This window comes from Zootoca vivipara, chromosome Z (assembly GCF_963506605.1).
Source record: "Zootoca vivipara chromosome Z, rZooViv1.1, whole genome shotgun sequence".
NCBI classification, from domain to species: domain Eukaryota; kingdom Metazoa; phylum Chordata; class Lepidosauria; order Squamata; family Lacertidae; genus Zootoca; species Zootoca vivipara.
The window spans coordinates 12,563,804-12,851,039 of NC_083294.1; the positions used below are offsets into that span (position 1 = coordinate 12,563,804).

At 46.0% G+C, this 287,236-nt stretch overlaps 4 protein-coding genes and 1 non-coding gene across 34 annotated transcripts; 3 read left to right on the forward strand and 2 right to left on the reverse strand.

Moving 5' to 3' along the window:
- The first annotated feature begins 20,600 nt into the window (after nucleotides 1–20,600).
- Nucleotides 20,601–90,089, forward strand: PRRC2B (proline rich coiled-coil 2B). Of its 17 annotated transcripts, none has more exons than XM_035112639.2 (34): nucleotides 20,602–20,799; nucleotides 37,352–37,519; nucleotides 39,931–40,108; nucleotides 42,671–42,773; nucleotides 43,848–43,920; nucleotides 44,217–44,360; nucleotides 46,988–47,229; nucleotides 47,322–47,443; nucleotides 48,400–48,533; nucleotides 49,252–49,342; nucleotides 50,068–50,260; nucleotides 51,459–51,771; nucleotides 52,036–52,226; nucleotides 53,123–53,324; nucleotides 54,433–54,658; nucleotides 56,117–58,300; nucleotides 60,143–60,330; nucleotides 61,558–61,703; nucleotides 62,825–62,966; nucleotides 64,071–64,153; nucleotides 64,411–64,602; nucleotides 64,874–65,068; nucleotides 66,247–66,333; nucleotides 66,798–66,902; nucleotides 68,294–68,486; nucleotides 73,004–73,096; nucleotides 73,202–73,299; nucleotides 74,525–74,652; nucleotides 75,549–75,789; nucleotides 78,318–78,509; nucleotides 79,511–79,602; nucleotides 83,157–83,218; nucleotides 83,497–83,578; nucleotides 84,844–84,979. In XM_035112639.2, exons 2-33 carry the CDS (start codon nucleotides 37,405–37,407, stop codon nucleotides 83,547–83,549), a joined length of 6,801 nt encoding a protein of 2,266 aa, XP_034968530.1. In that variant the 5' UTR covers nucleotides 20,602–20,799; nucleotides 37,352–37,404; the 3' UTR covers nucleotides 83,550–83,578; nucleotides 84,844–84,979. The 17 variants fall into 17 exon arrangements, with proteins under 17 accessions (XP_034968521.1, XP_034968523.1, XP_034968526.1 ...); XM_035112642.2 differs by having other exon boundaries at nucleotides 83,160–83,218; XM_035112644.2 differs by having other exon boundaries at nucleotides 78,318–78,494.
- LOC118084593 (small nucleolar RNA SNORD62) lies at nucleotides 68,899–68,981 on the forward strand. The gene has a single exon (XR_004692515.1). It is a non-coding gene; the product is annotated as a small nucleolar RNA SNORD62 (small nucleolar RNA).
- A 2,203-nt stretch (nucleotides 90,090–92,292) lies between the features above and the next one.
- POMT1 (protein O-mannosyltransferase 1) lies at nucleotides 92,293–119,890 on the forward strand. 3 transcript variants are annotated; one of them, XM_035112624.2, is made up of 20 exons: nucleotides 92,293–93,218; nucleotides 94,349–94,492; nucleotides 95,253–95,359; nucleotides 96,333–96,383; nucleotides 97,792–97,938; nucleotides 99,460–99,571; nucleotides 101,611–101,676; nucleotides 103,121–103,214; nucleotides 104,305–104,460; nucleotides 105,222–105,352; nucleotides 106,793–106,888; nucleotides 108,313–108,405; nucleotides 109,134–109,230; nucleotides 110,112–110,204; nucleotides 110,942–111,062; nucleotides 112,253–112,350; nucleotides 114,215–114,328; nucleotides 115,495–115,621; nucleotides 116,413–116,590; nucleotides 117,663–119,890. In XM_035112624.2, the coding sequence occupies exons 2-20, from the start codon at nucleotides 94,371–94,373 to the stop codon at nucleotides 117,835–117,837; spliced, it is 2,178 nt and encodes a 725-aa protein (XP_034968515.1). In that variant the 5' UTR covers nucleotides 92,293–93,218; nucleotides 94,349–94,370; the 3' UTR covers nucleotides 117,838–119,890. The 3 variants fall into 3 exon arrangements, with proteins under 3 accessions (XP_034968515.1, XP_034968516.1, XP_034968518.1); XM_035112625.2 differs by having other exon boundaries at nucleotides 92,293–93,197; XM_035112627.2 differs by lacking the exons at nucleotides 92,293–93,218; nucleotides 95,253–95,359 and having other exon boundaries at nucleotides 94,365–94,492.
- A 333-nt stretch (nucleotides 119,891–120,223) lies between these two features.
- UCK1 (uridine-cytidine kinase 1) lies at nucleotides 120,224–127,701 on the reverse strand. 2 transcript variants are annotated; one of them, XM_035112628.2, is made up of 7 exons: nucleotides 127,478–127,698; nucleotides 126,002–126,161; nucleotides 125,084–125,180; nucleotides 124,492–124,634; nucleotides 123,056–123,150; nucleotides 121,830–121,878; nucleotides 120,224–121,584 (listed from the first exon to the last, which is right to left on the reverse strand). In XM_035112628.2, the coding sequence occupies exons 1-7, from the start codon at nucleotides 127,619–127,621 to the stop codon at nucleotides 121,397–121,399; spliced, it is 876 nt and encodes a 291-aa protein (XP_034968519.1). In that variant the 5' UTR covers nucleotides 127,622–127,698; the 3' UTR covers nucleotides 120,224–121,396. The 2 variants fall into 2 exon arrangements, with proteins under 2 accessions (XP_034968519.1, XP_034968520.1); XM_035112629.2 differs by lacking the exon at nucleotides 123,056–123,150 and having other exon boundaries at nucleotides 121,410–121,584; nucleotides 127,478–127,701.
- Nucleotides 127,702–132,805: 5,104 nt separating this feature from the next.
- RAPGEF1 (Rap guanine nucleotide exchange factor 1) lies at nucleotides 132,806–237,494 on the reverse strand. Of its 11 annotated transcripts, none has more exons than XM_060270338.1 (27): nucleotides 237,160–237,494; nucleotides 222,560–222,730; nucleotides 183,530–183,669; nucleotides 181,546–181,724; nucleotides 179,792–179,948; nucleotides 176,681–176,769; nucleotides 175,647–175,799; nucleotides 173,634–173,757; nucleotides 172,591–172,774; nucleotides 171,004–171,474; nucleotides 169,309–169,511; nucleotides 167,986–168,147; nucleotides 158,011–158,301; nucleotides 156,609–156,701; nucleotides 153,423–153,511; nucleotides 152,413–152,524; nucleotides 150,051–150,126; nucleotides 149,027–149,115; nucleotides 145,937–146,025; nucleotides 145,013–145,198; nucleotides 144,433–144,517; nucleotides 143,382–143,476; nucleotides 140,239–140,317; nucleotides 139,520–139,621; nucleotides 138,051–138,148; nucleotides 137,440–137,568; nucleotides 132,806–136,471 (listed from the first exon to the last, which is right to left on the reverse strand). In XM_060270338.1, exons 3-27 carry the CDS (start codon nucleotides 183,635–183,637, stop codon nucleotides 136,321–136,323), a joined length of 3,594 nt encoding a protein of 1,197 aa, XP_060126321.1. In that variant the 5' UTR covers nucleotides 183,638–183,669; nucleotides 222,560–222,730; nucleotides 237,160–237,494; the 3' UTR covers nucleotides 132,806–136,320. The 11 variants fall into 11 exon arrangements, with proteins under 11 accessions (XP_060126321.1, XP_060126320.1, XP_060126319.1 ...); XM_060270337.1 differs by lacking the exon at nucleotides 237,160–237,494 and adding an exon at nucleotides 224,019–227,884 and having other exon boundaries at nucleotides 222,560–223,782; XM_060270336.1 differs by lacking the exon at nucleotides 222,560–222,730 and having other exon boundaries at nucleotides 167,986–168,144.
- Between the last annotated feature and the right edge of the window lie 49,742 nt (nucleotides 237,495–287,236).

Sequence of the window (287,236 nt, forward strand, 5' to 3'; positions counted from 1 at the left end):
ATAGCAAGCCAGTATCCTCTTTGTTTCAGCCTTCACAGGTGCAGTTTTGGGAGAGTTAATAGTGGCCTTCAAAGGAGAGTCGGGATCTGTATATGGAGCAGTGGTACATACTCTAGAAATTTAATGCATTAAAAAAATATGTATGAATGAAAATCAGCCTTGTGCAGTTGAGAGGCATGTTTGCTCCTGGATTCATGGGCAACTAGACAGTGTCTCTGTTTGCATTTGCCAGCACTGTGTCTTTCTGTGGCACACGATTGCAGCATCTGCATAGTGTGTGTAGTGTTGCATGCCATCAAACAGCAGGAACACCCCACCACCACCACCTCAAGTCCTGTAATACGGGTGGCAACATAATTCTGTTTCTCCACAGGAAGAATAATCCTGCAAAGAGATCACCGTGTGTGTGTGTGTGAGTGTGATTAATGCTGTTACGCAATAATTCATTTCACAAGAGCTTAAAGGAAAGGCACCTTTTTTTGTGTGTGACTATTTCAGCTGCTGCCTGCAGCTAAGTCCCCTTGTTGGTCAAGAGTCCAGTGAGCAAGGAAGCTCAGCAAAACTGGTGTCACTCCACAGCGACCCATGCGGTTTTTGCTTCATGCACACACAGACTCAGCTACCCATAATATAACTGGTGCATGCCGGCTGAGAAAGTGAAGCTGTTCTTGGAAGAGAGAGAGGGAGAGATGAGTATGCCAAAGCACCCCCTCTCGGTTTCAGTACCATTAGTGATGACCCTATAGTAATGTGACACCTCTTCTGTTGTCTGGGCTGCACCTGTCCTGCCTCAGATGTTGATCTCACTCTGATGGCTGGTGGTGGGAGGCAGTGTCAGCACAAGCCAGGGATCCCAGGCAAAGAGTTTGAGCTCTACCAAGGAAAGCAAAGTGAGGCAAAGTTTAGGGCATATCCACACTTACCTCTTGCCCTTCTCTTTCCGTGCTTAAAAACTCATTTGGTTTTTTGCCCCAGAAGCATTTTTGGTTTTTTGCCCCAGAACATTTTCTGCAAAAACCCACTCTTTGAAGCTCAGTTGGAGCGAACATCAATTTAGATTTTCCATGGATTGCTTTGCTCCAATAGAACGAGAGAGAGAGAGGTGCTTGGACACAGAGCTTTAAAGCGTGGATCTTGCCTGGAAAGAATGGAGGAAAAGCAAGTTCTAGTAAGGCAGAACAGAGCAATGCAAAGTTCCAGCACCACTGACAGCTCAATGCATAAGTCAGACTGGACATTTATAGGAGCAGGACTCAAACGATGACACGATGCATCAGCAACAACAGGGGTGCCAACTTGAATAAAATATTGGGGGGAACAAGTAAGTACCATCCTGCATAATCGACCACAAGGCACGGCACGCACACACACACACACACACACACCATTTAAATGGCAATGCCCATCAACTTGGTGGGGTGGCCCCCTCAAATATTTTACTGGGGGGTCCAAAGGGACCTTAGTCCCTAGGGGTTGGCTCATATGAGCCACAGGTAACCCCAGACTGAGAACAGAGCTTCAGTGCATTCTGGGTGGCTAGAAAGCCACCTCTTCTATTTAAACAGGCCTTGCCTGCTTCAGCAGATGTTGCCTCTGATGGTATGTGGGAGATTCTGGGTCTGGTGGGACTTCTGGGCCAAGGTAGGTGCCAGGACAGCCTCGTGTGTCTGAGGAGGTGGCGGGCAAGATGAGCTCTTTATATAAAAGGGACTCCATAAGTGAAGGTGCTTGCTGAATCTCTTAAGGGGAGACTGTTCCAAGATGCCATAGATGCTACTGCAGAGAACACCCTTTTCCTAGCTGACGCCACAGGGATCCGTGGTTAGTGTTCTGCTCTCTATCGCAAGTGTTTTTCAGCATGGCTTTGATGGCAAATCCTTCCCTGGCGTATCGCCTGTTTTGAATCCTGTGACATCACATATACTGGGCACCTGCTGGGGTTGATGAGGAAGTGTTTCAACATCTGCTTTGAGAAGGTTGTCCAAGTAAATTACTAGGGTCTTTTTGTGGGGGTGGGGGTGGAGTGGGAGGGAATGGGGGAGAATGAGAGATTTAAATCGCCTGGGCAGACTGTCTGAGGAAGCTCAGCTAAGCAAAGGGCCCTTCGCTTCCTCTTTGTGTGGGCAAACCGTCTGCTGAGCTCCAAAGCTCTTAATTGTGGCATTTGGACAAATTGGCGATTACAGCCAAAGGCCATTTTGTTCAAGCAGAGCAAATGGCCCGCAGCATTCTGGAGGTCCATCTGTCTTTATTATTTAACACTGGGGAGGGAATGAAAAGGAAGCACTGAAGGTAATGGTTTATGTAGTGTTGCAAATATCACTGCCCTTCAGGGTATTTCTCCCCCAAATAAAGGTAAAGGTAAAGGGGTCCCCTGACCATCAGGTCCAGTCATGTCCAACTCTGGGGTTGCGGTGCTCATCTCGCTCTATAGGCCGAGGGAGCCGGCGTTTGTCCGCAGACAGCTTCCAGGTCATGTGGCCAGCATGACAAAGCTGCTTCTGGCGAACCAGAGCAGTGCACGGAAACGCTGTTTACCTTACCACCGGAGCGGTCCCTATTTATCTACTTGCACTTTGATGTGCTTTCGAACTGCTAGGTGGGCAGGAGCTGGGACGGAGCAACGGGAGCTCACCCCGTTGCAGGGATTCGAACCGCCAACCTTCTGATCAGCAAGCCCTAGACTCTGTGGTTTAACCCACAGCGCCACCTGGGTCCCTTCTCCCCCAAATAGTATTGGGTAAATAAGCCTTGTAATGGAGACAGCACCCTAGAATTTGGTCAGATTCTTTAAGGTCCTGGCAAAAGAAGGAGGAGACGCAGACCAGCATGTAGATACTACAGCTTTGAGATGTCACCCTCTGCCCACAGCCTGTTTGGGTGCAACACATGCCAGCAAATAATTGTTTGCTTATCTACAGTCAGGGAGAGGTGGAAAATATTCTTTATTTTGCCCTGCATTGGTCCCTATATGATTCTGCTAGGGATAGATTTCTCAAAGGAATTCTCCAGAAGCTTTACTTTGCTGAATAACTTTTTGTTGTTGGGTGGGGATAAATACACTACATACTGTATAAGGTTTGTGTGGATTGCATCTCATGTTAGTCCTGCTCAGAACAGGCCCAATAAATATAATGGACATAGCTAACTTAGATCCATTAATTTCAACGGGTCTGCTCTAAATAGAATTTAGTTGGATATAACCCTAGGTCTGCCTTAGCAGTCCAATGAGGCAGATTAAATTTCATTGTACAATGGGGGTCCCACCTGCTGGGAACTGCCTGTGCTGTTTCTATAGTTTCTAACAAGCACATTTGATCATTGGCTGGCTGGCTGAACTGGCCTGCTGTACAAGGGTAACAATTATGTTTTTCCCCTACTGGCATGCGGCCCTCAAAAGGTTGCTCAGAAGGGAATGTGACCCTCAGCCTGAGAAAGTTCCCCTGACTCTGCTTCTCACAGGGACACAGATCTCCCTAGTTGTTGACTGTGGCGACACTGTCTACTTCCACTTGAGAATCTTAGATAAGGTAGTAGGCTTTCAATTCAGCCTGCTCTGCTTGCAAATTAGCAGGCAGGGTTTGGACAGGAAGAGAGCTTTCTCTACTGGAAGTAGAGCAGCGGCAGGCTGAAATCTTGGAACCGTTTGCCCTCACCCTCCTCTCAAAATATATAATGCAGGGAAAACCTTTGAAAGCAAGAACGACTCTCACTGCCTCCGCCAATCACCACCCTGACTTCCCTCCCAACTGACATCTGTGTCTACCCACTGTAGGGATGTTTAAGACCTTTTTATTTGGCATGGCTTTTGGACCATAAGATGGGGCTTTGTAGATAATTGTCACTGATTTGCTGCTCCGTGTAGCTGGATTAAGATTTTGTGATGTTATTTACTTAGTGTAAATAAATAAAGTGTTTATTTGTAATAAATAAATTTGGTAAATAAATAAAACGGAGCAGCTAGGGGTGGGTGCTCTGGCCTCGTAGCTTACAGAGAACACATCTCATTCACATTACAATTCTTTGCATGGTTTTTGCTAATACAGGAATTGCTCATCTAGGAGACCTGGGTTTGCAAACCTAGAGAAAATTGAACCGGCAAAGTCAAAGCCCAGATACCTAATTCATTGCAGCTGAAATAAAAATTGAGCAAAGCCTGTAGATCTCATTTGCGGACATGATAGGAGTCACGCCTTTTCCATGAGTTCACAAAGCCAAATCCATTTCAAGCAAGACTTTTCCCCCACAGAGATTGTCCCTGACAGTAATCTTGACATCTGCCACATTTGTGAAAATGGGAAGCAAATTGTGTTAATTATGCACTGAGGGATGACAGTGGCTCTGGGGTAGAGCACGTGCTTTGCATGCAGAAGGTCCAACATTTAATCCCCGGGCATCTCCAGGTGGAGCTGGGAATGCTTCCTGTCTGAAACCCTGGAGAACTGCTGCCAGTCAGTGTCAGCAACATTGAGCTTGATGGGCCAATGCCATGACTCATGGTAAGGCAGTTCCCTATGTTCCATGAGGACTAGAATCTTACTTTATTTTTAGGAGGGCAATAGCACAGTAGCAGAGCAGATGGTTTGCATGTGAGAGGTCCAAAATGTAATCCCCAGCAGAATTCCAGGCAGGACTGAGAAACACACCTGTCTGAAGCCTTGGAGAGTCGCTCCCAATCCATGTTGACAGTACTGAGCTTGATGAACCCAACAGCCTGATAGAACTAACTATGACAAAACAATTGCAACAGGCAAGCCTAGGATAGTAAGAGGGGGGAGTTAAATCCTGAGCTTCGGCTGTGCTTGAATCATGCCTGTGACTGGGGGAAAACGAGGGAGCTGTACCCTTTAAAAGTCCTCCAACATGTCTGCTTCCACACTGCAGAATTACTCCATGCCAAGCAATAAGTATCTCTACAGTAACTCATCTGAGCCCACCAATAGGATTTGCAGGTTCACAGCCTGGTTGAAATGAATGGATTCCACAGCTCTGGCCTCCAGATAAAGGGATGGATGAGGATCTATGGCCCCTGTGATTGGAGGAGAAGTTTTCTGCACCTGCTATTGCCATACCGCCACTCTGTTTGACCAGTCTCCCTTCAGACGGCAGGGCAACCGAGGGAGGCAGGGAAGAGGATGAAATTTGGCCCAGCAGCAGCTGGGGTATATCAGTTGTGGGCAATAGGTGGGAGTCACTTTGCAAAATGGGGAGAGACATCCTGCCTCAGCTGAGAAGTGGGTAAATGCTGCAAGATTAGGCATGTGGAGGAGGAAGGTTGGTCAGGGTAGAGTTTCTCTCCCAAGTTAAAGGTAAAGGTAAAGGGACCCCTGACCATCAGGTCCAGTCGTGACCGACTCTGGGGTTGCGCGCTCATCTCGCATTATTGGCCGAGGGAGCCGGCGTATAGCTTCCAGGTCATGTGGCCAGCATGACAAAGCTGCTTCTGGCAAACCAGAGCAGCACACGGAAACACCGTTTACCTTCCCGCTGTAGCGGTTCCTATTTATCTACTTGCATTTTGACGTGCTTTCGAACTGCTAGGTTGGCAGGAGCTGGGACCGAGGAACGGGAGCTCACCCCGTCACAGGGATTCGAACCGCCGACCTTCTGATCAGCAAGCCCTAGGCTCAGTGGTTTAACCACAGCGCCACCTGGGTCCCTGGGTCCCTTGGGGTTTCTCTCCCAAGTTAGGGATGGGCAAATTGGTCCATTTCAGTTTCTTGTTTTTTGCAAACTTAGGTTCAATTCTTCACACTTCCAAACTGGTTTGAGATTTTTTTTAAAAGCATCCCCCACTTTATATACACAGACATTTAAAAAATAATTTTCTCTAATATTATATATTCTGATATGTGTCGTCTCCCCCATACATGGCTGCATTTTCTGCACTCTGGGTTGTATGCAAAGTTAGCCCTACTCGGATTAAACTCATTGAAATGAATGGTTTCATCAGTTCATTAGCTTCAGTGAGTTCAGACTGAGTAGAATTTAACGTGGCCTTCTGTTCCTCTGTTTTCTAATGGGGTGGGAATATAGCTCATTGTATTCCACTGAAAACAGGATTGCTCATGATAAATGCAAAAAGAAAGTGGGTGAGAATACCATCCAACAGTAGAGTGATACTCCTGCTTTTCATAAAAGTGACTCCAGCATTGCTACATCTATTTGTGAAGAGACAAAGAGAACACAGGAAGTGGCCTTGTATTGAATCAGACCACCAGTCTGTTTAGCTCAGCATCATCTACTGACTGGCAGAAGCTCTGCAGGATTTCTGGATGGGACTAAACCAGAGACCTTCTGCATACGAAGCAGATACTCTACAACTGAGCTGTGACCTTTCCCCTAAAAATAAAGTAAGATTCTAGTCCTCATGGTTCTAATTAAACAGATAATTTACACAGGAAGCTGTTTTGCACTGGGTGAGACCCTGGCCCATCTAGCTCAGTATTGTCTACACTGATTGGCAGCAACTCTGCAGAGTCTTTTCTCAGCCCGGCTTCTATTTATTACCTATGTTAATCATGCAAAGAAAACAATTACATAAGCAAGACTAGGTATACAAAAAAGATGGGGTGGGGTATAATTGGCAGCTGTAACAAAAGAATGTTCTCGTGCTATACCTGCCTGGAGAACAATATGTGATAACTTAGGCTAATGTTATACATTTGCATCATCCACGTATTCTGAAATACGTCTGATGGATATTTGCCATTTTCAGATTGTAAGTGGAAGTTCTGAAGCTCCACTAGCCTGCCCAAAAGTAGCCCTTTTCCCCTTTCCATATGCAGATGATGTGTTAGCTTGTTGGGGAGAGCCATTTCCCATACTTCATTATATCATTTTAAGAGTCCTTGTAAGCCCTTGCAAAATCTAGTGGTCAGGGTTTTTGCTGCAATTAGCAAAACAACAAAACAACACCCAACCAGTTTCCCCTCACAAAATATGTCTTCATTATTTCCAGTAAACAAATTCAGTAATGTGAGTTCTGGTGTAAAACAAAATTGTCTTTACTGAATTTTGTTCCAACACAAAAGGAGGGAGAGGCTCCATCTTGCAATAAATGTGTCGTCTCCCCGCTCTCACCCTTACTATATTAATTAGCTTAACCGTCAATGCTGTGTTCCATATTCTAATTAATGACTCATCTCCTGTAAGTGATTTGGATTATTTCCAGTTGTAACCTGTCAGTGTAAGAGCTGCTGTTGGCAAGTGGACCATACTTTATGTACCTCCCATAAAGAGGATTTCCTTAGCAATGGGAGGGGAAACCCTGAAGTAGCCATCTCCAACCTGTCCCCCATTCTGAGCTGTAGCCCAAAATATCTGGAAGGCACCAGGTTTGGGGGGGGTACCCTAAGGAGAAAGACACTCGGGGGAATCAAATGTGCACCCTCAGCCAATCAGCAACAGCGGGGGCCATTTGGCCCTCCAGATGTTGTTGAACCACAACTCCCATCAGCCCTAGCAAGTGTGGGAAATGGGAGCTGTAGTTCAGAAACATCTGGAAGGCACAAAGTTTCCCAGTGCCAGATCTCAGCCAGCCACTTTTCCTGCCTGCCTCTTTAAAGAGAGAGGGCCACACAGGATCCTGCCAGAGCGAGGGCCTGGTGGTCAGAAGCCCAGTGGTGGTTGAGGACAGTCAGTCATCAGGCCAGTTTCCAACAACCAGCATCCAAAGATGCTTGAACTGTTGCTCCAAGACTAGCAGCTTCTGGCTGTGTGGGAAAAGCATGTCTTCCCCCTCTGCAGGGCTGTCAATCCACCATGACATTTCCCAGTGTGGGATGTGCTTAAAAGCCACCATGCAAAGCAATGTGTGACTCCGATCGATCTCGCCTGTCACTCACCCTGGCCAGGCTCCCTGCCTAGAGTGACAGCTTGCGCAGCGTCAGTATTCCCTCGATTCAAAGTCGTTGCCTCTAGAGGCTTTTCCAGCTCTCAAAGGTTTGCACTGGTGGGAAATCCTTAGATTCCCCCCACCCCCACTGACACTTTGGCTAGGGTAGGGATGGGGCTTTGGTAGTGAGGTGGACACATAACCCCAGCAGGTTCCCTGCCTGCCACCTCTGCTGGAGAAGCCGTGCAGGTACCAGCACTGATTTCCATCAAAATCTCGCAAGATCTCGCCATCGCCACTGCCGCTTTGTGCCACTGCCGCACAACCCAGGCAAGAGATGCTTGGCGGCGGGGAATGGCGGCACTTCCTGTTTTGCCTCAAGTGGTGAAACCAGACATGCAGCCCCTGTTGGTAGCCATCACTGCCTTTTGGGGGAGCGAGTTCCGTAGTTCAAATACGTGCTGTGTGAAGTAGTACTTTTTTTCAATCCATCCTGAATCTTCTGACGTTTGTCTTCTTTTGATGTCCGTTGGTTCGAGTGTTATGAGAGAGGGAGAAAAAAACTTCCCCCTAGCTGCTTTCACTATGCCATGCATCATTTTATGAACTAAACGCAAAAGTCCCGAAGGTTGCAAACTTTCTCCCCGGGAAAATCCGTCCACCCCCTTGATCATTTGGGATGGAGAGGTATTATAGAGATGGTTGAAGTTGGTTGGATGGGGTCAGAGAGAGTTGGATAGTTCTCCCCTGGAATCCCTACCCTAATCTCAGCCCCAGCTGCACAAAGCTTACCTGGTGCCGTTTTGAAACGACACTCTGCACATGTTCAGAGGCACTAATCCTGCGCTAACCCTTTGCTTGTTGCAGAGCTGAGCTTTTGGTTTAGTGGCGAAGCCCTGTGCCAGTGTCCCTGCTGGAAAGGTCAGCCAAGTGCTTCGCTGTTACAGCACTCCTCCCTCCCATTTGTCTCTATAAGAAGGGTATGAGGGTTTAAGGAGCGGAGGGCGGGTGGGAAGACACCATCCAGCCTGCCCAGCACCTGCATCTTGTGATCCTGGAACTCAAGAGCCCCTCTGACTCAGCAGGTTATTAATAACGCTCAGGCCCCTAGGCCTCCAAGCTTTTCCACTGCTGCAATTTCCATGCCAGCGTCTCCTCTGTCTCTCCTCTAGAGACTGCAGAATGCACCGTTTGGTGGTGTTTTTTGTTTTTTCTTTAATCACCAGCAAGGTTAAAATCTTCTCTTCCTCTCCCCTCCCCCCACCCTCTGCGCCATCAGGCATTCCCCCATCCTCAGGGACAGGCCCGACAGTCGTGTTTTGTTTTTGTTTTTTGCTGCAAGCTTGAAAAAGCCTATCTGTGCCTGAGACTCTCCTGCTATCCCAAGGGACAGAGGTGTGCTTACGACAGTGCTTTGCCAGAATACATTTCTCTCTCCTGTGGTGCCATGAAAGTTATGTGTTCTATTTGCACTACTGTACTAGGACATGCTGCAAAAAGCAGACCCATCTTAGACCAATCTACATTGGATACTCCCTTCTGATGCTCTGCCACAGTCCCAGGCAGCAAGGTTGGTTTTTAAAAATCCTGTTTTGTTGCTAGAACAAGGCTGTTAAGTCTCATCTGGGGCTGATCTTCTTACATTCTAAGGTCCTGTCCAGGGCCGTCTTAAGTATATTTAGCGCCCTGGCGCCGTGGTGCGACAGATCCCTCCGGCGCCCCTGCCCCGTTTCCCAGCGCGGCGGCCGGCCGGAGCTGCGCGGCCAGAGCTGTGCAGGCGGACACAGCGCGGCTGCCGGGCGGGCGCAGCTGCACAGCACCCCCTGGCGGGCGGGCGCCCTGGCGCCCTGCGACACCCAGCCTGGCCGTAGGGCCGGCCCTGGTCCTGTCTCTGCTTCTCAGAAGCCACATTGATTCACACCATACATTTAAAGCCCCGTGATACCTATTTAAAAAGTGACAGCTTACCACTAATGATTCTGGGAGCTGTAGTTTTGTTATGAGTGCCCCTTAAAGAGGTACCATTCTAGAGTGGTTTAACCATGGGTAGGCAAACTAAGGCCCAGGGGCCGGATTCGGCCCATTCGCCTTCTATATTCGGCCTGCGGACGGTCCGGGAATTAGCGTGTTTTTACATGAGTAAAATGTGCCCTTTTATTTAAAATGCATCTCTGGGTTATTTGTGGGGCATAGGAATTCGTTCATTATTATTTTTCAAAATATAGTCCAGCCCCCCACATGGTCTGAGGGACAGTGGACTGGCTCATGGCTGTAAAAGTTGGCTGACCCCTGGAACCGTTTAACAATCAACCCCTCTTTCCAGCAGGCCCTAATAATTGTAGATCTGGGAGAGGATTAAGGGTTTCTTCACAACTCTCAGTGCTCTTGTACCTGCAAATAATCTATACCTGTAGTTAAACAGGAGGTGCAGAGTGGACTTGACTCTTGGCGATACCTCTGGACTTGACTCTTGGACTCAGATCATCTAAGGCAGCATCCTGTGCCCCTAGCCCATCCCAGGTGTTTGTTTTTTTCTTCACACCTGGCATGTGATGCCAGGTGCCAGTGAAGGACACAAACACATTATCGGCTTAAAACACAGCACAGTTGTTCCTCGCCCCGTGTGTTTAAAGATGTATGTTTACGTTGCAGTACACACCATTAACTGATTTGTATCCCTGTGCCTGCAACCCACCCAGAATTCATATTCAACACAACTATCTTCTGAGCATATTGCAATGGATGTCTGAAACGTACACATCTTGGTTTCACCGTGCAGCGCTCCTCAAGAAGCTGCATGATAAATACGGATTGTGGCTAACATCGTGGGTAAAGGTAAAGGGATCCCTGACCATTAGGTCCAGTCGTGACCGACTCTGGGGTTGCGGCGCTCATCTCGCGTTATTGGCTGAGGGAGCCGGCATACAGCTTCCAGGTCATGTGGCCAGCATGACGAAGCCGCTTCTGGCAAACCAGAGCAGTGCACGGAAACGTTTTTTACCTTCCCGCCGGAGCGGTACCTATTTATCTACTTGCACTTTGACGTGCTTTTGAACTGCTAGGTTGGCAGGAGCTGGGACCGAGCAACAGGAGCTCACCCCGTTGCAGGGATTCGAACCGCCGACCTTCTGATCGGCAAGCCCTAGGCTCTGTGGTTTAACCCACAGTGGCACCTGTGTCCCTCAAACTGGCATCAAACACCAGCTGTGGTGCATTTTCACTGGAGCCAGAATAAATTGTAATATGTACACAGTAGTCAAATTAGAAGGAAAGTTGTCAATAGTGGTCCTCTTTTTTGACTTGTCTGGCTTCTAGCAGGATAATTGGATGACACTCAAGGCTTTCTGTATGCTCTTTATCACATACTGCCATCCAGTGGTCAAAAATATATATGTATGCCATAAAAATAATAATTCTTAAGGCTGTCAAACTCACAGGATGTATAAATTTAAAGGATAAAAGAAATAGGGATTTTTTTAAAGGCTCCCCTTTATCAATTTATGAAATCTAGGTATAATCCTAGATGATGACAAATGTAAGTGTTTCTTATTGTGGTACTGGGTGTAGTGGTTAAAGTTTTCCTCTAGGGCCTAGGATACCTGGGTTCATTGAGTGTGTGACCTTGCGCTGGTCATTCTCTTTTAGCCTACCAGGGGTCAGCAAACTTTTTCAGCAGGGGGCCGGTCCACTGTCCCTCAGACTTTGGGGGGGGGGGGGCTGGACTATATTTTGAAAAAAAAATGAACAAATTCCTATGCACCACAGATAACCCAGAGATGCATTTTAAATAAAATGACATATTCTACTAATGTAAAAACATGCTGATTCCCGGACTGTCCGCGGGCCGGATTCAGAAGGTGATTGGGCCGCATCCGGCTCCCGGGCCTTAGTTTGGGGGACCCCTGGCCTAACCTACCTCACAGGGTTGCTGTGAGGACACAACAGGGAGGGGAGAGAACTGTATCTGTTATCTTGAGCTCCTGGTTGGAAAAGTTGGATATAAATGGATATAAATGTTAATCTAAATGATGATGATGATATTAATAATTAAAAAATGAATTTATTTATTTTGTTGTTGTCGTTAAGTCATTTAGTCATGTCCGACTCTTTGTGACCCCATGGACCAGAACACGCCAGGCACTCCTGTCTTCCACTTGGTCAAACTTATGTTCGTAGCTTCGAGAACACTGTCCAACCATCTAATCCTCTGTCGTTCCCTTCTCCTTGTGCCCTCCATCTTTCCCAACATCAGGGTCTTTTCCAGGGAGTCTTCTCTTGCCATGAGGTGGCCAAAGTATTGGAGCCTCAGCTTCAGGCTCTGTCCTTCCAGTGAGCACTCAGGGCTGATTTCCTTCAGAATGGATAGGTTTGATCTTCTTGCAGTCCATGCGACTCTCAAGAGTCTCCTCCAGCACCATATTTTATTTGTTTTACTTACCTTTATATTTGTATATGCTGTTTTACCTTTGTACGATTTCTTAAACTTTGATATGGACGCAATTGTTTTTGACTTATAAATGGACATTTTGTCCCATCTGAATGAAATAGGATTATTAAGGGTTTGGGGGTCACTTATGTTGGTTGGCCAGTAAACTATTTTAGTTTCATATTAATACAATCTAGGTTGTTTCCATCCTGAAGCACACTACATTTATAGCCTGCCTTTCCTCTCAGGAACTAAAGATGCAGTATATGGCTTTCCCCCCACCTCCGTTTCATCTTTACATCATTACTAACTTGTGTTTTTTTTGTCTGGATTATGTTTTATGTATTTAATTCCTTTTCTTTTTTCGTTTGTATTTGGATGTAATATTTTAAGGAATTGAAATAAAGTTTGTTAAAAAAACCCAAAACATCATTACTAACTTGTTGTTGTTTAGTCATTTAGTCGTGTCCGACTCTTCGTGACCCCATGGACCAGAGCATGTCAGGCACTCCTGTCTTGCACTGCCTCCCACAGTTTGGTCAAACTCATGTTCGTAGCTTCGAGAACAAATGTAGGGTTCCCAGCCCCGGGCTTGCAGGTTGCAGAGAGTGTGTGTGGTTCCATTTGCAGGGAAGAATAAGAGGTTGGTGGAAAGGGTGGTGCTGAACTTTCCCCAGTGACTCTGTCTACAGGACATACAGGTGTGCCACATTCTGAATTTTGAAAAATGGGTCCTGCTGTAATGAAATGTTGCAGTGTAAAGGGCTGCTCTTCGTTGTCCCAGCCAGCCAGCCACACTCTCTTTTTTATATAAGAATGAAGCACATCAAGCACCTCACAAATCTGGGTTGTAACCTCCAGGGCAGAAGATTCAGGATGGATTCATGTGGAGAGAAAGTGTGTTTTATCCTCCTTATTTTGTTCAAAGAAGAGAATATTTATGAATGTGTTGCTTTAGCAGATGGATTGGATATAAGCATTGAAGGGCAATGACTTGGGTAAAACTGTTGAAAACGTTTTGTACATAACTAACCTTGAATGTAATCTGTTATCTGCAGCTAGGTTAACAGAGGATGGGCATGAAGTGAATTTTAGAAAGAATAAATGTGAAATTCTGAAATGTGGGATACTGTGTTCAGAAGGGAGAAATTCTGATTTTTGTATGTACCCGTATGTACTGAATGTGAGGGGTACTAATGTTGCTGCTAATGGTAAGAATGAAGCTGTTCATGCTGTAGCAAATGTTAAACCACATGACAACGGTGTTCATTGTTTCCATAGACATTTTGGGCATGTAAGTTTTAAAACAGTTGCCAACATGCAGGAAGGAGGGAGCTGCGGCCCAAGATAGGAAAAGAGGTGAATTACTTCAAATCTCCAGGGCCTGATGAGCTGCACCCAAGGGTTCTAAAGGAGCTTGCGGATGTAATGTTAGAGACTCTGTCTATAACCTTTGAGGATTATTGGAGAACAGTTGACATCCCTGCGGAATGAAAGTGGGCAAATGTTGTCCCCGTCTTCAAAAAGAGGAAAAAATAAGACACAAATAACCACCAACTTATTCAGCTTAATTTCAATACCTGGAAAGGTCCTAGAACAGATAATTCAATAGTTAGTCTGTGAACACTTAGAACAGTGGTGGCGAACCTATGACACACGTGTCAGACGTGACACGCAGAGCCCTCACTGCTGGCACGCGCCCCATCGGCCCATTCACGCTGTTGTTGTTGCCCCCCCCCCAATTTGTTCTCCTGCTCTTCCTACAGCTTGTCTCCGCTACAGCTTGTCTCCACTGTTGCTGGTAGCCAGAGATTGGTTTTTAACCCTTTCTGTGCTGTTTTTTTCTGATGCTCTGGCAGACTATGTCGGTGCTGCGTGTTAGTTCCAGCGAAGGTATTATTCGCCATTTATTTCTGTTCTCTCCCCCCCAAAAAAAGTGCAGCAGCATTGGGGCATCCCCCCCCAAAAGCAAAGCATCTTTTGCACCCCCCCCCAAAAAAACTCCAAAACTTTGGTCAGCAGCTCCCCCCCCAAAAAAAAAGCTCAACAACTCTGGGCACTTTGTGATAAATAAGGGTTTTTTTGTTTGGTTTGGTTAAATAATTAGTTTTTGGTTTATTAAATACAGTTATATGTTACAATTAAACATTTTTGTTATTTAAACTATAAATATCGTGAAATTATGGTTTTTTTCTTGAAGTGACACACCACCCGAGTTATGCTCAGTTTTTTGGCAAATTTTGACACACCAAGCTCAAAAGGTTGCCCATCGCTGACTTAGAAAATAATGTTATGATTACAAAATCCAGCATGGATTTCTCAAAAACAAGTCATGCCAGACGAATCTCATTACTGGGTGGGTGTGAAAAGGGTGGTTCGATACCTTAAAGGTACCACAAACTGTCATTTAAAGTTGTCAGCTCACAGCAATCCTGAACTGGTGGGTTACACTGATGTTGACTGAACTAGGGATTCCAAGATTACAAATCCACAGGTGGATGCTTGACAATGGTTCCATTTCAGACAGAACTGTATAGCTTTGCCTTCTACAGAGTCTGTAGCCACAGAAGCCTTTGGAGAGATGGTCTGGCTCGACCAACTGGTCAAAGACTTGTGGACTTGTCTAATTGCCATACCAAAGAGATGCCTGCAGATATTCAGACCAAGCCTTTACCAAGAGACAAGTTTCCAGAACTTTAAAGTCAAGATGGGACTCTGCGTGGTTTAATATGAATATGAATTTATGTTGTTTTGCCTGAGAAGGGGTATGTGGGATATTTAAAATGTTGGTTAGACGGCATTTTAATATCCCACAAAAAAATCATGAAAGGAGCTAAAGGCCACAGAGTTTACCTGTAAACTTGCTAGAGAGAACTCTGTGAGAAAAACTCCCACTGTGCCCTGACCGGGGCGGGGGGAGGGGATGATGACATAGCTATACAGTCAAACCTTGGTTCTTGAAAGGCTTAGTTGATGAAAAAATCAGATCTGTTACTCTTCAACAAGTATTCTGGGTTAGTAAATGCTATTTTTACATTTTACAGGACTGTTTGTGTGACTGTTCATTTAATAATAATTATAATATAATAATAATTTATTATTTATACCCCACCCATCTGGCTGGGTTTCCCCAGCCACTCTGGGCAGCTTCCAACAAAATATTAAAATACAGTAGTCTGTCAAATATTAAAAGCTTCCCTAAACAGGGCTGCTTTCAAATGTCTTCTAAAAGTCTGGTAGTTGTTCTATTTGACATCTGGTGGGAGGGCGCTACACTACTGAGAAGGCCCTCTGCCTGGTTCCCTGTAACTTGGCTTCTCGCAGTGAGGCGAACCGCCATAAGGCCCTCATAGCTGGACCTCAGTGTCCGGGCAGAATGATGGGGGTGGAGATGCTCCTTCAGGTATACTGGACCGAGGCCGGCTTTAAAGGTCAGCACCAATACTTTGAATTGTGCTCGGAAACATACTGGCAGCCAATGTTGGTCTTTCAGTGGCAACTCCCAGTCACCAGTCTAGCTGCCACATTCTGGAATAGTTGTAGTTTCCGGGTCACCTTCAAAGGTAGCCCCACATAGAGCACATTGCAGTAGTCCAAGCAGGAGATAACCAGAGCATGCACCACTCTGGTGAGACAGTCCGCCGGCAGGTAGGGTCTCAGCCTGCGTACCAGATGGAGCTGGTAAAGAGCTGCTGAAATATACTCGGTGTCGAGAGTGAAATTCATGCTCTTTATTCAGCTCGTAGTCATCAAGGAGAAGAAGAGAAGAATAATGCCCTTTTCCCAAAACCATCTGCTTATATACATTATTTACACAATGGGCTTTGCGTGATTGGCTACTTCAGGGCTACACCTGTGGGCCAATCAGTTTGTGGATTGACTTCTGCCAGCAGCCTGATTGGCTGCTCCTGCAGGCCAATCAGGTTGCGGATTCACTTCTGCCAGCCGCCTGATTGGCTGCTCCTGCAGGCCAATCAGGTTGCGGATTCACTTCCACCTGGAGTTGGATTGGGTGGCTCCTGCGGACCAATCAGACTGCTGATTCTGGATCCTATTGTTCTATGATTCAGCTCAGTACATAACACCCCTCCCCTCTTAGTTCCAGTCCTGCCCGGGAGGTTGCATTCGTAGTCCCCAAGGTATGCTGGCCGCCTATGTGTGTGTTGTGGCCTAGGGTGTTCCTTGGTCAGGGGTTCTGGTTCTGGCTCGTGTTCCGAGGCTGCTGGCTGTGCCGGGGCTGTCTGGTCTGGTGCCACCTGCCCACTAGGTTGCAGCTCTGGTTCCGGTGTCCTTTCAGCCTTGGGGCGCCCCCCCTGTGCCTACTGCTTCTGCTTCCCCTGCCCACTCCTCTCGCTCTACAGGCCTCACTGCCCTGCTGCCCCCTTGGGACCCCTCTGTCCCGCTCTCCTCCCGGGTTTCCCCTGGGAATCGTTGCCGTAGCTGGTCGCAGTGGCGGCGCCAACATTGCCCCCCTTCCGTTAGTACCTCGTACGACACGGGACTGGTCACCCTGGTGACTGTGGCGGGTACCCATGCTGGGCCTGCCCCAAAATTCTTTGCGTACACTGGGTCCTGGGCCACGAATGTCCTGCCTTTCCCCACCACTACCTCATCCTGAGCTCTGTCGGGGTGAAGTCGGTCCAGTCTAGTAGCAAGGCGCCGGCCCATTAGTAGTTCAGCTGGGCTCCGGCCAGTCGTTGTGCTGGGGGTGCTGTGTTAGAAGGAATGCGGCAAGGCGGTATTCCCAGTCCCCTTGTGTCATGTGCCGGAGGCTGTCCTTGGTGGTCCGCACCATGCGCTCTGCTTGGCCATTGGTGGCAGGGTGGAATGGTGCTGAGCGGATGTGGCGGATGGCGTTCTGCGCTGTGAAGGTCTGGAACTCTTCTAATGTAAATGCGGTTCCGTTGTCCGAGACGAGGGTGTCAGGAAGCCCGTGGGTTGCTGCCGTAGAAGTGGACGGTACCAGTGCGACCTCCAGCCATTTGGTGTAGGAGTCCACCACTGTGAAGAATGTTTTTCCCTGGAAGGGGCCGGCGAAGTCCACGTGCAAGCGTGACCATGTTTCTCGGGCGGACTCCCAGGGCTGGAATGAGGCCCTTGGGGGATCCGGGCAGGATTCTTGGCAGGTCTGGCAGTGTTGGACCCAGGCCTCTATCTCTCTGTCAATCCCCGGCCACCACACATAACTCCTGGCAAGGGCCTTCATCCTCACTACCCCTGGGTGTGTCTCGTGTAGGGCTGTGAGGACCCTTTTGCGGACGGGCTGGGGAACGACAACCCTGCTTCCCCATAATAACAGCTGCCCTGGACACAGAATTGAACTGTGCCTCCATGGACAGCTGCAAATCCAAAATGACTCCCAGGCTGTGCACATGGTCCTTCAGGGGCACAGTTACCCATCCAGGACCAGGGAGTCCTCCACACCTGCCCACCTCCTGTCCCCCACAAACAGTACTTCTGTCTTGTCAGGATTCAATCTCAATCTGTTAGCCGCCATCCATCCTCCAACTGCCTCCAGACACTCACACAGGACCTTCTCACCCTTCACTGGTTCTGATTTGATGTTATGGTCGATGGTATCAAAAGCCACTGAGAGATCCAGCAGAACTAGGAAACAGCTCTCACCTCTGTCTCTAGCCCGCCGGAGATCATCGACCAGTGCGACCAAGGCAGTTTCAGTCCCATGATGAGGCCTGAATCCCAACTGGAAGGGATCCAAATGGTCCATTTCTTCCAGGCGTGCCTGGAGTTGTTCAGCAACCACTTTAAAGGGGCGAAAAGGAGGAAATACAATGAAAATATGGTCTGCCTTAAAACATCCTGGATTACTTAAACTAAAAGACTAAAACTATTTTATCCAAGCTTCCTTTTTAAGTTGCAAAAGGATGACACTCTGCTGAACTCACAAATGTGAGGAAGGAAGGACAATATCTAATTAAAAATATCCTTTCCTAGCATTTATTCACATTCCAACAGGCTCTAGGTGCTGATGGGAGTTGTAGTCCAAAAAATCTGGAGTGTACCAGATTGCAGTAGGCTGATCTAGACCAGGGCTAGGCAGAAAGTAGCTTGTGATCTACCCGATGTGAATGATTTATCAGTTCATTTCAGGTATGGGAGAACACACCATGCTCATTAATTTGAATGTATTACATTCTTGTTTATTTTGAGATCTTTCTGCCCTGTATGTTTGCAGAGAATAATTCTTCTTGGTGCTTCTGTTCCCTGTCTTTGATACGTCTCCTTGGAGATACACAGGAGATCTCTAGAGAATGTCTTATTGATAGGAATGGGTATGTAGGAGGTGGTGTTAGAACAAGCTAGCTCCTGTCCCAAGGGAAGAAATAAGGTACTGTTTGTGTATGCCATCTCTCTGTAATACAATATAAATTAGAGAAACTGGTGTAGTGGATAGTGTTTATGGGTAGACTCGGAGTTACCGGTAGTTCCCTGCTTTGCTGTGAAGATTTCTCAGCATCCTTAAGAAAGTCATTTTACCTAGGCCTGCTCAACCTTGCAAGGCTGTAGAGGGGATAAGAGCTGTAAGTGCAGTAAAAGGGCACTGCATTACAAATGGGCTGCGACTCAATTAAAAGCACATTCTGCATTGAGGAAACTAAAATCTGACATTTGCTCAATGCAAACTGGATAAATATTGCAAATATTTGATCCTGTCATTCAGTCAGTCTTGGAGAGAGGTCCTTGCCCTGTGGCCAAGTGCAGGCTTTAGATGGAAAGTTCAGCCCAGAATTCTGCGTTAGACTGGCCTTCTGACTCAACAGGGCTCTTTAAAAAGCAGAGCAGGGAACCAATGTGGTGTAGTGGGCACAGTGCCAGACTAGGATCTGGGAGACCAGGGTTCAAATCCCCACTTGGCCATGAATCTTACTGGGTCACCTTGGGCCAGTCCCTGTCACTGAAGCTAACCTACCTCACAGGGTTGTTGTGGGGATTAAATGAAAAAGGGGAGAACCATGTATTCCATTTTGAGCTACTTGGAAAAAGGTGGGGTTTAAATGCAATATATAAAATAATGATAATGATAATAACTCTATTGTATCATACCACTGCCTTTGGTATGAGAATGGGCATTAGCTCAGTGAAACTGCATCTGGTTTGTATGCAGAAGGTGCCAGGTTTAATTCTCAGTATCTCCCGGTAGGGCTGGACAGCAGCTGCTTGTCTGTATAGATCAGTGGTTTTCAACCAGTGTGCCATGGCACCCTGGGGTGACTTGACGAACATTCAGGGGGGGGGCCCAGTGGGTCGTCCTTTCATTAACTTGCAGCCCGTTTCTTCCTGCATTATCTCTCTCTCTCCAAGAAACATCCTGGGGAGCCAACAGCTGTAACTTGTGGCCCATTAACTTCCTGCATGTATATTGTAGATATCCCCCCCCATGGGCAGAATTCCCCCAGGGGCAGAATGGGGGAATTCCCACTTACACAAGTCCTGTAACAGATCCCCAGTGTAAGCGCCTCCCATAGGGGTTTTGTAGAAAGAACATGGTTGGTCAAGGGAGAAGTGGACTCAAAAAGGTTGAAAACCACAGCTGTAGACAATACTGAGCTACTTGGACCAATAGTCTGAGCTAGTATATAGCACTTTCTTATGTTCCTGTGGCTGGGATTGTTCTGTTGCCTTACAGCTCTTTACTAATCATGTGTATTTGGAAGAAAGTCCTGTTGAATGCAATGGGTCTTGGTCCCAGGTAGGTAGGCTAAGGATTCAGCAGCCTTAGTTTTTAATGCTAGCTTTGCTGAGGAACAGACCCAATGCAAAAAAAAATGGACATGATGACTTACTTGCATCCATTAATTTCAGTAGGTTTATTCTGAGTAGAGCTTAGCTGGACACAATCTACTTTTTGTGACTACATTTTTGAAAGTCTTTAGAACTGTTTTTAACTGATGAATTTTGCTTATACCTGTACGTTACCTTTCTCCTAGTCAAAGGCCAGAGGAGGCTCACAGCATAAATTAAAACAGATACAACTAAAACACGTTATAAATATAAACATTGAAATCAATTTTAATGTTGTATTTTAAATTGTCGCAACCCAACCTGGGACTTTAGGGCGAAGGGCAAATAACAAAACAACAAACCACTCTAAGTGCTTAATTTTGTTGGGATCAAGTCCGTTCCTTCTGTTTTTCTCTTTCCTCCTCTTTGATCTGCTCTACCATCCATTTTTTTCCTTTTTATTTTTTATTTCTTTCTGTTCTTTTCCCTTCATCCCTCCTCAGCCAAAGCGCCCTGCTTTCCCCGGCGGGCCCGGCAGGCGCCGCTGTCCCGTTTCGCGAGCCTGGCCGCTGCGGGTTGAGCTGCTCACTCCAGCCCGGGGATTGACAGGCCTTTTCGCAGGAGGCGGAGGAGGCGGAGGCAACCATAGCAGACACTGAGAGGCAGTCGTGAGAAGCCTGGGAGGTCGCCGCCGCCTCTGCCTTGCAATCCGCAGCCATCCTGACCCCCGAGCCCCCGAGCTCCCCCGCCAGCCGGCTCCCCAGGCACATTTGGCTCCCTACAACCACAACAGGTGGGTATTGGGGGGCTCAGGATGCAATTCGGGGGCTTTTTTTGTGGGGCGAGGTGGGAGGCCGGGCAGCTATAAAAATGGAGACTGAGAAAGGAAAGCGAGCGAGTGAAGGAGTGAAGTAGGCCAGGTTTCCCCCACCCCAGGGGCGATGGGGAATGTTTTTTTACCAGCCCCCCAACAAGCCCCTTAGCTCTCCCCACCTACCCCCCTTTTGGCCCTTAAAGGGGTCGCAGGCCCCCCTTCCATATTTGACTTATTTCAGGCTATGCTGACCCCATTTTGTTTGTTTTTGTTTTGCAAATGCAAAGCAGACCTCCATCCAGTTTTGATGCCTCCCTGCAAAAGAAAAGGAAAAAAAGCCAGAGCAACACCCAAATACGCATTTGGTTTAAGTCATTTTAGGGGTTATGAAGTTATTGTTAGGTGCTCCTTGCTATTGCTGTTATTATTAATTTGTGGTGGAGAGAGGGAATTGGAAGGTTTTGCAAGGGAGAATTGATGAAAGGGCGTTGGTTCCCCACCCCCCCCTCTGAAGTTTCAATAACAAACCGTGCAATTGTAATTATCGTTGTTATTGCAAAATTGTGCGATGCTGATTTCAGGGATGGAGAATGGAAGTTTGTCCTTGGTTTTGGAGAAGATGTGGGCCAGTTAACACCCACCTTCCTATTCTCTGCCCCCCCCCCTCCGCCGCTCCAAAACTAAAACATAATTGAGAGTGACTGAATATATTTCGAGTGCGCTGGATTGGGAGAGTTTTGACTTTTAATTAGTGTGTTGCCTTTCAGCGTTGCCATTTTGCCCAGGCTTCTGTTTTGCTTTTAAATCCATCTCTGCCTTCCATTGTTTTGGCCGTGCGTTGTGGTTGTGGAAGGCCTGGAAATGTATATCTACGTGTGTGTGTGTGTGTGTGTGTCCCCACTATGATTGAAAGCTGCAAAACTGTTTCTTACCTTAGAGATCTGTCTCTGACACGCCATACATGTAAAATGTGTGTGTGGGCATCTTTTAAAATAGCAACCGACATCACTCTTCCATTACGACACACCTGAATGTATACAGAAATTGGCATTTTTGGCTGGAGAGGGCACACTTTAAATAGGGTAATAACGTGCAATTTTATTTTATTATTTCAAATGCAGAAATATGGGGATTCTTTAATTTTTTTCTAAAAAAGAAAGAATTTTGAATCTCAACGGGATTTCAGAAGTTTGGGTCTGACCTTTTTCATTGGTTGTGTTATGATCCTGTTGCAGCTTCTTATGGGGGGGCGGGCAGGATCGTGGCCCAGAGACTAAAAGTGGAAGAGAGGAAATTAAGGAAAGTCTTGCTTTGAGAAATGAGTGACATTAAGAGTGTGTGCGTGTGTGGTGTGGTGTACCGAATGTTGGAGGTATATTGTTGGGTGATGTTATTCTCTACTATGAAACTGGTGTGTGTGTGTATGGCTGTTAGTTTTTCAGATGTGGTCCATCTCCCTCGTGCCCTTTTGTAGATCAAATTAGAATTTTAAATCTGTTCTTTAAGAACTGTACATTTAATGGGTTTGTAGGCAGAACACGCCCCTCTTTCCTGTGTCTTTTTGGGGCTACAAATCCTCGTTTTCATCCCCAAAGTTGTGCAGCTTCCCAGCTGTGAAATGGTGATGATGAAAGAAGAGAACATTTGGGAAGTTGGATCTGTCTGTGCCTTCAAGATGGTCACTGTGTGTCGCATCCAGAATTCTACTGTCAATGCAAAATGAGGATTGTGACAATTCAATTTTTTTTATTATTGTCTTTGATCAATACCTCTTTAAGCTTTTTGGGGGGGGGCATGATGAAAGGCACAAAAGGTGGTGCTACTTTTTTCTCAGGATGATGGCCTGCGTTTAAGGGTGCTTCTTATTTTCTTGAGGTGGCTTCTAGCAGGTAGAATTGCTGGGGTGTTTTTTTTTTTGGTTGAATGTTACATTAGATCTCTTCTCCAGTGCTGAGCAGTCACAGGCAGTCATTGATTTCTGTTAGCACCTAGCTTTCACACATTTTTCCAAAGTCGAGCATTTAAAGATCCAGAGCCACAGGTAAAATTGTGTAGGGTGGGCCATGAAACTGTATATAAATATCAATAAACTGTGCTTGCCTTTTGCAGATATAGATACATGTTCTTTTACTGGTTAAAGCTTGAAAGTTCCCTGCCCCCACCCTTGCCTAGTATTTGGGGTATATTCCCCATGTAGAGAGAGATCATAGCCTCTCTTCTGGACTTTTTCTCTTCTGGAGCTTATCCAATGTGGGGTACACTTCATTCCTCCCTCCCCCTGCTTTTTGCGATAGAAGGGTTATCAGTATCCCAGTTCTGAAATTGGTTGGTAAATTGGGCAGGTGTCCTTGAACAGTGCACATCTGCCTTGTGACCATTCCTTGTCCATGTTATGGTCTGTCTGGAAATGGCTCCTCCTATGTGTGTTGGGGTTAAATATGGACTAGTTTGGGCATCACTCTAAATCTGTGCCTCTCTCTATGTCCGTATGCTCCAACCTCCATTAATCCACATGGCCAGTAGTCAATGATGATGGGCTGAGAGCTGTAGTCCAATGATAGCTGGAGGGCCTCAGGTGTTCTTCACACTGGTGCTAAGCCATACTTGTCCCTGGGTAAGGTGGGCGAGGCTGCTCACCTGTCAATCACCTCATAACACATTGACTTCAGGTGACTTCAGGGCTTGCCAAGAGCGCTTAGTGGTTTGAAGTGCTGCCGACCAAAAGATTGTTGGTGCTTCAAAGTGCTAAGGAGGGCTCTTTGTAAGCCCCTTCAAGGATTGACCAGCTGTGGAATTTTCCATGGAAAACACAGCAGTACAGCCAGACCCAGGAAGCTTTAAGTCAGTGCCTATCAGTTGCTAGCACTAATTACAAGCCCTGCTTTCTGTTGGGTCCAGCGGTGCTGAGGAGCTCCCCATGGGAAACTCAGGAATATATCTGATCCCTCTTGCCACTGATTGACAGGGAGTGCAAGCCTCCCTTGTCAGTGCACTTTAAGGCTCCTGATCATACAATGGCAGCTGCCCCATACCTTATGTTACAGATGATGTGAGGGGTGGGGCAGGTGGGTGTGATTTGGGAAACAGCCTCAAGGGTCAGATGGGGAGCAATGCTTATTAGGTTATATCAGGCACCCCCAAACTGCGGCCCTCCAGATGTTTTGGCCTACAACTCCCATGATCCCTAGCTAAGAGGACCAGTGGTCGGGGAGGATGGGAATTGTAGCCCAAAACATCTGGAGGGCCAAAGTTTGGGGATGCCTGGCTTATATATCTGAGTTTCTAACACTGGATCTGTTGCTCCAAAATAGAGGGAATTATTAAAGTAGACCAGAGATGTGAAGTCCTGGGGTGGTGGTGGAATGGTATGGGGAAATTTTTTGTTGCTTTCCCCCTCCCTAGACCTAGGGTTATATCCAGTGTAGTGCTACATGAGGAATTTGTTTGCGCAGCAGAATATTATCACTCCCCAAAACCAGCCCTAGGGGTTCCCCCAACCTTCTGGAGCAGAATTGGTGAGAGGGCAAAAGGAAAAGAGGATGGAAAGTCCCATTGCACAAGCAGAAATTATAAGAATGTAAGATTAGACCTGCAGAGTTAGGCCAATGGCCCATCTAGTCCAGAATCCTGTTATCACAGTGGCCAACCAGAGAGGCCTGTCCTTCAAGCAGGACCTGAGCACATGCCCTCTCCCCCTCTTGCGTTTTCCAGCTGTGGAGGCAGAGCACACCTATAATTGCTGGTAGCCAAATCCTTGCACTGATGGGACGTTTGAGTTGAATACTGCCCTTAAAATTTATAGATGAGCATTGTTTTTTTGGGAGAATGAATCTATTGAGGGCTATTATTCATGATAGCCAAATGGAACTTCCATGCTCAGCACAGTATACCTCTCAATATCAGGTGTTGTTGACAAACTGCATAAAGGCTGTTAGGCTCAGGTTTTGGGATTCTCAGGTGTATCTGGATGGCTACTGTTGAATGCTGACTGCTGGATTTGCTGCACTGATGAAGCAGGAAAACATTTTATAAGCAGGCCCAGGGGACCTGTGACCCTCTGGCCTTTTGTGGTACCTAGGAAACTGCCTTATACAGAGTGAGACCATTGACCCATCTAGCTAAGCAGACTGCCGGGAACTCTCCAGGATTTCAGGAAAAGGAACTTTCCCATCCCTTCCTGGAATAGTTGCCATTGGTGATTGAACATGGGACTTTCTGCATGCAAAGTAGATGCTCCCTCTCTGAGCTACAACCCTTTCATGGGGTTTTCTGATAACTCTTGGGAGGTTTCCCTGCTGCTCCTGCCTCCTGTCCAGGCCCTAGCTAGGATCAAGAATGGGGAAACTGTGGAATTCTCTGCCGCAAGATTTGGTGGCCACCAGCTTCAGGAACATAAGGAGAGCCCTGCTGAATCAGACCAAAGGCCTATCAAGTCCACCATCCTCTTTTCCACAGCAGCCGATTGAAAGCCCCAGTGGGAAGACCACAAGTTGGACATAAGAGCAATGCCCTTTTTCTTGCAGCTGTTGCCCAGTGACTGCTATTCAGGGACACACTGCCTCTCATTCTGAAGGCCCTGTAACAGCAAGCATGACTAGCAGCCATTGGAAAGCAGAATAGGCAAATTCACAGAAAATCAGGCTATCTGTGTTTGCTAGCCATGGTGGCCATATGCCACCTCCAGAATCAAAAACAATATGAAGTGCTGAGGATGTCCTGCTTGCGGGCTTCACTGTTGGACACTATTAGAGAGAAAATGCTGGAGTTGATGGGCCTTTGGCATGATTTGCTCCTAAATGTACTGGCCACCGACTTGGATGGCTTTAGAAGAGGATTGACAGATGAACCACAGATAAGGCTATCAGCGGCTACTAGCCGTGGTGGCAATGCTCTGCTTCCACAGTCAAATACCAGTTGCTGGAATCGTGTGTCCCTTTCTGACAACATCAGGCTAACAATCAAGATGGACAAGACTGTTGATACCAAGGAGCTTAATTAGACAGATCTGTCTTATTTAGACAAGCTTCCTAGAGTCTTCCTGCTATGGGGCAGCTAGGTAGGTAAATAAGTATGGTCATATGCCAATAAAGGAATTGAATTGAAGTATGGGGAAAGCAAAATGTCACTTAGAGAAAGATCTGCAATATTTTCATGGAAACTTGCATTTGTTTTCTTCTGGGTTGTTTCATTTGATGTTTTAATGTGTTGTAAACTGCTTTGAGAGTTTTTTTTAAAAAAATGCGGATGATACCCAGCCCTATCTCTCCTTTAAATCAGAACCAGTGAAGGCAGTGAATGTCCTGTGTGAGTGTCTGAAGGCGGTTGGAGGATGGATGGTGGGTAATGAATTGAGGTTGAATCCCGAAAAGACAGAAGTACTGTTTTTGGAAGACAGGGTGTGAGCAGGTGTGTGGGACTCCTTGCTCCTGAATGAGGTAACTGTGCCCCTGAATGACCAGGTGTGCAGCCTGGGAGTCACTTTGGACTCACATGTGTCCATGGGGGCACAGGTCAGTTCTGTGTCCAGGACAGCTGTCTTCCAGCTCCATCTGGTACCATGGGCGTAGCCAGGATTTTTGCTGTGGGGGGCAGGCCTTTGTTAGGGGGGCAGAACCTCAGTTTGCTATGTATTTTTGTTTATTTTTATTGATTTAGGGGGGCAGCTGCCCCCTGGCTATGCCCATGTCTGGTACGCCAGCTGAGACCCTACCTGCCCACAGACTGTTTCGCCATAGTGGTACGTGCTCTGATTATCTCCATCTTGGACTACTGCAATGTCATCTACGTGAGGCTACCTTTGAAGGAGACTTGGAAACCTCAACTAATCCAGAATGTAGCAGCTAGACTGGTGACTGGGAGTGGCCTCTGGACCATATAACACTGGTCCTAAAGGATCTTCACTGGCTCCTAGTACGTTTCCGAGCACAATTCAAAGTGTTGGTGCTCACCTTTAAATCCCTAAGTGGCGGTCCAGTATACCTGAAGGAGCGTCTCTACCCCTATCGTTCAGCCCAAACACTGCCCAGTATACCTGAAGGAGCGTCTCTACCCCTATTGTTCAGCCCAAACACTGAGGTCCACCTCCTGGGCTCTTCTGGCAGTTCCCTCACTGCTAGAAGTGAAGTTACAGGGAACCAGGCAGAGGGCCTTCTTGGCAGTGGTGCCCTCCCTGTGGAATGCTGTCTATGTCAAGGAAATGAAGAACTTTTACAAGACATCTGAAGGCAGCCCTGTATCAGGAAGTTTTTAGTATTTGACATTTTATTATGTTTGTATATGTGCTGGAAGCCACCCAGAATGGCTGGGGAAACCTAGTCGGATGGATGAGCGGGTTATTATTATTATTAGGTATAGAAATTAAATAATTCTTAATAATAATCCTGCTATGAAAAATAATCCCTGCTAGATATATACTGACTGTCACCCAGGTTTAAGGTGCCATTTGGTGATTAGCTGAAATATCTGTTTCTAACAGTGCTCCCTGGTTGTGGAATGCTCTCCCAAGGGAGGCCCTACTGGCGCCATCACTGCCTGTTTATAGGCACCAGGCACAAATACTTTTATTTACCCAGGCCTTTACCCCTTAGTTTGGAAAGTAATTGCTTATATCTGTGGCCTTTCTCCCCTGTTCATCCTTTTAGTGGGGTTGAGGTTGTTTGTCTTTTAGAATATTTTGGACTTCATATTCATGGATTACCATTTTAGGTCTAGTATTTATATTTCGTTTTAATGTCTCTTCTGATTCCTTATATCTATCTTCCATAGGATCATAGAATTGTAGAGTTGGAAGGGACCCCAAGGATCATCTATTCCAAACCCCTGCAATGCAGGAATCTCAACCTAAGCACACATGACAGATGGCCATCCAACCTCTACTTAAAAACTTCCAGTGAAGGAAAGTCCATTGCTTTTCTCCTCTTATGCCCTCTTAACAAACTGTTTTTTGCATTGGAATACCAGGCGTGAAACATCCTCCTCCTGGGTATAAAGGATTACCTAAAGCCTTGGCAATAGGAATTTTGGGTTGTATCCAGAGTAGACCCATTAAAATTTATGGATTTAACTTAGTCAAGATAGCCATAAATGTTGACTCTGTTCTGAGAAGGACTAGCACTGGATATAACCCTTTCTTTCTCCCTGCCCCCATCTTCAACCTTGTGTTTGTTTTCCTTTGCCACTAATCTCAACAGTTGTGAAGATAAGCTTCCACTTCTGACCTGGATACCCTGTTTCCCCTTTTTTAATACATAGTCATAAAGTAAGCCATGGCAGGGTTTTTAAGGATTTGAGAAATATAAGACATACCCCGAAAATAAGCCATACTTCCACGCCGCGGAAACCAACCCCCACAGGCACCTCCGCTCACAGAGTCACTCCATGCGGCCGGCACTGCAGGAGCGCGATCAGCTGTGAAGCGGCGCTCCAAGAGCGTCCCTACTGCTTCCGTGCTTGCCGCCACCGCTGGGCTCACTGCTTCTTCCTTGCCTGGCCCAGCCAAGGAGCTTGGAGCGCCCTGCAGCAGCGGGCGGAGCACCTGAGCCAGCGGCCTCCGCCTGGCCTGGTCAAGGACGCCTGCCGCCCCGCCACCCGGAACCAGTGGCTGCTGCAGCACCGAGCACTCAAGAGAGCCCAGCGGCGCCCTGAGCCATAAATACCATACCGGCAATAAAAAAATAAGACACCCCACCGAAAGTAAGCCACCCTGTGTTTTTTTGAGGAAAAAAAGTTATAAGACGGTGTCTTAAAAAAGGGGAAACACGGTACATGCCAGGGCTGTGTAGATGTGTTTCTGTGCTCTAGTTCATTAGAGAATGGGATTTGGCCAGGAGGCCAGATTGTTATCTCTTCCACACATAGTTGATGGGCCAAATCTGGAAGATGGGCATTGCCTCCCATCTGGCAATCACATGACATCACAATGAGATGTGAGGGGTATGGAAGCAGTGGGATCGTTTCACAGGCAATGTCAATGTCACAGGACTGAATGTCAGGCTCAGGCTCTTTGTTTGCTCCGCTTCAATGAAATACTTTCCAGTTTCTTGTTGCATCTGAACTAGCGAATGATGGTTTGAGCTTGCCTTCCAAACCAGGATTCCAAACAACCATGGTTTGGCATTCCATCTGCACTGAGGCTCTGTGAGAGTTGGCAATTTTAATTTCCATTCCCTGGTTGGAAGTTGAATTTTGTGTATGGGTGTGAGGAAGATGCCTTATTCATATGTGGTTGAGCAGAGATTTGAACCCAGGCATTCCATTCTATTCTCTCTGGTGAGAGGATCATAGCTCAGTGGCAGAGCACATGCTTTGCATGTAGAAGGTCGCAGGTGAGAGCCTTCTCTGCCCAAGCACCTAGAGCAGGAGTGTGGAATAGCTGAAGTAAGTATTCCAGTTAGTAAACTTTTTTTTGAAAGCCGAACGTCCAGTACGGCTTCTGTGGCTTCCGATTGAGTGCAGGAAGCTCCTGCAGCTAATCAGAAGCCACGTCTTGGTTTTTGAACGTTTTTGGAAGTAGAACGGACTTCTGGAACAGATTCTGTTCGAGAACTAAGGTATGGCTGTACTGTGTTAGCATTGGGCATGGGGTAGGTCTATGGGGCTTGGGAGATTTCCCACCACTGAACAGACAATACCAGGCTAGATGGGCAAACAGTGTGTCCTAATAGAAGGCAGTTTCCAGTGTTTCCTCTGCCTCTGCTTGCTGTTGTTTTTGGCAAGCGTTTCGGGTGAGATTGGCAAGTGGCCCTAGTTCTGAACTGCTGGGTTAGGATTTTTCTAAGGACTGTCGATAATGTGTGGGTGGGTGTTATCCAATTGCCACCTTACAAAATCAGTCCACAGGTGTTTTTTTACCCACCTGTCCACATGCACCTCTGCCAAATCATTTGTTGCCCATCAACAGCCTTCAGGGGGAGAGAAGTACTGTAATAACTTGTCTCTCCTCTGATTTCCAAATGTAGACTCTCCCTCATCACCTTGAAGCTGGATACCTCAGGGACATTGTGTATTCCTTTCCTGAATTTCCAGCTTACATTTTAAAAAGTCAAGTTGCTAGCCCTCGTGGATATGAATTTTAAAAAGTGTGCAGTTTTGTGCTCAGTTGCTTGTGTAGACTTTAACCTTTTCTTTTTCTGGGCTACTAATGTTTTGGCCACCAGTGGCAAAGAACTAAACCCTTATTTTTAAATTTTAAGCAATGTTTAGTACAATTAAATAACCTTGTTAGGTTACCTCTGTTTGTTTTCTGGTTGCTCCCTGTTGATTCCACGTCCCTTGCACCCTGCACCCTGCACCAGGATCAGTGCTAGAGGATATGCTTTGCTTCCATGGTGAAAGGGAAAAGGTGGGAGGACACTCTTTGTTCTGGCCCCTGACAGATTTATCCCAAAGGCAACGTGGACCTTAACAACTCCAACCCTTGACCAGCACAATTTTTTTGTGAGCTGCAAGGAGAAAATTGGAAGGCATTGCTTCTATTTTTTACTAATGGAAATGTCTCATTGTGTCCAAACTGTTGTGTTTAAAACTACTGTATATGGTTTCTTGAAGCCAGGGTCATTAACCATGGTTTGAAAGTGGGGGGAAATCCAATGTAAATTGGGCTAATTTGTATTGTAAGATAACCTGAAACCCCCAGGGAGCAATCCAGTTCAGCACATTTATTTTTATTTATTTTACTTGTACGTTGGTACCTTGGTTTACGAACTTAATCCTTCCGGAAGTCCATTCTTAAACCAAAACCATTCTTAAACTGGTCCTTAGTAAACACTGTCTTTAGTAAACAAACCAAATTAATTAATTAATTAAAATGTCTAAATATTGTTGTTGCACTTCACATCTGTTCATGATACTCATTAGCTTACAAAATGGAAAATCTGCAGAAAAACTGGGGGAATACTTTCTTTACTTTTCACTCAAATCCAGCCTAGAGTTACCCTCACAACACCTCAAAGCTAGGTTAGCCATTCTCTGTTCTAGAGAGTTACTAGTATCAGACCTCATTGGCTTCTGCAAGGCGACAGCAACTATGCCTTTCATGGTGGCTGTCGTGTCTTCTCTCGTGTGGGTATCTCATATGGTGTCTTTTTGGGCATTAGGCTACAGTGTCCATTATACCTGACCATTGGCTATGCTGGCTTCAAAAGGTGTGAAGGCTGCCACCTTGAATGGCGTTAAAAGAGGGTTAGACGAATTCATGCAGGAAAAGGCTATTAGTCATGAACAATATGTTCATCACCATCAGATGCCTCTTGTCTCTGGATGCCAATTGCTCTGGATGCCAATTGCTAGGAATTGCAAGTGGGGAGATGGCTGTTGCCCTCATGTCCTGCCTCCCAAAGGCACTTGCAAGAAGAGGATGCTGGGCTAGGTGGGCCATTGGCCTTTTCAAACATGGCTTTTCTTATGATCTTTTGGCTGGGATTGACGGGTTCTAGTGGCACCATACCCTATTGCAGGCATCCCCAAACTTTGGCCCTCCAGATGTTTTGAACTACAATTCCCATCTTCCCCAACCACTGGTCCTGTTAGCTAGGGACCATGGGAGTTGTAGGCCAAAACATCTGGAGGGCCGCAGTTTGGGGATGCCTGCCCTATTGTATACCACAAGAGTGGCAGTTTTAGAAACTCTCATATATATGCAAATGGCTCATTAAACCTTGCCTAGGTGCCTCCCCCCCCCAAATTTATTATTATTATTTATTTCATTTCTATGTCACTTTATAGTTTAAATAAAAAAATCTTAAAGCAGTTTGTTGTCGTTTAGTTGTGTCCGACTCTTCGTGACCGCATGGACCAGAGCACACCAGGCACTCCTGTCTTGCACTGCCTCCCGCAGTTTGGTCAGACTCATGTTGGTAGCTTTGAGAGCAGTTTACAACACATTAAAACAGAATAAAACAAAGCTTCAAGGAAGATATTGCAGATCCTTCTCTAAGCGACATTTTGCTTTCCCCCATACTTATTTAACTACTTAATTTATATAGCTGTCGCATAGCAGAAGGACTCTAGGAAGTCAGTGTGGTTTAGTGGTTAGAGTGTTGGACTAGGACCTGGGACATCAGGGTTCAAATCCCCACTCCGTCATGAACCTCACTGAGTGACCTTGGGCCAGTCACAGCCTCCATACCTACATCACAGGGTTGTTGTAGGGATTAATTGAGTGGGGGAATGAACCATGTGCTCTTTGGAGAAAAAAGGTGGGATATAAATGCAATAAATAAGCTCTTCTGCTTACCTGTTTTAAGAAAGCTGAAGGGATCAGCCAGATGGAAATGTCAGTCGCCAACCTGGCATCCAGAGACCTCCATGTGGTCACAGTCGGACCTGTGCCAGTTGCAAAACATGCCTAGTGCCTAGAGAATTTTGGACACTGCAGAGTGGTGACCCAATACTGTATGAGCATTTTCCGCCACTTTCCCTGCACTGTCAGGTACCCTTTTTGCTCTGTGATTATCAACTGTTTTACACATCTTGCAAAGGCACATCATTTTTGCTCAGGGTTTCCTGGTGGTCCATAAGACTGGACCATTTTGTCTGCTGTTCTTTGTGAAAGATGCTATTTTATTGCTGTTTATTCTGTATGCAGTATTGCGTAGAGCTTTTAAATTATGAAGTGCTTCATAAATACTGATAAATAAACCTTTGGTGGGCTCTGTGTTGGCTATACCTTATGATGTAGAGCTCTCAAGGTAATCACCAGCACTTTGACTGTTTCTGGAAGCATCTGGGTAACCAGAGCTGATGTGAAAGTTGTGGCTATAGAGAGTAAGAATAGGAACTGTACGTGTTTTAGTCAGTCTGGCTGGTTCCAGCAGGTGCCTATCATTCATGCCAAGCAGGGTGGGGCTGAGGAGCAAGCAGCCCCTTCCTCTGCAGCTTGCCTACTGGCATAGTAACTGTTTCTAGGTTTGCACTGTTGAGAGCAGTGCTTTGCCGAACTCCCAACTCCTGTCCCTGAACGTTGGCCACGCTGGCTGGAGCTGATGGCAGATGGAGCCTAAGCAATGTCTTGAGGGCAACATACCGGTATCTTCCACCCCATGTCACAGGGTAGTGGCAGACCCAAGTATTTAAACACCGGTTTATCCCCCAGCCATCTGTAAAAGGGTGGGAGTATGAGACTGGGGTGGGGGGCAAGCACCCACTTGGTAGTTTTCCTTCTGCTGCCCTCCTCTACACACTCTTTCCCTAAGCAATTTCCTATCAACAGCTTTCTAGTACTACTTTATTTATTTGCTTATTTTATTGCATTTTTCTCATTTTCCTCCAAGGAGCTTAATGTGGTACACAGGGTTCTTTCCCCCCCCCCATTTAATCCCCACAAAAACCCTGTGAGGTACGTTATGGGCTTAGAGGTAGTGATTGGCCCAGGGTCACACCCAGTGAGCTTCATGGCCTTGAGGGGGGCAGGCAGTCATGGGGCAGCCCTCTTTCTTGCCTGTGCACCTTTTGTGCTTTAAATTTCACCGCCTTCCTTCTTTACATGTGACTGGGCCTGGGCCACTTTTGGAAAGGTATGTGGGGATCAAGCCCAAGCAGCTCTCGAGAAACCTTTTTGATGGTAACACTCTCCGAACATCCTTCCTTGAGATTTGGCAGTTGTTTATTCCTTCCTCTGTCATAGTTCCGACGCGAACTGGGATTGCGAGAAAGGGTGGTTGCTAGGGTTTCTCATTGGGATCTCTAGACTGTGACCTGTTTTGCTGGCTTTTCTTGAAGGATTACCACCTGCCCTCTCTTCTCCTTCTCCTTTTCCTCCATCCTCTGTTAACCGTCTGACATCTGCTACCGCAAATGTTCCCCTTCCTGCAAGGATCTGGGGAATTGTATTGTCAATGAGAGTGCGCAGAGTGTGCAGGTTGATGAGTCACTGTTTTCCTGTTGTGTATATGTGCAATCGCTTTGATTCAGTTAAATTGCCAAGCGCAGGCCGGTCGCTATTGGGCCTTCCTTGTTGCTGCCAAGGCCACAGCAATCCAGACCTAACGAGTAGCACTAACTTATTATGCAGAAAAGACTGACTGATATTGCCACAACAACCGCAAATATGTAGATTATTCGGGTCTTTATTTGCATTTATTCTGTTTTGCTGATTAGAATCTGGGGAGCATGCCAAGTCTTCTTGTGCTTGGGGAATTCTTGTGCTTGGGGACTTATTCATCATCACCCTTTGCCTCGCTCTGGTCAGAGTGGAGGAACCCCAGGCCCAAGGGCTGGAAGTGGCTCTCCAGACCTCTCTGTCCTGCCCTCATAATTTCCCCAAGCCACACCTCTCACCCGCCCTGCTTTGCACCTCCCTTGAGTGTTTTTGCTTGGGTGCAAAGTGTCCTTAAACTATTAAATTGCCACTTGCTTGCCTGGATGGGGGATAGTGTATGGCAGGCATCCCCAAACTGCGGCCCTCCAGATGTTTTGGCCTACAACTCCCTTGATCCCTAGCTAGCACGACTGGTGGTCGGGGAAGATGGGAATTGTAGTCCAAAACATCTGGAGGGCCGAAGTTTGGGGATCCCTGGTGTATGGGTTTGTGAGTGTATGCAGAAAGAAACTAGCCTACTGTAGAATGGTGAATTTTAAATTTGTTTCTCTATCTACTTTTGCCACTGGCCCACCCACCAGTGCCATTTGACCACCGCTTCTCTCTCTCTCTCTCCCTCTCCCTCTCCCTCTCCCTCTCCCTCCCCCCAACAAAACACACACACACACACACACACACACACAGCGAAGTCCTTAGTCCCAGCGGCCTAGAGCCATAGCAAAGCAACTTAATAAACCTGGGAAACGAACACAAACAACCTCAGTGGAATCATTTTCTAACACCAAAGGGTTGTTTAAAGAGAACCCAAAGGACAAGTTATCTTCCTGAAATCTTGGCTGTTTTAAATAAAGCAGTAGGCTTTCTTTCTGGATGAATTAACATAAAGTGCCCAGTTCCTGTGGGTGCGGAATGTTCCTCCAAAATTTTCTACATCCTGGGGCCAAAGAAAAGTATGAACCCCCCCCCCTGGAGAGGAGAAGTTGTTGTTAACAGTTGACTACATACAGTGCTGCTACTCCTCCCTTCCTGTTTGGTCTATTCCTTTTGAACAGGTTATATACCCCTCAATTCCTATATTCCAGTCATGAGTCTCATCCCACCAGGTTTCAGTAATGCCTGCCATTCAGTAATGCCTTCCATCCTGTATTAAAAACTCCAGTTCATCTTGTTTGTTTCCCATACTCTGTGCATTTTGTAGAGACAACTGAAACCATGAGTTGTTCCCTGCAGCTGCTTCTTTCCGTAGTTTCTTGCCCTTTAGCAGGAGCACCACCTCAGTTTCCTGTGCTTCAATGAAGCTATTATCCCCAGTGCCAGGTGTTCTTGTTTGCTCCCTCCCTCTCAAGCTTTAAAGCCCTCCTGATCAGATTCTCAAGACTCTTGGCAAACACATTCTTGCCAAATGCTGTGAGGTGCAGCCCATCTCTCACCTGAAGTCCTATCTCAAGGAAACGAAGACCATGATCCAAGATCCCCCCCTTTCCTTTCCTTTAAAAAAAGCTTACAGAGAAGCTGAATCAGTGTTGAACCTTCCAATGTCTGGCTATTATTAGCCTGGATGCTAACAAATAGGGAAGTCGAGAGGGTGGTAACGCAAGAATAGGCCTTTTCAGTGGTGGCTCCTTGCTTGTTGAATGCTCTCCCTGGGTACGCTTACTTGGCACCATTGTTACATATCTTTAGGCACCAAGCAGAAACATTCATTTTAATCAGGCCTTTGGCTTTTAACTATCTATGACCTATTTGTATGTATGTGATGTTTTAATGTAGGTGTTGTTGTTCTTAATAGAATTCGTAGAATGATAGAATTGTAGAGTTAGGAGGGGCCCTACAATTCCATGATTCTATGAATTCTGTTAAAAGACAATAACAGCTACCGGTACATTAAAGCACCCCCCTCACATGCAAAAAGGCCATAAATAGTTAAAAGCCATACACCTGAATAAAAAGGAATGTCTTTTTGGAATTTTTTTTAAATGCTAGTTTTAGTCATTTCCAGAGGGTGGTGTGTGTGCTTTTCCTGTGGAGCCTTCAATGTGGGGCTCCTCAGGGTTCAGTTTTATCCCCTATGTATTTAACAAATTCATGGAACCGCTGTGTGAGGTCATCAGAGTTTTGGAGTATGTTGTCAGCAGTTTGCTGAAGACACACAGCTCTATTTCTCTTTTACATCTGCAGCTGTGGCAGTGGATGTCCTGGTCTGTTGTCTTGCCTTGGTAATGGACTGGATGAGAGCCAGAAAAATGAAGCTCAATCCAGATAAGACTGAGGCTCCATTAGTGGGTGGTTCCTTGGAACGGATGGATGGGAGATTGCCTTCTCTTTATAGAGTTGTACTCCCTCTGAAGGAGCAGGGGGGGCAGGGGCAGGGTAAGTACCTAGGGGGTACTTCTGGAGTGCCTTCCATCAGCTTCAGCTAGTGGTCCAGATGAGCTCCTATCTTGACAGGGATAGCCTACCTTCTGTTGTCTGCTCTGATAACCTCTAGGTTAGATTACTGCAATGTGTAATGTGTAGGGCTGCCTCTGATGGTTTGGAATCTTGAGCGGTCAGTTTGCTCACTGGGGTTAGGAGGTTTGAGCACAGGATTGAACCAATCCTGGCACAACTGCACTGGCTGCCGATTAGTTTCCAGGCTCAATTCAAAGTGCTGGTTTTGACCTACAAAGCCTTAAACGGCTCAGGACCACAATACCTCAAGGACCACCTCTCCCCACATGAACCGACACGGTGCACTCATCATCTGATGCCCTTCTTTATGTGTCCCCTCCACGAGAAGCCTGGAAGTTGGCAGAATGAGAACAGGCATGATTGTGGAATGCTCTCTCCCCAGGGAGGCTCACTTAGTGCCTTCATTGCTTATCTTTAGGTTCAAGGCAAAAACATTTCTTTATAACTGAGCCTTTGGGTGATCTATGGCCTTTAAAATCTGTTTGTGGGAGGGGAATATTGGTTTGTTTTTGTTTTATTATGTATTTTCATTCTTTATGTTGTGAACTTCCCTGTGATCTTTGAAGGGTGCTGTACAAATGTAATATAAATAATAATAGTAATGCAGTGGTGCCTCACAAGACTAAAGTAATTCGTTCCGCGAGTCACTCCGTCTTGCGATAATTTCATCTTGTGAAGCGCGGTTTGCCATGGCAAAAAACCCAAAACAAAACCCGCCGAGAAACTTTGTCTTATGAAGCGTGGCCATAGAAGTCGTTGTCTTGCGAAGTGCCGAAAACATTGCAAAACGCTTTCATCTTGTGAGTTTTTCGTTGCGCGAGGCATTCGTCTTGTGAGGTACCACTGTATATGAATATGCGTATTTTTCTTGAAATATTGTAAATTGCTTTGAGGTGCTATGACAAAAAATAATTAACACATTTAATAAATAATAATAAGAAAAGCAGGTCAATAAGATGCTTGGAATGCAGATTCATATTGTCCTTTATGAAAAACGTGGTCTTTTTTTTAATGTGCTGCTTTTCTCTTTCCCCCGCATCTCAGGCAAATCAGGAGCGGCGCAGAGAAATTTCTTTACTAGATGACATTTCATCGCAATGTCCGATCGTTTGGGGCAACTTACCAAGGGAAAGGATGGGAAAAGCAAGTACTCCACTTTCAGCCTGTTTGATAAGTATAAAGGAAAGTCAGTAGAAGCTATCAGGACCACAGGTAAGCAAGGAAGGGGGAAATGAACTTGGAGGGAAGCGGAGAGAGAACTATGGGCTAGAGCAGGGGTCGGCAAGGTTTACCTCGCCTGGGCTGGTTCACTCCAGTGGAGATCCCTCAGTGGGCTGGATCACGCGCGTGCCCTCGATTTCCAGTTTCTGCGTCTGCACAGATGTGATTTCCGGTGTCTGCACAGGCGCCATATGGATTTTCAGCGCTGCGGAAGCGATTCCCCGCACCGCGCTGTGCCGGTTTAGCGTAGTGTGTGGGGACTCACCAAGTGGGCGGCTTGGTTCGGGGGCGGCTCATGTGCCGGTTAAATGACCCCTGTGGGCAGCTTGTGGCCCACGGGCCTTAGTTACCAACACCTGGGCTAGAGGCTTTGGATTCATGGACAGTCTTCTGTGCAATAACAGCTGCTTTGCAAATAAGCTCACATAAGTTACTAGCCTGGTAGGAGGAAGGTTCATAGCTCAGTGGCAAAGCATCAGCTTTGCATGCCAAAGGTCTTAGATTCATTCTCTGGCATCTCAAGACAGGGACTGCAGAAGAACTCGCTGTCTCAAATCCTGGAGGATGTCTGCTGATCAGTGCAGATAACAGTGAGCTGAGTGATAGGGTTTTGTGGTAGGGCATTTGTGCTTCTGTTTGTGCATCCAAGGCCAGTGCTCGTAGCTATGAAAGCAAGTGCGGGATGACTCGAAACAGTTTAATCCCTCCAAGGTCTGGGAGACTGCCCTTTTTAGAAAGATCAGTGTGTAAACTGAGCATCTCTAGAGGTCAAAGGAAGAATAATTTCCTTTCTATTTGATATGATTTTATTGAGTACGCTTATAATATGAAACATGGCCAGTCACCCCATTTAAATGGATCTGGCTGCTTCAGTCGAATAATTGCACTAGTGGGCGAGTTTGCAGGAGTCATCATTCCTGCCACCCCTGCAAAAATAAGGGATAGCTTAAGTTGATTCTCGAGTATTATATTTTATGTGCCTTTTTTATAACCCCCAACCTGTCTTTAAACATTATATATATATATATATATATATATATATATATATATATATATATACTTTTCAAGTTTATACATTTCACTAATTTTATACATTTCACTAATTCTGCAACCATTTTGACATTTCAAAACTTCACGTCCTTCCCCCTCTTTCTGCAGTCCCTTAAATTTATTTTTAATATCTTTTAATATCTTCTGCATATCCAAATGAACTTAATTTGCTCATTTATTTTCTTTAAATATATACTGTTATGAAAATGCAGGTTATTACAATAATCCTGCCAATGTTTTTATCTGTTTACAATTCATCTGTAAAAAGAACCATTTTCATTCTTTTATAAAGAGTTTGTTATTTGTTACCTTGATTTCTTGTTTTTCTGCTAAGTTTTGCCATTTCTGCATATTCCATAAATTTTTGTATCCATTCTTCCTTTGCTGGGACGACTTTTTTTCCATTTGGGGGCATGTAACATTCTTGCTGCTGTAGTAGCATACATGAATAAGTATCTTTCTATACAGTTTAGATAGTTCTGTCCCTATAATTCCCAAAAGAAAAGCTTCTGTTTTTTTGTTTTGTTTTTTAACAAAGCTTATTTTAAACATCCTTTTCATTTCATTATATATCATTTCCCAGTAAGCTTTAACCTTACTACAAGACCACCACATATGATAAAAAAGAACCTTCTTTCTTTTTACACTTCCAACACGTATTTGATTTAGATTTATACAATTTTGCGAGTTTACTCGGTGTTAGATACCGTCGATCCCCACCCTCTATCCTGGTACTGTCTTCATTTTTGTTTGTTTTTTAATCAATCTACCCAATGTGTTATTGGACATACAAGCTTTATATTTATATGTGCAGTTTCTTTTTGTTTTGTTAAAATCTTTATGGATGCTGTACATTTGGTTGGAAAGTGTGCTAATTCTTGTGGTTTTTCTTTATTAACACCCAATCTACCTTCCCCCCTTTTCCTTTTGAACAACTCCCTGCTCATTTATCTGAGTCCCAAACAACTTAGGACTCCCAATACCTAAAATACTGTGTCCTTCCCTACCCACCTTGGCAGAGGTGAGCCCTCTTGGTACTTCTGCCTCCCTCAGAAGTGGCCTGGGAGGTGGCTGGAGGTGGCCTGGGAGAGGACCTTCTCTGAAGCTGCCCCTAGGCTGTGGAACTCCCTCCCCACAGAGGCACCTTCCCCATATAGTCTCATCTTTCGATGGGTGTATATTTTTAGGCTGCATCTTGTTTCCGTGATTGCAAGTTGTCTTTAAACTGTTTTAAATGTTGCGTTTTTAATTGTTGCAACCTATGCTGGGACCTTAGTGTGAAGGGCAGGTGGTTTTATTTGGTAATGATAGGAATAATGATAAAAGAGTAAAATAGCTCTGCCTCTCTCCAGTTATTCCTAGACATGGCTTACAGAGTCTTGGGAAAGTTGCTGCTGCCCGGCGCATGCCACCTCCTGCCAATTTGCCAAGTTTGAAGTCTGAGAACAAAGGAAACGACCCTAATATCATCATCGTACCCAAGGACGGCACAGGATGGGCAAACAAGCAGGACCCGCCAGACCAAAAGAGGTAGGAGGAGAAGGAGCACCACCCTCAACCCTTGGTCCTTTGCTTGCGGGAGGCAGTGCCTTCTGCATCCAACTTGAGTTCTGCTCCGAGTATTTTTATTATTATTTTGTTGTTGTTTAGTCGTTTAGTCGTGTCCGACTCTTCGTGACCCCATGGACCATAGCACGCCAGGCACTCCTGTCTTCCACTGCCTCCTGCAGTTTGGTCAAACTCATGTTCGTAGCTTCGAGAACACTGTCCAACCATCTCATCCTCTGTCGTCCCCTTCTCCTTGTGCCCGCAATCTTTCCCAACATCAGGGTCTTTTCCAGGGAGTCTTCTCTTCTCATGAGGTGGCCGAAGTATTGGAGCCTCAGCTTCAGGATCTGTCCTTCCAGTGAGCACTCAGGGCTGATTTCCTTCAGAATGGATAGGTTTGATCTTCTTGCAGTCCATGGGACTCTCAAGAGTCTCCTCCAGCACCATAATTCAAAAGCATCAATTCTTCGGCGTCAGCCTTCTTTATGGTCCAGCTCTTTATAATTTTATTGATTTAATTTTTACACCATCCTTCATTCGAGAATTACAAGGTGGTTTACAGTATAAAAACACAAAAATGCATAAAGTAATAACAAAGCAACAAACACTTCCACCCCCCACCCCCCACCTATTTAAAAGCCCATGATTATGTAATCAGCTAAAGGCTTGGGAGGAGAGGAAACTGTCTGGCACCTAAACATATGTAACAAAGACTCCATAGGGAGAGGATCTCACAAATGGGGAGCCACTGCAAAAAGACCTGTTCTTGTGTTGCCACTCTCCAGACCTCTCATGGAGGGGGCACCTGATCACAGGACCCAGGTCGGTTCATATGGGGAGAAGTGGTCCTTGAGTTATTGTGGTCTTGAGCTTTTTAAGGCTTTACAGCTCAAAACCAGCACTTTAGATTGGCTCAGAAACTAATTGGCTGTGAAGACGGGCCAGGATTGGTGTTATATGCTCAAAACATCTTGCCCCAGTGAACAGCCTCCCTGCTGAATTCTGCACCAGCTGAAGTTTCTGAACCGTCTTTAGAGGCAACCCTACATATAACTTGTTGCAGTAATCTAACCTAGAGGTCACCAGAGCATAGGGAACAGACGTTAAAGTACACCTGCTGAAATAAATAGAGCTAAGTTGTGTCCATTAATGGATCTGCTCTGAGTATAACCAGCATTGAGTTGTATCCAATGTTACGCCCGATTCACACCATACATTTAAAGCACAACAATACCACTTTAGAAAGTCGTGACTTCCCTACCAGAGGATTTTTGGAACGGAGCAGATTAACCATCAATCCCTAATTTCAAGGAACCCATGGAATATGGGCTCCATTGGCTTCGTTTCAAGCAAACCATAGCTAATGCTGAGTCCATTGCTTACCAGCAGTGTGGTCAGCTGCTGTTAATCAAAAACATAAGCGGTATTTTTCAAAACCCTCTTTTTTGCTGCTGCACTAGAAGAGGATGGGTGTGAGGCATGCAAGCCCAAGACTGGCCTAGACTTTTTCCTTTCTCACTGGACAGTGGCTCCAGCTTTTGGGGCTGGGGAAGGGAGATTGTTGTGATGCTCTGGCTGCTGTGTGGTGCAGGTATCCAAGTAGCTCCCAGACTTTGAGCTGGGAATGGAGGACCACCACAGAACTGCCAGGTCAGTTCCAACTCTGCTGAAACTTCCAAGCTGTGGAAAAGGCTGGAGTTTCATCAGGCATGCTAAACTGCTGCAGCGCAGATCGGATCAGAATAATGTTTATTTGCATCAGCCACTAACCACTAGCCATAACAATAAAATAAAATAAGATGTACTGAAGATAGAGGTAAAAACATAGCTATACAAAATACATTTTGGAGGTTTACATCAATAATCAAATAATAGACTGCAGCGCACAAATTTATTTTATTCGTAGAAAATATTTATATACTGCCGCATCATAAAAATACATCACAGCGATTTACAGCAATATAAAACAGTACAGTAAAACCAATTTAAAAAGTAAAAACAAAAAATCTTTTTAAGAAAAAACATACTTCCAATAGATCATCGTGACGGATATACTCTTAATTGCCTGTATAGGCCTGACAGAATACAAATGTTTTCAGCAGGCATTTAAAAGTTGGCACAGCAGGTGCCAGCTGAATCTCAGTTGGCAGCCTGTTGCACAGGACTAGGGCAATGGCACTAAAAGCTCAATTTCTCATGGTCATCAAATGAGTCTCACCACCTCGGAATGCACACGAAAGCTCATACCAAAATAAAAACTTAGTTGGTCTTTAAGGTGCTACTGAAGGAATTTTTTTATTTCATCTCAGAATGGCCAGAGATGCTCTTGCAGGCTAACGTGGTGATTGATCTGGGATATAAAGGTTCAGGCGGTCTCTGTGGGTATCCTGGACCAAGTTGTTCAGAGCTTGGTTGCAGTGTAGAGGGCTTAGGCTGCAGTTGTGGCTTAATGGCAGATGTCTTTTGAGCTGTTCTTGATTTTGGGGCTTGGCCCACGTTGCACGTGCAGTGTTTTAACTCTCCCCTGTTCTTGCCTTCCCCCAGTTCCAGTGCCACGGCCGCACAGCCGCAGGAGTTGCTGCCGCAGCAGGATTTGCAGAAATCTGTCTCCAGTTTACAGAAGCTGACGCAGTCAATCAGTCAGGAGGTGAGAGAATCATACTGGTTTGTTTTTTAAAAAAATATCTTTATTTCAATTCTTTAAAATATAACAAATATAACAAATACAAATCAGATAACGGAAAAGGAAAAGGAAATATATAAATCTCCAAAGTTATATTCAAAATAGAACATAACATACAAAAGGCATATACAAAAATATACACAATCATAACAGAAACCAACATTAAATAAAAGAAAAAGAAAAAAAGAATATTTTTAAAAAGTACTTCCGATTGTGTATATATCACTTCCGCCACCATTTTCTCTTAACTCTATTTTCTTCATCTCTTCACTCAAACCACCTACCACAGGTATATCAATTTTTCAAATACATCACCCTATGCGTAGCTTAATTTAAGCACATCACCAGTTCTGTTTTAATACCTTCTTTATTTAGGTAGTCCTCTACGCATTTCCACTCGCTTTGAATTTTTTTGTTGAGGAACATTTCTTATGGCTGCTGTCATTTTAGTTAGATTCATAAATTCTACTAATTTCACATGCCGATCTTGTACTGTTGGGATTTTTTCCCCATTCCATTTTTGTGCAATAAGCATACGAGCTGCCGCACCTGCATATAATAGAATATCCCTTCTATCTTTAGGTATGCTATCAGGAATCATGCTTAATAAAAATATTTCTGGGTTTTTTCCCAAATGTAATTTTCAACATCTTTTTCAATTTCTCATATATTTTACTCCAGAGCTCCTGAATTTTTTTACATTGCCACCAGCAGTGGAAATAATTACCTACTTTATCATGACATTTCCAGCATTTATTAGATCCTGTTTTATAAATTTTCCCTATTTTTTCCTGGTGTTAAATGCCATCTGTAGACAGATTTCATTAAAAGAAAAGGAGAAAAAAAGAGAGAAGAAAATCATACTGGTTTTTCATGCCTCATGCACATTCCATCTTTGATTGAAAAGTGCTGCTTTTCTTGTCTGTTCAACTCTCTTGGACATGGGTTGCCAGTCTGCCCATTCATATTAAGTCCCAAAGCTGTCAGGTCCTGATCCAGCTGGACTCTTCTTAATTCTCTTTTTGTCTTCTTCCACAGAGTACAAATTCAGTGCCAGGTGGACCAAAGTCATGGGCACAGCTGAATGGAAAGCCAGCCGGACCAGAAGGTGGTAAGTATAGGCAACTCCCTGTTTGCACAGAGGTCGTGTTCTGGGTCATTGCACATGTTGGCAGGGCGCACATAAGCCCATCCCCTTCTGGGGCCGAAAAAGGTACACTTGTCAGTGGTCACACGTGCTTCAAAAGCACGTGAAACGGAAGTTGCCGTAACATATAGGCCGTTGTGCGTATTTTGTTCTTCTGGTTTTGTCTCCCAAGCAAAGAAGGAGGGATAGTTTTTGGAGCATGGAGCCCCAGCCTCTCTGCCTGATCACCATGTATGACCCTCTGTCTCCCCCCTCATCAGGTTCAAGGGCCTCAAGCCGACAGTTATCCTTCTCTCCCGAGGAGTTTCCAACACTGAAAGCAGCTGGCAAGCAGGACAAGGCTGGCAAAGAAAAGGGCGTCTTAGATCCGTCGTATGGGCCCGGACCAAGCCTCCGCCCCCAGAGTACGTAAACAGTAGAAGCCAGAGTCCTCCTCTCACTGTAGCAGACTCATTTCCTGGCCTCAGATGTGCACACAGATGTTCAAATAGTGCAGATAATGCCCCACCTGCACTATTTATTAAGCTGTATCCTACCACTTTAAACAACCATGGCTTTCTCCCCCAAGGATTCTGGGAGCTGTAGTTTAAGTTTTGAGAGCTGTTAGGAGGCCCTTTCATAACAAATCTGCAGTCCTTGAAGTTCCCTGGGAAGAGGGATTGATTACTAAGCCTCCCTGGTATTTTTTAGCTTTGTGTGGGAATAGGGGTCTCCTGACAACGTACAGCAATCCTAACAATCCACACTTCCCAAGATGCTTTGGGGGAAGCCACGACTGTTTAAAGTGCTATGATGCTCCTTTAAATGTATAGCGCGGCTACGGTCTAAATTGCTCCTGAGGGTGGTACTTAGCACTTGCAAGATTAAATGGAATATTGACAGTAAATTGATTTAAATGCTGGAAATGCACATTTTTCTCCATACATGATGGGAATGCCCATTCATAACTAATCATTGGAGGCAGGTAGTATAGGCTGTAACTCTAATGTAATAGGAACCACTCTTGAGACTCAGCCCAGTATTGATTCTGTTTTAATGTAATCGGGGATGAAATGGTTACAAACCTGAAATCACAAGAATACGTCTTGGTGGTAGCTGCCAACCCAGTGTGGACCAAGAAACAGAAGTGTCAGCAAGCTCCAAAGAGGAGAAGAATTTGTTCATAAGATATATGGAATCGGACAGAAATCAAAGAAGAGAAGGAAGGTTTCAGATTGTTGATTTTGCAGAGAGGTGGAAATGTTTTGTTGAGTACTGGAACACAAGATATGGAAAATAAAAAAATTCCTTCAGTAGCACCTTAAAGACCAACTAAGTTTATATTTTGGTATGAGCTTTCGTGTGCATGCACACTTCTTCAGATATCTGAAGAAGTGTGCATGCACACGAAAGCTCATACCAAAATATAAACTTAGTTGGTCTTTAAGGTGCTACTGAAGGAATTTTTTTATTTTGCTTCGACTCAGACCAACACGGCTACCTACCTGTAACAAGATATGGAAATGTAAGATGGAAAAGACAACATTAGGAGCATGGAACTGGTGGGTGGCCTTTGTGGGACAACTGGTTTGCTTTGGTGTTTTCTACCTGTCCTCATCTCTTACAAGGGTACTGTGGACACTTGGCACCTCCAGCTCCCCCTTCTCCACTTGGAGACAAGGGTGAAAGGTGGAACCTGTTGGCCATAGTGATGTTTGTGATTTACTGTATTGTGTACAGTTGTGAGGAAATGGACAGCAAATACTCCAGGGAGTCTCTGAATTACAGGAAGTTTATGAATAGGGCCGGGGTGTGGGGAGGGGGAAGACCCAGGACTGTTGGACTAATGCAGTGGATTATGGTACAGAAAAAAATGTTTCTGGTAGAGCTCTGCCCCACCTTGCCCTGCTGACCAGCTTCCTTTTATAGGAACCTTTGAAAAACTCAGCTGTGGGTTCAGACAGTGGTGCATTTTGCTACCGGTAGTTCTGAAGCAGGGTTCTAGTTTATTTGCCATTTTCAAAATGTGGAATTCCCAAGAGGTGACATTTCCCATTACTGTAATATAGCAGCCAACATTCTGGATTCAATATATCTTATCTCCACCGTACTCCCTGCAAGATTCAAGGCTTTCATATACAGTATGTTCAAATGAGGCAGAGGTGGCGACCCCACCTGTTACAGTTCCCATCAGCCCTCAGTGGCCAGGGATGATGAGAATTGTAGTCCAATAATATATGGAGCTCCATTGGCTCCCCATCTCTGATATAAGGGTCCATGGCTGCTGTTTTCCAGTATATAGCAGCATTTCCCAAACTGATTCCCTCAAGATGTTTTAGACTATATGTCCGCATCAACCCTGACTCCTGGCCATGTTGGCTGGGTCTTGGCAGTCTAAAATGTCTAGAGGGCACCAGGCTGGCAAACACTGCCTTAATATTTCCAATGGTACCTGTGGATTGAGTTAAGAGCATGGGAGTTGATGAGTACCGGTAGTAACAATGCAGCCATTTCATTTTCAAAAACAAACAAACAGTTCTTTATATTTCCTAGTAGGAGCAGTAGCCAGACAAAAACATTCCTCTTTAACATTCACATCTAATGCCCTTTTAAAATGTGTTAGGAAGGGGGGTGGGTTATCAGGTTCTCTTTGTTTTTATTTTGATTATGTATTTTGTGTTTTTATATTGTGATTTTATCCTGTGAACTGCCCTGAGACCTGAGTGTATAGGGCATTACAGTGGTACCTCGGGTTACAAACGCTTCAGGTTACAAACTCCGCTAACCCAGACATAGTACCTGAGGTTAAGAACTTTGCTTCAGGATGAGAACAGAAATCATGCTCCGGCGACGCGGCAGCAGCGGGAGGCCCCATTAGCTAAATTGGTGCTTCAGGTTAAGAACAGTTTCAGGTTAAGAACGGAGCTCCGGAACAAATTAAGTTCTTAACCAGAGGTACCACTGTATACAAAATTTAATAATAATAATATTAATATTAATAATAGTAGTAGTAAAATGTTCATCTTAGAAGTGCGTTTCCCCTTCCACACAGATGTCACGAGTTGGAGGGAGGGCGGCGGCAGAAATATAACCCCTGCTGCATCTTTGACCGCCTCCCTGGCTGAGCTGGGCTGCAAGACCTCCAGCGCAGGAGACGGAGCCCCCTCCTCAGCAAACTCCAGTGACCTTAAGGAGCCCTCTCTCCGCTCAACACAGCCAATCCGCAAGGGGGCTTCGCAGTTCACGCCCAATGCCTACCAACCCCCAACTTACCATGACATGCTACCAGCTTTTGTGAGTCTTCTCCTTCTTTCTGCCTCTTTTGACACTTGTGTTTTGAAATTTTGAGTTTTGAACTCTTTGAGCTCTTGTTCATTTCTTTCCAGATGTGCTCAAACCAGCCATCCGAGACTCCTGGGCCGGTGGACCGCGGTTCCTTCCCCCTCCCACAGTTTCGCCTGGAGCCCCGTGTCCCTTTCAGACAATATCAGACCAACGACCAAGATGGGTAAGGCTGTTGTTAGTTAGACAGATTCATGTCAGTTGCTACCAGCTAAGATGGCTGTGTTCTGTTTCCAAGACCAGTAGTGCTGGAGACCACAGGAGATGGAGAATGTTCTTTTGCTTGAGTCCTGCTTGCCTATTTCCCACAGGAATATGGCTGGCCACTGTGGGAAGAGGATGCTGGACTGGATGGGCCATGGCCCTGATCCAAAAAGGCTTTTCTTAAGTTCTTTAAAGGCAAGGAGAAATATCAGAACAACTGGCTCATCTGTCACAGCAGCTCAGCCTTTGCAGCGCTGGTCGCGCCTGGTGACAGTTATAGTCCAAGATAGCTGTGTTGGTCAAGACTGATGGGAGTATTAGTCAAAAAATGACTGGGCTAGTCAGGGCTGAGGGGTGTTGTAGTCCAAGATAGCCATGCTGGCCAGGACTGATAGGTATTGGAGTATTCCGGGTTGGCCAAGAAAAGAGACACTACATACTTCGCGCTGGTGTGTGTGTGTGTGATTGAATGACAGCCATGGCAATGGGAAAGGGGTTTAACCCTGCTGCTCACATCCCATTTGTGTATTTTGTTTCGTTTGTACATCACTCTGCGATCCCATGTAATGAAGGGGGGGGGGGTATAATGATGATTGGTGATGATGTCAGTGATACCTTCCAAGGCTAAATAGCACAGGGGTGGGTGCTATTTACGTATCGGAAATGCCATAGGCTGAAGCGTTCCTATGACTGGGAGATACCACTGGTGAATTGCTCGTGTCTTGGCTTGTTTGGCCTTGAGACCTGTCCAGGAAGTAGCAGGTGCAGCTGACTGCTGAGTTGCACAAGCACAGCGTGGCTGCCTTGTTTGCTGCACCAGCCCTCGCCGCTTACTTTAGGCGGCTCGCCCTGTCCCTTTGTCGGCTGTGCACGCTTCCTTAGCAGGCACACAATGTCTTTCTGCCTTGCCCTCCACAGAAAAGAAAACCGGCTTGCGGTCTTGCGCTCTGCCCGGCCGCAAGGGGAGCGGGTTCCCCGGCCCACTATCATCAACGCAGAGAACCTGAAGGGGCTAGATGAACTTGATAATGACGCAGACGACGGATGGGCAGGTAAAAGGCCCACTTGCATGAGTTTGGGCTCTGTGGCCAGGCTGGGTGGCTCACATGGGTCCCTTCTCCCTCTGTCCACTCGTGATTATAGTAAATAATAATAATAATAATAAACCCAAAGCATTGCATTGATGGAAGGTGGTAACATCTTTCTCTAGTGCCAAATGGGTAGGGTAGTTCACTATTTTTGTTTGTTTATTTAAAAGCATCTCTAAACAGCTTAATATTTCAACATTCCCTAAGCAGTGCACACTATGTGCAGGGGGAGGGAATCCAGGGGCCATGCTGATTAGCATTAACCGCCTTATAAATTGCCAGCTCAAGGCAATTTACGCATAAGGTAATTAAAGAAGTTACAAATATAGAAATGAAAAATACATTTAAAACAAGGCTAAAACCCCTAAACAGCGAACATTTGTAGTAAAGACCCTTGTATCCAGCTGGGAAAGAATGTCGGTACAAAAATGCCTTCATCTCTTTCTGCGAAGTGGAGATGGTGGGCGCCTGTTGTATATTGAGAGGAATGCTGCTATTCTACAGAACATGGGCACCACACTAAAAGCCCTGCTCCTCTGAGTTACTGCAGAGCTGGTTTCTGAGATCTTTGGCCTTTTGTGTCCTGTTGGTTTTGAGTGACAGGCCCAGCCAGACGTAGGATGTGCATATAACTTCAGGGAAGTGAGCTAACCACCCTCCATCTCTTTTGTTGCTGTTGCAGGGATCCATGACGAAGTGGATTACTCTGAGAAACTGAAGTTCAGCGAAGATGAAGAGGAGGAGGAGACTCATAAGGACGGAAGGCCAAAATGGTAAGAGCAGTGGGTGGGACAGGGAATCGGCAGCTTAGCGGGCCTCCTTCAAGCAACACAGAGAGAGGTTGCTGTGCCCATGAATGTGGATGAGAGAAGCAGTAGGTAGTGAGGCCACCTTTGCAGATAGAGCAGGAGGAGGGAATATTTTTCAGCCGGAGGGCCATGCTCTCCTTTGTCTATCTAGTCTGACATCCTTTTCTCACAGTTGTTAACCAGATGCCTGTGAGGAAAACTGCAAGCAGGACCTGAACACAAGAGCTCTCTTCCCTTCTGTGGTTTCCCAACTGATTTTCAAAAGCATTAGTGCCTCTGACCATGGAGACAAAGCAGAGCCATCACAGCTGTTGATAGCCTTCTCATCCATGAATTTCTCCAATCCTGTTTTAGAGCCATCCTAATTGGTGGCCAGTACTGCCTCCTGCAGGAGCAAGTTCTATACAGTGGTACCTCTGGTTAAGAACTTAATTAGTTCTGGAGGTCCGTTCTTAACCTGAAACTGTTCTTAACCTGAAGCACCAATTTAGCTAATGGGGCCTCCTGCTGCTGCCGCGTCACCGGAGCATGATTTCTCTTCTCATCCTGAAGCAAAGTTCTTAACCCGAGGTACTATTTCTGGGTTAGTGGAGTCTGTAACCTGAAGCGTCTGTAACCTGAGGTACCACTGTAGTTCAACTGAAGTCCAGTTGGTGCTGTTTTAACATCCAATGTGCCTTAATTGGCAGGAACACCTGGGATCCCAGAAGGCAGCGGCAGCTCTCCATGAGCTCGGCAGACAGCACAGAGGCCAGGCACCCCCCAGAAGAAGCAAAGAACTGGGGCGACTTGGCTGGCCTGCCTCGGCCAATCCGTAAAGGACCAGATAACTTGCCTCCCTCAGGGAAAGTGAATGGCTGGGCTCCCCTTTCAGACTATCAGGTATGGTGGGCTTGCTCAGTAAGGTGGCTTGCTATTAACTGCTATGTTAGTGTGCCTTGTTAGTGACTGCTATGAAGGAGATGGGAAAGGGCTGTACTGTGAGGTGTGCATTTCCAGGCTGCTTGAGTGTTTCCCCATATTAAAAGGAACCAGAATACATTCCTGCATTCATTCATTCATTTTTGACCTAACATTTTTATTGACACTATTGCAATGTTATGTTTTTGTTCTTTTTTCCCCCCTTGTCCTTTTTTTGCATTTTTGCTACACAAATTAAATGTAGAAAGTAGAAATGCAAAAATGATTAAATAGGAGCAAAAAAAAGAATATCCATTATATATAAATCAATTACACAACTACTTATCTATTGCTCATTTCACTGCACATTCAGATGTGAACATGTATGGACATGCTATCACATACATACATGGGCTGCTATCACTTCTTTATGCTCTATGCCACGGTATTATGCTTGTATGTTACACTAGGGGCTGGGCCCCTGCTTGCTCTGCTCACCAACCCCCTTGCCACTCCCTCCACATTAACCCCCTAGAGCTTCCCCTTTCTGCTCCATGTAACTACTGAACCCACTTTTCACCTTCCCAGACCTATTTTTGAAGCCACTTTTCTGCTTTGCAATCCTACTTTGCACCCCTGTTTTCACCTTCACCCCACGTCTGTGCCTCCTCCCACTCCCTTTTTTGCAACTCTCCCCACACACAAACTACCTTCATTGTGACCTACGTCTTCCTCCTCCCACACTTTGCAACTACTGAGCACGTTTTTTTGTCTTCCGCCTCATTATGAAGCCATCTGCCTTCTGTTCCACAGCCCCTTTTGCCTTTCTGCATTCCCTCCCTCCCTCCCTCCCTGCCATGCTATGCAACTTGCCTTCTCTTTTGCTGCCCCACCTCCCCCTTTCATGCAAATTCAGGCACTACAGATTCTCCAGTGGGACTTGTGGGACGCAGCCTTTCATTTTTATGTATATAGGAAGGTACAAAAACGTGGTGTGTAGATATCTGAACAAATAAACATAAGGGATGGGAGCACATTTCTCAGCTTTGCAGATTTCTCCTGCTTGGTGCGGAGATGTTGGTACATATTTTTCCTCTCCTTGGTGCGAGTGCCTTTGAACTGCGGTTCACCACTGTAAGGACCTTCTTACTCTTCACCTGCCCCCCGCCTCCTGTGCTAGAAACCTTTACTGGGAGGCCTCCGGCAGCAGTCTTCTGAGGACAAGGAGGAGAAGCTCCCCCTAAGGCAGAAGTTTGTCCACTCTGAGATGTCTGAGGCCGTCGAGCGGGCCCGGAGGCGGCGTGAGGAGGAGGAGCGGCGAGCGCGGGAGGAGCGCCTGGCTGCTTGCGCTGCCAAGTTGAAGGAGCTGGATCAGAAGTGCAAGCTGGCACAGAAAGCTGGAGATGGCCACAAGCACGTGGAGAACGAAGAGCCCAGGCCCGCCATCTTGGAGGTGGCCAGCCCGCCGGAGAACAGCCATGCTGCCCGGAGAGGTAGGGCTGCACTGGCTGGATTCATGGGAGGCCATAGGAGCTTTAATACACTGAAGCAGACCATTTGTAACAGCTCTCCAGGGTTTGAGAAAGAGAATGTTCCCCACCCCTACCTAGAGATACCGGGAATTGAACCAAGGGCCCTGTGTGTGCAAAACAGATGCCCTGCTTTTAGGGGTGAGGGGAGGGCATCTGGGTCAACGGAGAGGTGCTTCGCCTGGAGCATCTTTATTAAGAAGACTTTTTTCTCTCTCTCCTACTCAGCAAACCCTGAGTTCCATACCCAGGAAACTTCTTCCCCTCCTGCTTACCTGGAGGAGGAAACTCTGGCCACGTCGGCAGCACACCGGAGCAGCAGTGAGGAGGAGCTGCGAGAAGCCATGTCCCCCGCACAGGAATTCAGCAAGTACCCAAAACTGCTTCCCCCACGGTTCCAACGGCAGCAGCAACAGCATGTAAGAACCTCCACTGCGCCAAATACGCCGTTCATCTTGGAGGGGTGTGTGTATGCGGCATGGGGGAGAACGCGCTCTCATATTATGTTGGCCACAGCAGCACTGTATATTCTAAGCTTTATGGCTCTCATATTATGTTGGCCACAGCAGCACTGTATATTCTAAGCTTTATGGTACCTCTTCATCAGTCATGGCCTCCCCCAAAAACTCCTGTGGCTGGCTAAGGGGTGTTGACAGTTGTTAGGAGATCACCTCCCTGTTCCTCTCCCAGAGTTGCCTGGGATAGAGGGCTTGACCACTATGGAAATCATATCCCTTTGAGGGGAGCAGGGATATCCTAACAACTCTCACAACCCTTAAGAGTCATGGCTTCACCCAGAGAATCCTGGGAACTGTAGTTTAATGGTGCTGAGAGTTTTTAGGAGCATCCCTATTCCCCTTACAGAACTACCACCCCCAGAGTTCCCTGGGAAGAGAGACTGATTGTTAAACCGCTCTGGGAATTAATTCTAACAACAAACTGCAGGGAAGTTTGTTGAGGGAAGCCGTGAACGTTCAAAGTGCTTGGGAGTATGGGTGGATTGTTAAACTACTCTGGCACCTTCTGCGTGCAAAGCCCTGGCCGTTGCTTAAAAACAGAGTAAGATTTCAGTCCTCATAGTGCCAGACCATTGGTCCATCCAGGTCAGTATTGTCAACACTGACTGGCAGTGCCTCTCCAGAATTTCAGGCATGGAGACTTTCTGCCAACTGGAGATGCCATTGGGGGGTGAACCTGATTTAACCCAGAGTCTTAGAATTATGGGATTAGGGAGTCTTAACAACGTGGTTTCTATTCAGGGGCTACGCAGACACCTGCACTCCATGCCCATTTAGTTTTTTTCCTCCCTCTTAAGGACCAGCTGTACAAAATGCAGAGCTGGCCGCAGTCCCAGGTCTATCCTCCCTCCTCCCACCCTCAGCGGACCTTCTATCCACCACATCCACAGATGCTGGGCTTCGACCCCCGTTGGATGATGATGCCTTCCTACATGGACCCTCGCATGGTCCAGGGGCACCCCCCGGTGGATTTCTACCCCTCAGCCCTTCATCCCTCAGGTAATGTTTTCTTAAAAGGAAGAAAAGACCAGTGCTTAGTTAAATTGCATCAAATCACAGTTTGTGCTAACCAGGAGTTAGAACGAAACCATGGTTTAGCTTTCATACAGGCAAACCATGTTTTAGAGCTGATTGCCTGCTTTCATTTTCCTCTTGCTCTCAGTACACCCCATTTTCTATAGCTCTTTGTAAGCCATGGTGATGATCTGATAATCCATGTGAGCAAAGGCTGGTCCACTGATGTCATTGTAAGGGTCAGGTGAATGACAGGTAGGCAGCCCCACCCACTTGCCAAACCCACTTGCACGATAATTTGGGGGGGGGGTAGAATAAGGTTTAAGCCTTCCAGACGAATCCAGTTCGCCACTAAAGCCTTAGAGGTAAGGATCGTTGAGAAACGTTTAATGTTTTGTAAAACACAGGGTCCAATAGAACAGAACCCAGGACGTTTCTAGATCTCTAATGTATGTTCCACGAAGTATATGGAAACAAATAGAAACATTTCCAGATATCACCCCAAAGACACATCTAGTCGGGCATCCTGTTCTCACAGTGGCCAACCAGAGGCCTCAAAGGGAAGCCCACGAGCAGGAACTGGGGCGCAACTTGTAATTCCCAGCAGTTCCCAGTATTCAGGGGCACACTGCTTCTGACACTGGATGTAGCAGGTAGCCATCAATAGCCTTATCTTTCAGATATCTGTCTAATCTCTTAAAGCCATCCAGACTAGTGGCTGTCACTGCTCTAATAGTTTTTGGTTTGGTTTGCTCATTTGTTTTCCAATTTGCAGTTAATTATTCAAAGGTTGCTAGCCTGCATGCCTTCCCCAGGGATAGAGGTAGAGGACACCTCGGGACTGGGGATTACATCAGGGGTGAGATGAGCACAGGATGCTACCTTAGACTGAGTCAGACCATTCATGCACCAACAGTCACTCTCAGACATTTGGGGCCGGCGTCACGTATGTGCACCTGTCTCTTCAAGCCCTACAGACAGAAGCTGGGGGTTGATCCTGGGGCCTCCTGGGTGCCTCTATCTCGGAACCCAGTTTGGGCTCCCAAGCTTTCCATTGCCTCCTTTCCTTATCTCTCCTTCTGTCCCAAAACAGGGGCCATGAAGCCGGCGGTCCAGCAGGATTCCCTGACCAATAGCAGCTGCCTGTCGAAGGAGCAGAACAGCCAGACCTCCATGCAGCAGGAGAGGAAAGCTGTGTCCGGGGAGTCCGCTCCAGCAGTGTGGGGTCAGGAGAGCTACACTCCCTCTCAGAGCAAAGGCTGCCCCATTTCCCGCCCGAAACAGACCGAGGGCATGGCCAGCGAAGGACTGCACTCCAGGTGAGGGGGAAACCTGCCCAGGTGCTCTCATCATGAGGACACTCAGGCCCCTGGCTCAGTATTGTTTGAATTGACACTGCAGCTGTTCTTCCGGGTTGCAGACGAGATTCTCCCCTAGCCCTCCTTGGAGATGCCATTGAACCTGGGACCTTTTGCACGTAAAGGTCCGCCACCGAATTACAGCCCTTCCCCTAAAACCCAGGATACTCCCTTATCCCGAGTCAGATCCATCGGTCCACCTAACGCAGCACTGTCTGCACTGATTAGCAGCTGCTGTCCAGGTATTCAGGCCAGCCATGTTGGGGACTGAACCTGGGATTGTTTGTAAGTCATTGGCACGGTGGCACCTTGCTTGGATCAGGCAGCAACCTACTGGATATACACCCTATAGCGATGATATTCAAGACTTTTCAAACTGCCTGGGAAAAGGGAAGCATTTTTAACCAGCACTGAGAAATTATGAGAAGGAGTCTGTAGGGACGTTTATATTTTTGAATTCTGAATGATCCGGATTTCCCTAATAATAAACTTTTATTTTATTTTTTTTAAAAAAACAAGCTGTTTCGCTAAATTGCCTCTGGATTCAAGTCCTCCACTGCCTGCCTATGCCCACAGCCCTCCCTTGCGCTATGTGCTCTGCCAGTCACTGGGCACTCCACTTTTGAGAAGTGCCCAGTGCCTAGAGGGGAAGAAGAAAAGCAATCATTACAGCATATTAATGATAGAATTGTAGAGTTGGAAGGGGGACTCCAAGGGTCACCTGGCCCAACCCCCTGAAATCATAAGCGTTCCTTGCAGAGAGTGAGAGTGGCAGGTGATGGTCTTGGGAGCTTTCCAATATTAAATCTGGACCAGCTGCGGATGCAAGTCCACAGCACTTTGCTTTTGCTGAAACAGAACTCTAGCAAAAGCCAACCCAGTTCAGCATCCTGTTCTTACAGTGGCTAACCAGATGCTCCACTTGGAAGCCCGGAGGGCAGCAGCAACTGATACTCGGAGGCAGAGCATAGCCCTCATGGCTAGGAGCCATTGATTGCCTTCTCTTTTATGAGCTTGTCTGGTCCTCTTTTAAAACCATCCAAGTTGGTGGCTACCACTGTATCTTGGATGCAGAGAGAGAGATGAAGGAGGAATATGAATATTAGAAGGCTAAGAACCTAAGGAAAGCCCTGCTGCATCAGATGAAAGGCCCACCTAGTCCAACATCCTTCTCACAGCTGGCCAACCAGACGCTCTCATGGGAAGCCCACAAGCAGGACCTGAGCCCAGCCACGCTCTCCACTAGTGATTCCAAGGAAAATGGTGTATCCTCTTCAGCAGGGGAGGTGGTACATAGCCGTAGTGGCTAGTAGCCACTGATAGCCATATCCTCCATGAACCTGTCTAATTGTCTTTTAAAGCCATCGCAAGTTGTTGACTGATTTTTATTTTTTTGTGGGGGACGTTTTCCTATTTCAGGAACAACAGCTCCTACTCGTCGCAGAGCACCAGCATCAATCCTGCACGTGACCTGTTTGAGGAGTCCAGAGAAGATTACTTAAACATCTTTGACAAGAAGCCCCAGGCTAATTTTGACAGCTGCATCAGCTCCTCCCAAAGGCTGAGCCAAGACCGTCTCTTCCCACATCAAGAGTGTGCCCCTTCCATTAGCACTGCCGACCCTCACCATGCCAACCTGAGGAGCTCTTCCTTGGAAGCTGGCTTGGCCCACGGCGATAAGAAGCCAGAGTACAATGGCTGGGATACTGGCCACTATCAGAAGTCCTCGGACGGGGTGGTTTCTGCAAATGAAGAGGCCTGCCGAGATGAGCAGTCCTTTGAGGCATGGAAGAAAGACGGGCCTGCCAGCAAGCAGGCAACTGCCAAGCCAGGGTGGGCTTCTGAGAGCCGAAATGCCAGCAGCCAACAGCAGCAGCAGCAACAGCAACAGCAACACCAGGAGCAGACGGGGAGGGCTCGAAGATCTGGCCCGATCAAGAAGCCGGTCCTGAAGGCTCTCAAAGTTGAAGAGAAGGAGAAAGAGCTGGAAAAGGTGAAAGCAGATGGGGAAGAGGCCGCCCCTCCCCCACCAAAGGAGAAGGCCCCGGTTCACAAGGTGCAGGAGGAGGAGGAAGAGGAGGATGATCATGATTCTGCTGCCTTGCTCCATTCTGCCCGCTTCCACTTGCTGGACGAGAAGTACCCCTCTCGGACAGTGGTCCAAGAAGCTGAGAAACCATGTGAGGAGGAGAAGGAGGAGGAGGGGGAAGAGCAGGAAGAGGAGGAGGAGGAGGAAGAGGAAGAGGAGAAAAACGGGAAAGTCTGGGAGGCCAAGCCTCAGTTAAGGGAGTCCAGCGACTTGCCCCCCACCAAAAGAAACAACTGGATATTTATTGATGAGGAACAAGCCTTTGGCGGAAGGGGCCAGGGACGTGGTCGTGGCTTCCGGGAGTTCACCTTCCGAGGCCGTGGCAGTGCTGTGGGCTGTGGCAGTGGCAACATCAGTAGCCGGGGTGCCTACAGCAGCAACAGTACTGGCGTCTGCAGTGCTCAGAGAAGTAGCAGAGGGCGGCCCCTGAGGGAATTCAACCAGCCGGAAGAGTTCCCACGAGGGAAGCTCAGGCGCAGGATTGCCAGTGAGACCCACAGCGAAGGTTCAGAGTATGAGGAGCTGCCCAAGCGCCGCCGCCAGCGGGGCTCTGAAAACAGCATCGAGGGCTCCCTTGCAGAAAGGGAGGAGAGCGACCTCAAGAAGGGAGACTTCCGTGACTCCTGGCGGTCCAACAAGATCTATTCAGATGACCAAGGCACCCTGGATGCCAGAGCGAGGGCCCCACGAGCTTTCGGGCGCTCGCTACCCCCAAGACTTAGCAATTCCGGGTATGGGCGAAGAGGCTTTGCTTCCAAGGAGCCTTCCCAGTGGCAGGGCCGGAACGGGGGGAACACGTGGCAGGAGTACGGCCACGGCACACCTCTGGACACCTTTGGGGCCAGGCGCTTGTCTGAGAGGGACTATGGCCAAGACTCATATAAGCACCCAGACTCCTTCACCCGGCGGGCCATTGAGGAGGATCCATTAGACAAGAGGCACTACTTCCAGGAGGATTACGGGGGTGATCCCGAGAATGCTGAGAACCGTCCTTTCCGCCGCCGCCGCCCACCTCGTCAGGACAAGCCTCCCCGGTTCAGGCGCTTGAGGCAGGAGCGTGAGTCCATGGGGCAGTGGAACCCGGAGGACAGCGGAACCAACCTCCTAGCTTGCCAGTGGCCAGGGAGAGCCAAGCTGACCATGATGGATCGGGGTGGTGCCACTACCAGGAGGTCTCCCGAGCTGCCCTACCAGAACTCCTCTGACCATGCCAATGAGGAGTGGGAGACAGCCTCTGAGAGCAGCGACTTCAGCGAGAGGCGGGAGAGGCGTGGTGGCAGTGCCATCTCGGAGGGCGAGGCCCAGCTGGACGGCAATCTCTCCAGCAGCGGCATGGGGGAGAAGAGGGAGCTGGCCAAGAGAAGCTTCTCCAGCCAGAGACCTTTAGTGGATCGGCAGAGCCGGAAAGCCGATTCGACTGGGTTTGGGGAGAAAGCTGTGAGAGCTGGTGGGAATGGAGCAGCCTCCTGCTACGAAAGCCAGCAGATGAATGGGGCACAGATAAAAACAAAAAGGTAAGCCTCACAGCTTTAATGTCCTCCCACCTCCCAAAGTAATGGCTGTCGTTGTGCAATCAGATCTTCTGCTTAATAAACAATGATTTTGCTTTATTCATTTTGTAAAATTGATATGGTGGGCCTTCCACTTATGGGAGGGTTCAGTTCTGGGAGTCCCATGTGCAAAGCCACAATCGCGCCCCAGAACTGCCCCCTTCCCAACCCCCACAAGGCAGGACTGCTTACCAGGGACTGGGAAAGTTGCATGAGGGCTCTGGGAGCTCCTGTGACCTTAGACACCCTGGAAAATGACTTGCTGGGCTCTGGAAAGGAGGCACAAGGGCTCTGGGATGCTGCCAGAATCCTTGCACTGCCTTTCCAAAGTTTGAGAAGTGAGGAAAACACACTGGGTGGGGAATAAATAAATGGAGAGTGGGAACGGTGGGTTTCCCCCCACCCATTCAATTATTATTCCCCCACCTGCACAAAGCTGCTATTGTATAAGCTTACTGTACACCACCCAGTTGTAGAAAAAAAAACACTCAAAGTGGTTTATGAAAAAGATAAAACTACAAAATTATCAATAAGAGAATTAATAATAGTTTGAGGCTATCAAAATGTTAAAATAAAGTAACAATAGGCTCAAAACAGATTAAAGCTCACATCAGCTTTCTAAACATCTGGATAGGATTGTCTAAATAAAAATATTTTTAGCAGGTGCCCAAAAGAGTACAGTGAAGGCGCCTGCCTGCTATCTATAAGCAGGGAGTTCCAGTGTGTAGGTGCTGCCACAGTAGAATATTGGTTTCCCTACAAATGGGGAATGGGTATTACATGGTACCTATAACGGTGGCAGTGGTGGACTTATGTAGCATATGCAGGTAAGGATGTGCCCAGATTGCTGCACTGCACTTAAATTCAACTGCTTTGCTTGTTACATTGTGGGCAAAAGCCATGGCTCAGTGGTAGAGCACCTTCTTTGCATGTAGAAGATCCCAGGTTCAGTCTCCGGCATAATCTCCAGGTAGGACTGGGAATGCCCCCTGTCTCAAACCAAAGAGTCACTGCCAGTCATCTTTTGCAGCCCAAGAGCCACATTCCCTGTTGAGTAATCTTCCAAGGGCCACATGCCAGTGATGGGTGGAGCCTGAGGCACAAAACAGAGCAAGCAAGAAAAGTAGAATAGAATAGAATAATTTATTATTGGCCAAGTACATTTTCCAACATACTTGGAATTTGTTTTGCCTGCATTGCAATGTAAACATACACACACTGTTCCACTCACAATACAAATAAGCAAAGAAACCCACCCATAATTGACCTCCCCTTCAGCTACACATCTACAAATTTAACAATTAAATGGCACAAGGGAAAAAAATGTTCCTGTGCCTGGCCGATTTTGTATATGAAGACCTGTAGCGACTTCCAGATGGGAGTAAATCTAGCAGATGATGACCAGGATGTAAAGGATCTGCTGCAATTCTCTCTGCTCTCTTCTTAACTCTGGTAGCATAGATTGTGTCTATTGTAGGCAAGCTAGCACCAATTACCCTTTCTGCAATTCTTACAGCTCGTTGGAGCCTTTTCTTGTCCTTTACCTTTCTGTTTTCTGCACATACTTGTGCACACACTTATCTATCCTCCATCCAGACAAAGACACAGTCCAACCAGGCAAAAAAAATACTTAGGCTGTGAAGCAGGACCAGTGAGGTCTGGCATGAGGCAGTGTGGCTTGGCAAGTTCCAAAAGCCAGAAAGAGAGGCCTGGAGGGTCACATTCAGGCCCCCAGGCAAGAGGTTTTCCTATACTTGCATGAAATGATCTTCCCTGAAGCTGGTTCTCTTTTGCTGTCTCCTCTAGATCTCCCGAAGACAGTGGGGGGCATGACCCCAGCAGTCCTGAGATCAGCCATTCCGTTTACGGCTCCCATGCTAACCTGAACAGCACCGAAGGGCTGGGAAAGAATCCAGAGAGGGAGCCCAAGTCTGGAACTCAGCAGATGGGAGAGAAGGGAGAGGCCATTTCTCAGTTTGAGCTGAGCTACGGAAGTAAGTCCTGTTCAGTTAATCCAATAGAGGATGAGCTTCTGATAGGTAGTTTGGGGAATCGTCTGTCCGCTTTCTGTGCATTTGGACACATCTTTAGGTGATTGTTCCAAACCACCTGAAGGTGTCTATGGAGAGAAGATGCAGTGGTTTCTGATTTGTCAAAGATTCAGAGAAGTGCGTAATCTGATGGACAGCTCTGTTCCAGTCTGTCGTTCCAATCTGGATATAAATCCAGGACCAGTGGATTAGATCAGTTCACTTCAAGATGTGGACCAAATGAATTCCCTCTCCATGCCTAGAAATGGTTGGGTGAGTCATGGCACAGGGCCTTTTCAGTAGTGGTGCCCTTCCTCAGGAAGTTTGTTTGGCTTGCTGTCATGTAGCCCTTAAGTGAATGGTCAATATGTTGTTTTGCAAGGGTTTGGGATTGTTTTAACATTAACCCTGCTGCTGCAATTGGTTTGCTGCTGCTCTGGTTTCCCCCAGAAACGTGTGGTATTGTTGTGGTTTTTGTGGCAAATGTGTTTTCATCTTATATTATAAGCCATCTTGGCTCCTGCAGCTTAAAGGCAGAATGTGAAGCTTCTTCTAAAGAGAGACATCCTGGAATGGCTGTCCAGACCAGGATGAGTGGTGGGAGGAGTTCAAAGAATTGGTGTCCAATGATCCTGGGATGGGACCGAGTGGGCTGGGCTGGGCCACATCTGGACCCGGAGAGGTCTCTGGGGAGGATGCCATGGGCATCAAGGAAGGATATCAGAAAGAGGACCCACCCAGAAGCTTCCTGGTGCTTCTATCTTGCCCCCTTTGTCATGGCGGCCTTCCAGTCGCTCTTGCCAGCAAGTCTCTGGCTGCAGGGGAAGCGCCTGAAGATGCTTTGGGCTTCAAGCCAGCACTGCCTCCTGTCCGGACACAAAGACATGAGCACCAGCAAAAACAGCTGAGACCCAGCCCTCTTGGAGGAGTGTCCTTTTTCTTGCCCAGTCTAAAGATACTTTTTGCTTGCCACATTAGAGCAGGAGCCCTTGGGGGCAGGTGGATGTTGATTGTTAGAACAACAGCAGAGCTTGGTCTGCCATGCTTTACACTTGCTGCACTTTGAACCTTAAAGGTTTTGAGCATTGAAGGTTTTGGGTGAAACCGCAGCCCCAATGTCAAGTTCTTAGTCTAGTGAGAACCAGGGCAAAGTTGGAAATAAGCTGACGTTGTCTTCAAACTGTCTCTCAGATGGTATCATGGACGGACGGCTTTCGGGCCCCGCTGAAGAGACGGAAGTCGGACCGATTGGGAGTGAAGGCTTCATCGAGGTCCTGACAAAGAAGCAGCGGAGGTTGCTGGAGGAGGAGCGACGGAAAAAAGAGCAAGCAGCCCAGGTGAGCACCTGGGGGCAGGAGTGCCCCCTGAACCTAGGTATCCATTTTTAGCGCACACACACACCACATGTAAAGGCAGCTGTCTTAACAAACCAGGGTTTGGGTTTCATATCCTGGTGTTATACATTCTAAACCAGGGGGAACAACTTTTGCCTTCCAGGCGTTTTGCAGAACTACAGCTCCCATCAGCTCCAGCAAGTGTGGCCAGTGGCCAAGGGTGATGGGAAGTGCAGCTCAGCAACATCTGGAGGGCCAAAGGTTCCCTTCATCTGTTGTAAACCAAACTCTTTTGGGGGCCAGTAGGCACATTTGGAGTTGTGGGAGAGTGCCATGGGCACCAGGAACAAAGCGGCTGGAACAAAGTGTCTAATCCTGTCATACAATGAAATGAGGGCATATTAAAGGGGGGGGGGTTTCCCAGTGCATGAGAAGCTGCACTGGTGCAGACAGGAACTGAGGATGAAGAGCAAACAGCTCTGGTTGTACACTGTGGACATTTGAGGGAGGAGTTACTGAGACCTTTCTCAGGTGCCATAGGAGGTACTCACTCTGGATCCTTTGGGCACTTCATTGGCAACACCTTTTCTAAACCATCAGAAATGACAGGCAAGGACAACTTTGCCGCCGCCACCACCAATCTTGGAGCAAAAGCTGGACAAAGCTGATCCTGTTCTTTCCCAGGCAAATCCCCATCCCAACCTGGAGACTTTATAGCAGAAAAGGGGCAACCGTGTGTGGCCCTCCGGGGTGTTCCATGCAGCCTTTCCAAGGTCCTGCTGCCACTTTCACAGTGGGTGTTGTTGCCAAATCTGTGTCAGGCTCCTATCTTGCCTGAAGATTGTGCTGTAGATTTAACTTCTCTGATGCCCCTGCTTGCTGGTGTTCTACCAGATCTTGCCCAGCACTGTTTCTTGCTTCCTGCCCCATGGTGCTGCTGTTGCAGATTAGGGTCTCTGCACAACTGCCTCTCTTCACCACCCCCTTGAGTTGGAAGAAAGAGGTTCACACTTTGGCCAGACAAAAACCAATGTTTCCTTGAGATTCTGTCACTGGGTCAAACCCTTCCAGTGTTCCCCAGGAGTCCTGACATCCTCCTTGGGGTTCCCTCCTTTCTCCCACAGGCTCCAGCCAAGGGCCGCGTCCTACAGTCTCGTATCCCACCTCGCTTTGCCAAGAAACAGAGCAGCATGTGCCTTGAGCAAGGAGATGTTTCGGTTTCTGGAAACAGCCTGGGCACGGAGATCTGGGAGACTAACAGTCCAGGTGAGTCAGGTGTGTCTGGGCCAGGGTGGGGGCCACATTCTCTTCCTGGACATGCCAGTAGTGTGGGTGGAGCAATGAATGCAAATTTTGCTTTTGTACAGTAGGCCGGTTTGTACATATGCGCTCTCTCTCTCTCTCTCTCTCTCTCTCTCTCTCTCTCTCTCTCTCTCTCTCTCTCTCTCACACACACACACACACACACACACACACACACACACACCTCCCTTTGTCCTCCATCCTGGCAAGCAAGAGGCATTGCCAGAGTTCAAGGACACGGTCCAGGCTGGGAGAAACACACAAGGAAGTAGGACTGCTCAGGCATGTGGCCTGGGAAGAGTCCCAAGGGCCAGATAGAGAAGACTGCATTTGGCCTCAGACCTGAGATTCACCATCCCGGTCTGGAGACACTTGTGAGTTACTCCATTTCCAGCAAACCCAGTGTTGGAAAGTGTAGACAAGACTACCCTCTCTAGGTTGGCTGGAAATGCATCAGATCCCCAGGCAGCCTCAGAAATGGAGCAGGGTAGGGAGAGAGAAACTGGGATGGTAGAAAGAGATGGAAAGGGGTGGGCCGCCTCATCATGTTCAGCTGTGAGCCTGCCAAACACTAGTATACCCAGCACCTGGCAGATTACTGCTAAGGGAATGCAGTCAACCCTTCATCTATGAACTAAACTCAAAAGAAAATTCCTCAAAACATAAGGTGGAGGTAGGGCCATAGCTAAGTGGTAGAGCATCTGCTTTTGCATGCAGAAGGTCCCAGGTTCTGTCCCCCATGGCATCTCCAGGCAGGGATGAAAGAAAGCCCTGCTTGAAATCCTGGAGAGACGCTCCTAGTCACTGTAGGCAGCACTGAACCAGATGGACCAGCTTCTTATTTTCCCATGCACAAAAGGTATCAGGTAAAACCAAATCCAAACTGCTAAAGCCCATCTGTTCCATACGCTTAAAAGCCAGAGGATAGGATTTCCCCTTACTGTTTTGAGTTTTATTCTGCTTCCCCAACATGCATGTTTGAGAAAAGGCGATATATGTAACATGAGAAGCAGCCCAGGAGGCCTCTCTGAAGCATCTTAACCCCCCATTTATCTGCTCTTGCCACAGCACTCTCTGTTCAGTCACCTGGCACGGATTCCTGGAGCAAACCTGTCAATGCCTTTACCAGTAACGAATCCAGCTCCACCGAGGTAAGTGGAGGGAGGGCCGGTGTCTAGTCCTGCCATCCAATGAAATGTAGATGTGTAAAGAGGTAGGGATGTTTAGTGTCATAGAGGCTGAGCTGGTGCGATCAGGAATTGAGCATAAAGAGCAACCGCTGTTGTACACTGTGGGTATGGTGATGGCTTTGACAAAGAGATGTTAATTTTTGGGGCAGCCTCAGGTTTCTTACGACTTGTAGCAGTATTGCTGGGAGGGGTTTTAACGCTTTCCATGCTTTGCACAGCAGGGATTTAAAGGCAGCCAGGGGGATAGTGGCATTGACTTGAGCGCCGAGTCGCGGGAATCCTCCGCCACTTCTTCCCAGCGCAGCTCTCCATATGGCACTCTCAAGCCTGAAGAGATGAGTGGAGGTGGCCTGGTGGACCCCAAAACTGACTGCCAGAAAGAGCAAGCACCAAAACAGTCAGATAAAAAGGTAACCTTGCTTAACTGCCACTGGCACCAGATGTGTTGTCTAGCATCTGGATCCAGCTGCTGGAAGCCAAGGGTGGTCTGGTTTTGTCAGGCACATTCTGGAAACCGGGCTCGATAGGGCTGGAAGTCTTCTAGCTCAGTGTTGTCAACATTGGTTGGCAGCGGCTCTCCTGGGTTTAAGACAGGGGACGTTCTGAGCCTGACCTGGAGCTGCTGGGAGCTGAACTTCCTTCCTTCCTTTAAATCCGAGCCTCTCTTGTTTCCCTGCTAAGGATTCAGAGCAAAGCCTGGGTCAGAACAAGGACCACAAGCCTGGCCCGATTGGCAATGAGCGCTCCCTGAAAAACCGGAAAGGCTCTGAAGGAGCAGAACGCCTTGAAGGCAGTGTCCCCCCAGTCAATGGGGTGGAGATCCACGTGGATTCGGTCCTTCCTGTGCCTCCCATTGAATTTGGAGTAAACCCTAAAGTAAGGATTACTTTTGCATCTTCTTTTTCCGCCTGTTATGCTTTTGTGGGCTTAAGCCCCAAATATCTGAAGGACCGCCTTCATCCCTACCAACCTTCTTGGGTGTTGGCATCTGTTTGGGCAGGTGTGTGTGTGCTCTCTTAGGCCACAGTCATGACATGCATTTAAAGCAGTATGGTGCCACTTTAAGTAGTCATGGCTTCCCCCAGAGGTGTAGCTTGTTCAGGGTGACGAGAATTGTTAGGATGCCCCTATTCCTACCACAGAGCTACCATTCCCAGGGTGGTTTAACAATCAAATCCTCTTCCCAGGGAACTCTGTGAGTAGGGGTAGTCTGTGCATGAGATAAGGTGAACCCATTTGCCTCAAGCAGTGGATCCAACCCCCATTGTTGCGCCGCTGCCAGCTCCTCTGGGGCTTCCTGTGCCACCAACCCAACAACTATGCCCTAACCACTGGCCCCTCTATATCCTCACCACTGCTGCTGCATTGTGGCAGCAGTGTCGCCAGAAGTAAAGATACAATTCCAGTGACGGGGCTAGTGATGGTAGTAGCTGGGGGGGGGCGCAGAGTGGGGACCCAGACCTGCAGGGGGAGGCATTAAGGCATTAGGCAGACCGTATCTGTAAGGTGAATAAGGCATCTCCTAACAACACTCAACAGACTCCCAGGATTCTCTGGGGGAAGCCATGACAGCTAAAGTGGTATCCCAGTGTTTTAAATGTACATATTGCAGGTGGGGCCTAAGTTTCAACACAGACCCAAATCTCTTTCTCACTCCCCCACCCCTTTCCCAATGATAGGAGCTAATTTCCCTACTTCTTTCAACCCTTCCTTTCTATGGGGGAAAGTTAAAGGAGGCACTGGAGGCTCTGCTAGGTTAGGGGGCTAACCTTGTCCCCTGTTATTCCTGACCATTAAAGTATCAAGCCATCTGCCCTCTGTGTCGTTCCTTCCATGTCCTTCACATAGCCTCACCTTGGGGGGTTCGCATCTAGATTGGGCTGGGAAAGGTAGCATTCCAGATGTTGTTGGACTACATTCCCAATTATCCCCTGATCCTTGGCCATGCTGGCTGGGAACCTGATGGGAGTTGGGAATCCAGCAACCATAAAAGGGCTGTAAGTTCTGCACTAAAATGTTGAGTAAGGGGTTATGTAGAAACTGCCTCTTTGCAGGATTCGGACTTCAGCCTGCCTCCTGGACCGGCCTCCAGTACCGCAGCTAACTCGGTCACAAAGCTTCAAGATGCCCTGGCCAGCAACGTAAGTAGACCTGCTTTTGCATTCCTTCCTATTGGCTTCCAGTCTGCCTATTGACCTGCCCAGGTGGGAATATCATCTGCCGATGCCCTTCTTCAGATCCTCCTGCTGCTGCCATTGGAGGTGGATGATGACAAAGCAGGGGTCTTTTTGAACTACAGTACCCTCCTTTTGGAACTTCATTCCCAAAGAGGCCCTCCCGGCATCTATTTTGCAACCTTTTGGCACTAAATAAACCTCTTAATTATTCTCTCCAGTCCTTTAGTGATTGTAGAGCTCAAGTCTAATTTTTTATTTAATTAGTGTCTCATGGGATTTTTATTTTTTTGTTTCTTTATGCTGATTGTATTTTATATCTCTAATGAAGCTTTTGTCAGCCTTGACTTCTTTTTTAAATAAGAAGAGTGGTATGCAGTTTCTCCAGAATAAAAACAAAACCTGTTGTCTCTGTGCTTGTGTCTCTGCAGGCTGGGCTCACACAAACCCTCCCTGTGCTCCGAAGAGACCACCACCTTCCGCGGTGCATTGGCCTGAATCCCATGTCTTACCCCACGACTGACCTCACTCTTAAAGTAAACATTGGGTTTAACGGGAGTGGGGCAGATAAGGGTACTTGCCACAGGGGCAGCTTAGAAAGAAACAACAGCCATTCACATCCAGCAAGGGCAGAGGATCTTTTTCTAAGCCCACGGACCTCAGGAGCACGTAGTTATACTATGGAATTCACATCCCATGAGAGATCTAGTGATGGTTCCCCACTTTAGATGGGTTTAAAACAGGGGTTGGGGAGAGAATTAGGGTGTCAGTAGTCAAGGTGGCAGTGTAGCTCGTCCAGTATTGGAGGTGAGGTCAGCTTCTGAATACTAGTTGCAGGGAAACGACCAGTGGGGCAAGTGCTGTTGTGTTTGTGAGCTCCTCCGAGGCATCTGATTGGTCGTTGTGGGATCTGGATGCTAGACATAATGGGTCTTGGCTCTGATCCATCAGGGCTGTTACCTACTTTTCCTTTGATCTATAAGGAAAGGTGTGTGTATTTTAATGACGGTTGGAATTCGAAAAAGGGACTTCCAGTATTACTCTGGGGGAGGTGGTGTGGGCTTCAGCACAGGAAGCTGCCTTATGTTGACCATTGGTCCGCCTACCTCAGCATAGTCTACACTGAGTAGCAGCATGGTCTTCCTAAGCCGTACCCTGGATCAATCGTAGTACAGTAATACCTCTGTTTAAGTACGCTTCGGTTTTAGTACTTTCAGTTTAAGTACTCTGCGGACCCGTCTGAAACGGATTAATCCACTTTCCATTACAGTGGTACCTCTACTTACGAATGTTTCTACTTACGAATGGAGCTCCGTCCGCCATCTTGGATGCGATTTAGATAGGGTTTTTTTCTACTTACAAATTTTTAGATAGGGTTGATTCGACTTACGATTTTTTTCTCCCAATGCATTCCTATGGTATTTGACTTGCATTTTTTTCCGACTTACGGATGTGCGTTCGGAATGCGTTAAATTCGTAAGTAGAGGTACCACTGTACTTTCAATTGGAAAGTTCGCTTCAGGTTAAGTACGCTTCAGGTTAAGTACAGGCTTGCGGAACCAATTGTATACTTAAATCGAGGTACCACTGTAATAGCCAGTGTTAATCTTGCTTCTGAGTAGACCTGTTGCAACTGAGAGAAGTTAACTATCTTAGGCCCATTCATTTCAGTGGATCTATTCTGAGTAGAACTTAGTCAGAAACAACTCAGGATCTTCTGAATGCAGAGCACCTGCTGTTTCACGAAGCTTTCACATCTCATGAACAAGGACCCCCCCCCCCAAATTCTTTTCCTAGTTGCAAACTCTGGCTGTGGCTCCCTGGGGAAGATCATCTTTCTTGTTTTTAGAAGGGCTGTGGCTATGCACCCGCTTTGCACCTGAAATGTCTTGGGTTGTTTTCAGTCTTATCCTCTCTGCCCTTGCAGATGGAGTCAGCCCGCAAAGCTTGGGAAAACTCCCCCAGTCTCCCGGAACAGAGCTCTCCTGGGGGTGCTGGCTCCGGCATCCAACCTCCTGTCAGTGTTGGGGCTTCCAACGGCGTGAGCTACAGCTCCTTTGGTGGCGTTACTGTACCGCCAATGCCTGTGGCATCCGTGGCACCATCTGCTTCGATCCCAGGTATACCGTTTGCTCTCCTTCCTCTCTGCTTGCCTGCTGGTCCCCTGCTTTTCCTTCTCTTCTAGAGGTGAAATGAAACTGACTATTGTTGACAGTTGTACCAGGTTGTGCGTACTAGTGACCTTAGTTTCTCACACAAGAGAACTTATCCACAGAGAGACCCCTCCTTTGGTCATGAAATGGTGAGGGTGGTTAACTTTTCAAAGAAGGAAAGTACATGGAGCTGGGGAAAAGAGTGATGCTGTTTCCCATTTCATCTTTCATCTCCATGTGCTTCTCAAGGCTCAGATTAATTCTGTTGGATATGACTTGTACCCATTTATATAGCAAAGTGTGGTGGAGAGCTAGCACTGTGTGTGTTTTCCCAGAAAAAGCAAGGCATTCTGGGAGAACTGTCTTTGCGTGTCCTCAGTCTCTGTGATGTTTTGCAATGGATCCTACTGAAGCCTATGCTGTTGAGCAAAGGGCATTTGAAGAGATTCTGTGACTGAGAGACTCTAATCTTGCCTGACACTGGGCCAGCTCATTTCTGCTACTGTGCTGTTGACTATGTTAGGCAGAAATCATCTTCTCTTGGGGCAGAATTTCATTTTCTTGGATGAAAGATTTTAATTCTAATAAGATTTTCCCACAATACAGTAAAATTACAGCTACGAAAAATTAAAAAGAAGAAAACCAGGAGAAAAGAAAGGAACAATAGAAATAAAGAGAGGAAAGAGGATAAAAAGAGAGATAAAATAAGATAAGAAAAGAACATTAGCAAAAAAATACAGAAGAAGAACTTCCAATTTTCCACCTGCCGTTTACATAATAGAATAAAATATGACTATTTAAAACTTTTAATCCATGCAAACATCCATCTTCTCCACTATGCGCTAAATAGTATTTCTTTTAAGTTAAGGTGTCTCAGAATCATTCGTCTCCTTTTCCAATGAAAAGTCCAAGATATTTCCAAATTATTATTATTAATAAATGCTAACCATATTTTTTCTTTGAAATTTACCTCTATTAATTCCCACCACAATTACTTCATATTGAATAACAATAAATTTTTCCGCCCATTTCCATATTAAAAACTCCACTGTGATCACACATTGGGCCAATATTTGTTCCTCATTATATATCCTATTGTTCATGTCCAGATCCATATGTTCAGTTGCATTTCCTGTTGTATTCCATTTCTTGTTGTATTTATGATGGTATCCCAATCTTCTCCTCAAGGGCCTTCCACTTAATTTGTTTCAAATCTTTTTCCAGAGGTAGTAGTATAGCTGTAATCACAACATTCTCTGAATTTGCTCCAAATTGTATGCAGAGTACTTTCTCTCTGCTAGAACTAAAAAAAATACCAGGATTGAAGTCCCAAAGTGTTTTCCCCTCTCCACTCCATCAACACTACAGTGGTACCTCGACTTACGAAGATGATCCGTTCCGCAGCAGTCTTCGTAAGTCGAAGTCTTCGGTTGTTGAAGTGCTCGTTCTGCGCATGCGCCGAACGCGTGCACAGGGCCAAAAGACTTCCGGGGTTGTCGACTTCGGAAGTCGAAACCTTCAGAAGTTGAGTCGTTCAGATGTCGAGGTACCATTGTATATCCTAATAATTCTCCAGATCATTTGTGACTTTTATCTTTTACTTCTCCCTGAAATCCTTGTATGGAGGTCATTTCCTTTTCCACACAATCATCTATTTGATTTCTTGATCCAGTTCTGCCAACTTTTCATCAGTTTGTTCTGTGGCCTCTGCATATTTCTCATATCCATTTTCTACCTGATATTCCTCTAGCTTCTTTTTTCCTTCATCATTTGGCTCATTTCCTTCATCAAATATTGAGCTGATCATTGTTAATTGTTCAGCCATCAATGGCTGAACAATACCAACTATCACTGGTTGAGCCCTATTGAATGCTTTTAATGTTTCTTGTTATTAATGGCCATTCTATCCTCCTCCAAAACTACAATCTTGGGCTTCTCTGACTGTTATCTCAAAACAAAATCTTTTTGTCACAGCTAATGATAATTACTCTACTTTCATTTTCTTGAGTTCTTTAGTGGCAGAGAACAAAAAAAAAAAGATACCGGAATTTCTATAGTCCCGTTTTAATCTTTCTTGTCCGCCGCAGATAAAGCTTTCCACTTTGCTTTAGACACTTAAACAGTTAATTTCCCTTCAGCTTTTCCAGAAACAGAAGGTGGTATTCAAAGATTTTCAGATTGTAGATTTTCCCCAGCAGATGGAGGAGGGATCTCTCATTACAATTTCCTTATCCCAAACATGTTTTAGAGCAGGGATGTCCAACAGGTCCATCGGGAGTCTGCAGTCGATCGCTGTCAATTGCGGGCTCCTTTTCCTTTGCTTTTGTCTAAGAGCCCCCGGCCCCTCTCCCCTCCCTGCATTTTATCCTGTTCCGTGGAATGAAGAACGGAGTTTTTGCAGCAATATTTTGGTGAGCGAGTAATCCCCTTGCCCCTGAAAGTTAGGCGCCCCCCCCACAACTGACGTATTTACCCTAACCCCTCTAAAAAAGCTCAACAACTTTGACTTGAACCCCACTAAAATGGGGCATTTCCCCTCTCTAAAAATAGCTCAACAACTTACAACTTTGACCTGAACCCCAATAAAATGGGGTTAGATCACCTCCAGTTTATAACTCCTGGAAGTTGGCCATCCCTGTTTTAAAGGGTTTTAAAAAGAGGGTGCAGTTCTGTTACCTGTTTTCAGCAGACCCTTTGCTTGGAAATTAAACAAAGGGTCTGCTGGTTTCTCTTTAAGGTTTCCAGACTCAAAAGAGAGCAGGGCAATTAAAGGCACAGAAGTCCTGTCCACTATTGACAACCCTATCTAATGTTGAAGACAAGATGGAAAGTGCAAGGAGTGCAGGATTTGACTGCCGGACTCATAACTGATTCAACCACATGAATTCATATCACATCATTTTTGAAAAAACAGCGCTGGCTGCCTATTCGCTTTTGATTCCAGTGCGTGATGCTGGCGTTTACCTATTAACATTGTATGTGTCTTGGAACCCAAATACCTAAAATAGCGTCTCTTCCCAAATAAGCCTTAAGGTGTTTTTAATGTTTTCTGTTTTCTGAGTACCTTCCCTCAGGGAAGTGTGTTATGTCTCTGAAAGGAAACAGCCATTTCTGTGGTGGTGCCCTCAAGTTTAGTGTGTCCTCTCCAATACCACATTGCCATCAGTTCAGTCCCAGGTTACAATATTTATTTTAAATTATTATTTCCCTAGGCATTTTAAATTAATGTTACTTACTCTGCTTTAAAGTTTTAGACGGTTTAAGCCGCCTCTTTATTTTGTTACCGTATTTTGTTTTATTTTGTTTATTACATTTATATCCCACATTTCCTCCAGCGGTCTCCTCTTCATTTTATCCCTGCAACTACCCTGTGAGGTAGGTTAAGCTGAGAGGCAATGGCTGGTCGAAGGTCACCCTGTGAGCTTCATGGCTGAGTAGGGGATTTGAACTCTGGTCTCCCATGTGTGACACTAACAGCTACACCACACTAGCTGTTGGGGTATTAACAAATGTCTGTTTTGCCTTATGTTATCACCTTCCCCTACTATTTCCAACCCATCTGGTTTATACTTGTGTCTATTTCAATAAGATGTAAGCAGATTTTGTATTGGTCATTTATATGCATTGGTCATATCTATATCTATATCCTTTCATCATATATATGTTCAAATAGAATGCTTTGGGTTGTATTCAATACTAGTCCGGCTCAGACCAGACCCATTGAAATTTAACAGACCTAAAGTAGCCTCCTTCTGGACTGTACATTTACATCACTATTTATACCACTTTGAACAGTCAATGGCTTTCCCTAAGGAATGCTGGGAATTGTAGTTTATTAGGAGACCCCTGTTCCTTTCTCAGAGTTTCAATTCCCAAAGTGGTTTAACAGTCAGTCCCTCTTCTTAGGGAACTCGGGGGATTGTAGGTCTATGAGGGGAATAGGGGTGTTCTAAGAACTCTCAGCACCCTTAACAAACCACAGTTTGAGGGTTCAGTGGGGAAACCATAACTTATCAAAGTGGTATCATAACGCGTTAAATGTACTGAGCAGATGGGGCCTCCGTTAGTCATGTCCATTAATTTCAATGAGTCTGTTTTGAGCAAGACCACTAGTAGGATCCAACCCATTCCAATTATGTCATGATTTCTAGTAATACTTTGCTATGAGTTGTGTGCTACTTGAAACAGATCCACTGAAATCAATAAGTCTAAATGGGTTATGTCCATTCATTTCAGTGGGTCTGCCCTGAGTAGGACCAGCATCGGATTTGCAACCCTTTGCGATCCGCAATGTGGGAGTGTGTTTGGCGAAAGGAAATGCTCTTTGCTTGTATTCCCTGAAAGCTTTTTATCCAGTCATATGAAGGGCAGTCTAGGAATACTCGAAATGGGTGGGAAAGAGAGGACAGACGTGTGTGCCCTTTTCGTAGGTCACTTTCCCCCTTCTTTTCCTGCCCCATTAACCTGCCTCCCTTTGCATTTAGGACCGTTATGGCAAAGGAGTGCAGAAGTAGGATTCTGGAGTTCAGTATGGGGTGGGACCCCTGTATCTTTGATGGCCGGGTGGAAGGGAGATGGTGAGCAGAAACACCTTCTTCTACCCACTTCCCCGCCTCTCCGGAGTGAATGGGATTAACTTTTTGCCATTTCCTCCCTCTCTCTGAAAAAAAATATGATTCTAGGTAACCACATCCCACCCCTGTATCTCGATGGACACGTCTTTGCCAGCCAGCCACGTCTCGTCCCCCAGACAATACCCCAACAGCAGAGCTATCAGCAGGCAAGTCAACTGGGTCTGTGCAGATATGTTATCCAGGAACGTTGCTATTATTTTATTTATTACGACTGGGCCTGTGCATATGTATTATTAAGGGAAGTTGTTGTTATTGCTGAGTTTGTGCAAATGTGTTCTCAAGGAGTGTTATTATCTTCATAATCATCACCATCTAAGGCATTGGTCTTTGACCGGTGGGTTGAGATCCACCACTGGGCTGTTGTCCTTTCTGTGGCAGGTCATGGCAGCAGCACCACTGCTGATCAAATATCTAGGGGCAGGAGATTAAGAAACAGGTCCTCAGATACATTTTTGGGTTAAAGGTGGATCCTGGGCCTGGAAAAGATGGTGGCTGATTCTAAGGAGTTTTACCCAGTGTAGCACTGAGTTAAATCCTCTTAGCGGTATGTGTGTTTCCACTGGCAAAAATATTTTGCACCAGTGGTGGAACAGTGCTGTGCAAGAGAATGCATCCAAGCAGGCTGCTGGTGACTTAGTTGCACAAAACATTGCACAGCCTGTTCCCTGGTGAGTTTCTGCTTGCAGCAGCACTTGCGCTGGATTCGTCCTCTGCTTAACATCAAAGCTCGCCCGTCCACTGGAAGACAGTGTTGCATGCGGCCCTGAATTTTTACCCTGCCCTTCCTCCAAAATAAGCCCAGAACAGCAAACAGCAAGACAAGTGCAAAAACCAAAAAGGAATAAAAAACCTTTGACAATCTTGCATGATGACAGAGCTGCCAGGCAGATTTGGGGGCTTGTCTCAAAACATTGAGATGGTGCTGGTGAACATTGATAGCTACATCGGGAGCCTCCCCTGCCATCTGCCTAAAAGTGAAGAAATAGATATACCTCTTTTTAGACTTTTGCAGAATTCTATGTGGGATTGGCAGTGCTCGGATGTGAAAGTTGGCATTTACCAGATTTAGACTCTTAGCTCTGCTGCGTGCACCTAACTGTATCTCGTTCTTTGCCTGTTGTTGCCAAAATCAGAGGGTTTTGAGTGCTTTTGAATAATTCCAACTGCCTGCCAAGAAGCTTGAAGCCATGAATGCCATCACCTGATGGGTATTTGCCAGTAAATAATAGAGGGGAGGGAACCCAAAGAGGGAGAGGGAGATGGAGTCAAGAGCAGCAGGTTTTCATGGCGGCAGAAAACCTTTTGGTCCCTTTTGGTCCAGGAAACTTGCTGCCTTGATCTCACCTTGTTGTTTTTTCATACTCTTTGTAGGCTGCAGCTGCTCAGCAGATCCCCCTCTCTCTTCACACGTCCTTGCAAGCCCAGGCTCAACTCAGTCTGAGAGGCGGCCTTCCTGTTTCACAGTCCCAGGAGATCTATAGCTCAATCCAGCCCTTCAGGTAATGGGATCCCAAGCAAGTGCCTACTTCCCCTCTTCCCCCCACCCTACCCCAGTTGGCTAGGGCTCAATCGACTTCTTCAGAGAATGAAATGCTGCTTCTGGGGGGACCCCCCACCCCCCTTTCACATAAGCAAGGAAATTAGCAGTAGGCTTTCTTAGTAGTGGAAGCAGAATGGAAATTATATACATGTTTGATGATTGATTGTTTGGACCCACTGAAATGAGTGGGCTTAAGTCATGACTATTAATTTCAGTAGGTCTACTCTGGGTGGGACTAGCATTGACTACAACCCTACATCTGGGGTCCCCAGACTGGTACCCTTAAACTACTACCCGCTTGGCCCCTCTGCTCTGATCACCCATTTTTTTAAAAAACGTGTTTGGGGTTTTTATGGGGGAGAACAGGCATTCCCTGCTTTTTTGGTCTGTTATTTATTTTGAGTGTGTAGATAGAGTGCTTGTTTATGTTGTTGTTGTTGTTGTTGTTGGTGGTGTGTGTGTGTGAAAGAGAGAAGGGGGGTGTTCTTGGAATTACCTGTTTTCCCTTCTGTGAAATGTTGTGGTCCCCACAATAGTTTCTCAGATACACAAAAGGGCCCTGACGCCCAAGAAGGCTGGGCAAAACACAATTAAATGAATTTGCACAGGATACAGAATTATCCTCTTGGCACAGGATTTTATAGAGTTGCAAAATATACTGTGTACATAATCTGGAGCATAGAAGTCGGATATGAATAGCAGAGACCCAGAGCTGGCAGCCAACATTCCTAAATCCTACTCCCAATTTCTCACTCAGACGTGGCCAAAACAGTGCCACCTATGCACGAAAGGAAGGTATCAGCAAACTCAAGGCAAACACTGAGGTTTGTGCACATCTGCCTTGCATCCTTTTAGGTCTCAGGTCTACATGCATCCCAGCCTCTCCCAACCCAACACCGTGGTCCTGACTGGGGGCACTGCCCTGAAGCCTCCATATTCCGCCTTCCCAGGCATGCAGCCTTTGGAAATGGTGAAAACTCAATCCGGATCCCCTTATCAGCCAGTTAACGGGAGCCAGACCCTGGTGTATGAAGGCCAGATCAACCAGGCTCCCGGTATGGGAGCCTCACAGATGATGGAATCGCAGCTTACACAGGTCAGGGCTCTGCTGCTGTCATGAGGCTGGTGCTCAGTGTGCGTATCATTCTGTCTCTTCCCAAAACCCCCACTCCTGTGCTTGCATTGATAAGGAGTTGCTAGCTTCCTGCCTGGAAAAAAAAATCTTTGCCAAAATGTGGCTTGAGACATGTAGCTTGCCTTTGCGCATGTCTAAAAAGATAGTAGACAGTTGCTGATATTCTTCTGTTTGCACCAGAGGGGTTTCAGAGACACAGATGGTTTCCAAAAGTTACTTAGTTTGCTGTTTTAGAACTGGCACAGAAGTATAGAGGTGGGGTTGGGGAGCACCTCCAGTTTTGTGTGCGTGTGGTTCTTTGTGCATGCAGGTCCCGCTACCAGAACAATTGCCCTCTGAAATCTTAAGTTACCCAGACACAAAGATTTAACACGCAAAGTTCACAACACACATGGCTGATTTAGATAGCCAAATGGCTGGTTGGCAGCAGCCGTTTTGGGCAGAAACCATTGAGGGAGGGAGATCAGACAAATCCCATTTTTATTTGTTTGGCTTTTGCAGCAGCTTCAGGCAAAAAAGTATGGAGGCAGAGAGCATGTACAGTACTAGAAAAGTTCCCATAGGAAATCATGGAAACCATCAGCTCACCTAATGAACAATTTCCTGGGGACACATTAGGTTTGGAAAGCAGGACCTGTGTGTATAATAGTCTACATTCCAGTCATGTGGAAGTGTATGTGTGTGTGTGTGGGGGGTCTTCTGCCACCCCACCCTCCCCGTCATCCAGCATAACCATGACTTGAGGACACATTCCAGCCAAACAAAAGAACTGCAGCAACAGGACTAGTGACCTGGGGAGGGAGCGAAGAGCCAGATGGGGAGGCTGCAGTTAGCCCCTGAGCCTGAAGCTTCGCCAGCCCTGTATAGACCTGGTTGCTTTTATCTGAACACCCCAGTTTTACCTGTGTGTGTTGTTCAGACGTCAGATTAGTACCAGCGTCTCTGAGCTGTGCTTCTCTTGCCTTTTAAAATTGGAATATATGAGGGGTAAATTGATCCAGCTGCAACACCAAGCATGTTTTTAATGTGGCTCTTCAAGACACTCATTGCTTTCAGGAAACGAACCATAACAGGTTTCGGAAGGCCCCTTTGAAAGGCCATCTGGCATTGAAGCACTTTAGATGATTTGGCGGAAAGTTGGTGCGCGGCTTAATCCTTTTATAGCAAACAGAAGACTTCAGGATGAGCTACTCGGGTAGACACGGTTGGAGGAAACTGAGAGGCAGGTGGGGTGGAGGATGGTTTTATCCCTGCGGAATCCTTTCACCACTACAAAGCATGTATTTTGTGAAAAAGTATTAAATATCAGCAAACATTACCGTTGGCTGGAGGAAGGAATTAGTGGTTGGGCATTCCGTATATGCTCCCCCCTCATTTCTTCCTCATGTGCGGCTGGGAAGGCGGATGAACCATGGTTTAATTTCACTTTCCTGGCTTGTCATTGCATATGATCCAGGAAACATGGTTTAAACCAGGGGTCACCAGTGGTGCTCCCATGCACCCAGTGGTGCCCTTGAGAGCTTCCTTTGGTCCCTACAAAGCCTCTTAGCCCCCTCCCCTCTTGCTGCTCCTTTGGTCATAATGTGGTAAGAATTCACCTGTAAGCCACCTCTTAATGGTTCATACCCAGGTGAGGGAATAACACCTTAAAGAAAAACACAACCAAGAGAGATATACAAACTCAGCATCCGGTAGGGACCCAATTTGTTAGAGGAGCTGTTGCAATAGGGCAGCCTCCAAAACCAGTTGTTCAGTGAACCACCAGTTTAGGGAACTGCCCCGGAGGCACATTTGAACAATGCTTTTACAGGGTTTTTTTTCGAACACAATACGCCATTAGCTCATAGCACACTTACAAAAAGAGAGGCCTCAGGTCAAGGGGTTAAAACTGTCTTGCTCCGCTACATTACCTTGTCTTCATGCAGACAATCCTTAAGAGACAGATAAGCTAGAAATTTAGTAGCTCATAGGTTCACTGAGTACATAGCTCATATAAGACAGAAATACAAGAATCAAACAATTCATTGATAGTAATCTTCTATACAGAGAATAAGTGCAATTGCTATAAGAGATAGAAGGCTACTAAGTGACTACAGCAAAAAAAAAATAGTGAGATGGTGCTGGTGGTTGTCTTTTGCCCCGTGAAAAGTGCATAGATCAGAAGGCGGAAGTTGGAAGAACGATATTCTTTCTCATTTCCTCTTTCATCTCTATGTGCTTTTCAAGGCTCAGGTGAATTATTTTGCCAGATTCCTTGGAAAAGTGGGGTGTGTGTGTGTTTTCTTTGTCTGGGTGGGATGATCCATGGGAGGGGCTGCTGAGAAGAGACCAGAGGGGGTGGTCCCCATGGCACTTATCAAAAGATAAAAAGGCTTTATCTTGGGAATTAGCTATTCCCACCGCCAAAACTGTTTTGATCCCTGGGAAGTAGCATTGTGGCTACTTCTCATTATTGCCTCTCAAGTAACTGTGTCCTCATTAACACGCAGCTAACAATGTCAATGCCGGGCTCCCAGCTCCCGATGGCCCGTTACGGTTCTGGCCAACAGCCCCTGATATTGCCACAGTCCATCCAGCTCCCCCAAGGCCAGAACCTGTCTGTTGGAGCTCCTCGCAGAATTCTCTCGCCTGGCTCTCAGCCGCCTGTCCTTGCTTCGAGCAGGGAGGTAAGGACCCACAGGGTGTGTATATATGTTAATTGACTTTTTAAAACAACTTATTTCTATTATTAACATACTTTTTCAAATTCACAACCTCGAGGCTACACTACTGTAATGCACCCTGCATGGAGTTGCCCTTGAACTCATTCCAGAAGCTTCAAGCAATTCATATGGCATCTCGTCTCCTGACAGATTTAAGAGTGTGGCGAGCATGTGAACAAGATCTGCATTGGCTTCCCATTACCTTGCAGTTGTCATTTGCCAAGCAACTTGGGTTTTCTTACTTATCTCAAAGGTTGGAGGGGGGGTGTCCATAGTTAATAGAGAAAGATGACAGAGAGAGAGAGAGAGAGAGAGAGAGAGAGAGAGAGGAAACAGGTTTATAAAGTCATGAATGAATGATCTGGAGATGAACTCGAGGTCATCCAGAGTTTGTTTGGCAGTAGATTCTGGACAGACAGTAGGAAGTACCTTGCCACACAATGTATCCCTAACATGTAGAGTTTATTCCTCCACAATGTGGTAAGGAGATTAGACAAAGTCATGGAAGAGAATTGGTCTGTAATTGTGACTGTCGGGTCCCCTCTGCACTGTACATTTAAGGCATGTCTTGCCTTTTCTTCGCTCCAAGTATCTTGGGAGGTTTAGTTTGTTAAGTGAACTGAGAGTTCTTAGAATACACCCCCAATTCCCCTCCACAAAGCTACAGTTCCTAGAGTTCCCTGCAAAGAGGAATTGACTGTTAAACCACTCTGGGAATTGTAGCTCTGAGAAGAGAACCAGGAGTCTCCTAACAGCTCTCAACACCCTTAACAAAGTACACCTCCCAGGATTCTTTGGTCTGTGGGGAGCCATGACTGTTGAACATGGCATGATAACTGCTTTAAATGTATAGTGCAGCTGGGGCCTATGGTTTGGGATAATGTCTGAAACTGAGCCAGAATCTCTTTCCCATCCTCAAGATGGTGAAGTATTTATGTGAAAAGGAAATAACCCTGCATCCTGTTCCTTTCTCCTTCCAGTCCTCGCATGTAGAAATGAAAGGATTCCACTTTGCAGATGCAAAACAGAATGCTCCCACAGCAGGGTCTATTCCATCGCCTCACACATACAGGTGAAATACAGTTTTGATTGCTGCAGGTTTATTTCTGTTGAGTGGGATGGAGAGAGAGCAGGGCAAGGGAAAAGTCCTCCCCCCCCACCCTTTTTTTCATGTATAAATGCCTAAGAAATTTGTTAATTTAATTCTAATCTTAAGAAATTTATATGTTAAACAAAGTTTATTTAGGGGGTTCTGTCCAGTGTTAGTCCTACTCAAATTTCAGTCAATCCACTGAAATTGATGGGCATGCCTAACCTTAATTTCATTGGGTCTACTCCGAGTTACATTTAGTGAGATACAGTTAGCTTAATCAGGTTTTATTTTAATGATCTCCTAAAAAGGTGCCCCGATTTTCTCATTTGCAGATTTTTTACATTTTATTATTTCTAATACAGTCATAAAATCTGCAGAGGGGAAGTGTAACCTTAAAAAGACATCCCCGCCATTTTTGCTTACAGAAGGGAAAGACTGTGGGTAAATAATATTCCACCTGCTTTGCATGCGGAAGGTCCCAGATTCAATCCCCAGCATCTTCAGTGTGAAAGATTCCATTTCTGAAACCATTTTCCCTGTCCCGCTGTCAACAATTACAGTTGCTTGCATTTTAATTAGCTGTATAAATAGCTGTGGGTATTGATAGCATTATTTGACTAAGGATCCTAGCTCAGGGGCAGAGCATCTGCTTTGCATGCAGAAGGTTCCTGGTTCAGTTCCTAAAGGCATCTCCAGGTAAGGATGGCAGGTAGACTCGCTGTCTGAAAACCACCGCCTTTCAGTGTAGATAGTATTGAGCTAGGTAGACTAGTGTTCTGATGCTGCACAAGGCAGCTTGCCTTTCCTCTTACCTGGATGGGGATGCTTCTTGCACATTTACTTTGGGTAGCACAGGGATGGAGAAGCTGTGTGGTTGGACTGCAACTCCCATCAGCCCCAGCCAAGCACAGAGAGTGGTCTCAGATGGTGGAAGTTGTAGTCCAGCAACATCTGGATGGTCACAGGTTCCCCACACCTGATCTAAAAAGCTTGCTTCAAATCCATTGGGTTGGATCCAGGCTAAGACCCCATTGGCAGTATATACCGTATGTAAAACAGTATGATACCACTTTGAAAAGGCATGGCTTCCCTCCCAAAGAATCCTGGGAGCTGTAGTTTTTTAAGGGTCCTGAGAGTTGTGAGGAGACCCCCTATTTCCTTCTCAGAGTTACAGTTCCTAGAGTGGTTGGACAGTCCTTCCCAAGGGAGTCTTGGAATTGTAGCTCTGTGAGTGGAGTAGGACTCTCCTAACCATTCTCAGCACCCTTAGGAAGTTATATTTCCCAGCATTCTTTATGAGGAAGCCATGGCTTTTTGAGTGATATAATTCTGCTTTAAATGTAGAGCGCAAATTGGCCTAAGTTAGTTAAATGGGAGAAGTTAGTCATGACTCAAATTCCATTGATTTCAGTGAGGAACTAAATGCTCAGATCCAGCCAGTTCCCCCCCCCCCAATTCATATTTATGAAGATGTAATTGATCATGCAGTTGACTAAAACGCCTATAATTAATTGTTTTAATTAATTAATTAATTGGCAGCCTTCATTTAAGACCATCTTGCAATCTTTAGAGATCTAGGTTGATTAAGTGCTGGGATAACTAAATAATAATAATAAGACAATGGTTTCTACATACTTGGTTGACTCTTTAGAAGTGTAGAAATTTGCAAATTAAGAGTTAGAGCAAGCAAACCCAACAAATGCCAGCCAGCTTCCCAGACTTCAAGAGTGTTAGTGTAAGAGATGGAGAGGGGGGAAACTGTGAGTAATGCTGCAGTGTAGAGCCTGAGGCACTCCAGATGTTGTTGGACTTCATAATCCCTTGCCTGCTTGAACTTGGTTGGTTAGGGTTGCCCCCTACACTTGATGTAAAAGAGCCAGTCGGGCTGAGCTGGTTCTCATTTCACCATGGTTTAGTACCACATGCATGAGCGGGAATGAGCCTAAGTGAACTTAGGCTCAGTTGCTCTCTCCTCCTCCCGTGTGTCCAGGAGAAAGCTTTCTGCTCTTTGTAGTTTGTTTCCATGAATTTTGGGTTGTCCTTTCATAGAGACCACAGACTGTGATTTAAAACAACCCTAGTCAGGTTCTCAACAAGCCAGCTTCAACCCATGGTTTGTGAAGCTGGTCTGCTCAGTAAACCGGAATTTGGGTGGTATCCCGTGCTGGTTCTACTCAGAGTAGACCTACTGAAGTTAATAAACATGATTAACTTGGGTTCATTAATTATAATGGGTCTACCGTGAGTAGGGCTTAGTTGAAAGCAACCCTTGGTTTTTAAGCCACAAGGTATACTTCATACCTAAGAACACTCAGGCTCATGCATAGCAGAGTGCTAAATCAGAGGTGGGGGCCACATTTCCTCATGGGCAGCCTTCTAGGAGCCAGATGCGGAAGTGGGCTGGGCAAAGGAAATGACTCCATCAGGGCCCATATTTTATTCTCAAAGAAATTTCAATGGCTACTGTTAATAGGCTGAACGAGGGCAATCCTCTTGGGGTCTGGGAATTCCTGCTTGCATCCAATGTTAGTCCTACTCAGAATAGACCCATTGTAATTGATGGACATGACTAACATTACATTGATTTCAGTAGACCTACTCCTGAGTACTTATGGATCACCTTCAGGGAGCCACATACTGGTGGTAGTCAGGGCCTGAGACAAAAGGGAGCAGAACAATGAATATAAATACTGCTTTTCTACAGTTCACTAATTTCTGCATGCACAAACACCTCTCTGTCCTCCATCCAAACAAGCAAAGGCACAATCTCAGTTCAAGGGACACATTCCAGCCAGGCAAAAAGACTCAAGGGGGGTGCAGGGCAAGGCCACTGAGAAGGTGTGGCCTGGAGAAAGTCCTGAGAGCCATTTGGCCTCTGAGATTCATTATCCAACCCCAATGTCACATTTTCTAGGAATTTTACTCAGTAATGTTATGCCAACCTCTTGAGTTGCTTAGGGCATTTGCATAACTGAAGCCACATTCGCAGCTTACATATAAAGCATTATGATACCACTTTAAACATCATGGCTTCCCCAAAAGAATTATGAGAGTTTGTTAAGGGTGCTGAAAGTTGTTAAGAGACAATTCTCCTCACAAAGCTACTATTCCCAAAGTGGTTGGGCACTCAATCTCTATTCCCAGGGAACTCTGAGAATTGTAGCTCTGTGAGGGGAATGAAGGGGAAGGTATCATAAAGACTATAAGGTAAGGTAAAGGGACCCCTGACCATTAGGTCCAGTCGTGACCACTATAAGCACCTTTAATAAATAGCTCTCCTGAATCATTGGGGGAAAGCTGTGACTTTGTATCATTGCACTTTGAATGTATGGTGTGGATGAGAGACACAGCCTCCTTCCTTGCCTCTTTTGGGCTGTTTATTTGTGTTTCATTCCTGCACTTTGTTTGTCTGTGGGATGCGTTACATAAAATTAAGGGTCTTGACTCTCTGAGGCACTGGATTTGCGCAGTTCCGGCAGCCGGCATTTGATTTGATTTTTGTTTTGTTTTGTGGTGGAATTTTGGCATTTCAGCAGAGAAAGGATCGTTGGTGAGCATTGTGCTGGACATGTCGGGGCTCCAGAAGTGTGGGGAGGTAGGTAAAATGAAACAGGACTCGTGGTGGGGGGAACATGCCCCTGACTCCTGGCAAACACTTGAACATATGTGAGGTGGATAAAAAAATAATAATTGTGGAGTCCACAGGCAACCCTCTTTTAATTGTGATTGCCCCCTCCGGGGCCTGCCTGCTGAGCTCGTTCTTGATTTTTGAGATGGTGATTCCCTCTGTCGTTGCTTGCTCTGTCTTAACCTTTGTGTGTGTGTATGTGTCTGTCTGTGTGTGTGTGTGTGTTTTCTTTTCGCCCCCTGCAGGCCTAATTCTGCCAGCCCCAGTGGGAAGCCCTCTGGACAGGCCGTCAATATGAACTCTCTGCAGGGGCATTACCTCCAGCAGGTAAGGATAAAGGCAAAAGCTCCCTTGTACGTAGTCCTCACAAAAATTGCTGCCACATTCCTCTTCACAATGGCTGCCAGGCCAAGGGGTGAGCAATGAGGCGAGGGCAGGTGGGACGTAAGGCAAGTAGCAGAAACAGGTGGCTTGAGAATGGCTCTCTGCTGTCACCTGGTTTTCTGGGCCAGGAGGATTCTGGGAAAGGCCTACTCTTGCCTCTTTTCTCCTGGAACTTGGATGAGGCTCGGGTTACATCCAAAGCAAATGCATTTAAAGCAAATGACTTCCCCAGATGAATCCTGGGAACTATTGTTTGTTAAGGGTGCTGGGAATTGTAGCTTTACTGCCGTCACCAGGATTGTGGGGAGGAAGCTATGTTCTTTCAATGTGTGTTCTGTGTATGTTGTGGATATGACTTTCACAGGGTTCCTGATGGAAGGCTACAACACCTGAAAACCCTTCTGCTGCAGACGTTATTCTGGGTCCCATGGCATCCCAGAACTTCATTCCACCCCTGAAGCTGCCCATTTAGGGGGTACCAGCAGCCATAGTTTCCACCTGCTGTTCTTGCTGGTGCTGTGGGGGCACTTTCTGTCAGTGGGCTCCCCCACTTGGCAGCAGGGCTTCCCACTCCTTGCAGAGACACCTGCACACCTGTCCACTGAGGTCCAGTGTGATGTGGTGGTTAGAGTGTTGGGCTAGGAGTTGGGAGACCAGAGTTCAAATCCCTGCCTCAACCATGAAGCTCACTGGGTAGCCTTGGGTCATTCACTGCCTGTCAACCTAATTTACCCCTAATCTACCCTCCCAGGCTGTGTGTGTGGGGATTAAATGAGGAAGGGGGGGAGAACCATGTAACTACCTTGAACTTGGAGGAAAAAGAGAGATATACCTGAAGTTGTTATTATTAGTAGTAATAATATCCTTCAGCTCAGTGGATTGAAGGTTAGGAGCACTCTGCCCCAAATAATCTGAATAAACGAATAATTCTGTGAGTGGGCATTTCCATGCTGGGCACAGAGAAGGGTGTTTCTCCCCCCCTTTGTGGCTCTCAGGCTACTAGCCTCTTAGTATGTGAGTATTAAAAAAATTAAAAAAGCCAGACTTACTTGCAAGGCTGATTTAATCCGCATCACTATATTCTAAGCAAATGTTTTCATTGCAGGGGCTTGGAGAGTCTCAGTGCACCAAGTGCGCTCGCAGGTCAAGCATGATCTTCCTTCCTTTGTTTTCATATTCTCCCTCCCTCTCTCACTCATATATCCCAGCAGGCAAAACAGCGACTGGACGAAAGCAAAGGCAGCCTTGGAGTGGTGAAACTTCCAGAGCCCCCTTCTGCCAATCTGATTAAACCGGTGCGCACGGGAGCCATCAAGCCTCAGACGGTCAAAGTGGAGGAGAGCAAGGCCTAAGCAACTATGCCACCAACCCACCCTCTTCCCCAGCCCCGGGATGCCAGTCAGCTTTGTTATACTCCACACACACCATAGAAAGAGAGAGTGAGAAGGCTCTGCAAATCACTCCACCTTTTCCACCCTGGCCACCAGCTGTGCTGAGACTCCTTGCCACCCTCCCCGGCTTTACTGCAACTTATCTGTCAAACTGCCTGAAGCGTTGGTCTCGTCAGAGTCCTCCTCCCAACAAAGCAGTTCTTTGAGCCGTGGATTTTGATGTGGACCTGCTTGCTTTCAAATGACATGACAACAACAAAAGGCAACCATTCCTGCTGTACCGCTGCTGCTGCTGCCCCCCCCCCCCGAAAATGACTTGAGTGGCTCTGGTGGCTTTTGTTCTTTCCTTTTCCTTGCTCCCACTTGCAAATAGCAGTGACCCCGCTTTTGGGGTGGGGGTGGGGGTGGAGCCCACCCTTCTCCTCTTGTGTCAGCTGAGCGGTAATGAGATCAGGAGTGTGCTGGATATTATTTTATTTTTAATAACAAACAAAAAACAGGCCTCCCAAGGTTTTTGAAGCAAAACAGGATGATGTGTCTTTTATAGCAGGACATTTCTAAGTTCGCTTACATTTCCTTCTCTTCTTGTCTTCTACTCTTTGCCTTCTGAAAAATGGCACACACACACCCCAAATCAAAATCATGTTCCTGGGTGGTCCCCACTTTGGGCAGAGGGGATGTATGGAAAACAGTTCCTGTGTGATATGTTGAGCTTTCTACGCTCCTTTTAAATTGAGGCTGTGTCAATGTTTACCCTTATTTGTTTATTTCATAAAATTTATATACCTCTTGATTGTAGAAAATCCTTAAAGTTGTTTATAAACGGTAAGAAAAACCCCAACAACAATAAAATTGAGGCAAAATTACAATAAATAAAATGCTCAAACATAATAAAATTACCTCAACTTTCTGAGCATCAGGGTAGGCTTGTCTAAATGCGAATGTTTTTAGCAGGTGCCAAAAAGAGTAGAGTGAAGGCGCCTGCTTCATCTCAATAGGCAGGGATTAGCCCTCGGCTCTTAAAATCCTTTCAAGTAAAATATAGGATAGATCATGTGTGGGGAATCCTTTTGGCCCTCCAGATGTTGTTGAACGACGGTTCCCATAATCATCGCTAGCCATTGGCCATGCTTTCCGGGGTTGATGGTAGTTGTCGTTCAGGAACATTTCTAAGATCAAAGGTTCCCCACACCTGGGATAGGTAAAGGCATTTGACGGCTTAGGACATGCTTCCTTCCCTCCCTCCACCCTTGAGTTTCCTTTGTTACACTAGAAGCAGAGCTTGCTTTAAAAGTAAAAACCATTACGAAAGGCATTTATAGTAGGTCTAGTAGCTGCTCCAGTTGGTGCCTCTTCTCCTGCCTGCCCCCTGCAGTGTAAAAAGAACAAGAAAACCAGTGTTTATTCCATGAGATCTACCCTGATTGGTCGTCATCTGTGTGGAGTTGGGGTGTTTTTGTTTCTATTTAAAAACAAAAATTCTGGAAGCAATTAGATTTGCAGCAAGGGGGTCTCCTCAAGATTCTACACAAGGAAGTTGTTGCCTTGCTGGGATCTGAGTTAGTTGAGAGCCATTGGGTTGATTCCAGTTGTCAGCAGTTTTCAGTTAGACCTCGTGAAATTGATGGACTTGACCAGGCACCCCCCAGCTTCGGCCCTCCAGATGTTTTGGACTACAATTCCTGTCATCCCTGACCACTGGTCCTGTTAGCATGGGAGTTGTAGGCCAAAACATCTGGAGACTCGCAGTTTGGGGATGCCTGGACTTGACTAACTTAGGCACGCTAATTTCAGTAGATTTGTTTCTGATTAGAACTTTGTTCAATACCACCCAGTGGACTTCTTTTGGTAGCTGAGATGCATGTCCACTACTGAAGCAAAATGGTAGAAGCCTCCTTCTGCACAGCACACTACAGCAGATCAAAGGCTTGATTCCTTACGAATGAAAGGAATCGCTGTGTGCGGGAGAGTTTTATTTCCTTCCCCTTTCCTTCTCCCCTCTCATATCCACACAAACACACACCCTTTTGCAAATAATTACTTTTAGAGCACTCAGTGACTCTAGTCTCTACCAGACATAACCTCTTCATAACTTGCAGAGCAGCCATGGATTATACTGGATCCCATTTTCATGTCTGGTTTTGTGTTTTTAAAAGATGGTAGAGGTCTCAAGTGGACTAATTGCTTCCACTTGTTTCCTGTTTAGATTTGTCTTGTTAAAAACACAAGAGTGGAGAAGGAAAATTATCTTTCTTTTGTAGACACTAACTTGAAAATTTGTCCTAACGGCCTTTTTCTGCTGCTGGTGGTTCTGCTGGTGCTTCCAAAGACAAATGTTTTGAACAAAGAATGTATTTAAGAAGGATTTGTGAGAGGTGGTGGGGAGAGGATTTGCAAAGTTTGGAACACCCTCCTGGATTTCTTTTTTCAAAAGAGTTTTTAATTTCTTAAGCTTGGTAAAAACCGTGGCATTTATAGGGCAGCTTTCATTCTGACTTCTAAGCTTCTTTTAACTCAGCCATAGCAATGTTTCCTCTTCACCGTTTTGTGTGTGTCTGTGTGTTTGTTTTTCTTCATAGAAAACCGTGGAAGGGGCTTGAGATAGATGGTGCTTTTAAATAAATTTATAAAATTGCCATTCCTGGGGAGCAGGAGGGTTATTTCTTGGGCTTCTAGCTTTGATGGCAGAGCTGCACCCAATGCTTCTAGTATCTTAGAGTGATTTGAAGTTTAGTAATATTGGAGTTGCAGGAGTTCTTTCCTCACCCCCTGAATCTCACCCTGTCCCCATCCCACCTTTTCAAAGACGGTGACATTAATATTTCCAGAATAATCTTGCTCTTTTTCTTCTTCTGCATGATGCCTCTGCTACTTTGAAATATCATGAGCAATTATAAAAATGCTTCCTTGGATTTTTTTAGGGGGCGGGCGGGCTGTGACCGATTTTAAATTTCAACAAACTCAAATCCTGCTCTCACCAGCATATTGCTTTACACCTTTAGCGCTCTTGTGATGCCCTTTTAATTTTATTTTAAAGAAGACACAAACCTTGTTTTTTCTTTTGTATATGACTTTCAGGTGGTCCTTCTGCAAATCGCACAGCCGGGGGGGGGGGGGAAGGTGGCATTGGTGGAGCTTGAGTTTATTGCTAGATGCAAAATATTACAGAAACTCCTGGTGTAAATTTAATCAGAAATACAGTACTTACTATTGAGAGGGGCGGTGGGGGAAGTCACCCTCTTTTAACAAGACAAAACACTAGAATTTATTTATACGTATTTGATGTTGTAGTCTAGGTGAAAAAAGAAAGAAGTAAATGTTTCACTGCTCTATTTATATATTATGTCTGAATTTACTCTGTGAAGGAGAGGCCAAGAAGCAACCTCTTACTTTTCATTGCCTCTTTTGGGGGACAGGCAGGTTTAATTTGCATTATTACTCTTACCTGCAGCTCACAGGACTTGTTTTTCACATGGAAAGCTGTCCCCTTACACCTTTGTTTTCCAAAAATGCAAATGATGTCCCTTCTTTGCCACGTCTTCTTGTTTTTCTTCCACTTTAGAAAAAGATAAAACTATGTGTTTTTTTACAGTACCAGTTGGGGATCAATAATAAGAAGTTGAAATTTGTCTCTTTGATTCTTTCAGTTCTACGTTCTTCAGCTGAGGGTGGGATAATAACAATTTGGAAAGAGGTAGCAGATTCATAAAACCTCTCTGGCCTTCTGCTTCCCTCCTTGTATTTTTGTGCAGCTACTTTGTCAGTTCTGGTGATAGTGCTGGCAGATGACCCATGGAAATAAACCAGTTGTAGATGAGAGATCCTCTGTGAGCGGGCTCCTCTTCCACAAACTGGGTAATTTTTGCGGCCATTCAATGGAAGAGGAGACTGGACCTTGCCTCAGTCTCCCCTATCACCGGAACCGATTGTGCATGCATCCTCTACTTCTGGAAGATGTTTCACTCAGAGACAGGATTGTCTTGCTCCTGAGGCTGATGCAGAAGGGGCAGCCATGCTCTAAGCCCAATGGCAGCTGATGCAGCACTGTGTTTTCCAACCAGCTGGCATAGCTGCAGGCTTTATTAAGGCTATGGTCACATGTAAATAGTGTTCGATTCTACGCCTCCACTGCTTTGTGCAGTGGTTCCCTTCTCCTGAAAAACCCTCTTGTGAGTTCTTAGCTACTTTTCACGCCACGGTTTGTGGCCAGTTGTGGAGCAGATAAAAGGCTGCAGTATATCCCTCTAAAATTAAAGGTGAAGTTGCACAGGTGCAAGTGAAGCAGTCCTTAAATTGAATAATCCGTGACTAGCTCCTGCGCAGCATGAGAACAGCAGCCATGCAATTCTTTGCCTGCTGAATTTCATTCATGTTTGTGGCCCTGCCTACTCATTGTGTTAAAGCAGACCTCCCTCTGCCCTTCTTGAAAGACTGCACCAAACTGGTGTAATTCCCACCCCCACCCCCTTTGCTATACTTTTAAAAGAATAGATTTGCAGTTCAGCTGTTGCCTCCTTTTTCTTTGTTTTAAATTGGCAGCTGCACCCCCCACTTCAGGCAAGGACCCCTTACATCTCGTTTGAGTTGCATGCAGGGTGGTGGTGGTGGTGGTGGTGATGATGGTTAGCCTCTGATTTTATGCAAAGATGCAACTCCCTTTCCATTGGGAGTGTGGATGGATAAACAAGATCATGAGATGAAGCAGAATCGTCTTAATGTGTTCATCAAATGAGATGAACAAATCATTTTCAAGCAGTGGAACTGCTAGGTGTGGGAAGAATGAAACTGGTCTGGGTCCTATTTTAGGATATAGTATGCTTGTAACTTAAGACCTACTTGTGTCCAGTGGTTTTTTCTACAAGATGTAACCATCTGAATAGTTATGTGGGAATTGCAATAGCAGTGTGGTACTCGCTTTGGCATGTTGAGACATTTCTTAAGCAGCAAGTTCCCCACCCACCCCATGCCCCTCGTCCTGTATAAATTGCATTTGTCGTTTCTGAAAGAGGGTATTGTACTCCTTTTAACCTCACAAACTGTACAGTAAAACTCTTTTTTTCTTTTTTGGGCCTTTCCTTCTATTTGTCTTTTCATGTAGACCATATATTTGAAATGACAACTGACAACTTAAAATATCTTTTAATGTTCGACGTGGTTTTTTTTTCTTTAAAAAAAACAAAAAACCCAAACCTTTCTGGGACAAGTTTTTAACATGGACTGGATGTCTCTGATGACAGAAATCGCCAGGCTGGTGGCAGCAACGAGCTCTCTCTTTCCTCTTCTTGATTTCAGTTCCTATGGTTTCTCCTTTCAAATATGTGATTGTATTAGCTCTTTCCATATGAAAGAATTCTCCTTATTTAAATAAAACAAAAAACAAAAAAAATGGTTCGCTTGTCAGCATTGGCACATGCTCATGGTTAACAGGTGGGTCAGACCGCATGAACCCTGCTGTGTCAGACAGACCAAAGGTAAATTTTACAAGAACACAGAAGCCTGCTTGATTAGGCCAATGGCCCATCTAATCCATCACTTGGTTCTCGTAGAGGTCAACCAGATGTCTGTGGGAAACTCAGAAGCAGCACCCAAGCTAAAGAGCACTCTTCGGTGGTTTCCAGCAACTGGTATTCGCGAGCATTACTGCCTTCCAATCATGGAGGCAGGGCAAAACCACCGTGGCTAGTAGGTTTTGATAGCCCTCTGCATGAATTTCTCCATTCCTCTTTTCAAAGCCATCCTGGTTGGTGGTCATTACTGCCTCCTGTTCGAGTTAACTAGAATCATAGATTTGTGGAGTTGGAAGGTACCCTGATGATCATCTAGTCCAACCCCCCCACAATGTAGGTGTTTGTTCCCAGGTAGGATTTTTTAAAAGATGCAACCAGCAAGGCACCTAGCTAGGCACCCTGTTTAATCTCTACTGCAGCAAAGGACAGCCCCATAGAATGAGTCTAATAGGACAGAGACAGTCTCTGAACAGAGAACCCCAGTCCTTTTCTATAAACAGAAAAAATTGAATTACATTCTTTTGCTGTTTACATTTCTTTGTTCTCTGCTCGTGCTTGCATAGACCTGATTTCGTCATTTGCAGTCTGCACGTGCTCAGTGCCCTACTTTCTTGATTCAAACTATGTTGCAGTATGAGGCTGCACATCATAAGGTAAAGGTAAAGGGACCCCTGACCATTAGGTCCAGTCGTGACCTACTCTGGGGTTGCAGCGCTCATCTTGCGTTATTGGCCGAGGGAGCCGGCGTACAGCTTCCAGGTCATGTGGCCAGCATGACAAACCCGCTTCTGGCGAACCAGAGCAGCGCACGGAAACGCCGTTTACCTTCCCGCCAAAGCGGTACACTCGTACACATCACTAATCTAACCGTCAAGCTCTCACAAACAGCAGCAGGCATTTTGCACTCCCTATTTTGCTTTAAAATGCTTACATAGTACGGTAGAACTGTAGAGTTGAAAGGGACCTCAAGGGCCGTCGAGTCCAACTCCCCAGTAATGGAAGAATCTCAGCATCCTCCACAGGCTTTTCCCTACATCTGGTGGGTTGAACATCATAAGAGCCTTCAGGTCCAGACCATAAAGCCCTGTATCCTGTTCTCACAGGCCAACCAGATCAAGATCGGAGTACAAGAGCACTCCCATTCTACAATTTCAGGCAACTGGTATCAGAAGCGTTACTGCCTCAGGAGTGGAAACAGCTGCCCTGGGCAATACCAAATTTTGGGGCACCCCTCCCTCTTCCCTTCTGGATCATGGTTGCGACGCCCCCTGCAGCGCTCCCAAACCGGTCACACTCCCTAAATCCTCATCTTCCGAAGAGTAAACACACTGAAATTTATGGACATGACAAACTCAACGTTTTCTAAATGTCAGTGGTTCTGCGCTTGAGAAGAATTTCATTGGGGATACAGTTCTTAAGTTGGGTTTATTTTGAGCCCCTCTGAAATCAATGGGATAGTGTTATGACTAATTTGTCCCACTGATTGCCACGGGATCTAAATACAAGCAGCAGCCGTTTAAGCAAACTTTGGGGAATCTGACCCCAATGTTTACAGGTGAGATCCATGCCATACATATAAAGAGCATGAATCCTCACCCTCTGGAGGATCATGGGAACTGTAAAGGCAAAGGTACTCCTGACTATTAGGTCCAGCCGCGGACGACACGAGTTGTGGTGCTCATCTCGCTTTACTGGCAGAGGGAGCCGGCGTTTGTCCGCAGACAGCTTCCGGGTTATGGGGCTAGCATGACTAAGCTGCTTCTGGTGAACCAGACGGAGCGGTACCTATTTATCTACTTGCACTTTGACGTGCTTTCGAACTGCTAGGTTGGCAGGAGCTGGGACCGTCGCAGGGATTCGAACTACTGACCTTCCGATTGGCAAGCCCTAGGCTCTGGTTTAGACCACAGCGCCACCCGCCTCCCTCATTGGAACTGTAGTTCCTCTCTAATGGAGCAACGATTCCCACCTATAGGTGAAACTCGGAAAATCAGAATATCGTCAAAGTGCATTTATTTCAGTAATGCAACTTATTTTCTTTTAATTTTTACAAATGCTTTCTTTTGGAAATTCCACAGTAATAAAACAAATAGTTACAATAATACAAAAATAAACATCGCTATTACATTTCATTAATTACATTCCATTTATAATTGACCCGCCTAACGACATAATTACAATTACAACAAATAAAGGCTTGACATTTCTTGCTTTGCATGTCATGCATCTATCTCGTATATTGGTTTCACTTTCTAAGTTGCATTACTGAAATAAATGCACTTTTCGACGATATTCTAATTTTCCGAGTTTCACCTGTACTCTAATAAACTACAGCCCGCATGAATCTTGGGGAAGTGCGCAACTTCTGCGCAGAAGGTATATACTGTATTGGTCCGTATCTCTTTGTTGCTATGGAAACAGCCTCCCTTTGCCTCCCATCCCGCCCACCTCGGGGTAGTGCTGTTGACGTCACATCCTGCCTCGCGTCCTTCTTGGTAGCTCTCCTAATGGAAGTGAGCCGTCTTTCGTGCCCCCTCCCTTTTATTAAAAGTGGTACGGCCCATCTCCGACTTTTGTCAGCAAGCCAGGAGGACGGCCGCATTTCTTGCGCGGGGGTGTGTGTGTTGAGGGGCGGGAAAGAGCGGAGAGAGGAAGGAAGAAAAGGTAGCAGCTTGCTGGCTTTGTGTGGGTGAAATTAAATTTCCATACTTCGTCTTGTTTGGGGAGGGGCGGGGTTAATAGATGCTTAGATATAAACGAGCCTTTTCTTAGGCGCACAGTCGTGTCCTGCTTTACTGAGGGGCTGATCGGGGGCGAGAAATGCGGTTTTTAAAAAAATAAAATGCGCGCGGGTGGGGGGTAACAAGGGGAAAGCGACGCACGTAGAGGGGAAAGGGAGGGGGACATAGGGAGCAGGCCAATTCAGGGAAGAGGAAAGATCTAAGTCGAGCCTCATTCTTAGCTGCAGAATATATTTGATACTGAGGGAACAGAGAAGGGAAGGGTTTTCCAAAGTTGGGTCTCCAGCTGTTTTGAGACTACAACTCCCATCATCCCAAGCTAGTAGGATCAGGGATGTGAATTGCAGTCCAAAAACAGCTGGAGACCCAAGTTTGGGAAACCCTGAAGTAGGAGGAGTCTTTTGCTTGGGGCCATAAATTTGCATAAAATATGCACCTGTTGTGGTGTCTGTGTGTATGGACAGTATACATGTGTATGGACAATATAATATACATGGACTGTATATTATATCCAGTGTTAGTCATAGTAGACCCATTGAAATGAATGGGCATGACTAATTTAATTTCAGGGGGGGGTGCTATTCAGAATAAAAAGAATGACCTGGGCTAAAAAAATAAGGGAGAAGATGAGGATGTCAGAGATACAAAGTGATGCATATGGATTGCAGATTTAATTAATTAAAAGGTGAGCCCAAAGCATCCATTCACAGATTCCTACTTAATCTCTGTCTTTTTCTAGTAAGCTGCTTTTATGGGTGGACAGTCTGGAGGCTGTGACTCATGGAAAAGCATAGGTTTCTACACACACACACACACACATACACACACACCTGGGCAAGAAAGAGGCATCACTTTTCAAGGACGTATTCTATTAAGGCCAAAACACCCAAGGAGGTTACAGAGCAGGGATGGTGAAATGAAATGTGACCTGGAGAGGAGTTGTGACTTGGAGGAATCCTGAACCAGGAAAACAAGCTTCAAGGGCTGCATTTGGTCCCAGGACTTGAGGTTCCCCACTCCCCCTTCTGGAACGATATTCTTTTAAATAATGACAACAGCTCTCTTTACTTTTAGACTTGAAAAACTGCCAGGCAAGATGCTACAATTCCTGAAGCACCCAATTGTATTTTCCGTGCAGATCAACATGAATCTGGTGGTTTTGACTGTGGTGGGATTACTAAGCCGGTTGTGGGCCCTGTCCTACCCTCATGCTGTGGTGTAAGCAAATTCTTTGGTTGTTTATATATATATTTAATGACAGTGGTTCTCCTGAACCCCAAGATCCAACTCAGTTGTTTTGTTTTGCCCTTTGTGTAAGAACACCGTGTCACATTCTGTGGAGGCCCACCACTGAAGTTGAAAGGCAGACTAAACATATTTTACTGAGTGAATAAATAAAATAAATCAACTGAATAACAGGCAGTTTGGTATCTTTTAATAATGAAATCCTAAATCTGCAGCCCAGGGTACACTGCCCCATCTTCCATCTTCTCCAGGGTTTTCTTCCTCTTTGCAATTTGCAGCCCACCCAATCAAATAGGAAGTTGCCTTATTGTATGTCAAGCCACTCATCCATCTAGCTCAGCAGTGTGTCTGCTGTATTTCAGATGGGAGTCTCTCCCATCACTACCTAGAGATGCCGGGGAATGAACCTAGGACTTTGTGCATGCAAAGCAAACAATTACTGAGCTACTGCCCTTTCTAAAACATAGTAAGCTGCCCTATACCAAGTCAGACCATTGGTCCATCTAGCTCAGTTACTGTGCATACTAACTGGCAGCAGGTGCCCAGGGTTTAAACATGAGTCTCTCATCCCTACCCGGAGATGTCAGGGATTGAACCTGGGGCCTCCTGCCAGCAAATTTGTTGTCCTTTGCTGAGATTGCTGCAAAACCCACAGTCAATCACACTGACAACCCAGTTCCTTGCCCAGCTGCTGAGAAGTTCATGTGCTTTCTGCTTGCTTGTGGCCTTTCAGCTTTGACGAAGTTTACTATGGCCAGTTCCTCTCTCTCTATATGAAGCGGATCTTCTTTGTGGATGACAGTGGCCCACCATTTGGTCATCTGCTTCTGGCCTTTGGAGGTAGGGATGAATCTCATTGAGCCTGTATTCATTTCTCCTTTGCCATGAGAAAAAGAGTTGTGAAGGTTCAGCACAAGGGAACAGTGTTACAGGTTTAGAAGCTAGCTGATGGAAAGGGGAGGGACCTCTTTAACACCATGCATAGCTAAACTATGAAATTTGCTCCCATGAAATGTAGTGATGTCCATCAGTTTGGATCAGTGCTGTCAGCTTTCCCTTTTTGGGGGGAAATTCCCTTATTCAGCGCCCTTACTTTCATATCCGGGAGTTGACAGCCCCATAGGATTCCTTATCTTCAAATCGGGGGGTTGACAGCTCTGGTTTGGATGTCTTTGAAGGGTGATTAAACAAACCATGGAGGATAAGGCTGTCAAGGGTTACTAGCCATTGTGATGTACTGTAGGAGGCAGCATGCCTCTGAATATTGCAGGTGGGAGGAGTTCTGTTGCACCCTGGTCCTGCTTGCAGGTTTCCTGTAGGGACAACTGGTTAGTCACTGTGAGAACAGTCTGCTGGACTAGTTGGGCTACTGGCCCAATCCAGCAGGGCCCGTCTTATTTTCTTAATATTCTTATGATTATCCATACCTCTTGCTGCTTCTACTGCTCTTCCTAAAACAAAAAAGCAGAACACCAAACAGTGAATCCAAACCATTTATATCTATATACCCAGTTTCTAGAAATGTGTTCCCTTTGTTATAAATAATATGAGAGAGAGAGAGAGAGAGAGAACTTGCATGTAAACCAATACACTGATATATATGACTGATCTGTTTAATTCTAAAATAGTTCGGGCTCTGTTGAATTGCCACTTTACACAATTTTACACCGAACGCCCAATACACACTCTTTAATAGTGCCCTTTTATGTGTCAAAAGCAAGTACCATTGTTCCCCTAGCATAAGTATTTTCAGGATTATAACCTTTGTATATGTGCATGTGGCTGAAATCCTCTTTCCTCCCTTCCATTTTAGGTTACTTGGGTGGGTTTGATGGCAATTTCTTGTGGAACAGAATTGGTGCAGGTAAGAGGTGTATCTGGTTCATAATAGTATGTCTGAGCTAGCTGGAAGTTAATTCCTTTTGTGGAAGGGTACATCTCAAAAAAGAAAGCAATAGCTTTTTCCTTTCAGTTACCAACAGACACACCTGAAAGAGGAACAAGTATAGGGTTGTTTCTTCCAGTTGTTGAAAAGCTTTGTTCTCCCACTCCTCAGCCTCTGGGTTGAAAGTACATCTTTTCCTTCTCCCCCACCCCTAGCAGCCTCTGACAACAGTTCTTTTAAACTTTGAAATATACTCTGATAAGAGGCCAGGGTTATCTCCTGATTGAAATAAGGGCCTCGCCAGAATTGTGCACAGCCTAATTTTGAAAGCATGACGGGGAAGTTGCTTCATGATTGATATGTGCTAGATAATCTCTGTGCAGCCTGGCTCTGAGAAATGGGTGGGATTACTTCTGCAGTAGCTAGTTGATTTTTAAAAAGTGCTTCTGCACTGAACCAGAAGAACAGCTGCAGTCCCATCCCTCAGATTTTGTGGAGGAAGATGCACATCTGTCGGGTGTGCTTCCAAAGCAGTTCATCTGCAGGCACTATTTAATGGTAGCTGAATGTACGTAGATATAGCATATTCGGGTTGGAAGAGAGCTCAAGGATCATCTTGTCCAACCCCCTGCAATGCAGGAATCACAATTTATGAATCCCTGACATACAGCCATCTAAACTCTGTTTAAAAACCTCAAATGAAGCAGAGCTCAGTGACAGGGATATCTCAGGAAGGGAAGCTTTCCTGTTCAATCCTGATTGTGAGCAAAAGGCAGTAAGTTGTATGCAGTATCAGTAAAACCACTGAAATGGATGGGTGTGACTAACTCAGGAGCAGCAACTTCAATGGCTGTGCCCTGAGTAGGACCAGCATTGGATACAGCCCAAAATACTAGGTATGAAGTTTAAGCTCGTTCTTTTTAGCACACCCTTCCCCAACAACCCAGTTTCTTCCAGATGTTGCCACCTTCAAGTTCCATTAACTAGATATGTAGAATGCTAATGTAAATTTAAATCTGTTTTTAGCTAATCATTTTAATTATTCTTTGAATGTTTCAAATAACACTATCGATATAACAGTTAAAAATAGTTATTGTTTTTTTTCTTTTTTGTAAACCTCAAGCAGTTGTTGTGTTGTTTGTAATTATGCAGCATATGGATTTTATGAAATAAATAAATGACCCCAACCAGCACAGATGCATTCCTATCAGCCCTTGCATCACTGGCTGGGGATGGTGGGAGTTGTGGTCCAAAAGCAGCTGTGTTAGCTGGGGATGGTGGTGGTTGCAGTCCAATCCATCTGGAAGGTGTCAGGTCAAGGGGGAGGCAGGTGGCCACGTGGTGCTCAGTTATTTCTGACTCTTGCTTGTGTCCTGCTCTGTTTCAGAATACAATCCCACTGTGCCAGTTTGGGCCCTGCGGCTGCTACCAGCCTTGGCTGGCGCCTTGTGTGTTCCTCTGGCATACCAGATCCTTGTGGAACTGCATTACTCACACTTCGTTGCTTTTGGAGCTGCCCTGCTGTTTCTGCTGGGTAAGGAATATCCCTCTTCAGCTATTTTCCTTATTGGGTGCTGGTCACCATCCCTAGAAAGTATGCACACTTGGTAAGCTGCCTTATACAGAGTCAGACCGTTTGGTCCATGTAGCTCAGTGTTGTCTACATTGACAGGCAGCAGCTCTCCAGAATTTCAAGCTGCCCTACCTGGAGATGCCAGAGGTTGAACCCGGAACCTTCTGCATGCAAATCAGATGCTCTATCACTCTTTGTTTATGCTCAGAGCTCTTTACTCATGCTTAAACTAGTAGGTTTTCACAGAGCTTTGGTTTCTTTATGCAAGCTACAGCATAAACAAGGGTAGCCCACATGCTATGTAGGTATTTATTTATTTATATTCCGCCTTTATCTCCAAGGAGCTCAAAGTGGTGTACAGTGGTACCTCTACTTACGAATTTAATGCGTTCCGAACGCACATTTGTAAGTCGAAAATATTTGTAAGTCGAATTCCATAGGGATGCATTGGGAGAAAAAAATCGTAAGTAGAAAAAATCCTATCTAAACCGCATCCAAGATGGCGGGCGGAGCTCCGTTGGTAAGTAGAAACATTCGTAAGTAGAGTTATTCGTAAGTAGAGGTACCACTGTACATAGTTCTCCCCCTCCTCATTCAATCCTTGCATCAACCCTGTCAAGTAGGTTAGGCTGAGAGGCAGTGACTGGCCCAGAGTCACCCAGTGAGCTTCATGGCTGAGTGGGGGATATGAACCTTTGTCTTCTAGACTGGTTCTGGAGCCTAGGAAGCTACTGCCTGCTGCTGAGCCAGACCTTTGGTTCATGTAGTTCAGTACTGCCTACATGGGCTGGCAGCAGCTCTCCATGGTTTCATGCACAGGATGATTCCCAGCTCTACCTGGAGATGCCTGGAATTGAACCTAGGATCATCTGCATATAAGGCAGATTACTACATCTCCAATCAGCCCCAGCATGGCCAGTAGTTCAGGATGACAGGAATTGTACGTCACGTTGGCTGCCCTAGAAATAATGTAAGGGAAGTACATAGCACTGAGTTGTCCTCTATGAGGAAGGTATACGTGAGTGTCCCAGTTGCAAATTGTTCCAAGTAAAGCTTTTTATTTCTTTTAATATGGCAGTCAAATCCCATTGAATGAGATTAGCAAATGGCCAGTGTTTTCCTGGTGCCTGATCATCAGGCAAACATGTCTGAAGAGGGTGTTCTGTACTTGGGATATACCCTAACAATTTGTGCACTGTGTGTTTAGAGCAGGGGTAGCCGATGGCATGCCTTCCAGATGTTGTTGGTCTCCAATTCCCATCAGCTCCAGGTAGCATGGCCAGTGGTGGAGGATCATGGGAACTGGAGTCCAACAACATCTGGAGGGCATCATGTTGTCCAGTTTAGAGCATCGGGTTCTTGGAATGCTTCGTTTCCCCAGATTTAAAGACTCATTTTGATTTGTTTTCACCACTTTTGAGTGAGGGCCAATCACTTTTATTTCAGCTAAGGTGTTCTCTCTTCCTCCTCATTTCCTAACAGAGAACTCCCTGATCACTCAGTCCAGGCTGATGCTACTGGAGTCCATTTTAATCTTTTTCATCCTGCTGGCAGTTTTATCTTATCTGAAGTTCTACAACTCGCAGAAGCAAAGGTAAAAGGCAGCACAGAATTCTTTTCAGTAAATAAAGTAAAATAATTTGACAGCGAGACATATAGTGACCATTGTTGGCTGATCCAACCAGAAAAAGTGGAGACTTTGGTTGAAGGTTTCTGAGTTAGATGGGATTTTTGAAGCCAATTGTAAAAGCAAGGAGTAGCTGTGGATTCCTAGTTCCTTTCCCTGGCAAAGAGAAGAGCAAAGTGAAGCTGGTGCATATCTTGGCTTAATGAACTGGAACACACTGACGCAAACTGCACATCTTGAGGTTTTTAATTTGTGTTAATTGCTGTTGCATATAAATGAATATATAGCAATGGATATCTTGCCTTGCTTAGCAGGGTTCTGTGTGGTGCCTGAGCATTGGCTGGAGGGGTGTGGAGGGACTGAATTGACATTCAAATTCATTTTATTCATCCAGTCAGATTTCTAGCCTGAGGGTGTATTTACTTACTTCTGTCTCTAACTTATTTCTTTAAAAAGTATATCCTGGCCTTCATTGCCCACTTTGCCACTGTGCCTGTGTTTGTCTGATGGACATGACTGACACCTATTTAGACCATGCTGGGTGTGCAAGCTAGACTAGGAGCATAAGGAGCTGCTTTACACTGAGACAGACCTTAGATCCATCTACTGCCTACAATGACTGGCAGCAATTCTCCAGGATTCCAGGCTACAAAAGCTGAGTCTACTGAAGAGGCCAGAGACCATCTTGGCTGTCTCTTCATGGAGGCCCAGGTCATTGAGCCTGAGCTTCCACAGCCGCTGCCTGCCACGAACCACCAATGGCAGGATGGCAGCAGCAACAGCAGATATGTTCTATGCTTATGATAATTATTTTGTTCACTTGCTAATTACGCTGTTTTAGATGTGTATTTTATATCTGACTTCCTTTAGTAATGTTTTATTTTGAAATGTTTAAGATAAAAGAAAAGTTGGGGTTGACTTTGCTGCATTAAAGGAGCAACCCGGCATATATGATCTGGCTCAGATTCTTGCATCGCAGGGAAGTTGGACTTGCTGACCCTTGGGGTCCCTTCCCACTTTATGATTCTATTCTGTGTGGTTGACATCTTTTGTAATGTTTTGTTTTGAAATCTTTTAAGGTAATATTTTAGTTTCCTGTTAATTACATTGCTTTGAGTGTATACAGTCATACCTCATGTTGCGTCTGCTTCAGGTTGCATCTTCTCAGCTTGCGAATGCGGCAAACCTGGAAGTGTTTACTTCCGGGTTTTGCTGCATGCGCAGAAGCGTTTTGCGCACTTTGAGCATACGCAGAAGTGCTCTATCGCGCAGATGCGCATGCACAGAAGTGCTCTATCGTGTTTCACACATGCACAGAAGCGCCGCTCTGGTTGCGGACTTTCCGGGGTGCGAATGGCACCCTGGAATGGATCGTGTCCACAACCAGAAGTACCACAAGAAGACTTGACTTGCTTCAGTAATGTTTTATTCTGGATTGTTTCATTTGGTGTTTTAAGGTAGGTTGTAAACCACTTTGAGATCCTCCCTTAAAAAGATAAAGTGGCATAGAAATAATGATAATAATAATAATAATAATAATAATAATAATAATAATAATAATACCAGGAGATGCCAGCCAGGATTGAACCCAGGACCTCCTGCATGCAAAGCGGATGCTCTTCCACTGAGCTATGGCCCTTTCCAGGAATAACGGAAGCAGCCTCATACAAAGTCACACCTTCGACCCTTTTGGCTCAGTATTGTCTGTGCTGACTGGCAGCAGTAGCTCTCCAGGAATTCTTCACTGGGGACATTCCTAGCCTTACCTGGAAATGCTGGACATTGAACTCAGGACCTTCTGCACCCAATGCAGATGCTTTGCCACTCAGTGGTGGTCCAGGAGAGCTGATATTAGCCAGAGAGCCCAATATTACATAGCAGCCACAGACTTTTGCATTTCATCAAGCACTTATTCAGAAGCAGTTAATTGTGATGGATTTAACTGTTTGCTTATTATATATATATTTGTGTGTGTGTGTGTTTTAATGTTGTCTTTCTTATTCTAGACCCTTTTCCGCAAGATGGTGGTTCTGGCTCTTACTAACAGGACTTTGTTGCTCCTGTGCAGTTGGGTAAGCATTCATTTTTTTCCTCTGTCTCCTTTTTCTATTGTATGATAATTCTCTCCCAAGTTGCTTTGAGTAGGGTTTATCTTAATTTTCCTGCCTCATGATGATTCCTGAAATTCCTTATTTATGGTTGTGTGTTTTGTTTTGCTTTGCTTTACTTTGTTTGTTTGTTTTTTGTTAGATATTTATATGCCAATTTTACAGCATTTCTTTATAAAGCAGCTTACAAGAGCAGGATGAGGAATTAAAATAACATAAAGGCAATAAAAACAGAAAACAATAACTAGAAAATATATCAGCCATCCAAAACTGGGGAGCAGGGGGTGGGGTAGATTCCTTTATGGAGAAATGTCAATGGCCTGATAAAATAGAAAGGTTTTCTAGCCCATTTAGAAGGCAAACAGTGGCCTCATTTAATGTTAGGAGAACAATATATTATAAACCTTGTGCTCACATGCTGTCTCCTCTCTTCTGGGACCGCAACAAATTTCATATTATATTTTAGGTCAACCACAGTTTAACTACATCTGCTCTCTAAACTATGCCTAATCTTAACCACTGTTATTGAAAACAAGCCAGCTTTTTAAACGATTGCTTATGGAGAGGCCACATCACAGATAGTTGAAGCTTTGGCAATGTATTCAGTGATTCCATTAACAGAGTCCCCACTTAACTTTTCTTTTTGTATGCAATTGATAGGTAACATGCTACAGGATTTCTTGGAATGAGTCAACATTATTTTACTACAATTTAATAACATACTCTATTGACATCTATGCCTGGGGTCAGTTTAGGTTTTAGGTTAGTCTAAAGCAGAAGCTTTATAAAACTTTGACCAAACTGTGGGAGGCAGTGGAAGACAGGAGTGTGTGGCGTGCTCTGATCCATGGGGTCACGAAGAGTCAGACATGACTAAACAACAACAACAACAACAAAGCAGAAGCAGAAGCTTTTAAACATCCCTTGTGGCAAAGTTGGAGGTTGGGATGGTTGCACACAAGCCTAAATCTCCTCTTTGTAATGCTAAACCATAGCTTAGTGCTATGTGCAAACACAACCGTTTCCCTTTTTCAGAGAGCTGTTCCCCAGCCTGAGGCACAGTTGCAAGTACCTTAATTTCTAGCTGTTCATATTGAAGAGACAGGGTAACTGAAGCATATCCTAGATTGCTGCCTGTGGGACTAATTTGGCACAAATTCAAGGGCTCTTCCTGAACAGGCATGAGCATGACAAATGTCAAGAAATGTTCTTGCATACTATTCATTTTCCAGGGAGTTAAGCAGGAGACCATTCTCTTGGACTTCAATCTTAGATTGTCAGTGACCTTTAAAAGGTCTGAATTCAGCTCTGCTCTGTTTGGGAACATTTCACACATTTTAAATAATTTACATTTTGGTAGGTCTGAGTGGTTTCATTGCTATTTATTGATTGATTGCTGCATTCACAGGGTGAAATATATGGGTCTCTTCACGTACATCCTGCTCTTGACCATTGCAGGAGTCCACTCCTGGCAACTGATTGGTGACCAGAACCTGCCCAATGTAAGTAGCAAAGTGACTTGTGTATGTGTTGCCTGCCTTTAGAACAGGAATAGCCAACATGAGGCCCTGCAGATGTAGTTGAACTGTAACTTCCATCAGCCTCAGTCAGCATAGCCAATGGCCATGGAAGTTTGGAGCCATTATTATTTATTTATTAAATCAAATAAAATCAAATGAATAAATTTAATTTTTATTTATTAAATTTGTATCCTGACCTTTCTGCCAAAGGAACTCAAGGAGAACAGGCATCAAAGTGTTAAAACAACACAATTTAAAGCAACAGTAATACAAGGGAACCAGGCAGAGGGCCTTCTCAGTAGTGGCACCTGCCCTGTGGAATGCCCTCCCACCAGATGTCAAAGAGAAAAACAACTACCAGACTTTTAGAAGACATCTGAAGGCAGCCCTGTTTAGGGAAGCTTTTAATGTTTAATAGATTGTTGCATTTTAATGTTCTGTTCTGTTGGAAGCCGCCCAGAGTGGCTGGGGAAACTCAGCCAGATGGGCGGGGTATAAACAACAACAACAACAACACAAAATATGACAGAAACCGTGAACAGCATTGTGATTTTTAAAACACACACACACACACACACACACACACACACACACACACACACACACACAAGTTTCCAGGGCCACTCTGGAAAGAAATTCACGCTGGGAACCAAATCCATCCTGTGTCGCAATGACTACCAGCTTTCACAGCCTCATAATGAGATTTGACGTATTAGTTTATTTAAATTTATATACCGCTCACAAGATCCCAGGGCAGTTCACAGAATGAAATGCAAAATAAAAACATAATTAAAACAAAAGCAACAAATTCATGCAGGGTAAGGCTATCCATGGCCGCTGGTATTATGTCCAGACTCCAGTTACTGCAGACCAGAAATGGGAAAAGGGCTATTGCCTTCCTGCCCAGCCTGTGCATGTACTGGAGACATATGATTGACTGGGAAACAGGAAGCTGGAATGAGATAGGCCTTCAGTCACATCCCATAGGGCTCTTCTGAGTTGTCCATTCTTGTTTCTAGGTGTGAAAATCAACCTTTTTTTTGGGGGGGGGGTGTTTCCTCTTTCCTCCTAGTTGTCTCTGCTGTGCCACCTGCTAGCCAGAGGTCTGGCCCTCGTGATCCTCCCAGTAGCCACATACCTGTCTTTCTTCTACATCCACTTGGCTCTGCTGTATCGCTCAGGCCCACATGACCAGATCATGAGCAGTGCTTTCCAAGCGAGTTTGGAGGTAAGGAATGGGAGATGGGGCAGGGGCTGCAGGAGCAGGGGAGGGGTCTGTTTCAGAAAGAATGCACTAAGATATAAATTTGTAAAGAAAATAATTGTTGTTCACGTGCTTTTATTGGCATTGTCTGTTTTGCTGGAAAATCAGCTTGTTGGAGTTTTTGAGAGCCCTGTTAACTATGCAGCCATTTCTGGATCCTGAGCTATGTTTTAAATGAGTCCAGTCCCATCTACAAATGATTCAACCATTGAGCATATTCATGAAATGCATAGGAACGTAGGAATGTGCCTTACACCGAGTGAGACAGTTGTTCCTTCTAGCTCAGTATTGATCCAACTAGTTCAGCATTGTCTCTACTGTATTTCAGACAACAGTTTCTCCCATCCTTTCTGGGTGATAAACGTGGGGCCTTCTGCATGGAAGGCAGGTTCTCTACCGACTCTGAGCTACAGCCCTTCCCCTAAAGCATGGGAAGGTTCCCTATACCAAGTCAGACCATTGGTCTGTCTAGCTCAGTTGTTTTGTACATTGACTGACAGCAGTTCTCCAGCATTTGACGCAGGGGACATTCCCACCCCTACCTGGAGATGCCATTGAAGATTGAACCAGGTATCTTCTGAATGCAAAGCAGATGCTCTGTCACTGAGCTGCGGCCCTTCCCAAATAGAGGCTACTTAGATTCTGGTGTGTACTTGGGAATAGCAAAGGACAACATTAACATCAGGTGTTTCCATTTGCTCTCCACGTTTTGCGGCTCCTTCTAGGGTGGTCTCGCTCGGATCACGCAAGGCCAGCCTCTGGAGGTGGCATATGGCTCCCAGATCACCTTGCGCAACATCCTGGGGAAACCCATGCCCTGCTGGCTGCATTCTCACAAGAATACTTACCCTATCAGGTGAGAGAGAGGAGAGATCCTTTGCCCTAAGTCAGGGTGACACAGAAGACACTGTGTCTGACTTTGGTGTCTCTTAATTACTTTAATATCTGGAGCAATACCTTAGTGAGATTTTTTGCTTCATTGGATTTCCAAAATGGCCTTTGGGTTGAACAAGCTGCATCTGGACATGTGAGTTTTGCAATCATGGAATAGGTTTCTTTTGCACTGTGTGTAGTAGGGATGGGGACTTCGGGTGGTTCCTTCCTGCTTTTAGTGGACTACAGCTCCCATCACTCCTGACAGTTGCCCATGCTGGCTGCAGGGGCTTTTGGGAGTTGGAGTCTGTCAGGGGATTGTTGCAGCTACTCGCGAGTAAAGACGCTCCAGTCCGATCTGTCTTTTAAGGTTTTATGGTGCATACTATTTACAGTGCAGAGATAGCAGAAAACATGACCTCCTAGTCACTCGCAGAATCCGGCAATGGCGCCCTTCTGCTTTGGGGCCAGCATAATAGCTTGGGGACCCCGAAACGCTGCCCCCTAAACCTGTGTTTGGGCGTGCGCCTTAATTCGGGCACCGGAAGCAGCTGCACTCCCTCTTTCACCTGTTGGCTAGGGCAGTGCAGGGGCTCTGATACATCGCTGAGCCCTCCCTCCATTCTGCTCTCCTCCTCATTTCCCCCGCCTGACCCGCTGCTACCGCTTTCGCTGGGCGAAGTGCTGGTCAGGATGACGGGGGGGAGTCCCCCTGACAGAGCCTAACAACAGTTTGAGGTCATCAGGTTGTGTTGCTGAACTACAACTCCCATCATCCCCTTACCATTGGCCATGCTGGCTGCAGGGGCTGATGGGAGCTGGAGCCCACTAACGTCTGGAGAACTCCCAGATTCTCCAGCCTTACCTAAGGAGAGGTATCTCCCTTTTTCCATGGAGGAATGTCTCTTCTAAATAGAAGCATTATACTGTCTCTTGCAGATAATGCTAATTGTTAGATCAGGGGATGGGGTGTCCTTGGTTTCCAGGTGTTGCTGGACTACAACTCCTGTCATCCCAGACAATTAGCTTTGCTGGCTGGAGGCTGATGGGAGTTGGAGTCCAGCAACATCTGGAGGGCACCAGATCCCTTGCTCCTATTCTGTATAATCCACAGGATCATGGGAATTTTAGAAATTGTGATGACTACTCCTACCACCAGAGCAAGCCAGCTTTACTCCTAGTATCCAAATCAGAGGCAATCATGCCTCAGAATACTAGTTGCAGGAAATCACAGGAAGGGAGTGGCTCATGTGCCCAGTTCCTGCTTGTGGGTTTTTCACAGGTGTCTGGTTGGCCACTGTGATACAGGAGGGTGGCCTGTTCTGGCAGAACTGTTCTTATGTTCTTAACTCCTGAATTATGCCTGGTTCATGTGATGCTTTGGGAGTGAATCTTTCCCACAAGTTCCGCTCTTTATCCCTAGGTATGAAAACGGCCGTGGAAGCTCCCACCAGCAACAAGTCACCTGCTACCCTTTCAAGGACGTCAACAACTGGTGGATTGTGAAGGACCCTGGGATGTAAGTAGAAAGACACTTCTCTTTAAAAGGGGTGGAAAGCCCCCTTTTCAGGCCCAGGGCTGCATTCTCTTTCTGAGCAGCCTTTCCAAACTATGCAAGAGAGGAAAAACAAGATATCTTAATCTGCAAACTTTATGCATTTTTACAAAACTGAGCTGGGATGGGCATGGGGGTGCAAGATTTATTTTGATTTGGGTTTTTTTGTTTTTGTTTTTTTAAGCACAAGGATCATGCCAGGTCTGTTTATAAACTGAAATTGTAGATATTATCTATTGAGTTGAGAGTGGCCAGCACCTCATCTTGTGATCAACAGAGGGGCCCTCATGATAGTTTTGCCTCACTCAGAAGCTTGGAGTAGTGACCCAAGAAAGGGCCTTCTCTGTGGCAGCCCCTCAGTTGTGGAATCCCCACTCCTTCCGCAGAGGTGTGCCTGGCACTTTCACTATACAGTTTTTGGCAAATGCTGAAGGCGTGCCTCTTTTACCCTGGCCTTTGACACCTGGGATACATATTTTTAGGACCAGCCTTATTTTTGTGATTGTCAAATTGGTTTTAAACTGTTTTTAATGTTGTATTTAAAATTGTTGTAACCTGCCCTGGAACCTTAGGGTGAAAGGTGGGTAACGAATCAGTAGTGATGATGATGATGATGCTTCTACTGTTTTCTGATATTTGTAAAACCAGCAGTTATTTTGAGCTTCGTCTGGATTACCAGTTATCTTAGATGTCTTTATCATTTTCTTCCTCCCAAAGAGTAAAATAAAAACATAGCTAAAACATTTTGAAATGTTTTTGAAAATTACCTACCCTCACAGCTACTAATTTCAAAGCTGCCTGGAAACAGTATCCTTTCAGCCATCAAACGGTGAGAGTTTTTGGATCCCTCCAAAATGAGGTGTACCTCATTCCAAAAATGAAAAGGTGCTGTCACTGGTCAATGCTAACCAGGCAGCATCCAGCACCACCACCAACAGGGCCTCCCCCTGCCTGTCAAAGGGCTCAAGATGGTTGATGTTAAAGGAGACACTCCCTTAGGTACTTGAGTCCCAAGCCGACTGCAGCACTGCTTGACTCCAGTGGTGGCTGGTGCCCACTGGGACTCAAAGGGAGGAATTCAGGGAGCTGAACAGTAGATGGCGGCAGAGCAAATGACATCCTCTACAAGGGGCAATACGGAGACTACTAAGGAGGAGGAAGCTGACAGGCAGAACCACTCCCTGAGCTGCTTGTAATGGACCAACCTCCACTGTTTGACACCCTCGGACATATTTCTCCTGGTCTTTTAGCCTAGGTCTGGTTTTCTCTTTCTTTTCTTGAACACTTCACTTACCTCTTTCCCCTCTAATTACTGGGACCTGCTCCATTTTGGTATTTCCAGGCATGTCAATTCCCCCTGTATCATCTTTGCACATCTCTCCAAACAGGCAGCAGCTGGTGGTGAGCAACCCCCCTCGCCCCGTGCGCCATGGCAGCATTGTGCAGCTTGTTCACGGGATCACAACTCGCTACCTCAACACGTAAGTAGCCCTTGGCTCTCAGCAAGGTTGCTTCTGCCCCCAGCTGCAATGATTCAGCTTTGTTCAGATGTTAATTTACAGTAGACTCCCAGCATTTTAAAAAGAGGAGAGATCTGGCAGGCATGTGCAGGTAAACAAGGACATAGCTTAGTTGGTTAGAGTGTTGTGCTGACAATGCCACGGTTGCAGGTTCAGTCCCCGTGATTCTACTTTATAAGAAGAGCTTAGCAATTGAATCAGGCCAAAAGCATCCTGATTCCTGGCAACTGGTATCCAGAACCATACTTACTTCAACAACAGAGGTAGAACATAGCCGTGGTGGCTACTTGCCGCTAGTAGCCTTATTCTCTGTGAATTTGTCAATTCCCCTTTTAAAGCCATCCACGTTGGGAGCCACCACTAAATCTTGATGACATCAAGTTCTATACGTAAAGAGACAGATGGCCTTCAGGTAACCAGCTCCTAAGCCATGAAGGAGGTTTAAAGGTCAAAACCAGCATTGGGAAGCTGGTTTGGGGGTTGGGGGTCAGTACAAGTTGCCAAAGCACAGCGTGTAACGATCACATGGCCCTACTGCCATTAAAGTAATTGAGCCGCTACATTTCCCCCCTTAACAGTGGTTTCTCAGAAGCAGCTGCAAGGAACAGCACAGGTCAGGTGCTAAAAGTAGCCCTGTGGAGAGGCTTTAAGGAATCTGCAGCAGCTCTTTTATCCTTCTGCCTTTACAGACATGACGTTGCTGCGCCCCTGAGCCCTCATTCCCAAGAGATTTCCTGCTACATTGATTACAACATTTCCATGCTGGCTCAGAATCTCTGGAGAGTGGTGAGTTGTCGATCAGAGGGAAGGGAGTCACACGCCCCATATTCTCCAATCTGAGATGAGCAAGGCTTCTTAAAAGACTCTCCTCACAATAGGGATGGAAAAACCTGTCAATTTTGGTTTCTTGCTTTGCATCACAGTGATGGCTCACACATTCAATTCAGCAACCTTTGTGCACAGGTGGGAGGAGCAGGCTCTCTTTTGCAATACCCAGATGTTGCAGTGGGAGGAAGACCCAGACACATGTACTCCTTCACTCATGCCCAATCCTGCATGCTTTGCACTGTCACTTGGTGATGCTAAACTACCATCCTTCCAATGATTATATAATGCAAACATAGAATTAACATGTTGTGCATTTAAAACTGAATGTTTAGAGCAGGGTTGTGGGGAACTTCAGGCCTGGGGCATGAATGCTGATCTCCAGACATCTCTGGCTGGTCATAAGGATTCTTGTCAGGTGACACCCCCTCTTGCTAAGCCACACTCCTCATTAGTCCTGCTCCATACCCCTCTACAGGGGTTTGCCTGGTTGAAATGTGTACTTGAATCATGTTTCTTCCTTCCCAAAATGAAGAATAGGCATTTGTGTGTGTAACATTGTAATGAATATATCCTCCTGTACAAAGGTGAAATTTACATTCATGGCTCTGCCGTGGCTCTGTGTCCCTTAGAAGCTTGCTCAAAAGGAATGTGGCTCCCAGGCTGAAAAGGCTTTCCCAGCCCAGTTTTAGGGGGAGAGGTGAAAGGGAAAGAGTCTCTAGAACAAACCCACATTAAATACCCGCAGGCTGTGTTTCTTGGCTGGAAAAGTCAACTCAGCTGCAAACACGCTCAACTATAAAAATGATCAAAATTCAAGTGCTAACGTGCTATTATTGCAGGAAATCGTGAACCGAGACTCGGATACAGATGTCTGGAAAACAATCCTGTCTGAAGTAAGGCTTGTCCATGTGAACACCTCGGCAGTGCTAAAGGTATGTGGGTTTCTGAGTTTTCCCACCCCCGGAGCTTCTCACCAGGAATTGTGCAGAGGCACAGCAGGCAACCCCCTTCATGACTGGTTACTTTGGGCTCCTGGAAGCCTTTATTCATTTGATTTATTACATGCTAACTCTGCCTTGCCCAACCTGGGACTCTTGTTCTGGACTAGGAAGAGCTTGGCTGCTGGATCAGGCCAGCGGCCAAGCTATTCCAGCATCCTGTTCTCATGGTGGCCAACCAGATGCCCCACAGGGAAGCCCACAGGCAGGATCTGAGCATAACAGCAACCCTCCTCTCCTGCGGTTTATAGAAACTGGTAGTCAAGAGCATATTGCCTCCAACTATGTAGATAGAACATAAGCACCATGGTGTTTAGCCATTGCTAGCCTTCTCCTCCATAAATTTGTCCGGTCCTCTCTTAAGGCTACGTGGTAATCATCACTGCCTCTTGCGAGAGTGGATTCCGAAGCTATAACTCAGTGCTGTGTGAAGAAGGACTACAACTCCCATCAGCCCCTGCTGGTATAGCCAGTGGTGAGGGATGATGGAGGTTGTAGTCCAGGAGCATCTGGAAGGCACAACATTTTGTGAACTGCTGTGCTGTGGTCTTCTTTGCATCACTATTGGCTTGAGAATAATTGCATAATTTTGGCTTGAGAATGAAAGACAGCCAGCATATTAACCAACCTTCTCCTGCACAATCAGATTTCTCTTCTTTCCCTATCTGCAGCTCAGTGGCGCATCTCTACCCGAGTGGGGTTATCGGCAGCTGGAGATAATCGGGGAGAAGATTTCTAAAGGCTACCACCAGAGCATGCTGTGGAACGTGGAAGAACACAGATATGGGAAAAGTCAGTTCAAAAGCTAAACACTTTAAGACCATTGTGCAGGCCTGAAACCCTGGAGAGCTGCTGCCAGTCAGTGCCAACAGCACTGAGATGATGTAGCATTGGTCTGACTCAGGTTCCTATTTAAAATCAGCTTTTATAATGCTTGCTTAAGAATTACCCCAGTCAGGAGCAATCACTAAACAGCAATCAGGTCCTTTGGGTTCTCAGTAAATGGAGGGCAACAAACTCTTAAGGAGCAGAAACAGACTTTTTAACTGCTATAATAATAAGCATAGAAACAACAACAGGTGCTAGTATACAAAGTGAAGATAATTAAAAGATATAAACTTAAATATAAAGTTGCTAAGCTAGTTCAGCACCTGTCATTTCTGCCAGTGAGATTTCCAGAACTGGCAACAGCTCCACTCTTGCTTAGGCCAAAATATGCTTGGCACTTTACCTGAGCAGACTAAGCTGAAATCTCATCGCTGAGGCTGGGGCCTTATATATTATTATTTTTTATTATTATTTACTGAATTTATATACCAACCTTTACCTGCATCTGTAGAGGCCCTGTGCCAAGATTACGTAGTCTTTGATATACAGGTGCTCATGATGCCATCGTTTTCTCATCCACTTCTAAGGGTATGTCCTTAGAAGTGGATCCCACTTTGAAGTTGGCACATGAGCGAAGTTGTCCTCTTCCTGACCTTCCTGTTATATATTGTCTGGCTGGCATCCTTGAACTTCTGCCATTACTTACGTTATAGCAAATATATAAACAATAGAAACTACAGCTACATCAGAGGACAGGAGAAGCACCACCTAGTGCCTCTTTCTCTGACACTACAGATATTTATTCAAGACCATGAGGACTAGAACCTTGTGTTTACTTTTAGTACTGGCCCTTTATGCAGACGATCTCAGGTTCAATCCCTGGTATCTCAGTTTAGGGCTGGGAGAGATTCCCTGCCTGAAACATTGGAGAGCCGCTGCCAGTCAGAGTAAAGAGTATTGAGCTACATGGACCCCGATGGTCTGTATAAGGCAGCTTCTTATGTTCCTTTGGAATGAGTTGCATCCAAGGACCTGCATGCTTTTAGAACTTTTTTTTAAAAAAAGTGTCGTAGGGAAGCTTACCATTTCTCTTTCTCCCTCCCCTGACGAATCGGGTTATGTCTCAGACCAGTTTGTTTCGACTTCTCTTCCAGGCCAGGAACAGAAGGAGAGGGAGGTGGAACTGCATTCACCAACGCAGATCAGCATCAGCCAGAACCTCAGTTTCATGGCCAAGTTCACGGAACTGCAGGTGAGAAGCAGGGAGAGGTTGGAGGCAGCAAAGAGTAGAGTGGAGGAATCTTCCCACTGAAGCCCAGTGCAGGAGCCACCCAGTTGGCTTCCGGATTGAAGCCTTGCACCTTAAAGAAGACAGAAAGACCAGCCTGTTCCCATAGGAGAGCTTGGCATTGAGCTCAGCTGTGGGAAACCTCCAGACAGTGTTGATGGGAGTTGTACTCTAACCTGGTGTCCTCCAGAGGTTTTTGGGCTCCAGTTCCTATCAGCCCCAAACAGTTGGCTGTAGCCCAGGCATCCCCAAACTGCGGCCCTCCAGAGGTTTTGGCCTACAACTCCCATGATCCCTAGCTAACAGGGCCAGTGGTTGGGGAAGATGGGAATTGTAGTCCAAAACATTTGGAGGACCGAAGTTTGGGGATGTCTGCTGTAGTCCAACAAGATGCCTGACAGCCGCAGGTTCCTCACCCTCCAGCTTCATAGGCTGACACAAATAGATTTTTTTAAATGTTTTATTATTGCTGTTTCATTTGCAGGTAGAAAAGCCATTGTAAGGTGAATAGATTGGGCATTGTGTGTGACTCACAGAAGGGGCTGGGAGGGCCAGACGAGCTGCTTTGGAGGCAGAAGGCCCCAGGCCCAGTACCTGGTATCTCCATTTAAAGGATGTGAGATAACTGGGCTGGGAAATCCTCTCGCTTGAAAGCCAAGCACCTCATGGTGAATCAGCAGAGACACAGCACTGGGCTGGGTGGACCCAGCGGTCCTGCTCAGTATAAGATGTAGGGCCAGTGAAGAGGCCCCTCTGGCCCTCCATATGTCTCTGGACTGGAACTCCTTCCCTTCCCTTAAGGTTGATGAGACCTGGGGGGTCCAGAATCATCAGGAGGGTTGCAAACACTCCGTCTGTGATAGCAGACAGTGGGAATGGGTTGTGGCTCATTTGTATCCATACGTCCTCAGCTTCATTCCTGGCATCTTCAGCCAAAAGGATCTCAGGTACCCGGCCTGGGAAGGACTTGAGATGCCTTTATAGCTGCTGCTGGCTCTGATTGTTTATTCTTCTACTTTATATTTACTTTGTTATTACATTTACAAAATCATGGAGATCAGGGATTCCCCTATGGCTCAGGTGCCCAGCTCACGCTTATCTGCCTCCAGTACAATGGGCCAAACTTTATGGAATCTGCGAGGGGCTCCTGACTTGTTGAACTTCTGGCACCCACTGAAGACTATTCCCCCCCTCACCTTTAAATTCTATCAAGCATTTTTAACTGAATCTTGATTTTGTCATTTTAACTGATTTTTATTTTTGTTGTATTGCATTTCTTGTACGCTACTTCAGAGATGATTGTAAGTAAGGCTGTATAGAAGTTGTCCAGATGAATACATTATAAATATTTGTAGTTCCAGAGACTTCAAGATGGCATACATGGTTATCCCATTTGTTTGTTTGTTTATGCATTGCATTTATATTCCTCCTGTTTTTCCAAGGAGATCAAGGTGGCATACACAGTCCCCCCCCCCAATCCTCGTTTAATCCCCACATCAACCCTGTGAGGTAGGTTAGGCTGAGAAACAGTGACTGGCCCTAGATCTCCCCTGAGCTTCTTGTGTCCGAGTGGGGATTTGAACCCTGGTCTCTGAGGTCTTAGTCTGATACTCTGACTAGAGGGGATGCTGCTGAACTTTGTAACCTGCCTGTCCCCCAAATCGTCACATGGTTATCAAAAGTGATTCGCTGGTGAGTAAGTTAGTTTTCATTCATAGAAATATATTGCCCTGCACATTAGTTTGCAGTGCTAATCAGGATTAGGCCAGGGAACTGGTTGTAGCTGTATTGCTCAGAGAAGTTCTTAGTTGTCGTGTTCTGTTCTCAGTGGAAGATACTTACTCTGAAAAATGAAGACACAGAACACAAATATAGCTCTTCTCCCCTGGAATGGATTACCCTGGACACAAACATCGCCTACTGGTTCCACTCCACCTCTGGGGTAGGTTAATCCATTAACTGACATTCTTTATATATTGTCTTCCAAGAAAAAAATGTTGTCTGGTTGGCTTTCAGTGTTAGGAAACTGCCTTACACTGAATCCAGCCGTTGGTGCTCCTAGCTCAGTATTGTCTTCACAGACTGGCAAGTGAACCTGGGTCCTCCATGCAAAGCAGGATGCTCTGTTGCTGAGCTTTGGTCCTCCTGATACATTAAAAAATACAATAAGGCCCCATGTTTAAAAACCAGGAAGATTAAAACAGAGACTAAAAAGCCTTATTGGAGAGCAGCTGGACAGAGAGCCACAGAACTGGACAATAGACATAGCTTAAAAGGCCCAGTAGAATGAATCTGAAAAACGCTATTTACTGGATGCTGAAAAGACTGCAGACACGTCTTTCTGCAGGTGGGGACCTGTAGAAAGACATGCCCACATTTTTTTTACTACATCCAGGGTACCACTGCTGAAAGTTTCTGTTTGACAGTTTGGAGCCCTCTTCAGGACAGCTCCTTATTATGTGAGAAGTTTATCCAGACAAGCCTTATGGGAGTCATTTTCAAAGGCTTGGTCACCTGGGAGCAGTTTTCTGCTTGCCACAGGCAATTGGCAAGTTTCAACCTTGTACAGGCAGGTTCCTCCTTAGTTTTAAAAGACAGCCCCCCCCCATGAATGTTGCGTGCCACTTTTCAAATGTGAAGAAACAGATGCAAAAATAAAATAAAGACGTAGCTGCGATAAGAAACTTCTAAGGGCCTCTTCACCTATTTATACTTTCTGCCAAGAGAAGCACAAAATAATGTATTGTATTCACCCTATGATTCTTTGGGAGTACAGAAAAAGGTAACGTAGTAAGGAATGCAGAACCCAGCTTCCTGGGACTTAAAAAAGAACCAAGGCTTCTATTCCGTATGGGTGTGAAGTTTGCTTGGAAGTGTGTGGACTATATATTTTGAAATTTCAGAATTCAGGAACTGTTTTCTCTCCCTCTCCTTTGGATGAAAATGGCTTTAATGCACCTCTCCTGGATTAGGGGGGAAATGGAGGTAAATTGATGTCAAGGATAATGGGAATTGTAGTTTAAAGCATCAGTGTTGGGAGAGTCACCAGGATGGGGAAGGCAAATTCCACAGCGGTGCTTTTAACATTGCTGGTTATTGGTCCTCTAGGCCCAGATCCACCTTCTGGGGAACATCGTCACCTGGATGTCTGCCAATGCAGCCACTGCTGCCTACGTGGCTCTTTTCCTGTGGTACCTGCTCCGGCGGAGACGGAATATCTGTGACATCCCTGAAGGTCAGATATTTTGTCTATTATCCCACCTCTTGTTTGTTTATTTCCTTACCTAGTTACAGGTAGGTAGCCGTGTTGGTCTGAGTCGAAACAAAATAAAAAAATTCCTTCAGTAGCACCTTAAAGACCAACTTAAGTATCTGAAGAAGTGTGCATGCACACGAAAGCTCATACCAAAATAAAAACTTAGTTGGTCTTTAAGGTGCTACTGAAGAAATTTTAAAATTTTATTTCCTTACCTGTTTTACAACTCACAGCTTGATCACCCAGTCAGCTTCATGCGCCTGACGGTGGATTTGAACCTGCGTAAAACTGATTGGGAAGAACTTTAGCTCCTTGGAGGAAAGTCAGAATATAAATGGAATAGAATTAACACTCCCTTATTAGTGAGGGCTGCAAGCTCAGTGGCAGGGCACCTGCTTTGCATTCAGAAGGTTCAATCCTTGGCATCTCCAGGTAGGGCTGAGAGAGTCCCTTGCCTTAAACCCTGGAGAGCTGCAGCCAGTTAATGCAAACAGTATTGCACCAGACGGACCTACATTCTCCCTTAATTCAGCACTTTACTGGGAACACGCGAACAAAGACTCCTACTTTATTTTTAGGGGAAAGGCTATAGCTCAGTAACAGAGCACCTGCTTTGCATATAGAAGGCCCCATATTCAATCCCCAGCCTCTCTAAATAGGCCCGTGAATGTCACTGCCTGAAATCCTGGAGGTTTCCAGTCTGTGTAGACAGCAATGAGCTAGCTCAAGCCACGGTCTGTTTAATGCAGCTCTCTGTGTTGCCCTGACAGAGGCATGGTGGCAGTGGGTGTCAGCTGGAGGCCTCTGCGTGGGAGGCTGGGCCATGAATTACCTCCCATTCTTCCTGATGGAGAAGACGCTCTTCCTCTACCACTACCTGCCTGCTCTCACTTTCCAGATCCTCCTGATCCCTGTTGTCCTACAGCACACCAGTGAATACCTCTGCAGGTATGACTTCTCCTGCCAGGATTGCTCTCTGCCAGGAGGCTTTATGTTACAGGGGCATTGGCAAAGCTTAGCATGTCCAGAGGCGGGTGACGGCGGGGTCTGGAAACCCAAGTCCTACTAGCAGCAAATGAAAGGCTCAGTGTATGTTTAGCTTGGAGAAGAGCAGATTAAGGGGGGACATTATGGTTGACTTCAAATATCAGAAGGGCCTGTTGCACAAAAGATGGAACGACCTTGTTCTTGTTACTCCAGAGATCAGGATTCGATCCAGTGGCTGAAAACAGCAGGCAAGAAGGCTATAGTTAAGACTTATTTGTTGGCTTGTTTGTTGGTTTATTATTTATAGCATTTGTACCCTGCTCTTCAGCAATAAAGGCTCCCAGATCAGCTTACATAATATCAAAACAAGGCACTCCCTACCTGCAGGTTTACAGTATTAAAAAACAAACAAACCCACAGCACACAAGGGAAAGGGGACAAGGAGGGAAGAGAAAGATCAAAACTCAAACACCAATTTCTAGGCAGCTGTTCCGATATTGTCCAGTTGCTCTTTCTTCCACATTCCGTGGAGGAGCCTTATGGCTTACCAAGGGAGCAACTGTGTTGGGAGCCCTGCCTGAAACCTTGCCAAACAATGTAGACAATACTGAGCTAGACGAGCCTTTGGCCTGACTTGACAATACGGCAACTTATTTAAATTAGCCCTTTATTCAGAACCATACAGAGTAGAATCTTACTTCCAGGGGGAGAACTGTAGCTCAGCGATAGAGCACCTGCTTTGCATGCAGAAGGTCCCAGGTTCGATCCCCGGCTTCTCCAGGTAGAGCTGGGAAATACGCCTTTCCAAAAACCTGAAGAGCTGCTGGCAATCAGTACAAACAACACTGAGTTGGATGGCTCAAGCGTCTGACTGTATAAAGGGTTGCTATGCTCAGAATAACTGTCACTACTTATGTAAATTCAAGTGATGTTATTGCAACATTAGGAGGGGCAGAAGTTCATTGGTTGAGACAATCTTCCTTTTAAATTGCTGGTTCATGTTTGCTTCAGCCTGTGTGTCTATTCTTTATAGATCCAGACTCTCAAAGAGCATGCACAGTGCTCTTGTGGTTGCCTGGTTCTCTTCTGTTTACCTGACCTACCACACATTCCGACCGCTCACCTACGGGAAACCTCCGCTCACCAAAAGTCAGCTCCAGGACCTACGCTGGAAGGACAGCTGGGACATCTTGATCAGCAAGCACTAGCCTTGCAAGACAGGCAACAAACAGCCCCCTGGGCAACTTAGCCCACTGATCATGCCTGCGAACACATGTACTCTGACTGCTTGATGTGAGGACTTAGAACAGGGGAAGCCTGTCCTGTTTGCCCACCTGAAGCAAAACAGAAAGGTGTCGGCTGTGCTGCAAAAACCTTGCTTACTGAGGTTGTGGAGCTGTGGGTTTTGGCAGGGGTGGGTTTCCAGGGTGTTCCCCCATGAAGTGAGATCTCACAAGTGTGTTGCAAGATCTTGCCAGAAGCTGCTACTGCTCCTCACTTCTCCCATGGTTGCGGCAGAGGTTGGGATTGGGTTTCTGTGGGGGTTAGAGGAAAGAATGGTCAGGCTGTCATAATTCCACTGTTCATTCAGCCTTGCCCATCCTGCCAACTGATGACCAGTCTTGACACCACCTTTTAAACTGAAATGGAATCATAGAATTGTAGAGTTGGAAGGCGACCCAAGGGCCATGTAGCTCAACCCCTTGCAATGCAGGAATCTCAACTAAAGCACCCATGACAGATGATCAATGAAAACCATTGATTCGGAGTCCAAAAATCGGGAGTTGTAGCATTTTGCTACTCCCTTATGCATTAAGCAACAGGAGAAAAGGTGGCATCAGAATTGGCCCACTGTAAAGCAATATTCCCACTCTGTTTCCAGTAAACTAGAGTCCAGGAGGTTGAATATGGTTGGCAGCCGAGTCCATCTCTTGCTGAACTCAGATCAAGTTCTGTGATTCTGCGGCTCAAGAGGAAAGGGTGATGGTCTCCAGAGAATGCAGAGACACTGCTGGGCAATGTCTCACCTTGGCGTTCGGTTATTATCACTGTAAATTATTTTATTTGCTTGTTGGAACTGTATGTATCGTTTTAGAATGAGGGGGGTGGAGCACAATCAGTGAATAAAATGTAGACATGGGAGGAGAAATAATTGGAAGCTGGGCAACTTAAAAAAAACAACAACAACAGAAACTTGGCCTAAAGTGCTAACAAAGCAGGGGACACAGAGTGATCTTCAACATACTCTTGCTTTAAACTCTGCCTTTTAGACAGAGCCTTCCTCCTTAAGGAGGGAGTTTAATGAACCTTTTTTTTTTTTTGCCTTTCACCCTGAAGTGGACTGTTCTCCTATTGAGCTTATTTTGGGAGGATCTTCTCTTACAGATATTACAGAAGTGGCACCTATACCTGCCAAACATGGGTCTGCTCTGATTCTGCAAGCACTCCCAACTCGTTTCAAGCAGTGATAGGGAACCTGTTGCCCTCCAGGTGTTTGTTGCCGAACCACAGATCCCATCAGCCCTGGCTCTCCTTGCTAGGGCTGGTGAGACTGTAGTTCAAAAAACTTTGAAGGGCCAAAACTTACTCATGCCCACATTAGAAGCAGAGTAGCTTAGTATAGCTTAGTACAGTCATACCTCAGTTTAAGTACGCTTCGGTTTAAGTACTTTCAGTTTAAGTACTCCACGGACCCGTCTGGAACGGATTAATCCACTTTCCATTACTTTCAATGGGAAAGTTCGCTTCAGGTAAAGTACTCCGCAGACCGTCTGGAACGGATCCACTTTCCATTACTTTCAATGGGAAAGTTCGCTTCAGGTTAAGTATGCTTCAAGTTAAGTACAGACTTCCGGAACCAATTGTGTACTTAAACCAAGGTACCACTGTATTGCAACAGAGAGTGGGAACCAAAAGAGCAGAGTTGAGAATTAGGAATGTCGCCGTCTAGAGAAAGGCAGTATCATTAATTGCATCAGAACAATTGCTCCTCTAAGAGCATTGCTGATGCCTTTCCTCCTTGGCACTGTGTTAAAACACACCTGAATACTCCAGACCAGCAAACTGCGAAAACTTCAGCTTTTATAGAGGTGGGCAAACTAACTGATGATCAATTAAGCAGGGGCACTTGATTAGCAGGACCTGTCTTCTACTTAGCCCCTTAAGTCCTACGGAAGCAGTAAGGGTGTACTTAAGTTTTTCACACATGGCTTCCCCGTTTCGGTTTCATTTTTGTTAAATAAATCATGACACGGTGTAGTATGTCGTGTTGTTGTTCATCTGAGGTGGTATTTACCTAATTTTAAGATTTGGTAAGGAACAGATGATGATGATGTCCTGATATGTAAACCACCAAATTCAAAGAGGGTGTACTTTCTTTTCCCCATGACTCTGTATCCCACCTTTTCCTCCAAGGAGCTCAAGGTGGCGAACATGGTTCTTCAGTCCTTGCAGTGACTGGCCCAAGGTCACCCAGTGAGCTTCGTGGCCGAGCAGGAATTCAAACCCTGGTCTCCTAGGTCTTTAACCACCACACCATTTGCACTGACCATATTCCTTTTGATCATATTACGGATACACACACACACATAGGAGGAAGGGAAAAAACAACTCGGCCATGTCATTTTTATTTATTTATTAACAAAGCCAAAACAAACCAACTAACCGAGTCAAGCTTTTAGAAAATGTAGAGCTGGCAAGGCCTCACTTTTACCATTTGCCCAGGGGTTAAAATGACTCTATAAAAACCACTGACCAGGTAATTTCCAACGTCAAAACAAGATATCCGAACTTTGAAAAATGCCACCTGGTAGTGGCAGCAATAGCAGCACAAATGCATTTTAATAGCAAAACATTTCAGATGAGGCAAACACTGTTTACTTGGTGGTGATTATTGATCAAAGAAGAATCTACCACTTCTTAAAACTACAAGTCAACTGGAAGCCTTAAGGGATGGATTCTGCCATTGCCCACAGCTGATCAGCTAACAGTTGCCCCTTGTCTTGCTAAATAGAGAGCGCAGAATTGCTCAGTCAATTCTATGTTAGCTAGATGCAGTCTGTGAAAAGGCAGCTGCTTTATATTTAAAAACACACATCCTCCTGAGTCTATCCCATCGTTACCTAGTGGAGTGCATAAAAACACCAAAGCTATGCCCCCCCTCCTTGAGAAAGCACCATATATTTGAGAGATTGAAGGGGGCTGGCTATCCCCACGGTTGCCAGAAGATAATGGTGAAGCTGGATTTTTTTTGTACTAAAATGATTCTGGCTTTTTAAGCTGATGGCCACGCGGCAGGAGAGAAATTGCACACCGTTCCACATGGCCCTCTCCTCTCAAAATATTATGCAAAAGTCTTGGTGTAATGAAATGAATTTGCGGGAAAATAAATTTGACTCTGAAAAGCAGCCTTCTGGCCATCACTCCTGTGTCAAATTATATTAGGGCGGGGGAGAGAAATAGGGAAGAATTTAAGCACAAAGACAATTTGCTTGCCTGTGGCAGACCCATTTTCTCTCCTAGAAAATTAAAAACCATGGCAGTCAAAGACTAGAGAGAACACCAAAAAAAGAAACACTTTTCTTCTTTTTTTAACTTCTGGGGCAGATTTAGGTACTATCTGAAAGGAGAGAAACTAAAAACAGAAGGCAGTTTAAAACCACAGATTCGTCACCTCTTGGAAGAGAATATGGAGCACTGAAGGGCATCCAAAGGGAACCTTGGAACCGGTCAAAAGTCCAGCTGGTGTGGGAGGAGCTTCTGGCCCCATTAGTGGGGGCGGCTGCTGGACTCCAAGTGGGACCGTTTGCCGGGAGCCAGCAGGGGGCTGCTGTCTACTTGCTCAGGGAAGGGCCTCTTGGAGGAGCGTCCATGCCCGTTCATCGTCCCACGCTGCCACTTGCAGAGGTCACCATTAAGAATGTCCTGGATATGCTGCACAATGAGGTTTATAGCAACTGCCGGAAGAAAGGCAAGAGGTGGGTGGAGGAATTAATTATGGGAAGGGACCAGAGGTCAGTGGCAAACTAAGCACAGAGTCTGGCATCTACATTATTGCTAATTATTACAAAGGAATCACGGGGCAGGTGGTGGAAAATTCCAGCTAATAACCATCATTTCAGAAGTCTCTGCATCTTCATTGCCTGAAATGAATATACAAAATGAGCCTTCAGGAGCCTAGAACGGCAAAAATGCCTCTTACCCATGTTGTCCACTCCTCGAGGGATAATCACATCGGCGTATTTCTTGGTCTGGAGATAAGAAATATAAGAACTGTGAGTCTATGAACAAACCTCCAGAGCTGCCTCTAGTGCCCTCTAGACATTGGTGGACTTCAACTCCCAGCATCCCTGAAAGTTGCCCACTCTGGCTCAGTCTGATGAGAGCTAGAGTCCCAACCCCATCTAGAGTTCCAGGCGAGGGAAAGCTGCTCTGGAGACACCTGACCTCTGCCCTTTAGGACAGAAAGGGAGCAAGGAGGCTAAGTCCATGTGGACTTTGTGAAGACGTTTCCTCTTGTTACTGGTGTCATTTAAGACAGAGGAACCTTCCTCAGATCAGGTTACAGTTCCCTTCTGGGCAACCCTCCAAGAGCCACATGCCAGTGATGGGTGGGACCAGAGGCAAAAGCAGATGGGGCAACCTATAAATTTTACCTTTGTAGAAACTAGCCTACTGTACAAACACTGGTGCACTCAACTCCACCCAGACAAGTGAGATGCATCAGTGGAATTCAGGGAGGCATTCCAGCCAGGGAAAGACACACTTTGCATCCGGGTCATTAAGAGATGTAGCCTGCGGGAGTGTTCTGAAGGCCTGATACGTCTGCAAGGCTTACCATTTCCCAGGGCTGACTTTTCACAAGCCACTTTGGAGAACACACCCCACCAGCCCCAGCCACCACAGCCAACAACCAGGGAGGGATGGGAGCTGTAGTTCAGAACAACTGGATAGCATCAGGGTTCGGGGAATTCTGTCAAAGAGGCACAATTATCTCTGGGATGTAAGAGGCCCCTCTGGGTTCCATTCCCAGGTGAGGCTTTGTCGCAGAAGAAAGCGGAGAACCACACAATTAAGCTCAGTGGAATAACACAATTTAGCACACAGAAAGGCCCAGATCAGCATCTCCAGCTAAAATAAATAACCAAGGAGCAGGTGATGGGGAAAATACCTCCTCTCTGCTTGAGACTCAGGAAAGCTGCTGTCAGAATAGACACTACTGAGCTAGATGAACCAACAGTTTGGCCTGGTTTAAGGCCACTTCCTATGTTCCTGACATGAATGGGAGGTTTGATTCCAAGCCAATATCAATGAAACCTCTCTTGAGACAGCCAGAGAGATACTGTGAGGAGGAAATGTTCCTCCACCAGCCTTCCATGCTTCCAAAATGGGTTTGAGAGGGAAGGGGGGGATAAAAGATTCTGATACCGGCAAACAGAACTCTTCGAAGGCAGGCTTGACAAACGTCGTGTACTGGGTCAGGATCTGCTCCAGGTCCCTTCCCCGCTTCATATCCCGGAGAACTACAGCCGGAGGAACCAAACAGGGTAGTTTAAAGAGACAAAAGAAAGTCTTTCTTCACACAGCACAGAATTACAACCACAGCTCAAGTCCACAAGATGTAGTGATGGCCAGCAACATAGATTGCTTCAAAAGAGGGCTGGACCAATTCATGGGGAATAATAAGGCTACTGGTGGCTACAAGCCACAATGGCTATGTTCTGTGTTCCAATGTTGGTGACAATGTGCCTTGGCATACCAGTTGCTGGGAATCACAAGTGCTGTTGTTCTCAGGTCCTCCTTGTGGGCTTCACATTATGGCTTCTGGTTGACCTTTATGAGTACAGGATGCTGGACTAGATGAACGAATGACCTGACCCAGAAGGGTTCTCCTTATGTTCTTAGTCCAGAACATCTGGAGGTTGGGGAAGATGTAGTGATGTCCTCCAGCTTAGATGGCTTCAAATTTGTGGAGAAGAGGCTATCAATGGTTACGAGTCACAACGTCTAGATTCTACTTCCATGGTCTCCATTCTACTTCTCCCTAACATATTTAGAACATTGCTTCCTGTATAACCAAGAGATGAGGAACCTGGAACCCCCTGGATGTTGTTGGACTTCAACTCCCATCAATCTCAGCCAGCATGGCCAATGATCAGGGATGCCAGGAGTTGGGAGTCCAGCAACATCCAAAAGGCCTTAGGTTTCCCTATCCCTGATTGAAGTAGCAGTATTCCTCTTCAATGCCTCTGTTTAGAAGAAGCATAGGGATGCGGGTGGCACAGTGGTCTAAATCACTGAGTCTCTAGGGCTTGCCAATTAGAAGGTTGGCGGTTTGAATCCGCACAACGGGGTGAGCTCCTGTTGCTCTGTCCCAGCTCCTGCCTACCTAGCTGTTTGAAAGCATAGCAGTGCAAGTAGATAAATAGGTACCACTCTGGTGGGAAGGTAAACAGTGTTTCCGTGTGCTCTGACTTCCATCACGGTGTTCCGTTACACCAGAAGCAGTTTAGCCCTGCTGGCCACATGACCCGGAAAGCTGTCTGTGGACAAACGGCAGCTCCCTTGGCCTGAAAGTGAGATGAGCGCCGCAACCCCATAGTCAGCTTTGACTGGACTTAACCGTCCAGGGGTCCTTTATCTTTTACCTTTACCTTACAGGAAGCATTTCCTAATGAGAAAAGAGATCTATTTTTTGATCAGGGCTGGGGAATCTGTGACCCTCCAGATGTTGTTGGACTCCAGCTCCCATCAGCCCCAGACAGAATGGCCAATGGTTTATGGGATGGTGGAGGCAACATCTAGGGAAATTTCCAAACCCTGTGGTAAAAGTGTTTAAATAAATTCAAGGAACCAGGGGTTACCTCTCCGGGAGAGCCTGACATCTGAGTCCGTGTCAACAAAAAGACGGAGATGAAACATGTCCCGGATGTCTTGAGTATAGAATACCAGAATCCCCTCAAAAAGCACCACATCTGCAGGGTAGACCATAGTCGTCTCAGGCAGCCTGCAGTGGACATGACACGGAATGGTAAGATGTGGTTAAGAAAGGTCCCAGTGTGACTGTTCCAAATTCCCAGGGAGAACATCTGGAATGTCATGCTTGAGGGGGCCGGGGATGTTTAGCCTAGAGAACAGGAGACTGAGAGGCGATAGGATAGCCATCTTCAAAGAAATGAAGGGCTGCCACATGGAAGTAGGGAGCAAGCTTGTTTTCTGCCGCTCCAGAGGGTAGGACCCAAACCAATGAATTCGAATGACCTTAGGAAGATCTTTCTGATGGTAAGAGCTGTTCGTCAGTGGAACGAGCTACCTCAGGACGTGGTCATCTTTCAGGGATTCTTTAGCTGCAATCCCTGCAATTGCAGAGGGTTGGACGAGGTGACCCTTGGGGTCCTTTCCAACTCTACAATTCTAAGGCCACATTTTGCACAATAGAAGGAAATGCATACTGACCTGGAATGGGTCACAAAATCGTACGTTGGAACCTCAACCGTTTGGCCATCCACTATATTCTTCAACGTCATTTGCATTAATTCATTGTCAAAAGCATCTGTGCAATGCAAAAAAAAAAGGGTGGCCAAGCGGAACTGGATCAGCAGCAGAGGCGGTTTCAGATTTAAGATGCACTGCAAGTCAGGCACTATGACGGTGGTACAAAAGCTGCTTCCACCCAGTCTGATCTCATGTACCGGGGACCCATGCAGGTGATGTGTATCACAGCAGCAACTAATAAATAGGGCTTTATTACCTGTTTGACAGGTGGGATGTGGAGGCAATTTCACCTACGCAAGGGGGCAAAAGGAGATGGTTCTGTGCAGTGCTAGCCCTACTCAGAATAGAACCACCAAAATGGATGGCCTTGACTTAGGTGCTTAAACTTCAGTGGGTCTCCTCTGAACAGAGCTCAGTTGGCCGCAACATAAACCTATCTATGGACAGCATCTTCAAAGGCAAGAGTTTTGTTAAAATTAATAAATGAATGCTGGGTTTAATTTTTAAAAATATAGACAATATGTGTTCCCTTGTTGCGAGAAGCCAAGTTGCAGGGAACTAGGCAGAGGGCCTTCTCGGTGGTGGCGCCTGCCCTGTGGAACGCCCTCCCATCAGAGGTCAGAGAGATAAACAACTACCAGACATTTAGAAGACATCTGAAGGCAGCCCTGTTCAGGGAGGCTTTTAATGTTTAATAGATTACTGTGTTTTATTTTTCTGTTGGAAGCCACCCAGAGTGGCTGGGTAACCCAGCCAGATGGGCGGGGTATAAATAATAAATTATTATTATTATTCCACTCTGAGGGAGTCCATCTTTCCCGTCCATAGGACCGCTAAGTCCACTGTCTAAAAATTACCCGGCTGCCCCACTGGGAATACCTGGGTGATCAAAGTTGTACTGTCCTTTCAGGGCTTTTGCCTTCTGCTCCGTCGTAAGCACTTTATAGAACCGATCCTGGCTGAGGATGACGACTTTCCGCTGACGGTGATCCACTTCATTTTGCCCCACCAGCTCCATGATTTTCTCACACACTGTCGACTGCCCCGGGGGGAGGAGAATTTTGGAACATATCAGAAAAACAAACAAAGCAACACACATGGTCGAAATTTCTCAGCCTAACATACCTAAAACAATGAACACAGCACTGAAGTCCACGAAAGAAGAGGCAGATGTAACCATAAATTTAAACTGAACAGAAGAAGACCCTAAAAGCCAGAAACCCTACAGTGTCTGCTTTACCATGCAAAGTAATGAGGGACTTGGGGGGTTTGGGGGAGGGGAGAGCAGTGGTGGACCTACATTTGGGGGCCCCTGAAGCTTGTACTGTTATGGTGGCCCCTTCCAAACCAGCAATGAGGTCTGGGTAACCATTGTTAATCTTCAGTGGGTTGTTCCACAACAGATCACAATTTTCAAAGAAATTGTAACTACTGCACCTCACCATTTTGATTAAAACTGCTGTACTGGATTATCTTGCATGTCAAAGTCATAGCTGTCAAGTTTTCCCTTTTCTCGAGAGGAAGCCTATTCAGCATAAGGGAATTTCCCTTAAAAAAGGGAGAACTTGACAGCTATGGTCAAAGTCACTGGTGTGGATTTTTTTAAAAAATCCTATGCCTTATTGTTTTCTAGTTATGGGGGGAGGGAATGAAAAATAGGGGAAATTTGGGGTGTCCTTTTTAAAGAAAAAAAAATGTAAACTATGTGGACTAAACTCACTTCAGTGGCCCCTCTGGGATTAGGGGCTTTTAAGATTAAGTTTCAATAGTTTCATAATAGATCATCATCTGCCCCTGGATGGTGGAGCGAGGATTACAGGCAAAAAACCACCGAGGAGTAGGGGCTAAGAAGTGTCAGACTAGGCCCTGGGAGAGATCAAGGCTCAAAACTTCCCTACTCCAGCCATGAAGCCCACCAAGTGACCTTGAGCCAGTTCCGTAAGTGTCTCAGCCTAACCTACCTCACGGGGTTGTTGTGAGGATAAAATGGGGCGGCGCGGGGGGGGGGGAGAGACGACAATGCACGTGACCCCCTTGGAGGAAAGATGAGATACAAATGTAAGAATAAATACAATATAAGCATCACCATCATCATCCGGGACGTTTAAAAGTGCCAGGAGAGATACAGGGAAAATTCTCAGGGATTTGAAGCTTTTGCAAGAATCGCGCACAGGTCCGCAGTGCAATGCAATGCAATTAGGAGAATTAACTTTTTTTGCTTTGCTTTGCTTGCAATACCGTTATTTTGTTGTTGTTGTTGTTTTTGCATTTTCATTTTGCACTTCGGCTGCGCTAAGCCGCCCCTCTAGCAGGGGCGCGGCGGCCCACGTAGCCAGGGAGCCCCCGCTTACCTACCTTGCCGCTGGCGGTGCCTCCGCTCACCCCGATCAGGAAAGGACGCGGGTGCGGCCGCTCCGTCTCCCCAACGCCCGGCAGGCTGCTACTGCTGCTGCTGTTACTACCGCTGCACCCGATGCCATTGCTGCCCGTAGTGGCCATGACTTGGGCATTGCAGAAAGGGCCGGCCCCGTCTCATATGCCGCAGCTGCCACTGCCCTAGGACGCACAGACTCCATCTCCCAGCAAGCACAGCGCGGCGGGGAGCGCTCGGCCGGCTCACGGGCGGGACGCGGAGCACGCTGGGAAACGAAGTTCTTTATCCTCCTCCGGAAAGCTTGCGCAAAGTCTGTTGCGCACGAAGGCGGTAGTGACAAGGGGCGGGGCGGGCGCCGGGGGCGGGGCTTTCGGGGTTAGGAGGCGGTGTTGAAGCTGGGAAGGAAGCGCAATAAAGTGCTGCAGCATAGGATAAAAAGAAAAAAGTTAAAGACTTGGAAATCCGAGCAATTATAATCAACCAAATTTTGTTCATTGCCCTGCACCACACTTAAGGCCAAGTACACAGCATACATTTAAAGTGCATTATTCTCTACCACCACCAAGAAACCTGGGAGATGCAGTTTGTTATGGGTTTTGGGAATAGTAGTACTGTCAAGGGATTATCTACAATTTCCAGGATTATTTGGGGGAAATTATGTACTTTACATGTATGCCATGTAGGCAGCCTAAGAGACTTGTGACATCTAAAAGACTAACAATTCGTTTTAGCTTATGCAAATTGTTTATTAAATTTCTATCCCACAGTTCCTTTCAAAAAGAGCCCAGGCGTGGCAGAAATACTATTAAAAATAAAATAAAATATATTAAAAACCATTTGTAACATCTAAAATCATCCCCCATCCTCCAGCAGCTTCAGGGTTCACTGAGCATCTGAATAGGACTTGGCAGCAGGATCTAAAACAGCTAACCCCAAATCACATTCTGAAGCTGGGGCAGCAGTGGCAGAGCAAGCAGAATTGGAATGGAGTAACCATCCACTGAGGGACCCCTGCTGAGCTCCCGTTTCTCAGTCCCTGCTCCTGCCAACCTAGCAGTTTGAAAGCACATCAAAGTGCAAGTAGATAAATAGGAACTGCTACAGCAGGAAGGTAAACAGCGCTTCCGTGTGCTGCTCTGGTTTGCCAGAAGTGGCTTTGTCATGCTGGCCGCATGACCTGGAAGCTGTACGCTGGCTCCCTCGGCCAATAATGCGAGATGAGCGCCGCAACCCCAGAGTCGGTCACAACTGGACCTAATGGTCAGGGGTCTCTTTACCCTTTAACTGTCCACTGAGTGCTGGACAAACGCCTTGCATCATTATGATAGGACTGGAAGCACCTCCACCTGTGAAGCAACTTAAGGTGTGGAAGGCTCAGCCAAATGGCAAGCTGTGCCTCCAGGCAGTACCCAATAGTGCAGGATCTTATAGCACCAGAGGAGGAAGTGGTGCTGGCCAGAGGGCGCGTAACAGTGCCCTAGAGCAGGGGTAGGCAACCTAAGGCCCAAGCGCCTTCTCAATCTGACCCAATCGCCTTCTCAATCCGGCCCGTGGACGGTCCAGGTATCAGCGTGTTTTTACATGAGTAGAATGTGTCCTTTTATTTAAAATGCACCTCTGGGATATTTGTGGGGGCTGCCTGGTGTTTTTACTTGAGTAGAATGTGTGCTTTTATTTAAAATGCATCTCTGGCTGAAAAAGGTTGCTGCCACCTGCCCTAGAGCCTAGGTGAAGGGAACATAGTTCCGTGTGGCACCTATGGGCGGATTCCAAGGTGAAGTAACGGTGATGCTGCTTAATATCAGTGCAGAGGGTGTGGTGCTTCTGGGTAGCCAGCGCATAGCCCAGCTGATTTGTGAAAAACTGGGCATACCTGCCATCTAACAGGTAGCAGAGCCAGGGCAGCCCACCAACCCCTGGTGCCAACTCCAGGGCCCCCGTGGGCTTGTGCACCTACAAAAATGTTGCTGTGGGTGCCCAGCCTCCCCCCCCCCTGCTGCTGCCACCTGCTGCCTTACCTCTGGCGCTCCGGTGCTGTTGCGGTGACTGGGCTGAAGCCTGTGCCTCCATTGTGGAGCCTCTGTTGAGGCCTGCTGCAGCCACGGGTGAGGTTCCGGGGTGGTACCGCAGTGGGCTCCACAACAGAGGCCCAGACAAGGCCTGGCCCAGTTCTTATCACAGTGCTGGAGCACGCTTGTGCGCTGCACATCATGATGTGGCAATGTGACGTCACACTGACATGATGGTGTGGTGCGTGCAGAGTACCACTTGCCCAATTCATCTGTGTACAGCTTAAGTAAGGTGCAGGAATAACCGGATTCTCAGCCTGTTTAGAGGAAGCGTAACTGGGCACACTACCTGTGTCATACGGTCCTTTAACTTGTCTGTATTATGTTCCCCATATTGTATATAACAAATTTTTGTTTTTTTATGCAAGCAGGGCTTTGAGAAGGGAAACAAGCATCTGATGGAAGCAACCCGATAACCTCTTCTGTGCATGAGCAGCAAGTTCCTTTCTAGAACAGAAGATTGACGTGACAGAGAACTGGAAACAGTCATTTTCCAAAGTGCAAGCTGTTATTGGGGGGCTGAGAGAGCAGAGCAATTAGCAAGATATGAAGGGAAGATAGCGTAAGCCAAGGGGTGGAATGTGGTGGAAATGCAGAATTGCAATCGAGGTGGGGTAGGTGGCCTTGCGCAATTCACCCTTTGTCTAATGCTGACTCCTGCTGACTTCATTGCTTGCAGGAGCGCTTCTGTTCTCAAAGATGGCCCAGCTGTGGGTTAATTGCTTTGCTAGCCAAGATCATGGGACCACCCAAGTCCGATGAAGGTAACCTAGAGCAGTGTTTCTCAACCAGTGTGCCTCCAGATGTTTTGGGACTACAACTCCCATCATTCCTGACCACTGGTCTTGCTAGCTAGGGATGATGGGAGTTGTAGTCCCAAAACATCTGGAGGCACACTGGTTGAGAAACACTGACCTAGAGAAAGGGAAGCTTTGCTGCAGTTCTAAACTGCTGATATGTGCTGCATAGCCAGGGGCGTCCCAATAGGGGGGCTGAGCGCCCCGGGCTCCGCTCTACGGGGGGCAGCGTGGCGCCCCTCGCTACTGTGACGGCGGCACGACCATCGCGGACGCCCCGATGTTTCTGGCCTCGCCCCTCGCTTCTTCCTGGTGGGGCGGAGGCAAGGGGCGGGCCAGAGGGCAACAGCAGTGGCAGCTGCTGATGCCCCTCACTACTCCGCCTCCACCTGAGTAGGAAGAAGACAAAGCGCACGGCAAGCTGATCCATAGCCCGCTTGGTCTTCTTCCTACTCAGGCAGAGGCGGAGCGGCTAGGGGCATCAGGGGAGACGCCCCTCGCCACGCCGCCTGAGTAGGAAGCACACATCGCGCTACGGAGCGGGTTGCCGGCGGCAGTGCTCAGATCCGGGCCCTGGAGCACTGCCCCCTGGCAACCCACTCCGTAGTGCAATGTGTGCGTAGTGCGATGCGATGGACACCCTGCCCCCCGGTGGGGTGCCTTCTGGTTTGCCGCCCCGGGCAGCCAGAAGGCTAGCGACGCCGCTGTGCATAGCCTGGCCAGACGAAGATATTTTCCGTCTATAAGATGCCCCCATGTATAATTTGGGGGACTCAAATTTAAGAAAATGGGGGGAGATGGCACAGAGTTGTTGAGCTTTGTTGGGGGGGGGATTACCCAGGGTTGAACTTTTTTTTAGGGGGGATTGCCAAAAATCGCTCACCCGCACGTGTCCAAAACTCCGCCTCTCATCTGTCCCCCCCCCCCGCAGAAGCTGCCTATCGCCCACCCAATTGCCGCAGCATCAGCTAATCAACACCAGCCATTGACGCAGCAACCAAAACCACACACAATAGTTGCTGACAGCTGTGGCAGCAACCAGTCAAATGTCTACCGTATGCACTATCCATATATATAAGGGAAAACTTAGTCTTATACATGGAAAAGTACGGTACTTTGCTGCTACATCCATGGGGGTTTCTGCAGCTGAAAGTAGGGCTTTGCCATTTGTCTCGTATTGTATCTTTGTGTAAAGCAGGGTCTGGTATTCTTGTGTCAAGATCCTTTGGCCTTTGCAAAACAGAAAGGTAGCTGTGTTTTTGATACAAATCTCTGGCCACATTTTTTGCCTCCACAAAGGGAATGGCTTCCACATGAATGAAGCTTATGTGAACCATAGCTCCCTGGTAGAGCATCTGCCTCTCCAGGTAGAGCTGCAAAACAAGACCCCAGGAGGGCCCACCAGCCGCTGGCCCATTTGTTCTGTGAGTCGGCATTTAAATACTGCAGAATTCCATAGAGTAGCACTATACTGGGTGCCCTTGGGCACTGTGGGAAATTAAAAACAGCTCCCAGACATCATTGGAGGGCAGTGTTACTGTCACCGCCATGCAGATGCCTAAAGATGGTTCAGACCGGAAGGAACTTTAGGAACCCAAATCAAACTCATTGAGCCATCCAGCTCAGTATTGTCTACACTATCTGGTAGAGGCTTTCAGGCAGGGGATCTCTTCCATTCCTTCCTGGAGATGCCAGAGGTTGGACCTGTGACCTTCTGCATGAAAAACATGCACAATACCACTTAGTTGTACAGTGGTACCTTCTGCGCATGCATAAAGCGTGCTGTAGTGCTTCTGCGCATGCATGCCAAACCCGGAAGTAACCTGTTCTGGGACTTCCGGGTTCGGTGTGTCCGTAACCTGAAAATGCGTAACCTGCTGCGGACGTAACATGAGGTATGACTGTAGTCTACTTCCAAAGATAAAATAATATTCTAGTCTCTGTGGTCTTGAAGAGCTGGTTTTAAGTAGGGACCTGGAAAACTGGCCTTATCCTGAGCCAAACTATTGGTCCATCCAATGCAATATAGTCTACACTGACTGGCAGTGGCTCTCCGGGGTTTTAGGCAGGGAGACTTATCCCAGCCCTGTTTGAAGCTGTTGGGGATTGAACCTAGAACTGTCTGCTTGCAAACCAGATGCTTACACCAGAGAGCTACAGCCCTCAAACTTTACTCAGGGGCATATTGATTCCGAAGCTGGCCATGGCAATTCGCCTACCACCTGGTTCTCTGGCGTGGGATTTCCCACTGTGGAACACCCCACCTTTGCCCCATCTCCCATCAGGCTAATAGCCCAAACAGGCCAACCAACAGGAACCAGGAAGAGAGACATGGTAGACAAGCAGGAAACCAGACCAATGGGAGAAACTGGATTTGATTGTCACTTTAATCTTGGCTGACCCAAGGCATGCACTGTAAAATAGGATGATATTCAAGGCTGGGTTCTTTAACCACATTTATTGTCACTTGTTTGAGTGTCTCCCCCGCCGCTTTCTCTTTAATATATAAAAAAAGTAACAGGTTTGGACATTTTTACAATCAGGATTCAGGGTGGGTGGGATTAACCATAAATATACACCATCAGACCGAGGGAGGCTGGTTGGCAGAACAGCAAAGTCAAGGGAATTTTTCAGCAAGCTTGAAAATGCAAGGAATGCCCCATGTTTTTTTGAAGCAGACAGTCACAACCTGAACTGGGGGGGGGAACCACCACCTCTTCCTCCCTTTGCCCCCCAATGCCTTCACGCCCCCCCCAATTTAACTAAAACCCCATCCCTGCCAAGGGAATGACTGTGAGAGCACCACAGTAAATACTGTAGTGCTGAAATTAACACAAACCAACAGTCGGATTCTGAAGCTGGGTATTTTTTTTGCAGTAAATGCAATTCTTGGGTTAACAATCATTTAAAACTCTCACCTACCTACCCACCCACCCAATTCTGAATGGAGCGTGGTTTAGAGGAAAGTCTGGATGCCATTGGACTACAACCCCCTTTGTGGACTGACAACCTCTAGCGGACTAGCTAGACTGGTGGGGCATCCTTGGCTCTATCCACTTAGTCATGAACCAAGACACAGCGGCAAAGGCTCACCTAACTCTTCCCTCCCCAATGCGAAGTGCAATTAGGTGACTAATAGTATCATTATGAAGCTGCCAGGGTGTGAAAGCTACAGATTCTGCTGAGGGCCAGAACCCCTCCAAAGGTGGCAGAAATGCAAGGACCTTTTTAGGCACACCTTAGCTGCAAGACTAAGGGCAATTACAAAACATCCAATATTTTCTTACCGGGGTGGGGATGGGGGTGGGTGGGGAGTCCTTCACCAAACTCTTCTCACCCCAACCCAACTCCAGGCCCCCTGATGTCACTGGCAACTTGCACAGGATGTTCACCCATGCATGCCCATCTGTGGCAAGTTGAAATGAAAGACACACACACAAGGGTATAAACGGCAACATACTGCCTGCTGCAAAACACCCTTTAAATTAACAAAACAAAATAAAATAAGATGAGCTGCACAGTATTAGGCTGGAGGATTCTGCAGAGAAGGTTGGGGGCCAGGTGGGTAGTCTGCTTTTGCCCAGTGGATTCCCTCCCAATTTTATTCACAGGAAAAGGAAAGAGGAAGAAGCTTCTGCCTCAATAGATAACAAAGTCATTGGCTACAGTTAACAAACTGAAAAGCAAAAGTCATTCCCAAATCCTGGGCAGGCAAGTCAGGAGTCCACGTCTTGAGCCCAATTTTCAACAAATTGCTTTCAAGATTATTTGGCATCAAGGAAAAAAACTGCTCTGTTTATGCCCCCTTTGTTGTTGTTGTTTAGTCGTTTAGTCGTGTCCGACTCTTCATGGATCAATGCCTTGTCGTGGCGAAGGGGCTTGAATAACTCAGAGAAGCTATGAGCTATGCCATGCAGGGCCACCCAGGATGGACAGGTCATAGTGGAGAGTTTTGACTAAACGTGATCCACCTGGAGAAGGAACTGGCAAGCCACTCCAGTATCCCTGCCAAGAAAACTCCATGGACAAAGACAACAGGCATATGCCCCCTTATATTATATTAAAAAAGAGAAAATGTGGCCTGGTCTGGATTTAACTATCCTAATTTGATAAACCAGCAGTGCACCATGGTTCCTTTAAACTAGTCTTGGGGAACTTTTGGCCCTGCAGATGTTGCTGAACTACAGTTCCCCCTCATCCCTGGCCACGCTTGCTGGAGCTGATGAGAATTGTCTTCAGCAACATCAGGAGACGCAAAAGTTCCCCATGCCTGCTTCAAAACCCAAAGCTTCCTGTTGACTCCAAAACGTTGTGGTTTAATCCTCAGGCTCCAAATTCGATGTAAAAAAAACAGGATTAAATCCTGGCCACAGTAATATTTCAGCTGCAACAAGAAACTCTGGTCTAAAATAACCACGATGGGAGGGTCAAAGGCACAGGAGTGAGCAAGTGGGCACAACACTCATTGCCAGGCCAGTCAAGTTTTATTAAACCAGGATCAATATCTCTGAGCTGGCCCCCAAATCAGCCACAGCTCCTGTGTAGGTGACCTGTAGCCAAGGAGATGCTTTCTTGTTGCTCAGACCAAGAACCCAGTGTGACCTGGGAGCTGTTTTATATAAGGTGAAGCCGCTGGCCTGAGGTGGTTGATTTCAGGTGCCACGGTTGGGTTAGCAGATTGAGATGGACAGATATGACTCATTTGGGGAGGAGAAAATCCATTGGGAAGTTCTTCTACAGAAGCTTCAATGATAAAAATGGGAGATGCAAAAGAGGGCTCTGATGCAGGTCTCTCCAACCCACTTAATTTGAGGCAGCTTTCCAACCATTTCGGCCCAACTGGATGGTGCCACAGCTCTTCATAGATGTGCCCTCCCACCCCAAGTTCTCACTTTGGTTTTTGACACCACCCCCATCTCAGCCTGATGCCTCCAGACAGCCAAGTACTTTGTTTGTTTTGTTTTCCTTTATGCGTTACTTAGCACTTTGAAGTTTCTTCTTAAAAACCCCATGGACTACTCAGTCATGCATCCAAAGAAAAAGGAAAGGAAACGGATGATGTTGCCTAGAGGTTCGTATTTACAGACGGTCTCGTTTTCTACATGTTTACTGCATTAACAGCTAGTACCATCGCTACAATATAGGGCCCCCCATAGCAAGTACAAGGGGGTGGATGTCACAGAACCTCGACAATTCCAGATTTCCTGAGTCAGATAAGAGTAAAGAGATTCCTGGTTGATTTAATACAAGGAGATCCAAGTGAATTTGGGGAAGGGGTGACAGTGGTGGACATACTGTCCAGAGGGCAGCTGCCCATCTCGTTCCTTTTCCACATTGGTGATGGGGGCCGTTTGATTGATTAAATATCCCTGTAAACATGTAAGACTCTGCAAGGGTAGAATGTTACTTCACTCTTTTTTTCCTTTCCTCCCAGTGTCTGTGGGTGGGGAAGTATTGTGAAAAATGGTTCTCCTCGGGTACGACCTTGATGGCAGGCAACCCATTTTTCATCCCTCACACATGCTAAGTGCCCATTGGGCGAGGCCATGGGCACGTCAATACGTGGCTCAACGCAAGATGCAGCAACTTCGCTTCCCTCTCTTCCTGTTGCAGTGCGAGGAGCGCAAGAAAAAAACGTTCAGATTTGGCAAAGGTGGGAACACTCTGGCACTAAAAAAACACCCACCCTGACCCCTTTTCCTGTGTGCTCCCTTTTCAGGCAGAAAAGCTCGTCTATGGCACTGAGGAAGGAGAGCAGGGCGCTGCTTTGGTGACTCTCCCCTGAGGCCTGATGGGAAGGGAGCCCACGCCTGCCGCTGAGACAACTCAACCCCTGGGCTTGGCCCAGGAGGGGAGGAGGTGGGGGGATGTGGCCCGGTCACAGGTCCAAGTCTCATAGCTGCCGTCTGTGCAGGCGCCCAGCGATCCTTTTGCCCATGGCCTTCATTTGCTTCCCCTCTAGGTTTTCTCCTCCCTGTCTGTCTTCCGCCTTGTTATGTTTCGAGGCTTGATTTTGAGCGAAAGTTCCCACAAGGCCTCCTCCGCCAGGTGGTCGCTGAAGTCATTGAAAAATGAGATGATGTCATCATTCCGTTTGATGTCGTAATGCCTGCAGCCATGAGAGAGAGAGAGAGAGAGGGAGGGAGGGAGGGAGGGAGGGAGGGAGGGAGGGAGAGGTGTTTTATAAGAGAAAGTGCCGCTTTATTCAGGACTGCCCCCTAGCTGGAAGCCAAAAGAACGCAATGTTCAATTCACTGCCTCCCCACCCCAAAAGGCAAAGGCTCACTGATATAACCAGAACATAAAAATTCTGCAAGCCGAGCATCCAAAATCCTGTGCTAAGAGAAGCCAGATACTGTGGTCTGTATAAATTGGACAGATTCACCTAATTCCCCCTCCTTCACTATCTTCTTTGGCTGCTTCTGAGGGTGCGATAAATGTCTCCAAATTATTAGGCTAAAATAAAAAGCTGGTTGGTTCTCTGCCTGCTCAACACTATTCTGTACAAGGCTACTATGGATGTAATCCTGTAAATGTCTACAACACAACAAACATGGGGAAGGTGGCGCCCCTCACACATCAAGAGGTATTTCCTGTCTTCCAATATACATGTAGGTCCTGCTTACCAGGCACAATGCATTTCCTGGAAATTGTTTGTTAGGCAAGTGCTTGCATAACAAGTCCATGATTTCCATTGATTCTTATGGGAACATTTCTAATCCATGCTCTCTCTCTCCCCCCTCCCACCATGGCTTCTTCTTTAAATGGCTGCAGTCAACCAGCAAAGAGACAAAAGAAAAACTCTCCTGCTGTCTGATTTGTCCAACCTCTCTCCCTGTCTCCATGGCTTTTGCCTGAAAATAGCTGTTGGCGACCAGCAGCAAAGTCGTGGCTAATAGCTTCTGGCTTCAATTGAGTGGACAGTGAAGTGAAGTGTAACTTTCCACCCCCCACCCTTTCATAAAATGCCAGTCTAGACAAGTTTCTTGCTCTTTGCTATAGTCACACAAAGCATGCTCCTAGTCCTCAAGTGTTCATAGGTGTGCACAATGCAAGAGAGCAGTGGGTACCACTTACACTTGCTGGAAGCACCTCATGCTGTCCAGGATGTTGAACTGCTGCCAGCGCTTGGAGAAGTTGACCTTGCCATCAATGTAGTCCGGATTCCCCAAGTGGACAAAGGTCAAGTCTTGCAGAATGAGACCTCTGGAGAGAGAGAGAGAGAGATGTGAAAGTGGAAGAGGAAGGCCTTCTGTTATAGTTTGAAATGACAAATGTGTTCACTTAGGTCTGCCCAGAGGGCAGGACATCAGTTACAGGAGGGTAGATTCCTGGTGAACATCAGGAGAAATGTCTTGATGGGAAGAACAGTTTTAAAAGGGAACTGTTGACCTAAAAGTAGGCATGGGGAGCCTTTGGCCCTCCAGATGTTCCTGAACTACAACACCTATCTACGATCCCTGGCAACTGGTCATGCTTACTCGGTCTGATGGAATCTCTGCTCCTGACCTGGAGGGATAGTGGTCTCTCATTTGCTGTGAGAGACTCGGCCAGCCATCTGTTGGTCATGACCTTCCTCTGGACTTCCCCAAACTGAGCAGCAGGTGAAGTGGACCGGATGGACTGCAACACTCCCCTGCAGCCAGCGGTGAAACCCCAGAGAATGTTTGTCTGTGTGAGCTACTCACAAGTATGGTATGCAAGGCGGTTCCACCTCTGAGAGGGCAGCTCGGTATGCCCGGAAGGAAGAAGAACTGTCAATCAGAGTGCAATACTCAGCCAGACCCTGGCAGGAGACACAAAACATGGAGGAGACATAGCATGAATTGTCTGAGAGGCTGAACACATTTGGATGCTCCACAAATCCAGGTGGGTCGGAGGCAAAAGATACGCCTCTCTGTATTCTGCTATGGGACACAGAAGAATCTAGCACCTCAAGAACCTCATTCCTGCCAAACAGCAACAAAAAGGAAAAAGCAAGTGGCTACTAGTCCTCATGGTTGTGGTGAAAAACTTAAGGGCACGCACTATACTACACAGTGTTTCCCATCAACAGTTGATGACTGGTGGCAGCCCGTCTTGTTACTGCAATCCACTGGAAATAAACTCAAGAACCTGCGCTAGACAAGGGATACCACTTTTTATGGAATATTGAGATTATACAGGAGAAATCACGCACATTCAAAAATATTGACAAGGAGTATTATCAGCACCAGACCCTTTTCAAATGGTGTGCACTCTTTTATTTCTTACACAGCAAGCGAAACTTTCTCTTCACAACTGTCTGCTCAAGCTTGGGATATATGGAATTACACCTGGCTGTAATATGGTTTGTTCTTCTCTTTCATGTATACTGAAATTATGGTGATCCAAATGTTTAATGTTTGGTTTGTTGTTTTATAATGTGGATGGCAGGAACAGGGAAGTTGCTTAATTTGGTTTGTTTTTTTATGGTTTTCTCCCTTCTTCCCCCACCTCACTCCTTTTTTCTCCCTTCTTTCTTTTTCCGTTTTGCTCTTCTCTTTTGCTATGCTCCTGTTGTCATTTTTTATGTACTGTCACTGTTGAAAATAATGTAAGAAGCTATTTACCAAAAAACAAACAAACCCAAAACGAGTTGACAACCGGCAGCAGAAGGCATTGAGTGGTTCCTTTGAAAAGCTCTGCCTTTAAGGCAAGGTGTACGTGTTAGCCATTGCGGTACCCTCCAGATGTGGTTGGGCTACAGCTTCTGTCATCCCTGGCTGGCTAGGCCTGATGGGGTGGTGGTGGAGTCTAACAACATCTGGAAGGCTTTGTTCATAGAAAACATCTTCATCTGCTTCAAGGAGCAAAGACTGAGCTAAAAGTACCAGGGAAGAGCAAAGCGGGAATGAGCTCCTCTGTGGTATGCAGAGTGTGGCTTGTGAATTTGGCTAGACAGCTGACTTTACCTTTTGCAATCCCACATAGAGAAATATTAGTAGAGTAAAAATAGCAGAGCTGCTTATTTTAGGAAGTGCATTAACTTGGATAGAAAAGATTGTAGTTTTATGCTAACTAACTAGTCAAGAGGAAACAAAGGCAGCCCATGCTTGCTCTTTGTTCTTTCTAGTGCTGGACTTTTGGAAACACAGGATGAAAACATTTTCGAAAAGATATATATTAAAAAACCGACCTCTGAGGTTTGTTTCTGCCACTCGAGCCTCCGGATGGGTGCTGAATCCAGGGCAGAGAGTATAGCCAAGTAGGAGTTGAAGTTGTTGAGCTTTCGTAAGTGCTGGAGCAAAGCGGAAAAAAGAGGACGAAGGGTTGGAGGTGTTCCAAGGTGTTCTGGGGTGGGGGGAGAAGGTGGCAGTGTGGCATAGTAGTTAGAATGCTGGGCTTGGGCCTTGGAGAGACTAGGATTCAAATCCCCACTTGGGCAGGAAGCTCACTGGGTGACCCTGGGGCTGTCACTGTGCTGCTTAGCCAACTACAAGGTTATCCTCACAAGGTTGTTGTGGGGATAAAATGGGGAGGGGGCGAACCAGGCATGCTCCTTGGAGGAAAGGTGGGATATAAACACATGAAACAAAATGAAATGAAAGGCCACTTGTTGGGGCAAAGGGTTGGGCCGTGGGCAGATGCAGAACCTCCTGGAATTTGGTAACAGTACAGATTCCGGAAGGGGCCATTTTCCTCTTCACACCTTATTCCTGGAACTGCGGATCAGGTGAGTCTGCTTTGCAATTTGGACCTGCCAAAATTCACAAAGCATCTCCAGTCTGACCTACACAGGTGTATCCCTAGATCGGGCTTCAACCTTAGGCTGTGACATCACTGAGGTTCAAACCTCCAAGTCCCTGGGCACTCACACTGATGGCGGTGGTAATAGCAACCCTTCGCAGCACTTACCTTCATGATCTTTATAAACTTCAGGAGCAACCTCTCTCGGTCCTGGGCTTTCTCCTGCTGCATAATTATTGAGCGGACCCTGTGAGTTTGCAGATTGGGAGAGATGCAACAACGCAGCCATCAGGATTAAACAGTTCAAGCAGGTTTCTGATCCAGGAATCCCTGCTGAGCTGCTAAGCGCTGGCTGAAGCACCAGTAATGTTGGCTTCCTGATTCATCTTGGCTGGTAGTCCAGGAAGACTTCCCCCAGCCTGGCAGGCCTTTTCCTACCTGGCCTGGGAGGGCAGCGTCCTGGCTGTCTTCAGCTACAAAAGCTGAGGCTGCGGAACAGAATCTTGGGCTGGGGTGTCATTTAGGGGGTTTGTTTGGGGGAGGGGTTGTTGCTGCAATTTTTTTTACTCTTATGATTCTATGTGGAAATTGTTAAATCTGGTTGTTTTGTTTACCGTTTGTTTTTGGTGTTTTGTTTATTGTTTAAAATGATTGCTCTCTTGTGCATAAAGATTTCCCCCCTCTCTCTCAATTACCAAGAAACATGTGCACCTCCTACACACAGGAACTAATCTGTAGCACTCACTTCCAGAACAGCAGACAGTGGAACACATTTCTTGATGTTGTGAGTCAGTGTGTTATATTTTTCCTAGCAGGGATCCCAATGTCAGCCTTGTCCTATCTCCCACCACCATCCCAAAACTTGGCAGGTTGAGGAAGGCTGTGTCATCCATAGCAAGCTTTCCTGAGGACTAGTAGATTGTGCTAACTCAAAAGGTGGCTTGGTTGGTGAGAGGGGGGAAAGGCAATTTCTAAGGGAAGGGCTCAATATTATATGAAGAATCAAATGAAGAATCATAAATTCTTTTTCGTTCCCTTCTTTCTTTTTCCCTTTTTCCTGTAAGCTTTCTCTACCTTCCTGACTCTTTCCTTTTCTTCTTCTCTGGCCTGTGTTTTTATTTACATTAGCTTTGATAAAAATATATTTGATATTAATTTTTGTATTCTTTTTTCCAAATTCTAATAAAATTTATTCAAAAAGAAAACAAGTATTGTCTACACTGGCTGGCAACCACTCTCTTGGGTTTCAGAAGAGGGACTTTCCCATACCTGCAGATGCCGTCGACTGAACCTGGATTATTTTGCATCTAAAGCAGACACTCTGTTGCTGAGCTATCAACAACAGCCTGGGGCCCTCCAGCTGTTTCGGACTACAACTCCCATCAGCCCCAGGCAGCAGGGGCTGATGGGAGATGTAGTCCAAGGCATCTATAGGGCACCTAATTGGTGACAGCTAGCCTACACTAATTGGCAGTGACCCTCCACAGGGCCGTCTTAAGCTTAAATGGAGCCATGGCGCAGGGATCCCTTGGGCGCCCCCACCCTCCCACACGCATGCCTGCTGCCTTGCCCGCACTTTCCTCAGCGGCTGGGGAAGAGCAGTACCGAAGCCTCCTGGGGAGCGCGGTGCGCCTTCCCACCAGACACCGACCACAGTGCCTCGTCCTCCGCCGCCACGTCCCGCAACAGACCCGTCGCGCTTGCTGCCAGGGCCGTCTTAAGCCCATCCAGTGCCCTGGCACTAAGGTCCCTCCATCGCCCCCCTCCAGAGCCTCTCCAAGGGAGTGCCAAGCAGACCGCGGCACCAGCGGGAGGCCACCTATGAGGACTCGGCGCTGCGCCTCCTCGTTTCCCCAGCGCTGGGTTCCGCTCAGTCAAGCTTCGCCACCACCGCGCGCACCGCGGGACCAGCAAGAGCTGCTTTGGTGCTGTGCGCACGCTGGTGGCGAAGCTCGACTGAGCGGAACCCAGCGCTGGGGAAGCGAGAAGGAGGCGCAGCGCGGAGTCCTTGGAGAAGGAGAGAGATGCGGCGCAGCCTCTCAGCTAGTGAAGCGCAGTTCTGGCCAGATCGCCAGAACCCTGCGCTCACTTGGCGCCCTTCCAGCGCCCGGCGCTGTGGTTCTCTGCGCCACTAGCCTCTAAGGCTAGGACGGGCCTGCTTGCTGCCTCCCCCTCTCTGGGAGGCCTCGCTGCTTCAGAGCGCGGCCTCCGGAGAGGCTTCGCTACCAGCGCGCCCACAGTGCGTGGAAAAGGAGGAGGCATCGCAGCAGGCAGGCCGGGTTGCCTGGTCGTCCTCCGGGGTGCCGCCGTCGCCTCCTCTGGCGCGGAGGCCTCTGCTGGGGGTGGTGGTGCCACGCAGCGCCCGGCCTCTCATCCTCCTCATGCCCCCACGGGTGGGCGGGCGGGAGGCAAAGAGCAGGGTGAGCGGGAGGGCGGGCAGGCGGGCGGTGGCAGCACCGGCGCCTGAGGGGTGGCCCACCAAGAGGCGCGCCGTGAGCAGAATCAGAGAGACTCCTGCCTAGAGTGGCAGCAGGTGCATGGTGCCACTCTAGGCAGGAGTCTCGCTGATTCTGCTTCATGGACAAGAAGAGGAGAGGAAGCTCAATGGCCGTGCGCTGCTCCCAGACACTGTTCGGCGCCCCTTCCGCGCCCCTGGTGGCCAGGCGTCCTGGCGCCTTGCGCCACCCAGCCCAGGCCTAGAGACGGCTCTGACCCTCCAGGACAGGATTTCAGACAGAACTCTTTCCCTACCTGAAGATCAAACATAAGATCATCTATGTGCAAAGTGGAGGCTCCACCACCAGAGATACTTTCTTTCCCTCAAATTAATGCAGGTGTGGGAAGATGCAAAGTGCCATGGTGGGGGGGGGCATGGGCATGAACAAGCTGGATTAGATTTCATTGGGGGGGGGAGGACGTTTTGCCTGGAGATCACATCTAGCATGGCCTGGTGTAGTTGTTAGAATGCTGGAATGTTGGCCAGTCACTAGCCTACCTCACAGGAGAGGAAGAACCGTGTAGGCCACCTTGCATTCAGAAAGGTGAAATGCAGTAAACAAATAAACAACACTTTATGGCGCTACCCTGAATAAAAATGAACCTCTTAGACCTCCAAAGCCTGCCTCTTGTCAAAAAAACGTGAGCCACAAACCAGGGACTTCCTTTGTGCATTGCTCAGAACCGCAGCCCTTCCTGTGATCCCTCAAAATACACACACCCTCTTGTCATCAACGCAGCTTCCCCTCCCAACAAAATAGGCAACTCCGAAACCAGACAGGAAGTGAGATTTGTTGCTCTTTTGTCTTTCTTACCAGTAGGACATGTTATTAAAGTGCTCGGTGAATTGTGTCAAGTTGGGGCTTTTCTCTTCATTCTGCTCTTTCGCCCAAAGCAGAACTTCAGGGATCTGCAAAGGAGAAAAAAAAGTGATGACAAAAGGGACAAAGGTCGATTGTCCCTTTTGCCACTGAAAATGCAGCTACGTCCAGGGAAGGGAGGGCTTCTCCTTGACACTGAGAGCTGCCCAAGTTGCGCTGTCAAAATGGGTATGCGTGTAACTGCTTAATTGTTCTACAAATATTCAGGAATCTAGTAGGACAGTTCCAACTATACATAAAATGGTTTGGTCTTTTTAAGGTAAAAACAGGATCAGTTGAAGAATGGATAAATGAATGGGGGGGGGGAATGAAATGCAAATCCAATTCATGGAGTCAATTGTTTTGATGATAGGTTATATTAACAACAACAATGAATGCTGTAAAGGGAACATTAGTGCTGTATTCTACAATAGATTGCATGTTATGAGGTAGGCTATATTAATACTTTAATGAATATTACTTTTGCAATAGTTTGGTATGGGTAATAATAATAATAATAAGAAAATATATTTAAAAAAGAAAACTCTCTCTCCCTCTCTCTATGTGTGTTAAAAAAACTGCATCCCACCCTGGAAAAGTTGTTTGGGAGGGAGACCAGCACACATCACATCCGCACCATATATTTAAAGCACATCTATCCCATGTTAACAGTATCGAGATTCCCCAAAGCATCCTTGGAAACTGTAGCTTAGCCCTTTCAGAGCTATAATTCCCAGCACCCTTCACAAACAACAGTGCCCAGGATTCTTTGGGGGAAGCCACGTGTTTTAAATGTTTTAAGTGCGAATGTAACCCCAGGAACCAGAAAACTGTGGAGTTAGCAGGCAGCCACCTATGAGTGGTGCTCTGGGCTAACAGGAAGGAGCCTTTCACCTTTTCACAAAATGTATTCCTTGTGGGACAGTGGCTGTTCTCCCGCTTAAGTACGGTTTAGGTGCTTCTTCTACAAGAATACAGGCCAGCTCTGACATGTTGTTTGTAATACCTCGATTTTATAAAAGAGCTCTGCATCCAGGAGGGTCAGTTGTTCTGCTATCTCATGGCTGTGGAAATCGTGGAGGGTCCCTGGTCTGGACAAGGAGAGAATGAAAAAGGTGATGCACAAACTCTGGAGTGTCTTAGTTTCATCTTCCTTTTTAAGCCTCCCCAAGTTTCTAGTCATTTTAGTTGCAGAGGGAGGTTTGCACACATTCGGTGACACCTCAGAAACTAGTAAGGTAGGATAAATATATAGGTGCCGCCCCCAGCTTCCTGAACTTTTTTAACAGGTTCCTACTCAATGGGACTGCTTTCATGTTGACCTAAAAGTACTCCAGAGTAGTGAGGAAAAGAAATCATATACAATAATGTGGGCACCAAGAAGCACTTCAAGTGTGGTACAATTCACTCCAACGAACTGCAAGTAGGCTATTGCATACTACTCTGGCATTGAATACTTGCAAGAAATTATATATAAATAAAAGCAATTTGAACCTTGCAAGTGCACGAAGACTTTGAGATCCTTGGCTTGGGATTGGGTTTCCGCCTACTTTTGAGGGCAGAGACCAAAAACAGCATCATCTCACCTGGCTGCCACCCATCGGGCCGCAAGAGGTTTGATCGAGTTGGTGTATCGCAGCATTTTCTTCTGATCCACTTTGTCAAGGATGTTTTTGCGCAGGACTCTGGCGAGGCTGAGCTCCCCGTTGCAGACCAAGCGGAACACAAGGTCCATGAGCAGCTTGAGGATCTCCTCCGTCAGCTCTACCAAACTGAGAAAGAAAATGTGTGAGAAACCCAGGGCAAGTCAGTATATATGCACATGTGCTGCACTCACCCATGGCATTTATAAGCAGTGCTTTACCCCAAAATGCTGTCTAAAAAGACATGGCACGTGAGGGAAAGAGAGGAGGTAAAATACAAGCACAAGGTCCTGAATTTACAGCCAATATCAGAGGCTGACTTGCTTTCAATAAAGAGCAAAAATGCTTCCCCTCACCCCCAACATCAGATCCAGGAGTAGGGCTGGTGACAATCTCCAGGCCAACTCCTGCCATGGTCATATTTAATGGAAACTCTTCATTCTGATGATGTGAGTTTTCATTTATTTTTTAAAAGGCATGAAAACCAGCTGCTAGTCCTCATGATCACAGCAGAAAAAGTTCAACAGCCTGTTTTCTGCATCTGTTATGAAACATGGTGCCACTTCTGAAGCAGCTGCTCTTATCATCTGCCCCAAAATCTGTGCTGTGAAGCAGCGAAATGGTGCAGCTCTAATAACTTCTCAATTGTCTTAATGCATGTTTAATGCTTTGAAAAATAAATAAAGACCAGCAGTAGTGGTGATTGGGTTGTAGTAGTTTCTCATCAGCCCGAACTGTAGGGACTTCTGTCCATTGCCCTGGGTATCCTCGCAAAAGGGGTGGGGATACATCTCCTCCATGTGGTGCAATGACTGGCATTTCAGATCCATGCAACTGTGCTTAGAAAGTGAGAAAAAACTCGCTCACCACAGCTCATCCACAACTCGGACCAGGACGAAGAAGGTGTTCTTGCTTACTCGCTTCTTGAAGGTGTCTGGACAGTGGCAGAATTTCTCATATGTTGAGAGGCAAGTTAAAGGACTAACATGATGTAGCTGAGTTGCAGGGACCAAACCAATGCAGAACACCTTAAGGCACCTCTCCTTTACAGTGGACCCTCCAGTTCTGAACCTGCATGGGCAGCCTCAGGGAGAAGCATTACCAACCTGTTGCCAGTCCAGATGACACAAGACTACAACTCCCATCACCCCTGGACATGCTGGCAGGGGATAATGGGAGCTGGAGTCCAGCAACATCTGGGGGACCAAGGGATCCCAATTCCTGGGACGCAGCAGGCTAAGAAGAAACAATTGCACGTTATCTTCCTGGTTCCAGGATAACTCTGCCCACCTAGGAAGCCTGTTTGGTCCTCCCTGGCCCGGCTTGGCTGTAAATGCTCCCAGGTAAGGTCAAATCCAGTTTCTCCCAAAGAGCTCAAAGACCCCATTCCACTAAGACTCATACCCAGCGCTCCTGACTAACATGCCAGGATTCACATGCAAAAATAAAAGCCAGTTGCTAGTCATAATTACATAGAAAAAGCTCAGCAGTCTGTTGGCCATCCCTATTCCCAAGGCACTTCCAGCTGCCCAGAGTGGCTGGGGAAACTCAGTCATACGGATGGGGTATATATTATTATTATTATTATTATTATTATTATTATTATTATTATTATTATTATTATTATTCCAAAGCTTCTGCTTCTCATCCAGCTTGAAATCTATAAGGCAAAGCAGTATAACAGTACAGATCTAATAAGCCACATCCCTAAGAGGTGCCACAGAAAGAAAAGAGACGCAGAAATAAAAGCGAACAGGGGCTTTACACTTACACACACACACACAGAGAGAGAGAGAGAGAGAGGGAGAGGGAGAGAGAGAGAGAGATTTTCATTCCTGTCTTCTGCCTGAGATGAGAATGCTGCTGCTCTCATTCCTGCCTGTGCAGATGGGAGCAAAGATTTACAGCTTCTGGCCAAGAGCAAAGGATTTCCACCAACAGCTGGGAGGAGGGCAGTGCAGAGGCTGCTGCATCACATTAATCAGCAGCAGCAGGGGCCATTTCTTGGCAGCAGGTGGCAGTAATGAGCCAGGTGTGGCGCCATGCCTCTCGAACACGCTGGCACATGACCGGCAAAGCCACAAGGCCTGTGCGCTCAAGTGGAGAATGTGGGTGGTTTAGAAAAATATATCGCCCTAGGACAAAGGCAGCAAGGATGGCATTCTGCAACACTAAGGGAAGACAACACTCCTTTTGCGTGCAGGAGTGGAAGGGAAGGTGGGGAGAGGCGAATGAGAGACACAAACACCCCTACCATTGCAGAAAGATTGGGGGCAGGGAGCCATTTGCCCCCCAAGGGCCATATTCCCTACTGGGATACCTTGTGGAGGCCACATGGATGGGCCAGTGGCAAAAGTGGGCAGAGGAATGGATATAAAATTTATCTTTGTTCATTAGGCCAGTTCCGTCCGTCCCCCACCTCTATCCTCCAACCAGGCAAGCAAGGGGCACTATCAGAGTTCAAGGATGCATTCCAGCTTGGTGAAAGCACTCAGGTTTTGTTGCAAGACCAGTGGGAGATATATGTGTGTGTCCTGAAGAGAAGAGTTGTGACCTAGAGATATTCCAAAGGTCAGACAAGAGAGGGCTGGAGGGCTTCATTTGGCCCCCAGAACTGAAGATGGTTGTAAGGAGGAGAGGGATTGGCAAGAACTGCCACCTACCCTGAAACCTTAAAGAGAAACGGTAGCCCATATGAAAGATGCTGGTGGATAAACCTGTCAATTCTGCTTGCTCTCAGCTTTTCGTTTTTAAGGTTCAGCTCAACCCATTCCTGCATCTACTTACTTACATTTCTCCCCCCCGCCCCCCCCCCAAAGTCTGTGCGAAAACAGCAAGCGACTTTCATGCACATTTATCCTGATATATATGTAGCTCTGTATGCAGGTTCCCTGCTATGGTCCCACTAAGCACTTCTCTTGAAGCAGGTGGTGGGGAGAGAATGGGTAAGAAGCCTGCATTTCACAGGCTTCTTTAGCCTTTTCTCTGCTTGCTCTCCTGCAGCTCACTTAAAGGAGAGGTTCCTGCCCACAAGTGAAGATAGTAGGTGAGCTTTATTTGTGGGGAAATTGCCTTGCAGGCAAAATTGGATCCCCTTGGTGCGCCAAGATTGGCCCATAGGGTGGAGGTTTCCCATCCCAAATCCGCCCCCATTTTCTGCTGTGCCTGCTTCTGGGTTGGAGAACTGCATCACAAAATTCAGAAAAGTGCAAACTTCAAAATATAGTTGTGTCTCAGCTTGTGAATGTGATGGATGCCCAAGGAGAGAAAACACGACGGCATCCAGGGAGTAGCCACAGTGCAATGGTCCCCTTCCAGCTCAAATGGAAGTCTAAATATTCCCTTCTTTTTGTCCAAAGACTCCAGTCTTCACAAATTCCTCTTCTGATATACAACCTGGTTTGTGGCGGGTGGAAGAAGAGAGGAACCTCAAGCTTCTTCACATCACCTTGTTTTGAATCTTTGGGTACAACTGAGAAGCCAAAGGAATATAGAAAGCTGCCTTCTACCTAGCTTAGTACTTCCCAGACTGACTGACAGTGGCTCTCCAGGGTTTCAGGCAAAAGGACATTCTCAGCCCTACCTGGAGAGGATGGAGAATGGACCTGGGACCTTCTGCATGCAAAGTGGGTGCCCTCATGTCCCTGAAAAAAAGTTGATTTTAAATAGGAACCTAAGGAACTGCCTTATGCCGAGTCAGACCAATGGTCCATCTAACTAGACAAATAGAGTGTCCGGCATCAGTTCTTTAGGATTTCAAGCAGGAGTCTTTTACCTGGAGATGTTGGTGATTGAGACCTTCAGCATGTAAAGCAGATACTCTGCCAATGTGCTACGGAAGGGCCACATTGACACTGTTCTAAACTGACTAGGGGTTCTGCCTCTTGGAAGGTAGGCACATAGCACAATTTGGGCAGGGGAGAGAGGGGTGGGGAGATTTGTTGAGTGTTTGAAAGGATATCTGTATTGCAGTTTTTTGATGAGGTCTTCAGGTGTGATGAATGTGCGGTAAGTAGTCAAAAAGGCCTCACAGTACAGCACCAAATCTGTTGAGGACAAAAGAAGGAAGAGAAGAAAAGAAAAGATAATACACCTGTCAATCAACGGAACAGCTTTCATCCAATATGGTGCCCTCACAATGGTTTGGGCTACAATGCTCATCCGTCCCAGCAAGTATGACTAAGGGGAAGAATCAAATAGAAACACATGGTCTCTGTTTACCCCAATCATGGTTAGGGGGTCAGGAAGCCAGAGAGAGAATTGGAGCACATGACTCTAAGGCATGACTCTAAGGCATGACATGACTCTAACCCAAACCACAGTGTGTTGTTGTTGTTGCTGCTGCTGCTGCTGCTAATAACTGTATCTATTAAATTTCTTACCCACTCTTCATTCATCATGATGCTCCAATACAACTCTCAAAATCAATTAAGACAAGAGATGTTGTGGCAAACAATATCACAGTAAAGAAGGGCAACTTCAGTGTGTTCAGTTGCATGGGAATCTAGTCACCATTCAGTGGGTTGTGTCTTACCCAGAGTAGACCCACAGAAATTGATAAGATGCTTAGGTACCTGAGCCAATTCTTCAATGAGTCAATTCTTGAGTGGAACTTAGTTGGGTAGAATGCAGTCAAATTTAATATGTGAGCAGTGCAGAGTCAACTTTTGAAGCTCTTACTAAGCAAAAACAACAATCAGAACTGTAAATGGAAATGATTGACAATATGCAAACAACAAGCTCGCATACTCCAATGAAATCTACAGTGGCTCCACTTGCAGACAGGGAGCTAACACGGCTCCTCTCCACAGATGCACACAACTATAACTGTTGCAGCGAATGTTATCTCTTGTCTGATTGCAACTAAGCAGACTCCTCCTTTGTGTGTTGCCCCTGATTCAAGGATCCTGCCTGCCCTGATCTGCAAAATGTGACGGTGATGTGGGGAGTTTTCAGCAAGCCACTCTCACTTCTGCGATACCTTTCCTGTCAGTCTCTGTGGCGTGGACCAAGAGGATGTCGCCCGAACCGCCACGAACATCTGGTCCGTCGTCGCCCTGTATGAGAAGCAAAACAAATGGAGATTGTGCTTCAGGTGGCTCCGCAGGAACCAAGGAAACCGGCTTTACACCAAGTTCAACATTGTCATCTGTGACAAGAAGTTGCCTTATACTGACTGACACTCAACACCTCAAGACCAACTTCAATCAGATCTCTGGGGTTTCAGGTAGGGGGTTTCTCTCTGCTAGGGTTGCCATACTCCGAAGAGCAAAAAAGAGGACACTATGACAGCCATTCAAAGCAAATAAATGCTATTTGTTTCAAATTTCACCCCGGAAAAATAGGACATATCCTGGAAATAGAGGACACATGGCAACCCTAGCCCTGCCTGAAGACACCAGGAATTGAACCTGGGGCTTTCTGCTTGCAAAGTGAGTTGAACCCCTGCCTTTGCATTCTGGGAGACCCTGGTGCCTGAACAGGCTAGTAAGCTACACAGAAATTCCTCATGCTGCATGCCGAGTCTTGAGCTGGGGGGTGGGGGTGGGGAGACGCCTAGGCTTGCTATCGCCTTGGAGGTGACCTCCAGTCCAAACTTGATTTTGTTTTGTCAGACTAAAGGGAGTGGGAAGACACCTGCGAACTCTTGAGGCTTGCAAGGAGAAGGAAAATCTATGTGTGTGTCACTGGAGGTTATATGGGGGTCAGTATGAGTGGGCTTTGGTGTACCATGAGCCAGATCCCACCACCACCAGGAACAATTTGATCACATCTTCGAGGTGTACAATCAAAAGGCTGAGTGAAAAGGATTAACTATAAAGGTGTTACTTGGAAAGCCAATGCAAACCCCACAGGGATGCAGCGATTACATCCAGACATTCTGAAGTTACTCATAGGTTGCCCATCCTTGCATTAGAGCAAGTGCTGGGAGGACCTCTGACCCTACAGATGCCCCCAAAACTACAATCTGCATCATCCCTGGCCATTGGTCACGCTTGTGGGGACTGTTGGGAACTGTAGTTCAGCAACAGCTGGAGGATCATAGCTTCCCCACACCTGCATTAGAGGAATGATTTTTTGAGGGGCAGGGGAAGATAGCACACAGACCTGATTTTAAAGCGTTACATGTGTAAAAGACGTCAAAATGGTGCCTGGCTCTTCATAGAAAAGAACACCAGGAGGGCTGGGGAATGGCTACCAGCATCTATCAGAGAAATTATGTTCATGACACAATCCTTGAGCTATTTCTCTGGCAAGGCTCCTGGAATTCCACTTAAGATATGAGTAATGGCATCTCCCTGCCTGCTGGCAGATCGTGGCTGGCCAGAGCGCTTCTCCCGCCTCCTGCTCCAAAAACACATGCAGCATGTGCCCGCAAATGATCAATCGCTGCTCTCTTCCAGACAGGACCTCTTGACAGTCTGAGAGCTTCAAAGGCCCAGCCTCATTCCCTGGAGCCCCAGGAAAGCAAGTGAGCCAGGCTGCCTGGCAGAGGACCCACTGGGGCTTTCCTTTTCTTCTCTTCTCTTCTCTTCTCTTCTCTTCTCTTCTCTTCTCTTCTCTCTCTCTCTCTCTCTCTCTCTCTCTCTCTCTCTCTCTCTCTCTCTCTCTCTCTCTCTCTCTCTCTCTCTCTTTCTTCCCCCAAAGTAGCTGTTTAGGGGAATAACTGAGAATCAAGGCTGCTTGTCAAGCATTACTTGTGTGCTAGCATGCACCTTGTGGCACCCCAAGAACTTCAGCTTTCATTTTAAAAGAAAGCAAAGTTTCTAGTTCGATTGGGGGGGGGGAGATAAGTTTCAAAGTGTGTGTTCATAGCACCCAATGCAGAACACGTTTCTGCTTGACAATCGGCTGCCAAGGACCATTTACAATAAAAGAAAGTTTACACCAGTAGTGATGGCAGAAGCCTATGATAATGCTAACTCTTCACTCCCCAGGCCAGGAATAAAATTCTTCCAGGTCAATACAAGTTTCAAAACTTGCAGTGGCCCTAAGGTCTAGTACAGGCATCCCCAAACTGCAGCCCTCCAGATGTTTTGGCCTACAACTCCCATGATCCCTAGCTAATAGGACCAGTGGCCAGGGATGATGGGAATTGTAGTCCAAAACATCTGGAGGGCTGAAGTTTGAGGATGCCTGGACTTGTAATTTATTTTACTGCTTTAAGACTACAAGTCCCACCCAGCAGTAAGATTCTATGTGAAATGAAAAGACACTCAACTGTGCTGCTTGCTAAAGCAAAAATATTAGCTCAAGGGTTCAGCTCTGACATTTGGTTTAGCATTCAATCCAATTTGATTCGGGCCTGAATATGATAACATAAAAGCTGCTGCTGGACAAACCTCTTGCTTCAGTGTCAATCTGGCCATGATTTCATTGTGGTCAATCAAGGACAGTTCATCTACTTCCTCCTCCAGTTGGGAAGACTCTGAAGATTCTGCTGACTTCTGCTGCCTGGATGCAGAACAAGAGATTGTTATTGCCAAGTTTCTAGCTGGTGTTTCAAAGAAAAGTAATGTAAGCAAGAGGTAGGTCTCTGACCAAAGGAGGTCACAATCAGCATATTGATTATGGGTGGAGATAAGGCAAAGCTAACAAGGGATGGAGATGAACACACATGAGAAAAGTGTGGGGTGGGTGGGAGAAGGTTCTAGTCTTCATGGTGTTATGAGGGGGAAGCCTGCCTTATGATGACAAGCTGACTGATACAGACTCAAAGGAGCCAAGGTGGAAATGTCAAGCTTCTATACTCAAGAACATGGGAGTTAAACCCAGCCCCCCTCCATTTCCCAGCCCTTGGTCTTGAAGTTGCTCCATTTTGCCAAGCTGCTCCATTGAGCCTTCCAGCCCCAGGATAAAAGTTTTTTGACACGCCTACATCCCCTCCAGCAAATCTTCTGGCGGTTCCCTCTTGGTGGAAGTGAGGTTACAGGGAACCAGGCAGAGGGCCTTCTCGGTAGTGGCACCCACCTTGTGCAACGCCCTCCTGTCAGATGTCAAGGAAATAAACAACTATCTGACTTTTAGAAGACACCTGAAGGCAGCCCTTGTCGGGTGTGCAACTCAGTCAAATGGACATAATAATAATAATAATAATAATAATAATAATAATAATAATAATAATAATAATAATAATTCCAACCAAGATTCCATCTCCAGTTGTGGATGGCAGTTTTCAAATATATGAAGGCATGAGTTGCATCTTGAGAAAACATAGCCAGCTGGTAATAATACTTATTCTTTTGCAAAACTGCATTGTAAATTTCTTGTGGACTTTTTCCTTGGGAGAAGATGCATAAATCCAGCAAACTGATTACCCTAAACGTATAGATAGAGGCAACAGGAGTCCCACCTTTCACTCTCATCTTGGTTCTCCTTCCCTTGGGTGTTGCTCAGAGAAGCAGAGTCCTTGGCATGACAGTCTTTTATTGCTGGGGATTCCTGCCAAAGAGAAACAAGCTTTGTGTTATTAACAGAGGACCTCTCACCAGGGGTGCCAACTCAATGTGCAGTGTCTAATTAACCCACCTGTACAAATTAAATACACCAACAGAATACGCACAACTCAGTTAGAACGGGGGTTGTATCCAACTAAGGCTCCATCTGCACTATACATTTAAAGCATTACCAAACCACTTTAAACCGTCACAGCTTCCCTCAAAGAATCCTGGGAAGTGTAGTTTGTAAAGTGTGCTGAGAGTTGTTAGGCAACCATATTGTCCTTACAGAGTTACCAATCCCAGAGTGGTTTATCTGTCAATCCCTCTTTCCAGGGAACTCTGGGAATTGAAGCTGTGTGAGGGAAATAGTGGTCTTCTAACAACTAAACAAATGAGACACTTTATCCTAAACAAATGACACTTTCCATTATTCTTGGGCTGGGGAGGAGCCATGACTGGTTAAGTGGTATGATACTGCTTTAAATGTATGATGTGGGTGTAGCTTGAGCCTTACTCTGAGCAGGCCCACTAAAATCATTAGCTAGGATGAAGTTTAGCCCATTGATGTCAATGGGTCTACTCTCAAGAATAACATAACTGGATCCAGCCTGGGGAAATCAGAATGCTCCCTGGTCACCTAAAACGGGTTGGGAGTCTGTGTGCCTGCAGAGATTCTCATGAGCCTCCGTCAGCATCGCCAATGTTCAGGGATGATGAGAACTGCCATTCATATTTCAGCAAGATTTGGATGGCCAGAGGTTCTCTGTTCTTGACTCACACACTGTTATTGTTTCCTTTGAGTCACTGTGACATGAAATCGAATGCCAATCACCATTGGCAAGTTTTAAAATCATTGTCAACTGGGTGCCAACACATTGGCTGTGGGCAAATATTCAACAAAGTCCGTAACAGCCACGTGTGAGCAACATCAATGTACCTTTAAAAATTGCATCATGAAGTGGGTGGGTTGGTGTTATCGACAGCAATGAGCGGAGTGTTTCCCAGCCCAGCAGAAATCAGGGTCATGCATAAACAAATCCCTCATTTGGAGGAAGTTGAAAACCCTTCATCCCTCCCCCACTCCCCTGCCACTTGGGAGTGCCAAGTTCCAGGCTTAATAAGCTTCCATCTCAGGGCGATGGGCCAGAACTAAGTAGCAGGAATGGGAAGATTACTTCCTACTTGGCTTGATGAGATCCTTGGCTATTATCTCTGTACTGAAAAGTCCATTAGGACATGGCTGAGCTACCTAGGCACAGCCTCATTCTCTCTCCTCACTTGCATCCATGAGGCTCTGCCACTGACCAGAGGGCCCCTCCCAATTAGTGGACATGGACTACAGCTGTAGGCTACCTCTAAGCAGGAAGGCACAGGAGGAAGTAGAAAGTACAAGTCTCTGTTGCCATTAAAGGGTTACCTTTTATTTCAAGTGCTAGATTAGACCCCCACAACTATAAACACAGAGGTGTGCAGTGGGAAAAGTGCAGCTCCTGATATCTCCTCTTCCATGCATACTGTCTAAAAGCATAGCCCTCCCTGCGGTTCCTCCTTTGCAACTGGTTACCCAAACATGGCGAGGAGTGGTCCTTAGAGTGACTGAAGCTCTGCCCCCCCCACCTCAGCCAGGCCACACCTGCCTTCCTTAGGCCATCTTCTATGACCGTATTACGAACCGCAAGTGTGAATCACTTTGGTGCATGGAAAGGAAGAGGAAGTTTGGACAGGAAATGGATAAGGGCATTGGTCAATCACAGTGGGAAGGGGGTGGAGGAAGGGATCCAAACAGCCAACCATGCCCTTGCTGGGGTACTCCGTTCCACCACCACCCTTATTATTATTTAATAATATTTGCCAGCTGAGAATGCTTAGGTCTTCTCACTTTCTGCACTCCTGAATAGAGGCCCCCCCCCCAAATTTTCTATACTTCTGAAAATCTTCAGAGTCCCCCTCTCCACCCTGCCTCCCACTTGGGCATGGATAGTGACACCTTGTTTATGCAGACACACACGAGCACCGCCCCCCTCCACACACACATTGAGAGTTCACTTTTAGTATCCAGATAATGATATAACAACTAAGCGACTGGACTCTTTTCTGATCACATTATTTCAAGGCCTCAGAATGTCATCACAATGCTTAAACCGGGATGGGGGTGGAAGCGTAGTTTGGGATCTACTGGTATATCTCTGGTTGATTTCAAGCATATCAGAAAGGATTGTTTAGCAAAGGCAACAACAAAATGTCATGTCCACCCCGCCCCCCAATCTTTATATTATATTGCTGAAATGTAGAAAGCTTACAGGTGGAACAGGGGAAGATAACCATAAGCTGGTTTGGGGGGTGGGTGCGTGCAGAAGGGGTTGTGGCCTCAGTTCAGTACTGGTATTCAAAACAAATTCCCAGACTCAGGATCTTTCAACTGTAAATGTCTGCTGCCTATGTTTGGATCTTGGGAGTTCCTAGTAAAACAGAAAAGCACCTGGGTTTAAAATGAGTGAGCTGTCCCTCCTCTATGGCTCTGAAGGCTTGAGACCTTTTCCATTTGCCTCCATTGCAGATGATGTCACTTAGTTGAACTGTGTTAAAATACAGTTTTGGGTCGATTATTTGGTTTTCCAAAGAGGTGGCCCCATTTAGCTGATTCATTCAACACCCAACTTGGGCATATCTCTGTTGAGCACAGAACAGCAGGTACGGAGCATCCTCCTTTCATGTCCATATATGAATGCAATGTTTCATCAAATAAAAATAGAAACCAATTATCATAGTGTTTTACCGGGGGTGGGGGGTGGGGGGGAAGGCACCGCAAAAGCACATGGTAAGTGGCGGGGGGGGGGGGGGGGAGGAGAGAGAACACAAGGCCTGTTTGAAAAAAACGCCCTTCAAATCCCTAAGAGCCATGTGCGACACCAGCAAATAGTACTGAGCAGCCCACACACCAACAGACAGGCCTACTTGGGAGTAACCCATGGCACCGCATGGCTGGAGAAAAGCTTTGCGAGAAGCGCCACTCACCTCTCCAACAGCAGCCCAGCCAGCATGCAGGCCCCACCACACATATTGGCAAAAAGGTCTCCCCCAACCGCAGTTTTACTTACTCCTTCAGAGTGAGGGAGTTCCCCGTTGCTCTGACTGGAGGAATACAGATTGACGTATTCACCCTCCCCTGCCTCCTCACTGGCGTTTTCACTCTACAGGAGACAGGATGGAAGAAAGTGGGTGACTGGCTTGGTGGGTGGGTGAGCTTTGTGGGCTGAGCACAGTCCATTCCACAAAGTGAGCAGTCTGGGCTCACAGGGCTGAGAACCCTCCCCCCAAAAAACTTAAAGGTTGGCAGGTGGGGGGAATTTACGGCATTCATTCAGTTTCAGGGTCTTTCCAACGGAGCAATTTTCCACCTCGTAAAAGCTGCCCCCCCCCCAATAAATATATTTCAGGATGCATTAATGAGTGTGCATCAAGGGTGGGGAGCATCACAGCTGGGAAATGGGTCTCTTGGAAACCAAGTGACTAATCTGGGGGGCGGGGGCTGACACAAGGAGATACCAGCTTCAGATGGCAGAGATGAACGTTCCTTCCGAATTATATTCGGAGGGAGACTTCACATTGTCACCTGAAAAGGCTCACTTTTAGAATGTGTAAGGGAAAGACTCTCCCCGCATTCAGGGAACTGCCCCCCCCCACTGCCATCGCTGTGTTCCTGCATGCATTACTGGTCTTGGTCGTTATGACTTTGGGGAAGATGCCCAGGGTTCCAATCAGCAGACTGAACAGTACGCCCCCCCCCTCAAAAAAGCACCAGTGTTAGATTACTCTAGCCTGCAGCAAGTGACCTAATGCACAATATTGCCATCTAAAGAGGTATCCCTAAGAGCATCGCATCCCCAAGACCACTCTAAAATTACTTAACTGTGGCAATGATTGGAATGTACTGCTTCACTGGAAGGAGGCAAACAGAAGAACAACTCATACAGAAGTGTGATGAGTGGGTCTTTTAATGGGTAGGTGCTCTGGACCCATAGGGCCTCTCATGGCATGCAGATTGGGAATGACTCCCTTCGAGCCTTAGAATATTCTAAGCATCCTGCCCCCCACTTCAAGGTAAATGGTTTTAGCGATTAGTCTCTTGGTTTCCAAATTTGGCATGCAGCTAAATATTCATAGAGAGGGGAGCAATAATGAGAAACAAGAGCCACCAGACCCTCAGAATTAAAATAATCAGGATTACTTTGGGCTGTGGCTCCCTGCCTTCCACCCCACCAGTTTCAATGGGCACCAACCATTGCTGCTACTAGACGGGTGTGGCCAAAGTGCTGGTGAGCTGGCTGGCAGCAGCTTTTGCAGATTAAGCTTGCAAGGCTGATTTCAGGCATGCCCACCCTGCTCTCTTTCCAGCCATCCAACACGCAACCCCACCCCCATCATGATCAACACAGTGCACAAGGCAACCTAAGCAGCCTACGACAGAGAGGGTGCCTCGAACGGCCAAGGAGTTCTCACCGAAGATGTCTGGAGAGAATCAGTGAAAGAGGTTTCAGAAGGAAGGCAGACAGAAGCAGTCCCACTAAAGCTGCTCTCCTGAGAGGAAGAGGTAACCCCACCATCTGCAAGGCCGAGAGGCTGGCCGGCTGCAGCAGACCCTGCCGCCAGGTCAGAGTTCGGAGACTGGTGTGCTGGTGGGAAGCACAGAGGCAGGGAGGCGGCGGCAGAGGCAGATGAGAGAAAAGGAGGGATGGAAACTTGGCTGCGAGGCACAAAGTCTTGGGAGAAAGACCTGAACACCGATTTGTACTGCAGTGGGTGGGGAGAAGACAGCAACAGTGGTGGAGAAGTAAAAGGGCCAAGCCAACGGGGAGGGGTTTGAGGAGCAGGGGGAAAGGAGAGGAAGAAAGACAGAGAAAAGAGAAAAGAAATTAGATCAACAGCAGCTCTAGGCAAAATCACAACGTCAGCTCTAGGCAAAGCGGTCCACGGCCAACGCGTTACCATCACATCAACCTCCTTCCTCCCTTCTATTCTTTTAACGTTCCTACTGTGCCAAAAAAATAATAATGAACTGGAGGATAGCCAGGACTGTGTGCACTAACAAATAAACAAAACATTCCGTACCACAGGAAGTGGCATTCTGCAGTCCACATACCATGATGCATATCAAGAATATCTACATATTCATCTCCTATTCTGCACAACCTATTCTGCTTTTCAAAAACAAAACAAAAAACAAAACAAAAGCACTCTAGATTTCACAAGTCAATGAGACAGGCTTGTAATAAACTAAAAAAAGCAACTAATTTGCTCACTCCTTCTTGGTATTTTTTTTTACTAGCTTGTGTTTCTCATGATGGCTGCAGAAGAGGGTGAAGTCCTCTTCTTTTGTAGCCAGCATGGAAATTTATGATACCAACTTCTTAGCAGACTACTAATTGCTTCTTTAAATGCCTTCTATCTAGCAGACTGGTGGAGGAGAGACAGAGCTGAGAGGAAAATTCCCTTCATTTGTAGCCAGCACAAAACCAAGTGGACTAGTTGATGAGGAATGGAAAGATCTGTCCTTCTTCCACCAGCCTGCTCTCTTGCCTGCATGAAATTCCCAGTCATCTACGGTGAACAAGAGTTGTTACTGAACAGTACTTAGCTACACAGGAAGCATTTACTCTTGACCACTGATATTGTTGTCCAGTAAACCACCTGGATTCTGATACGTCAACAGGCACTGCCCATACACTTACAAGCTTGCCATTAATTCTGCAACCACAAGGGTTAATAACTTTAAGTATAATAAGAATTTTTAAAAGGGATTCTCATGAAGCTGAACTCCCTGTATCTAAGACCATTTTGTCTGCTTTTTCTGGACTGTCATGGAATCACAGAATGCAAAGATCCCTGGTAGTGTGCAGTATGTTTTCTTTTTTAAAGGTGCTAGTCCATATGGCTTCAAAAATAAGCTTGAACATACAAGGACAATGCCCAGAGGAAATTCAGCATCTGCAGCTAGGGTTTGCAGTTGTTTGGCAGCAGGGCTCCAGAGTCCCGCCAAGCAAATTTAGCCCTAAATAGCAGAGTCAGAATTTGGAAAACTGCTTTGCATGATCTACAGAATTCATAGAAACCTGCTTTCCTTGGTACAAAAGTAACCATTTCCTTTGCACATGGCACACACAACACTTGACTGTACCCACATGAAATCCCGGGCATCGTCTTCTTTTTGACATGTGTCCATAGTGGGTGCTAGGATCTGCTTCTTGATTAAGAGCCTGATGCTGGCTGGGGGCAATTCCCATATTACATAAAAACAGGATAAGCTTGGAATGGCATCTATGAAAATGTATTGATAGGCTTGCCTAAACAATGACGTTTTCAGCAGGCATCAAAAAGAGTACAGCAATTCATGCCTCTGTTGTTGCCCTAAGAGGACAAACTCCCACCAGAGTGGTACATTCAAAATTTTAAGGATTTGTTAAAAACAAAAGAAGGCTCTAATCTTTATTGATGCAAAGATACCAGAAGCCAGAAGGGGGGCTTCAGTGCCAAGCTTAGCCTCTAGCCTCTCTAGTTGACTTATCAAACAAGCAGAAATTATGCAAACTTACTAAAAACAACGGAGAACAGATGATATGGCATTTGCTCTATTTGTATAATTTATGAAGGTTGTGGAATTAAAAGAGCTGAGACATGTCTCTGTCAACCAGGCACTCTCCAGATGTTTTGAACTAAAACTCCCATCAGCCTCAGTCAGCCCAAAGGATCATCCCTCTAGCTCCCTCCCTCCACAGCTCAAAATATCAGCGCGCACGCGCACGCACGCACACACACACAGAGAGTTAACTTCTCTTGGTTAAGGAGTAATTGGTTTTACAACGCACACCTCAGAACAAGACCTCAAGAAAGTGTCAGGGTTTTGAAAGAAGCAAATGAGCCATGCCAGATCAGTCCCAGAGACCACTGGGCCTTCCCAACTGTGCTTGCCACTGGCAAAAAAAGGAGAGAGGTGTTGACAGTGTTGTACTGTGGCTAGAATGTCATACTATGGCCTGAAAGACCACTGTTCAGATTTCTGCTTAGCCAAGAAGCTCATTGGGTGACCTTGGGCCCTGTCACTACCCCTCTCAGCCTAACCTACCTCAATGAGTGGGTGGGAGAACCATACATGCCACTTTGATCTCCTTGAAGAAAGGAAAGTGACACACGAATGCAATAAATGAATTGTTGTTGGGCTGGGTTCTTAGCACACTTGGCACAGGAGTTTCTTGAGCTGCGAAATGTCAGGGCAAAATAAAACAATATTTGCACAAAGAGCTAATTTACATTCTGGTGGACACACAAACAGTGATCCAATTTCACACTCAAAAAAAGTATTCAAACAAGTTGCCCCGAGCATAAAACCAGCATTTGCAAGACTTCATGGGGCTATGAGTTAAACCAGGTTGCCAACAGATAACTAAGAGGGATGATCCTTTGGGCTGACTGAGGCTGATGGGAGTTATCTCATCCTGATTTGCTAAGGAAATTAGACTTCATTGGCTATTTAGTGAGAGTTCATTCTAGTCCGTTTACAGGGAAGCTAGATGACACTGGGGTGCCCACACTTATTGGTGCATTGCCCCCTCACTTTCCTTATCACAACCAGAACTTGCTGGCACATGACTCACACCCCAAATCAGGAACAGTTGTAATTTATTACCTTAAACCCCACCCTCCGTCATTGCCCCTTATGCCTGCAACTCCATCCCAAAACTTCCTACATGATGTTATTTTGCTCCCTCCACTTCAAATCCCTCCCTCAAAACCCAACTTTTATTTCTTTCATTCATTCAGTTAGCAAAATATATGTACCACATAAAAATAATGACAATGATAATAATGATAATGATGATGATAATGATGATGATAATAAAATCTCTAAGAAGCTCTATATAACTATGGTATAATATATTCATTAAAAACTAGCAATAAGAAGAGACTATTTAAAAACCAGTAGATATAATAGGATTACTAGAATATAGGTAAAACCAACAGTTACACACAGACACAGACACACATACATACATAATAAAATTATGTGTCTAAATAGGTTGGCCTAAGCAAAAGAAGTTTTTAGCAGGAATAGGAAACAGGGAAGGCTCCTGTCTGACACCAACAGGTAGGGAGTTCCATAGAGTAGTTGCTGCAACACTCAAGAGACTGATTACTTGCAAATGAAACGCAAACACTGTAGAGGTCTAGTAAAATAGCTAGTTCTGCACTTTAAACAACAACAACCCCACATTTGGCTTTATCCCCAAGTCCTCACTCCCAAATGTCTAAGTACATCGAATTGCAACTGGGCAGACATGCAGTTTAATGGTTAGAGTGTTGGACTAGGACCTGGGAGCCTAGAGTTCAAATCCTCACTCAGCCATGAAACTCCCTGGGTGCAACCTTGGGCTAATCACTGTCGCTCAGCTTAATTTACCTCACAGGGTAGTTGTGAGGATAACACAGCGAGGGGGCAGAACCATGGGCACCATCTCTGAATGCTTTAAACAGCTGCTTTTACAGATAATCTACATAAATGTTACGAAATAAAGAAATATTGAGCTCCTTGGAGGAAAAAGTGCTATAGGAAATGCAATAAATAAATAAATTGCTGGCAGCCACCCTTTGCTATCTTCCTTGATCCATTGTTCTTTTCCTGCCCACTGTCTGGACAGAAACCCACATGCAGCCCACTGCTAGAAGGATAAAAAAGGTCCCACCCAAGACAGAGAAGCCGGCGGCTCACACTTTACCTCCCGACTGTCTACTGATGGAGCAGTTTTTCCCTTTCCCAAATCGAGCGTAGCCTGCCCAAGACCGTCTCCCATCTCCTGTCTTTGGGACTCGACTGGATTTTCCATGCATAAAGAATTGAGAAGAGGATAAGCGGGGGGAGGGGGCACGGGAGTAATCTGGGTGGCTGAAACTAAAGGTGTACGGAGGGGGGAAGGAGAGTGCCCATAAGAGGAAGATATTGGTTTCCAGATGAGGCTCTTCTTGCCCCTCCCAGTCTGCTTTGTTCCAGATGAGCGGAGCCAGTGGGAATATGTGTGCAGGGAGTGGGTGGAGGGGTCCTGTACCATCAGCCTTTGGTGCTGCCTCAGTAACCCCGACAGCCCTAATCTCCATATTGATTCTGGGTCACGGACAGCAGTTTGGAGAGTCTCTCGTGCCTGCCTGGCCCGAAAACATTAAATCCCCAGTTAAGACTCCTGGCTCATGACATCACCCTAGCTCAGCAAATCCCATTCTGCTGGCCTAGGCTGCCTGATACCTTTGGCGTGATCAGCCTACTGGGGAGAGATTCGTGGAAGTTGCAGGTTGGATGGTGTCCTGTTCAGGATCTAGTTATTTCACTGCACACACATGCTCTCTTACTCTCTGTTTTAGTGGAAAGCTCTGTAGTTAAGAGCACGGGCTTTGCATGCCAAAGGAGCCAGCCTCAATCCCCAGCATCTTCTATTCAGAATCATGAAGGCTATAGTCTTACATTACATTTAGATGAAGAACAGTAATTCAGTGAAGCACATATTCTGCATGCAGAAGGTCCCAGGTTCAATGCCCAGTGGAATCCCCAGGTATAGCTGGGAAGGTCCCCTGCCTGAAACCCTGAAAAGCCGCTGCCAGTCAGGGTAGGTAATACTGAGCTAGATGGACCAATGGTTTGACTTGGTACAAAGCAACTTATTGGGTTTCTGCTTAATCCAGCGCTTGCGTGAGGGAGACCTTAGGTTCAACCCTTGATGGCAACTCAAGCTGGGTCTGGGGGCACCCCCTGCCTTAGACCCTGGAGAGCTACTGCTGTCCATCAATGTTCATTCTGTTTTAGCAGGTCCCAAGCAAACAGGAATGGAAGATGGAACTGATAATACAACCAGCATCATCACAATAAAAGGAAACAAGTTAGAAATATCAATTCAGGACTGAAGAGCCAAAAAGGGTACAATCTGGCCAGACTTTACTGTCTTTCCTTCCTTTCCTTTCCTTTTTCAACAAGTTTCTAGTTCTTATGCCTGTCAACAGATACTGGAAAATACACAGGCAATGTCTGCTGAAATCTCAATGACGGCCACCCACCCATCTATCTAATAAAATGTATACAATGCTGGATTGTAAAAAACAACAACCCAACAACCCTCAAAGTAATTTCCCAAAAAAGATGAAACAATAAAATTAACAATAAGAAAAATAACAATAATTTAAGACTTTTGAAAAGTTAAACTAAGAATAGACTAAAAACAGATTAAAACTTGCATCAATTTTGTAACATTTGGGTTTAAATAAAAAATGTTTTTAGTGGGTGTGTGCAAATACAATTCCTAGTGGGCTGGGGGTAGGTGAGAGCTTTGCTCCTCTGCCTAGTGGCTCCTCTGCCGCTCCTCCACACCTGGCAAACTCAGAACAATGCTGCAGAACAGAGCTAAATGTAGACTTGTTGCAGAATTTATGCAAATGTGTTTGTAAAATTTACTGAGCTTGCAGAAGCAAGTGTGTGTGCGCGCGCACGCATGCACACACACACGCACACACCTCTCTCTGCATTGCCTGGGTACAATTTTTTATTTTATTTCTTGAAGGAGGCTACTGTTATGATTTCTCGAGGGACTGTCCCTGCCCCTCCTTGGAGCAGATCAGTGTGTCTGGAATCAGGCAGTGGAATCTTAGCTATGCAGTCATGCTGGGACCAGTGCCAATTATGAAGCAAGTATTTAACAATATGCGAGTGTCTATATGTGCCGGAGGGCGTGGTGTGGCTGAGAAGACTTTATGTCTTTTGTCTACCTGGGTCTCCTCCTCACTGATCGCCGGCTGATAAACCAAAGCAAAGCAAACCTCTCCAGAAAACACTGGTGCTTCCACCCCTAGCCCACATTTCTTTTTTTCTTTGAAGGATCCAATAGCTAGGAAGAAGGACTGTCCAGTCCACAGAATTGCTACAAGCTTAACAAATCGCAGCTGAGGATTTAAACTTGGAAGCTGTCCGGCGCCTGTGGGTTCTCCCCCTCCTCTGCCTCCTGCAGGGTCAGATGGGTTAAAGCCAACAGCTGACCGTGGCCTGGAAACCCCCCAGCAAGGGCTTCTCTGTCAAGTGAGCAATTCTCCAGTGGGAAAGCAGAACTGAGGCAATGCAGAACAGAAGCTTTGGAAGACAAGGGCTTTTAAATAATAAAGATGAAATGGTCAGCCAAAATCAGCCTAGGATCAGAGGAAGAGATTGTGTGTTTGTTTTTGTTTTAAAAGGAAAGCTAGCTGAATGAAGACCAACAGTTGTTACTTTGGGGCGTGATTCATACTGCCAAATTCAGGTTGCATAATTATAGCTGATTGGGAGGGTCTTTGGCAATAAGCCCAGTTTGCCAAAAGATTAAAAAATAAATAAATGGCACTATAAGTGACAGGAAAACACACAGGAAAGTGCAGGGTGACATTTGGCTCTGACACAATGTCATCTAACTTCCCTGCAATCGAATCAGAATGAACGGTCACTAAATAGCCAAAGTCGTCTAAGATCCCTGCAAACAAACCAGAACAGATCCTCAACAACCTGCTTGTCTTAATAACCAGTAGAGGACAATGCCAGAACTTAGAATGCGAGGGGGTAACTTAAGTGAGGATATCTAAATGTGTGTCTCCAAGGAGAGCAAGGTAAAGCATTAGTCTCCCAACTCAAGAGGACTAGCTTTAAACAGGGTGGGCTAGAAGTCCGGCTCCTTTACCTTGATTTGCTCACACAAAGCTTATGCAGAGGCCAGACACTGCATGGTACTCACTAGCATTCATTCTGAGCTTGGGCAGGGCAGTTTTACAGCATTGAGCATCCACCCTAATTTGGCAGGGCATTCAAGTGTGTTTCCATGTCTTCCTGTTAAACATTTGTTCATCCCACACTTTTCAGCACATTTCTCCATTACTTTCCTAAGTTGTTGCATTTTAAGTGGATTTGTTGTGCTAGGCTAGGGCAACACAGTGCTTTAATTCACAACCATCACACAAACCTAAAGTTCTGATATGGGCCTGAATCCCTCACACAAAATTACTGACCATCTGGAGGCACCCTGGACCTGAATAAGGGTTCAAAACACGGGTCTGGTCACTGGTTCCCAACGAAATCACTCTTTTTCTCAGCTTCAATCCCTTTTTTGCTAAGGGGGAAAGGCACTGTTCACCCACCTCCAGGGTAATAGTTCCATTTCACTACCAACTTAAGGAGCTGAGGCTGGTATTGGGGGGGGGGGGTTGTAATTTTTTTTGTTCTCACAAGCTGAATGGGTCGGGAGACTGCCCTCTACTAAATAAACCACACCTATCATATTGGTTTTCTACATTCTTAATTTTTCAAGCCTTAGGATCAGTTCTCCTCAAGAAAATTCATCAATATTTTCATGCAAATTTCTAATGGCTATTTTTTTGTATGCAGTTTTTGTCTAATAAACATATTTTTGCAAGCAATTTCTCCTAATATACAGCATTTTTATATGTTTTTGTATGTATTGTTTTACTAGATAACTGCATTGCAAAATCTGGAGAAGTGGGAATTAGGTATTTTCTTACTAAAACAAACAAAAAATTATTTCTCCTCCATCCCTATGTAGAACCAGTTCCTGGAACTTTTCTCTACCCTGCCTTCTTCACAAGAACACTACTGCTTTAAATGCATAGTGAAGATGAGGCCTTATTTCAGAGAGCCAGCAAAAGTGAGCCTCATTTTCAGTGGCTGAATTCCACTGCTGCCACAGAACAGCCTCCCTCATCATGGTACCTCCAGAAGTTGCCGGGACTCCAACTCCCATCACCGCTGACCATTGGTTACGTTAGCTGGGGCTGATGGGAGCTGGAGTCTAACCATGTCTGAAGATACCAGGTTAAGGGAAAGCAGCTGAGCTACAATTCTCATCATCCCTGACCACTTTTTGTGCAGATTGGGGCTTGTGCAAACACCTGCAGTGAGCTAGGTTGGGGGAGGCTGAAAGATTCTAGTCCTGATAGAGAAAGAAGAAAGTATATTCCAAAATATTCCAAAAATCAACTGAACATCACCAGGGAAGGAAACAAAATGGCGCAGAAGGAGCTACTGGGATGGAACCAGGAAAGATCCTCTATGCACCCTCATTTATTACACAGTTGATTTTTCAAAGGCAATGGATGGGTGGGCAATACAGCACGTGGTTCCGGATGCAGAAAGCCTAAGAGTCAAATCTAATTTCAACGCTTGCAAGCAGCAGAGCTAGAATAGGCCCCTGCAGGGGACCTGGAGAGATTTCGTTGTTCAGAGTAGGCTAGGTAAGTACCATTCAACCCTGGATCCCTAGATGTTGTTGGACTACAACTCCCAGCATATCTCCTCATTGACTAAGGGTGTTTCTCATCATGGGACTCCCTGGCAAATGTCCCTACTCCTGCCAGCTACTAGCCACTTCTTCCCCTCCCTCCCATATATTCCTGCTGGATGCAAGGTGTGGAGCTTACCTGAAGGACTGCCTGTGTGAGCCAGCCCAGACATTGTGGTCTTCATTAGAGGCTTTTCTCTGTGTGCTTTGACTGAGGCCGGTATGGAGTGATCCCATGAGAAGCCCTTTTCAGTGGCGCCTGCCCTTACCCTCCCAGTTTGTGGAATGCTCTTGCTAGGAAGCTTTCAGGCCTCAGGTTAGACCGTTTTTATTACTCAGACCCTTGGTAGTGAAGCAAGCCTCTTCTGTGATGCTCATCTTTGAGAGGGGTAAAGTAGGACTTATCCCACTAGTTGGATGAGTGTTTTAGGAATGTTGTATGTTACAGTGGTTTAACCATCAATGCCTTGTTCCAGTGAACTCTGGGAATTGTAGCTTCATGAGTCTCCTAATAACTCCCAACACCTTTAACAAGTTACATTTCCTAGGATTCTGTGGATGAAGCCATGGCTGTTTAAAGTGGTACAAAGTAGTGGAGTGGAAAATTCTGAAGTGCTGGGTCCCTTCACGATAGTCACAGCCATGCCCCCTCACAGCTGAAGCCCCTTGTGTTGTCAGTGTTCCTAAATGCTTAGCTTTGGTGCATGCATAACAACTCCTCAGTGTTCTTCTCCAGAGTTTCCCTAGGAGTCAATCCTCAGTGTCTGGCTCATCTCCTTTCACTCTGATTGGCTCCAGTCAGCACAAAGGGTGAGAAGACTTCTCAGTAGCCGAAAAGCTCCTCTTTCACACCAATTAGCTTTAGGATGCTGGAGAAAGGGATACTTGCTGGGTCTCTGACCCCTCCCGATCCCCTGCAACACTATGCCTCTGGTGGCTTGTTACTGCTTTAAATGTATGGTGCAGTTATGGTCGGTATATTTGGCACCCAAAGAGTCACAAACACATTGCCCCCCCCCAACACACACCCCACCACCATCCAGGGCAGTAAATCACAGCCACCCACCCCACCCACCAAGGAGATAGCAGGAGTCAGCAAGACAAGAAAAGAAGTCCAAAGTTAGTAACTCACCGAGTGCACAGGAAGGGTGCTATGCTGGTGGAGGAAGGAATTAGAGATGGACATAGTGAGGCCCTGAGCCGTGCCGATGTCCTCGGTGGCGATGGGCACTTTAGGTGGCTGGACACAGTAGGAGACAGAGGAGAAGGAGGAGGAGGCAGCAAAAGAGGCCTGCTGGAGGAAGAGAGAATGAGAGAGGAAGAGGAAGAAAGAGGAAGAAAGGAGGAGGAGGAGGAAGGAAAAGAAAGAAAGGAAAGGGGGAAAGAATGGCTTCAAGCCAGGCCCTGCAAGCTCTCAGATCAAGCAAGTGACAGGAGCAGGATCTTTTGAGACCTGCATAGCTTCTTATTCTTCTACATTGCTAAAGGAAATAGAGTAAATTATAGAAAAGAAGGGAATATCTGCAACAGGAGCTTTGTTTCATTTCATTGTCTTGCAGTGCAAGTTTTAACTATGAGGAAACATCTAAAATGCAGAACCGGCTGCGTTTCTCTGATGGCCTCCCACCTGAAACATTTGTGGGGCAGGAAATGAACAGATGAGCCTGTGCTTGATTTGCCACGTTAACTGTAAAGCTGGGCTCTCTCTGCTGCGTCTGCCACGACTTTAAATTAGAAAGCACCAAAAAAGGGAGATTGTCCCACAAGAACTACCCCTCTCCCACCCACCCCAAAAAAGTGTTTCGCCATATTTGAGAGTTTCTGCTATTTAACTATTATGGAATTCCCATAATGGGTATCTGGTTGGCCACTGTGAGGATAGCATGCTGAACTAGCTGGGTCCTGGGTCCTTGGCCTGATCCAGCAGGGCTCTTCTTGTGTATCTACATCCACTGTCAGAGACAATATGCCTCTGAATGCCAGATTTGGAAGCAGGAAGAGAGCTATTGCACCCAAGTCCTTCTCACAGGCTTTCCATTGTGGCACCTGGTTTGCCAATGTGAGAGCAGAATGCTTGACTAGATTGGCCCCTGGCCTGGAGGTCTATGTATGGTTATAGCACAAACTCCATGCCCAGTTGATGAGGAACAACTGGAGACAACTGTTGCACACAGGTCCTATTTGTGAGCATCTAGTTGACCATGGTGAGAACCAGATGCCAGACTAGACATTTGGCCTGATCCAGCAGCCAGGCTCTTCCGATGTTCCAATGCCTTCACCCTGGTGGCTTTTGGGCCATATGGTCAAGGCCCCATAAATTACCCAAGTAAGTAAAATGAAAACAAAATCATCTTTAAACATTCGGCGGGGGAGAAGAAATACTGTACAAGCAATGGGGCCTTGGCAAGGTGTATCACATCTGGTGGGTCAGGAAGAGAAGGAAAGGAGCACTCACCAACTGCCGCTGTTTTGGTGGGAGGGCAGGGGGTGGAGCAAGATCCTGCCCAGAGTCGGCACTGCTGAAGGAGTCGTTGAACCCATAAACCTCCATCAGGTGCTTGTTCTTCTGTTGGTAGATGTGTTCATTCTGCGGTGTCTGGTAGAACATAGAAGGCTGTGGTTCTGAGTAGTCCTCTACAAACTGCATATAGGCCATCACTGGAACAGAAAAGACACAGGAGGGTGTGAGTGGATTACCCACCTGGGAGGCTTCTGGGGACCCTTCTCTTCCCCAGCACCACTGGCTGCATTGATGATCAAGGTATAGAACTAAGCTATCTTTGCCATTTCAACTGTGTGGTAGCCATCAGCACCAAGGAGATTTTGCTCATCCTATAGCGGGGGGAAAGAATCCTTACATCCGCTAACCTCCATCCTCCGAAGGTCATTATGGCAGCTGTGCACCTGTCAATCGCCTGACATCACCACGAGGTCAGGGGAAGCATTTCCATCTGCTTGCGTGATTTGGAAATGAAGCTATGTAGGCAAAGGCACAGGGTTTGATCAGCGGCACCAGCAAGCCCAACACCTGATGCTGGGTCTCGACCAGGTTGGCATGGTTTGCAGGGGCAAACAGCCTCATAGGCCACTTAGAACAAGATACTGATGGAAGATGGGCTGGAGGTTCCCGACTGCTGCACTATATGAGGGGGGGGGGGAGCACGGCTTCCCTTGAGGAATCTGGGGATTTGCCATTTGGAGGGGATGTGGGAAATTGGCCTGGTTACATCATAGCAAAAAATGAGCTCATTTGCATTTCCTGAAATCCTGAATCCAAATGTAGCCATTTTGCCAGATTAACACTTCCAGATTTTGTACATTCCCCACCCCCCAAAAATGTGTACCAAAAAAAAGTGTATTGAAGGGGGAAAGGTGCATTAAACTGCATATTAGTGAAAAAAATGAACAATGAACAAAAATGTATGGGGAAATCGCTTAAACAAATATGTGCATTAGAGAAAATTGAATACAACAATGTGTGAGTTGAGAGAAAGAAATGCACACCTGAATGCTGAGAAGTCATCCCAATGACTTTTTAAAAAATGCAAAGTGATGTGGAAATGTGGAGAACTGAAAATTGGAAAGATGAACTGAGAGAAAAGTTCCAGACTCCAGCTCCACCTGCAGCCAACATGGCCAATAGTCAGGGATGATGGGAAATGTAGTCCAGCAATATCACAAGGGCCATAATCACCTTACCTGTGATCTGGGTCATTACTGTCTGCACTGACTGGCAGAGCCTCTCTAGGGTTTCAGGCAGAAGTCTTTCCCAGCTGTTCCTGGAGATGGCAGCAATTCACCCTAGAGTTTCTATATGCAATCATGTGCTCTACCACTGTGGAATGTTGGAAGTACAACAGCAGGGATCATTCAGTTGCCATGATTGGCTATGTGGTTCCAAGGGAGTTTTCTTCTGTATATTTGGATGTATGTCTTCCTGCTATGTACATGAACTAAAAAAGACAAAACCTCTCTCTTCCTTTCTCCTCAAACTATACACAGTTTTGTCTGGTTTGCACAGGGAAATTATCATGTCTTTTTGCTCTAGACTCAATCTGCATTATTTTAAGTGACTCTGCTAACATGGAGCCCCTTCCTGAGCTGCAATGGGCACATGAGCCACGAGAAACTGAGTCAATTTTGCACTTACTGTGTTTGTTTTTCTTCTCTGGCAGAGGTGGTGGTTTCTCAGAGTCACTCATGGAGTCCGGAATGAGAAAGTCAGTGAGGAATTCAACGGGGGCTGGAGAGTTCCCTGGCTGGAAGGGCAGCACGGTGGCAAAAGGCGTGAAGGTCATAGAGGGGAGCAGGGTGGGGTTGTGCAGATCGTCCTCTGAAATGTTGTCATACTGCGAGGGGTGCCTCTCGAACAAGACACGGCAGCCGGAGGTATCGAAAGTAGGGTTGACTGTCCCCCTCCTCTTCTTCTCTGGCAGAGCCGGAGGGACCTCAGCAGCCAAAGCGGCCGCCACTGGCAGCTGGAAAGTGCGTCCGTAAAATGGGGAGCCAGCCTCCCCCAGAGACTCTGGCAAAGGGCTGAGGGCAGTGGGCCCCTGCTGAGGTAACTGGTCGGCATTCGAGAGGTCCTGCTGCAGGAACTCGTAGTCTGGATCATAATGATCTGTGGAGAATAGAAGAGAGGCAACCATCAGGAGACTGAGCCGATGGGCAACAGTGAGCCCCAACTGCTGTGTCATAAGGGTGCTGATACACATCAGGACAGACTAGCAGTGGGTGGTGCCCCTTGGGACTGGTGGGGCAGAAGCAGAGGTGGATTTAAGGGAGCATGGCAAGTTCAGTCATACTGAGCGTGGAACCTCAGGAGCACCACAACTGTTACGTAGCATGGAAGGCAAGAGGTGGGGAGGAGGTGCCAAATTTTGGCATCTCAATGAGGCACTGCTGATCATTCAGACCCCAGGGTCTGCCACCTGGAGGAAGTCAGGGAGGCAAACAGTAAGTGGCTCCACACACAATGACAGGCAGAGCCAACTAAGGCCACCTCAACGCCATATATTTAAAGTACTATGATACTACTTTAAGTGGCCATGGCTTCCCCCAAATAATTCTGGAAGCTGTGGCTTGGTAAGGGTGCTGAGAGTTGTTAAGGGAACCCTATTTCCTCCACACAACTACTATTTCCCAGAGATCCCTGTGAAGAGGGAGTGGCTGTAGCTAAACCACTCTGTCCTGAGCATTCAGGTTCGATGGATAATCCTCTCTCAATCCAGTTTCTCCACACCATGCATCATTTTTACTATACACCTACTGGTATATTACATATCCCTCTTATTTGCCTTTTCTTTAAACTGCACACAAAAAGCAACACCAGAAAAGGGTCTTCTCATTGGTGGCTTCCTGTTTGCAGAGCAGTCCCTTCCCAGCAAGGCTCCACTAACAGTTGTCACTATCTGGTCTTACTTGCCAGGCAAAAACATTTTTATTCACCTAGGCTTCTGGCCCTTAGTTTTCTGCTTTATTTCTTTTTTCACAGGGTTGGTTGAGTAGAATAAAACATAACATATACTTTATCATTCTAGGCTGTCTCCAAACATTTGTTTCTCTAAGTTGCTTTGAGTTCACATTTGTGAAAAGGAGCTACTAATCAATCACCATCAGCTTAGATGCTACAGAGGCATTTCTAAACATCAGGCCCTCAAAACCCAAGCTGTAGGGTGCATGTCCCCTGTCCCCTTTCCCCTCTCCAGGTCCTCTGGCAAGAACACCCACTCCCTACCTAGCGTTTCACAGCTTGTGTTGCGGGAGCACTGCCCGCTGTCACAGTCCAGCGAGGAGAGCTGCTCATCAGATTTGCTGAGTTTGCCCATGCTGTTGTATGGCGAGAGGCGGGGGGATTCCCCGCCATAGGACTGGCTGCCTCCTGACAGCCTCCGCTGCGCGTAACAGTCCGCATCAAAATCCTGGAGGCACAAAAGAAGAGGAGGAGAGTTATGTTTGTTTCATTTATTCAAGGTATTTATTTTATTTAAATATTTACAAGCCACACTTTCATCAAAAATAAATAACAAAGCGGTGCACAACAAAGGCATGATATAATGTGAAAACATCAATAAAATGCTTTCAGGTTTTAATATGTTTTGGAAAGTTAAGGTTTCGTTGTCTTGGAATGTTTGGAAGTTGCATTGTTGCAACTGAGTTTTTATTTATTTATTTATTTAGTTTATATCCTGCCTTTCCTCCAAGGAGCTCAATTTGCTGCACACACTTCTCCCAGTTATGGGGGTGGGGGCAGGAGGGTGATTTGGCAGGGGTGGAGCCAAAAGAAGTCCCACACACAAGGGGAGAGCGTCTGCTGTTTCCAGCTTTACGTAAAGTATAGAACCCCCTCCATGTTTATCTACTAAAGAAACAAGGCTTCTCAACCTTTGCAATAAAACTATCTCACCTCCCTCCCCACCCCACCCCAAAAAGCTACACACACACACACACACACACACACACACACACACACACACACACACAGAGGCAAAGGTAGTCTATACCACTCACAGACCCAGACCCAACATGGCACCCTTCCTTTTAACGATGAGTGGGGAGAGGGGAAAAGATGTACCCCTCATCACTGTGCTGGGCCAGGCCAAGCCTTCAACTTCCATGCCCTGTACAGTGACAAAATAGGGACCACTGGTACTCTGCACTTTCATGTCCCACCACCAGCAATTAAATTGGGTTTGGGGAGGCTGCCAGTGGTCTGCTACTCAGAGCAGAAAACTAGATGGGCCAACAGTCTGAACCGGCACAAGGCAACTTCCGACTTACCTGCCTGTTTATTCCAATTGGCAAACTGGACCCACTGGTGGTCCGGCTCATGGGTGCCACAACAGCCACTCTAGTGGGAGATGGTGCTGACTGGCGTTTCTTCGGCGGCAGTGCAGGAGGAGGGCTGTGAAAGGTGGGTCAAAGAAAAACATGAACACAACACCACCAATCAAGTACTTCTGGATCACAAAGACACAATAACCATTTCCAGGAAGGTTGGGGAAGGGCCATAGCTCAGTGGCAGAGCACTTCCTTTGCATGAAGAAGGTCCCAAGTTTGATCCCTGCTGGCATTTCTAGGTAGGGCTGGGAGAGACCACCACCCTCCACCGAAAACTCTGGAGAGCTGCTGCTGCTGATCAGTGCAGACAACATGGAACTAGACTGACCAGTTATTTCTCAGATGTGGAGTCTCTCCCAGACCTACCTGAAGATGCTGGGGAGAGAATCTAGGCCCTTCCCCTGAAAACAAAGTAAGATTCCAGTCTTCATGGTTCTGAATAAAGTACTGATTTAAACAGGAAAACCTAAGAGGCTTCCTTCTAATGAGATGTACTGCTGGGTCCATCTAGCTCAGTACTGTCTACACTGACTGGCAGAAGTCCTCCAGGGTTTCAGGCAGGCAATCTTTTCCAGCCCTACCTGGAGATTGAACCTGGGACTTTTTGCAAGTAAAGCAGATGCTCTACCACTGAGCTATAGCCTTTCCCTTATTAGCTGCTATTTCCTTCAAAGGATGGAGTTTCTCATGAAGTTTGAAAGTGGTAGTAAAACCCAAACCAACCATTCCTCTACATTCAATTGGGGAGGAGGAGTTAGTTGTTCCTGTTGGGGCTGACCAAAACAACAACACCCCAAACAACCAGATAATGGCAAGATTTTCTAGAGCCAATATGTTTGCAAATTGCTCTGTTTCTGGGGCACGCCCATTGCCCCAGAGGGTGTCTTGATGTCAAAGCCCTTCAACAGCGAGAAAGCTGCACAGCCAACTCATACCAGTGACCACAGAGCCTGCAAAAGGAAAGAATCTCACACGATTCTAGCGAGCCACACAGTATTTGTTTGCATTCCCCCATCACACACTTCAACAAGCAAGGTGTTGCCGTTCTTCTTAAACAACCCTGAAGAGCTAGGTAGAGGGTCATAAGAAATATCACACACCCCCAACTTCTCAAAAATATGTAAGAAGACTCAGGCAATTTCCCATCCAGTCTAGCACACTGTTTTTACAGTTGCCAACCCAACGCTTAAGGGAAGCTCTTAAGCAGGGTCCAAGCACAAGACACTTCTCTCCTAATGCAGTTTCCAGCACTTGGTATTCAGAAGCATTACTGGATCCAGCCACGGAGGCAGAATGAAGCCACCATGTCTAGTAGCCATTCATTGCCCTCTCCTCCATGAATTTGTCCAGTCCTAATTTAAAGCCATCTAAGTTTGTGACCTTCTCTGCCACAATTTAGGAGCTTTTGTGTGCTTGCTGCTTAAGGAAGATAACAAGAGTTCCGCTTTGCCTTCTTCCACTCTTTTTTTGCTTTATTCCCGCACGCCCTCCACCCCCATTTCCATGAAACCAAAAATGAATGCACCTGCACCTTCACCCACTCAACTTATGCATCTAATCTCACCTTGCTTAGGAAATCAGAATGTTTTCCAGTACCAGTGGTGAGTGTGGCCAATGTATCCCTGCTCAGATGTGCGCACACTGTACAGATATAGACCACACAGAGACATACAGATCATTTCCAGCCTCTTTGTCACCAGCACAGGAAATGCTGCCTTTTATTTCTGCCCTACCAGCCCCAAGAAGTACCGCATCAGCCACCACTGGGGTTCTACAGTCTCTTCATACAACACAAAATCGGCAGCATGAACCCAGAACAGTGCTGGGCTGACATGGAAAGGGTTCTCTAAAGTCTGAAAACCTCTGAATGACAACTAGCTAATTATTTCAACCCTGACTGTAGCGACAAGAGGCTACTGAGGCAACTCTGGAACTCATTTCTTCCATCTCTACCTGTTTTCAGCGACCCGGATGCAGGGAAGGGGAGGTTTGGGAGGGGCGACTTCTTCGTCCATTGGAACCGTCAAAATCTCCGCCGTCTGAGCAATCCCTGTTGTCTTGTTGAGAATCTCCATCTCACGATCCGTCAGGGGAAGCTCTGAAGGGCTGGGAAGGATGGGGAAAGCATGGCTTGCTTTGTATACAGCATTTGCACCATTAAGGTTCATTTGGCATTGTGCACCGGGGGCCCCAGAGAGGGCGCCAGGCGCTGTGTAGAACGTACAAGTATTTGGAAGACCCAGTCACTCTCTCTGGCCCTTTTAAAAAAAGCACCTTTTCCCACATCCATGTTTAACAATTAATTGATATGATTTAATTCAGTTCCTCTCCCTATATTCCTTTTGCTCACACAACTATTTATCTAATATATAGGTAAAGGTAAAGGTACCCCTGACCGTTAGGTCCAGTCGTGGACAACTCTGGGGTTGAGCGCTCATCCTGCTCTATAGGCCAAGGGAGCCGGCGTTTGTCCACAGACAGCTTCCGGGGCATGTGGCCAGCATAACCAAGCCGCTTCTGGCAAACCAGAGTAGCACACAGAAACGACGTTTACCTTCCCGCCGGAGCGGTAACTATTTATCTACTTGCACTTTGACATGCTTTCGAACTGCTAGGTTGGCAGGAGCTGGGACCGAACAAGAGGAGCTCACCCCGTCGCGGGGATTCGAACCACCGACCTTCTGATCGGCAAGCCCTGGGCTCTGTGGTTTAGACCACAGCACCACAACATTATAAATTGTATCCAATAAATGTACCCAAATATAATCAATTCATTAATTAACTACTAACCCCATAGGCAGGGTACTATTTTTTAAATACAACAGTCTTTTAATTTATTGGATAAGAGGGTGTCACAATACACAAGCATTCATCTTCTACAATTTCTCTTTTGGGTGTGTTTCCTGCAAGCAACTGATACAAGCGTGGCCTGTCCCATGAGTAGGTTTGGTTTCTGACTGCTTCATCAGACACGCTTTGTGACTCACCTGTCCGTTGAAGAAGCAGGTATGCTGGGTTTAGCGGGGCTTGTGGGGGACGGGTGTTCTTGCTTCTCAATGGTAAGCTTCACCAGCTCCTAATCATAAAATGGAATACAGGACAAAAAGGAAGGCTCAGTCAAATGCCACTGCAACTTTATTCTACGCCAGAGAAAACTTGTTTCTATTCTGCTTCACCCTCTAATGCTGGTAAGCCTGCTTCACCACCACCCCAACCTCTTTAGCTTCTAACTCCCTCCCCGCCCCCCACACATCCACATGCTGATGAGTCCATGAGGGCTAGCACCTTGCTGGCTTTAAAAACTTTTATTTTCAGGATAACGTATGTTTCCAAGATGTTGCAACCTGTGTGTAACCATGTCAGCGCTTGCGTGGGGCAACAAAGCAAGAAGTGACATATGCACTGCAAGGTAAAATACACATGGAAAACAGCTCTCTCCATGCAGACTGGTGGCTGCCTGGGTTTGTTAGTTCCCAAGCAGGCTTCGAGGGTTGGTTGATTGTAGATCATAGCACTGACAGTCTCTTTTCTGAATTATTATCTACCATGATGCAAAAAAGAAGGAGGGTTCAAGCAAGACTTCCAAACAAAGGTGTACTGCATTGAAATGTACGTGTGTATTGAAATGTATGCATGGAAATTTCATGTGAACGCAAGATATATCAAAGAGGGAAGTAGCTACTGGAAAGCGGAAGCAGAAAGGAAGAGGTTTGCTGGACTTTCAGAAAAGGCACCAGCACCGAAGTGCTGGGCAGGGTGAGGGGGGGAAGTGGGTGTGGCTCCCTCCCTTTGTATAGTAGTAGACAACATTCCTCGTACTTATGGAACTGCCTCTCCTGGTATGCCCCACAGAGGACCCTAAGGTCCACGAATAATAACGGCTTAAGGGTCCCAGGCCTAAAGCCAGATTATCCTCTACAAGGGCCAGGGCCTTTTCAGTGATGGCACCGACCTGGTGGAATGCTCCCATGAGACTAGGGCCCTGCGGGACTTGATCTCCTTCCGCAGGGCCTGTAAGACAGAGTCATTCCGCCTGGCCTTCAATTTAGCCTGATCCCCCATTCCTTTTTCCCTTTCCTTTTTTATGAAGAAACCCTTCTGGGTCCCATTAAAATTCTTCCCTGGTCTCCTTGCTGGCCTTAGCAGGACTAACTTGGCCAGTTAGCCCTGGTGATGCTACATTGATGTTGTATTTTATGCTGTTTTTAAAGTCATTTTAATCAATGTTTTATATTTGTTGTTAGCTGCCCTGAGCCCGATTTCTAAACCGGGAAGGGCAGGATATAAATATATTATTATTATTATTGGCAAAAGTTACACTGTTTCTGCACACAGCCCTCTTCTATCCAGGCAGCCAATCAGCATTTATCACATCCCAGGGCCAAGTTACACCTTGTCTAAAATGTGTGAAGCTGGCTTGGTGACAGCGTGTGGTCTGGGGAAAAGCAGAACTGTTCAGAGAGATTTGGAGGGCTACATTTGGCCCCCTGACTTGCTTTAGATCCTTGCTCAAATCCCACCATTTATGTGAAGCTGTTAGCCCAACGTTTTTTCCCTGTGCTCTCCTGCAAATGAGCCTACAATCTGCAGGCGTGCATGTTGAGCACACACAATGCAAACCATCACACTCTTTTCCCTGTGCTACTTCTCTCCCTTTCCTCTGCTGTTTGCCCCATATGAAATTGTGGGTTGCGAGTTCTTCAGGGCAGGGACCTGTCCTTATACTCAGTAAAGCACCATATGTGCTGATGTAAATAGACAACAATACTGTGTTGCCTCAGAATTTCTGGGCCTCTTCTAAGAAAGTGCACTGCTTTTGTTTTAAAATCAATGTAACTGGTTATCAATATCCAAAATTTGAGGGCAAACATAGAAGATGGTTTTCCCAAAATGCCACAGCTGCACAACCACAGAAGCCAGTAGACTGGGGGGTAGTTTTCATTTCTGCATCAGGTTCCCAAAGCTCAATATGTTAGCCTAAGCCCCATGGTGACTTGTCTGAAGAGACAGCTGTTTATGACTAAAGTTTTGGATTTGTGACATTTTTGCAGGTGTGCGGAATACAAGTGGGTTACACAAAGCTCTTAGAATATGAAATCTCTTCTTTAAAAGGTAGCTCAACTCTTCATGCAGACTTGGTCAGTTAACAAAACAGAATCAAAACAACAACCCTAAATGCAATGATTACCACTTAACTCAATTGAACTTATTACTTCCATGCCAACAAATAATAAGTAGCACAGCCCAAACATTAAGTGGGCTGCCTGATACTGATGCAGAGGATTTCAGTTAAACTCTGCATAACCAGTAATGACTGTTTAACATTAAGAGGAAGGGCCATAGGTCAGTGGGACACCAATTTTGCAAGCAGATGGTCCAAAATTCAACCCAAAACATCTCCAGGTAGGGCTGGAATAGACTCCAGTGAGAAACCCCGGAGCGCTGCTGTCCATCAGTGTTGACAATACAGAGATAGATGGACCAAGGGCTTGACATGGGGTTCCTCCGGATGACAGAGCATTTCTGATTTCCTTGCACAAAGCTTACCTGGAGGTTAGACTATATGAGTAGCAGCCAACTAAGTTCAGTGTAGACCCACTGAAACTTTTTAGAGCATTCCTCCATCACTTTACTAAGTGGAAAAAAACCCTTTTAAAAGTGGATTTGTTGCATCAGAGCAACCGAGAGTTTTAATCCATTTTAAATGCACAAACCTAACGTTTCCGGAACATGCTTAAATTCCTCCTGCAAATTACTTATGGTCTGGAGGTGACTTAAGTAGAACACTGCTGTCTATGCTCTAATAATGATAATGATAATAATAAACCACGACAGATCCACCTCGCAAATCAGGATTTCAAATGAGAAAGGTATGCTTTATTGGGCTGGGGTGGGGAAGGTCCCTTGGAATTTTACTGTTTCTGACCAAGTTGTGAGTGCAGAAGCATTTGAGGTGTGCGCTATAACTAAGCATCTATAGAAGTGTGTCAGAAGAGCCCAGCCTCAGTACTGCTACCATCAGTTTTGAGACAGCCCGTTCTCATGGTGGGAGCAAGGGGTCTGAGGTATGGTCAGAGGCAGAGAAGACAGCGCTGTACCTTGACTCCATCCAGAACAGCCTTGATAACCCCTTTCACTGTGTTCACCACCTCTTTATCTTCAGAGTTCAAGCCCTCCAGCATCACCTGATCAGACCAACGAATCAGATTGCCCAGGCTCTGGTACACACGGCTATAGCAGGAAGAGATGGCCGAACTGTAGGAGCAAATAAATAAATAATGCATTGGCAAGGAGAATACATGGAGAGAGGTGTTTCAATAAAGGAAAAATGTTGGGAAAAAAATCCTTTGTCACAATACATTTTATTCTGATGTACGACTCACCAGGTCTCCAATTTGAAGACTATTACCGTAAAGCAAGTCAAGATAAACCAATCCCAAGTCTGATGAGGAATAGTTAAAAACAAACAAACAAACAAACAAACAAACAAACAAACAAACAAACAGGGCTCTTACTACTGAGTCACTGCCTCACAACAGCCCCTGAAGCTTCAGAATAGTCTTCAAGGGGCAGCCCAACAACCCACACTGTACTTGTGCCTACCCTAAAAAATCAAGCAACAATTTGCCCAATTTTCCAAGGAGACTATTGAGGGTTGGATTCAACAGAATAGTTTTGCCAGCAGCATTCTGCGCAATGGATCCTAATAATAATAATAATAATAATAATAATAATAATAATAATAGTTTTATTTGTAAGTCCTAGTCACTCTGGTATTAAAAACACAATGAAACACCAAACATTAAAAACTTTCCTAAACAGGGTTGCAATGGGGCTTCCCCCTACTCTCCCTGGCACAATGTTGCAATAAGGCTTCCTCCTGCTTCCCCTGGCCTCCTCAAATTGGCTTGCCGGGGTGTGTGTGTCAGGACAGCATGCAGAGGGAGGACAAGGGAGACTGTTCCATCTGGCAAACGGGAATGTTTGCACTGACAGAACAATAATCGCAGCCTGGCATTGAATTCCTCCTTATAGACTTTAATTATGCCATGTGCGACCTGAATTTGTTGGATTTGTGTTTCATCCATGCCACCCCATCCCCCTTTCTGCTGCACAGTCTGATGAATGGCAGATGAGGAAACAACATTCAGCCACATCTCCCCAATTCTGAAAACAGCACACTATGGTCACCGTTCATGAGAAAATGTAGAACCAAGCAGTTTCTTGTTATAGTTCTGCTTCCCCTGTTGATGATGCAAAATGCGTTGGCTTCAAACGGGAGGGAGAGGAGAGAGAAATAAATCTAGACACATGTGTGCTTCATCGGAAGTAAGCTGTGCAGCTCCAGAACTTATCTCAGCAAGCACTGGGAAGTGTCCCAAGTAAAGACATTTCTCATAGGCTCCGATAACTCTTGCCCTGCCAATGCTTTCTTGACCTTGTTAGGTCCACATTCATCCTTAAAATGAGTTAAGATCCAAGGCCTTGTGGTGGGTGCTTTGAGTTTGCAGGCATTTGACGTCAACCACACTGCTGTGGTGCCCTTTCAGCTGGCAAATTCCTTGGTGGATCATGTGGCTGGAGCCTTTCAAAACTGAATATATTCTGCATCACAATGGCATACCCAACTGAGTGCAGACCCACTGGATCTGCCTTAATGACATTAACTGATCACCTGGGAACTCTGTGGTCACTGGATGGAAGGTTGTTCTTAGCTGTAATTGCTTATATGTTTTTAGCAGCAGCAGCAGCAGCAGCAGCAGCAGCAGCAGCAGCAGCAGCAGCAGCAGCAGCAGCAGCAGCAGCAGCAGCAGCCTCCTTGTTCCTGGTTAATCCCCTGGAAGCAACTCACCTCTGCTGAATTCGCGTCTCTGCTTGGACCAGCGGCAAGATGGCTTCCAGTACTTTGCTGGCAGATCCCGGCAGCATCTCCAGCACCTTGCTGTCAATTGCCATTTTGTCAACGATGGTCTTGAAATAGCGTAGTGCACTCACTACGTCCTTCTCTCTCTCCTCCAGCCAGGTGAGATTCTGAGGAAGAATGGAAGGAGAAAGGGAAACGTTTACTGTTTCGGTCAGTGACCATAAAGGAAAGAAGGGGTTATCAAAAAAGATACTGGGTCAACTAACTGCTACATGTGTCTGCTTGCATGTTGTTATTTTTCACAGAATAACAGAATTATAGAGTTGGAAGAGTCATCCATTCCAATATCCTGCAATGCAAGAATCACAACTAAAAGAATCCCTGGCAGAATTCAATTATGAATTACTTCCGATGAAGCACCTTGAAGATGCGATTCCGCAATGCGAGAAAAACCACTATTGCATCTATTTTTAAAATGATTTCGAATTCAATATGAATACCAACTGTGATAAAAAAATAACCCCCACTTTATTGAAAGAGGAGCATCTTCAACATAGCAAATCAGGCCCTTGGAAATGGTTCTTGGCTGAAATGTAACAGGAGGGAGTTCCAAAGGGATGTGCCTCCCTCCAGCCACATGCAGGAGGACTGTACCACACAAAAGCTAGAAGAGTCGAACCACCACAACTCTCTCAAAAAACTAAATGAGCGACTGACACCTACATAATCCAAGATACTGGAGCCCTAGCAACTGATGGGCTGTATCAGAAAGGCAAACTTTATTTCTCTCTGATACAGAAATAGCATGGAATAATGTTTTGGGAACACTTTCCTGCAGCAAGTCTTGGGAATCAAATTTAGCACAAGACAAACAGGGCTCTATTAAAAGTAAGCAGGTGTGGTTTTTTAAAACTCTGTTTTGGGTTGGGAGTTTTTTTTTTTCTGGGGCGGGGGGGATGCACCATACCCAGGAATTTCAATGTTACTTTTAGCAACTCAATTTCCACTTTAGCTAGACTCTCCCTAGTCAATGGTTAACCAGACCTGGCCCCCAAAATAAATATATACAGATACAGGACAAATAATATAGAGCTTGCTCTGAAACACCCATGTTGGCTCTGCATAAAATCTTGGGGAAGCCTTCCGCAGGCCACCCTCATCCTCCCAGAGTAACAGCATCCTTGCCTGCACTGTGAACCTGATCGGTTGCATCCCTTCCAGCTAATCATTTGGCTGAAGACAATAGTTAACATTGCTTAGGAGCTAATCCCCACAAAGACTGATTCTGCTTAAGTCTCTCTGCTTAAACACTTGGACTCATAAATAAATTCACCCAAGGCTGCAGGCTGCCTCATTCTCTCTCTGCCAGGACCCCAACCTAGAGCAGTAGACCAGGCATCCCCAAACTTTGGCCCTCCAGATGTTTTGGACTACAATTCCCGTCATCCCTGACCGCTGGTCCTCTTAGCTAGGGAATCATGGGAGTTGTAGGCCAAAACATCTGGAGGGCCGCAGTTTGGGGATGCCTGCAGTAGACTAAGCAGGATGAAGACTGGGCAGGTGCATCAGACCAGTGGCACCAACAAGGAGGCTTGCTGGTGATTCAAACATACAGCATGATGTTCACACCTGAAATGGATCTAGTGTTCAAGCCTGGCAGAGTGGGGATGATGGTCTTGGTCCAGGGACCCCTGGAGTGGGGCCTCCACACTGAGGACCTATGCCTCCTGCCTTGTTGGCCCATCAACACCAGAAATGCACCTGGGGGGGGCAGGAATCCACAAAGACTCAACTCAGACCAAGGAGCAAGGCTGGCCTGCAGGCTTGTGATGCAAGGAAGTTTCTGTGGTGGACCTCCCTACTTCCACTGCTTCCCGCTCAACATATCTACTTAAGAGCAATGCCTCTATTGCACCACCTGCCTCTCACAGGCTCTGCCTTGGGGAGGGGGGCATGACACCCACCCACTTACCTTGTTCACCACCTTCTCGGGGGTCTTCACCATGAGGTCAGGCTGCTTCCCTTTCCTGGATGGTGTCCGCTTTATTTTGGGAGAGTGGAACTTGTCCTTCAACTTCATGGTGAATGAGGCAAGATGGGAGCGCTGAGAATCTACAAAAAAACAAGAAGAGGAGCATGAGTTTATTTATCTGATTGGGCTGGAATCCAACTTGCACCAAGCAATATGCCCATATCAATAAATCAAATCTTTATTATGGTTGGCTGATGCTGAAACAAAGCACATGATATACAGCAATACAAAATCCCACAGCCTCAGATGAACTGGCTATTAATGATTCAAGATGACAAATGAGAAACTGACCATTATAGTGGGTGTTGCATATTACAATCTTCAAATAGGTACAATGAAAACTGCCACCTGCAGGTTAGACTGGTGGTCCCTTCTACTCCAGAAGTGTCAACACTGACTGCTAGCAGCTCACCAGGGAGTCAGACTAGGAGTCTTTCCCTGCTCTACCTGGAGATGCTCTACCACTGGTCAGTAACAGATTTATTTGACCCCTCAAAGCAGTGCTTTTGTTTCTGAGGGTACTCAAGGGTCCGCAGTACCAGCACACATACACACACACCCCAGGAAGCACTGGTTAAAAGTGTGGCACTTACTGTAACAACTTCATAGTGAGTACCAAACACCTTTTTTCTAGAAGGAAAACACTGCCAGATTAAATAATATGCCTCAACGGTGCTGAGTGGAGACTGTGGGTGGAAGCAGATAGGTTTATGACAGATGTTGCCCTCACCTGAAGGTTTTAAAGCAAACTCCACCTGATTTGCAGAGGGTAAAGACTGCTATTTATTTGCAAGAAGAATAGCTGGTTGCAGTTACCAATAAGATTTTTGTGTTCTTTCCCTGTCTTCAGTATAATCTGTCAATAATAGTACAGGATCAATATGGGCTTTCATGATCTAATATTTTCGATATTAAAGCTTTAATCTTCTCCCAGTTTTTCCAATATAAGGGTGCCGAGAACTGTTACAAGACCACCCCGTGCCCCTCCCAGAGCTACAATTCCCAGAGTTTCCTGTGAAGAATTGTTAAAACACTCCAAGAAATGTAGCTCTGTGAGGGGAATAGGGGGTCTCCTAACAACTCTCAGCACCCCTAACAAACTTCAGATCTCAGAATCTTTTGTCAAAAACTGTAACTGTTTAAATTATCATCATAATCCTTTAAGAGTACAATGTGAATGTGGCCTCTGTTGAATACAACCAAACACGCCAGCAGATATATGGGGGGAGGCCATGGTAGCTGGAATGAATGTGGAAAAGGATATACTGTACAGTGGTACCTTGGTTTGCAATTGCTTTGGATTACAACCGTTTTGGATTACAACCACGTCAAACCCGGAAGTGTGTGTCCCTTTTTTTGGATTTTTGTTGTTGTTTAGTCATTTAGTCGTGTCCAACTCTCCGTGACCCCATGGACCATATCACATCCGGCACTCCTGTCTTCCACTGCCTCCCACAGTTTGGTCAAACTCATGTTCGTAGCTTCGAGAACACTGTCCAACCATCTCGTCCTCTGTCATCCCCTTCTCCTAGTGCCCTCCATCTTTCCCAACATCAAGGTCTTTTCCAGGGAGTCTTCTCTTCTCATGAGGTGGCCAAAGTATTGGAGCCTCAGCTTCATGATCTGTCCTTCCAGTGAGCACTCAGGGCTGATTTCCTTAAGAATGGATAGGTTTGATCTTCTTGCAGTCCATGGGACTCTCAAGAGTCTCCTCCAGCACCATAATTCAGTTCTTCTTTATGGTCCAGCTCTCACTTCCATACATCACTACTGGGAAAACCATAGCTTTAACTATATGGACCTTTGTAGGCAAGGTGATGTCTCTGCTTTTTAAGATGCTGTCCAGGTTTGTCATTGCTTTTCTCCCAAGAAGCAGGCGTCTTTTAATTTCGTGACTGCTGTCACCATCTGCAGTGATCATGGAACCCAAGAAAGTAAAATCTCTCGCTGCCTCCATTTCTTCCCCTTCTATTTGCCAGGTGGTGGGTCCAGTGGCCATAATCTTAGTTTTTTTGATGTTGAGCTTCAGACCATATTTTGCGCTCTCCTCTTTCACCCTCATTAAAAGGTTCTTTAATTCCTCTTCAGTTTCTGCCATCAAGGTTGTGTCATCAGCATATCTGAGGTTGTTGATTTTGGGGATTAAAACCCATTTTTTTGGGGGGGGAGGCCCCATTGGCTAAAGTGCGCCTTGGGTTATAACCTGTTTTGGTTTACAACCAGATCTCCGGAATAGATGGTTGTAAACCAAGGTACCACTGTAAAGATATATTGTTAAACTGGCTGCTTAAATGAGAGGAAGCATCATCATGTAAGGGGTTTCCCCCTCTCTACCCTCATTTTCATTTGAGCTATTTTAGTTTCAATGCATTTTTCACAGTCTGTAGCCCTTGCAAAGAAGAAGCAGTGCCTTTTTAACACCAGCAGGCATATTTGTAGCCACTTAAACTGCAAAGTGAAACAAGCCCAGGTGATTTCACAGTAAGCCAATGCTGACAGTTTCCTGCCGGAGCTGACACAGCTGGTCTCAGAAAAGGTGCTGGGACTCCCAGACAACTGGTTGGGAGGGGGGCATCAACATCCATACTGAGGCGACTGGCTCTGGGATGGCTCAGGACTTCATCTGTGTGTACATGTTCATATGTATGTATATCTATATCTATATCTATACTGCTCTTCAACATCATGGCTCCAATGATGACTATGCGGCTGTCACCGGCCCAACGCATGTGGCAGGCCACACTCTGGACCTTGTCTTCTCAACTGGATAGGAAGAGGGTGATCTAAAAGTAGGGGGTACTGACATCAGTCACTTGTCAGATCACTTCCTGTTGTGATGTAGGCTTTCAGCACTTTTACCCTCCACTGAGGTGGGGGAGCTGTTAGGATGGTCTGCCCTTAGAAGCCGATGGATCCAGTGGGCTTCCAGAGTGCTCTGGGAGATTTCCTGTCGGAGCCCTGGCTGACCTCTGGAACAACTGAATGGCTCAGGCTGTTGACAGGATCACCCCTGAGCGCCCTCTCCTGCTTGGTGGAGTCAGTTTGGCTCCTTGGTATACTCCAGAGCTTAGAGCGAGAAACAGAGTCACAGCTAGAGGGGAGCTAGCCAGGTGTTTTGCCCTGGATGAAGGCTCCAGAGGGGCGCCATTGAAATACAGCCTAGTTTTGCCCCTGGTGAGGAAAGAGGCTAGGAGATGGTTCGAACATGAGTGGAAGAAAAATCTGGTTGAATGCAACCAAACTCTGGTGGAGGCTCATCATTGAGTGTACCTAGTGGGCAGTGAAGCCTGCAAAGAAGCCTGCCTTCATTGCATCCTCATTGTGCCATCCAGCAGAGCTTTTCCAGGTAGCATGGAGCCTGCTACAGTCTGGCCCAAGGGAGGTGACGGAACCTATGGCAACTCACTGTTACTTGTTTGTAAAGCTTTTGAGGATAAAACTGCTTGCATCCACTGGAATCTTGACACCGCTGTTACAACAGATGAAGGGCAGTATATAAATTTAAACAACAACAACAGGGGGAGCTGAGCGGCAGGGCAGGCAAGCCAGATGGGAAACAACCACCTGGCCTTCAAGTACATTATCAGACAAAAATAAACAATGGCTCTCTCAATCTGTTTCTTCAGCTTGTTCAAGGATGCAATTGCCTCAGTTCATAAATCACGCCGGCTGTTATGTCTATCTGCCTGCAAACAGAATACATGAGAATGCAAGAAGAGCCTGGCTGCTAGAAAAGGCCAACATCCCATCTAGGCCAGCATCCTGTTCTCACAGTGGCCAACAAGAGGCCCAATGGGAAACCTGCAAGTAGGACCTGAGGACAAGGGCAATTCTCCACTTTTGTGGTTTCCAGCCACTGGTATTCAGAAGCATTACTGCCTCCGACCATGGAGGCAGAGCATGGCCATCATGGCTAGTTGCCATCAATAGCTTTTTCCTCTATGAGTCTGTCAAATCCTCTGTTAAAGCCATCCAAGTTGGTAGTTATCATTGCTTTCTGTGGAAGGAGGCTCCAGAGTTTAACTATGTGCTGCATGAAGAAGTCTTTCCTTTAATCTGTCCTAAATTCCCAACATTTGACTATATTGAAAGTCCACCAGTTCTGGTGTTTTGAGAGAGGGAGAAAAACTTTTCTCTATACATTGGTACCTCTACTTACAAATAACTCTACTTACGAATTTTTCTACTTACAAATGGAGCTCCGTCCGCCATCTTGGATGTGGTTTAGATAGGATTTTTTCTACTTACAAATTTTTAGATAGGGTTGCTTCGACTTACGAATTTTTTCTCCCAATGCATTCCTATGGGATTCGACTTACAATTTTTTTCGACTTACAAATGTGTGTTCGGAACACATTAAATTCGTAAGTAGAGGTACCACTGTATACACTATATACAGTTCCCCTAGGGGACACGGGTGGCGCTGTGGGTTAAACCACAGAGCCTAGGGCTTGCCGATCAGAAGGTCTGCGGTTCGAATCCCCGCAACGGGGTGAGCTCCCATTGCTTGGTCGCAGCTCCTGCCAACCTAGCAGTTCGAAAGCACGTCAAAGTGCAAGTAGATAAATAGGTACCGCTTTGACGGGAAGGTAAAGGGCGTTTCCGTGTGCTGCACTGGTTTGCCAGAAGCGGCTTTGTCATGCTGGCCACATGACCTGGAAGCTGTACGCTGGCTCCCTCGGCCAATAAAGCGAGATGAGCACCGCAACCCCAGAGTCGGTCATGACTGGACCTAATGGTCAGGGGTCCCTTTACCTTTTACAGTTCCCCTATGCCATGCAAAATTTTATAAACTTCTCTCACATCACATCTACTTTGGCAGAGGACTGGACATACCAAGAATGTTGTATCTCGTTTTTGTAGCAAGTTATAGCTGTAAGGGGTTAGGACTGCTTTTCAAATAAAGCAGCAATATATTCAACTTTGAAATAATCCTTACATAAAGGAACATAGAGTCCACTAATCATAAAGTAAGATTCTAGTCCTTAAGAGTTCTGAATAAATAGGTACATAAATTAATAGGTACATACTGTAAGTTACCCTGTACTGAAATAGACCATGAGTTCATCAAGCTCAGTACTGTCTACACTGTCTGGCAGTGGCTCTCTGGAGTTTCAGACAAGAGACATTCCCAGAACTACCTAGAAATGCCAGGAATTGAACCCGGGACCTTCTGGGTAAAAGGCAGATGCTCTAACACTTTATTCTGTGAACCGCCCAGGGATCTTTGGATGAAGGGCAGTATACAAATTTAATAAATAAATAAAAATAAATAACATTGAGCTTCAGCTCTTCTCTGAAGGATTCCAGACTGTCTGGCTGTCTAGGGGCATTTCTCAATCACCATAGGTAACCCAGTGAGTGGCTATGTACATGTGTGGCTGATTTAACTACGTAGCTTCAATGGCCGAATAGCCAAAAGGGAACCAACCCTGTTTCTCATATTTTAAGACATACCCATAAAATAAGCCATAGCAGGATTTTTAAGCATTCAAGGAATATAAGCCATACCCCGAAAATAAGACATAGTGATAGGCACAGCAGCAATGCCGGCCGCGGCAGGAGGAGGAGGAAAAAAAATAAGACATCCCTTGAAAATAAGCCATAGTGTGGTTTTTTGAGGAAAAAATAAATATAAGACGTGTCTTATAATATGAGAAACACGGAAGTTTCTAATTTCACTGTGCAGCTTCAAATGAGAGATTTATTTATTTATTTATTTGCTTGATTTTAAATATCAGAGCCAACATTCTTAGGATACTGAATTTTGTGCAAGGGAACAGATTCTGCAGCCATGTGGTAAACCCACAAATGGACAGGTTGAAATCCAGAGCTGCTCATGTCAAAGGAAATGGAGATGGGTCATTATTGGCATGCAGACAACTGGCCCATGGAGCTGCTGAGTCACACAGAAGTCTTCGTAGACTCAAGACTTACCTCAAAGTACTCAGAAAAAAGAAATTACTAGCAGGGAATTATTTGCACACTTCCCATGCCAAGTTTTCCAATATAACACACCTGTAATCTGCAGCTGACTTCCATACTGTGGTAATACATAGTTTTGGGGTACAGTGGTACCTCTGGTTACGAACGCTTCTTCTTACGAGCTCTGCTAACCTGGAAGTAGCTGCTCCTGGTTGCGAACTTTGCCCCAGGATGCGAATGGAAATTGTGCAGCAGCAACAGTGGGAGGCCCCTGAAGTGGTACCTCAGGTTAAGAACGGTTTCAGCTTCAGAATGGACCTCTGGAACGAATTAAGTTCTTAACCCAAGGTACCACTGTACTTGCAGACTGCTACTGAGGTCATTATGCAAAACACCCTCTGTGCTAGCAGAAAAATTACTGCATTATGACTGTCAGCTGTTTCAACACTAACCTTCTCTCTCTAACAATGATAAATGCTAAGTTTAGCCTTTTATATTCAAGCATATGTGACTGTCCAACATCAAAACAAATTGCCATGACATAAATGGTGCTCTGGGTGTTCCTAATCCAAATAACAGTGTGCCAAAGATGCATAGGACTTTTTTTGGGGGGGGGACTCTTCATAGATAATCTGGTCCAATATCCCTGGAAGGTGGCCTCTGCTTGAAAATCTCTTAGCAAAGGTAAGTCTGCTGCCTTCTGAATTCTTAATGTTCTGTCAAAATTCTGCTTCTTGTCATTTTTTAATTAATTAATTAATTATACCCCGCCCATCTGGCCGGGTTCCCCCAGCCACTCTGGGCGGCTTCCAACGAAACAGAAATTCTAAAATACAGAAATCCATCAAACATTAAAATACAGAAATCCATCACACATTAAAAGCTTCCCTAAACAGGGCTGCCTTGAGATGCCTTCTAAAGGTCTGGTAATTGTTGTTCTCTTTGACCTCTGGTGGGAGGGCATTCCACAGGGTGGGTGCCACTACCAATAAGGCCCTCTGCCTGGTTCCCTGTAACTTGGCTTCTCATAGTGAGGGAACCGCCAGAAGGCCCTCGGAGCTGGACCTCAGTGTCTGGGCAGAACGATGGGACCTGTCAGATTACATCCTCCCCTCTGGAGGAGTAGGAGGATAATTTGCTGCATGATCCATGAGAAAGGCTTTTTCTCCCTTAAAAAGTACCGTACATAGAATTGGAAGGATAACATTTTTAAGGCTCAGCTTAATTCTAGTAGCTCCAACTTCTACCCAAAACTCTTAGTAGTAAAGTGATGAGTGAGTGTCTTTTTGGGTATGTGTATCTTGAAGTGACCAGAGGGGATGCTGTCTACAGTGTTCACTCCAAAATCCAAATGTGCCCACAAGCTTGAAAAGGGTTTAGACCTCTGGTCTAAAACAAAGGACGGAAAGAACTCTTTTGTATTTCTATGCAAATTTACAGATTCCTTCCATGGATTAAAACTCATACAATTAATTAGCCATGGCTTTTTAAAATGGATGACAGGCCTAATTCTAGTATTTCCACAGTGAGATGGGTTTATCCCGCCTTCACCATGTCCTGCTTTCGAATGAGATTAAATTTGATTGGGTGGCAGTCACAGAAAGAATAACATTTCCTCCAACGCTCAGCTTTCCTTATCCCTCTTGTCTAGTAAGTAACTGAGAGGGAAAGTATGTATAGGTTTACTAAGAATTAAGGCTTCATCTACATCAAACATTTAAAACACTACTATACCACTTTGCAATCATGGCTTTCCCCCAAAATAATTATAGGCGCTGTAGTTTGTTAAGGGTCCTGGCAGTTGTTAGATGACCCCTTGTCTTTGCACTGAGCTACAATTCCCAGAGTGGTTTTAACAGCTAAACCCTCTTCCCCAGGGAACTCTGGGAAGAGAATACAATATCTCCTAAAAACTCTCACCATCCTGTACAAGCTACACTTCCCCAGATGCTTTGGGGGGAGCAATGACTGTTTAAAGTGGTATGATAGTATTTTTAATGTACAGTACAGATGGGTTCTGATTCCCACCAAGTTTAATGGGACTTACTCCTAGCTAAGACTGTGTACAGTTAGTTTTTTTTCTAAAAACAAAACAAAACCCCAAAGCTTTTCTTTTAGGAATTCTAGGTGCTGAAATCCCCAGGGAGCAGAAAAGACTGTTTATGTATACAACCACAGCTGTGTGGATATTATTGGCCCAGAGATGGAAAGAAGATAAAGTCCCTACCAGAGAAGAATGGCAGATCAAGTTGATGGGATTATGCCTCAATGGCAAAAATGAACAGAAGAATAAGAAATCAGGAAGATCAAAATTTTAATAAGGAATGGGGAATTTTTTTATAATTTACCTTAAAAACCATTGTAAACCGTTAAAATTGTTAGTAGGATTTGAATAACACTTGTAGTTTAATGGTGAATTTTGGATATAATGGAGATGTAAAAGATTTGGATTATTATAAAAGATGCAGGAGGAAATTATTAATAAAAGGGCCCACAAAGGGGAGGAGGTAAGTCCAGGAGATTCTCTGGAATCTTGTCTTTATGTTGTATGTTGGTGATTGTAAATTTATGTGTATGGTTAGGAATGCCCACCTTACATTTTCTCCTACCCCATGCCAGAGTGTGTGGTGCAATCAATGTGACATGAAAATAGTTCTTCACATTTACTACTTTTATGTCAGCCTGTAAATGATATGAAAATGTTCAAGTTTTACAATTCCAAAATCCATAACTAGGCAACACCTTTGCTATCCAACATATCAAAATGTCACAAAATAGCAAGCATATTTTGAGATGTTCACAGCAAGGGAGAGGGGGAAAGAGCAAAAATGAACCGGAAAGGGAATTAAGATGTGATGATGAATTATGGAGAACCTCTGAAAGCTTGCTCATTATTTTTAGCGGCTAAGTCTGACAGAGATCAGGATTCCAATCAGAAGAGCATGGTGCACTGGATCAGGTCCAAGGCCCATCTAGTCACACATTGTGTTCTCACAGTGCCCAACCAGAGGTCTAAGAAAAACCCCAAGCAGGACCCTGAGTGCAAAAGCCATCTCTGCACAGGTGATTCCCAGCAACTGGCATTCAGAGGCATAAAGAAGCATATCATGGCTACCAGCTACTGATAGCCTTTGCTCCATGTGTTTGTCTACTTCCACTTTAAAGCCATTCAAACTGGTGGTTGACGCATCAACCTGCTGTAGCAAATCCTACTGTTTTAACTATGTGTTGTGTGGAGCACTACTTCTTTCTGCCTGTCTTGAAATCTTTAAATATTCACCTTCAAGGGATGATCCTGGGGTTCTAGTGTTATGAGAAGGGGAGGGGAAATGTCACTCTAATTGCTTTCTCCACACCATGCATAGTTTTATACCCCTTTACTCAAACAATTTCGTTCCCTCTCAAAACAGCCTCCCACGGGCACCTGCATTTCATCTGCATGGATGCTTCCTTGCCTTTGAAAATAGTTAACAACAGAGCCCCCGCCCCTAACCAAGATCTCTGGGCCACAGCCTTTGCCTCCTCTCCACTTCCCCAAGAGAAAACCTAACACATAAGCCTGCATACAAACCTTCCTCATTTCATCTGTCTGGCAAAGACGAATGTGCCTTACCAGGCTGGGTTTGAACATGGTCCAGCTGCTGAGTCATGGCCTTATGCTGGCTTTAAAGCTTGCCTTGCCACAAGTTGGCGCGTGCCTAACTCCTGACAGCACACACAGCGCGCACGCGCGCACACACACACACACACAGACAAAAAATTTAAAACCAGCCTGTGTCTTCCAGGCAAGAGCGCCCTAGCTGGGAAACTGCCTTCAGGCACAGAGAGCCAGTCCCGAGCACCAGCAATTCTGAGTCACCTTCGAATGCTGCTGGAGCAGCTCAGAGCAGCTGGGCGACATTTCGACACACTGCAATTTGCTTGAGCAAAGTTTTTGTCAGTTGGCCAAGGCAGAACATTAAAACCTGGTGAAGAAGGTCCATTTTTTATTTTTATTTTTTGAAAACCATAGGGGCAGATTGAGGCAGAAAAAAGGAGCCAGTGGTGGATTTATTGGCCCCAGGCTTGCAGCAGGAAGAAAACTAGCTTACTTTTTTGCAAAATAAAACAAGTGACTCTTTTATTTGGGGAAAGTGTAGTGTGATGCTAGTGGGCTGTAGCCAGCAAAGTTCTACTCAGAGTAGACCATGCAAAATTCATGAACCTAAGGTAGTCATATCTATCAGTTTCAATGAGTCTCCTCTGAGTAGGACAAATTTTGGATTATTACCCACAATCTAACTCCTGTGTAAGCTTTGTGCAAGCGAATCAGGAGGAAGCATACGACCATAGTGGGACACGCACAGAAAAAGCTGCAAGATGTATCTCAGCTACTAATACAAGGGCTTCTGTTCAGGATTCTAGTCAGCCAGGCATGCTCTCCTCAAGGATACTCCATTCCACTCCCTCTTTCCAGTTTCCTTTCTAACCAACATTATGTGGCTAGTAAGCAAGCTGAGTTCTCTTTGGGATTATTTGGGGCTGCTGTGTTTTAACTCCCTTAAGAGTTTGTGTGGTTTGTAATAAAAAGAGCCTGTACTTTGCAAACCTCAAGGCACTCTTGCCCCATGCGTACCAATTTACCTCTTTCTTGTTTCTTAGTAGTCCCAGTTTGACTCCACTATTTCTGTCGGCACCCACCACATGAGTTCACTATTAGAGGGACTGAGACCAATCCAGCCTAGATATAAATAATCAGAAAACCCAAAGCCCTTGATTTCCTCCAAGGACACTTTTCAAAAACTCCTTTTTTAAAAAATGATTCATTTAAAAGACCAGGCGGACAATTTCACACACATAAAAAAGCCTCAGGTCAGTCAAAACATTTATTTTCCCCACTGTGACAATGATGCTTGGAAGCAGACACAGCTTTTGAAAGAACACTCAAAATTTAAGAATCATGCAATCAACTGGAGGGCTAACAAGCTGTGTCACTTTTTTTCAAAAAAGGCCTAAGGGGACAGGAAGGAAGGAAGCATCCCAAAAGCTACCAGAGGGAGAGCAACAAAGGTCCTCTCTTCCCACCTGATAATGAAGCCACAAAGCGTCTCTGAGTGAACAGAACTCTTCCAAAGCGCTTCTGAGCACAGAGGTGACTTATGTAACGAGTTACACAACGCTGCCCATTAAAATGGCATTTCCCTCTTCACTGAGCGCCTCTCTGTCATTTGAAGAGTGAGTGGCAAAGACAGAGAAGCTTCAATTAAAGCCCTGGCCAATGGGGATGGGGAGGGGGGGTGCCTGAGGATTTTGGCGGAAGTAGAGCAGAAGGATGAACTCCAGATGAAAGAGGAAGCTTGGGCTTTAGAGGCCAAAGCATACTGTTAACATTATACCAGTGTATGACTCCACTTCCTAAGCTCTGCAAAAGTGCAACGAGGGTGGGTGGGTGGGTGTCCCTGAAACAAGAGGGTTTAAAACATAAGCTTTGACAGGTGTGGGCCAGAAAGGGATGGAAAGAATGGAAAGGAAGAGTAATAAAAGAAGAAGAATATGGAGCTCTCTTTTCAAATCACTGGCTTCAGCTTTGGTTTAAGTGCTTAAACGTGCTTCAGTTGTTTTATTGCTTATGTATAGGTAAATGCTGGGGCAGGGCCGTCCCACCCCTGAGGCAAGGTGAGGCAGTCGCCTCAGGCAGCAGGATCAACAGGGGAAGCAGATTTGTCCTCAGAGGAATGCATCAGTCGCTGCTGTAGTGAACTCCTTAGAGGCTGGATCTGCTCTCCCATGCCACCTCTATAGTGGCCTCTTGGCAATTAAGGGGCACCGCTGGTCCTCCAAATTTATGGAGCAAATAGCAGGGCTGCCCTCTATAACAACTACTACTACTACTACTACTACTACTACTACTACTACTACTATTATTATTAATACCCCAGCCACTCTGGGCAGCTTCCAGCAAAGTATTAAAATACAATAATTCATCAAATTATTCCCTAAACAGGGCTGCCTTCAGATGTCTTCTAAAAGTCAGATGTTGTTGTTGTTGTAGACGTTTAGTCGTGTCCGACTCTTCGTGATCCCATGGACCATAGCAAGTCAGATACTGTTGTTTGTTTCTTTGACATCTGATGGGTGTTCCACAGGGCGGGTGCCATTACCGAGAAGGCCCTCTGCCTGGCTCCCTGTAACTTGGCTTCTCGCAGTGAGGGAACCGCCAGAAGACCCTTGGCGCTGGACCTCAGTGTCTGGGCAGAACGATGGGGGTGGAGATGCTCCTTCAGGTATACTGGACTGAGGCCGTTTAGGGCTTTCAAGGTCAGCACCAACACTTTGAATTGTGCCCGGAAACGTACTGGGAGCCAACATACTATAGGGTCTCCTGGACTGTGTACCCGCTTGGCAGGATTCAGAGTGAGCCCCTGCCCTCCAACTGTGAAGGCCTTTGAGTCCCACTTCAGCCATGGGGTAACACTGATTTGACACACTCACACACACAGACAGACACATGTTCCCGATGGAGGAGGAGGAGGAGGAGGAGGAGGAGGAGGAGGAGGAAGAAGAAGAAGAAGTAGAAGAAGAAGAAGAAGAAGAAGAAGAAGAAGAAGAAGAAGAAGAAGAATCTTCACTCACCCATTCTTCCCTGGATGTTGACAGACTGGAATGTACCCAGAGGAGGGTAACATAGAAGATAAAATGGTATGGAAACCAAGCCTTATGAGGAATGGTTGAGGGAGTTGGGTATGTTTCATCTGGATAAGAGGAGATGTGATTTGCCAATATCTAAAGCCATTTTCAACTATCTAAAGAACTGTCTAATGGAAGACAGTGTAAGCTTGTTTTCTGGTAGGCATTACTGAAATCTGGTGGGTTTAGAATCAAGACTGGAATGTAAAAATTGAAAGGTAAAACCTGTTCAAAAGGAATAGACCAAATTGGAAGGGAGGAGTAGCAGCACTATATGTAGAGGATATGTACACATGTGCAAAGCATGAACTAGACAGTCTCTCAGCTCTCTTCCAATTCTATGCTTTTATAAGTGTGCAATGGCCATCATTTCCCATTTATTGTCCCTAATGATGTAGTGGTGGACCATGTATAAGCTGTAAATCACTTATTCTGGTGACTACCTCTAGGAATCACATATTTATGCCCAGAGTTATTCAGGCATGCTAAAATTAGTCTGTTAACAGTTTTAGTGTCTTTAACACCACCCACTTAAATTCTAAACAATAGAAGAGAAGTAAATGCTATTGCATTCTCCTGTCTTAAAATATTTACAAGTCCTACAATAAAAATAGTTTCCAAGTAAAGCACTCAGTTGGCTCAAACATTTAAGCCATGCTACTCTCATTTGATTAAGTCCACCCCAGTCCAATTTCAATTCAATTGATTTTTTTTTATTATTTGGGGAAACTTGTCAAGATAGCATGGGGAAAAAAACTAGCATGGCATATTTTCTTTATTTTTTTGCTTTTGTTTACTGAAGATATACATAAAAGTCAAAGAAAGATGCTAAATCAGATCTCTCATCAATTTAGGGGAGTAGTAAATCTTCAAAATCAATGTTCTAGAGAAACCATGCTCACTGCTTGCATTGCTTGCACCACCACCATCCCTGCAGAGGCCACAGAAAGAACAGTAAGTGGATGGATGTCATATTGGCCATCCTTTGGACCTCCTAGGAAACTCACCCAACCAAACCTGCTGCTGCCTGGAACCGGGCTTGTGCAGTACAGCTAATCTGAGAGCTGAATGGGATGCAGTGGTGGGTAGCCCAAGCAAGCACCATCAGACCTGGGTGCCTGTCCATAAACCCCAGTATGAAAGACTAGGGTGGTGCCAACAGATTCCAGGAAACTTCTGTGGGAGTGGAGTGATCTGTGAGTTTTGGGGCCCTGCGTGAGAGCCAGGTGTCTGAAGGAGTGGCAGAAAATGGTCGGAAGAAGGAATTTACATTAGTATTTATTTATTTATTAGTTAATTTGTATTAATAGTTTTATTGCATATTTTTGCAACATGAATGCACTCCCCTCAAGGCCGATGGTAAATTTCCCAATCTGATGAGAAATTTTAGTCCTACTGTAGCCTTCCCACATAGTGGACTACACCTCCCATCATCCCCAAACACTGGCCATGCTGGCTGGGGCTTATTCGAATTTGAGTCCAACAATGTCTGGAGGGCACCAGGCCAAGGCAGGCTGCCCTACAAACCCCCTTTTTTACATTCTTTGATTGTGTGTAAATGCAGCCTTGGCTCATTTCCTTTCTAAAGACAAGGGAAGAAGCTTCAACATACAGGAAACTGGCCCACCCTTAACCTCTGTTGCTTGGGTGGAGCTGTCCCAAGTCCCAAGACTCTGTTGGGAATGAGCAGATTAGGAAAGCAGCCAGGATTCAGTGAAAGAAGGCGGAGGTGGTGGGCAGGCATGGGCTGAATCCAGACAGGACAGGCCAGCCAGATTGATGGAGAAACTTGTTCTTGATCTGCAGGTCACCCTCCCAAGCAGCTTGGCCCTCAGGAAGCAGAGGCAGCCAGCAGCCACTTTTGACTTCACTGACATTTCAATGGCTGGGCTGAACCACACAGCTCATAACGGAGGGCAATAGCAGCATCTGAAGGCTGGAGAAGGGAGGGCCCTCTCTCCTTCCTCTGCTGGCCAGGGGAATGCTCCATGACTCACAGATGTCATTACCTTCCATGTCTCCTATAGGGGCTGATGGAGAAAGCAAAAAAAAAAAAAATAAATAAATTGAAGGGGGATAAGTTTCATTTGGAATCCTAGCCACCTACCCTAAGCAACAGCAGTCAAGGTGTTCCAAGCTGCAGGGTTATCACAGGGGGAGTTCTTCTGTCACTCAAAGGGTTGGTCCATCTATCACAGTATTGTCCACACTGACTGGCAGCAGCTCTCTTGGGTTTCAGGCAGGGGGTCTCTCCCAGCTCTACCTAGAGATGCTGGAGTTTTATTAAACCTACTGACCTATGGTCAGGGATGATGGGAGGTATAGTCTAGCAATCTTGGGATGGCCACAGGTGAACCATCCTTGGGCTTATACTATTTTATTTTTTTAACATATGTAAATTCACACCTCTTATTCAATCTACCAATCTCTTTGTTATGGTCCATCTGGCTCTGGATTATCAACACTGGCAGGCAGCAGCTCTCCAGCCTTTCAAGAGGTGAGCATTCTCAGCCCTACCTGTGGATGCTGGCAGGGATTAAACCTGGGACCTTCTGCATGCAAAACAAATCCTCTACCAGTGGCACTTCCTCAAAAGGGTGAATTAACTGGTGGCAGGCCAACAGCACAGCAGTCCTGAGCATGGGGCCAGAAGGGTATCAGGTGGGAATGTAATCTGTATAGCCCCCCCAACAACAACTCCCAATAGAAAAAGTCAGAGCTGACAGAAGGCTAGCTGCACCAACAAGCTAAAACCCCAAAGGAGCACAGGAAGCTGCCTTATGACAGATTATGTGACTTACGTTTGTCCAGGTTCAATTTACAAAGCAGTATTTTGGCTTGCCTGGAAGCCCCCCTCCACCAGCATGCAGAAACCCATCTCTTGCTTGCGGGCAAGCCCAGCAGATGTTGCGGGAGGGGCACAAAGGACCACCAAGGCTGCTACTGGATTATACTGAAATCCTAGTGTGAAAAGGCTATAACAACAAATAGCTTGGGCACTTAAGGTCTGAAGCACCTTCAGTGGTTGGATTTCCAGGCTGGAAAGCCACATCCAAAAAGAACAAAAGGCTCTGACCCTTCCCATCCCCCACAAGGCACCAGCCTCAAGCTGGAGGAACAGTGAAAGGGAGTAAAACATTGATATTGTCCCTATTTTCTTGTTTGACCTGCCTGTCACTTCCCTTAGGAAGGTTCAGCATCCCGTCCCCCATCCCCCCCCCATTCTTGGGGGAAAGGAAAATGAACTTCAGAATTTAGGCTTGGATTTCAAGGCATGCGACTTGTCTGGCTGGAATACAGGTTTCTAAAAAGAACCCCATGTTGCCAGGGGCTGTTTACCCATTGCCAAGGCAACAGGGGTGATGTCATTGCCTCTCACCAGTAAGGCACACAATTATGGCAAGGGCTGTGGAGGACACCAGTGCTAACAACAAGGGTTCAAGAGCTCAGATGTAAGGCACTCCACAGAGAGTTTTATAAATAAAATAAAATAAAATAAAATAAAGCAAGCACCTTCCAATACTAAGTACCGACTTAAATGGAGTCAGAATAAAAGCACTGAGAACAAGAGAGCTGGTGCTGCCATGCTCAGGGAAATGCTGAGATTTGAAGCAGTACAGAATATATATAAATAAATGCCTAAATGGGGGGGGGGTCTTATTATTATTATTTTATTATCTTATTTAATTTGGTTCACAGAACAAAATCAAACCACAAAACAAAATCAACAACCCAATACCCCCCCCCGAAAAAACCCCACCACATTTTAAAAGGGCATAGGTTCCAATGCCAAGTTCCAATGAGAATTGAGCAGGCTCAGCAGCCACAGAATGGAATGGACTGGAAATGCAAAATTAGGGTGGGAATGGGCTGGAATAGCCCGGAGAAGAGGTTTCCCAAAATTATGAGTTCACTGGCCCCTTGATAAAGTTGCTATTGTCCACAACTCAAATTATTAGAAGCATAAATCGAATAAAGTAAAAATAAATAAATCAATATATCACCTACACTTGTTTATTACCAATCACGTACTAGGATTTATAATCTGTAAAGAGAAAATAAATAAGCAAAACAAGTAGGGGAAAATGATACCCTACATGTAATATTCTCTGATGAGACGGGTGCACCTGGGTGGGCTTTAGCCACTAGCAAGTTGTGAATTCTGGGCTATAGGCTTGAAATGGTTTAAAAAGTGAAACTTTGAAAATGGCTACAATTCTTGTTTGAAGTAAGAGGAAGAACAAGCAAGTAGTAGGGCCTCTGTGTGGAGAAGATGGAGAAATGCTAATGGGTGACAGAGAGAAGGCAGAACTGTTCAACACCTACTTTGCCTCTTGTCTTCACCCAATAGGAACACAATGCCCTACCTGATGATAACGTAATAAATGATGTGAGGCAGGAGCTGCAGCCCAAGATAGGAAAAGAGGTGATAAGGGAACACCTAGCTAATTTAATTTAAGCTACCAACATGAGTTTGACCAAACTGCGGGAGGCAGTGGAAGACAGGAGTGCCTGGCGTGTTCTGGTCCATGGGGTCACAAAGAGTCGGACACGAATGAACAAATAATTTTAAGGAGTTTCCCCCTAGCCATTCTGGAAACACATTTTAAGGGTCACAATTCCCAAATTTTATTCCAATCCTTGGGAAGAATTCGTGTGCCAATAGCTGATTCGCATATCTGTTGTTGTTGTTGTTGTTGTTGTTGTTGTTGTTGTTGTTGTTGTTGTTAAATTGTTTATTCATTTTCAAAACAATCTTCCAATTAATGACAAATTAAATAAAATCAGTCCAAATTACAATAACAACAACACCACCTATTATATATTCCAATTATATTTTTTTTGGGGGGGGGACTTCACATGTTCCAGATTTCTGGAGATAATCATCCTCATTTATGTCTCTGCATTTTCGGCTATTTTTCAAATTCAAAACTAATATTATCCATCCTTATTCTCAGTCTGATCAGTCGTCGTTTCTGTGGCTCACATCTTCTGTAGCAAAATTTTTATATTGTTAACACACAGGAGGCGCCCCCCCGCCCCCAATCTTATTCTCCGTCCAATTATGTTGGTGTTCAGTCCTCTTATCTCTCCTTTGTTCGTTAAGTTCTCATTAAAGGCACCGGGCTTCATTCCAAAAATAGAGTTTATAAATGGCAAGTCAACAAGTTCTCTCTGCTGTCTCTTAATGAGCTGGTGTCCGTATATGTCTGTATATAATGCTGTATTGTGGAGCATGCTTCCCGGCTGTATATTATATGAGAATTATTTAAATTCCTCCAAGAACGAAAGGACCGCCCCCCAGCTCCTCCGGGCCCTAGAAGAGCTGGCAGGGATCCAGCGATCTCCATCCTTCTGTCCACAATTTCTGTCCACAATAATGTATAAAAATAATCCATATAAGCAGATGTATTTTAGAACAAAGTACACCCCAAGTCCAAAGGAGCTCTTTTCCATAAGAATTCCATTTTTGTGTGTGTGGTAACTGCGCAATAATGATTGCCATTTTGTTTCCATTTTCAGCCCAAGCTGCCATATCTGATCTTGTTCTGCCAGCTCTAATTCGCATTAGAGTTCTCCGTTGATGGCTGTGCATTATACATTCAATTAAAATTTTCGCTTCTTGTTTTTCGTTTAAGTAATTAAATTCTTTCTGGCTGAGCTTCACCAAATCATGATGTAATATAGCAAGTATGGAAAGATAGCGGTTGCTCACCTCCTTAATCCACGTTTCAAGATGAGAGTCCATTTAAAGTCTGAAATTCAGCATCCAACGACTGTATAATTTGGCAGTTATTTTTCTTTTTTCTCCTCCATCTGGAATATGCCTGGTTTTTTTTTAATCCAAATCTTATTATTTTATAAAACAGGTGTCTCCTCCATGTAGGAGTGGCTCTGGAGAGTGCCAGCTGTGCTGTGCTCTTAGACCCAGCGTCCCTGCCGCTCGCACCTTGATGTGAATCGACAGATCACAGACGATCTGCGGGTCTGTGAGACATTCCTTCCCCACCCTGGGGACTAATTAGTCCTGCCAGGACTAATTACCCCCATATCAACCCTGAATTACTGGCACAGCTGGGGTCCGCTCATGTGGGAGGCAGCCACTTACCACAGAAGGAAACCGGAAGTGGTTCACATATCTTTTTAAGGGGTTCTACATATCCGTAAGTTGCATTAAGCAGTATGGAACACAATTTAGAAACTACCCCAGGCCCTTTTTTTACTCCCTTTCAACTCTTATGTCCTTATTCATCCCCTGCACAGCCCCATGGTGGGAGGGTCAAAACCAATCACTATGGGAAATTGGCTAGCTGGCTCCCTGAACAAGAACAAACCACCTAGAATGTGAAGTTGACACTGCAACATTTTGTTGCAGATATTACTACTGTAGTCCATTCCTCATCCAAAATGGGAACTGGAAGTAAACATTCTAGTTCATGTTAAAAACATGTGGATTGATCTGTGTCACCAAATGCTCTGCATTCCCTGTTTTGGAAAATCTCTTCAGGACTTGAGCAGGAAGCGTTCTGTAGTTGTTTTCACACTCTCAAGCAGAGCAGGGATAAACCATCATCACTGACTATTGCTCATGCTGTTTGGCATGATGGGAGTCAAGAGTCCAACAACATCTGGAGCGCACCAGGTTGGCGAAGGCTAATGCTCTAAATCAGTGGCTCCCAATTAAGCTGCCTGTGTAACCCACACAGGGGATCCGTAGCACTAACCCACCAACTGTCTAGGACAGTTGAGAGCCATGCTCTTCTCACATGAACATGGCACCCAAAACCACGTGAGATCACAGCCAGATGCACATCTTACCCAAGATTGTGGCGACCCAAAACACATGTTTGTTGGCACTGTGCTCTTTCATGTGTCATGTGACTCGCATGGATGCATGGTCCTGAAAACATGTGTCCCAGTTTTGTGCTGGGACATATTGGGGGTTATGGTGGCACCATTCACATAACATAAACTACCATAGAGATATCAACATTTTCAAAAGTAGGGAGTCAATGGTTTGGCTTTTGAAAAACAGGGAGTCCATAATACTTATCTAATTGGGGACCACTCCTCTAAATCATAGATCTAAACCAATACAACACACATTTTGCAGCAGACAAGTCCCCTGTATCAGGATGAAGGACTACCTAGTCTAGCATCCTGTTTTCTTACAGCGACTGACCAGATGCTTCCTAGAATCCCACAAGCAAGGACTGAAAATAGCAGCTTTCTTCCATCCCTTCCAAATACTGCCTGCATCTTCAGTAGGTGGCATACAAGGTACACTGCTTCTGAACTTGGAGACTCTATTCAGACATCACAGATAAGAACTACTGACAGACTCTTCCTCCTCCAGTACTTTGCCTCATTCCTCTTTAGATATTTGCCATGGAAAACAATGACAACACAACCATTTTTAGTCAAAATGTCTAACACCAACCCATCTGAGGGTGGTGTTCAATGCTATGTGAAAAGCAAGAGTCACTGTAAAACTAAGTAAATGCTGATTTGGGCAACTTAAAGTTATACTTGGGACATAAGGTGGGTACATCACCCCTCCTTGTGCCCCAAGGGAGCAAGGGACAAGACAGAAGCAATCAGATTGGGAAACTCCCAAAACAAAACAAAAACCCCAGGTTTTGGTGACACCAGAAGCCACCTGCACTTCTAGATCCAATCCTATAGACTTGCCTCTCAAAAACCTTCATCTTCCCAGCCCTCACTCCCAGACTGCAACTGTTAAAATTTGTGTTGAGAGGGCCAGGGAGATAGGCTTTTCCACAAGGGCCCTTTCATATCTGGGTGTCTAAGAATCACCCATCTCTCCATCTTGTCTATTGAGCTTCCAGAACAAGTCAGCTCCAAGTGGGGCATTTAGACTCCAAGTCAAAGATGGGGGGCAACTCCAGCTTTCCAGATGTTGTTGGACTCCAGCTCCCATCATCCCCAGTCACCATGGCCAATAGTGAGGGAGGATGCGAACTGTAGTCCAACAACATCTGTAGCCCAACAGCCCCATCCCTACTCTCTAAGATGGGAAATAAAGCTGCTGTCAGCTAGATTTCCACAGCCATTTTTTAAATAAAAAAAATGTGTGTAACAAGGGAACCAAGGATAGGTCAAGTGGCCTCAGGGACACTTGCATTCCAAGATAGGGCAAAGTTAAGGAGTGATTGCAGACAGACGACGGGACCATCAAATGACCACAGACAATAAAATTGTGCAATGATTGACTAGAATTTGGGGGTCATCCAACAACAACTGATTGGCAGTAGATTTGGTAGGGCCAAAGATAACAGGGGAAAGGTTGATAGGACTGGACACCTTTAGCTTGGAAGAAAAGAATTGGGTGGGGAAGGCAAGATAATTGTCTTCAAATCTCTGTAAGGTTGTCACATAGAAGACAACAAAAGTGTGTTGTCTGCTGTGGTGAAGAGCCCACACTAGATCTAGTGAGCTTCAGTTTCAAGAGGGGAGATTTTCAGTTGAACATTAGGTGACATTTCCTGAAGGTCACAGCTATTCAATAATGGAGCTAGCTATGGGTGGGGGTACATCCTCTGGCTGGAGGTCTTCCAGCAGAAGCTGGACAATTGTCTATTTGCTGGGCGGGGCTCCTAGTTGTGGATTTCCTGCTTCAAATAGGAGACTGCCCTGGATGGTGCACTAGGATTACCCTCCAGCTCAATGATTCTATGAGTTATTGACAAAACACATAGCTAAATTGATATAATCTGGTGCCCCTTAATGCTAACTGTTGGGGACAAGCAGCAGAAAGAAAGGGCTATCGCCTTTGCACCCTGTTTGTAGGTTCCCCAGGAGGTACCAGGCAACTAAGGAAAGCAGAATGGACCTTTGAGTAAGGTTACCAGATTTTTTTCAATGAATCCGGGGACACTACAAACAAACAAACAAACAAACAAATACTACACATTTGGGATGTTGATGCTACAGTGACCTCAACTGCCACGTTTCCCCTTCCTCCAAGGCTTCTATCTCCTTTCTCCATGAGCCTGGGCAGCCCCTGAGTTGTTGGTTCTTCGGTGGTGGTGGTGGTTGGGGGAAGCGGTGCACGGTGAGTCATACATCACTAGCCAGGATCCTGTGATCTCAAAGTTTCACATTAAAGTATTCTTGCTGCATTTCTGCAAGATGTACTGCTCAGCAGCGGGGGCAGGGGTGATTCTGCCCTTACTCTGTATCAGGTGTGATTGGAGCACTTAATCACTCCTGACATAGAAAGAGTAGAATAAACTAAGCCTTGAGGAGGCTGTCTGATGCAACTCTGTACTGTGCTGCACCTCCTTCCAGTTAGTGACTTGTGCAGAAATCAGGGGTTGTGTTTCTGTTTGTGCAGATGCAAGATTGAAGCAGTTCTCCAATTCCCTCATTCCCTCCCTCCCTCCCCCTCCCCCCCCTCTCTGGATCATGGCCCCAATCCTGTGATCCTGACCATCAAATCAGTAGCTCAGTACTACCGGTAATTTTAGCTAGCTATAAACTAAGAGATGCATTCTTTGGGAACTGAACTGTCTAGTTAAAGGCAGAAAAAGGAGATGGTGCCCCAAAATGAAGGGAATGACAGCCAACAGGGCATCTGGGGAGTGGTAATAATAACCCCACAGCCCAGCCTTAGCATCACAGCACATGAAATGTCAGAGGCCAAGGGACACCATCATATTCGGAGAGTGTTCTCATTAAGGTTCAGCCTAGCAATCCATTAGAGTTTAGATGCAGTGGTCATCTTTTAAAAGCACTAAAAATGCAACAAACAAACCCCAAACAGCTAGTTTACATCTTTATTTCTACAGTTTTCAAGCAAGTCTGATTCAAGGTCAGAAACACAAGTGCAGAAAAATGTCCCTTCTATACTATTATGGACATTCCCTACAGCTCCATGCTTTGTTTTTATTTACAAGTAGCCAACATAAATAAAACTTTTCACAACTAGCTGACACGGAGTTCCATTTGTACAGTTTAGCTTTCCTTTAGTGAGTGAAGGGAGAGCAAGACTCACAGACAGATATATATTGTGGGAGGAAGGGGCCAGTCAGCCAATCGGTTACAAAAGCAGAGGAAAAGGACGGAGAACCTCTAGCCCACTGCCTCACAAACTGTGCTACATGGACCACCAATAGTCTGTGGCAGTGCTTTTTTTCTGGGGAGATGCAGGGGGAATCATACCCCTAAACATTTTGTGAATATAAGTTTGGCGTTATTGAGGGACAGTATTTCAATATGAGTAAGAAAATGAGAGAACTCTTAAACATGTGGGTTTTTTTAAAGCACTGGTCAGTGCCAGGCAGCACGGACAATGGCCAGATGGGTCATGGGTGTTGTAGTCCAGCAGCATCTGGAGAAACACAGCTTCCCCATCCCTGCCACAGGACAACGTTAAGAACTCCAGCAAAAAATAAATAAAAAGGAGGTATCTATCACCAAAGCAGCAGCATTAAAGCTACAATGGGTTTTTAAAAACAACCATATTTTTTAAAATAAATGCTTCACCAGCTTACATACTGGAATACCATTTTTTCTTTTTAAAAGACACTAAGCCCACTCAACAGTTGCCCACAGAATCAGACCAACAACAGCTGCCTTAAATAGAACACAGGCACCCATCCCCTTGAAGAGCTTAGTGTCACCCACAGGCCAAAAGTTCTTCCCTGCCTCCCCTCCAAGCCTGGAGCTCTGCTGTTTGCTTGCATTATCCAATCACTGCTTCTTAGGTTGTCCAAGTGTTAAATCATCAAACTGAGGGCACTTGAGTAGAGGCTTCCAAGGACTGCCCACCGCATCCCCTGGAAAGCAATTTTCATTAGGAACCCAATTACCCACAAGGCGCAATAAAAACATTTAAGGTCCCTGATCTCATAACTCTTCGGTAAACCAGTCAATGCTCACAGGCTTCCAATGGAGGGGTGGGGGTGGGGTGAGAGAAGGAACCACTTGAGCAAATGCTAGAAAAGGAGGAAACCTGTAAAATAATTTGCTGCTAAAAGCCTTCCACCAGTACCCACCACCACCACCCTCCCAATAGAAGAATTCTAACTGGGAGAGTGTATTGTTGCTGGTATTGGTTTGTAGCCAATGTTAGCTCTAATCAGGCCCCTGTATATTTAAAGCTAATTTAAAGCCCTTGACTACCCCTAAATAATCCTAGGAGCTGTCACTTATTAAGGGGTGGTCTGAATAGTAGCTCTCAGAGGGGTCAAACACAGTTCCCAGGATCCTTTGGGGAAAGTCACATACTTCAAATGTATGATGTGTTCTCAGTCTTAGAAGCAAGAAACCACAAGTGGGATGGGTTGACAGTCTGTGGAGAAGGACATGAGAAGAGCCTGTTGGAGAAGGCAAATTGCCCATCTGTTCTCACAATGGCCAGTCAGATGCCTGAATGTGAATCCCACAAGCAGGACCCGAGCCACAAGCGTCCTCTCCGAGGCTGCAGTTTCCAACAGCTGGTATTTAGAAGCACTGCTGCCTCTGACTGCAGAGGCAGAATTTGCCACCGTGGCTAGTAGCCACTGATAGCCTTATCCTCCATAGATAGTCCCCATCAGGTTCATTCTTCTGAACTATGGAAATCTGTCCAAAATCTAAGCATGGTTTTAAAAGTCCTGCATTCCCTTTGTTTGTAAATGTCTAACCCGGGCGCAAGGAGAAAGGTCTCCTTCCCCCATCTCTCTCTGATAAGGTCCTTTTAAATCAGATCAAAATGTGTAGCCTGAGGGAGATGGTGCCTTGTCACTTTAGCCAGCTCTCTTTCTGCCTCCCTAATTAACAGGGAGTGGACAACAGCTGTCTGCAGCCTGGAGGCTTGGAAGCTCTCAGCACAAGAGGCCAAGCCTGCTATGCGCTATGTGCAGGACCAACCACACATTGGCGGAGTTGCTGATGCATGTAACAGTTTTGGCTGCAGCAACGGAGTTGACATCCAAGAGGAAACTGGGCGGCTGAAATCATGGAACCAGTATATACCCCAATGACCAAACCTGAAAGCCTTGCGGCAAGAGAAAGATGTCACAGCAGATGTGGCTGGCTAACTACTGAAGGGAGACTAAAGTGTTGGGGAAGATTAAGGCTGGTCTTACCATACAACATACAAGAAACAGAATAATGATAGGCACAGAGAATGAGATCCCGCTAGAGTCTCAACCTGGTAATCTCCAAACGTTTTCATCTACAACTTCCCTAAGACCCAACCAGCACAGCTGAGGGTCATGGAATGATGGAAGTTGCAATCCGACAACAGTAAGAGAAAACTAGGTTAGGGGACACTAGAGATGTGGGAAGAGGTCATAGTTTGGTGATAAGAGCACCGGCTTTGCATGCATAAGGTCCCAGGTTCAATCCCCAATGGCATCTCCAGCCAGGAATGGGAATATGCCCTGCCTGAAACCCTGGAGTACTGCTGCCACTCAGTGTAGACAATGCTAAGCTAGGTGGATCAAGGATCTGAGTTGGTATAAGGCAGCTTTCTAAGTGAGTGCTGACTGGGTGCTAAGATTTGAAGTTAGGCAGCCTGGACTCGCCTGACTGTTCCCTGGTCGGCTGCAGAGGATTTGTTACTTAAAGGCAACCATGCAGGTGAGGATTTACCAGCCTGAATGAGCACCACAGGAGCAGTCCAGGCATTTCTTACAGCTGTGATTCACCTAGAGCTCCAGGCAGTATCTTAGTATGTTCTCTGGCTGGGCTTGCTCATTCAAAGAAGAAGAAAACCATCCTGCTGTGAGAGTGTTTGAGTGGGAGACATAGACAGACAAAGAGAAAAGTATATCTTCTCAGGCAAAGATTAGTGGAATATTATGCAGCACAACATTCATTTGTCAACTTATAAGAAAATTATGCACTTGATCTCCATTCAAGGCAGGAGTTTTCTGCTGAGGTAGCCACCCAAATAGCAATGCTGTCTATCTGGAATGGACCTTGAAAGCAGAGAATGACAGGAAGCCTATCAAGCGTGTCTGTCTATCTCAGGGGTCCCCAGACTACGGTCCGTGGGCCAGATGCGGCCCAATTGGCCTCCCAATCCGGCCCGCAACGACCCCGCCGCCGCCGCCCGCTCTTGTGGCGCGCTGCGCGGCGACGCCATTCCAGATCTGAAAAAAATCGCCGAAAATCGTTTCTGCGCATGCGTATGGGCCTCTCCCGACCCAGAAGAGGTCATTTCCGGTGCACTTCTGGGTCGGGGGAGGTGCACTTCCGGGTCGGGGGGGGCCCATACGCATGCGCACAAACAATTTTCGGCGATTTTTTTGGCCTGGAAGCGCGCCACCACGCCAGTAAATGGGTGTGCGCATGCGCACTGGCGCGCACTCCCCCACCCTCCGGCCCGTCGCGCGATCGGCACGGCGGACACCGGCCCAAAGGCAGGTAAGTCTGGGGACCCCTGGTCTATCTCCTAACAGGAAGGGATCAGTTGATCTTGGAACTGGTGCAGAGCAAGATAACAGGGAGCTGCTTTATACCAAGTCAGTCCATTGGGTCCATCTAGCTCCATAATGTCTACACTGTCTGGCAGCAGCTCTCCAGGGTTTCAGGAAGGGCACATTCCTAGCCCTACCTGGAGATGTTGTTGGGGATTGAACCTGGGACGTTCTGCATGAAAGGCAGATGATCTACCACTAAGTTGCAGACCTTCCCCTAGATGGAGTGGGTGATTCACAGAATGAGACTATTGGACCACCTAGTTCAGTATTATCTGCACTGACTTGCAGCAGCTCTACAGGGTTTCACAGAGGAGTCTGTCTTAATCCTACCCAAAAGTGTTGGGTACTGAACCTTGAACCTTCTGCATCCAAAGCTGATGTTCTATGGTCCTTCCCATCACCAGAAACACCAACACCTAGTGTGAGCTGGAAAGCTTTGAATTCAAATCTCATTTCAGTTGCTCAGGCAAGTAATACTTTCTTCCTTTGCTAAAATGATTGCAGTATTTAAAATCTGTCATACGTTTTATGTATTCAAAATAATTATGCTATTATTTTTAATGCTGCAAGCCACCTTACTTAATAATTTATTTATTTATTTCACAAAAATTATATACCACTTGACTGTAAAACAAACAAACCCTTCATCAGTTACAAAAGAACAGCTAAAACATCTATTTAAAACAGTTAAAAATAATTAAAATCAGTGATAAACTGCTGTGTCATCTGGGTTTGTCAGGCCAAGGCGCTACTCAGAAGAGACCAAAACCAAGTTGGAGAGTGCCCCCCCATTCCATTTACAATTTAAAAAAGGAAAATCAGGTGTAAATGGTTAGAACACACAGAAGATAGAAGGGATAACTGATCAGGAAAGTGCTAGTACAAGAGTTCTGTGTTTCTCCAAAAATAAGACACAACTTATATTTATTTTTCCTATAAAAAAACACCACTATGGCTTATTTTCAGGGGATGTCTTTTTATTATTAAGTATGGTACAGTTTAACAAGGTTAAACTGACTATAACTATGTCTTATTTTCGGGGTATGGTTTATATTCCTTGAATGCTTAAAAATCCTGCTATGGCTACGTCTTATTTTTGGAGAAACAGGGTACTTAGCACTGCTTATTCTAAAGAGATTCTCCACATTTATTCTCTAATCTACACGATAATCTAGAAGAGAGAGAGAGAGAAAGAAGAGAAGAGGGGAGGAGAGATGCAGCTGTTGTGTTTTGCTGCCAGCCAGTGAAGGCGGTAACCACTTCCTATTGATGCTGAGGATTTCCCGAGATTTATCCACACATCCATCCCTCCTGCTTCATGTGGCTTACTCATAAGGAACAGCTGCTCTGGCAAGGGTCAGAATCAACATGCAACTTCCTTGCTTAAATGTAAATCAATGTATTAGAACGCAAAGGGGGAAGTCAAAACCTTCCCCCCTTAAAACAATCCAGATCCTAGATTGGGTTTGTGTGCGTTTTCTTGCAACCCTGGCTTCCTGCCATCAGCGCTCCCTTCGAGGAAACAGTTACACCCTCTATACAACTGGAGAAAAGGAAGAGAGCTGAAAGGGAAAATGTTTTAGACAGGTTTCCCAGGGTAAGAAGACATCCGAAAGTCCCTTGAGTGTGACCGATATTGTTTCCATCATAAGAATATCTCAGAAACACACACACACTCCAGATGGCAAAAAAACAAAACCGAAAACAAAACAGTTTCCTTCTCCACTGTTCAAAATTCACACAAGAAAATTCCTCCACTCTCTTAGCAAAGACATTAGTCTTAGCAAATTTTACAGAGCAGACAGAGCTCAAGCAGCACAGGACATACTTTGCAAACACAGGATCCCAAGTTCCACACCCAGCATCTTCAGGCAGAGCTGAGAAAGAAACATATCCACACACATGAAATCCTGGAGAAATGATTACAGGTAGGTAGCCGTGTTGGTCTGAGTCGAAGCAAAATAAAAACAATTCCTTCAGTAGCACCTTAAAGACCAACTAAGTTTATATTTTGGTATGAGCTTTCGTGTGCATGCACATTTCTGGTGCTACTGAAGGAATTTTTTTTTATTTTGGAGAAATGATGCCAGCCAATGTTGACAATTCTGGGGTACATGGACCTATGGTCTGATGTAGCATAAGGTAATATAAGCCCTCCACTGGCGCCAACTCCAGGGCTCCTTGGGGACAACCTACAATTTTTTGTTGTCCCCCCTGCTGCTGCCCAGCTTGCGCCCCCCCCAGCGCATCACCGCCTTACCTTTGGCACTCAGACGCTCTAGTGGCAACTGAGCCTAGGTCTGCACCTCTGCCGCAAGGCCTCTAATAGGGCCATGACATCATGTCACTGCGACGTCTTCACAATGCAGTGTGGCATGTGCACAAGGGCACTCAAGTCAGCACCACTGGAGCCCTCTGTTCCTCACTGGCAACAGATTCAATTTGAAACTGTTATTTACCATAGCTTGAGTAGGCTTGCATTTAGGCCACTTGCCTGGTCACCTGTGACACTTTATGCATTTGCCTTCTATAAGGTGGTGCCCTCCAGGTGTTTTGTTTCCAGGCATGAGTCTATCTTCCTTGTCTGATGGGGTTCAGGAGGAAGGCACTCCTCTTTTACAATGAAAACCTTGGTGGGAGTTTCCCATATAGGGAGGCTCCCTCTTCACCAGCAATAACCTTCACAGTCTTCCTGTGCTTTCCCCCACTTACTACACTGATAACTAGATGGGAAAAGGACTTTGGGAAAATTCTATGAACAACAATGGACAAGCTGGAATGTGTGCAGAGGAGGGCAACCAAGATGATCAAGGAAACCAAGGTTTATGTCTGGAACGGTTGAAGGAGCTGGGTATGTTTAGTCTGGAAAAGAGGAGATTGAGAGGAGATGTGATCACCATCATCAAATACTGTATATCAAGGGCTGTCACATGGAAAATGGAACAAGCTTAATTTCTCCTGCTCTGGAGGGTAGGACCCAAACCAATGGATTCAAGTCATAAGAAAGGAGATTCTAACTAAACATCAGGAAGAGCTTTCTGACAGTAATAGGTGTTCAACAGTTCAATGGTCTCCCTTGGGGACTCTTCTTCCTTGGAGGTTTTTAAGCAGAGGTTGTATGGTCATCTGTCATTGATGCTTTTTAGTTGAGATTCCTGCAATGCAGAGGGTTGGACTCGTTGACCCCCAGTGTCCTTTCTAACTCTACAATTCTATGATCCTATAACTACAGTTCCCTGCTTGGAGTTGGACAGGACACCCACCCACACCCTATTACGCTGAGTCCAGTGCAACTGCAAGGATCCTGCCAGTTCCCTCCAGCTTCAGCTTATAATACTAGAAATCAAGATCACCCAATGAAACTGAATAGGGGAAGATTCATGGCTACTGAAATAAATACTTTCACACAGCACATAGCTAAACTATGAAACTCACTCCCACAAGATGCGACAGCCAGAAATTTGGATGGCTTTAAAAGTGGATTAGATCATGGAGGAAGAAGGCTACGGTATCAATGTCTACTAGCCATGATGGCTATGTTCTAAATTGAATACAAGTTGCTGGAAATCACAAGTGGGAAGAAAGCTCTTGAAATCAGGTCCTGCTTGTGGGCTTCCCCTTGAGGCACCCAGTTGGCCACTGTGAGACCAAGATGCTGGGCTAAAGGGTCCATTAGCCTGACCCTGACAACTTCTCTTATGCTATGTTCTTATGGACTTTTGGCCTGATGCAGTAGGACTCTTCTTACGTTCTTAACCTGTCTTGCGAAGAAGCCTGTCCAATATCACTTAATGCCTCATTGGGCAACAGCTCAAAAGCCTGACAATGACTCCAAGGGACTCCTGCAAGGCTGCTTGAAGCATAGTTTTGGTGACCATTGGTCGTATTTTTAACAGAAAACACATCCATCACCCATGACATGTACATACAAAAATGTTTGCTAATCAAGCTGTGCCCTTTCAGCTCAGGATGGAAAATCCACAGCCTCTTGCTGAACCACTGACCGCCTTTGGCAACACAAGCTCCCAGAATGTCCACAGATGCAGATGGCTAAAAGGATTGAGCAAGGATGGCTTGGCCCAAAACTCAATCTCTTCCGCAGTCTGGGTATCCAAGTCGAGACACAGCACACAAAGGACTCCTTGTAAAACCCAGACCCACTCACAATGCAGCCACAGTTTCACAGAGTTATCAGGACAAACATTATGACATTAAATGACATCTGTTGAATCAACTGAAATGACAAGAGAGGCATTATTATTATTATTATTATTATTATTATTATTATTATAAAAAGAACAGCCTCACAACTCGCCATGGAGAGAGTGCTCCAAGTGTTGTGACACGAGAGTCAAGCTGTGGCACAAAAGCATCCTCAATGCCACTCAGAGACGACACTGAAAAGTTGCCTTCACAAACACTACCAGTCCTGAACCAGACAGCCACCAGCAGCCTGGTGCCCTCCAGATGTTTGGGACAACAACTCCCATCAGCCTCAGGTGACACAGCCATGCTGAAGAGCACCAGTTTGGCAGACCAACCAGTCCTCACGTCTTGCCCTGCACATCTGTGTGCTGTGATGAGGAAGAGACATTGATTCCCAAATGATGCACCAAGGGAAGCTAGTGCATCATGAGAAATGCATTCCCATTATACAGGGATATGGAACTCATGGCCCTGCAGATGACAATGAACTCCCCTCTCATTAGCCCCAGTCAGTAAGGCTGATGGTAAGGGATGGTGAGAGGTGGAATCTAACAATAGCTGGAAGGCCACAGTTTCCCCATTCCTGCCTTTTTATTTTATTTTAGTAACAACTCCTGAGCTCAAAGGATGCATTATTCCATGCTCTGACCTCATTCACTCCCTAAACAAACCTTTTGATGCAAGCTTATCAAGGGTGGAACCCTGACCTTCAGGCTCTTTTTCTCCAGGAGATTAGTCTGGGGATGTGGAGCAGGAGAAAGAATTGCCCTCATTGGTATATAAGCAAGCAGAAACACTTAAGTAAAAGAAGCCCATTATGGCAGTATCAATTTGACCCAATGATGTTGTGTTTCTAGCTCAGAAGCCCTCTAGGGAAACCTAAATCCCCATCAGAAAACAACTGCTAAAGCGGGTGTGCTATGGTCCATGGGGTCACAAAGAGTCGGACACAACTAAACGACTAAACAACAACAACAAAGCGGGCTCGGCCCCTTTAAATGAAGATCCTCCTCCCACTGAAGGAGGAGCCAGCACCTAAGACAGCTACATTCAGCTTCACTGAATGTCCATTAGTTCTGCTGGGGAGAGGGAGAGGCGGAGAGGGAGAGGGAGAAGCTTTTCCCTATCCACTGTCTCCAGGCAATTCATAATTTTTATAAATTTTTATCATGGCACCTCTTACTCTCCTTTTCTCTAAATCTGCAAGTCCCAAACACTGCAACCTTTCTTCACAGCGGTGTCACTTGTTTGTTTCGGATGCCCTCTTCTGAACTTCTTGTTCCAGCTCTTTCTATAATACCCTTTTTTTGAGGTGAGCCCAGTGTTTGAAAATCAGATGTATAAGCTAGGCACCAAATGGCTCCTTGAATCAGGGTTACAGTCACCAAAACGAAATGCCTAGTTGTCATTTTGGGGCCAGATAGCTCGAAAGTCGTATTTTTCAATATGACTTTTTGATTCCTGAAATTCATTCAAAGGGTGCAGATAAAATATAACCTATAGAGGCTTCTCCAGGATAGCAGTCAGAGGACATTCCCAGCCCTGCCTGGAGATGCCAGGGAGTGAACCTGGATGCTCTACCATTGAGTTACAGCTCTTTGCAAAGTCATACTCAAATTACTCATCAAGGCTTTTATGCACATGTACAGAACTTAAGACGTTTGTTGGCTTCAGATGGGAGGGAGTGGGGTCTGCAACAGCTGCCAGTTTGTGGGATTAAAATAAGGGTCCAATAAGGTTGCCTCAGCTTCCCACTGAGGCTGCCAAAGGCATCCCAGGCTGCTGCTTTCCCCAAACATCTTAGCTAGAGGCACACCCTTCACTCACCAAAGGTGTCAGCTTTCCAAGAGATTCCTCAGCTGCTCAAGGGTTGCATTCAAGGGAACGCTCTGGATTTAACTGGTTCAACACATCTGTAAAGCTGAATGCTTTAGATTCCTCCATATTTTTCCAGTTAAGCACAAGCACTGATGATTGAGCAGAGGTTTGTTTTACTGTATTTCATTGCTTTGATGGTGTAGTCAGCCATCCATTGTCACTGTTCACTATTTCCTTAGTGGTGCAAAGCTGCAGGAGGGCTCCAGGCAAGCAAAGTGTACTGTCCCTCTCAGACAAAAATATGAGTTTCTCTTAAAGGCAGGGGCTAACTACGTACCATAGCATTTCAACAACACACTTGTGGTCAGAGATGCATGTACTCCCTGCTGTAAAGAACAAAGTAATTTTTATTTATCTATTTTATTTTTTGCTGCTGGTAGTATAAATGATACAAATTCATTTCGTCTACATACATGTAATCTCTTTTGCTTCTCTCAGTCATTAAAGGAGAACAAGGAATTAAAAGGGCACTGAAGGGCCTTCAATTTAAAAAAAAAGCAATTTAAGTGCAGAATCTTATCCTTGTTTGTGGGTGTTTTTATTATCAAGGGCTTGGGGATGTTGTACGGGAAGTGATTCATAAATGAAATGAATGAATGAATGAATGAATAAATAAAATCTTTAGCTACCTTGGAAACCAGGTGGAAAACATATCATATTACATACCTAGCGTTATTCAACTGTGGGTCCCCAGATGTGGGTGGACTACAACTCCCACCATTCTTGAACACTGGGCTAAGCTGGCTGTGGATGATGGGAGTTGTAATTCACCCAGAACTGGGGACATCATATGCCATCACCCTGCTTGCCCCACACCAATCTAGTCTTAAGCACGTTGCTCCACTTGAGCAGCAAACTCCTTCACAAACACTCTGCCAAGAATGGCAGCCTAATGCAAGTCAAAGAAAGAGAGAACGAGAATGATGTCATGCTCTGCTCCAGTTTAGACAGATGAGTACATTGCTAAATCAACTTGTTTACAATGGTCTAATTGCCCCTGCACTGGCAAGGAAGCGTAGCCCTGAGGGACAATTATCACCCACGCCACCGCCCTTTTTGAGCTGTCTCCCAAACTTCTCTCCTGGGAGAAAAAAATACTGAGTAGAGAAAGCATGCAAATATGTGTCTATTATTGTGCTTTAGAAGCTTCCCTGCCTCCGCCCATTTCAATTAACAGCAGGAACAGTTAAACTGGTAGCCTGAGGGCCAGAGCCAGTCTTGGAAGCAGTTTTATTTACTACCCACCACCCACGGTTGATGGCATTACTAAATCTTACTCAAGGTGCAGTTAAAAGGGGATGAACCACTTGAACTAGTCAGAATAAACAAATAAAAATCAGATAATGGATCAGGGTAAGGAAGACCTATTTTATTTAAAGCATGTTTAGTTCATTCCTCTAGCTGCCTAGCAAAAATAAAAAGGGGGGGGGAGGTCCTAAAGCAGTTTACAAATGTCAGTGATAAAACAGTCCTTGCCCCCAGGTTTAGAATCTAAAAGACATGACACAAAAGGAAAAGCGACTGGGAGGGGAAATCCCAGACACAGAATTGACACTAGCATAGTTCTTCCTGTATGATCATATGAAGTTCCTACATTACTCTGAAGCATGAGGAGAATCCTGGAATGCTACTGATAGCTGGGACAGAACAGCCAGCCAGTTGACTCATATTCAAGGAGCAGGGACCAGATCAAGACCCATCCATCCCTACCTTTCAGACCCAAGAGAGTGGTGTGCGTCTTCCCAAAAGGTGACAGGAATGCCAGGCCAGAACTGATTGGTAAAATGCCTACAATGTCTTCCACCTATTCAGATCAAATGATCTGTCCTCAACACGGTTTATTTCCAAAGCACTCCTTGTAAACACAAAGTGCTGATCTGTTTCCTGGTTTCCATTCCTGACAGCTTTATTTTAAGATTGCAGAATGTTTCCAAACAATTCTTTTTCTAAGTCAAACTGATGAGTTTCCAAACAAAATCACTTAACACAATCCGGCTGCTCTAAGAATGTTTGTTTGTCTCACTGGAAGCTCAACAGTTGGGTGGTTTCTAAACATGTATGGAATTTGGTTGCTGTGGAAGAATCTGAACTCTCCTCCTTTCCCGCAATCCCCCCCCCAACCAAATTCCAGGAATTCTTCAGGACTTCAAGACTAAGATTTTTGGTGGTGTTTCCAAAATAAGAGGAGCAAGGGAGAAGAGGCTCCTTCTATGCAAATTGGGAGATCAGACTTCTGGGACAACAATTAGAGGTAAAAGGGTGTGTGGGTCTCTAAAACGTAAGAATGTAAGAAGAGCCCTGCTGGATCAGGCCAACGGTCCTTCTAGTACAGTATCCTGTTCTCACAGTGGCCAACCAGATGCCTGCAGGAAAAAACACAAGGAGGACCCCAGCATAAGACCCTCTTCTCTCCTGTGGTTTCTAGCAACTGGTATTAAGAAGAATTACTGTCTACACACCCACGCACACACCCTTCACAGTTAGCTGGACATTTTTTATTATGCGCCGCACATTTGGAAACAAGGAACAAATTAAACATTGCCCCTCAAGTTTCAGTTTCTCATCTGTAAAAAGAAGTCTGATGAGCCCAACTTCTAGGAAGGCCAGGCTGTTAGTACTTTCTGCCCCACTTTCCCAATTATTTAGAGGGTGCTGTTAACTGCGTGGCGCCAAGCAACTCCGTGTGCCTGGGCACTAAGTCCCTGAACATTCAGGCCAAGTCATTTCAAGTCTCTCCACAGGTATCCCCCAGCTACTGGAAGTTACCATCACAGATGAATAATTCATCTTACAGCTGCTTCTAATGTCAGACAACTGGCAATGCAGACTCTGAACCATGCATTTTTCAGAGAGGTGGAAAATAAGACCCGCTAAAACATGCAATAGCTAGTGGTACTTATGTAATCTCTCTCTAAAAAAGAAAAAGAAAAGAACCCTGGTTTCTGAGGTCAATTAAACTTGCATACGTTTGGGGACATCTTGGGATCAAAGCTGTTAAACGACAATGGTTCAAGATGCAGTGTCAGGTGAGGTGATCTGGTACTTAAGTGTTCTTGACATGTCTCCACTGCAGGCCCACAAAACCCATCCCTCACCCATTCACTCTTCTGAACCAAGGAAGAGAAACTCTGGGAGGCCAAACTTTAATTTCTAAGTCCTCGTGGCTACAAAGCTCTGTTTCGAAATATAACGGCTATAAATAAATGAACAGTATAGTTTTGCAAATGTCCACAAAAATGACTGCTTCTCAGACGTATCTATCTATAGAATGTATTTGTGGCAAATCAGCAGCTTGAAAGGGAAGGCGAAACCATTGCAGAATAACTTCCTGTTCTGGTCCCTTGAAGGCAATTCTTACTCACTATGGGTGACAAGCATGAATTAGGGGTGCTCAATAGAGGAAGTTGCCTGATAAAGAGCCAGCCCCTCAGTCTATCTACCGTAGCTCAGTATTGTCTACAATGACTGGTTGCAGCTCTCCACGTTTCAGGCAAGGAGTCTTTTCCAGCCAAACCTGGAGGGGTTGAACCTGGGACATTTTGCATGCAAAACAGTTTCTCTACCACTGCGCAATGGCCTTTCCCTGAAAAGTAAAGTAAAAGTCTAGTCCTTGAGGTTCTGAATATAGGGCTGAATTAAATAAGAACACAGGTTCATCTAACACAATATTGTCTGCACTGGCTGGCAGCAGCTCCCCAGGGTTTCAGGCAAGGAGTCTTTCCCAGCCCTACCTAGAGATGCCAATGGGGACCGAACCTGAGGCTGCCTGTAGGACATAATATTCAAATGGAAGACTGGGAAAAACTATGGAAAGTAAATTTAAAATTTACCAATTGTATATTATTAGGAGAGAATTACATGAAGATGATGTATTGATGGTATGTTACAGGCATCCCGAAACTTCGGCCCTCCAGATGTTTTGGACTACAATTCCCAACTTCCCCGACCACTGGTCCTGTTAGCTAGGGGTCATGGGAGTTGTAGGCCAAAACATCTGGATTCCCAACTTCCCCGACCACTGGTCCTGTTAGCTAGGGATCATGGGAGTTGTAGCCCAAAACATCTGGAGGACCGCAGTCTGGGGGTGCCTGGTATATTACATCTGCTAAAATGGCAAAAATGTATAGAACAGGCTCCAATAAGTGTTGGAAGTGTAAAGAAAAAGAAGGCACATTCTTTCATATGTGGTGGATTTTTAAAATAATTAAAACATACTGGGAAAAGATTTATAATGAATTAAATTTTTTTTTAAAAAAAGATAACTATTGTTAAAAGACCAGAAGCTTTTTTATTAGGCATTTCAGGTCAAGATATGCCAAAAGAGAAGAAAAAACTGTTCATGTACGCTACAACAGCGGCTAAGATGGAGAAGCGATGAAATACCAACCAAAGAACAATGGCAAGAAAAACTGGTGGAATATGCTGAAACGGCAAAGCTAACTGAAAGACTCCAAGACAAAGACAATAGAGATTTTAAAGAAGATTGGGAACCATTTATGCTGTATTTACAGAATCAATGTAACTCTTTAGCAGGGTTTGAGTAAACACTTACAATTAATAATATAAACATAGAAGCTATAAAGATGAGGTTAAAATGATAAGAATATAACAACATTCAATTTAAGAATATAATATTGAAGTATAGTATTGTAAGCAGACAAGTTTATATGTAAAAAAAACCAGAAGGGGAAGTTGAGGGAAGTCATGGGGGGATTCAATTTGTTATTATTTTATGATGTGATTGTGATAAAAGAATAATAATGTAAATTTCAACAAAAATTATTTTTCAAAAAAAAAAAGACCCTGAGGCTACCTGCATACAAGGCAGATGTTCACACAGCTAAGGCCCTTTCCCTAACGAAGCTGACTAGCAATGCATCCTAGATAAGTTTCTCCCTCCACATCTGGGAAGGGGAGGGCACCCCAACTCAAGTGAGCTATCAGTTCCAGTTCTGCTTATGCATTCACCCACCCCAAGCACACCAAGAACACTGCAATCCTTATCTTAGGAAGGGGACCATGTGGATAGAAGCCAAAAGCTCCTTCTTAGAAGAATAAAGGTCTACCCAGACCAAACCCTCTATTCCCCATGACAGTACAGCACTCTGAAAACAAAAGGTCACGCTCACAATGTCTCCACCTGCTAGGATCATGAGCAACAATTCCGATCATCCCTGGTCCAGTGACATTTTGCACCAAGAAAGACAAGTGCTAGAGCTGTATCAGCCCTATGATCTAAGGCAGGAGGAGCAATAAGAATTGTAAGGCACAATAGACACTAGATGTGCTTTGGGAACAAAGGGGGGGGGGCTGCCCCTTGTGGTCTTGAACACATCAACCCCACCAAAGCTCCTTCACAGCTGAGTATAGCCAATCCAAAACATGTCTGGAAGACCCTATGTTCCACTTCTTAATGCCAACCTGCACAGCTTATCAAAGCAGTAGCACAAATTAAACGAAGATATGAATATGCAAATCAAGGGAAGATAAGAATATTCAAATGCAGCCACAGCTAGTCATATATTTTCAACACAGTTGTCATCTGTAAGACAAACTGCTTGGGCCCTCGCCTGCCCAATCCCCAATAAAATAAAAATATCTTTTGGGAAATAAATTGCAGTACAAAAGCTGGGGGGAGAGTGGAGGGCAGGAGGCAAAATGGCTTCCTATTTATTTCAGCATTTCAAGGCATTTGAACCCCTGCGTATCAGTGTCAAGTTTCCAAGCAACTAACAAACTCCACAAGGAATGGCCATGACATCTGGGGCTTTTGAGTTTAGAAAGGCGTGTTATGAGGAATGAGAAAATGGATACAGAAAAGATTTCATCCCTCTCTTATAATACTAGGACTCAAGGACCATCCAATGACACTGAATGCAGGAAGATTCAGGAGAGATAAAATGCATCTAGCTAGTGAGAATATGAAGCTGGACTAGATGGGCCACTGCCCTGATCCAGCAAGCTGTTCTTATGTGGCATTTACAAAAAGTTTAAAATGCACAAAAACAAAATTGCAGAGGTAGCAACCAGGACAGTGACTTCAGAAGATCAGAAAGTAAGCCTGCTGGAAGAAATGAGCCTTGCCTAGCCCTTCAAACTGTGAGCAAAAAGACATAACTGGATGGATCTATCCTGAAAGGGATTCTCATGTTTTAGGCACCACTACAGAAGAGGCCCTGTTTCCTATGCTCCACCTGCTGTGCATCTTAATGGCCACAGTTCCACTGAGCAAAACCTCCATCTTAAGACATAGGCAGGTTTATGGCTATATGGACTATCACCAATTTAAGGTGCCAACAGCTGGTGTATAAAGCTCTGAATGGCTCAGGACCAACTCATGCCGTGACATCGGTAGGGGGTGGCACTCCCAAGAGAAGCAGTTCACCATGCGGTGATGTAGGGGCAGGGCCTTCACTGTAGCAGCACCCCAACTGTGGAACTTCCACCACATAAGACTGCTCCACTCCATATTAATATTTCACTGCCATGTGAAGGCGTATTTTTCCATTCAGTCTTTTGAGATGATAAGTAGGAAGAAAAGGCTGTATGACTGCCAGTTTTTAAAGAATTATGCAATACACTGTCATTTGATTTTCTTTTCAGTTGTGTTTATGTGCTGTTGAATTTTATATGAGTGTTTGCACACCACCCTGATTTATATACATGAAAGGTAGTCTAGAAATGAAAGGCCATAAACTAAGTAAATTGGGAGAAAACAATCATTTCACAACACTATTCAAGGCACAACACGTTGATATTTTACAGCTTGGACACAGTTCAGGCTCCCTACTCATCCACAAAAGCTCACTGGATGTCCTTGGGCAAGCCCTTGTCTCATGTTCACACATGCAGGCCTCACCATCAGATGCAGGGCATGTGTCAGTGTGCCATCACAGGTCGAACGCCACAGTGAGAACCTCCGCATCACCTGAATGCATTCCATGGCGTCCCACTGGCACACTGAGTTGCAACTCATCAAGGAAGAGGAAACAGAAGGAGAAGAGGAGGTGGAGACAGAAAGTGAGCAAGTCTAAAGGGAAGATGAGAAGAAAGAGAAAGCTAGTGAAGAAGAAAGCAGTATTTCAAAATAAAACAGAAGTCGAGTCAGGGTGAGGAACCCTTTTCTGTTGAGACCTGCATGCCCTCAGACTGCATGCCACCCCTTTTTCTTTTTCAGCTACTCCTTTTCTCTCTCACTCCCCTCTTCCTGCTATTGGAGGAATAGGTTGCTCTTTGAGAGAGGTCGAAACTGAGCTTTTGCTGCTTCCATCATCCCACCTGATTCAGGTTCCCTCCCTCCAGACTCTTTTTCCTGCCCAGGCTCCCCCCCCCACGAACCTCCCCATCAATGTTTACAGGTGAAGGGGACAACTCACCTGTCAATCACCTGACATCATTATGATTGCCCCCCCCCCACAACCACCCTTGTCAAAAGTACTTTGTGCACTGTAGTGCTTCCCAAAGCACTTAACAGCTGGTTGGTTATCAGACACTTGCGAACTGCAGCATAAGGAGCTTTACTGGCCTCATGCTAAGCAAACCTCCAAGTTCAGGGCTGGCAATGTTACTTTCTGCAGGGATCACCTTCCCCATGGGCTGTAGGGTGCCCACTCCTGATCTAAATGAGCCCCTGAATACAGGTGAAACTCGGAAAATTAGAATATCGTCGAAAAGTGCATTTATTTCAGTAATGCAACTTAAAAGGTGAAACCAATATATGAGATAGAGGCATGGCATGCAAAGCAAGAGATGTCAAGCCTTTATTTGTTGTAACTGTAATTATTTGTCGTTACGTGGGTCAATTATAAATGGAATGGAATGAATGAAATGTAATAGCGATGTTTATTTTTGTATTATTGTAACTATTTGTTTTATTACTGTGGAATTTCCAAAAGAAAGCATTTGCAAAAATTAAAATAAAAATAAAAAAAGAATAAGTTACATTACTGAAATAAATGCACTTTCAACGATATTCTAATTTTCCGAGTTTCACCTATATATCCTGAATGGCTGACATTATTTAGGACACAGCGGAGTAGCATTTAATAATGCAGCAAGGAGTTCAACCAAAAAAAACATTACCTGTTCTACTTGGGAATAAGAAAAGGCACGGACAGCGACTTCCGGTTCGGACCGCGGAGCGCTAGCTGGTTGAAACGGGAGCTCCGTAACTCCCGACTTTCTAGCTGGAAGAGAGGGGGGTGTCGTGCGGCTAAACAACCCCCCCGAATAAGGCTGGGAAGGCGATTCCCTCCCGAAACGTCGGCGGAGTAGCATTTAATAATGCAGCAAGGAGTTCAACCAAAAAAAAACATTACCTGTTCTACCTGGGAATAAGAAAAGGCACGGACTAAGTAGTTCATGTACTGGTAGAAGGCTTGCATGTGTTGTGCAACAGAGCCACTGGCTTCTACTGGTTCTTAGGGGAGGGGAGGCTGCAAAGCTTCCAAGTGCACACACAATGCATGGGCTCTTTTGGAAGAAAGAGTGGGGTAAAAATTTAACTGATCCAGCACTCTCCTATATGGACAGCAAATTCCAAATACAGTATGAGTTCACGTTTCCCATTTCTCTCTGAGATTCTGGAAATAATTATTGACCCCAATTGCAGAATGAACAAGAAAGGGCATCACCCCACACTACCTATACCTTGAGGTAAAAGGATACAAAAGGATTATAACCTAAGAAGGCAATTCCTACACTACCGGTACATCCCTCATGGCCCATCTCCAGAGGAGGTTGCCTGATTTAACTCTGCATGAGTTATAGTGCTCTAAGGCAGCTTCCTTTCAATCAGCAGCTACACAGAGCAGCAATGCATGCAGAAACGGGACAGGTGGGCTTCTCTAAAGACAGGTAAGGAGAACCTGTGGCCCTTCAGATACTGCCGGACTGCAACACTGAGAAAGCTCTATAAAGACTCATCAACTGTTTTGTCCAAGCCTGCAAGGGGTTTGGACTCACCATCAGCTTGATAAAGACCAACATCCTGGGTCAGGACATCGCCAGCACTCCATGCATCAGCTTAGTGACAACACGCTTGAGATGATGGAAAATGTTGTCTACCTGGGTTCCACCATAACCAGCAACCTTTCCATCGATGCTGAGATGGACAAGCAAATTGGCAAGGCAATGACTTGCCTCTCCAAAAGGGTATGGGAGAATGTGATGCTAACAACCAATACAAAGATGAAGGTCTACCAACCTTGCATGCTGAGCACACTGTTCTATGGAAGTGAGTCATGGGCAACTTGCCAGGAGTGATGCCTCAATGCCTTCCATATGTGCTGCATCAGGAAGATTTTGGCCATCACATGGCACGTCTCAAACAAAGATGTGCTCTCCCAAGCCCACATTCCTAGCATGTTCACACTTCTGTCTCAGCGAGGTCTAGGCTGACTTGGTCATGTACATAGAATGAAAGATCACAGGACCCCCAAGGATGTGCTCTCCAAGGAGCATGCTTCAGGCACTAGGCCTGTTGGCAGACCAATTCTGCATTACAAAGATGCCCACAAACGTTATAGGAAGGCTGGCAACATTAATCCTGCCATATGGGAATCTCTTGCAGACGATTACAGTGCTGGGAGACAGACAGTCAGGTCATGTATTCACAGCAGTGACCAAAGGAGAAATGACTGGGAGGAGCGCAGAAAGAAAAAACACTATGGTGCACCTGTAGCAAAACCAGATGCCTTCATCTGCCACACCTGCAACAAAACTTGGCTCTCCTGTAACAATCTCTACAACCACAGCAGGAGCTGTAACTCTCCAACAGTTTCACTTTACTCCCAAAGGCAAACTCTTACATTGTCTCCCAAGACGGACGGAGCAAAACAATAAGAAGACAAACAACATCCATTATTTCAGACCACTGGCCAACATGAGCAAGGCTGATAGTAGCTAGAGTCCAGCAATATCTGGAGGGCCACAATTTCCTCACACCTTGCTCTAAAAGTAAGCTTTTTTTAGCGTAAGAATGAAAATTGTCTCTAAATATTATTATTTTTTAAATCAAGCTTCACTTTTCAGAAGCTTGGAAAGCAGTGAGCTAGGCGGAAGGTTATGAGCCTGAACCTAGTGGGTAAAAGGCAAAGGTAAAGGTACCCCTGACCATTAGGTCTATTGATTTCCCCTTGAGCTTTTTTGGGGGGGAGACAGAACTGGTTTCTAAATACAGAGTACATTCCTCAGGCTATTTTAATGCAATTCAGACCACACACATGTACAGAAAACACACTTCAGAAAACTACAAGAGATTTACAAGGACGAAACAACCCATGGAAGGCACTAAAGAAACTCCTGAGACCTTTCAATGCAATCAATTGTTCATGACCATTGGACACAATGGATTGTTTGGGGTGTGTCCTTTTCTACGGATTTCAATTGTCACAAGCTTTGAATAGTTTTCGGGAAACACAGAATATGAATGGATAAATAAAGGAACCAGGGCTGAAGATAGTTGCAGAGCCATTAATGAATGAAATTAGTTCACAATTATGCTCCCCACGCAGTTGCAATTCTTTAATGACCTGCATCTCTCTGAAAAAGCCATACCCTGCAGGCAATACCCTACTACAACCCTTTGTAAGTGAAGATCATTCAGATTCAGGGCAGTCCAACTTTTCATACCAAGTGGGCTGCAAGAGTACTTCAACACAGAACATGTGGGCCACACACTGCCCAGTTGTGTGCACAGGGGCTGGGGAGTGAGTCCAAAATCTGATGCCTCACCCTGTTCTCAGGTTGCCTTCCCAAAGTCAGCTATACAAGGTGCCAGGCTTTGGGAAGGAGGCACAAGGCTATGGCAGGGACCGAGAGTCATCCTCCCTCCTTCACAAAGCACAGTGCCTCGCTCACCCAGCTTTAGGAAGGCAGCATGAGGTTGTGGGGGGCGTCAAATAATGCTGAGGGCCACCAAAAAAGGCCTTGAGGGCTGCATGCGGTCCTCAGATTGTGCATTCTGGTTCACAGTAAACAGAACTGCCTTGCTTGATCAGACCAAAGAGGTGTCTACTCCAGAGAAGCTAAAGGTGGAGGCGGCAGTCCACTAGTAGCTCAAAAGCTCCACCCAGATGACCTGCAGAATGATTGTGGGGTGGCCAAGAACAGTCAAGCCAATGTTGTGCATGCCAAATGCAAGGAGAGCTGGGAATGGTAGTTTTCCTAGGGCTACTGACCCACACTGGTGGCACTGGGAAACTCTGAAAATCTCAGAAATTGGTTCAAAAGAACTGAGATAGTTTCCAAACTTCAGGGTGGAGTGTCAAGTTTTTGTCTGAGCACTGCTAGGGAGTTTGTTCTCCTCCAGACTGAATGCAGCTTAAGTACCTAGAGGAGTCTTTTGGTTAGCAGTGAGCTACATTACTTGTCCCCAGAAAGAATGTAAATTGGTGTATTGCCAAATGTTGTTCAAATTGGTGACTTATGGCCAAAACAAAAACTATGTGACTGTTGTTGGCCAACCTGTGGCCATCCAGATTTTGCTGGGCCATAACACGCATCATCTCTGGCTACTGGCCATGCTGGCAAGGACTGACAGGAGTTGGGTGTTCACAACATCTGGTACATTGTGTGTTCCCCATTCCCACTCTATGGTTCAAAGCACTGCAAAGCAGATTAGTTGTCTTAAGGAAATCAACAGCATGCTCACATAATAATGCAAGAAAAGTCCTGATGGCCCATTTAGTCCTGCGTTCTGTTCTGAAAGTGGTCAACCAAATGCCCTAGGAGCAGGTGTGGAATACCTCTGGCCTTCCAGATGTTGCTGAAACTCCCTTCATCTCTAGCCACTGGCCGCACTTGCTACCGGTAGGTGTGATGGTAATTGTAGTTCAGCAACATTTGGAAGTTTATCAGTTCCCCACTCCTGCCTCCAAGGGAAAGCCACAAGCAGGACCTGAGTACATTAGCACTCTTACCACATGTGATTCTCAGCAACTGGTGCTCTGAGGTACACTGCCTCCAACAAAATTAAAAAAAAATTCATTCCAGTAGCACCTTAGAGACCAACAAAGTTTGTCATTGATATGAGCTTTTGTGTGCATGCGCACTTCTTCAGATACACTGAAACCAGACCCTTATATATAGTGAGAGGGTGGGGAGGGGTATTACTCAGAAGGGTGGTGGGAATGGGTGATTGGCTGATAGGTGTGGTAAACCTGTGGACGACTGTTAACGACTGCAAATGATAGCTTTATCATGTATAATGAGGTAAGAATCCAATGTCTCTATTCAGACCAAACAAAATAAAAAATTCCTTCCAGTAGCACCTTAGAGACCGACTCAGTTTGGTCTCTAATAGATACCTGAAGAAGTGTGCATGCACATGAAAGCTCATACCAATGACAAACTTAGTTGGTCTCTAAGGTGCTACTGGAAGGAATTCCCCCCCCCCGACTACGTCAGACCAACACGGCTACCTACCTGTAACTAGATCTATTCAAACCAGGTCTCTCCATGGTTTTAAGTTTGGTAATAAGTTGCAATTCAGCAACTTCTCTTTCAAGTCTATTTCTGAAATTCTTTTGTAATAAGACGGCTAATTTGAGATCTTGTATAGAATGTCCTGGGAGATTTCTCTGGTTTCTCTGTCTTGTGATTCCTGGTGTCAGATTTATGTCAAGATATCCTCCAACAGTGGAGGCAATAGCCTTTTTCTCCATGAATATGCCTATTCCTCTTTTAAAGCCCTCCGAGCTGGTGGCCATCACTGCCTCGTGTAGGACCAAATCCCACATGAAGAACTAACCATTGCCTTTCTGCCATCGGAAGAGTCTGGCAGCAACAACTACATTGGAAAAAGCAAATTATGGGTTTAGGATACATGGGGGAGAAGAATCTCTCACCAAAAAGGGCAGCCGGGTTGCACCAACAGATATTTTAAGCCAGATTTTGAGCCCCTATTCTCTTTGATGGTGAGTCCAAAGGAATTGTCCACACCCATAAAATAAATTTAGAAATTCTTTCCAAATTCAGCTTTTTGGTTAAGTCACAAGCCAGCTGCCTCGCATTCCAGCAGACTCCAGCTGTCTCCCTCCCCATCCCAATAACACAAAACACACATTCCCTTCTTACACCCGAACAGGCATCCACGTGTTACCTTAATGAGTCCGTTGGCTACTTTGCTTATTTTAGCAATACTGTTTTTTAGATTATAACCACAGTATTTTCAACACTATTTTCAATTGCCCCCACTATAAGAGGCAATCTGCCCCTGAACACCAGTTGCTGGGAATCACAAGTAAGGAAAGTGCTGTTCCACTCAGGTCCTGCTTTTAGGCTTCCCATCATGGGCCTCTTGTTGGCCACTGTGAGAACAGGCTGCTGGACTAGACAAGCCTTTGGTCTGATCCAGGAGCCAGACTCTTCTGATGTCGAAGCCGGCTCTCCCTCACCACAAATCAGCTCTTAATATTTACCGGATGCAAAAGCTATGCACTGCACCCACGGTGTACATTTCATACATACAGCTTGTTGCCATGCGGTGAGCAGTAAGATGCACTTGCACCAGCTTGAGAGCAGAAATCAGCTGATCACAGTGTTAGTGCAAGCCTGCCAGTTATTTCCAGTATCGAGTGCCAGACACATCCTCTTTTTCAGGGGTGAAATTACTACCCGGGCAGATTTTTAAATTTTTGGAAAATGTCTGCCTCTGTGTTTTCTCTTCCTACAATTAGTTAAAGTGGTGGGAATGAGGAAGGTCCCAAGATGGACCTAGTGTGCTGGGTGTGGAACTTGTTGCCTCCCCACCTGGCCCACCAAGGGCTATGAGGATGTACCAGCCCTTCTAGAACTTGAGTAGATGGCTATGTGTGGGAGAGTTGGGAGCACGGACCAGTGGGAGAAGAAACATCATTTTTCTTTAGGGTGGGGGAAGAGGGTTATTTACTACTACAGTATAGGGGTGGGGAGAGAATTGGCTTTTTTCTTTCTGTTTGGGGCCATCAGGATTCGCTCCCAAATTGCCACTTCCCTTGATTTCTACAGAAGCGGGGGAGGGGGGGGAGAGGGAGAATGGATGTTCTTGCCAAAGAAAGCTTTGTTTATCTTTATGAAGACGCATTATGCTTAAGTCTGCCCCCCCCCAATCTTTTCATGATAGGAGATTTCATTCGTCTCTCTTTGGAAAGGGAAAGAAAGTATAATTTTTATCTGAAAATCATTCCCTTTTTTAAAACAAAATTAAAAAATTCATTCCAGTAGCATCTTGGGAGACCAACTAAGTTTGTCACTGGTATGAGCTTTCGTGTGCATGCACACTTCTTCAGATACTTTTTAAAGGGAGAGGCAGTATGCACTTGGGCTAGTATTGTTCTGACACATTATGTTGTTAAAATCTAAATTGGGCTCAGTCTGAAAACCTCAAAGTGATGTTAGCCTAAGCTCCCTCACTACAACAGTGTGGTTAAGAGATGAGATTTTGCCCAGAGTCTCTGAATGCAATATCTCATGGGACTCCTACAACCAATAAAAAAATTTCTGGGGAGTGTGTTTACTTCAAACAGTAGTATACGGTGCTGAAATATGAACATCCTTTGGAAATTGGCAAATGTGTCCTCTTTTTTGCTATTCAAAATATGACAACCCTACCATATTGCTTGCATTAACTGGCAGTGGGTCTCCAGGATAAGTGTCTTTCCCAGCCTTACCTGACGATGCCAGGGATGGAATATGGGACGCTCTACCACTGAGCTACTGCCCTTCTGAAGTCTCTACATTAGAAGCAGCTGAGACATTTAATCACTCCCAGTGTGAACAGTCATCAGAATTACCCACCCTTGAAGGTGGTTGCCTATTGACAAAAACACAGGAGGGGAAGCTGCTTCAATGCTTTAAAAAGTAAGCCTGTTGGAAAGAGAAACAGAGGGAACCTCCCATTTTAATTTAGAAGAAGCATGCCTCAACTATCAAAAGTTTGCGAAATACTCCTATAGACAAAGCAAGCTTGCGTAAGATCAACCACTGTGGATTAATTAACCTTAAGATGATGCACATGCTGCAACCCTATATATGCCTGCTTGGGAGTACACATCCTATCAAATTCAACAAGGCTTGCTTTTAAATAAGCATGCATAGAACTAGTCTCATAACCACCTGTTACTTTCAACAGAGCAATGTTAGAAATTCAAATATTATAAGCTAGGCACCAAATGGCTCATTAAATCAGGGTTACAGTCACCAAAATGAAATGCCTAGTTGCCATTTTGGGGCCAGCCAGTTCAAAAGTCGTATTTTTCAATATGACTTTTTGGTTACTGAAGTTCATTTGGATTGTGCAGATAAAATATAACCCATAGAATTCTACAGGATGTGTTACTAGTGTGTGAACACAGTCAAGATCCAAGGATCATGCACCTTCAGATGGTGATGTCAGACGCCATCCTGCTGCCCTTCACTTGGTCATCTTCACTGGTCGCAAGCAGCTAATAGCCAGGTGCGAAATGAGCCTAGCAAATTCCAAATGTCACAGCAGAGGTGGGGAACCTCAGGCCCAGGAGCCAAATGCAGCCCTTCTGGTCTCTCTTTCTGGCCCTTGGAATACTCCCCAGGCCATGCACCCTCTCCAAGGCCACACCCCTCACTGGCCCTCCTTCACACCTGAGTGTTATTTCTTGGCTGGAATGTGCCCTTGAACTTTGATAATACTTCTTGATTGTATGGTCAGCAGCTCGAACCCGTGCGATTGGGTGAGCTCCTGTTGCTCTGTCCCATCTCCTGCCAACCTAGCATTTGAAAGCATACCAGCACCAGTATATAAATAGGTACCACTGTGGCGTGAAGGTAAACAGTGTTTCCGTGTGCTCTGACTTCCATCACGGTGTTCTGTTTCACCAGAAGCATATAGTCATGCTGGCCACATGACCCGGAAAGCTGTCCGTGGACAAATGCTGGCTCCCTAGGCCTGAAAGCGGAGAGGAGTGTCACACCCCATAGTTGAATTTGACTGAACTTAACCATCCAGGAGTCCTTTACCTTTACCATACCTACTTCTTGAAAAAGGTTCCAAAGCCCCTGGTTTCTAGGCAGTTTTTCAAATAAGCTTGCAAAAGTTGCTAGTTGTTCAAGATATAGTACCTGGGCTTATTATTTGCAGCCAGGAAGAGAAAGAACAGCCAGGTCTAGCAGTCCTGTAACGGCAGGCTGACATGACATATTGTTTCTCCAATTAACCTGCTGGGACAGCCAGTTAATCTTTCACCAGAGGTTCACAGTGCTCCACAGTGCTGCTGGGATCCTTGCCTCCCAAGAGCATCAGGCAAACCCGTGTCCTTCCTTTACCCCTGGGTTGGGGAATCCTTTTCAGTCCACATTCCTTCATAGGCAACTTTTTGGGAGCAAGATGCCACTAGTAGGAGGGCAACAGATGTAATTCTGACAATGGCACAGTGGGCTTCATCAAAGCTGTACAAAAGCCAGAGCCTTCTATACTCCCTTTCCATGCCTGTCTCCATTCTCTACCCAGACAAATAGGTAGCTACGGCACCTATTAAGGATACATCCTAGCCAAGCAAAAGTACTCAAGGAGGGCATGGAGGAAGCCTGAGAGGGGAATGACAGCCTGGGAAGAGAGCTAAGGACTGGACAAAGGACTGTATTTGATCCTGGCTAATGCTTTGCCCCCTAACTGAATGAGTGGGAGATCCCCTGAAAAGTATTGCCCTAGGTTGCTTTATCTACAGTTGCTTTATCCATTACACACACACACACAAATTAAAGGTAAAGGACCCCTTAAAGGATGGTTAAGTCCAGTCAAATTTGATTATGGGGTATGGCACTCATCTCTACTTTCAGGCCAAGTGAGTCAGTGTTTGTCTGTAGACAGCTTTCCAGGTCAACTGCCCAGCATGACTAAACAGCTCTGGCACACAGAACACCATGACGAGTGCCAGAGCACACGGAAAGGCCATTTACTTTCCTGCCACAGTGGTACCTATTTATCTATTTGCACTGGTATGCTTTCAAACTGCTAGGTTGGCAGGAGCTGGGACAAAGCAACGGGAGCTCACCACTGTTGGGCAGATTTGAACTGCTGACGTTAAGATCTGCAAGCTCAAGAGGCTCAAGAGCTCCATCCTTGTCCTTCTGTCACAGTATTCTGCTCCAAGCATTCAGGAGATATTACTCAGCAATTAATCAGTATCTGGGGAACAATTTGACCTCTGACACAATGGGATGCTCAGTTGTTTTAGACAGTTACTTGGTACAGGAGACACGATTTGCACAGTGCATAGTACTTGAAATCAGCTGCTGGGAAAACCAAGTCACTTTTTATTCCCAAGGGGTTCCTCCAAAACCTTATCACAGGAAGACAGATTCAGATGATGCACAGAGCTCAGAAGTCAGGACAAAAAGCATTTAAAAATCATCAGACCCAGAAATCTCCCTACTGTATGCCTTTCAAGCAAGTAGGGACAGACAGGTCTGAACAGTGCCTGTTTGGTGAGGAAAGGGTGGTGGCACGACACCACAACTGTTACTGTACATTCCCCCAAGGAAGATATCCAGAGAGTCCTTACACCACAGAACACAATACAACATTGATTTCTCTCTGCTAATTAAATGCTACATAATGAAACCAAATAAATTCACTGCTTGATTTGCAAAACACTAATTGAATCTTTAAATATAACACCTCTGGTACACCGAAAAGCAGCTGTAAACAGCTACAGCTTAAAATCAGAGGAGACGCTTTAGGAGAGTCTGAAGTGCCACTAGGCATCCCAGTTAAATGCTTCCCAGTTCACTGCTTCAAGCAGAGGAATGTCTTCCTAACCTCTCTCTTTTCAAGACTGGGGAGGGGGAGATCCCAGCCAGATCCAGCATTCTGGAGAACAAAGAAGAGGGAAGGAATATTAAGAGAATATCTTCCACTCTTTCCACTAAAGAGGGCATTTAGAATTTAAAAACCAGTCATTATGCATAAAACTATGCCACTCATTAACAGCCTTGTTTTCAGTTAATAAACGTGCAAAAATACAACTTTCAAAACAGTGGATATTAGTTTTCAGAAATAATATGAAAGACTTGAGAAACTCATTTCTAGTGCACCCCTCTCAACACATGTAAAAAAGCAAGACAAATATATAAACAAGTAGAAAATTTCTTTCAAGTGCCATTTGGAGTTTCCCTCACAAGAGGCCTCAACTCATACCTCTCTGTTCAAACTTCAATCGCAATGCAATTCAGCAGGAAAACCCCACCCCCCTTTCAATGGGTGCTGGGACAGGCATTTCCCCACCTACACCACAATATCAGTCACATCTTGAAACACCCACTAGTTCCCCCAATCACCACCAGTTTCATACCGCAAATCAGGAGCAGAAACTCTGGAAATTCTAAGTCTGTGGGGTTCTGCAAATATCAAGAAAATGCCAGGGAACACTTTCATGAGGCTAATCAGTAGTAGAGGATAAGCATATATCCTGTTTTCCCGAAAATAAGCCATAGCCATAAAATAAGCCGTAGCAGGATTTCTAAGCATTTCCGCAATATAAGCCATACCCCAAAAATAAGACATGGACACGGCACCTCCCAACAACAGCTCGCTGCCCTCAGCCATGCCGCGCTGCACAGAGCTCTTCCCGCTGGAATAAGACACCCCCCGAAAATAAGCCATAGTGTGTCTTCTTGAGGAAAAATAAATATAAGACAGTGTCTTATTTTCGAGGAAACACAGGGTACTGGTACATGAATGCAAGAAGCCTCCTTCTTCCCTTGTTCCATGCTACCTGCAAAGGACCCTGTTTGGAGGGATGAGGGAGAAAGCCCAAGGTCTTCTTTCTACAGGTTATTCGTGTAAACCACACATCCTCAATCTGATATCCTCCAGATATTTTGAACGACAGCTCTCATCAGGCCCACCCAGCGCCTTGGGAAGTAGCATCTACAGATACAACTTTTCATAGCTGTGTGTGGATACGAACCCAGACCTCCACAGTCCCAGCCCAACACCACCGAATACCACTAAATCCTATTTGTGAAATACAGTCAGTGGAAATTAATACCACCCCCTTGAACACTACGGTACTTGAGAAAGCTCCCCCACAAAGTCTGCTTTATAGGGCTCAATGAAGCCAGGGCTGATGGGAGTCCAAAATATTTGGAGGTCACTGGGTTGCCAATGTGCTGTAGTGGTTAAAGGGTCAGACTAAGACCCGGGAGACCCAGGTTCAAATCCCTACTCAGCATGAAGCTCACAGGATGGCTTTGAGCCAGTCACTGCCTCTTAACCTGTTCTACCTTCTATGGTTATTGTGAGGATTAAATGATGAGGGGGAGAATCATGCACACCACCTTGAGCTCCATGGAGAAAAGCCACAATATAAATGCAATAAATAAATAAACAAACAAATAAATAAATAAATAAATAATAAGGAGCTGGAAGAATCAATTCTTTATCCAGTACTGTAATAGGATGAATTTACACTATAGATTTTATTTAAAAGGCCTGGGCCAGGTAGGGGGAAAAGTGTTAATCTACAAGTGGAATGAAGTTTGTTTTACAGAGCTTTATGAAGCATGAGAGCGTTGGAAGAAAAACAAGATATTCTGTGGCATTGGGGAAACCATCTATTCTACAGTAATAAGAAGAATCTGATTTATGAAGCTGGAGGTGATTGTTCAGGTCAGAAAACAGATTATCTACTGTATTGCACTATGAGAGTGGTTACATCAGGGGGAGGCAACCTAAGGCCCGTGGGCTGGATGCGGCCCAATCACCTTCTCAATCCGGCCCGCAGACAGTCTGGGAATCCACATGTTTTTACATGAGTAGAATGTGTCCTTTTATTTAAAATGCATCTCTGGGTTATTTGTGGGGTCTGCCTGGTGTTTTTACATGATTAGAATGTGTGCTTTTATTTAAAATGCGTCTCTGGGTTATTTGTGTGGCATGGGAATTTGTTCATTCCCCCCCCCCCCTCAAAATATAGTCCGGCCCACCACATGGTCTGAGGGACGGTGGACCGGCCCACGGCTGAAAAAGGTTGCTGACTTCTGGGTTACATCGTGGTGCTGATAATGCCAAGGCTGCAGGTTCGATTGCCATTTGGGAGAGCAGCATATTCCTGCACTGCAGAGGGTTGGACTAGATGATCCTCTGGGTATCTTCCAACTCTACAATTCTATGATTATATGAAAGAGTCTGTTCTGAATGAAGTTTCAGGGAAAGGTGCTGCTGCTGCTGCCATATGAAGAAGGAGGAACTTTGCTCTGCGTGGTTCTGAGCTGAAAGAAGTTGTGAAGCTTATATAGTTCTGAGGGAGGGAGCATACCTGACACACAGGCCTGAGAAATAGAGTGTCCTGGGGGGGGGATTCAGGTCAGTCTTTTAAGATTGGTTTTGACAAACCCTCCCAGTAGTATGTGGGGCTTGGCGCAAGTCCCCCCTATAGGTCAAGAAGCCTTCAATGTCTTTTACAACAGGGGTGCAAGAATGTAGAGCTGCTATTCCATGGGGCAGGAGTAAACCTGTTTTATAGCACCCTCCTACAGGACTGAAAGAGTAAACAAATAGCTGTACTGTACAGGGTGCAAAAGGGATTATTCCACAGGAGGAAAAAAGGCTGTGTGTAAATATCAGGGGGGATACTGAACTTAGGGAAGATGGCTCTGATTCTATGCATCCAATAAAGAGCATTATATGTGAGGAAATTAGGAGCATCCCAGGACCTATGGTATGAGTGACAGCAGCGCCAAGAGGCAGGAACCCTTATTACTCCACAGTATTAGAAACAGCATTTTAAAAAAAAGGAAAGGAAAGGGGGAAAAAGGGGGTGTGTTCCTCCAAAGGGGGTAGGGAAGACGCCTTTTCTATGGGGCTTCCTATACTGGGGGGTATGTGTGCATCTCTCACATTTGCTATTTATGATTTGCAGCCTTTCCCTTTATACATATACATATACATATACATATACATATACATATACATATACATATACATATACATATATATATATATATTTAAACCTGCTCTTCTACAGGGCAGCAAAGGGCCTACTGCTCTCTAGCATTTAGAAGACTTTTTAAAAAAAATGAAAAGAGATGGGGCTGCTATTCTATGAGGCAAGCGGAAAACGTTTTTAAGAAAAACAAAAGGAGAAGGGGGCAAGAGGAAAGCCTAACTTCAATGGATCTCTGTCGTGGGGGAGGGAGGATTATTATATTCTATAGGGCGACCAGACCCTTCCGGGTGGGGGCTGCCTCCATGGAGCATGGGGGGGGGGGTGTGCGTCTGTGTGATTCTATCTCTCTCAGACCCATATAATCCAGCTGATGAAAGAAATCAGGAACCAAAACGGTGTGTGAATGAAAAGCCCTGGTCTCAATTGCGCCCTCACCCCACACAATTTCCCTCCCCCCCCGCGTCCCCAAAGTACCGCCCCACCGACTGAGGAAAGGCGGCCGGCGACCCCCCTGCCCCCCTTTCTCTCAGCGGCCTTCCCGCCGTCCACCCACCTGCTTTCTCGATCTTGCCGGACATGTCGCGGCCGCGCCGGGGCTGGGCTCCGATCCCGCCCGCCTGCAGAGGGGGGCTTGGGACGGGAGCTCGGGGCTCAGAGGCCCAGCCCGGCTGGAGGAAGCGGTGGAGGTAGACGACGACGACGACGAGGCTGCCGCCGCGGGGGGACACCCGAGCCGGGCGGGAAGGAAGCCAGTCTGCTCCGCCTCAAGACGCCGCAGCGGGGCCTAAGACGAGCAGCTCAGCCCGGCCTCCTCGTCCTCCTCCTCCTCGATCGCCGCCGCCGCCTCGTCTCGTTTCCCCTCCCTCGGCCGGGCCCCGGTGTGTATGAGAGAGAGAGAGAGAGGCTGGAGAGGAGGGCGCACAGCGCGCCCTGCTGCCCGCCCTGGAGAAGGCAGTGGAGCCGGTGGCGGTGGCTAAGGGGGAGGGAAAGGCCTCTCGCCTTCTCTTCCCCTGCTGGATGGCAGCCTGCCTAGGGAGGGACTCAGTGGGGCAGGGGGGAGGCCTCGCGCTGCCTGGTCATGAACCAGCCCCTCTGCTTAGGGAGGGAGCCCCACAGAATTCAGCAAGCAGGCGCTGTATTGTAGGGCTGTGACCTTGCTTGGGGAGGGGGGGGGAGCCCCGTTGAATTCAGTGGGAAGGGTGAATATATGATGAAATGTAATTTGTTTTGTTTATTTGGAAAATTTAATAAAAACATTGTCTTTGTCCATGGAGTTTTCTTGGCAGGGATACTGGAGTGGCTTGCCAGTTCCTTCTCCAGGTGGATCACGTTTAGTCAAAACTCTCCACTATGACCTGTCCATCTTGGGTGGCCCTGCATGGCATAGCTCATAGCTTCTCTGAGTTATTCAAGCCCCTTCGCCACGACAAGGCATTGATCCACTGGTCCCATCACCTCCTGGCAAATAGAAGGGGAAGAAATGGAGGCAGTGAGAGATTTTACTTTCTTGGGCTCCTTGATCACTGCAGATGGTGACAGCAGTCACGAAATTAAAAGACGTCTGCTTCTTGGGAGAAAAGCAATGACAAACCTAGACAGCATCTTAAAAAGCAGAGACATCACCTTGCCGACAAAGGTCCGTATAGTTAAAGCTATGGTTTCCCCAGTAGTGATGTATGGAAGTGAGAGCTGGACCATAAAGAAGGCTGATCGCCGAAGAATTGAGGCTTTTGAATTATGGTGCTGGAGGAGACTCTTGAGAGTCCCATGGACTGCAAGAAGATCAAACCTATCCATTCTTAAGGAAATCAGCCCTGAGTGCTCCCTGGAAGGACAGATCGTGAAGCTGAGGCTCCAATACTTTGGCCACCTCATGAGAAGAGAAGAATCCTTGGAAAAGACCTTGATGCTGGGAAAGATGGAGGGCACAAGGAGAAGGGGACGACAGAGGACAAGATGGTTGGACAGTGTTCTCGAAGCTACGAACATGAGTTTGACCAAACTGCGGGAGGCAGTGCAAGACAGGAGTGCCTGGCGTGCTATGGTCCATGGGGTCATGAAGAGTCGGACACGACTAAACGACTAAACAACAATAAAAACATTAAAAAAGAATTCAGTGGGGCAAAAAGGCAAGCCTAGTCCTCCTGTCCAGTCAGAGGTGAGTCCCCCAGGGCAAAACACTGCCTACACAGGAGTAAACCCCTCCAAGGAAATCCTGTGTTAAGCCCCACTGAGTCAGGCACAAGCTTACTCCCAGGGAAGTGCGTATACAGTACATTATAGGATTGTCAATACTGTAATAGGTTTTATTTTACTCCCAGGTTGCTCAAGGTGACATAAATAAGTCACCCCATTTTACCCTAATGACAACCCTGTGAGGTAGGTTAGGCTGAGAGGCACGACAGGCCTAAGGTCACCCTCAGTGAGGTTTGAATTGGGGGGGGGGGTTGGCAGGGAGAACCACATACACCACCTTGAACTGCTTGGAGGAAAAATGGGATATAAATGCAAATAACGCCAATAAAGTAAGCATGGATAGGACTGCAGTCTATGTGTCTAACTAAGGAGCAGTTATAAACAGTTTCAAGGTGACTTCTCACCATAACCAATTCAACGCAGGGGTAATTGGGCTGCCTGCGGACCAGGTGTAGAGAAGCTTTGTTACCCCTCCAGATGTTGCTGAACTACAATTGCCCATCCCTGGCCACTGGCTGTCCTTGCTAGGGCTAATGGAAACCATCGTTTGATAACATCTAGAGCAGGCATAGGCAACCTTGGTTCTCCAGATGTTTTGGAACTGCAACTCCCATGATCCCTAGCTAACAGGGCCAGTGGTCAGGGATCACGGGAGTTGTAGTTCTAAAACATCTGGAGAGCCAAGGTTGCCTATGCATGATCTAGAGAGCCAAGGTTTCTGGTGCCCCCCCCCCAGCTGTAGTAAATGGTTAAGAGGAGTCTGAAAATCACATCAAAACTAAAGGCAAAGTAATTTGTACCCATTTTGAGCAGGACTGGGGAACCCATGGCTTTCTCCAGATGTTGGACTCCAAGCTACCATCAACATAGCCAAGAGTTCAAATGTGTCATGTGAAATATGCCTTCTGCTTAGAATTCTTAGTCACTTTTCAGCTTCAGGTGAAAATATTGCAAGATCTTGAGGACATAAACAAAACAATTTATGAACAAAACAATTTTTCACTGCCCCCTCCATATCAGCAAAGCAAAGTCATAGAGTTGTAAGGGACCAGAAGATCATTAGTTCAACCTCCCCTGCAATGCAGGGATCTTTAGCCAATGTAGGACTCGTACTCACAACCCTGAGATTAAGAGTCTCATGCCCTACTGACTGAGCTATCCCAGGGATTGTGTGTGTTTAATTTTAATTTTCATGCAACTGTATTGTTTTTCTTTTGTTTCTTTACCATAATATGTTAATTAAATTATATGTTTTTGATTAAATAATGAAAAATAAATATTTAAGAAGAAGAAAAACCCAGCAAATGGTCAGGGATGACGGTAATTGTAATCAAGCAACATCTGGAGGGCCATAGGTGCCCTATCCCTGATTTAGAGACTAAACTGGGGGCAGGTTTCCTGCTCTTCTAAATATATCTGTTCAAGTGAAGCTTTTTTCCTGGTATGGAGAGGTTAAGAGATGGGTAGTAGCCTTCCTTTGCTGGTTTTAGTTCATTCCCATAGTCTTGCATTCACTTGCATATTTAATCTTCAGAATAAGAATGAATTGGCAATTATGAGCATATTTCTATCACACAGTGCATAGTTAGACTGTGGAACTCACTCCCACAGGAAACAGTTACAGGATGGCTTTCAAATAGGATTCCACAAATTACAGAGGATAAGGCTATCAGTGTCTACTAGTCTTAATGGCTATGGTCTGCCTCCACAGTCTGAGGGCAGAAATGCAGAAATATCGTTGGTGGAAGCAGGAAGAAAACATTTGTGCTCAGATCCTGCATGTGGGGCTTCCCATTGAGGCATCTGGTTAGCTAGTGTGGGAAAAGGATGCTGAATTAGATGGGTCTTATAAAATCATAGAACTGTAGAGTTGGAAGGGACCCTGAGGATCATCTAGTCCAACCCCCTGCAATGTAGGAATCTCAACTAAATTATTCATGACAGATGGCCATCCAACCTCTGCTTGAAAGCTCCAAAGAAGGAGAGTCCACCACCTCTTGTCGAAGTTTGTTCCAATGTTGAACAGCTCTTACAGTCTTGTGTTTTTATCCAGATTGGGTTTTATTTTGATTTTGGAATAACAAAAAACAGCCCCCCCCTCCCTCAGTCCCTAAAAAGTGAGACTGTGCATCCATGTGTATGATGGGAAACAGGGTATCATGCCAGTGTAACTGGGAAGGAAAAGTTTAATTAATAAATAAATGACACATTCTCCCCTCAAATTGGGCACTGTGCCCTTTTCTATAACCAACTGCCTGAAAGCATGGCTTCATGTTGGTTCAATTGTAATCCTGACCCTGGTTGGTGCACTCTTTGACAATTCCAGTAGAAAGCCCTGAAATTATTTTGGCCAGACAGAGAGAGTGGGTGGCCTCTAGTGGTGGTGGTGGGAAGAGAAATTATGCTGCATAAATCTGGCATGATTATATATTTTAAAGATATTACTGTACTTTCCAAAACTTTCTAACCCTTTTAGGGAACCCGTACCACACCAGCTTGCCTGCTGGACACCCCCTGCGTGATTGCTACAGAACTCCATTGCTTGCAGATAATTGTGGGAAAGGTTCTGGCTTGCCTCCTCTCTTCCTAAGGTGAGTAATCTGCCTTTCAAGTAAGCTGTTTTCCATATTATAAAGCTCCATGTTAAGGAAGTCCCTGTTTTTGTGCAACAGCATGTGTAATTTTTGAAAACAAATGAAGAATTTTTATGTTTCAACAAACCATTCCAGTTGACTGATTTTTATTATTTGTTTGTTTATTAAAAATAAATTCTCTGCCTAGGACAGTGGTTCCCAAACTTTTTCAAGCCACCACCCCCTTAGTTCCGTAAGTTCATCCCCAGTGCCTCCGTCCTACCCTGCTCTATAGAAAACATTGATTCAGAACAGCTGTTTGCACATGGCATCCATCTGTCTCGAGAGACAATGGAGTGCGCCTCTGGGGGTGATGTCAAATCAGTGGAGAATCACATTGCCTACTGTGGCTGCAGAGACCAGTAATTCATAACCTCCTGTGTTGTTTTTGCTGCATTAGCAGCACCAAAAGTGCCATCCCCAGGGTGCAAGTCTGGGCAGTGTGCATGGAAGTCATGGGCTGCCCATACAACCACTGATGTGGTCCAAGGGAAAGCAGAGCAATACGTTTGGCACCAGTTTGGCTGCCAGGAGTTTCTAGAAGTAGGCATACAACTGCAGGGACTTCACTCCAGATTTTTGTAATGTTTACTCTTTATCTTTTTCTTCTCCGGACGATAATAACACAATAAAATTCAAACCACAATCAAATTCAATTAATTGCACATTTATTCAAAATCCAACTAAAGCTATTTAATTTAATTAATTCAACAAAATTGATGAAGTTGATCCAGTGATTCCAGCTTTTCAAAGTCATTTACACCTGCAGTGGCCCCCTCCCCCCAGTTAATCCCCTCCCCAGGGAGCAGTACAACCACTGTTCTAGGGTGTTTTTTGTTGTTTTCAGTACACACCTTTGTGTTTGTATTTCTCTTAAACCTACCGGTATTTTTGTTGCTTTTGCTGTATGCTTGTAAATCACCTTGAAACTTATGTGAAAGGCAACTCTTTTATTAAATTAACTCCAGTGTATACTAAACAACATTGTTTTAAAGGAATACAAGTCAAACGTAAAACAAAATCTTGGAGTGCTCTTGTTCAGGCATCCATGACTTCATCCATGATCTTCCTCCCTTCTGGTTTTCTGTCCTCCCTCCCTCCCCCCAGGCCTCATCTTCACTACACATAAAAGGCACTATGATACCACTTCAGACAGTTATGGGTTCCCTCAAGGAATCCTGGGAGCTGTAGTTGGTTAATGGTGCTGAGAATTGTTAGGAGATCCCTATTCCCCTCATGGAGCTACAATTCCCACAGTGGTTTATCAATCCCTCTTCCCAGGGAACATCTGGTAGGACTCATCACTGCTCTCCTCCAAAAGCCTGCAATTAAGCCTAAACAGTAAGGTAAAGGTAAAGGGACCCCTAACCATTAGGTCCAGTCATGGACGACTCTGGGGTTGCGGCGCTCATCTTGCTTTACTGGCCGAGGGAGCCAGCATACAGCTTCCAGGTCATGTGGCCAGCATGACAAAGCCACTTCTGGCAAAACCTGAGCAGCGCACGGAAACGTCGTTTACCTTCCCGTCGGAGTGGTACCTATTTATCTACTTGCACTTTGATGTGCTTTCGAACTGCTAGGTGGGCTGGAGCTGGGACCGAGCAATGGGAGCTCACCCCGTTGTGGGGATTCGAACCGCCGACCTTCCGATCAGCAAGCCCTAGGCTCAGTGGTTTAGACCACAGCGCCACCCACGTCCCTAAACAGTAAATGCACACAACTGAAAGGGCTGCTTAGCTGTCATTCAATCACATGCAGCCTCAGTTTCCCCCCCACTGTCACTCTGGCTGCTGTCTCAGAGTTGAATAGGCTTTATGAAGCAGAATAGGGTCAGATGTTCCAGTAAGCTCCCAGTTCCAGAGGGTGACCAAGGCATTGACAGAACCACAAGCCATGTCAGCAGGAACACACACACCCCTGAGCTAACTAAGAAACACTTGGATCTATCAGACTCTGGGGGTGAGCCATTCTAATTGGCCTCCACCCCTGCAGAGTTTTGAGGGTGCCAAATAGGCACATTTCTCCCATTAATGCTGTGAAAAGCTTTGCCTCCTAATTACTGCATTTCACGCTGCAGGAGCTGGCCAAGCCTCTCCCACCCACTGCCAGTTGGCAACCATAACGTTATATTCTTAGTTGTCATTAGCCCTGGTGTTATTATCTACAGCCAAGATATGTTTCCCAAAACTGAGATTCAGCAGTTGTTTTGGGGGGTATTTAAGAGAATAATTTTCTTACCATCAGCTCAATGCACACAGAGTTCCAGGGAGTTAGCACTGAGTTGTGGGAAGTGGTCTGCAGTGAGACAGGAGCTGTGGATAAGGACTATAGAGCCAGCCAGCAGGCAGAAAATGTTGGAATTAAAAGCAACAACAGTTGCAATAAGTTACCTAAACCATTGGGGGACAACAGCCAGAAAGGCATCCTATTCTTCCTTCACCAATTCCTTCTTGAGTAACCATTTGTTCCTTTACTTCTTCAGTGTTGGATCTTCCTTTTCACATCCTCATGACTCCATGATGGCCAAATGTAAGCTTGTACTCAGATTGGTTTTCTTTGCCAGGCTTGATGAACCTTAACTTTTCTTTATTCTTCCAACTAGCAGTCTTACCAGATTATTTATTATTCACTGTGCTATTCACACACACACACACACACACACACACACACACACACACACAGGAACAAGGGGCAAACCAGAATGCCAAGACCAAAGGGCAACTGTATGAAGCAGATAAGCTCAAGCAAGGTTTATCTGGAGCAGGAACCCCTTATAGTTGTTCTTGTCCAGAAGGAGTCAATTATCATCCAGAATGGATGGAGTGGGTGCAGAGACCCAGTGGCATAGTGTGTGTGTGGGGGGGGGGCAGGGATGGTTTCCCCAGGCTTAAAATTGTTAGAGGAGCAACAGTTCAACAACCAGCAATTCCTCAATACTGTGTGCTTCTGTCGCTGGGCTCCATTGAAAATGGCTCCTCCGTACAAACCAGGAAGTGACCTCTCCATCCAGACAATGGAACAACTCTTCTTATCTCTGCAGCTGCGGTCTGGGTGAAGCGTTAGGCAGTTGAATGTGCATACATACTCTGCCTGTTTCCCACCCACCCCTCCACATGGCCCTGGGCACTGGCAACCCACGCTACACTACTGCAGAGACCAAGGATGCTAAATTGCCCAGGCCGTTGCTGCCACATGCAGTTCTGTGCCTCACCACACAGGGCAGCTCCACACAGATGCAAAAGTTAGTCATTTGAGCCCCTGACAGCCCCCAACAACAGAGGGCTTTAATGTGCATCAATCACACACACATCAAACTAGGCTAGAGGGGTATTATGTTGTGTCTCTTTCTGTTCTGTGGCTCCAAGGATGAGGTGGTCTGCTTCATTCCATTACTTGCTCATCAGTACTCTTGCTAATTCTGGCGTTCAGAGGTGAGTGCCAATCATTATTTAACCAGGATCAATGCACAAGCAACAGGGAGCAATCAGGAGGTTTCTGGGAACCCCAAGGTCTGCAGAAGTACAAAAAATAAAAATCCAGGGAGATGATGATGGATGGATGGATGGATGGATGGATGATAGATATAATGTCTTCCTGTTAACTCAATCCATGAACTAACTAAAGACTCCAGAATAAATGTAGCAGTCAGCTTAGTGTTTGTCTTCTTGCCCTGGGGTACGAGGACCCACCTGAGGACCCGAATGAGAGGATAGTTCATTTAGTTACAGTGTGGTGCTCATAATGCCAAGGTTGCAGGTCTGATCCCAGAAAGTGACAGCTGCGTATTTCTGCATTGCAGGGGGTTGGACTAGATGATCCTCGGGGTCCCTTCCAACTCTATGATTCTTTGATATGAGAATGCAGAATGATCAGGATCAGCAACTGCAGAGGCAGAATTAGGGCAGCGCAACCACTTCTGCCACACTGGGCACTGAGCAGCAAGCAGCACCCTTAGTTCAACAATACCCTCCCTCCCCCCCCAGGTTTCCAGCAATATATGTGAAGCTATTGTAATTCACTTCCAGATGTCTCACAGAAAGCTGTTAATAAATGAAATAAATAATAAATAATAGTGGCCAACCAGGTGCCTAAAATATTTCAAAGTAATATATCTAACACAATTTCTGATACATTTTGTTACTGGTAATTTTTAAAACCTCATTTAAATTGTTTTTGTATGGCAGGAATCTTCACTGAAGTATATGGATATACTTTCAAATATATGTGGTTAGGCTGTTAAACACCAGTCCAAAATGTCCTCTTTGAAAAGGGAAGTGTTAGAAATTTAGTTCATTTATGTCCTTAGATGTATTTTTCTTACAGAACAAAAGAGACTCAAGGCATCTAACAGATTCAGACAGAGAATTACAAGAACAAAAAATAAATTCCATAAAAATAGACAATCCTAGGTTGTCTTCAACTAAGTTCTACTCATAGTAGACCCACTGAAAATAATGGATCCATGTTAGTATGTCCATTGTTTTATTTATTAATTCATACACAACCTAAATGCCATAATGGCTCTAAAAGGGTTTTTTTTTTTTTTTAAATAATATTTTTATTGATTTTATAAAGAATTCATAAAAGAAAAGAATTAAAAAGACAATATAAAAATAAAAAAGATATAAAAATAGAAATAAAAAAATAGCAAAAAGGAAGTAAAAAAAAATGATAATAACACATTCTTGTTAACATCTTATCATTGACCTCCCCGCCCCTCCCTTCCCGATTCTTGTTTTCCAAATCTTTTATGCAGCTTTCGTAATACTTATACAAAATTAAACATTTACAATTCTTATTCTTCCATCATTACTATTTCCTTTCCAAATTTAAACACCCTCCTGACTTCTTCTAATTATATCCTTTAGCCTCTAATTACTCTCTAGGAAATATATCGTATTCCCAATCCTCCCTCTTTTTAAATATTTGTCATTCTTCTTGGTTTTTTCCCCTACCTCTCCTGGGTAGCAATTCCCTCAAAGCCATCCCCAGATCCGTATTCCTTAAACCTTGATCCTTAAACCTTTCCATTTCTTAAACCTCATTGACCGTCCTTTGATTAATACTTCATAAAAAATAATAATACATTTTTACCCCACACCCTCCCTGGACCTCTCCTTCCCAAACCGCTCTCCCCTTTTCCCTTTTTGTTGTTTCTTATACTCAATCTGTTTCCCTCCCACATCTTCTTTTCCTTTGTCCCCCAATATCATCAAACTTCTGACTGGATTGTGTCCCCCTTCTCTCACTAGGAAGACACAGAACCAGTCCCAATCGTCCTTTTCTACCACATCTTGATTATCTCTGACTGGGGCCTGGTCTCCCTCTCTCACTGGCAGACCAGAACCCCAGACTTTGTCCCAGTCTGGAGAGTCTTGCATCCAATAGAGTTCTTTCTCGGCCACTCTCACTGGCTGCTCTTCATCCGACTGCTCCTTTTTTTCTTCTTCTTCTTGTAAATTTTCTCCGTGATCATCTTCTTCTTGCTGTTCATCCTGTTCTTGTGGTAGGAAAGCTTCCACTTGGGGTTGTAAAGTCCTTTTGGGATAGCACAGTTCTTCAGTCATTTCTTGGATAAAATCCAAAATCTGTTGTACGGTGATCTCTTCCCCCTGCATGTCGGTTGTTTTGTCTGGCTGAGTCCTTTGTCTTCTCGTGTTACAGCAGGAAGCATATAGTGTGGTTCCCAGGGTGGTGCTATTGTCCTTTGTTTGTTATGTTTGCAATAAAAAAAGTCTCTTTTACACCCCACGGCCAAGATTTCTTAAGTCTCAGAGTCTCAAAGTAACACAAAATCACGCTATATTGTAACTATACTTCCAAAGTTCTCCATTGCTGATACATTCTTTCCCCTAGTCTCCTCACTAGTTTCTCTGGTGATGGCTTCCAGAGTCCTGCTCCCAGGGTCCCGGGGGGAATCGTTTAATCTCACAACGTCCTTTGCAGAGATCTAAAATAAAATACCTCTTCCCTCGGCTCTGCCCTAAGGGAAGGGTTCAAGTTAACTTTCTTAGAAGAGTTCGTATCCTTTCATAAACACGGCTGCAGGCTAGTTAGCTGCTGGTTGGAATATCGGTAAGGGGGGGAGCGACCTCCGTTCCCTTGTAATTTAAACTCCCCTCCCGTGTCCAAATTCAAGTCTCTCAAAGCCAATTCTTCTTTCTTTTTACTCACGGTCAAATTCTATTTTTGGAGGTATCTGCCGCTCTCCTGTCGTCGGATCGGAGCTTTCCGCCATCCAAGTAGCACTGGACCCAAGGCTCCGTCATGTTCTCTCTGCTCACGGTGCCCCCGAATAGAGGCTTTCCGGGCAGCGAATCGCGACTTAATGGGGCACAGCTGGGAAATCCAAGCCCCCAGAACGCACAATCTGGGGTTCTACGGGTGGTCGCGGCGCTCGCGTGACTCACCCCTCCCTTGGTGGCGGTGGGTGTCTCGGCGCTCGAGACGAACCCCGCCGAGCGACAATGGCGGCAAACCGGAAGTCGGCTCTAAAAGGGTTTTACAGCTATAAATAAAATAAATATGTAATGAAAATGTGTAATAACAAATCCATCAGGGCATTAAAACATCCCTAATTAAAATATACATTAAAACAAATGGGTCTACTCTGATTAGGACTAACATTGGCTCCAACCTCATTTTTTCCATTTCAAAAACTTTTAAGCCTTCATTTGTCCAGCCATCAATCAATTCATGATTAAATCTATTTTATTCAATAATAGGCCTACCATAAACACAAGTTATAATTTGATACCATCAATTTTCTCTAGAGGGCAGCATTGCATGGGACATAATAAACATGCCATTATAATTTAAGTTTAAATTATTAAAGGATTCCAAACAGAGACATCTGCATTCAGTGTAACCGGCTGATGCATGGAAGCATCAGCTAATCTACCCACTTGCTACCAAAGTATTACATTACAGTACGAGAACAATCCTTCTCTTTGATTAACCTTGATTCCTGGTTGTAGTCAATGGGGAGAACCAGGTCTAGGCATGCTGACCTCTTCAGACACCCCCTTGCTGCTCGCCAAGGCTCCCCATGCCCATTTCAATATTTTCCTTTTAATGTTTTTTTCTTAACTAATTTTTAAAGTTGTCAATCAAATATTTGTTATGGTCAACCAAACACTAAAGAAAGTGCTAAATATCTTCCTATATACATAAAAACAAATGGATGTCATCATGCTGCTGTAGTGAAGTTTAATGGAGGGAGGGGAAACTATTGAGAAAACTGCTCTCTGTAGCTTCTTTGTTATTGTTGTTTAGTCGTTTAGTCGTTTCCGACTCTTCGTGGCCCATGGACCACAGCACGCCAGGCACTCCTGTCTTCCACTGCCTCCCGCAGTTTGGTCAAACTCATGTTCGTAGCTTCGAGAACACTGTCCAACCATCTCATCCTCTGTTGTCCCCTTCTCCTTGTGCCCTGTTGCTTCTTACCCTTCTTTAAAAGGGGCTGGGGTGAGCTGTAAGCATTGAGTGAGGTGTAAAATGAGGGGGTTTGGTCAGGTGCAAAGGGAGGTGGTGTGTGGGAATAGGGGTTGGCAGACTCTGGGTTGGTGAGCAGAGCCCCTAATATATTTAGGGGCGGAAACCCCATAATCATAGCCTCAGAAGAAGAATCAACAGTCATAGAAGGTCTAAGAAATATCTCAACATTCAAATATGTTGCCACCTCCCCCCTTTTCAAGAAAGTTATCAAAAGGATCTCCAAAGATCAACCAGGAAAATGCCCTGTAAAGGGACAAATTATGCATTATCTGACCCATTGATAGAAAAACACTCGAGACTTTCAAGCTCTATAGCAGGCACCCCCAAACTTCGGCCCTCCAGATGTTTTGGACTACATTTCCCATCTTCCCCGACCTCTGGTCCTGTTAGCTAGGGATCATGGGAGTTGTAGGCCAAAACATCTGGAGGGCTGCAGTTTGGGGGGCGGCTGCTCTATAGCATTGCTAGAACTTTCCCTAGAGCTGTGTGTTATTTAGGGGCAATGGACATTGTTGCCTTTTTAATGCCTGTGTTTTATTTGTTTGGGGAGTGTATATGTTTTGCCTAGTTTTTAGGAGGTTCTCAATATCATCACCTTTTCAGCTAGCCCCAAGTTTGTAATCCAAGAGACAGAACCAGGCCCCAGCAAGGCCAAGCTAAATACAGCAGAAGACAAGCCCAGGTAGAGAAGGCAAAGATGGGTCAGCACCCTGGATAGCTCCCAGTGACACCTTGGCTGGAAGCCAGACAAAGCTGGCTGGAAGGTGGCTCCAAGAAGCTGCAGAATGAGACCATGCCTGAAGTAAGTCCACAGCTACCTTTGAGTGCTGGACCTGGGAGACCAGGGTTCAAATCCCTGCTCAGTCATGAAGGGTGACTTTGGGTGACTGAGCAACTGACTCTCAGCCTGACCACAGTCTTGTTTTGAGGATAAAATGTAGCAGGGGGAGAGAAGTGTATACATCACATTGAGTTCCTTGGATAAAAGGTTAGGAGTGTGGCAAAAGGCCATAGAGTAAGCCAGTACTGTACAATGAATCTTTGAGACTGAGCTGGCTTCCTTGATCATCTACAAGAGAGACGTTCCATATAAAATCTCAGCATGCAACCCATGGTGTTTTTCTAGTCAGATAATCGCCAACAGAGCCATCGTTCCTTTGAAAACTTTCTATGACCAGGAAATTCAAAGGCAGAGTTATTCTCTCCTCCCTGCCTCCCCCACATCCAAAATCAGAGGAGCTGAAGGTGACTCTGGGCTTGCTTTGCAGAAAGAAGAAGAAGAAACAAGTGAAAATTAACAGGACACAAAAACAAGGAAATTCAAAATCAATATCCCAAAGTCAAATCCTAAAAAATCATGCTCTGGAAGGAAAGGTGACCCCCACAAGAAATGTTACAAGACATGACAGCTCTGATCTCCAATTTCATTTCTCCTTGCTCTAGTTCCGGGCATGCAGAGTTTATTCTGGAGCCAAAAAAACAGCATCCCTCTGTATTGCCAAGTTCCCACAAAGTTCCTGGATGCTAACAGTGGACTAGTAACACCAGAGATGGGGAGGGGAGGGGAAGATGTGTGTGAAGAAGTGGGTGGGTGGGTGGGTGGGTGGGTGCTCCTGAAGACTGAAATTCAAATGGGACCAGAACTTTTTTTAATCATGGAGTAGGATGCCAAACAGCCCTGCCCTCCTCTGCAGTACTGCATTCCATATCCTGGTCCCCTGCTTTCCATTTCATACTACAATCAGCATTCTGTGGCCATTGGGTTCCCCCCTCCCTTTAGGACTCTCCCCCCTACAAAAAACTGGCACTGTTTTTTAACATAGGCCTCTCTGATTCCTTCCTCTTTTGGATGGAAGGTGGTGTTTTGGATAACTAAGGAGGCACACCTGAATAATGAGTTCATTGTTAGTATTTACACAATGCTTCATGTGCTGCGGGTGGGTGCAGAAGCCTTTCATCCAAGCGCCATGTTCCCTTCTGGGCAACCTTCCAAGATGGTGGGCAGGGCCAGAAGCAAAAGTGGGGGGAGCAATATATTCCCCCTTTACCTTTGTGCATTGGCTTGTTTCTACATACACTCAGAGATACCCCTCCCCTCACTTTCTGTCCTCTATCCAGGCAAGCAAGAGACATGATCACAGCTGAAGGGCACATCCCAGGCAAGAAAAAGCTCTTGGGGAAGGTACAGATTGAGGTGTGTCACCTGAGGACAGGGGGTGTGACCTAGGAAGCTGCATAGCCTAGAAAGTCCCTCAGGCCTGACAGAGAGGTCGGGAGGGCTGCATTTGGCCCCTGGGTTTAAGGTTCCTGACCGCAGAAGAGGAGATCTCTCTTAGAATCATAGAATTGTAGAGTTGGAAGGGACCATGAGGGCCATCCAGTCTGACCCCCTGCAGCATAGGAATATTTTGTCCAATGTGGGGCTCAAACCCACGACCTTGTGATGAAGCTAACTCAGCTGCCTGGTCCATTAGACTTCACATCTGCCAGACCACATATTTTTTTAAAAAAATCAGGGCACATTGTCCAGATAATGAGAGAAATGCCACAGCATTATTTCCTTTCTTAAGCACTCCTCTTCATGATTCTTGCACTGCAGGGGGTTGGGCTAGATGACCCTTTGGGTCCCATCCAAACCTACAGTTGTATGATTCTATAATTCATGTCTGCCTCAACTCAGTCTCTGTGTTTCCTTTTTCGCCCTTTTCAGAGCCTGGCCTCCAGATTTCCGTCTTTGGAGGTTATTTATTTATTTGTTTATTTTGTTTGGTAATTCAGAGGGAGCAGCAGGGAAAGAAGCCCTCCATAATGCCTATTTGTTGACACACAGAGCCTTTTCCTCGTCAGACAAAGGGAACAAAGGCCAGAATAGGCAAGGGGGTCCATAGCATGGCAGGGAGGGCAGTTGTGCCTTCATTTCCCAATGGCCACGGGAGGTCCCCAACCCTTGAAAAGTTAATTGAGTTCAACTGTGCCATCAGAGAGCTCCTACTGAGCCCAGTTGGAAGGAGCCACTAGGCTCATTTATTCTGGCCCCACTCAAGATTTCACCTCTTGGCATCTTCATTCCTTTCAAATTATCCACCAGAAACTAAACCCTACACCGCCCGGCAGATTAACAATACAGTCTCTGAATGTGTCTCACATCCATCGAAGTTCACAAAAGCTGGTGCCTAATAAATTTAGCCAGTCTTGAAAATGCCACAAGTCTCTTTGTTGTCAAAGAGCTAATTGTCACTCAGTGGTTGATCTAGAATGGGCCTTTTGTGTGAGGCAGAATTCAAAGCAGGCTAGCATAGAATGCTGCTGCATGATTGCTGACAGGACCAAGGCCCTGTCAGTGTATAACACCTGTGCTCAGAGACCTGGACTGGTTGCTGATTTGCTAACCGGCCAAGTTCAAAGTATTACCAGTGGTATACAAAGCCTTTAACAGCTTGGAGCCAGTTTACCTGAGAGATGGCCTGACGCCATATATGCCCACTTTGATGTGCGAAACTGGCACAGTTACAGATGCCACAATAATATAAATAAAATTAAAAGGGCCAGAGCAGTGTAGGGATTTGCATGTTGGACCCAATACATTTTGCTGGCTGAGGCAGACAAGATTACACTTCCCCTCCCCATCCCAACACACAAAAAATCACATAGAGATACATATCAGACAGACAGTTAAATCTTACTTCAGGAGTGGGGAACCTCAGGCCTCCTGGACCATGCACTGGCCACAGCCACTAGTACTAAATAATTTTCAGGGATTGCTTACAAGCTGGCCCCTTACTCAAGAGTAGCACAACAACCCTGGGTGCATAGATGTGTGCTATGATGCTATTGTTCAGCCTGGACCTTTGGTGCTGATGTTCTCAAGGACTGGAGGGCCTTTTCCTCCAACAGCTACAGAGGTTCTCCAGCAAGTCCCAACCCAGAGGGCCCCCCAAGGGGATCCCAGACACCAGTACGAGAAGACCCTGTCTGCTGGTTAAGATGCTCAACAAGTGCTGTTATCTTTGAAGTACTCCATGGCTGGCGTCAGTCCAGGACTAGGTATGAGAGACTTGGGCTTTTAGACTAGGGAAATCAGGGTTCAAATCCACACATAAAGATTACTCGATAACTTTGGGCCAGGCAGCATCTCTCAGGGACAGGCATGTGCTATCCTGAGAATGTCAGGCAAGGGACAGGACATGAAGGCAATCAATAATAAACAGCTGATGTAATAAAATAACAATGTTTAAAACAACAATTTGTTAACAATGCACGCAACGTCATAGTCAAAAGAAGATTCTGACCTCTTTATTCCTCTGATGATGGAAGCCGTCTGTTTTTTGTTTTTTTTAGGGACTGTTATCTAAATGGATGATCCATTTTCACCTTCAATTGCAAATTCATTTTCATTCATTGCACAAATGATGTTGCAGAAGTGGTAAAAGGTCCAAGCAAAAGCAACACAAGCGATCAGTGGCCCAAGAAATAGTAACCAACAGGCAAAGGTCAGGACTCAAAACTGTCTATATAACATCAGCACTGAGCAAGGCTGGTGAGGGAGGGGTATGACCTGGGGAAGGGTTCTGAGGGCCACTTAGAGAAGGCTGGAGGGCCACAACCATCTCCTGGGCCTGAAGTTCCCCACAATGTGTCTGAACAATTTGGCAGATCGAGAGAAACAGGAATGATTTCATAAGGCCATTCAAAGAGCCAAGATTTTCATTTTGTTAGGATTGATGGGATTTTAAATCTTAATGCCTGAACATACAAAAATAATAACAATCTGCTTTTAAATATTGTTGGAACCCACCCTGATCTTTCATGATAAGGGCAAGAAGAGGGCCTCTAATAAATAATGCATTTCAGCACAGTGGCCGTGATTACTTGCTGATCTTTCAGACTCAATAGCAGCAATTGGGCGACCAGCCCAGGATTGAACCTGGCCCAGAAGGCCGGCCCAGCCAGAGTGTGACAAGAATCTCCAAAGGTTATAATGCTGAGTATTAACACGCTTGTCTTGTGCCTGACCATTCTCCCTGACCTCTGCAAAAGATCAAGGTGAAGCAGCGTTTTTCAGGGAATAAAAATTGAGGTGTGAAATACTGCAGAAAGGAACTGGAACAGGCAGAATTAAAGAAATAGAAGTCTGCCCCTCTTGTCAATCCATTATTTCAGATCTGGGATGGGAACACAAATCTTAGAACTTTGCTATTTTAGAGAAAGAAGAATAAGAGGTGATATGACAGAGGTTTATAAGATTATGCAAGGCATGGAGAATGTGGATAAAGGTTTTTTTTTTGTTTACTCCCTCATAACACCAGAACTCCTGGAGATGCAATCTAGCTGAATGTTGAAAGATTTGGAACAGACAAAAGAAAGTACTTCTTCACACAGCTCATGGTTAAACTGTGGAACTCACTCCCACAGGAAGCAATGATAGCCACCAACTTGGATGGCTTTATAAGAGGATTGGACAAATTCATACAGGAAAAGGCTACTAGCCATGGAGGCACTGATTCCTCTGAATACCTGTTGCTGGAAATCACTGAAGGATTTTAGCAGGGAAATAAGCATCCCCTACTTTTGTTATGGGTGGAGCTGTGGGACACGGGCGGCGCTGTGGGTTAAACCACAGAGCCTAGGGCTTGCTGATCAGAAGGTCCCCACGAGAGGGTGAGTTCCTGTTGCTTGGTCCCAGTGCCTGCCAACCTAGCAGTTCGAAAGCACCACAAAGTGCAAGTAGATCAACATGACAGGTAGCCAGGTAAGGTAAAGGTAAAGGGACCCCTGACCATTAGGTCCAGTCGTGACTGACTCTGGGGTTGCGGTGCTCATCTCACGTTATTGGCCGAGGGAGCCGGCGTATAGCTTCCAGGTCATGTGGCCAGCATGACTAAGCTGCTTCTGGCGAACCAGAGCAGCTCACGGAAATGCCGTTTACCTTCCCACCTATTTATCTACTTGCACTTTGACGTGCTTTTCAACTGCTAGGTTGGCAGGAGCAGGGACCGAGCAATGGGAGCTCACCCCGTTGCGAGGATTTGAACCGCCAACCTTCTGATTGGCAAGCCCTAGGCTCTGTGGTTTAACCCAGAGCGCCACCCGTATCCCAGGTAGCCAGGTGTTGTTGTTGTTGTTTAGTTGTTTAGTCGTGTCCGACTCTTTGTGACCCCATGGACCAGAGCACGCCAGGCACTCCTGTCTTCCACTGTCTCCCACAGTTTGGTCAGACTCAGGTTGGTGACTTCGAGAACACTGTCCAACCATCTCGTCCTCTGTCGTCCCCTTCTCCTTCTGCCCTCAATCTTTCCCAACATCAGGGTCTTTTCCAGGGAGTCTTCTCTTCTCATGAGGTGGCCAAAGTATTGGAGCCTCAGCTTCATGACCTTTCCTTCCAGTGAGCACTCAGGGCTGATTTCCTTAAGAATGGAGGTAGCCAGGTAGGCTACCCTAAAAGCAAAGCTGGATTATCACAAGTGATATTTCTATAGGGTCAGGAGGCTCATAGGGCTGGGAAGTAGCTCATATAACAGCAATATTTTTCACAGGCAAGATGGGTGAGCATTGTTTTGGGTGTCGCAGGTCAGTCCAGATGATGGCCTGAGTCCCTTCCAATTCTTGAGGTTCTGTACCCAGTGAGGCTGCAATCTAAGAGAGGAAGTTGTTGAACTGGTCTTTGTAAGACACATGGCCTTACCTGGCCAATTAAGGGTCCTCATCAGCATCCACAAAGTAAAATAAAAAAATTCCTTCAGTAGCACCTTAAAGACCAACTAAGTTTTTATTTTGGTATGAGCTTTCATGTGCATGCACACTTCTTCAGATACAGTGAAATAGGAGTCCCCAGGCACTTATGTAGAGAAGGGGTGGGGAGGGGCCTGGGGACTCCTATTTCACTGTATCTGAAGAAGTGTGCATGCACACGAAAGCTCACACCAAAATAAAAACTTAGTTGGTCTTTAAGGTGCTACTGAAGGAATTTTTTTATTTTACTTCGACCCAGACCAACACGGCTACCTACCTGTAACCAGCATCCACAAAGGATGAACTAGGTTGCAAGAGCTACAACTAAGTGATGGTGCCCTCCAAGCTAATGGGTGGGCTTTTCCTCCACATAGCTGCTAGGTAGGAGAACATGAGCTGAGCTGGAATCAGGATGGAAGCTAGAGACACAGATACATGCTCGATCTGTGATGGATGCAAAACTGTGACAAATGGAGATGCAAGTTCTGTTGGGATGTTAATGCTGAAAGCCCTTCCCCCTTTTGCTCAGGTTGTTTATATCTGTTTATTTGACCATATATCCTAAGGACGCCACAGGCTCTGCTGACCTTCATTCCAAGTGCTATAACAGCATTACCCAAGTGTAACAGTATTTTGCAAGTCACTCCAACAATCCTTGCAAACCAAAAACCACCAACTTTCAGAGGAATCTCTTGACGGGGGAATGGGGTGTACATGGGGCAGGAGGGGGAGGGGTGGGGAGGCTTAGATTGTGCAATTAAGGACAACTTAATTCCCTTCCAGAGTCTCCACCTGCAGCCTGATCAGGTTAAAGAGGAGACCTCTGGCAGAGCAAAAAGTTAAAAACAAGTCCAAAGAGTTTAAGTTAATAGAACCATTAACTGGTGCTGTATTCCTAGCTAATGAGGATCCTGCGTGTGAGAGGGCGAGGGGGGGAAGTCAGTCTGTTGCGAGATAATGAATCGCGGTGACTTTAACTGACTGGAGGCACTGGAGCTAATGAAGTCACTCGAGAGTTGCGATCCCTCCTCTGGCAAATCTGACATTGTTCTGAACAATGCCTCACATATTTCAGATGAAGAGCTGAAGCGGGAACAATGGACCCAAGGCGCAAACTACGGTTGCGTGGTTGCATGATGAGGGAGACGGTCAGGGCCCATTCTCCTCCTGTGGGCCTGGAGAAAGTCAACTGCTTCTAAGCAAAAGGACGAGCACCACTTTGCAAGGGAACCATCCTGATCCGGCAGTGATTCACTGGAGTTTTCCAGAATGGGTAAAAGTTACATAACTCAGTGGTAGAGCACCTGCTTTGCATACAGAAGGTCCTAGGTTCAATCCCTGATGGGTCCTAGGTTCAATCCAGGTAAGGTTGGGAAAAGATTATTTGCCAGAAACCCTGGAGAACTGCAGACAGTCAGTGTTGATAATACTGAGCTGGGTGGAGCAATGACAGCCAGTGCAGTGTAATAGTTGAGTGGAAGAGATCTGGAGGAGACCAGGGTTCAAATCCCTCCACTTGGCCATGAAGCTCACTGGGTGTGACCTTGGGCCAGTCACTGCCTCTCAGCTTAACCCAAAAGGCTTTTTGTGGGGATTAGTTGAGATGGGGTAGAGCCATCTTCAGCTCTTTGGAGAAAAAAAGGTGGGATATAAATGCAATAAATAAACAAATGTGTGCCTTGCTACAAGGTAGCCTTCTCTGTTCCCATTAAATTCCCTATATGGTGAAGGCACTAGGGGATTATTAATTAATAACAGTATTTATATGCTGCTTTTCAGGTGGACCTCACAAAGCCATTTATCTAAGACAGTGGTTCCCAACAAGTGGTCCGCGGACCCCCAGGGGTCCGTGAGCTATGCCAGAGGGGTCCGCAAGATGCTATTAGAATAAAAAATATATTAAATATATTTCGTATGATAACAGATTTTTTGTTTTGGCCGCTTCCTGCATGAGCAGAGTCTAGCGCAAAACTAGAATTAGATAGAGGCAGTAGTTCTGCTGTATGCCGTTAGGTGGCGCTTTACAAACACTACTGTTTTGCAAAGAGGCAGCGCACGCATTCTAAACGCTCACTTCCCCAAGATGCTTTGCGCGCGTCGGCTTCATTTGTGCACTACTGCGCAGGTACCCTGTCTTCTCCATTCCCCTCCCTCCTCCCTGGTGCACGCTGCCTCTTTGCAAAACAGTAGTGTTTGTAAACAAAGCGTTGTTTTTCGCGGAAGCTACAGTTCGCGTAGTTAAAAATGGACCGTTGGTTTCAAGTTTGGAACCTAATATTTCAGAAATAATGGACTCAAAGGACAGATTTAACTCATCTCATTAAGAACTGAAAATTAAAACTAACTGTATACTGATGGAGTACTCTGTTGTAACTGTAAAAAACGTATAAATATAAAATATAAAAAGACTCTTAATTTGGCTCTCACTTTTTAATTTTAGGATTAGGAATTAATGGGGGTCCTTGTCACAATAGCGGCTCGATGAGGGGTCCTCGAGAAAATTTTGTTGGGAACCCCTGATCTAAGATTACAGCAATAAGCATCATTTTTATTTTTTATTATAAAAGAATGGAAGAGGCAGCTTGTTTGTTTATAAAAAGTTGTTGCTGCTTCTCTCCTCCTCTCAAGGCAAGACGTCCAGTACAGGGCTGGCTCACCCATGAGGCAAGGTGAGGTGACCGTCTCAGGCAGCAGGAACTATAGGGGTAGGGTTTCAAGAGGTAAAAATCTGGACACAAAAGCTGTTGAGCTTTGGGAATTCGACCCAATAAGGCATTTCAGACATATGGCAACCCTATATATGTCAATCTTTATTCCTCCCTTGTTTCTGATGCTGATCTTCACTTTCCCTGGCAGGGAGGGGAGCATCATTTTGTGGTTTGCCTCAGGTGCCAAAATGTATTGAGCTGCCCCAGGCCCCACACTTGATCCTGAGGCTTTCTGCACACAAAGCAGTTGTTTTTCCCCTGAGCTACGGCCCTTCCCCTCAATGTCTTTACTGAACCAGCAAAGTGCTTGTAAGTCGGGTGGTCCAAGCTTGTCTCCTTTCTTCCATAAAAATGCAGAGCTTCCAGTGATTCCCATGGTTTAAGTATTCCTTTATGTGAAATGGCCTGAGCAGACCTAAGAGAAACATAAGAAGCTGTCTTCTGCTATCTAGACTGGCAGACGCTCTCCAGGGTTTCAGGCAGGAAACCATCCCAGCCCCACCTGGAGATGATGGGGATGGAGCCCAGGGGCTCTGCTGTTGAGCTGTGACCCCTTCCCCTAAAAATGAATTAAGATTCTAGTTATTATTAATAAAGTGCTGATTGATATAGGAGCACAGGAAGCCAAAGTATGACCATTGGTCCATGTAGCTCAGTGCTATCTACACTGATTGGCAGTGAGACTCTGGGATTTCGGGCAGGGGTCTTTCCCAGCCTTACCTGGAGATGCCAGTTGGGAATGAACCCAGGACCTTCTGCTCTTCCTCTCTCTGACTCAGCTTGGCTGCCTCGCCACTTAAGAACATTTTGTCTGGCCTAACCAAACTTGTCACGCCTGCCTCTCTCCCCACCCCACACCCCGGGCGCCTTGTGGTCTCCTTTTGCCTCTTGCATCTCCTTAGATTCTGGGTGCTTCCACTGGAAAACCCTGCCGACCAAAACCCACCCCATCAGGATTTGCAACCCAGCTGCGCCAGCTGCTGCTGATTTGAATATCTCTCCACTGTCTCCTTCCTCCCCCTGCCTCTCTGCTCTCCCCACCACCCTACACCTCCAGGCTACAGCTCAACAGATTCGTCCTGAAGGCTTATGAGTAATTCCTGCCCATAAACCTTCTGACGAGCCTGTGTGCTTGTAATAAGCATGCCCTCCCTGGCTTCAGAAAATGCTTACCGTACAGAAGTGAAACAAAAAAAGAACAAATGAGAGTTATTCATTTGACTCATGTGGAGTGGGTGCCTATAGCTCACCTGTTAAGGCAAGGTGGGACCCTCAGGCACCAGGGAACAAATGTGGCCTTACGTTTCATTCTACCTGGCCCTCTGAGCTCTCCCTTGGCCCCGTGCCCTGTGCCCAGCCCTTCTCAGCACTCTCCTTAGGAGCCTTTGTTTGGCTTGGAATGTGTGCTAGTTTTTATCAGGCAAGATGGGCTTGTTGTGTCACTTTAAAAAAAGGAGGCCAAACGAAAGGATGTACCTATAATAAGCTGCAATACACTAAGACAGATGCAATCCATATTGGAAAATTAATCTTGTATTAATGAAAGAGATAATATGTCGAGAATTAAGACACCAAACCTATCCAAAACGTGTTGGGGTTTTTTTTAGAAAAAATGTAATAATTATATACTGCTCAATTGTCAAAACAAAACCAGCAAGCAGTTTACAAATAAAAATAAAAATGAATTTGTCAATGAGAAGAGTTAACAACAATAATTGTAAATGTTCAAAAAAGTAAAAAAAACCAAATTAAATCATGGGTCAATGTTCCAAATATCTGGGTAGGCTTGTTAGTAGGCATCTAACTGCAGGGTCCCTGCCAGATCTCAACCGGCAGGGAGTTCTGAATAGTACATGGGCAGAGGTCCTCTGGGTAAGAATTAATGAACGAAATAAAAGGGAGCCAGTCCTTAAGGGCGTTATCTTTGTCAGTTTCACCCCTCATGACTCTCAATGGCTCCTCTTCATACTGGAGAGAAGTTACTAGTGGGGTGCCACTAGTGGGGGCCCAGTGTTATTCAACATCTTTATCAATGACTTGGATGATGGGCTTGAGGGCATCCTGAGCAGGTTTGCAGATGACACCAAATTGGGAGGGGTGGCTAATACCCCAGAGGACAGGATCACACTTCAAAATGACAACTGGTCCAAAGCATTAGACAACTGGTCCAAAGCAAACAAGATGAATTTTAACAGGGAGAAATGTAAAGTACCTCACTTGGGCAAAAAAAATGAAAGGCACAAATACAGAATGGGTGACACCTGGCTTGAGAGCAGTACATGTGAAAAGGATCTAGGAGTCTTGGTAGACCACAAACTTGACATGAGTCAACAGTGTGATACAGCAGCTAAAAAAGCCAATGCAATTCTGGGCTGCATCAATAGGAGTATAGCATCTAGATCAGGCATCCCCAAACTGCGGCCCTCCAGATGTTTTGGCCTACAACTCCCATGATCCCTAGCTAACAGGACCAGTGGTTGGGGAAGATGGGAATTGTAGTCCAAAACATCTGTAGGACCGAAGTTTGGGGATGCCTGATCTAGATCAAGGGAAGTAATAGTACCACTGTATTCTGCTCTGGTCAGACCTCACCTGGAATACTGTGCCCAGTTCTGGGCATCACAGAAGGATACTGACAAGCTGGAACGTGTCCAGAGGAGGGCAACCAAAATGGTCAAAGGCCTGGAAACGATGCCTTATGAGGAACGGCTTAGGGAGCTGGGTATGTTTAGCCTGGAGAAGAGAAGGTTAAGGGGTGATATGATAGCCATGTTCAAATATATAAAAGGATGTCATATAGAAGAGGGTGAAAGGTTGTTTTCTGCTGCTCCAGAGAAGCGGACACGGAGCAATGGATTCAAACTACAAGAAAGACGATTCCACCTAAACATTAGGAAGAACTTCCTGACAGTAAGAGATGTTAAACAGTGGAAGTTGCTGCCAAGGAGTGTGGTGGAGTCTTCTTCTTTGGAGGTCTTTAAGCGGAGGTTTGACAGCCATCTCTCAGGAATGCTTTGATGGTGTTTCTTGCTTGGCAGGGGGTTGGACTGGATGGCCTTTGTGGCCCCATCCAACTCTATGATTCTACAGTGTTGTGTTAAGGGTTAGGGTCATTTCCCACACTCTGTCATACCAATTCTGGAAAGTGCTCTTGAACTATGAGAACATCAATGTAGACAATACTGCACTAGATGGAACAAGCTAGCTTCCCATTTTATTTTGTCACCTCACAACGACAAACTAAGTTGAGAACCCCATGCCCCCTGATATTCTAGTCTCCTGAGAATGCAGCAGGACAATTGAAGCTTTAAAACAACAAACAACAACAACAACAACAGAAAGAAAACCTTTGAGAAACACTGGTTTTTACAGAGGTCCACTTGCAGTAACTACATGTCAGGGAGAAACAGGCTTTTGTTCATTTCCCTGGGGGTCAGTGAGGGAAAACTGATCAGTGGATGTCTTGCTCCCACTCTGCCACCTTTAATGGTGCCCTAAGTCCATTGAAACTTATTTAAAAGACGCCTGCTTCTAAAAAGACAAAATTACAAGACACCTGCTTCTTGGGAGAAAAGCAATGACAAACCTAGACAGCAACTTTAAAAGTAGAGACATCATCTTGCCGACAAAGGTCTGTATAGCTAAAGCTATGGTTGTCCCAGTAGTGATGTATGGAAGTGAGAGCTGGATTATAAAGAAGGCTGATCGCCAAAGAATTGATGCTTTTGAATTATGGTGCTGGGGGAGACTCCTGAGAGTCCCATGGACTGCAAGAAGATCAAACCTATCCATACTTAAGGAAATCAGCCCTGAGTGCTCACTGGAAGGACAGATCGTGAAGCTGAGGCTCCAATACTTCGGCCACCTCATGAGCAGGGAAGACTACCTGGAAAAGACCCTGATGTTGGGAAAGATGGAGGGCACAAGGAGAAGGGGACGACAGAGGATGAGATGGTTGGACAGTGTTCTCGAAGCTACGAACATGAGTCTGACCAAACTGCGGGAGGTAGTGCAAGACAGGAGTGCCTGGCGTGCTCTGGTCCATGGGGTTACGAAGAGTTGGACACGACTAAATGACTAAACAACAACGAAGTCCATTGATTGGGATGGCTGCCTCAGATTGCCTCATGGTAGGGCCTGACTTTTAATTAAACTCCCACCAGGGACATGCATCTTCAGCCATTTCTGCCAAGGCCAAGAGCTCCCTTATCCACAGCCTGATTAACACTTGGCCTTCAGTGCAATTAAATCAGCTAACGAGGAGAAGTCACAAGGCCTCTCATATCAAATTGCCTCGGATAGGCAATGCAATTTTCAAAGACCAGTGGTACCAGCAATCCTATATATAAAAAAGGTGGTGGGGTTTTTTTTGGTGTTTTTTTTTTTTGCACAAATTAAATGGATTTATCAGGAAACATTTGCAGCCTGTGGGTGGGGAAGATGTACTTATATTATCAGGAGTCCAGTCTTCAGGGAACTGGGAGAAAATTTGATTCATTTTGTGAACATACCTAATCCACACTCTCCAGAACTAATGTATATTTGGAGAGAAAGGCTGCTATCCTTCAAAATTTGCCCTTTGGATTTTGCCCTATACCTGTCCAAGTGAAGAAAAAAATGATTACAGAAATATGTCTATTCAGGGAGGAAGCATTCGTAAAAATGCATATATAGTGAATGCAACTCACATGCACATTTTAATTGCTGTGCTGTTTTAATGGGGCTGCTTTATTGCGCATTTTAACTATGGGTGCTTACACTTTAATGGGGATGTTTCATTACATTTTTTAATTTTCAGTGTTTATATTTTACTGTCTTTGCCGTGAGTTTTTACATTAGGAGCCTATTTTGGCATTGTGGTATATAAATAATTTGTTTTTGTTTTTCTTATTATTGTAGTAGTAGGAGTAGGGGTAGAAGTAGTAATAGTAATAATACTTAATGATAATGCAAAATTGCTTGCAAAAATGTGCTGATGAGGCAACAGTGTCTACATAAATATATGTTAATCAGAGAAATGCACATGAAAAAGCTGACAAACTTTAAATAATAAATAATAACAAACTTTAAATAATAATAATAATAATAGTGGTGGTTACAGGTAGGTAGCCGTGTTGGTCTGGATCGAAGTAAAATAAAAAAATTCCTTCAGTAGCACCTTAAAGACCAACTAAGTTTTTATTTTGGTATGAGCTTTCGTGTGCATGCACACTTCTTCAGATACAGTGAAATGGAAGTTTCCAGGCACATAAGTGCCTGGAAACTTCCATTTCACTGTATCTGAAGAAGTGTGCATGCACACGAAAGCTCATACCAAAATAAAAACTTAGTTGGTCTTTAAGGTGCTACTGAAGGAATAATAATAATAATTATTATTATTTTGTACCCAGCCACTCTGGGCAGCTTCCAGCATATATCAGGATACCACCCAAATAACAAACTGATGCAGAAATAAGACGAGCTGACCTTGAGACTGAACAGTTAAGAGAACTGAATCAACATATTCATCCCTCTGTCCAGGTCCGTCAAGTATGGACATTAGTTAAGACTGGAAGGCAGGCCTAGATTAAAGTCTAGGAAACTTAATAGCATCTGATCATGAGAAACAAAACCTCATTCTCTTCTTTATCTACTCCATGGAAGTAGAACATTGCTGAAATTTTAACACTGGTTAAAAGATGGTTTATAAATTTATAACCTTTCATATCCCCGTGACGGGGTGAGCTCCCGTTGCTCGGTCCCAGCTCCTGCCAACCTAGCAGTTTGATATCACGTCAAACTGCAAGTAGATAAAATAGGTACCGCTACAGCGGGAAGGTAAACGGCGTTTCCGTGCACTGCTCTGGTTTGCCAGAAGTGGCTTTGTCATGCTGGCCACCTGACCTGGAGGCTGGACGCCGGCTCCCTCTGCCAGAGTCGGTCATGACTGGACCTAATGGTCAGGGGTCCCTTTACCTTTACCTTTAAGTTTGGAATTAATGAAGACGATCACACAGAACACTCATAGGGGAATCATAGCTATATGTTTTAACATTACACTATTTACAAAGTCAGGACAGTTTCTTTTGAGCTCTTTTTGGATTCAAACTTACCAATTTTATCAACAAATTCAGTAAGTTGTAGTTTATCATGTTCTATGCCGAGAATGCATAGAACTCCGGGAGCTGTAGCTCTGTGGGGGGGTGGGGGTGGGTGGTGGTAGATGAGTCTTTGGCCTGATCCAACAGGGCTCTGTTTATGTCCGTATGGCTAGCCCGGGTATAAATTGAGTATCTGAGTACTGGACGCCACTCCTTGGTACTGAGATCCAAAGGATATCCCTGCTCTGCTTCCTTCCACTCGGCAATTTCACCACTCCCACCATTTAAAACCTGTGCCGTTGCTTTGTTGTTTGATTGCAGCAGAACCTTTTCCCACCTCTTGGCAAGGGCTGTATGAGTAGAGCTTCTGCCTTTCCTGCAAAAGGTCCAGGTTCACTCCTTGGCATTTCCAGGGAGGGCTGGGAGAGACTTCCTACTCAAAATGCCAGAGAGCTGCTTCCAGTCAGTGTCAACAGTACTGAGCTTGATGGACCAATAGGCCAACTATTGGTGAACCATGTACTCCTTGGACAAAAGGGTGGGATATACCGGTAAATGCCATATATAAGCTTAAGAAAGCTGGTGGGGCCAGCCAGGTGGAGATGTCAGGTGCCAACTGGCACCCAGAGACCTTCATGTGGCCACAGTTTGACCCACACCAGTCACAAAGCACACCTGATGCCTGCCTAATTTCTAACACTGCTCCATAGGTGTGATCAGACACACCTACCCCAATGAAGCACATGTTTGGTGAGGGAGTTTCCCAAGGAAACTCACACCACCTCATCTTTAAAAGAGGTTCGTGACAACTGTTGGGAAAAAGTTGGGACCAAGTTCATTGCTTCATGGAGCGAGTTCCATACTTTTATCTGCCCTAAATCTTCCAGCATTCTGGTTAATTGAATATCCATGAGGTCTAGTGTTGAGAAAAGAAGCAAAACTCTTCTCTATGCACTTTCCCCATGCCTTGCATAATTTTATAAACTACCACAATAAGCAGTGATGACCACTAACTTGGGTGGGTTCAAAAGGTGATTAGACAAATTTGTGATAAGGCTAGCAATTGGCTACAAGGCACAATGGCTATACAGTCATACCTTGGTTGACAAACGCCTTAGCAGTCGAATGTTTTGGCTCCCGAATGCCACAAACCCAAAAGTGAGTGTTCCGGTTTTCAAACGTTCTTTTGGAAGCCAAACATCCGGCAGGGCTTCCGCGGCTTCTGATTGGCTACAGAAAGCTCCTGCAGCCAATTGGAAGCCATGCCTTGGAAGTCAAACGTTTTGGACGTCAAACGTTTTGGAAGTTGAACGGACTTCCAGAACGGATTCTGTTTGGCTTCTGAGGTATGACTGTTTTCTACTTCCACTGTTGGAGGCTGGTTGCCTCTGAGTACTAGTTTCTAAAACTTCAGGAAGAGAGAGCGCTTATTAAGGCCATGTCCTGCTTGTGGGCTTTCTATAATGGTCATCTGTCTGACCTCTGAGAGAACTGGATGCTGGATTAGATGGACCTTTGGCCTGATCCACCAGCCGGGCTCTTCTTCTGAGTCATCATTTGAGAGATCTAAGGACTTCGCCGCAACACTATATCCATGACGAAGGCCTTTGATTTGTCAACAGGTGCTAGAATCAGTTCAAAAGATCCTTCCCTCTCCCAGCTTCCCTCCCATTTCTCAGGCTGCCTCCCTGAGCCCACAGTGCAACAACGTCAACCACAGTTCAAAAGCACAGCTCGCATTAAAACACACCACCATTCCCCCTCGTTGGCTGAGATCAGAAACACCTGCAGTGTTGATTGATTGCCTGATTAAGGGTGGGATTGATTGGCCTGTCCTCATTAGCATATTGTTAGCAATGACCCTGTGGCTGGCCTGAGATGAGGAAGTGGTGACCTGGATGGATTAAAAAGCGCAATGCGTCAGAGAAGGATGGGAGGATCTGTAAAGGGAAGGGGGTGGCAGTGGTGGGAAATGTCTCCCTGTAAAAAGCTAGATCGATTATATGCACATTATTAGCCTGCTGAGGTTTGAAGAACTGCTGACTGGCAGCAGAGGAGCCTTGCGCTAAGGCCTTCCTATCTTCCCTGGGTTCTTGTGGATTCTACCACCCACCCACCCAGTTACCCCAGCCCCAATATTTCTTGCTGTCACAAGCTGGTATTGTCATGGAGGCGCTGATCCTTGAAGGGCTCTGTGCCAAACTCTATTAGGCTTGCACTAGGCCAACAGCTCACAAGAATTTCCCAAGAGTCACAGTTTTTTATCCAGTGCCAGTTGCTTTGCACTGCTTTTATTTATTTGTTTTCAAAATAAATAATAAATAAATAAGTCCTACTCAGAGCAGACTGGCTGAAAATAATGGGCATTGCTTACTCAGGCCCATTAATTTCAGGATAACAACTCTGAGCAGAACTTACTTACCCATGGCTCCTCCGATAGAGGCTGAAATTCTCTGGGATATGCCAACTGTGAGGATCATCAGGCCCCCAGGGGCCAAATGCGCCCTTCTATGTGGCCCTTGGGGACTCTCACTTCACCACACCCCCTCCAAAAGTCACCCCCCCCTCTCTGGCCCTGCTCTTTTTCTTCCTTGGGTGCCTTTGCCTGGTTGGAATGTTGCCTATTGCAAAGGTAGGAATCACATTCATTGCCCCAGCCATGTTTTGCCTCTGTCCCCATCCACCCGCAAAAGGACATCCACAAGGGGATTGCAGTCCTTGAGTGGAAAAAGGTTCCCCACGCCTGCGCAACACCCATGAATCTTAAGCGTCTGGTGTCTGGGTTTGGTGGGGTGCAGGGGTCAGCCCTAAATGGCCTTTTTGGCAGCATTAAGACAGTGTGCAGTGGTAGCCTGGAGCTGATCAGCATCACTGAGAAAGGACCACAGGTCACTGCAGGAGAAGGAGGCAGAGTGGCAGGCAGGCAAGACAAGGGGAGGGTAAGAAAAGAGGAGTCTTTAGGATTACGGACAGCTGTCAGGCAGCAGATGTGTTGCTTTGGCAAGGTGCAGAGCTCAACGCATTGATTGTCTTCATATTTTGACACGAGGATCGGAAAGGTGTATTCATTCACCTTTAAATCAAGGTGGTGATGGAACTTCTTTTTTTCAGGCAGATGCATTCTCCTGCAGCTAACCTTTGCAGGGGGCTGCATTGCAGTGGTGGGTGGTGCCACCCCACTCTCTCATGCATACACAGATATTCACATCCATACACATCCACCCACACACCTATATAGACAAGGTCATTGGAGCCTATCGGAGTCTGCTTACAGGAGGGGAGAGTGTGGGCTTGATGAGGATGAAGGCCACATCTGGCTCAGCCAGGGTTTGTTGCCAGAGGCAATGTTTAATTCTGATGGGACCTAGGAAGCTGCCTTATATTGAGCAAGACCATTGCTTTATATAGTTCAGTATTGTCTTCACTGACTGGCAGGAGCTCTCCTGGTGTTTCAGGGGACATTCCCAGTCCTATCTGGAGATGCCATTGGGGACTGAATCCGGGGCTTCCTGCTTGCAAAACAGATTATCTACCACTGAGCCCCTGCTGTGCTCCCCTAAGCTGTACCGTTTTAGCTCCTATTTGCATTGATGTTTTTGTATTTCTACTGTTATGCCTTAATGTGATTTGTGGATTGTCTAATCTTAGTGTGCCTTAATAGGAAACGCTTATTTGGCCTTTTAATAGCTGCATTAATCTTTGCTTTTTTGCAGTTGTTAGGGAATAATCTCGATATGTTGCTATGCTAACTTCCCCGATGTCATCGTGAGCTGCTTTGAGCACAGTCTACCACGGTAGAGTATCGCACAAGTAAACAGAAAAATGAAATAGAACTGGAGCCTGCAATTGCAAGGTAGGAAGGCATCCAGCACGTGACACTTCTGGAGGCAGCTCTGTGCCCTGTTTCTCCTCAAGAAGAACACATGTATGCTGGTACACACATGCATACACACATGTACACACACAAAGTTGTCTGCTACCAATGAGGATTCTTTAAGTCTCCTGATGGAAGTGCATGGAAATGTTTGTGTGACATGCAGGAAATAGATAAAGAGAAGTTGTTCTGTCTCTTGGAGCATCTGGTGAAGCTGAACATTGGAGAATTTAGAACAGACAGTGCCATAGCCCAGTGGCAGAACATCTGCTCTGCAGGCAGACATACTTTAGTTCGATTCCTAGCATCTCCAGGCAGCAGATCAGTGACAGAGCATCTGCTCTGCCATGCAGAAGGTCTTGGGTTCAATCCTCATTGGCATCTCCAAGTAAAGCTGGGAGAGGCCCTTGCCTGCAGCCTTGGAAGACTATTGCCAGCCACTGCAGACATGACATGGCCAAGCAAGATGTGCCAATGGCCTGATCCTACAAGGCTCTTATAATGCACTCCCTCCATGGTCGGAGCAGCCTGTTTCTGAGTACCAGTTGCTGGAAGTCAGAGCTGGGCAGAGCGCTCTTATGCTCAGATCCTGCTTGTGGGCCTCCCTTTGGGGCATCTGGTTGGATAAGGATGCTGGACTAGATGGGCCACTGGCCTGATCCAGCAGAGCCCTGTGTTTCCCTGCACTTTTAAGCATCTGTGCTGGGGCAGAATCTTAGCAAGTGAAGATTTTTCCTTGACAAGTAGCGTCTGCCAAAATTCCATCTTCTACACAGCTACGAAATCTGTAGGAGCTCTGCTATCCTCCTTGGCATCTGGTCACCACTCAAGAGACGAGCAGCGCTACCTGCTTCACTTGGAAACGTTCCCCCTCCCAGCTTCATCACTTTTTGCACATTAACTAACAGGCATGTTGCTGTTTCTCTCTCCCCCCCCCCTTCTCCTCTTTCTTCTCCTCTTCTTTCTCTGCTTTCTTTTTTAGTACAGTGAATCACCAGCCTCATATAGGATTTCCATCTGCTCAAAGGCAGACCTTGCCAGACTGTGTGGCATTCGGCTTCTGTCCAAATTCAGAACCCAAACACACACACAAAAGAGTTTTAACTTGCTTCTGCTGTAGCTCTCTCTCCTCCACACACACACACACACACAATTATATACACGGTTTATGAAGATAGGGAGCTGTCTCAGTAGGACAGGCCATGAGGCCATCTAGCTCCTTATTAAAGCCTCTGAATGAAAACAGCTTCCCAGACACCAGTCAGGGGACATTCCCAGACATAGCTATGCTCTCTCAGCTGGGCCTGGCAAAAGGGTGTAGTCCAGTGGCAGAGAATCTACTTTGCATGCAGGAGGTCCCAGGTTCAAGACCTGGCAGCATCTCTAAGTGGGGCTGGGAACATCACCTGCCTGAAACCAAGAAGAGCTTCTGCCACTCACTGCAGGCAACGGCAAGCAAGATGGACCAGTGAGTCTGCTCAGTGTAAGGAAGCTTCCTATTTTTGCAGAAATTCCTTCCCTTTAATAAGCAAAGCCCTGAACAACTTGGGCCCGTAATACCATAAGAACCGCCTAATCCATTCGCTCCACAGCAATCGCTGAGAGCATCTCATAGGGGACCCCTGTGTTTCATAGAATCATAGAGTTGGAAGAGACCACAAGGGCCATCCAGTCCAACGCCCTGCCAAGCAGGAAACATCATCAAAGCATTTTTGACATATGGCTGTCAAGCCTCTGCTTAAAGACCTCAGTCTGACCTTTGTTAGGGAGTGAGTTTCCCGCAATCATGATGTTGTGATTGCGTGATACAATATCACAAAATCACACAATCATGATTTATTGATTGTATGATTTCATGATGCCTATATCATGATTGCTTGTGGAATGATATGATTGCATGATACCGTATTGGCCCAAATATAAGCCGCACTCTTCCACCCCCCAAATTCCAGCTGTGAAAAGTGTGGTTTATATTTGGAACCAAGCACTGCACACCCGCCTCCCAACACTACCACTCTGAATGGGGGACGAGGGGGGGCGGGCACTGCCGGCTTGGAAGGCAATAGTACTGGGGGGGAAAGCCTTCAATTTTAAAGGTGCAGCTTATTTGCGGATGCGACTTATATTCGAGCCAATACGGTATTACAATATTATGATTGTATGATCTGTTTTCGCTCTTTGTGCCTCTTTAGAACAATACCTGTCACACTTTAATGTCTATTGACCTTGCTAGGAATGCCACCCAGAATGCCTGCACTCTTGTTCTTTTGCAATGGCGATAATCCTATATAATAAAGTGCAAGTGTCTCTGCGTGCAGTCCCTGTGTCCGCACTACTGCGCATGTGCCCCATGGACACAGGGATTGGACTCAGAGACTCGACGCACACACACACACGCTCTCCCCCCACCCCTCTGCCTCCGCGCACTCCCCGTCCCCGCGCACTCACTCGCGCCCTCGAGTGGGGGCGGGGCGGAATGCGGTTCTCTCTCCCTCAACGGCTTCCCCTCCAAACCGCCGTTCCGTGCCTCGCCTCCCGACTAACGGCGCGAGGGGAAGAGGGAAAGGGACCGCAAGGGATTGTGACATGAGTGCGCGATGGAGCGGAGCACATGCGTTCACGTCCCCGCCGTTCCCCACCCTATCGCCACATGCTCTGCTCCCATGCCGCCTCCATACCGGCCGTCTGAACCAGCCTGCGTGCGCAGGTGCGCTCGGGCAGCCCCTCCGTGCCGAAGTGGAGCACCCCGCCCTGCACGTCCGAGGTGCGCCTCCCGCGGACCTGCTCACAAAAGGGGCGAGTCCCGAGTTTGCTCCGCCTGCCTGCTCCTGGGGCAGCAGGAGCTGAAGAGGGTCGCTGGAGTCTCCATCCTCGTCCGATCCCCGTGCAGTATGTGTGGGAAAGTGGAGGATCTTGCGCTTCCCACCCCCCACCGCCCGACACGGGCTTGCTAGGCGCCGTTGGAATGGCGGCTAGTAAGCCTGCTGTTGTGAGGGGCGGCGGAGGGAGCAGCGCCCGAAAGGAGCCCTTTCGGGTGCTGCTCCCGCCGCCCACCCCCTCACCTGGGCAGGCTTGCTAGGCACCGTTGGAACGGCGGCTAGCAAGCCTGCTTTTTGAGCCTGCTAGCAAGCCAAGGGAAGGCAGCCAGCAAAACACCCCCACACCCGCGCACTTTGGCCCCATCACCCGGCGCCAAAGCGCGCCGGTGCGGGGACTTTTCGCCGACTGCCGAAAGCCCCGCTTTCCCCTCACCCCGCCCGACACAGCACAGATCGGAGGAGGCTTCTCCGTCGATCCGCGTTGTGTCGGGCGGGGTGGGGGGAAAGCTGGCGGCGGCAGGGGGAGAGGAAGAAAGGAAGAGAAAGGGCTGCTTTCTCTTCCTTCGTTCCTCTCCCCCCCCCGTCACCCAACAGAGCCCGCATCTGACGGGGGTTCGGAAGCCCTGTCAAATGCCGGCTCTGTCGGGTGAGGCGGTGGCACAAACCTCTCTTGGCTCGGGGAGGCAGCCAGGCAAGAGAACAAGCATCTGCCTGCCTTCCCTGAGCCAAGAGAGCAAGTACCGCTGCCGCCACCAGGCCCCCGGAGCCCATAGGAACGCATTAATAGACTTCTAATGCGTTCCTGTGGGAAACGGTGCCTTGCTACACGAAATTTTCGTAGGACGAATTGAGTTCTGGAACGAATTAATTCCGTCTAGCGAGAACTTGAGTTCTTTTGCCCTGGCATCCTTTATGCCTGTTGATGCTTCCTATGGGCCTTCCCAGGGATCATAAAATTGCAGGCTAAGCTTCTTTTCACCGAGCAAGAAGCTAAGCCTCTATTTGTCTTGCTATTTTTTATTTATTTATAAGAACGTTTACAAGCCAACTCATTCATATGCAAATATATGGTGCTGTACAATAAGTTGTTTTAAAGTTGTTTGAAAAACAACAACTGCTGTATCCTTTATAGTTTGTTGCCCTGTGCTCCTTTTGGAGGAAGCGAGGTGGATATAAATTTATTAATTAATACATTAGTTAAATTCATTAAGATTGTAAGATAATAAAAGAATGAATGACCTGCTCTGAATCAAATACATCCTTGAAAAACGCTCACCACTTCTTTTGCCATTTTCAAGACATTGCATTTGGATAGCTCTCTTGTGGCCAGGATAGCTAGAAACCTAAAACAATGTTGTTGTTTTAAAAAATGATGTTTTAGTGGGCAAATCTTTCCAGATAACATGAATAGAGCCAGATTACAGGGAAGAGATCTTCCCCAATAATTTATGTGCTATTCCTTTCTATCTGAGAGCCTCCACCTCATTTGACCTTCACATATGGACCACCCTCGGTTTCCAAAATGGGTCAGTGCTTCCCATACCTTTCAACTCTCCTCAAGGAAGGTTGCACCAGGCATTGCATGAGATGCTGTTTTCCTGAAGGCTGGTTTTTCTGTGCCCGGGCAGGCTGTTTGATGTGGAAGCCTTTGAGGCCCCAACAAGGAAATGTGCACAGCAAGTTAGCACAGGGTCTTCTGAACATTAAATAAAGCAGTTACAGCAGCAACAAGCAGCCCTGGGAGACAGCCAATTAGGCAATGTCTGGTTAGCAGAATACCATTTAGTCCACCCCCACCAGCTTCCTCCACCAGCCACAGACAGATCCAGAGAAGGCTGGAGAATTTGTATGTCTTTGTAGAAAGAAAGAAAAAGAAAGGAAAAACCTTGTAGTTGTAAATGAGAACATACATTCAGCCCTGTTGAATCAGACCTCAGGTCTATCTAGGGCAGGATCATGCTCTGCACAGGGGGACCATTAAAAGATAAGAAGAGATGGGCTGCTGGATCTAGCCCAACCTCCTGTTCTCACAAGGGAAGCCCACAAATAAGACCAGAGTGCAACAGCAACTCTCCCCACATGCAATTCATGGCAACTGGCATCCAGAGACCTGGAGGTAGGCTCATAGAATCACAGAGCTGGAAGGGACCCCGAGGACCATCTAGTCCAACCCCCTGCAATGTAGGAATATGCAGCTGCCCCATACAGGGATCAAACCTGCAACCTTGGCATTATCAGCGCCATGCTCTAACCAACTGAGCTGGAACATAGTATTCATCAATAGCCTTTACCCTTCTCCATGAATTCGTCCAATCCTTTTAAAAATCTGTCCGAGTTTGTAACCATCACCACATCTTATTGCAGCAAACACCATTGTTTAACTACTTGCATAAGTGCATAATGTGTCTGTCCTGAGCCTTTGGCCATTCAGTTCCAATTCTAGTATTCTGAGGGAGGATGCCTGAAAACCGAAGATGCTTTGGGGCGATGCCAAATTCATGCGAAATTTATTGGACAAAAATGGGCTGAAGCCCGTTCAAAGCAGCAGCAAGAGCTTGCCATGTAATAATAACATCTTACCTCTGAGCTTGTGCAGAGGGCATTTTCTTCACTGTGATGGGTAATTTGCAACCTAATACTCAGGGTATGATTTTCCAGGTCAGAAATTGTGCAATGGATGTCTTGGTTTATATTGGTGTGTTACCATTTCTTCCTTTTATTATTTATTGGTTGTTTGCTTGCTTGCTTTGTATATGGTATGCTATTGCACTTTGTCATCATGTTACAGTTAGAAGCAGAAAGAACTTGTGCTTCCTGTAGCCAACATTTTCTTTCCTTTTCTTTCAACTAAATATTTCTTTCAAGAAATAAAGACAGATTTTCTTGCTGTTGCTTTGGGATTCTTCCACATGGGGTTTCCTTTGCCATAAACAGACAGACCATAAGGGATGGGGGGAGAACCCGGCTTACTAAGCTATTTTTAAAAGGAGGAAATTATATATATATATATATGACAAATAACTTACAGTTTTAAGTTCATTTTTTGTGGTATCCAATGTTAGTTCTCAAGCAGGCCCATTGAAATTGATGGGTGCAACTAATTTAGGTCCATTCATTTCAATAGGTGCACTCTGTGTAGAACTTAGTTGTGGGCAAACCAGTTTGCTGTAATGCCTAGATCGGTAAGTGCTTTCTCACAAAGCCATGCTTTGAATTTGATTTGTATTACCAGTGAATATGTAAATGAGAGAACCTTTTGAAAAAGAACCTGAGCATTGTGGCCTAAGCCAAGATAAGTGGTTTCATACAAATTTGAATGCACTAAACATAAAAGCACAAGGAGAAACTACTGAAGAAGCCCGTCATATGAGCGAAACAGGCAAAAAACGTCGGCAGCCTGTCTACCATTGATACCTCGTTTGACCTGCTGCCACGTTGCTGACCGCTATATAGCCTCAAGGACTATAAAGACTGGTTTGCCTTTTATTTGTACATGCTATCTGTTTAACGTTTGATTTTGGCTTCTGTGTCAGCACTTGTATATGGTTCTCTTATTGTTTTCCCTTTGGATTAATAATACTTGATTGAAACTTAATTGAATCTGGTGCCCTTGCGTGCTGCTTGTTTTGTATTGGACTTTTGAAGAAATTGGCAGCATTAGCCCATTATCTCTGTTTTTGTTGTACCATGCTTTGAATATGGACATTTATCTATTCACCCCATCCGTTGCCATGTCTCGTTCAGTCATACCATTATTACAGCCAGCTCCAAACCACCCCAGATGAGGATGAGGAATAGTATAGTTTTCATATGTTTGTTTGCCTTGCATTGTAGCCTACTTGCTTCATGCTGAAGGATGGTCCATAAGGAGTCCTAATTTGACATAATGTGTTATCATAATCTGTGGGGTAGAGGACGACATTCTTCTTGACTTAGAAATGCACCTCTGAGACAGACAGAGACAGACAGATGTTATTTTTGGTAACTTCTCTGTGTGATCTTTGCAACTCTTGGGGAAAAGGCGCTAAACCAAAAAAAAAAAAAAATCTCTTTGCAAGAGGCAGCGAAAAGGGTTTTTTGAAGTTCTCGTCTTTCTGCACAGCTGTTTCTTCTTCCCTGCAGACTGTTGCAGATTGAGAGAGAGGGAACTCAACAGTAGAAAGAAAGAAAGAAAGAAAGAAAGAAAGAAAGAAAGAAAGGGGGAGAGACAGAGACAGGGAGAGGGGAGGATTAAGATGCAGCAATAGGGCTAATTTGTATATATGCACAATCATTGTTTGATAAATGCAACCTCAAGAGAGGACTCACTTGAATGAATGGGGTATCATATTAACACCACAGAGGCAGAAATGGATGTATCTCCGACTTCTGGTCTGCCGCGCTGGCGGAGAGACGCAGAAACCTCGAGCTCTGAGGTTTCTGGCTCCGCGGAGGGGGGGGGATTCCACGGGGGCGACACGGATCCCCGTAAGAACCCCGGGTAGAGCGTCCCGGGGGCGAAATAGCCCAGCAGAGCCCCAGGGCGACTCCTCGGCTGCCCGGTAGGCTCGTTAGAGCCCCGAGAGCCAGCGGAGTGGTAGTCGCGGGAGCCATTTTGGGCGCCATCGTTACCTCCACGAAGCGAAGCTCCTTGCCTGCAGCCTGCAAGCGGCGGATTCTTTCCTTTAAAAAGAAGAGATTTGGATCAAGTAAGTCAAAAATTTGTGAATTGGACTGAGTAATTGGCGCTGGGAGGAGGCTTAAAAGGGAAGTCAGCCCCCCCACTTGAGTAATGGATGATGCAGTAAAGCTATGGAAAGCTCAGAATTTATTTATTTTTTAAAAACTTTTACCTGATGCAGAGTAAGGGAAAAAAGATAAAGTGTGTATAAATCTCTGCAAAAGACTGTGATTTGACAAGGGGAAACCCCCTGTGAACTTGGAGTCGGGTCAAAGGAAGAACCGGCTAGCCGTCTTTATGGCGTCACAATAGAAAAGAATGTGATTGTTGGTATGAGTTTGAGACTGAGAGCTGCAGACAAGTAAAAGAGGAAGCTTTAAAAATAAATCTCAAGGCTGCTCAGTGCTGAATTTGAGACTGAATAACAAGTGAAAAAGTAAAGAAATAGAGGTTGGATCCAGTTCAGACAGGATTTTATTCTTTTTATATTTGGAAAATACAAAACAAGGACAATAACAATACCACTTCCTGCTCTGCCATAATTATGGAGACGGAGAGCACCAACAGGAAGGGAGAGAAGGTTCTGGACTGTGAGAAGAATAGTACACAGTGGGACTTGATTTTGATAACAATTCCGGAAATGACAGAGGAGATCCGCAATCCTAAAGGTGTTGCAACAAGCATGGATGAGAGGACTCATGAATTAATAGAACTGAATTTTGAAATAGATGATCCATATGAACTCAGAGAGGAAGAAAAGGGAGAAGAGGAAGAAGGACTAAGGGAAGGACTAGAAGAAGACGCATGCTGTGATTTGATTCCAGGGAAGATTCTGGAAATGACAGAGGAGAACTGCAATCCTGAAGGAAATGCAATAACTATGGGAGAGAAGACTGCTGACCTAACAGAACTGAATTTTGAGACAGAATAGGATGAAGAAGAAATCACTGTTTCACCAGTGGGAGGGGTGGAACAGGGAAGGGATTCGATCCAAACGTCCCCCCAAAAGGGGAAAAACAATAAGGTTGCTACCCCAGTGAGAGAGGGGGAGAAGGAAGCAGGTGGGGGGCAGAAAGAGAACAGTCATAGCTTCCACTAAATAATCCTGAGAGCCCTAGTCTGCTAAGGGCACAGATTGCTATTAGGATGACCAATTCCCCTCATAGAGCTACATTTCTCAGTGTTCCCTAGGAGTAGGGATTAGTGGTTCAAACCACCCTGAGAATGCCATGTTTTTTGGGGGGGGAATAGGAGCCTCAGCACCCATAACAAAGGACAGCTCCCAAGCCCCTTGGGAAAGCAATGAGTACTTAAAGTTGGGTATCCTACTGCTTTAAAAGTATAGAATGGATGTGGTTTAAAACAGGCCTCCTAATTTTGGTAGGTCTACACTTAGTTTGATACAGTTCTACCCAGTTCTGCAACACATACTTGGGATTCAGGGTTTAATGAGTCAGATCAGAAAGAGGAGGAGAGAGAGAGACAGACAGACAGACAGACAGACAGAGAAACATCATTGTCCCCCCTTTCTCACTCCCCCACCAACTAAACACACATTTCTTCTCCATAGGGCTGTGTTTCCTGCAGCCCACCTCCTCCTTGGCTGTCAGTAATGAGCAGTTGTTTGCTTGGACAGGGCTCTTTGCAGAGTCTGCTTCAGAGAGCAAGGACCAGAGCGGGGAAAGAAGAAAAACAAAATAAACAAAGCTTCAGCTCATCCATGGAAGATCAGAAATTAAAAACAACAACAGTGGAAATCTGCCTGGCTTCTTGAAAGTGGGGGGCTGTAATCTCATTTTTTTTTAAAGCCTCAGATCCACAGGCAAGGCATCTGTTCACCACCACAGAAAACCCAGTTAACTAAGATGACGCCATCATGTAAAAAAACATAAAATAAAATTTAAAAGGACAGACTGAAACAATATTCTAGAGATTTTTAGATGTGCTTGCAAAACGGCCTCTAAAATTCACCACACAATTTGTCGGCAGAGAATTTATTTATTTTTTTGGAGGAGGGGGGAATTCACTTATTTTTTCCAGGTGGGCAATGATCAAGGGGGTGGAGTGACTGTGATGTGAGGGGGAAATTGCAGTGTTTGGGGCTTTGGAGTTTAGAGAAAAGGTGAGAGATGACATGGCAGAAGTTTATAGATTAGTGCAATGCATGGAGAAAATGGCATAGAAAAGTTTTTCTCCCTCTCATGTAACATAGATGTAGAAGACGTACGATGAAGCTAAATGCTGGAAGGTTCAGGGCAGATAAAAGAAAGTACTTCATGCAGCACAGAGTTAAACTTTGGAACTCACTCCTGCAGGAGTCAGCGGTAGCCATTCACTTGGAAGGCTTTGAAAAAGAACTAGACAAGTTCACAGAGGACCAAGCTATGGAGGGGCTAACCATCCAAGCTATGCTCTGTCCGCACATTTGAAAGCAGGAATGGTTCCAAATACCGGTTGCTGGAAACTGCAGGAGAGGGGTTCCGGTTTCCGCCTGCAGGAATGGCGGACCTGTTTTCCATCTCTCTGACCTTCGTGAGGAATTTGGCGGTTGCTAGGGGAGTAAATGGCAACCCCCTACCCTCTCCGGGGGTTACGGAGAGGGGCCGCTGGCCCGCGATGCCCCCAGACCCACTCCGACTGTTTTTGGAGTGGGGGGAGCTTGGGCTGAGCACTTACGACGGCCAGGACTCCCGGACGCTAATCTGCATGGCGGGGATTTCCATGGTTAAAGAAGATAATTAGGCTTAAATCTATGGACATACTTCAGAAGGAGGGGAAGAAGCGCTGTTTACTGCTGAGAATTTTAAGCTGCTGAGTGAGAGGAGTCAAAGAATGTACGGCATCTGGAAGAAGGATTGATGGGGACGGAGCGATAAGGGAAGCAAGTTTTTATTTTTTCTTCATATTGTTGCCTCGTACCTTCCCGGACGCGATGTCCTGGCTTGTTTGGAGTGAAAGAGAAGCAAAAGACTGTGTGAGTTGAACTCTATAGCTGTTGTTACTGAGCATATTTCTTAAAGATGTGAAGTTGCCGATGAGAAAAGCCCCCCCCTAGTCAGACGGAAGGAGCTCTGGACGCGTTCGGAGGATTTATGAGCTGTGACGCACTTTAAATTGGAGCAGCGACCTGAAGCTAAGTTCAGCTATAGGGCAAGGAGATCCATTAATTTACCAAGAGTTCATGGTTGGATGTTTGGGTCTCCTGCCTGAAAAAGCTGTAAATTCTATAAAGATAAATAAATCGTAAATCTTCATGGCTATGAGAGAAAATGAAAGTGATTTGAGCCTTTCAAGATGGCGCTGCTACTTCGTCGCAACAGGGAGCTCCACTAAGAAGATTTATGGGGAGGCTGGACTGATTAACTCACACAGGAGAAAGAACATTTGTGAAACTTCGTTTGATATTTATCTCAGCAGCTGGAACAATCGGATGAAAGTGGAAAACACCTATGTGACTGTAAGGGGAAGATTTGGAATATTATGAGCTTGGAGGACGATTTGAACTTTAGAAATAAGACGGCAGTGGACAGTTGCGAGGAATTCCCAATTTCTTGAAGCATGGGAACCCAAAAATAAATTATTTAGATGATTTGGCATAACATTCGGTTTGATTGATATATATATGTGTATAATTTGAAATATTGAATGTGATATAATTGGTTTTAATTGGAAAATTAATAAAAATATTTTTTAAAAAAAAATAAAAAAAAAAAGGAAACTGCAGGAGAGAGGGTTCTTGAGCTCAGGTTCTGCTTGTGGGCTGCAGACACAATAGCGGGATAGAAAATGGAATGGTATGGCTGGCAGCCGGAGTATTCAGCACTGCAATGCTGTAAACTGTGTCACTGCGCTATAGCAGGACAAGGTAAGGTAAGGTTACCAGGACACCCCGAAAGTTGTTGAGCTTAAGAAACCACCAAAATTGTTGAGCTTTCCCTCCCTGAAAAAATCCCCCCAGACGTCAATTCTGCCTGGTTATGTCCAGGAAAATCCAGAGGCTGAATGCAGTCTTCCAGGCCTATCTAGCTCTCAGGACTCTTCTGACAGCCATGTTCCTTACCAGTCCATGCCCCCATTTGCAGGATCAAGTGATTTTGCCTGAGCACCCACTTGGCTGGCTCTAAAAGAGGGTTATGCAAATTCATAGAGGACAAGGCCTTCAATAGCTACCAGGCATTCCCTCCACTCAAAGAGGCTGTCTGCCTCTGAGTGACAGTTGCTGGTGGGCACTCAGGCCCTGCTCACATGCTTCACTTTGGGACATTTGGTTAGCCAATGTGAGAATAGGAGGTTAAACGGCATGGGTCCCCTTTGGCCCCGTCCACCTGGGCTCTTTGTATGTGGCTATGACTGTGCATTTGCACTGTGATCAAGTCTCTTGAGTGCCTGGGTGGACTTTTATTGGAAAAAGCAGAGGTACAGTTAGGGGAGTGTGACTGGGCCTGGGGCCTGGGGGGTGCAGCAGGGGGTGCTGCAACTATGATTTAGATTGGAAGGCAAGAGGTGGACAGCACCGAATTTTGGTGTTGCATAGGGTACAAGTTGAGACCCCACGGTCTGCCACTGAATAAAAGAGCTGCACCTATTGATCTGCCAACATTAGCCTCTGGCCCTGCCTACCCCCTGCATTGGGAAATGCAGGGGGTAGCCTACCCTGATGTTGGGAAAGATTGAGGGCACTAGGAGAAGGGGACGACAGAGGACAAGATGGTTGGACAGTGTTCTCGAAGCTACGAACATGAGTTTGACCAAACTGCGGGAGGCAGTGCAAGACAGGAGTGCCTGGCGTGCTATGGTCCATGGGGTCACGAAGAGTCGGACACGACTAAACGACTAAACAACAACACCCCCTGCATGCAGCTCCTGGGGGGGGGGCATGGCCCTTGGGCTGAAAAGTGGTCCTTTCTGGAAGGACCATATTGCATCCCAAAGCAAAATTCCTTCCAGTAGCACCTTAGAGACCAACTAAGTTTGTCATTTGTGTGAGCTTTTGTGTGCATGCACACTTCTTCAGTAATTCATAATTCACTTCTTGAATTATGGTGCTGGAGGAGACTCTTGAGAGTCCCATGGACTGCAAGAAGATCAAACCTATCAGCCCTGAGTGCTCACTGGAAATCAGCCCTGAGTGCTCACTGGAAGGACAGATCCTGAAGCTGAGGCTCCAATACTTTGGCCACCTCAAGAGAAGAGAAGACTCCCTGGAAAAGACCCTGATGTTGGGAAAGATGGAGGGCACAAGGAGAAGGGGACGACAGAGGACGAGATGGTTGGACAGTGTTCTCGAAGCTGCCAACATGAGCCTGACCAAACTGTGGGAGGCAGTGGAAGACAGGAGTGTCTGGCGTGCTCTGGTCCATGGGGTCACAAAGAGTCAGACACGACTAAACAACAACAACACACTTCTTCAGATACTTAAGTGTGCATGCACACGAAAGCTCATACCAATAACAAATTTAGCTGGTCTCTAAGGTGCTACTGGAAGGATTTGTTTTGTTTTGTTTCGACCATGGCATACCAATACCTACCTGGGACCCAAAGTGAAAGACATTCAGATGGTCAAGGCCACTACCTGCAAATGGTAAGATGAACACATCAGGTCCAAGAGGGGTGGGGTGGTGGTAAGAGATTAGAGATCGCTAGAGTCACCAGACAGGGCTATTGACCTATACCTTTCTCTCTATATATACAGTTTCTGCTCTAACCTGTCTTTTACTTCCACCACCAATGGCCAAGAGCTGAAACGGGATGTGGCTTTTCAACATTCGCAGCTGCTCCAAAGGGTGGGTGGGTGGGGGACAGAAATGAAAAGGAAGAAAACAGGCACAAGTGGCGTGGTGAAAAAGAGGAAAGCAGCTCATGAATTATTTATCCTCGCTCAGATCAATCCTTCAGCACACTGTCAGTTAGGAATCAAAGCTCGAACAAGGTTGGCAGGGGAGGAAACAGCTTTTCAAATTCCTCTGCATACAACCTTAACGAGATGCCCGTACAGAGGCAAGCAGCACCGTGGCGCCCACAGACACACACACAAGCCTTTCCTTCCTTTCTCTCCCTCCCAACTTCCCACACGCTCGCACGCACACACCCTTCACTCTAAACATCCGTGCCTTTGCCGGAAGCCCTTAATTTAAAGAAGAAAAGGGAAAGAGTTTTTTTTGGGGGGAACGCACACACACACGAAAAAAGATACCCAACACATAACAACTGTTTCCAAGTTCATCCCAATATTCTCTCTCTCTCTCTCTGTTAATAATTGATGTCAAGAAAAAGCTTGCTCGCTCTTTTTCAAAAAAGAAGGTGGGGGGGAGGAAGTCACCTTGTTCGTGGTGGAGAAAGGGTTGGTGGAAATAAATAAGTAAGGAGGAAGCTCAAACCTGCCTTTGTTTGAAAGGAGGAGGTAGCGGCTCTAATAGGGAGGGCCGGAACGCTACGGCAAAATGCCTGTCTCCATTTGCATCCCCTCCGCTTCTGATCACTGTATTGTGAAAGATAAGTTTAAAGAAAGGTATTGCTTCATTGTATTACTTCAATGCACTGTTTACCTCATTGGGGAAGAAACGAGGAACGCGGGGAATCATTAAGGCCGGCAATGCGAAACAACCTTGCCTTCTCCTTGCAAGGCCTTCCCACTCCTCCAAGGAATGTACAATAGTCCTTGGGCTCTCTTCTCCTCTACAACAATGCCTTGGCTGAATCTGAAACAGAGCTGTAGCTAGGACCAGCCTGTCCATGAGGCAGACCATGGCAGCTGCCTCAGGTAGAAGAATCCGAGTGTGCCCCCTGCTGCCAGAGAAGTGAGGAGAAGCAGTTAAAGTGGCTTCTGGCAAGATCTCACAAGAGCCCCACAAAATCTTGTGAGGAGGAGGAGGAGGAGGAGGAGGAGGAGAAGAAGAAGAAGAAGAAGAAGAAGAAGAAGAAGAAGAAGAAGAAGAAGAAGAAGAAGAAGAAGAAGAAGAAGAAGAAGAGGAGGAGTTTGGATTTGATATCCCGCTTTATCACTACCCGAAGGAGTCTCAAAGCGGCTAACATTCTCCTTTCCCTTCCTCCCCCACAACAAACACTCTGTGAGGTGAGTGGGGCTGAGAGACTTCAGAGAAGTGTGACTACCCCAAGGTCACCCAGCAGCTGCATGTGGAGGAGCGGAGACGCGAACCCGGTTCCCCAGATTACGAGTCTACCACTCTTAACCACTACACCACACTGGCATAGCCCAGTGAAATCATGCAGGGGCCTCTGGAGGCCCCTCACAAGATGTCACGGGACTCTTGTGCAATCTCACCAATAACTGCAGCTGTGCAGCTCTGGTACGTGAGGCTTTGGTGGGGGTGGCGAGGGGGGCAGTGTATGGTTGGTACGCACACAGGGAGGCACTTCCCTGCTTTGCCTTAGGCAGCAAAGATGGGATGGGCCGCTCCTGGCTGTAGCTCAGCGGTAGAGCACCTGCTTTGCATGCAGAAGGTTCAATCCCTGACATCTCTAGGCAGGGCTAGGAATGTTCCGTTTTCTGAAATGCTGGAGGGTTTTTGCCAGCCGATGCAGGATTTGAACCGTTGTCTCTCCCAGTGCACTGGCTTTGGCTGTCTTCCCAGCACTTGACTTCTCATTGAGGCCCCCAGAATGTGTAAGAAGAGCCCCTGCTGAAACAGACCAAAGGCATATCCAGTCTTGCTTCCTGTTTCTCACAGTGGTGAACCAGATGCCTGAGGGAAGTCCACAGGCAGGACTGGAAGAAAACAGCAACCCCTTGCTTGCAATCACATAGGAAGTGCCCCGCTGCATCAGAACAAAGGCTCATCTAGTTCAGCATCCTGTTCTCAGATCCGGCCAACCAAACGCCTGAAAGCCAACAGCTGGGGCTGGAAGAATGTATTCTCCCTTCCACTTGCCCCTAAGCAAAGTATACTTACTTTTCAGGGTATACTTCAACCAACATTTCCCTTCAGCCACATGGAAATGAAGAGAGGATCCCACCGTAAGCTGCCAAGTTTAGAAGCAGCCAAGTGACTCAGCAGAGTTACAACTGTGGCAATGTGACAGTTTCAAACTAAAATATTGATAGGGAAATTGCTCCGCTAGAGATAGCTGAGGTCAGCTTTTACGATCCAAGAGTGTGTAAGCTATGCACTCTCCACATCCACCAACACCATAAAAAAAAGAGACAGGGTTTCGTGCTTGTGTTTGTGTGCACAAACCTTGGGATGACTCTGCCATTTCCACAAATCGTTCATTCGATTAGAAAACAAAAGACACAGGAAGCTGCTTCAAAAGATGAAACGGGTTAGGTAAGCTTCAACTCACAGATGATGGAATTGGCAGTGTCTTTATTAGAATAAACAGGATTTGTGCAGGAGTGTTAGGCCTACTCTTTTTTGGTAGGTCTTGCCCCTATGAGGCAGTTGCAGAGACTGAAGCCTTCCCACAACTGCCTAAGCCCTGGGGTTTCCCCAAGCAATCTGTAACTGTGCCTAAGTGCCTGTCTCTGCTTCTCCTGCTTCATGTCTCTCTGCATTCCAGAAGACCAGGGAGAGGGGAACCTTGTCACAGCAGGAGGAAGAAACACCTGTGCTTCTTCACCTGCCTGACTCATTTCTGCCTCTTGGCCTTCACCCCACTCTCCTGCTTCTGCTTCTTGACTTTTCTCTGCCACAGACAGTGGCATAGTAATGGGGGGCGGGGGGGGGCGTGCCGCCCCAGACGGCAGGCTGGGTGGGGGGCAGCAGGCTGGACAGAGGTAACCACCTCCAACAGCTGCCGCAGCGAGCACCCCTCGCCACCCACATGGAGACGAGCCCGGGGTGCGCTGCGGAAAGAGCTCTGGCATCTTTCGAGCCCGGCTCCTCCATGGCGTCTCCTCCCTGCCGGAGGAGCCACCCTCCGCCGGCAGTGCAGCCCTTGCCCGCCTCCACGATGCCCCTGAAGAAAGCCAGGTGGCAGGTGAGCAGGACCAGCCCCTGCGGAGCCAGCACAAACTGGCTGTGAGGAGAACCGCCTTGAGCGCGGTAAGGAAGGGCAGAGAGAGGGCCACAGGGAGAGCTGCTGTGTCGCTGCGTAGTATCCCTCCTGTGCATGCATGCATCGTGCGTCAGGACGCATGCGTCGTGATGCGTGACGCACACCCCGCCCCCCAGCGGGGTGCGTTCGGATTTGCAGCCCCGGGCGGCCAGGAGGCTAACTACGCCGCTGGCCACAGACTCTCCCTTCTCACCAAGCCCTGTTCCTCTTCAGCTTCCAACACTTCCTCCTCCCAATCTTTCCCCTCTGACAACTCATTGCTGTCCCACCACCACTCCTCAGGCCTCCTTCTACCTTTGGGGGTTTCCCAGCTGTTTCCTCCCACCAGTTTCAGCCCAAGGTTCTGGAGAGGTGAAGCACATGGGGCTGTTGGACATGGCCAGAAGCAAAAACTGGGAGCAAGAGAAGGATCCTAACCTATGTACTGAATATAGTTCAGTCAGATGCTCTGACAACATGTCCCCTCACACTCATCCAGCAAGAGACATTACCACACTTGAGAGGGAGGCCGGGCAAGATGAGTGTGGACTGGGGGAGGGAGGGATTTGACCCCCCAAGGAAGAAGAATTCATCACCTTCTGAAGGAGCTGGTTCCACTGCTGAACAGCTCTTACTGTCAGAAAGTTCTTTCTGATGTTTAATCAGAATCTCCTTTCTTGTAACTTGAATCCATTGGTTTGGGTCCTGCCCTCTGGAGCCAGAGAAAACAAGCTGTGTGTGTGTGTATATATATATATATATATATATAGAGAGAGAGAGAGAGAGAGAGAGAGAGAGAGAGAGAGAGAGAGAGAGAGAGAGGAAATAAGTAAGTAGGGCTTACTTCTGAGTAGACATGCCCAGGATTGCACTGTAAGCATTCCACAGAGGCGTCCACTCAGCACAAAGGCTTTCACTCCTCTTGAGACAGGATGCGACACAAGGTTCCAGCTGCAGTGTCCACATCGCCCGGTCGCAAGCATATTCATCACCACTGTACAAAACACTTGCTTCCAAAAGGGCAGGCCACGCCACAAATGCCAATAAATGTATTAACATTTAATGTACCCTGTTAATCTGGTCATTGGGGGACTTGGGCTGCTGAGGCTCTGCTTTCTCTTCACTGAGCACCCCCCCCCCAGCATTTTAAGCATTCAATCCATCATTGCTGATCATAGATTGATTCCATTGCTGATAGGCCAATACTGCATTCTGCAGCGCACACACCCTCCCCACCTTTTAATTTTCAGCATCAGGTTTTAATTACGAGCTGCGGTGTTGCCCGGCCATGTCAAAGTGCATCAAAGTCTGTCTGGGTTCTGTTGTGAGTGAAAACCCCAGCATAAATCATTGATCTATCTTTGTTGTAAATTAATCTATCAATGGCTCCCTTGGGACAGGACGAGGGCAGAGTACAGAAAAGTTGTCCGCAGGAGCTGCTTTCAGAGTCACAGGAGAGAGTGCTGGCTGGGTGCTGACAGTTGTAGTCCAAAACACCTGGAAGGCACCAAGTTGGCAAAGTTTGGCTGAGAGGAAGAGAGAACAGTGGGGTTTGGTACGATTATCATGGAGCATCTATGGGGAAGGGCCTCAGCTCAGAGGAAGAGCACCTGCCTTTCACGTAGAAGGTCCCAGGTTCAATCCCCGATGCATCTCCATGTAGGACTGGGAAGAACTCCTGCCTGAAACTCAGGAGAGCCACTGCCAGTCAGTGTAGACAACACTGAGCTACATGGACCAATGGTCTGACTCAGTATAAGGCAGTTTCCTATGTTTTTTGCTAGATCAGGGGTGGGGGACCTATTCCCTTTTACATGCCCTTCCTGATGCTTCTCACCCCTGATATTGATAACCTGTGTTCTAGGTGAATGTCAGCTTACTCCAAAACCATATTAAAAACCCACATATGTGGATTTTCTTCCACTTGCTGTCAATTTAGCAGGAAACAAATATATTGTGACAGGATGAGGTTGAAGTTGGTTCCTGGTTTCTTGGTAAATTAGACTCCTGATTCCCAGTTTCTTGTTCATCCTGGGACCTTGCTTCAAGTTCGCTATTTAAACACAGAGCTGCTTGAACAGCCTGAATAAGGAAGGGAATAGACCAGGGGTCCCCAGACTTACCGGGCTTTGGGCCGGTGCCCGCCGCGCCGACCGCGCGGTGGGCCGGAGAGCAAGGGAGTGCGCGCGAAGCGGGCCGGAGGGCGGGGGAGTGCGTGCCCGTGCGCATGCGCACACGCACACGGTCGAAAAAAATCGCCGAAAATCGCTTGTGCGCATGCGTATGGGCCTCCCCCGATCCGGAAGTGCATCGAAAATGACCTCTTCTGGGTCGGGAGAGGCCCATACGCATGCGCACAAAGGATTTTCGGCGATTTTTTGCCGATTTTGAAGATCGTCGCCACGCCACGCGCCGTAAGAGCGGGCGGCGGCAGCGGGCG

What these genes read in the sequence shown, in the direction of transcription:
- RAPGEF1 (XM_060270334.1), bottom strand. Translation starts at nt 237,184, where the DNA reads ATGTCCGGCAAGATCGAGAAAGCAG. An exon ending in CGGCAAGATCGAGAAAGCAG is followed by an intron (nt 183,670 to 237,159) that starts GTGGGTGGACGG and finishes GTTTTTTTGTAG; the next exon opens with ATTCTCAGCGCTCCCATCTT. An exon ending in CACAGAGACTGACAGGAAAG is followed by an intron (nt 149,116 to 150,050) that starts GTATCGCAGAAG and finishes TGTCCTCAACAG; the next exon opens with ATTTGGTGCTGTACTGTGAG.
- POMT1 (XM_035112624.2), top strand. Translation starts at nt 94,371, where the DNA reads ATGCTACAATTCCTGAAGCACCCAATTGTATTTTCCGTGCAGATCAAC. An exon ending in TGTTGCTCCTGTGCAGTTGG is followed by an intron (nt 101,677 to 103,120) that starts GTAAGCATTCAT and finishes CTGCATTCACAG; the next exon opens with GGTGAAATATATGGGTCTCT. An exon ending in AAGAATACTTACCCTATCAG is followed by an intron (nt 105,353 to 106,792) that starts GTGAGAGAGAGG and finishes CTTTATCCCTAG; the next exon opens with GTATGAAAACGGCCGTGGAA.
- UCK1 (XM_035112628.2), bottom strand. Translation starts at nt 127,621, where the DNA reads ATGGCCACTACGGGCAGCAATGGCATCGGGTGCAGCGGTAGTAACAGC. An exon ending in GTACAACTTTGATCACCCAG is followed by an intron (nt 125,181 to 126,001) that starts GTATTCCCAGTG and finishes TGCATTGCACAG; the next exon opens with ATGCTTTTGACAATGAATTA. An exon ending in TGTCAGGCTCTCCCGGAGAG is followed by an intron (nt 123,151 to 124,491) that starts GTAACCCCTGGT and finishes CTCCGGCTGTAG; the next exon opens with TTCTCCGGGATATGAAGCGG.
- PRRC2B (XM_035112630.2), top strand. Translation starts at nt 37,405, where the DNA reads ATGTCCGATCGTTTGGGGCAACTTACCAAGGGAAAGGATGGGAAAAGC. An exon ending in AAGATGCCCTGGCCAGCAAC is followed by an intron (nt 66,334 to 66,797) that starts GTAAGTAGACCT and finishes GTGTCTCTGCAG; the next exon opens with GCTGGGCTCACACAAACCCT. An exon ending in CGACTGACCTCACTCTTAAA is followed by an intron (nt 66,903 to 68,293) that starts GTAAACATTGGG and finishes CTGCCCTTGCAG; the next exon opens with ATGGAGTCAGCCCGCAAAGC.